The following is a 288,358-nucleotide window of genomic DNA, read 5'->3' on the forward strand; positions in this document are numbered from 1 at the left end:
ATAGTTTATATTTGGGGAGAATTTGGCACAGCTTAAGTTACAGCCTAACTGATTTTCTTAGTAGAATCCAGCAATAAGGAATTTCTCCCACCCATTTTTCCCTAAGTGTTTATGAGCAGGGATAGGCACAAAATGTCAAGAGAAAAGATGCAGTATTCATATTAATCTACTTTCTTCAAGACATCACATCAGGACGCCTAAATAATAGCCTTTTCCACATCTTCACATCCCAAACTGGTAACCATCCCTTGGCGAGTTTTCGCAAACACCCCAAAGTTCATTATCAACCCACTAGCCCTTCTCAGCCTAACTGTATCAGCGGTAGGATAAGTGGACTTAATTCTTGCTTATCTAAAAAAAAAAGGTAATAATAATAACTGCTAGGCACATAAATCAATGTGTGGCATGAAGCTAGTCTCGCTCTCTTCCAGAAATTTCTATTTCCAAGTGTCAGACCTTGAAAACATAGACAGCAGAAATCTGGTACTTATTTCTATGATGGTTGCTATCCCCCAAATAGCCTGAGCAGCCTAACAACTGAGATGTGGCAGAAAACCAGACCCTTCCCCCTCCTCTCAAACATGAGTGCTCCAGGAACCAAAAGCTTTATAGCTTAATAGCTTGGCATGTGGTAAGGCCATAGTTCTGATTCTTAATTTTTATCCCACTCCAGAGTCCCAGTGAATAAATAAATAAATAAATTGTGGTTATTTTGCAGATACCTCAGTAGCTACAAAAACACATAACACGTTGCACAAAGTGCTGGCCAAAGCCCGCTTTCATGACTCTCACGCCTTACTAAGACCAAGAAATGGGAGGGAAAACCCAAGAATCAGCTGGGGAAATGTTTAGCGGGCCTGCGGGGTGTTCTCTTAACGCTGTTGTAGATCTCGGATTAAATTATTATACTTCTTCTGTGTTGTAGTACCGGGTCAGTTGTGCAGGAGGACAAAGGCAACTTCAACTTGATATTTCTGTCATCCCTGCTGTGGGAAGAGTCCTGTTCCTGGTTTATAACATCAATCACTCTCACAATAAATCTTGGTGGTGGATATGGTCATTTAAAGCTCCACCTGCACAAACAACAGAAAATAAGAGAGCTCATAAATCTCTACGCTGGTGATTAACAAATTTTGGACCCTGGGCAAAGATATTACGGGGAGGGGTTCTCACTAATTCATTAATAAAGGCTGATTTGCTGACAATCTGTTTAGTTTACAGCATGGGGGAAAGCAAACAAGACCCTGCTAAGAAAACAAAACGTTAGAGGTTAGTGAATTCCCAGCTGAGCCCCGGATTAGAGATATGATATCTTAATGTAGGAGAGGGGTGCAGACTCCCAGCCAAAACCTCAGAAGCTGCTCTTACACTCTGCTCCAGCCTCTGTCTTCGCTGCCTAACTGCAAGGAAAAAGAAAACCTGGAGAAGAGTCAGTAAGAGAGATCTGTGCACTCCATCTCTCCGATTTTGTGGATTGTATTCCACCTCTTGGCTTTCGGGTTCCCTCTGCTTTTTTCTACGTACTCTCCAGATTTTCTTATTCTCCAGGAAAGATGATCCATGCTGGGGTTAGTCATAGGAAAACAAACAAAAACAAACAAACAAACAAACAAACAAACAAACAAACAAAAAACACCTTTCCCAAAGGGATAATACTGCTTAGTGTTTTGCCATATCAGCTTCATATGGGGAACCCCGATAGCAAAGAAGACAGAGGTAAGGAAGACGCAAAGGCAGCAGGATTTGGGAGGGCGAGGGCAAGTCCCAGGCCAGGTAATATCTGAGAGCAGCGGAGAGAGTCTTAAGACATTATTAAATGTATCTCTAGAAAGAAATGTAGGGGACAGTTTTAATTCCGTCAAGAAAAGATGATCAATTAGCAAAATACTTTCCACACACTCATGTTACTCTATCTCATGCCCACGAAGCTGTGTGTGTTGCACATGGGCGTGCGATGGTCTAGTATGTTTGGGTACACACAGGCAGCTCCTTGATCTCTTTAAGGTGGCCGGGTGCGGACGGAGGCTTTGGTGCTTTCTCTGCACCATCCTAAAGATCCTGTGAAGAAGCACTTGTTTCCTTCATTTACCCCGGTGAAGGTGGGACGATAGCTCGGTAAAGCTACAAGGGCATTCTGGGGTACTGGCGGGAGGGAGTCGACCCCTGCCTGGATGTTAATTGGTGTTTTAATTGGGGGAGGGAAGGGGGGACGACAGGGGGATGCTTGTGAGATTTGCAGGTCGGTCGGAAGGCCTAGAAAGGGCAAAAGGAGCTGATCATTTCCCCGAAGTCCTGGGTAACAACCGGCTAGGACCTCTGAAGGAGGAAAGCAGGCCGGAGGAGACGGCCCAGGAGAGGGGCTGTGGGTGGGGCACGCTCCTCCTCGGCTCTAGCGGAAGAAGGTGACCCGCATTCGCGTGTGGCCCTTGAGTCGATCCACACTGCGAGTTGGAAACGGGGATCCGTGCGCAGGAGTTCCCCTCCGGTGGTGAAAGGGGTCGAAGAGTCCGCCGGGGCCTAGCAGGCCCCTCCCCTGGGCTACAAGGACCCGCCTCTCTATTCCCCAGATAAATTCCTAGTGTCCACCAAATTCCTCAGCGCTCTCTCACACTCCTCTGCGGCCAGGACTCCGGGGGTGGGGACACAGAGCCGGGTTCCTCCCCGCAGAAGCCCTCTCGGTTCCTTCTCACAGCTCTGCGAAGGGGAAAAGGAGTGTAAGACTCAACCAGCCCCCCGACTCCCGCTCCCAGCACGAGGTGGCCGCTCCGCCCTCCACCCCCGGGGGCCCACTGGTTTGGGGCTCGCGCTCGCTCGCTCTCTGTCCCTCTCCTTCCCTCTCTCTCTCTCTCTCTCTCTCTGATCCTCTCCCCCAAACATGTCCACCGGCTCCCTCAGCGATGTGGAGGACCTCCAAGAGGTGGAGATGCTGGACTGCGACGGGCTGAAAATGGACTCGGGCAAGGAGTTTGTGACTTCCAACGAGAGCACCGAGGAGAGCTCCAACTGCGAGGCGGGGTCGCCCCAGAAGGGCCGCGGAGGCCTGGGCAAGAGGAGGAAGGCGCCCACCAAGAAGAGCCCCTTGGGCGGCGTCAGCCAGGAGGGGAAGCAGGTCCAGCGCAACGCGGCCAACGCGCGCGAGAGGGCCCGGATGCGGGTGCTGAGCAAGGCCTTCTCCAGGCTCAAGACCACCTTGCCCTGGGTGCCCCCGGACACCAAGCTCTCCAAGCTGGACACGCTCAGGCTGGCGTCCAGCTACATCGCGCACTTGAGGCAGATCCTGGCGAACGACAAGTACGAGAACGGTTACATTCACCCGGTCAACCTGGTAAGTCCGCGGGGGCCCGCGACGCGGGCCGGGCGTCCCCGCCCAGCGCGCCCGCGGCGCGGTGAGCGCGCGCGCGCCCCGGCCACCACCAGCCCCGCGCGCCTCTGGGGACCTTGGCGGGCGATCCGCGCTGAGAGCCGCTGGAGCGGGGATGATTTATGCAAGTGCTTAACGTGGCAGCCCAGTTAAGATTTTTGCAAGTGTCCTGAGCTGGCAGCGAGGAGGGATCCCCCCGCGCCCGCGCCATCAGGGCTGATGTGGGACAGGGAACCCCGACGAGATGCTGCGCGCCCACAAAGGCATTTTATTCATCTCTCTCTTCTTCTTTTAGCCGACGAGACCTTGATTTTCCCCTCTAATTTTTGTACATAAAAACACCCAGCTCCTCTTCGCTCCCAAGTATATTTAGGACCATTAGATATAGACAAACTCGTGCCCCCATAATTGTCATCTAAGCCCCCAACTGCTTAAATATTCTGCGCTTCTCTTACCAGCACGTTAACATTTTTAAATCCCAGGAATTCTAGTAAACATCAGCATAATCCGCAGATTCTCACAAATATCAGTGTCATAAATAATATTCGAATAGGTCACTCTTGCCCAAGATTTAAAAACGTGTTACATTTTATCTTAAAAAGTAATGACCTTTCAGTCTGTCTTAAAAAAAAAAAAAAAAAAAAGGAATGCTCATTGAGGCTAAATTTTTCTCAAATGCATGTTGCCATGCAAGAAGCACGGTTTAACTCCTTTTTGATTTGACTTCATTTTAAAACTTGCAGGCTCTAAAGAAAAACAACCGCAACTTACTAGCACCTTTGTTTATATATGATAAGAAGGAGAGGTTTTCCTCTTGAAAGTCGCCTTATCGGCCAGCACTAGCGGGAGAGGTTTGAAGCTTTGAATCCTCTTCTCACTGAATTGGTTTCAGGAATTGGGGGGAGGGGATGCGGAAGCACACTTTACCCTGGTAAATATTTTTCCCCTCTGACCACAGTTTTATTTTACTTTTTTCGAATAAGGTGAGTAGATAGCTTTCTTAAAATCTGGAACCAAAATGAAAGTACTTACCTCATTTACAGTTGCTGCTGCGTTCATCTCTGAACAGGAAGCTTGAGTGAGCTGTGTTATAGAACGCCTGGGAGAAGAGAAAAGGCAGGGCTCGCTCAGCCCAGTAGGAAGATGATGTTAAATAAAATAGGCGCGTATATTCTTTTATTAGCATTATTATTAGCATTTATTAGCATTGTTCCCTTGAGAACCAGTGGTTCCTTTAGAAACTGGGGTCAAAGCCCGCGTGTGTGAGGGAGGAAATGAAAGTTGGCAGGAGAAAAATAGATGGGGGTGAAAGCCAGAGGGCCGGGAAACCTGACCACGGCCTCGAAAGAGGCCTCCGAAAGCCGCTTCGCCTCGAACCAGGTATCCACTTGCCACGAGGTCCTTCTTGGCTGCCCAGCTCAGGCTGACCGTGGCCTCGGCCTCCGGGCTGGGCCACGGCCCCAGCCACTTTGGGCTTTCCAAGGGCCCCCTCTCTTGGGGTTCCCTTACAACCTAGGATGAACCTCTTTGCTCCAACACCCCGAGCAGCGACTTGGCGCCAACACTGCTTTTTTCTTTATCCAGCCACCGGGCGCACTAGAACCCCGAGTAAATTGCAGAGATAACGGGTTTTTACAACTCACCGCGTGCCCCCATCTCGCCCTCTCCTCTGGTCGCAGGCTCTGAGTTCACCCCATCCCCCCCTCTCCGTTGCCACTTACCTCCAACGCCCTCTTCTTTCCTGCAGACGTGGCCCTTTATGGTGGCCGGGAAACCCGAGAGTGACCTGAAAGAAGTGGTGACCGCGAGCCGCTTATGTGGAACCACAGCATCCTGACCTTGGAGGTGCGAGTCTGGGAAAGGCGCGCTCCCGGGGGGAGCGGGCCCGAGTCTGGGAAAGGCGCGCTCCCGGGGGGGGAGCGGGCCCCGGGAAGGCGACCCCTGCCCTCCCTGCTCTCTGTCTCTGCTTCCCCCTCGCGACGCTCCTCTCCCTGCCCCCTCCCCCCCACCTCGAGAACACTTTACAGCGACGAGGAGATTCGTTTCCAAACCAGAGGAGATCAATTGTACTTACAAAGATTCCCATCTATTTAACTTTATTAACTTCTACCGTGAATGACTCTGCGAGCCTTGCTGGTCCAAGTGCCATACGTAATTATAAATATATAAATAGATAATAAGAGCATATCGACGTGTATCTTTTGTACAATATGTTGTAAATTGTAGATCATAGAATAGCTGACTTTGACAGTCACATTTATAAAGTAATTCACGTAAAGATATATATTTTTTTCAAACAGGTTTTGCTACTTTCAAAAATAAATCTTTCTTTATATTGCTAAAAAGCCCTGACATTAGTGTGATTTCTTTGGAAAAAAAAAAATTATTTGTAACAGAAGAGCTGGGGACTATGGGGAAGCTTGTCAATAAAGGCGGTTCTTTTGAACCTCAAGCCAAAGTTCTAGAGAGGGGAAAAGATTCAGTTTCCACTGTCAAGGTGCAGATCTCATTTTGCACTGAAACGTCCAAAAGAAACTCTGGTCTCAGGTTTGCAGGTTACTTTGAAGACAATTATAAATAATGTAATCGTGAACCCAAACGGGCAGTGTTGAAGTTACCAACAGTGACACGATTCGAGGGAAAAGCACACCAGAAAAGGAAAATCCGCTTTTCGTGTATTCGCAGTGTAATTCATGACACGGGCACTCAGGTAAATTTCACGTTTTTCAACTGTGTAGCCGCAGACAGGAGCCCGAACAACCCACAGCGCCAGAATGGGAGGAAGAAATGCGAGTCACGAGAAGTGTAAATTCCGTAACCTTGAGGATGTGTGTTAACATCTAGAGAGTGCTGCAACATACATTATCGATTTCTTCTTAGTAATTAATAAGTTACTTCCAACACCAATCGTGCCTGCCTCTCGGTTACTGTTACGGGTAGTCCGCGCCTTCAGCTCCCCGCCACGACTTCCGGAAGACTGGGTTTTAATTTAAACATCGTCCAGGCTACGGAACAGCTCGTCGGGGAAGATTAAGTAGAGATAAACAGAGAGGCGAGGCCGAGGAGCCTGGAACCGGGTTCACTCGCTGCCCCAGCGCAGCCCGCAGCGGCCGATGAGCCAGATGCCCCCGGGCTGTTTAATGTTCGGGGTTATGACCGCAGTGTTTACAAGACGTCTTCGGTTATTTATACTGTTATTCCTCGCAGAGGGCCTTGAAACTTCCGCTTCATTTGCTCTTTCTTTTCGATTTCTTTCCCCTCTTTTTCTCGGCTCTGTTTGGTACCTGGAGTAAGAGCTCCCGTTCCGCCTCCTGCACCTCCGACCAAACCTCAGGGCTGCTTGGTGGGTGGCACCCTCAGCCTGGCCTTTTGGGAAGAAGCCGGCGAAGCTCGCCCGACAGGTGAACCGCTGTGCGGGGTGGTTCTGGGCCAGTGATGGCATTACCAAGCGCAATTCTCCATTCTCCAAGGGCCGGGAACGTCGCTGACTTCTAATCTGCGTTCCTGTCCCTGTCATTTGCACGTCGGAGGACGTCTCTGGACGTCTGGCTTTTCTACCACTCCCCCAGCCCCCACTTGACCTTTAGGAGCGCATTTCAAGCTCTGGCCACCTCCACCTTCCCCAAACTCCCGCGTTCTGTTCCGTCGGGTCACTTCTACTAGAGGGCCAGTGCCCTCCCCTCCATGATTCTGAATCCAAGTCAGAGATGATGAGTCCCAACTGTTTGCATTTCACGTTCAGCAAAATTTCCAAACTTGTTCACAGTTCTGAGCCCTTGAGTCAGGTGGTCCATAGAGAAGAAACTTCTGCTTGCTCATTCTGTGGACCCCAAACTGCAAGAGGATTTTTTTTTTTTTAAGTCCAATGCCTCCTTCCTATGATTTGAAGCCTTTGCTTTCAGCTTGAGGGCGAGGCTATGAATAGGGAACATATGAGTTAAGCCCTCGTTCTGCCTCTAGCTTTTCACTGAAAGCACTCAGATCCTGTTTTCTCATCTCTGAAAATGGGGATAAATGTTAACATAATCATACTCATACTTTTCCTCTTTTGCTTTGCACAGCCTTAATAAGACCCAGAGAAGATTATATTTGTGTAATTGCTTTATAAAGGAAAAGATCTGTGCAAATCTCAGTGATTTTCACTAAGTGGCCAGGAATGAGCTGTCCATGCCTGACCCGACCTGAAAGTGTCTCAGCCAGGAAGCCCGAAGGGTATGTGTTTATAACACATAAGTGATGCTCTTTTTATTGCTGGAACAAAACTCCTTCCTCCTTTGATGCAACGCTGAAGGTTACAATTTTTCTTTCTGCCCCCCATGTACCTTTACCCTTCCCCAATGTTCTCCAAATTTGTCAACAGTTTTCTACCGATGTGACTATTTCCTAAAATTCTAGAACCCAGATTTGAAAGATCAAAGACAGGGCTGAGATCAGCACATAGGAAAGCTACAGGAAGATCTGCCAGGAGGCAGGGTTGTACTTGGGATCCCATGGTTGTGCACCGAAGGGAGCAGGCAACACTGTGGGGATGACTGGGTTATGGCTCCCGCTTGCCCCAGGAACATGGCAATGTGACCGCCCCAAACATCTTCATATACACATCCACAGTCTAAATGATTCCTCCCCATTGGCCCTTCTCTTCGGCCAGCCAGCCAGACCCCCCCGCACTCTCACACCCACCACGCCCAACTTTCCAGCATCTGCTGTCCTCCTGGTAACAGTCAGCCTACCTGTGTCCAGTCTAGGTACCTGGTGCGCCTTGATTTGAAAAGGAGGCAAGTGGCACCGGAGAAGGAATGGGGGACCTCCTTTGCTGCTTGCCAGAGGGGCGTGAGGGGTGGAGAGTGTCCTGTCTGTGACCTCTTAGTTATGAAAACTATCTTAGAAGGTGTTTTCATAAGAAGGTGTTTCAGAAGAACAACCAAAACAGGTTGTAGAAACCTGGAAGATAAACGTGTCTTCGCGTGCTCAGGAGGAGACAGATATTAACACTGGACCGTAGCTGGGGAAGTCCCCCTTCTCTCTCTCTCTCTCTCTCTCTAACTCTCTCTCCTTCATTCTGATTGCTTTATGACTTTTTACGAGCAACTCACTGTGCTTCTCTCAGGTGTTTCTCTACTGTGAAATCAGAGACTTCTTTCTAAAAAGAGAAGTGGTAAACAAGACCTGGGAACGCTGGTTATACCGCTGGTTAGTGGGAAATACTGCCCAAGGAGACTTCTAAGCCGGTGGTTGTTTCAGGGTGTGCCATCCAGAATTACCTGGATGGCTGGCGGAAGTAGATTGTCGGGTTACAACACACACACCCCAGTTCTGGATTCAAAAGCCCTGGGATGGGGCCCCAAGCGTTTCTATTTCTCACAATTTCCCAGGGGACGTTGATGCTGCTGGCCCAGGAACCGCACGTTGAGAATCACTGTTTGGGGATCTGTCGCAAGGAAACCAAAGAAGCGAATGCAGAGACAAAGAAAATATTTGGGAAATTTTTTCTCAAGAGGTTGCACGTTCTGGGGACCGGCTTCGTGTCCTTTTCTATTCCCTCCACGGGGCATGCAGTGTCTGCCTAATGCTTAAGTGCCAGCGGGGAAAATCAACCCACTCGTCCCAAGAGATGTGTGGCTGGCCCCCCTGTATCGACGTTTGTGCGCGCCTCTTGTGCTCTCCAGACAGATTTCGGTCGTCAGTCTACGAGTTACAGACTTGGATGGATTAAGGTCCTGCTGCTGTTGGCTCCTTTGCGACCCCTAAGGGGGAGAGAAATATGGGCACCCGGCATCCACGCCCCCTGCGACTCCCCGGTTGCGCAGAAGGTCCAGCGAAGATTTCCCTTTCACTCCAGTGGTAGGAGGAGGATTGGCTCCGGGATGGGGCCCTGGGCGTCGGGCGGGCTCGTGGGAAGTCCGCCGGAGTTGGGACGCAGGGGCGCCGGAGGGGTGGTGAGCGCCGGGTGTGGCTCGCAGGCTGGGCGGGGCCCCGATCCCAGAGGACGAGTGGGGAAAGGCGGGTTTTCCTCCGCGGCTTTTCTACCCCCCTCCCCACCCCCCTCCCCCCGAGCTGATGGAAGAAGGCAGGAGGAGAAGGAAGGGCGCTCCAAGCGCCGAGCTGCAGCCTACACGGCCTTTTCCGGGCGCCGCCTCCGCAACAGCGGGGTACGTGTTCGGACCGCCCCGCGCGGAGGCGCCACCCGGGGAGGATTCTCGGGTTAGGACCCGGCACAGCCACCGAGGGGAGGCGCCCGCCCCACGCCGTTGGCGAGCCTAGCTTCCTTTCCTGGCCCTGCATCCTTCCCTCCAGATGCTGGCTGTGCCCCTGCAAGCTCGCGAGCTGCCAGCTGCATCGAGAGCTCCTCTGGTCCGGCTGGGCTGCACGCGCCTTTGATCTTCAGATCCGGGCGGGCTCCGCGGGGGCCCCCCCTCCTCCCCGGTCATGGTCACGGAAGGATTACCCACCCCCGGGACAGGGCTTAAAATCCCCTCCCCAGGGCAGAGGGAGGAGAAAGGAGTGAAAAGGTGGAGAGAACTGCCGTTTAGAACACAGTAGAGAGCCGACTTCTCCGAGGAACAACTTCATCCTTGTCCCCCAGCACCCAGCGGGGCGGTGCCCGACTCCTCCAGAAATGTGGAATCAAGAGGGAATCATTGACTGTCCGAGGCTATGGTGAAGGAAGCTGGGGCAAAGAAACTGACAGCAGGGCTGTTGCTGTGCTCGAATTGAAACTGAACTCTTACCATGAAGTCTCGGTACAGATTTGATAGAAGCATAGACAAGCAGACATGATGGGACTAAGTCACCCCCCCGCCCCCCCCCCGACGCTCAGATGAAATCTGTTCTTTTTTTCTCTTCCCAGTAGAAGATGACATTATTGGTTTTGAATTTATTTGGCCCTTGGGACAGAATCATTAGCTTAAAAGGAGCTTTGAGGAGCAAAATAATATGAGACACCTTGTAAGAATAAAATGATCCCAGGACCTTATTTTAAAATTAATCCAGTTGGTGATATTAATCCAGTTGAATTAATCCAGTTGATTAATCCAGTTATCCAGTTGGTGATAAGGAAGTAGTTGGTTGCCTTTTAAGGATGCAGTTAGATCTTCATCTAGTGAATGGTATAGTGGAAAGAGCTTTTGATTAAGTCCTTGAACAGGAGACTTGACCATTTAGACCTTGGTTCTTCCATCTATAAAATGAGTATAATAATGACTCCTTTGATAACATAATGTCTAGTGCATGTTAGACACTAATTAATATTTATTGTTCTCCTCTCTTCTCCCCTTCTTCTGGACCTTAAATTATAAAAGTGCCTCAACGAATGATACACATTTACCCTAAACGGTTACCTAGCCAGTGGTAAACGATATTAAATTCTTGTGATGATCTAATCACCTCGGGTTATCTTGAATGTGATTAAGACAGGTTACATTCAAGTGTTGGCTTTCTTCAGTGAGACCTCACCACCTTAGGTGCGGTGGAAGCTACTCGAAATTCTGTATTTTTCAGCCTTCATCACTTTATCAATAGCAGGTAATTCTTATTTTGTTTCATTTCTCTGTTTATGTATCAAGTTGTGTATCTTCTCTAGCTCTATGAGAACAAGGGCGATGTCAGGCTCGTTCACCTTGGTTTTCCCAGTACCTAGCACAGGGACAGGCACATGGCAAGTGCTTGAAGAAGAATGAATGCAAAAAGCTTAATAAGTTTCTTAGAGATGTCTCTGTGTGGTAAGTTCATGTTGCATTGCTGTAACCACTGTAATATATGTAACCAATATACGGTTGACATATATTGTCTAATCTTAATTTTAGAATCTGATGATGAACACTTACTCTGTAATAATTTAAAAAGTCATCACCAATTCTATCAAAAGGGAATTACCCTGACACATTGGTCCTCATCATATTAGAATTCTTTTTTTTTTTTATTTTTTATTTTTATTTATTTATTTATTTATTTATTTATTTATTTATTTTTTTAGCACTGAAACCCAGGAAAGGTCTATATTAAGTATTGTGTCTTTCAGAACATTGTGGGTCTCCCTTCAACATCCTTACCATCACTGGGGAGTGGTCACCTCTACATTGTTCTGCTTGGTTCCTGGGGTCTTTGACTAATCAATTTCATTAGAATTCCTTTTTCTTCTGCATTTTATGTGAATACCACCACCTTCTGCTGCCCCCTAACCTCTTACTTTCAGGCATCTGTCACCCACTCAATAGCTCCTTCCTCCACCATTTTTTTTTTTTTCTTAACAAGCTTTCTTTTTCTCCCCACCAAGGACTAAAAAGAAACCCAAGACATCTCTAAACCCAGGGGAATTTTTCAAACCAGCAGGGGTCATTTGGTTACAAGGAATAAAAATCCCTTCAAACTCGCTCAATTAAAAAGGGGAATGAGGCATTGTAAAGATAGTCTGAGGAATTTGGCTGACATCTCCAGGCAGAGAATAAACAGTAGGGAAAATCTACTGGGAAACTGAAAGTTTGGAGTGAAACACCCTCTCTTTCTCTCTGAGACCTTAACTCTGCTTTTTCCACCAGTCCTCTGCATTTTCTCCTCTGATTTTTTGTGATGAGTCACTTCCTACTCCTCCTGAACATTTTTTTCTTTTTCTTTTTTAAATTTTAGAGAGAGAGAGAACAGACAAGCAGGGGAGAAGGGTAGAGGGGCAGAGAGAGACAGAATCTAAAGCAGCCTCCATGCTCAGTTGGATATGGGGTTCAATCCCATAACCCTGGGATCGTGACCTGAGCCAAAATCAAGAGTTGGAGGCTCAACTGACTGAGCCACCCAGGCGCCTCTCCTGAACTTGCTATTTTAAATGTGGTTGGTGGGTTAGGTTGCTGACCATGGCCCCAGTTCCACACATACAGTTACAGCTCCACTTTCCAAAATTTCAACCTCCACATGTCTTAATTTGAATTCTCAAGATAGGGACTTGTTCTAAGAAGCTCTGAATAAACTCTTCAAATCAGTTGTATGCCTCTTGCCCTGTCAACTTTGGTTGGCTGGAGATGGATGGACAGGTTGGTTACTGACCAAGGCAGATTTTATGAAATGGAGGCTTTAGGTGAGACAAGAATCCCAAATCTGCTTGCTGTAAATGTAACCTAAGGCAATTAGGGCTGGGGTGTCTGCATATGGGCCACCTGGTTTTATTCTGCTATACCAACGGTGAGCAGCGTGTGATGGGGAAAAGGTCAGGTTCACAGGTCTTATTGTGTCTACGTTGTGGGAATGAGTGGGGATAACGACAGCAATAAAACATATATTCATAGAACCCACGTGATCTGCTTCATGGAATAGAAAAATCTTATTGAAAAAATCAACACCACTCTTGAGCCAATAAAATGCTATTATTGAGCATATTTAGAAATATGCTATTCAGCATAGATTCAGCCTTCTTAATATTTTTCATCCATTTGCATTACACAGAGCACATTCATATGCACTATCGTATTTTATCTTCAAAACAACCCTAACCAGGAGGTATTATTCTCCCTTTTCATGTAGGACACCTGAAACTCAGTCGCCAGAAGTTACATCGTGGATAAGCAGCAAAAAGGTTAGCATAGAATTATTGTATTTAAACTGAAATGTGCTTCTGCCTTGAGCATAGGAGAAGCTCCAAAAGAAATTAAGGATGGCTGGCTGTAGCCCCGAAAAAGAAGTACCTCCAATGAAATCATTACACGATGCTTTTGTTTTCAATTCAAACTTTTGTCTCACACTTATTTAAAGATCTGTTTTAGACTTCTTAGTAAGTATATTTCTATCCTATGTCACTACTACAAAAAAGGGAATTGTAAGCAAAATAAGTTCATTAAAATACTCCAAAAGCTATGTTTTGCATTCGAAGTCTGATTTATTCTAAAATATTTATTCACACTGCCATTAAAATCTGATGACTTTCTACCATTATGTATTATTTAGTCTTTGTCATATAATAAACCATGCCATTACATGATGTATTATGTCATATAATAAACCATGCCAGATCCTAATGGCTTAACACAGTAAGCATTTATTATCACTCAGAATCTGCAGGTCACTTGGGCGGTTCTGCTGGTCTGAGCAGGGCCCCGCTGTTCTCAACTGGCTCATTTATCTGTGGTTAGATAGCAGTTTGTCTGAGAGCTAGCTGGTCCAGGATGGCCTCACTCACATGTCTGGTAGCTGGCTGGCTATTTCATTGGCTGGAGTGATAAGAGCGACTGAGTCACATGTTTCTCATCACCCAGTAGGCCAGTCTGTACTTGCTCTCATGGTGACTTGGGAAGGAACAGAAGCAATGCCTCTTGGACCTAGATAGCATCACTTCAGCTGTGTTTTATTGGCAAATGCCAGTCACAGGGCATCTTGGATTCACAGGATGGGGAAATAGATTCTATGTCTTGATAGAATTACCTTCTCTTGACAGGAGAAGCTGCAAAGTCACATTGCCTAGAGCATGGGTCAGCAAAGGGTGGAGATTTGGAACCATTTTTATAATCAATCTGTCATATTGAAGTTTTCCTAAAACGTCTTCATTTTCAGAGTCTAGTCCTTCTGAATTGCTTCGCACTTTGAATTGCCAATATCTAGGGGCACCTAGGTGGCTCAGTCAGTTGAGCGTCCGACTTCGGCTCAGGTCATGATATCGCAGCTCGTGAGTTCGAGCCCCGCGTCGGGCTCTGTGCTGACAGCTTGGAGCCTGGAGCCTGCTTCGGATTCTGAGTCTCCCTCTCTCTCTGCCCCTTCCCGCTCATGCTCTGTCTCTCTCTGTCTCTCAAAAATGAATAAACATTAAAAAATTTTTTGAATTGTCAATATCTAGTGATTTACCACCCAGTTTTGTTCTCTGAGCTATTAAGAACATTTCTTAGAAGAATTCTCTGTTGTCACTGAGATTCTCTTCCCAGACACTGATACACCAGTTCTGCAAGTTTCAATGCTCACTCTTTTCTGATTTTGTCAGAAGAAAACAAAGAAAATGTCATCATAAATGAGTCATGTCAACCTTTCTTTTCCTTATTCTTAGAAATTTGGGGGTTCTTCTGACTCTAGTTACATTCTTTGGTATGCGTAGTGGGCTGAATGGTGGTCCCAAAGATCTCAGATCCTAATCCTTGAAAACAGTAAATGTTACCTTATTTGGAAAAGGGGTCTTTGCAGATGTATTAAGAATGTTGAGATTGAGAGATTATCCTTGATTATTTATGTGGGCCCTAAATGCCATTACTAGTGTCCTTTTAAGAGAATTGGAGGGAGACATTTGATACACAGAAGAAGAAAAGGTGATGTGAAGACAGAAGTAGAGATTAGAGTGATGTAGCCACCAGAGGCTGGAAGAAGCAAGGAGTGGATTCTCCCCCACAGCCTCCAGAGGGAGCAGGGCCATACCCACACCTTGATTTTGACCCAGTGAAACTGATGTTGAGCTTCTGACCACCCACTAAGAAGGAGTAAGTTTCTGTTGTGCTAAGCCACTAAGTTTGTGGTCATTGTTACAGCAGTCACAACAAATGAATACAGGATGTGATAGGCAATCCCTTGCACATATCTTAGTAACAAAATGGAACAGGGTCATCTGCTCATGGTTTACCTCCTTCCTTAAGTTCTGTAAGTCACTTGGATGTTGCTTTGTAGAAAATACAGAATGTGGGCATTTCTCCAATGACAAATGCCTTTGTTCTTACCTGTTACTTTTCTATTTTCATGCTTTCCAGTGTGTAACAAAATAATATTTATTATTTCTTATTTATATAACAAAACATTTTTTTTTCTGATGCTGAACCAGACTTTAATCTTTTTAAGGCATTTTTAATGGTAATTAAACTCAGCAGGGATGATACCAACAATATAGAAAATTCAAACAAAGAAAAAATGTTTTTAATTTTTTTAATGTTTTTTTTTGGGGGGGGGGAGGGGCAGAGAGCGACGGAGACACAGAATCCAAAACAGGCTCCCGGCTCCGAGCTGTCAGCACAGAGCCTGACGTGGGACTTCAACCGTGAACTGTGAGATCATGATCTGAGCCCAAGTCAGATGCTTAACCGACTGAGCCACCCAGGCGCCCCGAAGAGATAAATGTTAAGATGCATCCCGATTTTAGAAATGTAAAACTGTGAAAAATAACGTATTTTAGAACGATGGTCCGCAGTAGCTCATTGCATTCCATGCACCATCACTAAGTGTCGAGGATCTTGTGTTACACACTGGAAACAGATGTCCCCTTCCTGATCTCCAGCCTGGGTCTTCCTCTTCAGTAGTTGCACAATCTCCTCTCCTCGAGGACCTGGAAGAGCAAGGAAGTCTCGTACTCAAAAGAGCCAACTGTGCCAGTTTCCGGAAGGGTCTCCTACCAGTACATGCTGGCCTCCCCTGACCCACTGGAACCACGAGGCTCCAGGCGGCTCAGCCTGTCATTCATGAAGCCAGCTCAACGTGGACTGCTTCTAACTGCTGCTACTCTGGACTAACATCATTCTCCCAGTAGTGGGTGAATATCTGGGGAAGTGATTTCGAGAGTTCCCTTTCCGAATCCAAGGTGGTGTCCTAGAGGCTTTTATTTTCCTAACGCTAAAATTGGATCTCAGGCCATCTGGAGATGGGCTAGTAGGATGGGCCATCATTGTTACTACACTGATAGAGGAGGCCATTTTGCAAATAAATACTTTTGATTTGGGGTGCCTGGGTGGCTCAGTCGGTTAAGTGTCCGACTTCAGCTCAGGTCATGATCTTGTGGTCTGTGAGTTCGAGCCCCACGTGGGGCTCTGTGCTGACAGCTCGGAGCCTGAAGCACCTGCTTTGGATTCTGTGTCTCCCTCTCTCTCTGCCCCTCCCCTGCTCACGCTCTGTCTCTCAAAAAATAAATAAATGTTAACAAAAAATAAAAAAAAATACTCTTGATTCAAAGCCAAAAAAAAAAAATATCAGAATATGATGAGTGCATTCGAAGAAATTTATCTTTATTGCTGGAAAATCAACACCCAAACTATGAAGGGTATATCTTTAGAGTCAGCCATGACCCGTGATAGCTGAACTTAACTTTTTATTCCCCACCTGCAAAGCCTTCTACATCATCTAGGGGGCCTTCTCCTCAAACAATTTACAAACCCCCATTTTTTTTTGTCTGTCCTTTCCTTTTCCTTTTTCTTTTGAATCTTATAAATCAACTCACACATTATGTGATACTGAATTCCACTGCCTCTCTCAATATTTATATCAGGTATATTCTAACTTATTAGTATAAAGGTTTTACAAAGTGGTTATTTTCAGGGCGCCTGGGTGGCTCAGTTGGTTGGGTGTCTGACTTTGGCTCAGGTCATGATCTTGCGGTCCGTGAGTTTGAGCCCCACGTCGGGCTCTGTGCTGACAGCTCAGAGCCTGGAGCCTGTTTCAGATTCTGTGTCTCCCTCTCTCTCTGACCATCCCCCATTCATGCTCTGTCTCCCTGCCTCAAAAATGAATAAACGTTAAAAAAATTTTTTTTAAAAACCAAAGTGGTTATTTTCAAAACTTCATAAATGGGCCTGAACTTTGCGGGCTCTGCTACTAAGTTGCTCTGACCCCAAGATAATTGTGTAATCACTCTGTGCCTTGGTTTCTTCACCAGTGGTAAGATTTCTAAAGTTCCTTCCAGCATTAAAAAAAGAGGAAGTCATGACTCTAGAGGAAAAATTTCCTGTGATTTTTGAGCCAGAATGCGGGTATTTTGCCAGATAAAGATCCACCCAGTCTCAACTGTATGTTATAGAAAATCCCAGAAATTGTTGGCACATGACTCGTTTTGAAGCCTCTGCTGGTCCCATCAGAACCGAAAAGGGCATGAGATTTCTTCTACACATCTCTCTCATTAGAATGATTTTCTTTCCCACAAGTTACATACTGGTTAGAGAACATTCCAAACCAAGTTATATGTTCACATCTATGTAGTTATCATTCTGACCCTGGTCTGAGTCTCATCTCTACCAATGGCTGGATAAGCAAAATGGGGCTAAAAAGACGAAGACGGTCCAAAGGTATAGTACTCTCTGAAGTACTAAGCCTACAGAAGCTTTAATTTTTTTTTTCATATTTTGCTTATCTCATCCACAGTGAAGCTAACCATTCCATGATTTTCAGATAGTTAGATGATGACTGACTTTCTACTCTTTCACTCTAGGCCTTCATGCCCATCTTGAATCCTGGTCTGCATTTTCCAGAAGTAGAGTTATGAGCCAAGGAGTATGACCCATTTTAGGCTCTTCATACACATTGCCAAAATGCTTCGTATTTTATGCCAGATCAGCAATTTCTAGTTGGCTGCTTGGGCTGAATTTTAAAGTTAACGTTTTTTTCCTCTTGCCCATGTAGGGAAGTCAGGCCCCTGAGCAGATAAAAAGAGCGATGGGTTGGGATTAGTGAATTTCTCTCTCCTCCACTAATTCAAACCATTACCCCCTTTGGGTCGATGTACAACTTAAAAAATAATAATATTTGTTCTTGGGCAGGCCGAAGGAGAGCATGAAAAAATAAAAACACTGAAACTGTGCAGCTGTTGAGGGAAAGCATAAACTGGTTTCCAAATTCTTGTCTTTCCATTCCTTCCCTAAGAACCTTTCCTCCAAATTATATCTTGTATGCCTCACAGGAAAAAGGCATTTACCCCCAAACTAGAAGCCCCAAAAACAGATTGCTGCCAAATGAAAACAGATATGTTAACTTTTTTTTCTGACAATAAAAATAATCTATGATAATTTCAAATCATTCAGAAAGAAAAGATTTACTTCCAAAGAGATCGATAAACATAACAAAATTAGGTATTGCATATACAGTTTTTATTCTACTTTTTGCCTCAATATTATAAACTAAGCTTTTGCCACATCATACAAATATGTTTTGGAAACATGATTTTTAAAGAGAGGGCAATATTTCATTTAATGCATAAAGCATAACTTGTTTTCATACACTTAGGTTGTTTCCAATTTCTCTCATGATAAATAATACTGCATTGACCATCCTTACACATCCTTACATCTTTACTTCTCAGATTATTCCTGAGAATAATAGAAGTGATTTTTTAAATAAATAGTATAAACTTGCTTTGCAGAAAGTCTATACTCATTCAAAATCTCACCAGCAGTGTGTAAGAAAGTACCTTATAATGAGCCCTTATGAGCCCTGAATATCATTTTCTATATCTTTGTCAAAAACATCTCATTGTTTTTCTCCAGTCTGCTCTCAGACCAGGTCTGGGTAACTTTATTAATTTACTCATAGGGCTGTTACAGAAGGCAGGGGAAGGATAGAGGGAGAGAGGGGGAAGGACAGAGAGAGAAAGGAGTTTCTGTCCCCAGAATTGTTCACACATTGCTCTGAAAAGCAAGTTATTTCCTTGGTAGCACTTGGCTTGGGGTAGTTGCTGATTTATGTGGTCATTTGGAATTAGGCACCCCCCCCCCCAGAGGTCCCCTCTATGGTCTGGTTACATTCGTTTCATGTTTAACTTTACTGTTATGAAATATTGAGGGACACATAGAATAGATGCCAGGTCATATCCCTTGTTTTGCACAGAGCTCAGAAGTCCTGTGAGAAATAACTTGAGCTCTGTTTATAATTGGAATGAAAGATGTACAACCCTGATAACCTGTAGGTCTCCAAAGTAATCTGGACTAAAGGGAGAACGGTGAAGGCTGAATGAAAAGTATCACATTGAGTGAGAAGGAGGGGAGTGGAGTGAGCCTAACGGTACAGCAAGGTGTGGATATGGAACAGGGCTCTTGTTCCAAAGAGAGTAAGAAACTGAGCCCAACTATCCTCCAAACTGATCAATCACTGAGGGCTGAAAGAACAGTATCCCAGGAAAGCAAGTTACTGGGCTGTGACAGCCCCCTTCTTAAGAGTGGGACATCAGAAATAGGAGATTTCCTATCGTTGGTGTGAAAGGAACACCAGGAAACTGCCCAGGGCTTAGCAGAGGAGAGGCAGAAACCCGGGGGAATTGAGGGTCAGCAGTCCCAAAGCAGCTGATGTTGGTTCCAGCAGAAGAGACTCAGCTGTCGCTGAGCAGGAAGGCGCGAGAAGCTAACACTGGCTCCAGGGAGCCAGAGGACCCCACCCTGATCACCTTGAGACAACCCTCGTGCTGCCACTCCAACCCAGCTCCCACACCCCCAACTAGTCTTCCAGAGATGCCAACATCACAAATGACCCATACAGGGTCATACTCCGAGGAATTCCTGAAGCAAAACACCACAGCTTGCTAATCCCGATGAGGCAGCTCAGAGCACTGGTGTGTGTGGGGTACAAATATGAAAGATTTATTTATCAACTGGTGAAGCCTTTTATATCTTTATGAAACTTATGGGCATGTTCTCACCTGGCTGGGGCTTAATGTATTCGTCTGTTGTCAATAAAGAAAGCCTTTTTATTTCTCAAGTTAAAAACCTATTGGTTATTATAAATTCCATCTTTATATATGCCAGTGTGTGATTGTTACTAATGGGGTACGGATCTTTCCATATCTATATCTATATATACATACATAGATATATAGATATATAGGTATATAGACCCACCATACATACATCATACATACATGCACATGTCCTGTGTCGATGGACAGTTTTAACTGCTCAGGGATAGGAACATAAGCCAGTTTTATTTTCCCAGCATTACTGTGCCATGTTGAATCTCCTTTTCCTAGTGGGGAGCAGATCTCTAATGATATTTGGGGCAGCTACTACAGCATTTCCAACACTTCGTTATTAAAAGACACATTCGGTATCGTCCAGTTTAAAACTCAGATATCCTATGTGATGTACATCTCACCTCCTCTGCTAGCCACGGCTGGCCAGGGGCCTGCATGGGTGTCCTCTTTGACCCCTCCATTGTGGTCACTGACTCCGGTTGGAGTGAAGGCAAAGAAGCCTGGCTCATCTCTTTCCCCACCTTATTCAAGAACTTGTTTCTGTCGTAGTAGGTGTTGACAGAGACTATGAGAGGGGGTGCTTCTTTATTGACTGCCCACTGTGGTGGTCCTTTGTGAGTTGCCTCTCGCTTGCCCTGGCTGCCCTCTAGGAAGCAAGGGGCTAAATGCGCCCTCTCACAGGAGCCTGACAGTAAATTCTTCTTCAGTCTCTTTTCTGGAGGGGAGCGCATTGGGAGGAGAGAGTGCCAGGGGGCCTCCCTTCTGCATAGTTCTCTGAGGTGAAGTTTGTCTCCGTATCTTCCTGTCTAGCTTTCTCAATGCCTTCAGCCCCTGCCTTCTTGCCACTGGGGTCCCCTTGCCCTGTGATCAGCTCTCAACGGTCTGCCATCTGTCTCCAGTTCTGTTTTCCCCTATTCACGTAATTATACAGCGGATTGATGAATCCGCTGCTTAAGCTGAAATCCCAAAAACTCATTTGGAGAACAAAATGTCAGTCTCATACTCTTAAGGTACTCTTAAGGTCTGTAAGCAATTACCATGATTCCCCCTCTTTTGCCTGACTTGTGGAGGGGGGATGAGCACCGCCCCCTCCTTTTTCCATGGGAAGCCAATGGAAAATAGAGTTCCCACCTAAGCCAGCAATACCTGACTGCAAAGGCTTTTCCCTATTCTATCACTACCCCCAGGTCTTTTGTTTATGGGACTGTAAGAAGCACTGGGGTGTTGAACGAGGTGGTAGGAAGGGAACGGGTGATGCTCTAGGATAATTAACTTAGTCATTAATTCTAAGCAAAGGAAAAGGCTACTCAACAATTTTTGTATGAGAAATGAGAATGTGCTATCCATTTTTTTTTTTTTTTTGCAGCTTACTTTATAAAAAGTCATGGCTGCATATAATGTCACCGTTTGGATACCACAGTATTTTTAAGCATTTCTCTATTTATTGATAAATTGTTTCTAATTATTTTCACTGTGACAAACAATGCTAAGAGAAGCATCTTTATTATTTATGTACTCATGTTAGCAGTTGCATAGAATAGATTCTTACAAGTAGGACTGCTGATCTTGTTAAAATTTCTGGATAGCTATTATCAAATTACTCTCACCACAGTTTTTACAAGTTCATACTCCCAGTACCAATTGCCTCACATCCGTGATAATATTCAATGTTATCAAATTTTTAAAAATTTTGCTGAGGACTTCTGCTTCCAGGAAGCTGAAGCAGATATACTTTTCTCTATTCTGATGGCGAAGTACAATTAAAAACTTGATGTTTTTATACAAAGTGAACATCAGATCAAGGAACAACATGGAACAAGCCCCACCCCAGCAGTGTCAGTGTAGACTGTGTGAAGACACTGGACTTCTATCCCCACGTGTCAGTAAGGAAATGGCCCTCCCCCTCCCTGCTGGGGTGATACTAGAAGAGGTCTAGTGGAAGGTCAAGACTTTTTTGGAAAAGGCAAAATCACGGAGATAGCAAAAAGATCAGTGGTTGCCAGGAGTTGGTGTGAGAGGTGGAGGAATGAAAAGGCAGAGCACAGAGGATTTTTAGGGCAGTGAAAATACTGTCTCTGACACTATACTGGTCACATATGTCATTATACGTTTGTCCAAACCCACATGATGTGCAACATCAAGCGTGAGCCCTATTGTAAACTATGGACTTTGAATGATAATGATGTGTCAATATAGGTTCATCAATTGTAACAAATATACCACTCTTGTGTGGGATGTTGATAATGGGGGAGGTTACGCATGTGTGGGGGAAGAGGGTATACGGGTCATCTCTGTACCTTCCTCTCAATTTTGCTGTGGGCCTAAAATTGTTCTTAAAAAAAAATCTTTTTTTAAAAGACAACAATCAATAGATGCCGACACTGAGATGACAAAGATGTTAGAGTTATCCAAGAATATTTTATTTTATTTGCTTGTAAATATATTTTTAATGTTTATTTATTTATTTGGAGAGAGAGAGAGATAGAAGAGAGACCAGGAGTGGGGGGAGGGGCAGAGACAGAGGGAGAGAGAGAGAGAATTCCAAGCAGGCTCTGCACTGTCAGTACAAAGCCTGATGGGGGGCTTGAACCCACGAACCATGGAATCATGACCTGAGTCATGACACTTACCCAACAGAGCCACCCAGGCATCCCATCCAACAAATATTTTAAAGCAGCCATGATAAAAATGCTTCAATGAGTAATTACAAACATGTTGACGCAAATGACAAGATACAAAGCTTTAGCAAAGAAATAGGAAGTCTTAGCCAAAGAGAAGGATGAGGAAGAGGAAGAGGAAAAAGGAAAAAGGAAAGAGGAGAAGGAGAAGGTGGAGAAAGAAGATATAAAAAAGAACTAAATGAAGGCTGTAGAACTGAAAAAGACAATAACAAAAATAAAAAACTCAGTGGATGAGCCCAATGGCAGAATGGAGATCACAGAGGAAAGAATCGGTGAGCTGGAGGAGATTACTCAGTCTGAACAAAAGAGAAAGAATATGCTGAAAGAAAATTTGTTAGGTCTTCAGGGTCCTGTTAGATTTTATATATATATAAATATATATATATATAAAATTAACATTTGTATCATCAGAATCCAGGAAGGAGAGGAAAAGAGAGCAAGACTGAAAAAGCAGTCAAAGATATAATGACTGAAAACATCCTAAATTTGGCAAAGACATAAACTTACAGAGTCAAGGTGAGTGAACCCCAAACAGAATAAATCCAAATAAATCCAGGCTAAAATACAACAACACAATTAAACTTCTGAAATCTACAGACAAAAAAAAAAAAAAATCTTGAGAGCAATCAGAGAAAAACGATACCTTAGCTACAAGGGTAACACAATTAAAATGACAGCGGATTTCTCATCCAAAAACAATGGAGAACAGTAAGAAGTGAAGCAATATTTTTTAGGTGCTTAAAGCAAGAATTGTCAAGGCAGAATCCTATACTCATAAAAAATTTTTCAGGAATGAAGAGAAAATCAAGACAATCTCAGATGAAAGAAAACTAGGGGAATCTGTCATCAATAGACTACCCCTAAAAAATGGCTAATGGAAATTCCTAAATAGAAAGAAAATTATCTAAGAAGAAATGCTGGAACATAAAGGAGTAAGAAAGGGCAAGGCAGGGAAAAATATGGGTAAAACACAATAGATTTTCAGTCTCTTCCTGAGTTTTCTAAAATATGATTGATAGTTGGGGCACCTGGGTGGCTCAGTTGGTTGAGCGTCCCACTTGAGCTCAGGTCATGATCTCACAGTTCGTGGGTTTGAGCCCCGAGTCCGGCTCTGTGCTGACAGCCTGGAGCCTGGAGCCTGCTTTGGATTCTGTGTCTCCCTCTCTCCCTGCCCCTCCCCGACTCATGCGCGCGCGCTCTCTCTCTCTCTCTCAAAAATAAAAAACAAAAACAAAAAAACCCACAAATTATGATTGACAGCTGAAGCAAAAATTACTATATAACACTGTCAGATGTGGTTCTAAACATATGTAGAGGAAATATTTAAGTCTGACAATGAATTACAGATGGGAGAGGGTAAATGAACATAAAGAGATATAAGATTTCTATACTTCATTTGAACTGATTAAATAATGACACTGGTAGACTGTGTAATACATTATATATATGTATATATATATATACATATATATATGTATATATGTGTGTATATATATGTATATACATATATATATACATATATACATATATATGTATATACATATATATATACATATATACATATATATACATATATATATATCTAAGGTAATGCTTAGAGAAACCACTAATAAAACTATACAAAGAAATGCACTGAAAAACACTATACATAGGTTTTCCACAAAATGGAATTCTAAAAGTATTCAAATAACTCATAGTAACACAGGAGGAAAAAAACAGAAACAAAAACAGAAATAAAAATAAAATGGCAGACATAAGCCCAACATATCAATAATTACACTGAATGTGAATGATATAAATATATAAATTAAATATAGAGATTGCCAGAGTGGATTAAAAAAATGACCAAACTATATGTTGTCTACATGAATTCTCTTAAAGTATAACAATATAGGTAAATTGAAGGTAAAAGGATGGGGAAAAGATGTATCATGCAAACAATAAAAAAAAAAAGGAGCAATTGTATACATACCATAAAAAATAGATTTCAGAGCAAAGGAAATTACTAGTGACAAAGAGGGACATTAATATAATTATAAAATGGTCTGTCCACCAGAAAAACAACAATCTCAAATGTGTATGCACCGATAAACATAGGTAAAAAATATGTGAAGTGGAAATTAATGGAACTGAAAGGAGAAAGAGAGACAAATCCGCAATTATTGTTAGAGAATTCAACACCCTTCACTCAACATTTGGTAAAACAACTATACAGAAATTAATAAAGGATATAGAACTTCAACGGGTTCTTAAGAAGGCTTTCCTTACTCTAGGATTATTATTAAAATTTTCTAAAATCTTAGTTAAGCTTGGAATTAATTTCTGCATATTATATAAAGAAGTGATTTAACTTACTTTTTTCCAAGTGAATAGTCATTTGCCCCCAAATAATCTATTAAATAATTCATTCACTGCCAATTAATTTGAAATGTCAACTTTATCACATACACATTTTTTTTAACTTAAAGGACAACCCAAAGTAGTATACTCTGTAAACTTCGGTTACTATAAACTACAAATATAGGGAATAGCCAGAAGCATATATAATCCATCCCACCTGTCAAATACCCTAAAACTTGCCCCCAGTTGTACTATGAAGCAGTAGAGAGCTGGTTGTGAGCCACTTTAAATGATCTGTGGGTACGACTCCATTTACTCAACTGTGCTGCTTACATAGCACATATAATATATAAAACATATTATATAAAACATTATATAAAACATAACATATTCTATAAAACACATATAATATAAACTATTATATAAAATGGGGTTCTATCATTTGCTACTGTTTTCATTTTAAGGGTGTTCTTGAGAACCTAAAATGCTATGCTCACCGATTTCACTAATGTTCCAGAATGCCAGGCATGGCTATACTTCTCCTGTCGATTGGTTTGTTTCTCTTCTTAATACTGTGACTGAGGTAATATGTACAGATGCTTTGCACAGATGCTTAAAGGATCACAGACAAATCCTTGGTAGCAAAATCATAGCAAATATTCAGGGACATGTAGCCAATTTGATGCACTGACTCCACCAAAGGAATCGTGTTTGTTTTCTTCACTCTCATCGTCCCTTTGTCATATTCTCCTCTCTCACTTATTTTTCATTTTTATCCATAATCAGTTAACTCGAAGTATGAGAGATTGTCTGGATAATCTGGGTGGGCCTGAGTCAATCAGTTGAAAGCCCTTAAAATCAGAGTGGAGGTTTTCCTGATGTTGAAGAAATTCCATCTGCGGACAGAAGATTCAGTCTGTGCCCCAGAGTACACTTGTAAGAATAAAGCCTTTATCCACTGTTGGGATTCCAAACAGCATTGCTTCTGATCAATGAACTCACTTCACAGCAAATAAGTATGGCAATAAGGGCCCATATTCATGGAAATCACTGGTCTTACCATGTACCCTACTATCTTAAAGCAGCTAACTTCACAGTATGGTAGAATGGCCTTTTGAAGACAGTTGCAGCACTCGCTAAGTTAGCACTAACTCTGGCTGAGCTGGCACAATGTCCTCCAAGAGGTTGCACATGCTCTAACTCAGCACCCAATACACGCTGTGCCTCCCATAGCCAGGATTCCCAGGTCCAAGAACCAAAGGGTGGAAATGGGAATATTCCACTCACCATTAACCCTTGTGATTCACTACTGAAATTTTTGTTACTTGTCTACATGACCTTACACTCTGCTGGTCTAGAAGTCTTAGTCCCGAAGGGGAAGAATTGTTCCACCGGGAGACACAAAAACTATTCCACTGAACTGGAAACTGAAACTGCCATCCTCCCACTTTGGGGTCCCCATGACTCTGAAACAACAGGCCAAAAAAAAAGTGGTTACTATATTGGCTGGAATGATTTGACTTGATTAACAAAGAAATTGGGTTATGACTACATGATGAAAGTAGGAAGAATATACAGGAGGTATCCTAGGGCACCTGTTAGTACAATCAGTTCTCCTAATTTGTGGCGGTTATGTTCTACAAAGCCACTGCAAATAGAGTTAGGAAATACTGAACCATGGCTCCTATGGGAAATATGTATATATTTCATATATATACACACATTTCTAACATAAAGTACAATTTTAAATCCTAGAACAATTCATCTTGGTAGATTCTATTTTCTTTGTTTTACAAAAGTGAAAATGCTCCAGCCATCTCAAGGTAAAATGTTTAATTTTTTTTTTAATGAAAATGAGGTTCAGAAGTGTTAAGCGACTTGCCTGAATCTGCTCCACTAGCAGACGCCAGATTTGGGATTCAAATCCCGCCCAAATGGCCCCAGAGTTGGAGTTTCTTGCACGACACTGCGCTATACCTGACTGGCTTCATTCTCTGGTCATCTCTGTATAGGTGCTGAAATGAGAAGGCAGAGAGAGCATCATCTTGTTTGTAACCTCACCTAGAAATAAGCCCAGTGGGCATTCAAATTTTTCTCTGTGCGTTTCAAGAATGAACATAAAAGCCAGAAAGTATTGCTTTGGGGCTTATAAATAAATTTTAAATAGGTGTATTTGCAAATATGGAATCTTTGAAAAATGAGAGTTGACTGTCCTATCTTGCCCTCCATATTAGTCAGACCTCTTTAGAAAAATAGACTAATACAATAGATAGATAGATAGATAGATAGATAGATGCTGTAAGGAACTGGCTTATTTAATTATAGAAGCTAAGATGTTTCACAGTCTGCCATCTGCAAGCTGGAGACCTAGGAAAGCCAGTGATATTCCAATCTGAATCCAAAGTCCTAAAACCCAGAGTAGCCAATGTGTAAGTTCCAGCCCAAGCCCAAAGGCCTGGGAACAGGAGATTTAATGGTGTAAGTCAAAATTTGAGGACAGAAGAAGACCATCTCAGTTCAAGCAGTTAGACAGAGCGAGTCAATTTCCCTTCTTCTGCCATTTTCTTCTAACCCAGCGCCCTCAATGGATTGGATGGTACCCATCCACATTTAAGAGGGTGATCTGCTTCACTCAGTATACCAATTCAAAAATGCTACTCTCATTTGGAAACACCCTCACAAGCACACCCAGAAATACTGTTTAGCCAACTATCTGGGCACCCTATGGCCCACTCAAGTTGACCTCCAAATTAAGCATCACACCCTGTAGTAAAGCAAATGGAAAACTGCAACAATCCAATTCAGCCAGGGTTACTAACAACCCAGAACTTTACAAACGAAAGTTTGGGTCACCCTACCATGTAAAGAACCAAAATTAATGAGGTGCTTGCTGAGGGCAAAGGGAATAGGGAAGGGGTAGTGGGAGAAGATGCCTACAAATACCAACTAAGACATGTAACCAGCTGCAGAAATTGGGGCTGCACTAGGTGTGAGCGTTTCTTCCTTGTTTTGTCATGAATGTGTCTGTATGCATATTATTTTAACGAATTATTTTTGTTTTTCCCCTCTCTTATCCCCTTATCATACAACATAAGATGTATTATTTTTTTTTAATTTTTTTGATGTTTATTTATTTTTGAGACAGAGAGAGACAGAGCATGAACGGGGGAGGGTCAGAAAGAGAGAGAGAGAGAGACACGGAATCCGAAGCAGGCTCCAGGCTCTGGGGTGTCAGCACAGAGCCCGACGCGGGGCTCGAACTCACGGACCGTGGGATCGTGACCTGAGCCGAAGTCAGACACTCAACCCACTGAGCCACCCAGGCGCCCCTAAGATGTATGAATAAAGTTAACTTTGTATCATACCATTTAAGGTACAGTCTGTCAAAGAGAAGAGTGAATATCACCCAAGCACTCTGCATCCTCTTGCGGAGAAAGGCTGGGTATGTTTTGTTGCATGCAGGATGTGTGACGTCAGGTGGAAGTAGGACTTTGTTGTCGCCTTTATTTGGAGCATAAGTATCATTTATAGAGGTGTGCATAGGTGCCACGCTGACAAAGAGTGAACTGTAATGGCTTTTTTTTGACATGTCAGCTTGCCAACGTTATAGTCCCAGTTATGAAACCAAAAGTCCACAATCAGTTAAAGTTGACTTTAAGTAAGAGTGAAGGTCTTGCATAATTTATAGGAGACTCATTCAATCATTTGAAAGGCCTTAAAAGCAGGGTTGAGGCTTCCTGGAAGAAAAAAAGAAACTCCACCTGTGGACAGCAATTTCAGCCCAAGCCCAAGATGCCCAGCTGCCTTCCTGACTTGCCTCGCCAGCACCCACAGTTCCCAGAAACCAACTCCTTGCAATAAATCTCTTAATACATACCTCCTACTGGTTCTGCTTCTCTGCCTGAACCTTCCCTGGTAGGCATGCCAAAAGAGAATTAAGGCTGCAGAGGGAGTTAAGGTGGCCGATCAGCTGAAGCTGACTGTAAGTGAGGGGGATGATTCTGCATGAATTGGGTGAACCTGATGCAATCACGGGGGAGTTAAGTGTGGAAGGGGAGACAGAAGCATCAGGGGCAGAGTGACGCAAAGGGAGAAAGAACCAACTGCTGTTGCTGGCTTTGAAGATGGGGGCCACGAGCCAAAATGCTGGCAGCCTTTAGAAGCTGGCAAAGACAAGGGAATGGAGTCTTCCCTAGAGCTGCCAGAAGACACACAGCCTTGCTGACACCTTGATTTTAGCCCAGTGAAACCAATTTCAAACTGCTGACCTCCCGAACTGTAAGATAACAAGTTAGTGTTGCTTCAAGCCACTGAGTTTGTGATTTGTTACGGCAGCGATTGGAAACTAACATACCAAATCTCTAAATATATATGTGAATGTGTTGATATAAGTGTGGACACAACAATTATAGCGTTGACTTAATTTATCCTTTGTAAAAGAAATTCAGAAAAAAAAATTACCATTGGGATTAGTATTATGTGAAAGATTGCTCAAATTAAAGTTTCTACTGAGACACTATAATGAAATCAATGTTGACACTCATGACAGGATCCCACTACGAAGAATTTAGGAAGAAAACTGTCTAGGAAAATTGGTTTCATTACCCTTGAATCTCTCAACCACATCAAGAATACAAAAGGGGCAGGAAAGTGTAGGGAGAGTTGGAAGACAATATGGTGGCATGGGGCTAAGCTATGAGCCCAATCCCACCCCAATTCCAAGAGGGAAAGGAGGAGCCAGCTATCTCGTGGGGTGGAGGGGGTTCCCCAGGGCTACTCAGATAAGCTCAGTGTTTTATTTTTATTTCTGTTCTGGGAAGGGATGCATGAGGGTTGGCTTTTTCTAAGGTGAAACAAGGAGTGGGATACTGGGCAAGGATCTATACACCCAGGGCCTGTCCCCACAGGAGAGAGGGAATAGGCTTGGGGTCACAATGGGCCCAGTCTAAGCAGACCACCTGGAGGGGCAGAGGGACCCAAGGGTTAAAATCCACACGTAGAGCCTCAGGTGGCCTCCAAGAGCGGAGATGCATCTGTCTGGGACAAAGGACAATGCCCTCAAGAGAAAGCTGGCTCTAAACATGTGCCAGGTCCAGACCCCATGAAGTCAGATTATAATGATACCCTGTTCTTATGACATCTTTCCCTTCCCCTTAAGAGTCTCTGGGACAACTTCCTGTTTCAACTTTACAAGATGAGAAACTGGCAGGGTTGAGGGTACAGGAAGGAACAAAAAGGGAGGAGAGATGGAGACGGGTTCAACTCTATGGCCCTTTGCCACTTGCGGCCCTAGGTTGGCCTGTGCTGGGGAGTTGAGCCTTAACACATAAGATAGCCCAGAACTTCTCTTCATATCTTGGGCTGGATATTCTACTTACTGAATTGAAACTCCGTGACACTTAGCACTGTCTTCTGAGAATGAGCAGAAAAGTGAGAGGCCAAACTTTCATTTAAGGAAATAAGAACAAATTCCCCCACTGAACACTTTTTAAAAGAGGCAGTAGCAGAATGGATGAATAAGGAAGTAAATAAAATATCTGAATTACATCAGTCTACCAGTTATATTTATTATACGGACTTTCCATTCCTCACAGTATATCCCACCTAGGTTAGAAAATCAGCACTAACTCTGTCTTCTTATGGTCCCCTGTTTCTGTAACACATAAACCGGAGACCTAGAATCATCAAGATTTCCTCTCTTGTATCTGCCCATTCAGTCTCTAATGTATTCTTCCTTTATATAGTTTTTATACTTCCATTCCTTCCTTCCTTTCCATTTTCCCTACTCTCCATTGTTCCATTATTAGGGTCCAGACTGCCTGATATCTTGGTTACTATGATAGCTTTCTCATTAGTGTCTTTGATTAGGTCTTAGAATCCCTTTCCAATTCAACTTAGTCTACACTGAAGCCAAATCTTCATGAAAATATAGTATCTCTCTATGCTTCTTTGCCTAGCATTCAAGGCCTTCCATGATCTGACTTTACCTTCTTCTCAACTCTAGGCCTACTTCTTCCCTATCCAATGTGTTTATTCCAGGTCAACAGGTATGCCCTGGATCTTTTACTTACGCTTGAAATAGCCTCGTGATTGTGGATACATTTCAGTTTTGTGAAATCCTATCCTTCCTTTAAAGTCGGACTCAAATGCCGCCCATCTCATGAAGCCTTTCCCAGCTGCCTCAGTTGGAAAGCTTAGTTGCAGTGTGAGTACGGTAGATTCCAGAAAAGTACACATCTGCCTAATTATAATTAAATCAAATAAGAACAGGAAGAAGCATAACCTTTGAAGGTTCCCACCAATATCGACTTGCCCTTTTAACGAAATTTATACATCTGAGTCAAGGATGAATTGACAAAAGGGACGTGACTGACATCAAGAAACAAAAGTCTGCGTTCTATATTCAGAACTTTCCAGGAAGATATGAGAGACAGAGGAAGTTTTGTCACAAAACAGTTACTTCTATGGTGGAATAGAGTTAACTGGGTTTTCACAGAGGTTGGGTGAAGGACCCACTTATATTGTCGGTGTGCAACCAGAAATCATATAGTAATCTGAACAAGAAAGTGTAATTTAAAAAGTTAACTACAAAAAAAGTAAAAATAAGGAAAATCAAAAATTAACTAGAACAAAAGATTAACTAGAAATAGAGAACCATGGGGCTGAGAAAGTATACCCACAGAGGGAACAAACTTGGAAAAGAGGCCCCCCTCCCAAGTCTAGGCCTCAGGCCTTATTAGAGAAGTCCACTGGACAGAAAAAATATCCCTGGATTATTCTGGGCCAGAAATGGCCCGTAGTTGATTGGAGCACAGGCTGGCATGGGACTAGGATGCAGGGAACATTCTTCTGGTGGGAGGCAGACAGAGTAACTGGTAAACTGGGAACCGTGGCTCGGATTCACTGGAAATTTGCCCTCTGGGAAGTGTGCAGGGGAAAGCCATCCACGAGAGGTGCCACACCTCCAAAGTCATTGTAAAGCCACCAGACGAGCTACTGGGTGGAGGTCCCCACAGGGAGGTGCTGTATTCTGCTGGCCACTGGCCCCTGCTGGCTGCCACTTGAGCTGGAGGAGCCTGGCCTGCAGAAGCTGGCCCATCAAAGGACCCCGCCGGGAAGGAACATAGTAAATGAATTTGAAAAAAAAAGAGCCCCTTCCTCCTGCAGTGTCCCTCCAGCGCCCTCTACTGACAAAGTTTAACGTGCCAGCTGCAAAGGAGAGATGCTTATAAAATCTAGCGACAAAAGAGTGGATTGGAGACTGAGAGGTAGTACGCTGATAACTGGAAGACTGCCCAAGCCATTCTCTTCCTGTGCTTTATTTTTCTATTCATCAGACAAAATGGATTTGTTAATCAACTTCCCAGGTACTTAAATCTCAGGATTTTTCCTGGCCATTACCATCGCTATCATCAAAGAATCCCAAGGGGACAAAAACATTTGTGGAGACTTGCTCTAGAATCGATGCTTACATACATTATCTCCCGAAGTAGCAAACTATAATAACAACCATATTAAACAATAAGCAGTATGTAAATATATGATATTAATCTTTCTATTTGAACCTATGGGAAACTAAAGTCCAAGAACACCTAGTCAGTAAATGATGGATCTAAGAATATGAACCTGGGACCATCTGATTAGAAAATCAGTACTCTTTTCACTAACAGCCTGAATTTCTCACCAAGGGACTATTTTTTTTTTTTGGTGTGCTAAGAATTCCGGGTGCCAGGCTGAAAATGCAGTGCCTCGACTAAGGCCTTGTCTTTGAGAAAACCCGCTGGAAATCAGTTGTTCCTTTTGTACCCACATCTCCACTGCTGGGTGATTCTAGCAGCCTAATGTTTATGGAGCACTGCGTGCTAGGCTTTGAGCTAAGTGCTATGCCTGCCTTTTCCTGACGAATCCTTGCTACAATCCAGTGGGTAGGTATTACTCGCCCCATTTTCCAGACGAGAAACTAAAGGCTGGACAGGTTAAATAACTGGACCAAAGTTATCACCCAAGTAGAGGAAGTAGGATCTGAACTCAAGCAGGTCTGACTCCAGAGCTCAAGTTCTTGACCATGCCATGAGGTCAGGGCCTTCTGTTGAACCCTTTATTTCGAATATGACTGATATTGAAGTTTTAAAAATATAGAATAGGGTCAATGTATTTTTCAGCTTCATTGAGTTCGGAAAGGAAATTGCGACTCGAGGTTATTAGGCTCCCGGAAGAATGTTAAGCTGTCTTACGGCGAGCGGTCCATTTCTCGGAGTTCTGGATCCGGTACCCCTTGTCCATTCTCATTAATTCCAGGTGAGGTAAGGCAGACCCGTGGGTACTTGACACAAGCAATTTGCAATAGTCTAGGATGAGGATAGCTGCTGCTACAGCAAATACTCCGGGCAAATTCATGTTTCATGGCCTTGTCTCTCACCCTGTGTCTGCCTGCTGAAAGCATCACATCCACGGAAGAGACCTCTGGGCAACTCAGCTGGTGAGTCGCCCTTGGTCTCCACTTTAGGTGTGGCCCGAAATAGATCTCAGTGCACATTTCCGTGACACTCACACTAGAGCAACACTTATATAACCACCGAGAGCAAATTCATCAAAATGCATAATGTTTAAGTAATTGCCTCACTTAGGCTTCATTAAATTCTACTTAATTATCTCATTTATACAACATGACTATCATGCCAAAAGTATTTGTGATGAAAGGTAGGAACAAAGGGAATTTTAAGAATTTAATACCCTATAAATATTATTTTACCTAATAGTTCTACAAAATAAAATGGGGCATATCTAGACCTACTTTTAAGATAAAAATGTATATATTCCTTCCGTAGACCTCTCAGTTGCAAACATTGATCAGTCAATTGTAACATCTTCCCGGGACTTAAGACAACTCCTGGTCTAAAGACTTCCGGATGCAGTCTAAGAAGGATCTCACGTTCTTGTAAATCTCACTAAGTGAATCACAATAACAATTACAAAAGTGGGTCATTACTGTTCTAATTAATGAAAATTCACGGAGCATAATTGCCTCAATTCTCACAATTCTCTGTATAAATCGCTCCTTGCTGTTCAAGTTCGTACCACACGGTGGCAGCCTTGTTTCTCGTTTCCAGGTCTGTATTTTCACAGCAGGGATCCTCCTTGTTACTGAATCGGTATCGGTTTTCGGGAGCAAGGAGCTGATGCAGGACAATGTCCTGGAGGAAGCCAGCAGGAAACATAGCGTGGGCCTTTGTTTGCTTGCTTATAAAACCAAACTGATCTCCAAAGTCCCTTCTAGCTCTAACTTAATTCCAAAGCTGACTGGAGACTGGATTGAAATCCAAGATTGTGAGGAGAGGAAGGTGGCACAGAGCCCCTGCAGGAGCAAGCCCAACAAACCCACGCCACATGAGGGACGTGGTGAGGGAGGGCACGAGTGAGAGTGTTCCCAGCATTTTCCAGAAGGAAAAGCAACAGCAACAGGCTCCGCAAACCTCTTTGAACGGTTGAGAGTCCCCAGGACAAAAGGAATTAATGAAGATTCGGATGGAAGTTATAAATGAGCTAGAAAACACTAGTTACAAGTGTTGAATTTCCAGACCCTAGAAAACGTCCTAAGATCAATCCTAATGTGTAAAATTACCATCTCAGGGGGAAGTTAGAAAGAATCAATTCCTAATGGAAGTAACTCTAGAGGGGAGCTGCAAAACCACCCCAAGCCAATCAAGGCATAGTTTCAGGGGGGATAATCAATACCTGATCAATAATATTATTGTAACTCCTCTCAAGAAAAACCAAATTAATAGATAGCAATCTGCATGCTGTCTAAAAAGGGGGAAACGGAAGAATTTAAGATGTTTCTGCAGCACTGTGCGGGAGAGACAGTCTTGATCACATTGCATATATAGATTTGGTCCATCTGAGGCATATGTACTTTTTAAAGAGATTTTTTTAACGTTTATTATTGAGAGACAGAGAGACACAGAGCATGAGCAGGGTAGGGGCAGAGAGGGGGAGACACAGAATCTGAAGCAGGCTCCAGGCTCTGAGCTGTCAGCACAGAGCCCGACACCGGGCTCGAACTCACCAACTGTGAGATCATGACCTGTGCTGAAGTCAGTTGCCCAACCAGCTGAGCCACCCAGGAGCCCCTGAGGCATATGTACTTTTAAGTAAGACATTTACTAGCCTAGTTTGAGAATGCTTGCCATTGAACAAATGTCCTGATCACTGGTTATTTCTGTTACAGAGAAACGATTTTATTTTCAGTATTTATTTGGAGACAATAGAGCAAAGTGTTTCAGAGCACAAGCTTTGGAATCAGCCCTTGCAAGTTCAAATTGTCCTCCCACCATGCGCAAATAAAAATCATTTTACTCTGCCTTTATTACAATTGTTTCGTTTTCTTATCTCACTTCCTGGGCTAGAACTTCTAGAACAAAGGGGAGAACATAATGGTGATAAGAGGCATCCTTGTCTTAGTTTTATTTTAATGACTATGCTGCTAGTCTAGGCTTGACAAATAATATAAATATGAAACACACTGAACATGTTCAAAGTCTGACTTTTCAGCGAGCCCAACCTTCCTCCCAATAAGGTAAATGCTAGCCTGGATTTTTTTGCTTATAGTATCCTTACTTATAAAAATTGTTCTCGTTACTTCTTTTTTTTTTTTTTTTTACCCTTCCTTCACAAGCGATTTTTAAGTTTGTTTCATTTTGCCTGTCTTTGAGCTGGGTTCATACTCTATGCAGCCTTTGTAACTTGTTCATAGCACTCAATATTGAATTGATTAATCCCCGTGATTGCTTCTAACGTCAGTTTATTCATTTTTGCTGCCATATAATATTCCCTCGTATAAACACACCGCAACTTGTCGCTTCTATTTTTTAAGAAAACTTTGGATTTGTTTACAAGTTTAGCTACTAGCAGTGTGGCCTTGAATATTTTTGTGTATGTATCCCAAAGCAAGAGTTACTCTATCACTGCTAACAAGATGAGATTGAGCATCTTTCCCTATGTTTGACTCATATTTTTATTTGTATCATCATGTTTCTTCTATGAAATGCTCTTTATGTCTTTTGCCCATTTTTCAACTGGGTTGTCTGACTTTTCCTTACCAATTTACAGAAGTTCGCTACTTCTCCATGTTTTTTCATGCCGTAAAGACATTCATTCTATTTTGTTCATAAAAATATTTATTTTGAGAGAGACAGAGACGGGGGGGGGGGCGGAGAGAGAGAAAGAGAGAGAGAGAGAGGGCATCAGAGAATCTCAAGCAGGCTCCACACTGTCAGTGCAGAGCCTGATGTAGGGCTCAAACTCACGAACTGTGAGATCATGGGTTGAGCCAAAACCAAGCATTGGATGCTTAACCAACTACACTCCACACAGGCGCCCAGGAGATTCATTTTAATGTTCTAAACTTGAGCTGCTTTATGATTATTGCTTTCGTAGCTTGTTTAAGAAATACTTCCCAGCCCTGAGATCATAAATCCAATATAACCATTTCATCTGCTTCCATGTTTTCCTTTTAAAGTCTTGAAACTTTACCTGTCACATTTAAGTCCTTCCTCGGGCGGGAATTGATATTCCTGTATGGTGTGAAGTAGGGGTCCTATTTTATAACCCATTTTCCTAGCACTGATAAGTGATTAGCTCATTCTTTCCCCACTGAAATCACAACACGACCTCTGACATATATCAGGTTTCCTTATACGAGTCTGACTTTGGCTCCTTATTCTGTTTGGCAAGTCAATTGATCTAACCCTACACCAATAGTCCATCATTTAACTATAGAGCTGTTTAATAAATTCTGCCTGTTCTTCAGGATTGTTTGTCAAAGCTCCTCTAAAAAATCTCGTGGGTATCTAGATTGGAATTCTATGGAATCTACAGCTCAGTTTAGGAAGAAATTACTTCTTTCAGATATTGAGTTTCCCTACCTATGAAAATGATATCTCTCTGCATTTATGTAAGTGTTCTTCAATTTAATTGAATAACATAATTTTTATATAAAGGCCTTGCATATCTTATTAGGAGCATTCCTACATGCTTCATTTTGTGGATTCTATATATCTTACATTTTTTATTACATGCGTTCAATTTTTGTTGCTGGATGAAGTGGATATGGTTGACGCTCAGTTTTCATTCCTACTCTTTCCTAGTATCACTGTTGTATTGTCACTGCCACTTCCAGCAGAGTCTGGAAGGCTAAAATCTACATTTTGCAGACTCTTCCGAAGCTAGTTTTATCTTTGTGAATTAGTTTCCACCAATCATGTAAATTTACAGGAAATTTGGAAGATGAAAGTAAGGCAGAGGTCATCTTTCTGACACTTCATCCGTGTTTGGCTAGTAAGTAAGCACGGTCATTGAGATGTGGAGCTCGTCTGCGGCAGTGTTCTAGAATCCAGTCACATTTCACAGGCATTGAGTTGAGAGGCAGTTGGGAAGTGGCTTTCCGATTTCACATTCCTGAATCGCAGCACTGGCAGTGTGTTACTGAATGCGGTGACCTGATTCTCTAACTTGTTTATTGTGGTCTTTGGAGGATCATTCTGTGTCGTTCTGAGCGTCATATTTGGAAGCCCAAAACTTCCAATGATTTCATATTCCTCTAATTTCCTCTGTTAAACTTCTGTTTAAAGTACTTGGAGTGGCTTTAGTTCCCAGTTGTTAGCTGATTTATAGAAACGCAACTAATTTTTATATTTTATTTTGCATTTCACAACCTTGCTGAACTCCTTTTCTTATTCTAGTAACTAATAAATTCTTTTGAATTTTATTTTCATATAAACATTTCATCTGCTAGACATAACCATTATGTTTTTAAAAATCATTGCATCTTTGGGGCACCTGGGTGGCTCAGTGGGTTAGGTGTCTGACTCTTCTTTTCTGTTCAGGTCATGATCGCAGGGTTTGTGAGTTCCAGTCCCACAGCAGGCTCTCTGCGGGCAGCACAGAACCCACTTGGGATCCCCTCAACGATCCATTTGGGATACTCCCCCACTCTCTGTGCACACACGCTCTCTCTCTCTCGCTCTCAAAAATAAACATTTTTTTTAAAAAGGGGGAAAAAATAAAAATCTTTCTATCTTTGGTATATTTTTCTTGCCATACTCACCTGGCTAAGACTCCAGTAGAGAGCTGGTTGAAACAAAGTAAAAGTTTAACAGCAATCGTCCTTGTTTGAGTCTCAATCTTAAAAGGGGAAGTGTTTGGTATTTCACCATTGGGTATGATATCTGCAGTAAAGATATTGTTGTTATTTGTAGATACTTTTTATCGGTTTAAGGAAATGTGGTTTTATTCCTGGCTTTATAAAAGTTATATTTTAAATCATAAATGTATATTGAAATACATCAAATCCTTTTTTTGTGTATCTATTGAAATATTCATCTACTTTTCTAGTCTTTTTTTAAAAAGTTTATTTATTTATTTTGAGAGACAGGGAGGAGAGAGAGACAGAGAGAGGGAGAGAGAGAACAGGGGAGGGGCAGAGAGAGAGGAAGAGAGAATCCCAAGGAGGCTCTGCTTGGGTTAGATTCAGGGTTTGAACCCATGAACTGTGAAATCATGCCCAGAGTCAAAACCAAGAGTCAGATGCTTACCGACTGAGCCACCAAAGGGCCCCTGATCCTCTAATCTATTCATTTAGTGGATTATAGATATTTACTTTCTTATATGAAAGCAACCTTGCAATCCTGGTATAAACTCACTTGGTCATGGTGTATTTTTCCTTTTTATGTATCGGCTAGTAGCTTAAGCACTTTTTTTTTCTCAATGTTTCTTTCTTTATTTCTGAAAAAGAGAGAGAAAGGGACAAAGAGAGAATCCCAAGCAGGCTCCTCTCTGTCAGTGCAGAACCCAACCTGGGGCTCGATCTCACAAACCATGAGATCATGGCCTGAGTCAAAATCAAGAGTCAGGCACTTAACCGACTGAGCCACCCAGGTGCTTCCAGTATTTTTTTTTTTTTTTTTAATTTTAAGCTATTTCAATAGCCGTGCCATGATATCTCATTGCCGTGTCTCTGCATTGCTTTAATAACTAATAATGTTGAACATCTTTACATGTGCTTATTTGCCACCTGTATATATTCTTTTTTTTTTTTTTTTTTTAACTCAAATCCAAATTAGTTAGCATCTAGTGTAACAATGATTTCAGGAGTAGATTCCTTAGTGCCCCTTACCCATTTAGCCCATCCCCCCTCCCACACCCCCTCCAGTAACCCTCAGTTTGTTCTCCATGTTTATGAGTCTCTTCTGTTTTGTCCCCCTCCCTGTCTTTATATTATTTTTGTTTCCCTTCCATTATGCTCATCTGTTTTGTCTCTGAAAATCCTCATATGAGTGAAGTCATATGATTTTTGTCTTTCTCTGACTGACTGATGTCACTTAGCATAATACCCTCCAGTTCCATCCACATAGTTGCAAATGGCGAGATTTCATTCTTTTTGATTGCCGAGTAATACTCCATTGTATATATATACCACATCTTCTTTATCCATTCATCCAGCGATGGACATGGGCTCTTTCCATACTTTGGCTATTGTTGATAGTGCTGCTATGAACATGGGGGTGTATGTGTCCCTTCGAAACAGCACACCTGTATCCCGTGGATAAATGCCTAGTAGTGCAATTGCTGGGTTGTAGGGTAGTTCTATTTTTAGTTTTTTGAGGAACCTCCATACTGTTTTCCAGAGTGGCTGTACCAGCTTGCATTCCCAACCACCTGTATATATTCTTTAATGAAGTGTCTGTTAAAGTCTTTTGCTCTGTGTTTTATTGAGTTGTTTTGTCATAATTGTTTTCTTACAATATTTTTAGAGTTTTTATAAGGCATATGACTTGCTAATACTCTCTCCAAGTCTATGGCTTACTTTTTCATTCTCTTCACATTTCTTTTGAAGAATAGAAGTTTTTAATTCTGATGAAATCCAATGTATTGGTTCTTTAATAGGTATTCTTTTGATGTCATATATAAGAAATATTTGCCTAATTTGAGGACATAAAGTTTTCCCTGTGTTTTCTTCCAGAAGTTTCATGGCTTAGGCTACACCTTTAAGTATAGGATCCATTTTGAATTAATTTTTATATATGCTTCAAGATATGGATTGAAGTTCTTTTTTCTTTTTTTTTTCCATTTGGCCACCAAATTATTCTAGCACCATTTACTGAGAAGATCATCATTTCTGAATTGTTTTGTTCAAGAATTTTGCCTAATGATTAAAACTGGCCAGTATTTTCATATCTCACACCCTCTTTGTAATGTTTGATAACAAGTCATTCTATGAAACTAGGAGTGTTTCCTATTTTTCCACTCTTTAGAACATTTTATATAAGCTTGGAACTATTTATCTTCTTTGAATGTTTGTTACCAGAGTGTTTGGTATCCTCAAAAGCCATCTGGGCCTGAAATTTTCTTTGTGGGAAAATTCTGGCTATTAAGTTCTTAGGTGTGGCAAAATATGTTTTCCTAGGAATGTGTCCTTTCTTCTGTATTGCCAAATCCTTTGCTGTATATATGAATGTTTATGATGTCCTCTAATCATTTTTTAATGTCTACAGCATTTAAAATAATGATCCCTTTTTGTATTCCTGATAGTAACTGTTTGTACTTTCTCTCTTTCTTAACTAATCTCAACTAAACAAATATTTGTAAGTTTTATTAATCACATATATATCAGCCATTAGCTCTTTGGATGTTACCTTTGCCTCTTTTCTCTCTCCTCTACTTCCTGGATTCTGATCAAATGTATGTTAACCATTTCTTTCCTGTCATTTACGCCAATACCTTTTCTTCTGTATTTTCTTTTTGTCTCTGTTTCATTTTAAAATATTGTTTCTAATTTATCTTCTAGTTCACCAATTCCCCTTCCAGCTGTGTTTGCTCTGCTATTAAAACCACTAATCAAGTTTTTAATTTCAGCTATTATATTGTTTTGGTTCTGGAAATTTCATCTCGACCTTTTTCAAACCTGCTTAGGTAATTTTTTTTCCTACAGGTATTTCAAATGTATCTTTTATTTTATTAAATAGTAAGCATAATTGTTTCATTACCTATTTGATAACTTTCTGAATCTAAATATTAAATATTTTTGACTCTATTTCTGATATTTGTCGTTTCTTTCGGTTCTTGCTCATGTGGTCTTCTTTACGTGCCTATATAAGTCTAACTATATATGCACTGGGAATAGCACTTGGAAACCTATTTATAGGAATAATTTGAAACCTAATAGAAATCTACCTTCTTACAGAGTGATCTGTGTTTCCACTGGGCACCCAGGGACACTATCAGTCTGAAATCAGTGTCTGGAAACAACTACTACCGGACTTGTTTACTTCAGGTACATTCTTACCCTCAGGATATAGCCCTTCGGTGTCTCACTTTGATGTCAGGAAGATCTCCTATTCAACTTCCCAATTAGTGCAATCACTGGGCTATTGCTGTGCCCTTCACTTATGGAGGACGTCAACATTAAAGTTTCAGGTCTCAGGACTGGCCAATACTCACCGAGCAAAAACACCTTCTGATGACTATTGACCTTTCCAGGTTCTTCCTTTTTCTTAATTTTGGTCTCAGAGTCTCTTATTCTCTTTTCAGTATGTGCTTCTAAGAAAGGCTTCTGGATTTTTCTCCCAGGATTTTTAGTAGTTTTCTGCAAAAGAATTAGTCAGTTACCAGAATCCTGAGGTCCATTCCTTTCTTCCTGAGTCATTTTTACTGTTCATACTTTAGGAAATTTCTCATTTCTTCAAAATGTTTAAATTTATTGGTAGAAAGTTGGTCTAGTGTTCTCTTTTTATCTTTTTAGTCTTTGGCACGTCTGAGGTTAAGACTCCCTTTTTCATTTCTAATTATTTTTATTTAAGCTTTATCTCTTATTTTTCTTGGTCAGACTCATACAACTGTTGTCTACTTTATTATTCTTTTTTAAAAATAAGTAGAATCCTCTGTATTTTCTTTGTGTTTTCTATTTCATTAATTCCTGTTTTTATCATTTTTTTTCTATTTTCTTGGAGTTTCTTCAGCTTTTTATTCTAATTTCCTTTTCTTTTTATTTTTTTTTTTTATTGTTTATTTATTTTTAAGAGGGAGAGAGACAGAGTGCTAGTGCGGGGAGGGGCAGAGAGTGAGGGAAACACAGAATCTGAAGCAGGCTCCAGGCTCCAAGGTGTCAGTACAGAGTCTGATGCAGGGCTCAAACTCAGGAAGTGTGGGATCATGACCTGAGCTGAAGTTGGATGCTTAACCGACTGAGCCACCCAGGTACCCCTCTTTCTCCAACTTCTTAAGTTGGATACTTAGCTCATGAATTTTCAGGCTTTTTTCTTTAACACAAATCAAAGGGTTTTTAATTGTATTAATTAATCTCTACTAGTTTTTATCTGTGTTATCTATTAATAGTTCGGAGAGATTTATTGGCATAGCTAATCTGATATAAATTTGTCAAATTTTAACATTATATCTTCTAATTTTTGCTTTTATTTTGCTGATATTAATGTGGCTACTACATTTTTATGATTAGCATTTTTCTGGAATCTTTTTAATATTTAACTTTCATAATTTCTGCTATTCATATATAATAAATCTTTAGAGATCTTCTATTTCTTTTTCATTCAGCTCGATGGGCCTCGAGCTCACAACCCCTAGATCAAGAGTCACATGCTCTACTTGTTATTTTTTTTAAGTTTATTTATTTATTTTGAGAGTCAGAGAAAGAGAAAGAGAGAGAGAGCACACAGGAGCAGGGGAGGGGCAGAGAGAGAGGGAGAGAGAGAATCCCAAGCATGCTGTGCATTGTCAGTGCAGAGACTGACTTGGGACTCAGTCCCACAAACTGTGAGACCATGACTTGAGCTGAAATCAAGAGTCGGACGCTTTACTGAGCCACCCAGGCACCCCATGTCACATGTTCTTCTGACTGAGCCGGGCAGGTGCCCCCATTTGCTTATTTTTTTAATCCACCAAAACAATCTCTGTTTTTAAGCTGGCGAACTCAATATATTTACACAGAATATAGTTGAATTACTTGTAATCTATTATGTTTTTTGCATGTGAGTTTGTTTAGTAGAAATTTACAACTTTTTTCCACTCTTACTTTACATCATCTCTTTGTTCCACTTTTTCTATGTCTTTTTTCTCTCTTGACTTTATGTTTGTTTAGTTGTTTGTTTTATTATTTAATTTTTGCCTTCTATCACATGGGAATATATACACTATTTTTTATTCTCTTTATAGTAGTAGTAGTCTTTTAGTAATCTTATTTAACAACTCAACAAGATCTAAAACCCATCGTACTGTAACTTCTTTCAAGCAATACAAATCTAAGGATACTTTTCCTGCACCAACCTCCACCCTGCTACCCCAAGTTAAGGAGTTGGTAAATGTACAGGGTAAAATTTCCAGAGTAAAAATTAAAAAGTTAATTTTCATACCACTAGAGGGCGAGATGCATTTTTCAAAATGACTTGTTTTACACACTTCAAAATAATGTTATGGTAAAACCCTGGTTTGTGAGCATAATTCATTCTCAAAACATGCTTGTAATCCAAAGCACTTGTATATCAAAGTGAATTTCCCCACCAGAAATAACGGCAACTCAGATGATTCGTTCCACAACCCAAAAATATTCATATAAAAATGATTACAATGCTGTGATATAATACAAAATAATAAGGAAAATACAAAATGTAAAGAAAAATAAACAAATCAACCTGCACTTACCTTTGAAAAGCTTCATGGCCGGTGTGAGGGAGACAAGAGAGAGGAGGGTTATTGTGTAGGACAGTTTTCACACTTTCAGTCTCACTAACGGAATCACCGCTGTCTATTGGCTCAATGGAATCTTTTTTCTTTTCATGCAACTTTAACAAGGAACCTGTCCAATGACACACGGCTTTTGCTTCCTTTTGAGGATTTCGTGAAAATGTGACATTGCATTGTTATTAAACAGATTCACTGCTCACGCTGCTCAGCCGTTTTTGCGTAGTCCTTTCCTACAAAATTGTGTACTCTTCCCCACGTTTTATACATCTCCCTAATCTCATCTGAAGTGAGGGATTCCTCCACCTTTGTCTCCTCCTCCTCTACAGACGAGACACAGACGTAGACTTCTTACAAAATTTTGCAGTTTTGGCCACTTGCAGACCTCGTTTGTACCTCTCGATGATTTCCTTCTTAACTTCCACTGTGATCATTTCCTTCTCGTTAACTGCCTTTCTTTTCAACCTTTTTCTGCATGGGGGCCATTGTATACACTCTCACGGGTGTTGACTACAGTACAGTATTAATAAAATCTTTTTACATATTGTATTTAATGTAACTGGCAATAAGGCAGCAGAGGAAAGGGTCTATATCTGCAGGCAGCCTGACCTAGAATGAAGCAAAGCATTCCTAAACTTACTCTTGTATGGAAAAGCAAAGGACTGTCCATAGGTGCTTTGAAGTGACAAAAAATCCACTAGTGCCAGTTGTGGGCAGCTTCCAATGTTCTGAAAAACCACTGATTTCTGCCAAACACCGTGGGCTGAGACGGAGCATCTGAACATTGAAGATGATCACCCACAATCCTGCAGCGAGCGAGAGAGAGAGAAGAACCATTGGCTCAATTGCAGTCATGTGATATTCGGCATCACGTACTACCCATATTATAAGACATCGCTTGTTTATCAAGTTAAAATGTATTAGAAATGTTTGCTTGTCTTGCGGAACACTCACAGAACAGGTTACTCGCCATCCAAGGTTTTAACCGTATTTATATTAGTTGCAAATTGAATGATCTATCAAACGACCAAACAAACTTTTGTTTCAAGAATGTGGCCTGAAGATACATATACTCTAGTATTTTAAGATTCAATTAAATTAACGGAAGAAATATAAACATAAAAATTAATTCAGAGCAGCACAAGAAATGAGTCTGAGGTGCCACCAGAATCACAGAACAGTGGAGAGTTTCTGAATCATGTAAAGCAGGAGCCACACTAGAGCATTAAATCTGAGATGGGGGGGGTGGGATGGCAGGAGGGGGACACAGGAGGCTCCATTTTGTGTATGTACATTTGTGTCGTCTGACTTTCTACAAAGAAAACGTACTCGTGCATCATTTGTGTAGGAAAAAAAGGTTATTCCATAGTCATTTATAAATAAACTATATGGATAGAGATTTGATGATAAAAACCTAACAGAGCTGAGGATCTCTGAAGCTTGTACATTTGACCAATGTTGTAAGAACTCCTCCAAAAGGGGGCTAACATCAGAGACAGCGGAGGTCTTTAATTCACATGGAATGTATTTTTGTTATGAAATAAAGATCTGACTGCATATATATTTTTTCCAGTGGAGAGTCAACTGTCTCAATACCATTTACTGGTTAATTACCCTTTTCCAACAGAGTTGAAATGCACCTTTATCATTTAATAGATGCCTTTAAATACATAGATATGTTTTCTATTTTTATTTTTTTTTAATGTATATTTATTTTTGAGAGCAAGAGAGTGTGAGTGGTGGAGGGGCAGGGAGGGAGGGAGACACAGAATCTGAAGTAGGCTCCAGGCTCTGAGCTGTCAGCACAGAGCCTGACTTGGGGCTCGAACTCATAGACTGTGAGATCATGACCTGAAGTTGGACACTCAACTGACTGAGCCACCCAGGTGCCCCTGTTTTCTATTCTTTTCCACTCATATTCTGTCCGTCCCTGCCCCAATTCTATACTATATTAATTATTGTTGCTTTAAAAAAATTTTTTTAGTGTTTATTTTTGAGACAGACAGACAGACAGACAGACAGACAGAGTGTGAGCAAGGGAGGGGCAGAGAGAGAGGGAGACACAGAATCCGAAACAGGCTCCAGGCTCTGAGCTGTCAGCACAGAACCCAACGTGGGGCTTGAACTCATGAACCATGAGATCTTGACCTGATCTAAAGTCAGATGCTTAACCGACTGAGCTACCCAGGCCCTCCCATTATTGTTGCTTTTTAATGTGTTTTTAGATCTGGCAGTTAAACATATGATTTTTTCTTTTGCAACACTATGTCATGCTCCTGCATTTTATTTTTCAGGTGAAATTTAGAATTTAATTAATTTTCTTAAAAATTATCATTAGCTATCAATTGGAATAACATTAAATATGTAGATACATTTGAGGAAGATCGACTTCTTTATACCACTGAGCCTTTCCACCCACGCAGTTTTACATTTGCTTGTCTTTTTTCTCCATCTTCTGTCTCCACTTCTCTTCCTATGTCACTTTGTTATCCGCTAGTGAACATTATTCTCTTCCTTACAGGATATATCAGCTCGTTGTGTCAGTTCACACCTTACCCAATTTTACTGCCAGAAAAGAGGACTGTTCTTTTTCCCAGCTGTGCCTCAGTAAGTCCTGGAGTAGGACACTCTTCGGCCTGGCTTGGTCACTTACCCTCTTCCTCACCAATCACAGGAGCCAGGAAAGTGGGGTCGTGAGTCCAATCAGGAGAGGTAAACTGCACAGGGATTTGAGCAAAAACAGTATAACATAAAGAATTTTTAACTATCACAGGAAACTGGGAGTATTAACGGGCTGGCCAGCAAGAAACAAAGAAAACACAAAAGAATATAGAAACCGCACATTTGAGGGGCAAGCACTATTCCAGCGGCTGGGTTGGAGATTCAAGGAACAGACTTGCACACTCTCCTCTCGCCCCCAATACAGCTGAGTTCCAGGCCTAATTGGAAAGGGCAAGGCCATGGCTCACTGAAATTTGGTAGGATGCTTTCCAGAGAGAAGTCATAAGAAATCCACCTTCTAACTGCTGCGGAAAGCAGTTCACAGGAGATGTCTCACGGCGGGGAGGCTCTCCTACAAAACCTCACGATAGGGAGCAGGGGTGGCGGCTACCTATGCTGTAGGAGGCAGACACTGGAGAAGCTGCTGACGCTGTAGGAGCCCCATGAACTACAGAAACCTGCCTGACCGCTGGGCTCCATAAGCATCTCTACAACAGAACGATGCTGTATTTCTATGGAAGAAGACACTGCTATCCTCCTTACCAGTAAAATGCTCACCCTTTTCCCAAAAAAGGAGACACAGGGTCCTCAGATTCATCACATCCATTGCTAGCTATATTACTTAGTCCTCAGGTTCAGTCACCATTCCACTGAATATTGTTACTTAAAGACTAATTGTAAGGTTAACTTATGTAGCGAGTTGCATTGTGGCCTCAGGAGATAGGTCTACGTTCTAGTGCCCAGTTCCTGTGAACGTGTCCTTTTTTGGAAACAGGGTCTTTGAAGACATCATTCAATTAGGGATCTTGAGATGAGGTCATCCTGGATTTACAGTGGGCCCTAAATCCAAGGACTGGTGTCCTTATGAGAGAAAAAAAGGCAGGGGCGGGGGCAGATTTGAGCTACAGACACACACAGAGAAGACAATATGAAAACGGAGGCAGAGATTGGAGTGACGCATTCATAGGCCGAAGGATGCTAACGATTACCAGGCTGCCACCAGAAGCTAAGAGAAAGACATGGAACACATTCTCTCTCAGAGCCTCCAAAAGAAACCAACACTGCCCACACCTTGATTTTGGAATTCTGGCTTCCAGAACTGTAAGAGAACAAATTTCTGTTGTTTTAATCCATCAGATTTGTGGTACTTTATCACAACAGAACTAGGAAACCAACACGGCTTCCAATAACTTGAATGTCAAGTAAAAATAGGAAGGAGATAAAGGGACAAAATGATCAGTAAACACAAATGAACGCGTAAGATATAATAAGCCAAGAGAAAACATGCAACGATACTGCATTTCTGTAACTGTTCACAAGGTCACAGTTAGTGACCTATAGCTTTCACTTCACTACCCATTCTGCATTTCCCTACTGTCAGCTGGGACCTCAGTCGGTTGGGATTCTTTCCTTGGTGGAGTGGCCCAAACCTTCATTTCCAAAGGATCTCAGTCTTCTAACACCCTACCATTTATTTTTGGTTGCTATGAATTTTCACTAACTTTAATATCAGACATAGAAGTACAAAGAGGATTCCGGAGACTCTTCTGGGTTCTAGACTGTCTTTCTTGCCTCCACTGTGTGTAAGTAACCTAGTGTCCCAAACAGTGTCACCATTTAAGAATATCATCTCACGAACAGTTTACAGTTTTGGGTAGGGATTTTACTTGTTGTTGCTAATTTAGTAAATATAAGAGGGAGTTCAAAATGCCTCTAATTAGTTTGTGTGTGCCTTTTCTGTATACTTTATTTATATAAATAAATGTCATAATAGTTTCTTTATATATTTATATGTTATTCATGCAGTAAACGTTTCGCAGAAGTCATATATATATATATATATATATATACACACGTAGTGATATATATGTGTATATATATATATATATACACACACACACACAATTAGTGTATATGTACATACATACATATCTCTATGTACATACATACATACATACATACATATTACTCCAGCCAGTAAATTACCTCCTGTTTTTGCTTTTTGTGGCAGTGGTATAAGGAACCCCAAATGGCCAGATGGTAGTCTCGTCTTCCAATTCAGTGAAACCATTGATATATCTCATGAAAGAAGCATTCTCCCTTTGGGGACTAAGGTCTCTACTCTGGCAGCAAAGTTTCCAGGTAAGGGAGGGAAAATTTCTGAGGGGATTATAAGGTGAGGTTGTGAGAAGAGCCGCTCCCACTCCCATACCTTGATTCCGATGTGTTCTGGCTATGGAAGCGAGGGTACCATGTGATGGTCTCTGATGCAAAACGTATCCTGTAAGACAGGCTTTCATTTCTTTCCAGGGTGCTGCCTCTCAGCCGGGCTATGGCTGAGGCTTCAGTAAGTCATTTCACTGTTCAGTTCAGCCGGCTGCTTTCAATCGACGGGGAATGTGGTAAGGCCCGTTAATTTCCTATGCATGGACGCATGGCTGCACTTCCTTTGCCGTGAAATGAGTTCCCCGATCGGATGCGGTGCCGTGTGGAATGCACTGCTGGTAGATGGCACACCATTTTGTGAGTTCACAAACACTAGGTGCTGGCAGAAACATTATGAGCAGCAAAGACTATCCATTTTCAGGGTACAGGAGTACTCCAATAAGGATGAATCTGTGCCCCCTCAAAGGTGGAAGAGGTCCGGTACGATCAATCTGCCGTCAGACAGCTGTTTTTAGTAGCCCAGGGAAAGGGGGCCGGATCAAGGACTCGGTGTTGTTTTCTGCTCTCTCTCTTGACAGCAGTGTCAGCAAGGGGAGCCTCGGTAAGGAGACATTCAGATTGTTGAGCGTATACATAGCCTGCATCCCCACCACCACGGCCACTTTGTTCAAGGGCCCACTGAGCAAGCCCCGGGTGGCTAAGCAAAGAGGCTGCCTGACATCCAGAGACAGTGCCATTTCGTCCACCTGATTATTAAAGTCTCCTCTGCAATGGGTACCTGTAGCGTGTACCCAAATGGTACACACGGATCTTCACAGTTTGTGCTCATGAAAAGAAACTTATCTATATACCTCTTCCCCACACTACCTCGTCACCAATCTTCCAATCTTATTCCTTTCCATGTCCCTGTACATCTAGAAGAAACCACTAGCAATCGCAACTCCCACTTGGACCCACATTAGATTGGAGGTAGGTAAAGAGCAAACCTAGTTCTCCAAATAAGAGGTGTAAGTACTTTTCCCAAAAGAAGAGAGGTGTTCTTGGCTGACAAACCAATAAATGTTCCCTACATGTTACCCTTTGGCTGTTCAGTGCATGCACGCACACACACACACACACACACACACACACACACACACACACACACTGGTTTTCACATAGCTGTAGTTTCTCTTAACATAAAGCAACTATCCCTTATGCAATTGACAATGTACTCAATCCCTACCCAATGCTAGAGGAAAACTCAATGTCACCTGCAGCCCAAATTCAGGATCTTTGAGTGTAGCCAATCTTGATAAGGTCCAGATCTAGCTAAATGATAATGATAATGGATTTTTTCCCCAATGCACAAATATATAATAGAGGGGGGTGGGGAACAGGATAACAAAACCTAATAAGAAAGGGCAAAAAGGAGACTCACTGTGCCATGGTTGAGCATATACTGTATAATGTAGAATAAGCGTAAGAAGGACTTCTCTTCTCCAGGAGCAAACTGAGATCTCTTGTCAGTCACTCAAAGTGCCAAGATCTCCTTTATCTATTATCCTCAAAGGCTGTCCTTTAGAGAAGTAGTGAAAAGGAATTTCCTGGGACTTCCCTGGCAACTGAATTCATCTTTCTGCAGATCCCAGATGTTGTCTTTGAGACAGCACAGCAGTAGAGGCCTTTTGCAAGGCTAAAGGCTTTCTGGCAATCCCTTAAAATTTACTTGGCTGTCAGTCAATGTCATTTAGGGGAAATCCATTAGCTTGTTATCAGAAATCTCATTTAGACAGCAAGCTTTAAATAGGGACTTTGCCCTTCTTGTTTCCATCTCTTGGAAACTGGCCTGGCAACTCTACTCTGTCAATCACCCTAGATCTTAGTTCACTGTCTTTGCCACAGACTTTATCTGAGGGCAGGGAGGGAAGCAGGCTGGGATTGTAAAGCCAGGTTACAGCTTCAGACTGTCCCCTAAGTTGTGCCCCACTCAACTTGCACAATGGGAGAAATTATCTTTCAGTTGGTAAGGGGGCAGAGCAGAAGATATTTGAGAAGAGCCCCGAGGAATGAGACATCCCTGACTCCATTGTCCTGCTGGGTCTCTGCAATCCTGTCTAGTGTTTTAACCTTATGAGGGATGAAGCGGGGGGGGGGGGGGGGGGGGGGGGGGGGAGGGGGGCAGAAAATCTAACTGTTTCAATTGGCAGAGTGGATATTATCTGATCACTATCAATGCAAGATAACTAACCCACTGGCAGAAAGGACTCCTCTTACCAGCTATATAAGTACCACTTTATTATTGCCCATCTCCTTCTGAGTGGCCCTGCTGAACCAGTCTGTCTCTCTCAGAGCACCAAGGGAGTAAGAAGTATCCAATATATTCCAACAGCTTGATTAAAAAAAAAAAACAAAAACGAGTTTTCATAAAGCTAGAAGACTTAGTGGACACAGATATCTGTTGTGAAGGATCACTTTTTGCTTGTTTGTTTTTAGTTATCAACTCAACACAGACAAATGCTTTCATAAATAGAAAACTGCATGCTTAGGGGCCACATTAATGTCAAATTACTAAAAGTTTCAAAATGCTCCTCTCAATTTCTATACCTATTTCATTGCTGATCAGTACAGTTTACAGACTGGCTTTGGTCCATACATCACATTTTAAGGAGCACTTATCTAACAGATAAATCTCACTAGGTTCCCAGCCTAGGTATCAATTTCTGTATTAATGGAGAGTCTTGGTTCAGAACATATACTGTATATTCTAACCTTACCTACCACCTGAATAATGAGTAATATTATAATCTTACCTGGCACCTAAATAATGGAGCACATTCTAAGGCCAGTGAAGCCCACTGACTCTATCTCATTGTTTTACGTCTTCTGTGGTGAAGTGAATTCCTTGGTCAGAGGAAGGGTGTATGGGCTAATGTGATAGGTCTACGGAGTATGGGGCTTGCTTGCAGCAACATACATCCATTTCCCGGATGAGGCACTTGTAGTGCGACAAATTGTCGACTAATCTATGACGAAAGGGAGTCTGAAGTAATTGACTGGTTTCATACTAGGTATCTTGCTGGTCCCCTGAAAGAAAGCTGCCTCATGAAGACCTTAAAATTGGTCACCATTGATGTGAAATTGACTTTTCAGCCTTGGCACTAATCAGGGGATTACAGCCTTTCCCTTGCCATTTCCTTGGCAAATCAGACCATGTTACACTACAGCTTAAAACCCATCACTTCCTCTAGCACTTGGAAGAAAATCCAAACTCCCTTCTGTGTCTACGAGGCACTGAAGGTTTAAGGCCTGACTTTGTTTCCAATTTCATCTGATGTCACTCTTTCCCTTGATTTGATCAGGATGCTCCATCCACGCTAATGCTTCGGCATAGCAAACTCTTAGCATATCTTGTTCCCTCTGTCCGGAACACTCTCTGAACATCCCTTCCACTCCCATAGCTTTCAGTTAACAGATGAAATGTTACCTCCTAAGAGTCATCACCCCAGTATGACACAGACATTACTTTCCAGTCAAGCCTCGTTTATTTTCTTCACTTATACCTAACCAAGCTACAATTATTTAATATTATTCTACAATAAGTTAGTACAAATACTGCAGCAAAATGGAAATTCCATTCATCTACAGAGCTTTTTAAATGCTCAGATATTTTTTGAATACTTAGAGTAGGAAGCAAAAGATCAAGAGCCATCCTTAGAGACCCAATAGATAATAAAATACCCAAATGGTTGCATACTCCCAAATCCCCTGAAGTCAGCCCTTGCCTTCATTTTCAAACGGATAGTGGCATTATCATTTTTCACCCACGATTCACACCAATCAGAGACCAGATACCCATGACCCCGCCTTGTGGCCTTTTATTAAATCAGAGCTGCCCATCGGCCTTTTCTGTGGCCAGAGGCTTCTGGCTGCAGCTGAGCTCGGGGGCAGAGGCCCGTGCCAGCCTGAAGAGTGGGACTCCGGGGGCGCCGCGGGGTTCTGCGCTGCCTGGCGCTCCCCAGGCCGTTACCCGAGTCTCGCTCCCGCGGGCAGCGCCTCTCAGGCCACCCCCGAGAGCTCATCGGACCGCAGCGCGGCCGTTCAAACTGGCGAGTGTGCGCCTCTCGGGGTTCCCGGATTCCAGGGCTACTTGGGCGCAGAGCCGTGAAAGAGTCTCAGTCCCCAGGCGCCCAGCTTTCGAGTGACCGCCCTCCTACGCCCGTCGGCCTGAGCCACCGTTTCTCCTGCTGGGCTCCCCAGCCCTAGCCTGCAGCCGCCCTCGCCCCGGTCCATCCTTCCAGGATCTGACTGCGCCGCGTATAAGCCTCTGAAGTGCTCGGGCTCCCAGGCGGAGTCCTGACCGCAAACCCAAGTTGAGTAAGGAATAGGGAAGGGAGAGACGACAGAAGTGTGACCTAAGCTCCCTGCCTCTATCTCTCTGTCTGTCTGTCTATCTATCTATCTATCTATCTATCCATCCATCCATCCATCCATCCATCCACCCACCCACCCTTCTATCGATCTGTCCATCCATCCTTCCGCTATCATCTCCTGCCGCTGTATTTTAGGACTAGAATTAGAATTCCTTAATGAGAGGTTTATCATGACGTCGTAAATTAACGCGTTTAACTGAAAAAGCGAAAATAGGACTTTTTCAGACAGAAAATGTCTTAGAAAATAAATTTACTTGTTGAGAACTAGTTTTGCCAATTGCGTTAAATGGTGGACCTTGAAGTTGAACGAGCTAACGAGAAAGTTCTAAGGTTTTGACAAAAAAATTAAAGTCCATTTATACTATACTGTATGCCAGGAACAACGTACTCATGTTTAGAGATGAGCTAGAAAGGTGCAAAGATCACGCAGTTTTTTCAAAACCTTTTTAGGCGGTCCTCCAGCAAAAGAAGTCTAGCCCAGTAGCACTCCCTGCCCCCAGCACCCGGACGTCGCCAAGCCCAAGAGCGGGAGGGGCCTACCTTGGGGGACCAGGAAGGAGGAAGGGAAAGTGGGGAAAGGGGCGGGGGAAAGTGACGGGAGCAGTGAGAGCCGGAAATGAGTGGCTAGCGAGGAGCCCAGGGGCGCCCTGTCCGGCGGCGCTCTAGCCCCCGCGCACTGTCTCTATGTTCCCCCTGCGTCTGGTCTATTTATTGTCGCGGGGAAGAAGCGGCCGCCCAGTACCCGGAACAACAAAGCACGAAAGACGGAGCCCGAGCCTCGGGGGCTCCTAGCAACGGGTCGGGGCGGGAGTTCCATGGAGACTGGGGAGAGCGCCCGCCTCATCATCATCCTTGTCCTCCAGCTTATCCTCCGCGTCCGACGTAACCGGCAGCAGCGCTGCCGCCGCGTTCTCTGCCGCCGCCCCCTCTTCCCACGGTAACCCCGTAGGCGACCCTGGGCGGGGGGAGCGCGGGCGACCGGGCGGCCTGAGCGCCGGGTGCCGGGCATCTGGGCGCCGGGGCTGGCGTGCGCGAGCCGGGCCGTACGGTTGGTGGGGTGTGCGGGGGCGGACGACCCGAGGAGAGGAACTAAGGTGGGAGGAATTGGTCCGGGGGCCGAGGGAGGGTCTACTTCTTAGGAGGACCGGGTGATATTTGGGGAGCTCATCTGGGATAACGGCGTGGGGGGCGGGGCGTCCCTGCCTGCGAGCTTAACCGAGCGGGGTGTAGCAGAAGAAAAGAAGTGTTTTATTTTTCCTGTTAGCCACCCCTGGGAAAGACAGAAGGGAGATTCCCCATCCGTTTCTGTGAAGCCCTCACCCTGGAGAAGAAGAATCGTGCAAAGATGCTAGGGGTCCATTGCTTCCCAGAAAACTTCCAGCGGCCTCTGCCGCGGCGGGAATGCTACCAAATAGCATCTTCCCCGGTTACTGGTGCCGGCAATGCCAACAGCCCCGCTTTATTATTATTATTATTATTATTACCCAAATTTGGTTTGATGAAGGATCCGGAACGGAGGAAGATAAAATGAATTGTGGGCAGAGCTAAGCGAGGATCAGAATTGGGATAAGCGCTTAATGATAGCCCGTAAGAGCCCTAAAAGTAATTTAATTGAGAATGATGGTTTTTAAGACTCCTTCAGCCGCGGTGTGCATCTGCGGGCTCTGTCAGTGTGCTCATTGCAATAAGACTCAGACTGCAGCCAGCCAGTTCACATCTGTGAGCTCTCTGGCTGCGTCTGTCACCTGCAGTTGCAAAGCGACACTGGCAGTTAACCAGCGTGGGCTTCTGTATTTAGGGTTAAGAACAGTGCCTTAAAATTGGCTGTGGGTAAAAAAGAGAGAGAAACAAGCCTGGTGTGATTTTTGTGTGAAGAACCAATTACAGAATCCCTGAGAAAATTGAAAAATAGAAATATAAGGAAAAGATTTAGCAGTTGGAGCGTAATCTGCTGTCTCTTTTAAAGTTTGAGAAAATGGCAGGCCATTCAGATGGAGAATCTGGTTTAAAGAATTATTTGCAGTTTGGTACCTCCAGGTAAATATTTGTCAGCTTATATGATCTCTGTGCTTTACATCACTATTTAGTGGTTTTATACTTTCCCAAATCATTCCAGGTCAGTAAATGAGGTTTCCCTATGGCATACTGAAATGGCCACATATACCTTCAAGAGAATATCATCTTCATGTCCAGTGAGAATAAAGCTCTTTATATAAAGTTGAGGATTAACAATGAAAATAAAACTGATAAATCACAGAAGCAATTATGTCAACCACAGCTTCTGTTTGTCTCAAGCTTTTTTTTTTTTTTTTTTTTTTTTTTTTTGGCTAAGCTGGCTTGTCTTAAGCAAAATGTGTCATCCTTATTCTCAGCCCCCTCTTTTCATACTCTTTGCCTTCAAGATCAGAAACTAATGGTCTGCTAATAAGTGCTCTTGATTGGTTCACTATAGCCAGAAAAGCATTTTTAACACAGGCATTTTCATGGAGTTGGGGTTCAGTATCTCTTGTTAAAGGACTTTCATGGATGTGCAGTTACCTTTAATGGAAAGTATAAACATTGGGAGACTTAGAGTTGCGTTTTAAGATTCTAAGAGGAAAAACCCAAGATTGTCACCTTTAGGTTAATGAATCAAGGATTGTTTAATCTTTTCATAAAGCTCTTCTTCTATGAAGGATATCCTGGGGGAGGACCACACTTGAAGCTGTTGGATGTTGAGTCCCAAGATTTCCATAGTGCACATGAGACTTAAGTGAATTCCCTCAATCACAGGGTTGCCATCACATACTTCACCTAGACCTGTTTGTGGTTCCCTGTCTGTTCCGTGTTTGAGTGGGGGTCAGGCCCTAGCTTCCGCCTTTAGTAGCAATCCAAATTCTGTGTTCCCTGCTCTCTACTGTAACATTCCCAGTGTTTGGTGTTGTTTTAGTTCCTATCCTTATTTAATCATGTAACAGTCCAAATGATTTTTTGGGCTATTTGTATTGTTTGTTTCTTACGGAGTTTTCGGTATACATCCTTGGGCTATATATCCTTTTCATTAATGTTACTTGTTGTATTTTCCTTCTTCTGTATGCCTCCCCTTTATTTGTAGAATTGAAGTGGTCATGTCAGATGTTCTGTATTCATTCTGTTTGTGCAGAACAGCAGGTTAAGAGCCTCATGCTGGGAAATAAAGCATGTAAAAAATATTGTCACTTTTCAGAATTAAAAGATGTTTTACAAGTTCAAGTGGTAGTACTATAATTATAGACACAGTCACTTTTTTAAAGGTTAAAAGTATTGTAGAGCTTACTGTGTTTTTAATTGAGCCTCAGATTTTCATAAGTTTTATTCTGAAAACCTTCTTAGTATCAGTCTTTTCTGATCATTTTGCATCTGAATATTTAACTGAAATTACATTTTGCCAAGTTTGAGGGAACAATTTAAGTGATTCCCACAAATTTTTCTTTATGTGGATAATTTTTATATCAAAACTTTTGTGGATATACAGTAGTCCCCTCTTTATCTGTGGTTTTGCTTCCTGTGGGTTCAGTTCCCCCTGGTCAGCCAGGGGCTGGAAGCAGACAATCTTCCTTCTGATGTATGGCCGGAATGTCACTAATAGCTTAATATTAGGTTATTAGGTCATAGGGCCTACATCATTCACCTCATTTCATCTCAACATATATGCATTTTATCATCTCACATCACAAAAAGAAGGGGGAGTAGAGTACAATAAGATATTTTGAGAAAGACCACATTCACATAACTTTTCTTATAGTACATTGTTATAATTGTTCTGTTTTATTACTCTTGTTAATCTCTTACTGTGCCTTATTTAGAAATTACGCTTTAACATAGGTATGTATGTACAGAGAAAAACATAGTGTATATAGGGTTTGGTATTACCTGCAGTTTCAGGCATCCACCAGGGGTCTTGGAACATATACTCTACAAATGAGGGGAACTACTATATACGTGTATAGAATGTGCAGAATTTGCTCTAAAGTAGAGCAAATACATATGAAATATGCAACCGAATGTTATTGGAGAATGTTATTTCTTATCATGGACGTGGCACATCACTTACAATAAATATTGTGTAATCTAGTTGAATGGGTGTCAGCATTGTTTTTAGGCGAAGGGAGCTGGTAAGAATCTGGTGATTGAACGGATTTCCTTCCGTTGCATCATTGACCATGTGATGAAATTATTATTGCTTTGAAAAATAAAATTTAAATTGATTTTAGAAGAATTTATAGTAGAATGTTTCCCCCGTGTGTTTAACTGAAGACCTGTAGTGCTTTGAAAATTTAGCTGTGTTGTGACATTTGAATTAAAAAATAAGGATTTCCTGAAACGTACACTCAGCTTTGTTACGCCTTTTATATGCCTAATGCCGCATCGAGTACGTAAAGCTGGAAGAAAGGTGTTTCTCTTCAGGTGCTTTTTGTGCACTTGTAGATAGCAGAGAAATGGACATACCATGAATACCGAAACACGACACACAAATTTGTATTTTAAATCCCTTGTTACACACTGCCTGGTGCTATTGATGTCCAGATTTCATCATGCCTGATAAAATTAGGACTTTCTGGAGGATCAGGACTATGAGTTGCCATCCTATCGTATGCTAATGTCATGCAGGTGTGTGTACATATTTTGAAGATTAACATGTTAATAAAAGGGTATATTTATTTTCTTTGACTTCGGAGGGTAATCTGGTAGATGAGGGGAACCTTTAATTATCTAATCTAATTAGTAATCTAATTCTTGATGCCTACAATTTCAGTTATTTTGTTTTTTTGTTTTACTGGCTGCAAATTATAAGCAAAAACTTCTCTAACATGATTGGGGATTTTTTTTTTTAAACCAGTTCAAACAGTAAAAATAATGATTTACTGCCTTGAGTAGCTCCAGTATTTGCTCGCATGAATACCACCTTGGGAAATTTCGAAAGGGTGAAAGAGTATATGCGTGTTTGAGGTCTTGCCAGGCTACGTATACAAATTTGACTTTTGTGATACAACCTTTTATTAAGACGAAAGATACGGAGTGTGTGTGTCTGTGTAGTTGTGGAAAAACCAAGATTCTAGAAATAGGTCATTAGTGAAAAAGAATCAGTTTGTATCAGAAGTTATATTCATCTGGTCTTATCGTGTGATTGGTGATAAAACTCAAAATTTGGCTTCGATGGCTTGTTTTGGATGGGACACCTGCTGCTAGGGATCCCATTAAATGTTAAACACACTAAAGTGAGTTCTGGGACAGTTCGGATGGGCCTTCGTGCAGGAATCAATAATGAAACTGTTTAAAATTTCACGAAAAAAAAAAAAACGTAGCACAAAAGTTTGGCTGGCAACTTCAAGCATGCAGTATTCATTCATCAAGCAAGAGTACTGAAAATCAGATTGTGTACTGAGGACGCTTTTGTCAGGACATGTGTGGATGAGGACTCTTACTGTTTTAATTGTATTTAGCACCACAGAGATCTGCTTATAAACATTGGTCCGTGGTATGTTTTTTTGTTTTGTTTTGTTTTATGTCTGTTTATTTTTGAGCGAGTGAGAGAGACAGAGCAGAGCTTGAGCAGGGAAGGGGCAGAAAGAGAGAGAGGGAGAAATGGAATCGGAAGCAGTCTCCAGGCTCTGAGCTGTCAGCACAGAGCCTGATGCATGACTTGAACCCACAGACTATGAGATCATGACCTGAGCTGAAGTTGGACACTTAACTGGCTGAGGCACCCAGGTGCCCCTGTTTTTGGTTTTTAACTCCCTCAATGAGAATGCATAAAATTTTAAAAGAAGTAAAAATTTGTTTTTGTTAATTAAATAGTTCCAAAGAATCAGGTGCGAGCCTTCTTTTGTTGATAAATTACAGGTATTTTCATTGTGAGGCAGAACAATTTTAGTCAAAATCAGTTATACTGTTTTCTTAGGATTAGTCTTAATATAGCACTTAACAGTATGGAATCAGGATACAGGCTGTCTGTGTTCAATACAGTGGCCGTGCTGCTCTTTGATGATATGGCCTGAGTAATTTATTTCACTGCCTTGATTCCCCAGTTGTTTCAACTACAGTATGGGACTAATCCCAGTACCACCCTGTAGGATTGCTGTGAGAATTAAGTGAAAAGCATTTGGAACAATGCTCAGCATAATTAGGTGAAAAAATATTCCCTGATGCTAATAGCATTGGTACTAGGCAGCACATGAAAGGTGAACCAGCTATATAGTTTGTGTCCTTCATATGGAGGCTTTTTGTTGAAGCACTGGAATTCTTGATGTGTGATTACCGACTTAGACTCATCCCTGCTGTTAGGTTCCGGGGGGAGGGAAGCACTTTTGTTTTAATTTTGAATTATCACACAGGCATCTGGTTAGCACTTAACGGCAGATGGACTAAGTAAAAAGAGACATCTCTGTTTCTTGGGAAAGGAAGGCCAACAAAGCCTGATCTGGCACCACGTTGCAGCTATTGAAATGCTATTACCCTGTGGACTTGACCACTTGTTTTGCTGTATGGTGCTTCTGAATAAAAGCAATAGACCCTGATGGTTTTATTTAGCAGAATTCCTCTTTCTTTAGAGGATACTATTTTTGCTTGTATAACCTTAAATGGTGATAAACTTGAAACTTGTTGGTGTCTTTGTCAGGCCATTTAACTTGTGTTTTCTGTTATCACTATAAATGTCCTACATTGTAGCTTTCTTGTAATTTTAGAAGTAGCTGAGACTGCTGCTCTGCTCCAGTAATTCAAGTGACTCAAGGATGACCGCATAGAACTGGAAAATTATTTGTTTATGGTAAGGCTAACACCAGATACTGAGGCTTACCTAAGCAGGGGAATAGCTTGATAATTGTAGTTTTGTTTAGGCTGTTATTAAAATGGTTAACTTTTTAAAGTGAAGTACAAATGTTTTAGTTTAGTTAGAAGGACATTTGAAACTGCTGACTAGAAAATAAATGTTTCTGCTTAAATACAGTGAATTGCAAACTGTTCTTTTCTGTTTTGGCTGACATCCAGGTCTTGGTTTTTAGTTGAAATAATGTTTTCATGAAAGGTATATTACAGAAGTTTATATGAAACGTGCTATTAAAAATATGTTTTGCTTTAAACGTACAGGGGTCGAGTTTTATAACCCTTCCATATTGTGCTGTTTTGTTTTAGTTGCTTTTTATAGTATTTCTCCCCTAAGAAGATTGGCATATATGCTTGTATGTAGAGATGTGGCTTTTGTTTTCCTGTTTAAAGAGAGGGAAGTTTAGTTGATGTTCTTGATTTAGTTGAGTAGTCATTTCGTTGACTAGATTGATATAGTATTGATATAATATTGTTAACATTATTCCTATAGCCATCATGGATTCTGGATCTGAAAAATATTGAGATAAGCAAAGAAATGATCATGGCTATTTCACTGATACCTATATCCATATGTATCTATATATATCTCTGTAGATATCTATATCCATAGATATATATCCATAGATATATCTATAGAGATATAGATATATAGTTTATACATACACACCTCCATATATCCTTTTAGATATTCTAAGGACTATAGTGGGAGATTTTTACGAAAACAGGTCTCCAAGGTGTTAATATTGTCCAGAATAAAAGCCCGTTTTGAAATAAAGGTCTGACTGACACATTGTTAAATGTTCCCTAGTGTTCTTTCCACCACACTTTTTCAGGGACAGGTGTTGCTGACCTTGAGATATAAAGATAGTAAAGCTGATGTGTAGTCTAAAAGCACAAATACGAAGATGGGAATTTGGTTTTTGACTATGGGCACCATTTATAGAACCCATCCTTGTTTGAACCTCAGCTAACATTCCTGGTAAACCTGAACCTTCTGTGGAATAAGAACCACCCCAGTCCTTGTAAATTGCTGCAGAGCCTCTTTCAAGGTGCAGAGCCTTTTCTTTTCCTTACCAGCTGATGGCTACAGTGAGCTTCTTGGCTGTCTCCAGTTATTCGTATGCATGTGTAACCCAGTGAAGCTGTGATGAGCATCCTTTAATTGCACGGCTTGACCATATATATCCCAGAATCTCTGCTGGGGGCAGGTTAGGGTAGATGTGGATGGTACAACCTTCCTGAAGGCATAGTCACCAGTTCATGAGACCTGCCTCAGCACAACGTTGGTATGCTAATCTCAAAGGTACACTAGATTTCTTAACCCAGTTCTTTCCTCCTTTTTTGGTGATGGTGGCAGTTAAGGTATGTGACACAGCTGAACAGTTTATGATTGACGAAAAACCACACGAATAACTCTTTTATCATCTCAGCAGCATACTGCTAGTGTGAATCCTTAGGTTAGTAAAGCTGAGAAAACCTTTGGCTGGCCAGTGATCTTGAAAATTCTCCTTCAGTGCATAGTACAGTACCACTTGGATAATTGTTTAATTTGTGTGTCTATTAAGAATGTGTGTCTATTAAGAATGTGTGCCTTTTAATTTACTCTTTCTAGGCTTTTTGTTTGGGGCCGATTAAATTGGAAGAGTTTCAAATGTCTGAAGCTACATTCTTAATTCGTCTTGTGTTACATCCTCACTCTTACTTTGTAAAGAGTGGAATGATGGCTTTATTATCATATTCATTTAATTGCACGACTGGTAGGCTGGAGGCAGCTGACCTGTTGGCTGGTCTGTGACCAGCTACCATGGAATGAACTTTGGGTATGGATGGTTTAGGGCTCACAGGACTCCTGGGGTTAAAATGGAGAACGTAACCCTTAGGAGAAAGGAAAGGGAATATATACATCAAAAACGTTAAGGATCTGTATGGGTGTTTTAATTAAAATAATTCTTTCTTTACATCAGAAACACACTTCTGTATTTGTAAAAGCTCCTGAAACACAGTTGCCCTTCAGGATTTGGGGGTCTAAACTGAAACCAATAATAACTTGTTAGGTGTGTGAACACTAGGCAGAACATACCGGTAAGTTAAATAAGGGACATAATAGATGCTGTTAGAGAACTTGAGTGGTTTGGGGCTACTAAGATTCTTACCTGTTACAGTGAAAAATGTCTGCCCTTCCTACTTACTCCCCAACCCCACAATTCGGTTTTTCACTTGTTCTTGAAGTATTCATCTAATTTAGCAACTATTTGTTGAGTTGATGACCAAGTGCCAGCTAAGCCAAATTCTAAAGGTTACACATTTATATTAAACAGCTCTCTTCAAGGCGTGTGGTGCCTATAGCACACGGTCATCATGCAGACGGTACCTCTGCGGTACCCTCTGCTCGGAGAGCTCCTCTTAGTGTTTCGTGACTGGTTCCTTCTTATCCTACAGGATCGCACGTTAAGAATAATTTTTCGTCTCTGAGGAACTTAAGAGGCCTGCCTGCATCATTCCTCCTAGAGTTTCTGTTGTGTCCTCTTATTCCCTTCACAACATAGATCACATTTTCTTAATTATTTTAATTGCTTATCTGTTCATTGTCAGATTCTTCCACCTGAATACAGTTGCCGTGAAGTTTCCTTCCCTGACCGTTGTTCTGAGCTGTATTCCCAGTGTCCAGCTACAGTGCTTGGTTCGTATCAGTTGTGTATTCAATGAGTCTAACCACAAGTAAGAGTCTGTTAGTGAAGCAATGAGGAAAGGGCATCCTAGGCAAATTTAAAATTAAGAAAAGGTCTGCTGGAGGAGAAATAGTGAATAGCTGAGATTGTTAAGGTGTGTTGAAAGTGGAAGAAGATTAGGTCACAAAAGGTAAATTGGAGGCTCGAAGCTCACTGCATTCCAAGCCAAGCAAGTTAGATTCCATGTGTCCCTGCAAGAGAGCCAGACTTTTCTTTAAGCAGGGGTGTGGCACAGTTACGAAGAGAGCTTATTTGTTGGATGGACTAGATTGTGGATACTGCAAGCAAAGTTCCATTAGAAGGCCGTGGTCATAAGGACATGTGAAAGCCTAAAATAAAATGTCGATGCTTCGGATGCAGAAAAGAAGCAAAGTGAAAAGTTAACTGGGTATAAGAGAAAGAGAAGAGCTGAAGGATGATTGATTCTGAAATTTCTGATTCAGGTGTTGAGTGTTGGAGGGTGGCTTCATCAACTGAAATTAAGAATTAAGAGACCACAAGTATTTCTGAGGGGATTAACTGATTTTGGATATGTTGGTTTAAGTTAACGAACATACTGCACAGCCAGTGAAGAAAATGGATTCAGATCTCTGATAGGTTAGGATTGATGTAGGAGTCATAAACTCAGAGATAACAGTTGAAGCTTGGAAAGCTTATAGAAGAAAAGGTTTATAACCTTCAGGGCTCTTAAATTCATCGAGAATATGAAAAACAAATGGCCTCCTCAGGTACACTTCCAAATTTGTGTGTGCACAATTTCAGGGGTTCCTCACCTCTGGAACCTATTGTTGAGCTTTTCAGGAACTGTCCTGGGATTCAGTGAGGAACTTCCAATTTGCGGAGCAGAAAAGTATTGTAGATGGGAGGAGAACCTAGGGAAAGGTGCCTCAGAAGCCAAAACTAGGGGTGGTGAGGGAGAATTTTGAGAGTCAGGAGTGCCCCGTGCTTTGTGCTCTGGAGAGGTCCATCAGGAGGGAGTTTCAACTGCGACATCAGATTCAGCAGTGAGCCGCTCGTTCCTAAACATTTCATACCATGCAGAGGCACAGGGCAGAGTGTGACAGTTTCATGCATGAATCAAGTTAAGGAAACAACGCATGGTAAACAGACTACAGAAGTCTTGATGTTCTCTAATGATAAACAGGCCTAATATGAGAATAGAGTCCATTTTAAGGACCTGCCGAAAGGGAAATTCCATTATTTTGATGACCTGTTGTGGTGTTGCAGCCCAGTGGTTCTCAGCTGGCTGCCCACTAGAAACAACTTGGCAATGTTTTTAAAAATTAGGGCCCCCATGAAGGTTAGTTAATCAGTATCTCTGGGGGTTGAGATTTTGGTAGTTGTTATTTTATCTTTTACTTAGTAGTTAAGAGCTAGTGTTGCAGTCAGAAAACTTCATTATCATTCCTGATTTATGTTCTATGTAAGAATACTTTCTTTTACTTGTATGTTATCTAATTACTCAGTTTACTGTTGTGCTGTTTTAAAATATTTTGTCTTTCTCGCAGACCTTAATTTCCAGTTTAAAAAACGTGACTCAGCCCTCAGTCAATTAAAGATCTGACAGTTCTGAGTAAATTAAGACGTTCTTAATGGTGCTTACATGTGGAAAGATATTCATTCTGTAACCCTGTTTGCTTTTATTTAAGTATGTTACTTTTTTACTAAATAGTAAAAACTGCTTTTTACCTAGAAAAGTTTGAACTCTGTATTACTATTTTCCAGCTAGCTGATTTATTTCATAATTCTACCTTCCTTTTCTTAAAATGGCACTCATACATGACATAGACCTTAAACAGGTTGTCTACACTAGAGCACACATTTTATACGAAGGGTAAGCCTGTAAAAGCAGTTGAAAGGAAACCATCAAAATAGAAAATTTCTCATGTTGTATTCTACCTTGGGGTGCTTTCTCTTGATTAAATTCTTGGTGAGCTGTCGGCATTCAAGTTTGAACCCTGCATTCACATCCCTGACATAAAAATCAGAATACAGAATACAGAGAACTTTGAACTTTATGGGTGTCAACCCTGACACCAACCAGAAGGTGAAAGAGGGGTTGTTCAGCTTACTAGCCGCCTAGGGAGTTAATATTTACACTACCAAGAAAATTATAATCTTTTTAAAATTATGTGGTTTTATTAGCTTATTAGTGGCTTAATTAGTTTCACAAAGTGTGGTTACTTATGAGTAAGTTAGGACGAATATCAAGATTCTCTATAAAGTGACAGACGTAACTAGTTTTTGAAATGATGGCTCACAATATGGGAGAATACGGCATATAAGACTGGGGAGAAAACCTGTGCCATACACTTGAAATGAACAGAGTAGATTTACACTTTAAGCGAAATGAACATGATACACAGTTTTGTTGCAGTTTAGTTTCCAAATCTGTTGTACCTCTAATTTTCCTGTGTTTGCAGGTACCTAGCTGAGTAAAAGCAAAATATATATTTTGCAATATGTAATAGACTTGGTCAGATTCTTTTTCCCTCTCTCTCCTTGTTCCCCTTCTCCCCTAACCCCAACCCCCCCCCCAAAAAAAAAACTCTGCATAATAAGCACTTGGTTTGAAATGGTTTTATTATTGAGGATTTTTTTTTTTTTAACGTTTATTTATTTTTGAGACAGAGAGAGACAGAGCATGAACAGGGGAGGGTCAGAGAGAGGGAGACACAGAATCTGAAACAGGCTCCAGGCTCCGAGCTGTCAACACAGAGCCCGACGCGGGGCTCGAACTCACGGACCGTGAGATCATGACCTGAGCCGAAGTCGGACGCTTAACCGACCGAGCCACCCAGGCGCCCCTATTACTGAGGATTTTTTAAAAAATCACTGTTAAATCTATTTTTTTATAATACTAAACAGACACATCAAAATTCTTTATTTTTCCACTTGCTTTTTTCTTTTTTTCTTTTTCCTTTTATTCTTTGTCCTTTTTAGAGTTTATTTATTTTGAGAGAGACAGAAAAAGAGAGAGAGAGAGAGAGAGAGAGAGAGAGAGAGATCCAGAGTGGGGGAGGGGCAGAGAAAGAAGGGGAGAGAGAGAGGATCCCAAGCAGACTCTGCACTGTCAGTGCAGAGCCCGACTTGAGGCTCCAGCTCACAAACCACAGGATCATGATCTAGGCTGAAATTAAGAGTCAGACACTTAACCGACTGAGCCACCCAAGCACCCCCAACCCCACTTTTTTTTTTTTTAAAGAGAGAGAAAGCAGAGGAGAGGGGCAGAGGAGCCTGACATGTGGCTCAATTCCATGACCCTGAGCTCATGACCTGAGCTGAAATCAAGAGCCTGACTCTCAACTCACTGACACCCCGGTGCCCCTCTACCCCTTGCTTTTAGACTTGAAAGAACATGATTTGTTTTTGTTTTTGTTTTCCAAAGCTTGAGGACCACAGCAGATAACTGGAAATCCTTTCCAGTTTTGAACACTTCTGTATTCATGGAAGATAAAGAAAGGAGATAATAATAACAATGAGAATTGCTAAGTTTGAATGCTTACCAACTGTTAGTACTGCACTGTGTTTTGCATGAAATTTCAATTTTTGCAACACTCCAGGATAGGTCCTATTACCTGCCTTATTTAATAGATGAGGACATTTAGGCACAAAGGCATTAAATAACTTACCTAGGGTCACACAGCTGATAAATGGTAGGGTCTTGGTTTAACCCAAGTGATCTATTCCAGAGTCTGAGCTCTGAAACCTGTGTGTGTGTGTGTGTGTGTGTGTGTGTGTGTGTGTGTGTACTGCTTTTTAATCTCAAGCTAACAGTTAAGCTCTTCCAGACATTTTATTGAATGTGTTTAGTGTCTTGGGAACTATGCTAAGGTTTGGGTGTAAAAATAAGTAAGATTTGATTATGTACTTAAGGAGTTTATTGTCTACCAGGGAGACATAAATAAATACGAAATTTTACTATAGTGTGGGGAAATCCTGTGATAGTGGTTTGCATAGCAACATGGTACTGGGACTCAGAACAGGGACACCCTGGCTCAGTCTTAGGGATCGGATGTCTCAGTTCCTTTGATTTCTTATTTTATCCGTCGTGGTTTTAATTACCTTCTCTACTCAGGTTTTCAGATTTTTACCTCTAATCTGGACCTGTCCTGAGTGATGGACTGTTACCTAATTGTCTGCTCTGTACCTCCCTATGGATGTCTTCTAAGTTCCTTCAACTCAGCATTCCCCAAACAGAATCCTCACCATCGCTCCTTGTCCTGTCTGCTCTGCAGCGTGCTCTCCTTCCAGTGTTTCTGTAAATAGTATGTTAGGCAACAAACCTGGAGTCATCCTCCACCCCCTTTTCCTCTTTCTGTATCAGCCACAAAGCTGTGTTCAGTCATCTCCTAGAAATGTCACTCTTCTGTCTACTTCTTTGCATCTTCATCCACTCTGTCTCCACTGCTTCCCTCTCTCACCAGGACTGCTGCACTGGACCCTGACTGAGTTTCCTGCCCGTTCTTATCATCCAGTCCATTCTTCCATTACAGAAGTGCCGGGGATATATTTTTAAAAAGCAAATACTTCATGTCATTTCTTGCTTCTCTTTTAGTTCATTGCTCTTGGGATGAATGTGAGAATGTGAAAATCCTTAACGTAGTCTGGAAGGCATGACCCCTCTGTGCATCTCCAGCCTGGTCTTGCGCCACTCTTTCCACTTGAGCTGTGCTGGCCCTTCTTCAGGTCGGAATAGTTTGTACTCTTCACCTTGGAGCTGAGAACACCTGCATTCCCTCTACCAGGTCTTGCTCAGGGCTGGATCCCCAACCACCCCCCCCCCCCCAGCATGAGGCCTAATGCTTAGATTTCCAATTCATTTCTACAGAATTGATTGAATGAAGGGGATGCTGAGCTATAGAACAAATAGGAGTGAGACAGGTGAAGAATTTTAGCGAAGGAATAGCATAAGCCGGCAAAAGATTAATATTCTTTAACATATAAGAGCTTGTATAAAGCAGTAAGAAATCTCAGAAGGAAAATGAACACAAAATCGGAGACAGTTAACAGAATAAATACAAGTGGTAGTATTTTAAAAGTGCACTCTTATCAGTATTCAAGGAATTTCACCCTCACCAGTTAATTCACTATTGGTTTTTCTTGTATCTCAGATTGTCAAAGACCTTTTCAGAATACTTTGTTGGCGAGCTATGACAGAATATACATGTGATCTCAGTCTTGTTTAATATGCAGATAAATGTAAGGATTCAGCAGCCTAAAAACATGTGCCTTTTTGAGCATGGGGGAGGGGGGACCTTAGTAATTATAACTGTGGTAGGACTTGTTTTTCTTTGAGTATTTTGTATGTGATTGGAAAATGACGTGGTATCTTCCTTAAAATCCTGCATTAAGGCCATTTATTTGAAATACTAAGAAAGCTATCCAAAGTAAATTTTGTTCTTCATAAGGAATTGGTACACTCAATTTCTCATCTTTTGAGTTTGAATCCGCAAATTTCAAGTTATATTCAGTAAAATATACTTATTTTCTTGTTATCCACAGTAATACATTAGTTGATGTTAGCATTGACTAATATGGCATTAATTGGGCACATTATGATTTGGGAGGTGTTCATTAATTTCTCAAAACAAATCATGTGATGAGTAAATGGTGTATGCATTTTGCAAATAAGTGTAGGAACGTTCAGAGCCAGCCCACTTTCACAAAGCTTCCACTAGGATCCAAGTTCTCTTACTTTATTTCTGAGAGAGAGAGAGAGAGAGAGAGCCTCTGCTCAAGCACTGGGGAGGGGCAGAGGGAGAGAGAATCTTAAGCAAGCTCCATGCTCAGCGTGGAGCCCAACCCGGGGCTTGATGTCAAAACCTTAGATCGTGACCTGAGCTGAAATCAAGAGTCGGACACTTAACCAACTGAGCCACCCAGGCACCCCCAAGTTCTCTTATTTTATAGATACATTTTAGTACATGATGAAATAGTGAAATTCTTAAGTGGGCTACTGTTTAAACATTATTAATATGAGGTAGATATTAGATTATTCTTAAATTGCAAAAATACTTTGTTTTGTTTTAACTGGAACTTTTTCTTTGAGTGTAAACCATTGATTTGCCTTTCATTAAGCACACATTCAGAAAATCATCAAGTTAAATTAAATTAAATTTTCCTCCATTTTTTAGGCACCATTACAAATATTTTTACTGACTGAAACATGAAAATTTTCCTTACTATTTTTTTTAAATAGATAGTTGCTGGCAACCCACCACTTTGTTAATTAATTTCCATAAAAACAGTATTTTTGTAGTTTTCTTAATACAGATTTAAAAAATCGTAACAGTTCATTTTGATGCAAGGTATTTACATGAATGCTACCAGCTTGCTGGTCTTCAGAATTGTTATTTAGACTGAGTCATAGTAGGTGGAGGCAAAAGTAATGAAGATACTTTAACTTTCTGTTTAACTCAATGTAATCATGGTTTGTATATCAAGTACTTTTTGCTTTATACTTAAATACTTACTTGTTGAATGTTTTATGTAATATGGATGGCATAATATATAAGCTTTTCCTTTGGAAAGTACAAGGGTTTTTTTTAGGCCAGGCGTCCTGTTAGTAAAATTTTCTTTCTGTGGCTAGAATGCAAAAATGCCAGCCCTAAGGATAGGTCCCGGAAGTGCACCAGGTGACAGAATGATAGAATGTCACCCTGCCACACGGGTTCAAGGTTTGCAGCTTCGTCCATGTGCCTGTGCTGTTGCCCTGTAGTGCTGCCAGTCGTCTCCCTCCACCTGCCCCTTTGAACATAAACGCGTATTGAAGGCAAAGCGGGAAGTTGAGAATTGGGATGTTAATTTAACTAAACTGACACAGTAGCTCTAGAACTGAAATAAAAATTTAGTGTATAATGCCTAGTTTGTCAGTAGCCTGTCTTCATCTAAGATGTTAGAATCTGGGATTTGAGAATTAGGTGGGACCTTAGAAACCATCTAGTCTCATCTTATACTCAATCGAAGACTCATTCTATAACATTCTTAACTGTTGGTTAATTCTCTAGCTACACCTCCCCCCCCCCCCCCCCCGCCTCCTTTTGTGACACTTCTCTTCTGTGGAGTCCCCTGCTTTGCAGTGGTATTTGTTTATCAGTGTGGCTTCATGAGATCTGCTTCCATGTGACTTTAACTGGTTCTGTCAGTTTCCTTTTTATTCAGATATTTGAGAACAACTGCTATCTTTTCTTTCCTGCGCTAAATGTCCTGAGACTTCCCTCACACACTATTTTTATATCTCATACCATCCTGCTTCCCTCTGGATATCTGGTTATCATTGCCCTCTTTAAATGACAATGTTTGGATATTGAGATATTTTGGTAGCAAAAAAGGCTATAGGCACTCCTTTGCTGTAGGTGCTCCTATCTAACCTAGGTTCTGTTTGTTTTTTAAGTAATATAATCACAACTTCATGTTGTCTTAGTATGGCCTAGTGTGAAGTAAAGTCTTTTCTTAAACACTTTTTACAATTATTGTGGAGAGGCACCTGGCTGGCTCAGTCGGTTAAGCATCCAACTTCGGCTCAGCTCATGATCTGACCTGGGTTCGAGTCCCACGTCAGGCTCCGTGCTGACAGCCTGGAGCCTCCTTCGGATTCTGTGTGTCCCTCTCTCTCTGTCCCTCCCATGCTCGTACTCTGCCTCTCTCTCTCTCTCAAAGACAAACATTAAAAAAATTATTATGGAAATTTTCAGAGAGAATTAGAGGGAGAATAGTATAATGAATACCCATCTGTATGTCTATCACGTACATTTAACAGTTGTTAAGACATGCAACAGTAACGTGACATTTTTTTGGTCCTAAAATACAATTATATTTACTGTCCATATCTATTCTGTATCCCAGAATAGATTGTCCAAATTTGTTTGGTTCCTGTAGCAGGATTCCAGCATCTAGGGAATCATCTGAAACTTTATCCAAATCTATTTGTTACTGAGTTCAGATAATGAAAAACACTTGCATTTTAATGTAAATTATAAACACGACATGCCTCCCTGAATATTTTGGTAGTGTCTCTAAAAAATAAGCATATTTGTCTATGTAACTAGTCTGTCATTGCACATAACGAAATGAACAGTAACTCCCCAATATATGTATCACTCAGATCCATACTGATGTCCTTCAAATATTGCCTACAACTGGTTTGTTCAAACCAGTGTTCAATCAAGGACCATGACAAACATATTTTATGTATTTTAATAAAAATGTAGGTGGGGCGCCTGGGTGGCTCAGTCGGTTAAGCATCCGACTTCAGCTCAGGTCATGATCTCACAGTCCGTGAGTTCAAGCCCCGCGTCGGGCTCTGTGCTGACAGCTTGGAGCCTGAAGCCTGCTTCAGATTCTGTGTCTCCCTCTCTCTGACCCTCCTCTGTTCATGTTCTGTCTCTTTCTGTCTCAAAAAAACCAAACAAATGTAGGCTTTAAAATTTATCAGTGTTGCATTTTGTTTTATTGATACAGCCTCATTGGGCCAGCCCAGGAATTAACAGACTTTTTTTTTTTTCCTTAAAGACCGGATGGTAACTATTTTAGACTTGTGGGTCATCTGGTTTTTGTCATAACTACTCAGTTGTGCCACGTGGTCATTAGGTAACACTTGAGCATGGCATGTTCCAATAAAACTTTTTTTACAAAATGGCCACTGGCCCATTGTATGATTTGCTGACCCCTGCCTAATCTGCGGCGATCTCCATTTTTTTCCTCTCTGTTAATATGGCTTCTCAAGGTTTGCATCGGTTCATGAAATAATACTATTTGGTTATAAAATTCAACTACCTGTGAATCCATCAAGCAGTAATAGCTGTCATTTAATTAATGCATGCTGTGTGCTGTATGGACATAGATAACCGTACTTAATCCTTCACGGCACCTTGGTGGGGGGTTGCGGTGATACCGCCAGTTTCCAGACGAGAAAGGGAAGAAGTAAGGTTTCTCCTGTCCCATGAAACAGATGTGAAAGAACGTTGGCTTTTTCAAAGGCACAACGTTAGCTGGGTTACAGACGTGTGCTGAGGGACTGTCAAGTCGTCTGTTGGAGTCAGGACACAACGCCTGTGTCCTGATGTGCTATTTTGAGAGCTTTATGAAGAATATGAGGTTACTTTGGACGGCATGCCTCACCTGTAGAAAAGAGCAATCTCCAGGAGACCGTGAGGGTTCATGTTGTTTGCAAATGGGTCTAAATCCAGCCTTCCCCTACTTTTGCCATTTCTCAAATCATGGAGGGTGATCTTGTGGTTAAAGCGTTGGAGGCCGCTCTCCCGGTGTCCTCAGATGCAACTTGAATATCCTCAGAGTAGCTAAGATGTTATTCTTCTGTGCTCTGTTTATTTCGTTTTGTTCTTCTGGCCTTTTATTAGGTTTTGGGGGTATTTTTGCCTTGTTTTTACGAAGAGTGTTTTTTGTGGCCTTTCAGTTTCAATATCTTTCCTGGTGTGGAAAGTATAAAATGTACTAGAGCTATTACTGGTCTTAATGCGCTCCACAGATACCGCGTTTTTGGCAGACGGGAGGTTTGTGACAACCTTGCACCAAGCAAATCTGTTGGCACCATCTTTCCAACAGTTAGATGATTCCCTCGGTGTTTCAGACTTACTCATTATTACTGTGTTTGTTATGGTGATCAGTGATCTTCGCTGTTACTCTGTAGTTGTTTTGGAGCCCCGAGACATGCTCCCGTTTAAGGTGGCAGACTTGAGACGTATCGGGTGTGTCTGCTCCACCAGCTCGTTGTTCCCCTGTCTGTCTCCTCGCGCCCCCCCCCCCCCGTGCCCTGAAACACAACAATATTGAAATTAGGTCAGTTTGTAGCCCTCTGATGACCTCTAAGTGTTCAAGTGAAAGGAAGAATTACACTCCCTTGAAATCAAAGCCAGATACGATTACGCGTCGTGAGTGTCAAAAGCTGCAGTAGGCCAAAAGCTAGGTCTCTTGTGCCAGTTAGTCAAGTTGTGACCACAAAGGAAACGTTCTTGAAGGAAATTAAGACTGCTACTCCAGTAAACACACTAATGGTACGAAAGTAAAACAACTGTATTGCTGATACAGAGAAAATTGTAGTGGTCTGGATAGAAGGTCATACCAGCCCCGACATTCCCTTAAGCCGAAGCCTAATCCAGAGCAAGGCCCCAACTCTCTTCAATTCTGTGTAGGCTGAGAAAGATGAGGAAGCTGGAGAAGAAAGTTTGAAGTTCACAGAGGTTGGTGCATTTAAGGAAAGAAGCCATTTCCATGACCTAAAAGCAGGGTGAAGCAGCAAGCGGTGATGTAGAAGCTGAAGCAAGTTATCAAGAAGATCTAGCTAAGATAAGGAAGGTGGTTACATTAAACAACAGATTTTAAGTATACACAAAATAGCTTTTGATTGCAATGAAATGCTGTTTAAGGATTTCATAGCTAGAGACAAGTCAATGCTAGCTTCAAAGGATAGACTGACTCTCCTGTTGGGGGCTGATATAGCTGGTGACTTTCAGTTGAAGCCAGTGCTCATGTACTATCCCAAAAATCCTAGGACCTTTAAGAGAATCTACTCTGCCTGTGCTCTATAAATGGAACAATAAAGTTTGGGTGAAAGCACATCTATTTGCAACATGGTTTATGAATGTTTTAAGCCCACTGTTGAGACCTACTGCTCAGAAAAAAAGATTCTTTTCAAAATATTACTGCTCATTGACAGTGCGCCTGGTTACCCAAAAGCTCTGGTGGAGATGTGCAATGAAATTAATGTCGTTTTATGCCTGCTACCACAACATCCATTCTGTAGCCCATGGATCAAGGAGTCGGTTCAACTTGCAAGTCTTATTGTTTAAGAAATACATTTCCATAAGCCTATAGAACTGCCCCAGATAGTGATTCCTTTGATGGATCTGGAAAAAGTACATTGAAAACCTTCTGTAAAGGATTCACCATTCTAGATGCCATTAAGAACATTCATGATTCATGGGAAGAGGTCACAATATCAACATTAAGAGGAGTTTGGAAGAAGTTGGTTTCAATCCTCATGGATGACTTTAAGGGGCTCAGTACTAAAGTGGAGGAAGTAACTGCAGGTGTGGTGGAAACAGCAGGAGAACTAGAATTAGAAGTGGAGCCTGGGGGCGCCTGGGTGGCTCGGTCGGTTAAGCGTCTGACTTCAGCTCAGGTCATGATCTCACAGACTGTGAGTTCGAGTCCCGCGTCAGGCTCTGGGCTGATGGCTCGGAGCCTGGAGCCTGCTTCCGATTCTGTGTCTCCCTCTCTCTCTGACCCTCCCCCCATTCATGCTCTGTCTCTCTCTGTCTCAAAAATAAATAAACATTTAAAAACAAATTAAAAAGAAGTGGAGCCTGAAGATGGGACTGAATTGCTGCAATCTCATGGTCAATCTTGAATGGCTGACGAGTCGCTTCTTAGGGAAGAGCCAAGAAGGTGGTTTCCTGAGATGGAGTCTACTCTTGGTGAAGATGCCATGAAGATTGTTGAAGTGACCAACAGAGGATTTAGAATATTACATGAATTTAGCTGATAATGCAGTAGGTTTAATGGATTGAGAGGACTGACTTCAATTTTCAAAGAAGTTCGACAGTGGCTACCTACTATAGGGAATGCATCACCTACTATAGGGAAATCGTTCATGAAAGGAAGATCCGATCCATGTGGCAAACTTTATTGTCTCAAAGAAATTGCCGCAATCACCCCAATCTTCACCCCAACTGCTTCACTCTGATCAGTCAGCAGCCATCAACATGGAGGCAGAACCTTCCATGTTCTCCTTTTCCTTTCCGCCAGCAAAAAGATTGACTTGCTGAAAGCTCAGATGGTTAACATTTTTTAGCAATAAAGTACTTTTAAAATAAGGTTTATACATTGATGATTTTAGACATAATGCTGTTATATAATTAATAGACTGTAGTATGGTGTAAACATAACTTATATGCACTGAGAAACCAGAACGTTTATTTGACTTGCTTTATTGAGTTACCTGCTTCATCATGGTGGTCTAGAACCAAACCCACGCTATCACCTGTAGTCTTTGATGCAATTTGTCTTAAAAGCCAGGAGGTGGCAGTGTTTTCCAAGTAATGCTTTAAGGTTGCAGTTTGTGAGGGTTACTGAAGTAATGTTTTTGAATACCACTGAAAAGTCAGAGAACCTAACACACAATGTGTTCTTACCCATAAAATCATTGAGTGAGGAAGAAGCTGCTTCAGCCTCTATGAGGAATTTTTTCTAAGACTATTTGAAAATTTTTATTGAGATACAATTGACATATAATATGTTTCAGGTATACAACTTAATGATTTAAAAAAATATATATATGTATATAGGTGTGTATATGTATATATATATGTGTGTGTATATATATATATATACATATATATATATATATAGCAAAATCACCACCACACTATGTCATTAGCATCCGTCACCACACATAGTTACACATTTATTTTCTTGTGATGAGATCTACTCTCTTAGCTTTCAAATATACCATATGGTAGTACTAACTCTAGTCGCCAAGCTGTACATTATATCTCCAGGACTTACTGGTTTTATAACTGGAAGTTTGTGCTTTTGGCCACAACTGTAATGGACTTAATAAGAAGCTAGAAATATGATAGTTCCTGAAGTTAGGGCAGGGGCAGTTTTGAATTCTGCTTTTTATTAGGAGGAAATATTTGATAACTCATAGTAGGCATACTTGGAGCACAGGACGAAACACCTGATTAACCCATGCCTTAATGTTAGGCCCTGTGCAGTGAGAAAGTCATTGATAATTCTATTTAAATCAAAATAGAGTTAACTGTGCTTTTCATATATACATTGTTTTTCTCTAATATATATGTTATTTTTCTATACTGTACAAAGATTCTAATATTTATGTTGTTTTTCTATACTATACAAAAAATTGAAGAAATTAACTTTTTAATATTCCTATATGAAAAAACTATTGGAATCTTTTACATTTCAAAACTTGGAGTTGAATTTTTCTTTTATTTCTACCATGTTTGTTAGTTATAACTACCATGTTAGTTATATTATTTCTACTTTCATTTACCATTTTCTTCCGTCTATTTTGTGGTTGTCATTTACTTGATTTCTTGGATCGAATGCTTAAGTCATTTATATTTGTCCTATACTTGATTTCTTGGATCGAATGCTTAAGTCGTTTATATTTGTTTTCTTTTTTATGGCCGAGAAGTATTCCATTTTGTATATATACCACATCTTTTTTTATCCATTCACCCATCAGTGGACATTTAGGTTACTTCCATAGCTTGGCTATTGTAAATAATACTGTGATGAATGTAGGGGTGCATATATCTTTTCAAATTAATGTTTCCCCTTTCTTCAGATGACTGTCCAAAAGTGGAATTGTTGGATCATTTTTAATTTTTTGAGGAACCTCCATACTGTTTTCCACAGTAGCTGCACCAGTTTACATTCCCACCAACAGTGAACAAGCATTCCCTTCTCTCCACATCCTCACCAGCGCCTGTTATTGTGTGTCTTTTTGTTAACAACCATTCTAACACATGCAGTGATCTCTCATTGTGGTTTTGAGTTGCTTTTCCCTGATGATTAGTGATGTCGATTGAGTATCTTTTCATGTGCCTGTTGGCTATCTGTATGCCTTCTTTGGAAAAATGTCTCTTCAGTTCCTCTACCCATTTTTTAATCAGATTGTTTGTTGTTTTTGCTATTGAGTTATAAGAGTTCTTTTTATTTTCTGGATATTTACATCTTACTGAGTATATGATTTGCAGCAATTTTCTCGCATTCAGTAGGCTGCCTTTTCATGTCGTTTGCTGTGCAGAAGCTTTTTAGTTTGATGTATCGCTCGCTTGTTTTTGCTTTTGTTGCCTTTGCTTTTAAAGTTAGATCCAGAAATTCAGTGCGAAGACTGGTGGTATCGTGGAGCTTACCACCTGTTTTCTTCTAGTTTTATAGTTCCAGGTTTTACATTCAAGTTTTTAATCCATTTTGTGTTATTTTTACGTGTGGTGTAAGATAGGAGTGTAGTTTTATTCTTTTGAATGTGGCTGCCCGGGTTTCTCAGCACCACTTCTTGAAGAGACTGTCTGTTCACCATTGTGTATGCTTGCCTCCTTATTCATACATCGGTTGACTGAACGTGCATGGGTTTATTTTGAGCTCTATCTCTATTACTATAGCTTTGTAATATAGTTTGAAATCGGAGTCCAGCTTTGTTCTTTCTCAAGATTGCTTGTGTGGTTCCATACAAATTTTTGGATTGTTTGTTCTATTTCTGTGAAAAATACCATTGGGATTTTGATAGGGATCGCATTGAATCTCTAGATTGCTTTGAGTGGTATGGACATTTTAACTATTAATTCTTTCAATCGATGAGCATGTAATATACATTTACTTGTTTTTCATTTTCTTTCATCAGTGTCTTACAGTTTTCAGTGTACAGGTTTTTCATCCCCTTGTTTAAATTTATTCCTAGGTATTTTGTTCTTTTTGATGCAATTATAAATTGAGTTTTTAAAATTTCTCTTTCTGATAGTTTGTTGTTAGTATATAGAAACAGAACAGATTTTATATATTGATTTTGTACTTGGCAGCTTTTCCTGAATTCATTTATTAGTTATAAAAGTGTTTTTGGTGGAGTCTTTAGGGTTTTCTATATATAAAATCATGCCATCCACAAAAAGTGACAATTTTCCTTTTTCCCTTTCCAATTTGGATGCATTGTCTTTTTCTTGCCTAACTGCTCTGGCTAGGATTTCCAATATTGTGTTGAATGCAAGTGGTGAGAGTGGGCATCCTTGACTTGTTCCGGATCTCCGAGGAAAAGCTTTCAGCTTTTCACCATTGAGTATGATGTTAGCTGTGGGGTGAATCTTTGTTAATATCCAGCACTGCTTTCTTGTTTTACAAGACAGCTAAATTGACTGCAAGTGGGTTTTTTGTTGTAATGCTTCAGAAATGTGGAGTCTTTCGTGTAGGATACCTGACTCTTTTATTTTTTATTTTTTTAACGTTTATTTATTTTTGAGACAGAGAGAGAGCATGAACGGGGGAGGGGCAGAGAGAGGGAGACACAGAATCTGAAACAGGCTCCAGGCTCTGAGCTGTCAGCACAGAGCCCGACTCGGGCTCGAACTAAGGACCGCGAGATCATGACCTGAGCCGAAGTGGGCCGCTTAACCGGCTGAGCCACCCAGGCGCCCCGCCTGATTCTTTTTTAAGTACTGACTCCATATTCTGTCCTTGATTTAAAACGTATTAAAGCAATAGTGTTTTCTGAGGCTGCTTGCCAGGTTATATTCATCTAAAATATGAACATTGAGTAACTTCGAATGAACTACGCCTGTGATCTCATTTTTAGAGTTTAAGTTACTAAAGTACAGGCACAATTGTATTAATTTCAAGTCTTTGCAGTCACCGAGATTTGCTTTATACCTACTTTCTTGACTTATTTTTACCCTACATATTGTCCTGGTATTCTCGCCTTAATTTGTTTTAACTTGTTTTAATGTAAAAAACAAAATCTGTGTGAAACACTAAATTTGACAGTTTCTTCATACGAGTTTCTTTTTAAGTAGTGCTTTCTGTAGCCTGTCTCTTGGGATGTGCATCCGTTAGGATTAGGCTTGGCTGCATATGACAGAAATTCAGCAGGTGAGGGCCTTGAGATGGAAATTGATTTTTCTCCCACCTTCATCAAGTCTGGAATTAGGAAGTACAGGGGTAATAAGGAATTTCATTGGATTAGGGACTCGGGCTTGCTCTGTCTTACTGTTCCACTGCCCTTATCTCATAGTCTTATGATCAGATGGCTACTTGAGCTCCCAATTCTTACATCTAAAGTCCAGGCAATAAAAGTGAAGAAGGGTAGGAAGGCAAAAGGGGTCTTGGCTGGCTTAGTTTGGTCACTCTAAGCAATCTTTTCTTCGCAAAAGATACAAAACCATTTCATTTTACATTTTGTTAATCGTGACAGGATCATGTGGCCCCTTGGCTCTACCTGTTCCCAGGGAGCCTTGAAAGTATGGATAGTATTTTATTTCTCCCAAACACCTGGGTTCTGTTCACTGTGCAGGAAGGGTGGAACGGATGTTGGGGTATGCGGCTAAGAGCCTCTTTACCTCAGTTATTTCATAGTTTTTACAGGAAAATAGAAAACCTGGTGAGGTCTATATGGCTCAGCATCTGGGCTATAATATAATCATGGGAAATGGTAGTAAGAGATCTCTGCTTATTGATTATTTTATCTATATTAACTGTCATTTTTGTGTTATTATTGCCAAATATGTATGCTAAGTACTTTTTATACACTCTGTATAATCCCCACAACACGTTCTAATAGGACACTAGATTCCATGCCACAAATGAGAAAACCGAGGCACACATAGATTGCATACGTTTTTCAGGTTCTCGTACCTGGTGTGTGGTGAGTCAGGATATTGATCCTGCTGTTTAAGATCAGTGTTGATAACTGCCTCCATCCTCTTTCGTAATCCGTCTACTTGTATATGCACTGCTACTCCTGCCCCATCCCTTGTACGTAACAATTATTTGAGTTGACTTAGAGATACACAGAAAACAACAAAACAAGGAGATAAGCAGATGGAAGGGAACATAAAAGTCAGAAATTGGTGAAGCGGAGATACAGGTGGTGCACAGAACTGAAGGCTCCATCATCCTAGAGAGGTGCCACAGGCCTGGTCTGACTTGTGTTCTGTCAGATCCCAAACGGCGGGAAAACAAGCTTGAATTTTCTTTATCGGGACTCTTGGCATCTTCATTGTTTTAGTCATACAATAATTTGAATCCTTATAAAGAATACTAGTTTATCATATTGTAGCTGCAAGGGATCCCCAAGATCATTACAATGGTATTGTTACTGTTTTCTGGTATTCTCTTTGTGGGTTAGGTGAACTAAATTACCATTACTTGTTTTTTAAGATGTGGAAACCTAGTCAGAATTTTTTAACTGGAAATGGGTCATATGCTTACTGGTAAAAACTGGGGCTCTTTTTTGTTGGTTCATTTATAGAAATGCTCGTATCATAGTTTTAAAAGGATACAGACCTTGAAAGACTGTGATCCTGACGAAAATGGTGTGCTATTTGTGAGAGCTTCTTCCTACACTCATAGACTTGTGAGCTCCTTGATGACAAAAGATTTTGCCTTATTCATTTTTTTCCTGGTGTCCTCAGTGCATAGAAGGTATTCAGTAAGTGAATAATGAATGGCTGACTAGCAAATGAGAAAAATCTATTAATATTATAATTAATATTTCTGCTTCTTTAAACAGGTAAGTCAGTTACCTAAAATAGAGGAAAGACAGGTCATCCTTCTTTTTGCCCTGGCAAGTTGTATGAGGCGGGTTACAGTACCACTAATGATTGGACATTGGGACCACAAAGTCCCACCCTTAAACTTGGTGTGTTTGGAGAATTGCCATAATTATGATACACCTGAAACATAGTGGTTGTAAAGGGAAGTAGCAGGAGAAAAGTCTGGTAGGCTCCTGGCACGTAAATGTTACTTATCAATTGTAAGGAATAAAAGGTCCGGGTTTTGAAAGATTCTGTACGACATGTTTGTTATCTTTTTAAAAATGACATTTTTAGTGAGGAAAAGAAGGGACATGATTTGGTTTGAGTCACATTTGAAAACTAAATACTCTAATTCATTTCTTATATTTTAATTTTCAAGACTATTTATGAAAAATAAATTAACAGGATATTTAAGTGTAATTACTTTATTTTGTTTTCTTTCTCAGGATGTGATCTTCGTGGTGGGAAGCTCAGTTTTTAAACTACCCCAATGGATGCAGACAGTGATGTTGCATTGGACATTCTAATTACAAATGTAGTCTGTGTTTTTAGAACAAGATGCCATTTGAACTTAAGGAAGATTGCTTTGGAGGGAGCAAATGTAATTTATAAGCGTGATGTTGGAGTAAGTATCTAAATTTTGGCATGCGGGCTACATAGACTGGTTTTGTAGCGCTGTAAATGATATACTAAAATACATTCACTTACCGATAGTTTAAGAGCACCTTACCATGTGCCGGCTGTACTCAGTACAATATGGAGCCCTGTAGAAGCATCCCCCTGCTCCCATGAAGTGCCAACTTTTGCATATACATATCTCTAAGTCTTAGCAAAGAATTCACAGGCTACTAGACATTTTTTTCTCTTAATTTCTTTTAACTGAAGAAGGGGACATCTGTACAGTGGTGTATACTTAATTCAAATGTAATTTTTTAGTTGCATGAATGATGCATGATATGAATGAGGTCCTAATACGTATGTTGTGATTTTTGTAGTATGTTGTCATACCCCTCTTTATTTAGCTAAAATAAAATAGTTGGAATTCTTAGTAACACATGGATGAAAATAATATGATTCATATCCTAACCTGGATACTTTCAATTTTAGTTTTTGTTAGACCTCTACTATTTAAAATAAAAGCATTGATAACTTGCCTTTAACCTTATTGAAGATTAACGTTAGAAGTGACAATACGTGTTCATTGGATTTTGTAAACCACATGATGTTGAGATGTGTATCTTATACATTTATTATGAAAATTATGAATGTATATGAACGCTCCAAGCTCTAAAAATAAGGTGCCAGTATACTTCAGTAAATTATCATTAGTTCTTAGTACTACAAACTAAGTTAAGGGGAATTGAATTCAATTAAAACTTAATAGTGACACAATTAAAGATTTTCAAGTTCATCAGCAATGCCATCGTCACCTAAATAAAGGAAGGAATATGTCCGCTGAAGAACGTTAGTGAGTAAAAGGCCTCGTACTGCTTTGGATCTTGTGTGTGCCATGGGACAGGGAAGTCATTTTTCCTAGGAAGATGAACTGAAAAGGCTGAGTTGATGGTAAGCAGGTGGTGAAAGGCACTTAAATGCAGAATAAACTCAGTTTAGTGTTTCCCAGCCACTTGTGTGTGAAATTTTATACTATCTTTTGGTTCAGATTTTATTTTGACTCTTTGGGAAATTTTATCCTTCCAGATTTAATAGCTTTGATAATAGGTGGGTAATACGGCATATGACAGAGAAAGGGCAAAACTCAAAATGCCAATGGAAGTTTGAAGGCGAAACGTCTAATTCATATGCTATCGTAATCAGTATACATTTATTTCTCTTATGCACAGTGGGCATATAATTAATATTTCCATAAATAAAAAACTACAATGAAAATTTAAATTTGTTGTTCTCTTGGACCTTAGTCCTTGACCGACTTATGCTCATTCTGTAGATAATTTCATTCAAACCCACAGCTTTAAATAAATGGCTCTCATATCTAAGGAATCTAAAATTACATCTCCAGCTCCACCGTTTCCCCTGCATTCAAGATTTGTGTATTGAACTTGAACATGTAGTAGGCATCTCAACTGTAAGGTACAGAAAGTAGCGTTGAGTCCCATGAAGCAGAATGAAGCAAGGTGGGAGGTGGGGAGCGACAAAGGGATGGGTGCATTGATGGAGTGGTCAGGGAAGGCCTCTCTGACATCTGGTGAGAGACCTGAATGAAGTGAGACTATTGAGGGAAGAACATTCAGGATGACAGTAACAAACACTGCAAAACCCCTGAGGTGTGAACAGGTTTGGCATGTTTAAGGATCCATTTATGTGGATTGCGAATTGCAAATTCCAGTTATGTAACCAGCGGGGAATGAGAGTTGGAAAGTGTACAGACTTGTGGCGTATTGATTTCAAGTATATAGTAAGAGGTTTATGCAGACCTTGTATTTTTGATTAATTGAATGTCCTTTTGGATTAATATGTTCTTTGTGTTCGGTATGGAGCTCGATTTCCGAGTGGATGATTTGGAGAACAGTTATTTATTTCAGACTTGGGTAAGCGTCGAGTAGTCAACTCGTATTAAAATGGCCACATAGAGCAGCACCGTAAGTGAAAATTAATATTTAATGTGTAATCAGGTTTTGGGTCTTGTGTGTGTGTGTGTTGTTTTTTGCAGAAAGTATTAATGAAGCTTAGAAAACCTAGAATCACAGCTACAATTTGGTCCTCAGGAAAAATTATTTGCACTGGAGCAACAAGGTAAACTTTCCTTGGACTTTTAATGTTTCCTTTGTACAAGGGGAGGACGTTTTCCTGGACTTAAAATCATGTGTGAAGTTTGTCATGTTTGTCAGTATAAAGTTTATTTCCTGTGTGACTGATAATCTTTTCGTCTCCTTAAAACCGTAGTGAAGAAGAAGCAAAATTTGGTGCCAGACGTTTAGCCCGCAGTCTGCAGAAACTAGGTTTTCAGGTAATGTTTTCAAAAAAACATCCAAACTGCAAATATGAAAGGATTTAGTTTGTAAAGGTAAACTTTTTAATTTAATAGACTGAAGAGATCACACAAAAACTTCCTCACGATTGGCCTTTTTCTTACTGTCCTTCAGTACAAAAATTACGCAGTGAACTTACCCACGTGAGTCCTTGCAAGGATCCTGGCTTTTTCACTGCCCCCTTTCTCAGAGAGGCTTGTTACCTTACATGTGACCTGCCTTTTCAGCTCTTCAGGTTGTTCACTCCTCACACACACACCAAGTCATGTTTTTGATGACCTCAAGAGTAGTTTGTCAGGATGATGAGTAGGGAGTAGGGCCCTACGTTCAAAAAGTTGAAGCGCATTTGTTTTTATTTATAGATAGCTATCACGTAAATTATAAAGAAGAAAAAAGATACTAGAATGGAACTTGCCTAGATCTATACATTTTATGGCTAAGAGTGAACAGTGTTCCTACATTTTATGGCTAGTGACAGCATTACCATTATAACAGGAAATTGTGATTATTTAAAAATATGCAGAACTGACTGAATCTGTGCTTGAGAAATAACAGCACTTGCTGGTGTAAGTTGAAAAGGATTCACATGAATAACTAATACTAAGTATACACCTGTGTGTAAGAACTCAGAAAAGGCTGCATTTTGTAAAATCAATGAGCTGTATTAAAAATGACATGAATCCTGGGGCACCTGGGTGGCTCAGTCGGTTAAGCGTCTGGCTCTTGACTTCGGCTCAGCTCATGGTTGATGGGTTTGAGCCCCACATCGTGCTCTCTGCTGTCAGTGTAGAGCCCGCTTCAGATCCTCTGTCTCCTGCCCCTCCCTGACTTGCGCTGTCTCAAAAATAAACATTTAAAAAAAAATAGCATAAATCCAAAACAAAATGCACAGTGTTTGAAAACGGACATTGTAAGATTGGCCTGCTGTGTTAAATCCACAGTTTAGTCCACAGAAAGTTCATACTGGTTGGTGGGCTCTTACTTGTAAAGTGACCATCACTGGGAGGTTGACTTTATCAGATACCATTTTATGGAGGCATACATTTGGTAAAATTGCTCTGTAGTATGGAAGTATGGACTTGTTATGTCACTTGCAAATGATGAGTAAACGAAAGAAAAATAAAGATGTGCTGTGGTCCCTGAAGAGATGGGCCCAGGCTGTGTGGAATTCAAATGAGCAGTTGTGGGAAGTTGAGTTTCTCTGTGTCTTCCTCAGTCTTCCCTGAGGTGGAAGATACTAGAAAGGTGCCGGAGTACTGATGGTGGGAGAGGGGGAGGGTTGGTGCTTAAGAAAAGTGGCAGTATTGAGAGTCGTGACTGATGGTGGGGCCACTTTGGACAGCATAGTGACTTTCATCAGCTGCCTTGTGCAGGTACTCAGATGGAAGATAGTTAACCCAGAATTGTGGTTTTACTGGGAACGTTTCAAAAGATAATAAACTGCTCCATTCAAGTTATTGGTAGGAGTGGCTGAAGTTACTTTTCAGCCTTGGACCTTGTCTTATTATAACATTAGACGTGTTGAGAAAAATCCCAGTCAAAAACACCACTTTCTCACTCTACCCTCCCGAAAGAAAACGTCTAACTAAACTCACAGAAAGGTCATTTTACCTTACTCCTATAAGCAAAAGTCTGACCTTTCAGAGCTCAGTGTACACGCAGTACTCAGTATTGACTCAGCGTATACTCAGTATTTACTTATTTAAGTGGCAGCTTCCATTTTGACTCTTGAGAAGGATAACTCTGCTTTAATTTTTATAATCACTATTCTTTCTCCTGTCCCAGCAGATTAAATATCCCACTTAAAGTTTAAAAAAATACAACATAAGATTCAAAAGGCCCAGATGTTTTAATCTTGCAAATCTCTCAAGTTCTATTTAATTTTTTGATGAAGTTTTTGACCTTTTTCTTTAATTACAGTGGGCCCTTGAACAACACAGGTTTGAACTGTGCGGATCCACTTAAGTACAGATGTTTTTTGATAAATATATTACAGTGCCATATATGTATTCTCTCTTCCTTATGACTTTCTTAATAACATTTTCTTTTCTCTAGCTTTATTGTAAGAATACAGTATATAATATGTATACAAAATATGTGTTAATCGACTGTTTATGTTATGGGTAAGGCTTCCAGTCAGTCGTAGGCTATTAGTAGTTGAGTTTGAGGAGTCAGAAGTTATGCGTGGAATTTTGACTGGCAGGGGCACTAATCCCTGCATTGTTCAAGGGTCACCTGTATGGTAGTAAGAAGTCACCGAAAACTAAATCAGTTCGTCAGGTGTTGTTTTTCTTTCTAGTTTGTTCTGACTTTTTTTTTTTTTTTTTAACGTTTATTTATTTTTGAGACAGAGAGAGACAGAGCATGAATGGGGGAGGGTCAGAGAGAGAGGGAGACACAGAATCTGAAACAAGCTCCAGGCTCTGAGCTGCCAGCACAGAGCCCGACGCGGGACTCGAACTCACAGATCGCGAGATCATGACCTGAGCCGAAGTCGGCCGCTCAACCGACTGAGCCACCCAGGCGCCCCTTGTTCTTACTTTTAAGGATTGAAACAGTTATTTATAGTTTCCCTGATGAACAATTTCTATTTTCTGCTGAGCAATTTTTTTGTTGCAAGATAATTCATTGAGTTGTACTTCTCTCCTGAAGGTAATATTTACAGATTTTAAGGTCGTTAACGTTTTGGCGGTGTGTAATATGCCATTTGAAATCCGTTTGCCAGAATTCACAAAGAACAATAGACCTCATGCCAGGTAGGTCTTCGAAGAATCAGGACAACTTACCAAATTTGTAATTGTTTGTCAGCCTATAAATATTTATATTAATTGTGGTTTTTTTTTTTTTTTTGTACAGTTATGAACCTGAACTTCATCCTGCTGTGTGCTATCGGATAAAATCTCTAAGAGCTACGTTACAGATTTTTTCAACGGGAAGTATCACAGTAACAGGTATTTTATGATACTGAAAGCAAGCGTATGGCCAATTATGGTTTGAATGAAGTGCTTATATCCAAATACAAATATTGTCTCATTGTCCCCCTTCAGTCACTTCTGCCCTTCAAAGGGAACCAGTCTCCTGACTTTTGAAACTGTAGTTTCGTTTTCCCTGCTTTTTCTACTAGTTTTAAGTCTTACACATACTATTTTGGGTCCGTGTTCTTTCATTCATTATTATCTAGTGAGATTTCATTCGTATTATTCCATGTAGTTGTAGATTCATGACCTAAGCCAAAATCAAGAGTCAGACGCTTAACCCACTGAGCCACACAGGCACCCTAAGAGAAATCCACTTCATAAACTTCATAGAGGTTTTACATAAGCAAAATACTCATATATCACTGGTGCCTATTTATCACGTCTTATGTGTATTTTGTTATGTATCTTCTGAGTCCTAAGTATTTGGAAGGGGTGGTTTCAAAGACCAGGCATAGATGTCAAAGGATCACATTAGCACACAGGATGGTTTTTAAAAGTACTGTGCGTATAAATTGTAGGGAGACATCACTTGAGAGTTAGGCCCAACCTTTGACTAAATTGGATTCAGGAAAATTTCTTTGGTGTCCTTGAATTTTTCTTTTTATTCCTTTAGTCCTTAAGAGAAAATACACGTTACCAACACCTTTAGACTCTGAACAAGTAAGTTTTAGTTTTGACTCATTCTATGGGCTTTCACATCTTCCTTGGAGACTTTTAAAACCTACCGCCAGGGTCATGCCGAAATCTTAAAATGGAGTGTGGGGGAACAAATCCATTTGCTCCCTTCTTTCAACTGCCTCTTCCTACATTTTGGAGCCTAGGCCTCTGCAGAGCCACAAAATCTGTTGAGAAGTCCCCATTAAGTGTAGAGTTTATGATGCATAGGTAAAATCTACATTTGAGTGAATAGGTAACTAAACAACATCACAAACTGAAGACAGTTAGGTTGATTAGTATACGTTATATATTTACATCTGGAGCATCCTGTGAAATACTAACAATTCAGTGAACAGATACTGAGTGGTTCCCATAGGCAAAGCACTATCCTATGTGGGGGAAGGGAGAGGAATCAGGAAAGAGCAGACCCTGATAACACGTGGTCAGTACCTTCAGAGAGTTCACAGTGGGTACAATATGTGTGTTTTTAAGATCTTTCGAAAGAGTTAAGCGTACGTTAGTGAAACCATTTTTATTAAAATGTTTTATGAAAATATTTGGTCTTTTTTTATGTTTCCTTTTATCTATTCAAGTGGAATATTAAATTTTTTAAAAACTAGTTATTCCTAGCATTATATGGATTAATTCATATGTAGCGTCACCTCATTCCCGTGTGTGTGTGTGTGTGTGTGTGTGTGTGCGCGCGCGCGTGCGTGCACGTGCACGCTTCCCTATTTACTGAGTGAACTGTGAGGATGAATGGCCAGGTTAGTAATAAACGTGGGGGTGGGTAGTGAGTACTAATCTGTGGGGCGTTTTAGACCAGTTAGCTAGTCACAGCCCTCTGATTTCCCAGAACTTTGGAAGCAGGCTTGTTGTACTTTACTGGGTTCCTCAGCACTCCTGTGAGCCTCAGAGGCAGCCTAACCAAAGCCAGACTACAGCGACCAAAAGGATAGTGCCCAAAATGTCTACTCCCGTTTATCATTCCTTCCTTTAATCAGTATCTCACATCGCTTCTTATTCTCCTTCACGGCAGTCTGTGTGTGGTTTTTATGTACACTGTCTTCACCCTGGGGCCCGAAAACAAGACGAATCACATCATTCGTGTTTCAGATTGCCTTTAATTGTTCAGAGAGGATTTTATTCTCTTGGTTTTTGCTGTGACTGTCTGACTATGTAAAGTGTAGATCTTTTTAAAAACAACCCCGTATATTTTCAGTTCTGGGAAATCCGCGTTCCTGGCGCTCTTCTCACCCCTTCCTCTCTCTGTTGTGTTTGGTACAGGGCCCAACGTAAAGGCTGTTGCTACCGCTGTGGAACAGATTTACCCGTTTGTGTTTGAAAGCAGGAAAGAAATTTTATAATTCATCGCTTAATTGGTTAGAATCCCTAACTGAGCACCTTTTAAAACCTGCTGCACATTGGACTCAAAACAAAAGGAAAACTGGACCAACAGTAATTGAGGAAATAGACTCTTTTATTCATTCACGGCTACAGTGTAAGCTCCAGGCCCTTTGGATTTTATTTCAGACCTTGCTGTAATATAAAAAGGAAGTTTACAAGACATGACATTGCTGCTTTTACAAAAGGACATTCTATTTATTTTCGCAGTAATTCTCATGTCCCCGTAAGCAGAGCTGTCACAGTGTGCACTACCTTAAATTGTTCTGTTGTTGTCATTAGTTTTTTCCAGTTTGAGCTAATGTGTTTTATTTGTGAATAGTCTTTTACATTTTTGTATGCTGAATATGGGCACCAAAGAACCTGTAAAAGTTATCTTTTTCAATTGAATGTGCACAAATAAAAGTTTGGAAAAGATCTCTCTTCATATCCATTCTGTAACTTTTATTCCCCATTTTCTATTTTAACAAAAATTGTATTCACAATTCTTTTTTCTTTTTGATCTATGCAAGCTTAGACTTTTGCTAAAAGTGTGTTGGCTTCTTTTTGAAGTGTATTTTGTAAATATATATATGCCACGTGTGTATAGTATCTTTTAATGCTCTGTTACCAAATATCAAATAGGCAATTTTTTCTTGCAGATTAGAAATAAAAATATGTGTATAAATTCTAGGGAATGAACCGGAGTAGAACTTTATAGATTAAGCATAATGTTTTATGTTGCTAATTTAATATGATAGAGAATGTTAAATATCTTTTAAAAGTTACAGAATTGTAGTTTTAAAAAGCAAAACCTCTTACCTATGAGATGGATGTGAGAAAGAAGCTGTGATGGGTTGTACCTCGTATGTACTTCTGTGATTCTGGTAAGACTCAACTCTAGTTGTAGGAAAGTAGTAATCTGAGGTTGGCGTTCGAGGCTATACTAAGAGTCTTGTCAGAAGTTGATACGTTGTGCTGTTTTAACAAGAAGTGCCCACAAGCTGCCTCTGTGCCACAGTATAATTATAATATAGTTCAACTTGAACTTGAAAGCCATTTTGCAAGACATGTCTTTCCCCGTGCTGTGTCTTATTCAATGGAGCCGAAGAGTGACTGCCTATCCAGTATTTGGGATTGCTCCTCTTAAAATGACAATAAATGTGCATGTGTGGAACATTGGCTCTCTGGCTCACCCGCGTGAGCCCTGGGATGGTGGCGTGCGAAGCAGGCTGCAGTTGCGCTCCACCCCTGGGGTGAGGAATTCAGTAGAACCAACAATAATTTCAACTGGAAGTGAAGTTGAGTGGAGAGTGCAATTAGCTTCTCAGTAGAAACTTACTAGAGACAGTATTCCGACACAATCCCCCACTAAAACCTGAATTTCCAAAACGTTTTGAAAGCTTCGTGAGAAATGGCCGCGTCCTAACCTCCATATTCGAGTCCATTTTCCTCACCATCTCATAAAGTCTCCCAAACCTCACTTACGTCCTGCCCTGAACAACACACGTTATTTTATATTTATTTTTATCTTCTTTCCTCTCGATGCCTTTCCCTACTGTGCCTCTCACTCTTAATGGCGGGGGGGCAGGGGGGCAAAGGCTAACTTTTATATTTTCTTTCTTGTGAAAGACGTGATTTTCAAACTTCCGTGCGCCCTCTCTCTTTCTCTCTCTCTCTCTCTCTCTTTTTTTTTACATTGTGTTTATTTGCTTCACGTTAAGAGCCAATAGGATAGGTAGACCTCATAAAACACAAAGGATACCATTCCGTGAAGAAGTTACAGGTTCCGGGCAGACTATTTTAAAAATTGAGATTTTCCACTTAGCTTTAATTAACAGTAACAAGTGACCTGTTTTGTAACGTTCCCCCAAAAAAGAAATGTAGGAAAGGGGGGGGGGGGGGACATGATTATATGGCCAATGTGCAGATCCAGATGTTGTAATATTTTCAGCATTCGAGTGACTTGAAAAGTGGGTAGATCAGTAGCGCATCAAAACGCTTTCTCAGAAAAGAGGAAGAAAGACAATCTAACCAGTTTAGGTTTCAGGGCTGCTGTGTGAGCGTCACCTGGCAAAATGTCCTGGCTGACCCACTAAACTTAAAGCTGGGAAGAATGAGCATGTCTGAGGTCTTCTGCTGGCTCTTCACAAGTGCTGTAAATCTTTTGATAAATAAAAACTGTGACTATATACATACACATTGTAAGTATTCCCCCTTTTTTATTTTTGAAAACCAAAAAAAGCTCTGATTGGGGGCATGTTGGGTAAAAGTTGGTTCGAAGACAGAATTATTTAGTCACGGACTCAGGGTAATAAAAGAAACGTGTAAGAGTGTTTAAGGTACCGAAGTTGAAATCACCAGTGATAAACCACCTAAGTTTATGAACAATTTCCTACCCATTTATGATGAATGGCTAAAACAAATTGCTAATGTATACGTAGTGCTCAGACTTTGAAGGGAACATGTAACAGTTTTGTTAAATATCTCACAATCTGGGATGCTTGGCAAAGAAAAATTCGTATCAATTCCCTGTCTTGATTAAAAAAAACAAAAATCTCAGCATCTAATTCCACTGAAGATTCATAATAAATTTCTTAAATTGATCCTCTAGAACACACTTTTCCTTTTTCCAAAAAAAAAAAAAAAAAACAAAAAAAAAACCAAAAAACCACCCAACACATGCTCTAACTTGCATAGGAAATATGCTGTGGTGGAAGGAAGATCTCAAGTCTCCCTTCCTCATAACTTTCCCTGCCAATTTTCATTATGTAATTCGTTTCAGAATCAGGACTTTTAGTCATTCTCCTGAGTCTCTGCTAGTACAGTTTCCCTATTAATTATACAGATTTGTAGTCTTTCCATTTTGTTATAGGGAAATGACTAGGTCATATACCCTTCTGTCAAACTGGGGCAGTTTGTTTGGGGCCAGTAGGAAAAGCCCAACCTAAACAACAAAGGGTTTTGGCTCTTAGGATGCTCTTTTCTTCAGGCCAAACATAATTGGTTACTCTTTTTCAAGTTAGGTTATTCGTGCCTTAAGTCTTTGTGTGCCTCCCATAGCTTATAATAGTAACTTAATGGGTTACTCCTGAAGTGGGTCAAGATTCTTTATTGTAGGTTCTCTGTCGTCATATCCAAATTGGTAAAATGCCCCACCAAGTCCTAATATTCAACTGGAGAAATGCAGAGGAAAGCAACTCATTGTTGTAAAAACTCAAGCTTCTGGTATAGCTGGTGACCTCTGTTTCATCATAGAGAAGAACATAGTGAAGGAGTTGTCCTGATGTCCTATGTCTGCAGTCATCAGAAAGTCAGCATCAATTATAGCCAGTATGCCATGACCTGAGGTAGTGATATTCCTGAGGAGTGCAAAGAATTGCAGGAAACTATGGATCGCTATTAAGTCATGAAAGCCTTACAAGGAGAGAGTTTTATAAGCTTGACTGCATAACCCAAACCTAATTGATTATAGAGATTTGGATAAATAACCTAACGGCCTGACTCCTTTTCTCATGTTTTACTAACAGCTACTACTAAGTATATATGGTCCCAGGATTTGGAAATTGCCTTTTCTATTCATATATATTTTTTTAAATGGATGGAAAAGTGTTTGTTTTTCTTAACTATGGCAGAATTGTTTCTTTTAATATGTGATAATACATAAAATTTATAAAGGTATTTTGCATTACACTGTTGTTCATAATTCATAGAATAAGCTGCATAATCTTTGTACTTGTTGAAATATAATTAGGAATTATCACTGAAATCCTAGCCAGGATCCTATCCTAATCTAAAACCTAGGTGCAACTGTCCACATTGTGTCCTGATTCTTTTTTACAGAAGACCCAGTGTAAGTACTGTCGTAGTGGGCAAAAAAAAAACCCTGTAAGCTCGTGTTCAGGCCACTTACGTGTCCGGATAATAAAGCTGCGACTGGCCTCCGTACGTACATACCTTAAGGCAGAAGTTGATCGTATTACTAGTTCATAGTTTTTCAAAGGCTGCTATGTGAAAAGGGTGGGAAGTATTGAACCAGCCAGTATTTTTCACCTAGTATCCTACTCAGAGTAAGAGATCACTTGGGATCTTGCACCCCATTTACACTTCGAGAGGTGGACATGAAAGGTTGTCCTTATCATTTCAGGGCGTCCCTCTAAAACTAGCTCCGTGACCCTAAGAAAACATGGGAGTGGCCAATAGGTGTTGGTACAAAGACACCCTTCTAATTTGTCAACACTTGTAAGGTTTGAGGCCATTAGATCTCTGGAGAAAGCCACCTTGCTCGTCCCCTACCACACAGCTTTTTACACTCCAAGAGCTGCTCTTGGGGGTTTTCTTTTTTGAAGCTGTTTTGGCACTAATTCCTCTTGATGATGACTCATAAAACAAATGTTGTTTTTCACAAAGTTCCTGAAAGAGAAAGAGGCACTAATGAAAATGTCGTTCTTAATTTATAGTACTGGGGTGGGGGGGGGGAAGGGTGCAGGCTTTTTTTTTTTTTTTTTTTTAAACCACCCGGGGCCTCTCGTGTTTTAGCTAAGCAAAAAAGACATTTTCATTGGAAAGCCCTGACGTATCCTGACATTCAGTACCCCACAGAACTTGTGTCGATTTCATGCAAAGGGTAAAATGGGGAGGGTGACTTCTCCGAACACAATCAAGGCATTCCTACCAGCAGAGTTCAAGGACAGTATTACACAGAACTAATGGAGATAACGTCCCAGATCGTATTTTGTCTCCATTTCTCGAACCCAATTAACATGCCTGTTTGTATATCTACATTGTCTGCCTTCTGCATTATCCCCTTGCTCCTGCAGTAATCATTTTTTTCCTACAGGATTATTCCCATTATGGGATTATTTCCCATAAAAATATGCCCTAGTATTTTAAGTTCATTTAAAAGTGAAACAAAGGGATGACTGGGTGGCTCAGTCAATTGAGCATCCGACTTCGGCTCAGGTCGCCATCTCACGGGTCGTGAGTTCAAGCCCTGCATCAGGCTCTCTCCTGTCAGCGCAGAGCCTGCTTTAGATCCTCTGTCTCTGCCCCTCCTCCCCCTTCTCTCTCTCCAAAATCTACATTAAAAAATAATAAAAAAAATAAAGCCACCTTTGAACCTCCTCTTTCAAAGATCTTTTCCTGTAATTTAGCCAGTTACTTAAGTGGCTACTATGCACCTAGTACTACGCTAGATACTGAGGATAGCGTGGATATAGAGTCCTGCTTTCAAGGAGCTTACATTTTAATAAGGGAGACAGGCATATAAGCACCTGATTTCAAGTAGTGAAAGTGCTAATGAGAAAAGTAAACGGAAAGAAAAAAAAGAAGGAAAATAGTTGGGAGAGAGGCGACTATATCCCGCTGGCATCACTCCCAAGAGGTGACATGTGATCAGAAACTGTAACGAGAAGGTAACCATGTGAAGCATTAGAAGCACTGTGTTTTCAGAAAGATCAGAGCATGGTGAGTACACGAACGACAAGACGGGAGGTAGGTGGCAGCCACAGTAAGAAGTTTGCATTTTATCTGAAATGTAATTTGCACCATGGCATTTTGAGCTGAGGAATGACATTTGTAAAAGATCAAGCTGACTGCCCCATGGAGGGCAGACTGTAGAGGGCCAGGGCTGGAAGACCAGTGTGGAGGTTAGTGTAGTCCAGGAACTCCGAATGGTACTGGCTCAAAGTGTCAGATTCATGTATGTCATGCCGACAGATTTAACGAGAATTAGTGACAGTATGGTTGTGGAGCATAGTGATTATCGTGGATGAATCCTAAGCGTCTGGCCTGAGGAGCCCCTCCCGACTACCCCCAGGCAGAAGGCTTATGGAGGAGGGTGTGTGCGTTTGGGTGAGTGGGTCTGAGAACCAAGAGTTCTGTGTAGGTCATGTCAAGCTAGAGATGCCTATTAGACATTCCAACCAAAGATGTTAAGTAAGCAGTTAGATTTGGAAATTTGAAAGTCAGGTAAAAGGTCAAAACCTGGAGATCATAGACATTTGGGAGTCCTCACTTTTTGGATGGCTTATAATGCCTTAGGGATAGGTCTAAGAAGTAGACGTAGGTATAGATCTAAGGACTGAATCCTGGGCGCTACTGGGTTTTTTATTTTTTATTTTTTCTAATCTTTATTTTTGAGAGAGAGGGAGACACAGAGTCTGAAGCAGGCTCCGGGCTCTGAGCTGTCAGCACAGAGCCTGATGTGGGGCTCAAACTCACAGTTCGTGAGTTCATGACCTGAGCCCGAAGTTGGACGCTCAACCGACTGAGCCACCCGGGTGCCCCTTGGGCACTACTGTTTTTAAAGGTATACAGGAGGAGGGGGAGAGGGAGGAAGCAAAGGAGACCACGAAGTGACTAATGAGGTAGGAGGAAAATCAGCAAAGAGTGGTATTCTGGAAGACAAGTGAAAACAAGTGTTTGCAGATAGGGAGCATGAGGAACTGGGCAAGTGCTTCTGGGAAGTCGAGTAACGGGGACTGAGAACTGTCCCCATGTTTGATAACTTGGAAGTCCTAAGTAGCCTTCGGAGTAAGAACATGAGCAAGTCTGAGTGGAGTAAGTTCAAGAAAGAATGGAAGGTGAGGACACAAAGACAATGCAGAGTACAGTAAAACCTTGGTTGGCGAGCATAATTCGTTCCAGAACGTGCTTGTAATACAAAGCACTTGCATGTCAGTGCGAATTTCAAGAACCATTGGCTCAGTTGTGATCACGTGACATTCGGTGTCACGTACTACTCGTATTGCAAGACATCGCTTGGATATCAAGTTAAAATGTATTAGAAATGTTTGCTTGTCTTGCACAACTCTCGCAGAACAAGTCACTCGCCATATAAGGTTTTACTGTACTTGAGAACTGAAAAGTAGGCAGGGAAGGGGTGGGTTCCTGGAGGAAGGAGGTATATTGTTTATGACCTCTAGGGAGGTATATTGTTTATGACGGTAAATACTGCAGCTCTGTGTGTGTGTGTGTGTGTGTGTGTGTGTGTGTGATGATAACCTCACAGAAGGGGGAAGTTGATGACAGCGCATAAAGGGAAGAGCTGGCATAGATGGATATGGGCATAGATGTAGGTAGTTTAGTGGATGGCATGCAGGATGAGTTGGTCTCTCTATTTCTCTTTTGTCAGCGAACTGAAAAGGCAAGATCGTCGGCAGAGAGGAAGTGGGAAGGGTACTCAAGGCTTGAGGAAAGAGTATAGAGTGTAAGGTAATCCTCTTGGAGAGGAGGGAAGTCAACTCTCTGGGCCACGTGGGTTGTAGGACTCGCCCGAAGACCTACTTGAGATTTATGTTCATAAATCTAAAATCAGTCTTGTCAACACGGTTGTGTGTTTTCTTCAGCCACGCTGCGCCCCTTGGATGCAGGGATAACATAAGAAATGGTTTCGTCAGAGTTGGGTTTTCCCGAAATGATGGAGGAAGCGAAGGCAGGGAAAAGGCGGTGGTGGTCCATGAAGTCTGAGCAGGGGAAGCCGATGGCTACTCAGTGGATTCCAGGCCCTGGTGTGGCGCGGATTTGTTGTGGTGCTGGTGCTTGGGAAAGTGAGCTGGGGCGCAGAGGGGTCACAGGGCGAGGGGTAATGACAGTCCGTGATACGACCATCCTGTTTGCTCCCCTTCTGAGCAAAATGACAGAAGGGCTGTAGCTGATTCCCTCACTTCGTGAACTTCTGTCCCATCTCAAGCCTCAAACCTTCCGTCCTGTCACTCCACTGAGACTGTGCCTGACAAGCCTGCGGTCACCTTACTCTTTGTACTTGACCTCTCAGCAGCTTTTGGCACCATCTGGTCCCATCTTCCTAGAACGCTTTTTTTTTTTTTGGCTTCAGTGATCCCATGGTCTCCTGGCTTTCCCCCAAACTCACTATCAGCTCCTTTTCAGTCTTTTTGGATACTCCGTCTCCTCTGTTGGATCTCTAAATGTCGGGTTAACCTAGGGCTTGGTTCTGGACTTCCTTCCCTTCTCTCGGCTCTTTGACTAGATTCCATCCGGTTCCACAACTTAAATGCCATCTACAAACTACATACCAGCCCAATCTGACCCTGTCCCTGAGTGTCTTTCAGACTTATTATATATCGCACAGCTGGCTAATAATATATCTCCCCGATGCCTAATGGTCATCTCAAAATGAATATATCGAAAATAGTACTCTGGACTCTCTCCATCCCCGAAACCTAGTCCCCCTTGTGGCTACCCTATCTTACCATCCATGTAGTTTCTCAAGCTAAACATTTAGGTGTCATCCTGACTACTTCATTGCCTTACTCTTATATCCAATTCATTCATTCATTCATTCATTCATTCAATAACTTTAGCTGAGATCAATTAGCCAGTGAGGCTGATAAAGAAGTTCTCTAAGAAATAAACCTTAGGGCACAAAAACTTTAAAATAGTGGGAAGATACAATGGAACCAGTAGAGGGTGCTGACAGGAGACAACCGGGCGGGGGGGGGAGTCCTCGAAGGCAGTGAAGCCAACTATTTCAGGAAGAAGGGCATGCTCACCTCGGTCCAATTCTGGGAATGGTCACCACGCTAGCCATTAAGATGAGGAAGGAGAATTGACCACTGGCTTTAGCATTGTAGGGGGTAACTGGGATGCTAAAAACAGCAATTTCTGTAGAACGGTGGCCATAAAAGTCTTACTGGAGCAGGTTCATAAGAGAATGGGAAAAGAGGAACTGACAATGAATATGCTAGAATTTGCTATAAATGGTAGCAGAAAAACAGCAAAAGCCAAAGAGAAAAATGGAATCAAGGCCATTTTTTTTTTTTTTTTTAGATGGGGAAAAATTGCACAGGGTTTCCCTGCTGGTGAGCAGTTGAGATAAAGGGAGAGGTAAAATGGGCATGATGCATGGGTGAGCAGAGAGAACTGTCAGAGAATGTCCTGGAAAAGGCATGGGGGGAGAACATTAAGTGATTGGCCTCAAACAGGAATGCTGAGGCTAACAGAGAAAACCCAGAGGGATGGTGGCGTATTTGGATACAAACACGTGCGGGTTGGTGTGCCAGGTTACGGAAGTGTCCATTTTTCTCAGTAAAGTCAGAGGGGCAAGGCCGTCAGTGGGAGTGAACAGGGCTAAGAAAGAAGGGAGGTTTCCAGACAGAGAAGGCAGTATGGAGCAGTTGTCTAGGAGACAAGCAGTTAATGGACCAGGGACACGTGCGATCGCCAGGCAGCAAGCACTGAGGGCCATTTGAGGTCAATGATCGTGATTCAAAATGAGAAAAACCCAACACCGCGCTTGTGTGCTTTCTCAGCCACGTTCCGCTGTGCGACTGCAGAGGCTTACTTGGCACACCTCAAAATGTAAATCAGATCATGTCACTCCCTGCTTAAAATATTTTAGTGGCTTCCTATTGTACTTAGAATGAAATCCAAACTCGCTGGGCCTGCTGAGTTCTGTATGCTCGTCTCTACCGACTTTCTAACTAATCTCACACAGATTTCAGCTTCCTGGGCTTCCTGCTGTTCCTGGAACAGGTCAAGTGCATTTCGGATTAGCCTTTGCGCTGTTCTCTCTGCCCGAATTCTCCTTTGCCCTATCTTGGTTGGCTCCTTTATTATCACATAGATTTTATCTTAAATGTTGCCTCTCAGAATAACCTTCTCGGATCAGCTGATCAAAAATAGCCCCCTGGGGCCCCTGGGTGGCTCAGTAGGTTGAGCATCTGACTCTTGACTCTTGATTTTGGCTCAGGTCATGATGTTGAGGTTCGTGAGATCGAGCCGCGTATTGGGCTCCACACTGACAACAGGGAGACTTGCTTGGGATTCTCTCTCTCCCTCTCTCTCTGCCCCTCCCCCACACTCGCTCACTTCTCTCTCAAAATAAATAAACTTTAAAAAAAAACCAAAAACAAAAAACCTAGGCCCTGATTAGGAGGCTCTCTTATTGCCATGTTTTAATACGGCCTTTTTGCTTGTTGAGTAATGTTGCCGTAGCACCTAGAACAGTGCCTGGCATGTATTAGATGCTCAGGAAATATTTATCGAATCGGTGAATGTGGGTGAATGAATGAAGCAATGACCACATACAATAAACTGCTGGAAGCGGAAAATAACCTAAGTCTCAGAGCCAAAATATTTCCAAAACGTTAGCTTGTTAATTTTCTCCATTTGTTCCCGCTTAACCTGAGAAAAAGCATCAAAGTCACAGCTGAAATAGCAAATATGGCAAACATCCCATTTTGAGTTTGTGGCTGGCAGGGCAGAAGTTCAAAACAAAATCCTTTCAAATTACATTCTTGCTGAAATCTTGTCCGACCTCTCAGCTGAGTCCCTGCTTATTTTATAAGAAACTTAACAACCTTGGGAGAATATTTGTTTTCTCAGCCTCGCGGAGATGGAAGCACAAGAACCGAACTCCGGAGATGAGGAAAGAAAAGTGTTAGGCGGTATGCAGGCTCAACTTCGAAGTTAATTTGACATTATAAATTGCTTCCTTTCTTACTCCTTAGGAAGTCATTGGGAGATGCATGTCAGGACTCTTTCCATGGTGGCAAAAAATGATTCACTTGTTTCATAGACTCCTAAATTTGCAAAGACTTGCTTGACGTAGCAGCATCCTTCCGCAGTCTCTAAGCTCCCTTAAGCTTCCGCGTCCAAGCCAGCTCCCTGGGCTTTCTGCTGCCCCGCATTTACTTAGCTGGTTGGAGAACCATTATGTATTTTATCTTTTTATTTTTGTCGCCGACATTTCCCTCCAGGGAACCTTTTTTTTTTTTTTAAATATATGAAATTTATTGTCAAATTGGTTTCCATACAACACCCAGTGCTCATCCCAAAAGGTGCCCTCCTCAATGCCCATCACCCACCCTCCCCTCCCTCTCACCCCCCATCAACCCTCAGTTTTTAAGAGTCTCTTAGGCTTTGGCTCTCTCCCACTCTAACCCCTCCAGGGAACCTTGTCTAATGTACAGACTTTGGCCAGTCTGCACAATTCGGGCTGCTTACATTTTCATTTGAAAAGCCTTTGCCGACCTGCTTCTTCGAGCTCAGACGAACCGCAGGCTCTCTACTACTAGCTAAACAGGAGTTAGCCAAGGGTTCCCAGAGCAACTCTTTCCTTTCCGCCCTCCGTAATGGGTTTCCTCACACCATACACCCTAGGAGATGCCTTCACTGCTGCTGTGAATTTCACGTGCAGGATTGGTTTGCCACCTCCTCTGTTATAATTCTCCGCATCAGAGCTCGCATCTATTTTTGGTCTCCAACACCTGGTACCCGTGTCGTCTTGTCTAGGGTTCACGGTGCTTTGGCTTCTGGATTCCTCTTACTTTGCCGTTTATCACTTGAGGTTCGGATTTAAGCGTGAATACCTTGCGTGACTCAAAAGTAACAGAAATGTGATTCTTTCGAAAACCTTTCATAATCCAGAGCTTTACTGATTTAGATGGATTCCTTCCCCACCCTGATGCTGAATGAGTAAGTTTTGTTGCCTTTTAGACAGCCAAATCAGATACTGTTAGGGAATGTCTTATTCTGGAGGTCTATTAGATAGAAAGATTGGCTTTTCTGAGGGTTTGTCCTCAGATTTTTATTTGGTTTGCAATTGGATACATTCTGACAGCCCCGTGTGAAAAATAGATCTGAAAGTTTCTTAACCTTAGCTCATCCAGAGCGTTCCTTCCACTTTCAAGTTAGACTTAAAAAGTTAATTCCTAACTGCTTTCTCCCTGCCTCAATTCTGTAGTGTTGTTCACGAGAATTTTAACAAACGTTAATGTTTTAAAGGAATTTCACACCCCCAGCTAATAAATGGGTAGTTAAAAAGTGCTTACGCACACGGTGGACGGACTTACCATGAAGCCAATGACACATAAGCCCCAGGGTCCCTCCCTGCACAGCCTCTTCCAAGACCTACATACTCACACCTAATTTCACATTCATAATTTGTATTTTTTTTTCCTTCGACAGGGCCCCTCAAAGGCTTAGGCTCCACGAAATGTGGATCAGCCCCCACTTACATCCCTATGCACTGATGTGTTGAGGACCGTCTTGCGACCGACACCGGTCTCTCCGCTCCCCTGGTCCATTTGCATGTCCCAGAGGCACCTCACAGACAGTCCCTACAGACTGAGTTCAGTGCTGTCCCTGAGCCCCGCCAGGCTCCAGCCCCCCAAACCTGCTCCTCCTTCTCCTGGTCTTACGAGGGCACATGTCGCCATTGTGTATGGGGTTAGTTCTCTAAGCTTGAGGGAGATTTGCTCCTTTCCCTTGACCATCTTTTCCAATCGAGGTCTAAGTTGTCTGGTTCCATCCCTACATGCCATCCAGTCCCATAGTTTTCTGTCTGGTTTCATCAACACGCTCCCATCGGTCTCCCTCACCCAGCTGCCCCTCCATTTCCATTCTCTGTATTTGGCCAGAGTCCTCCTTCAAAAATCGGTAACTCTTCCCTCCTGTTCGGTTACTTTATTTTTTCATTTTTATTTTTTGAATTTTTAATGTTTATTTTTGAGAGACAGAGCATGAGCAAGGGAGGCGCAGAGAGAGGGGGAGACACAGACTCTGAAGCAGGCTCCAGGCTCCGAGCTGTCAGCACAGAGCACGACGCGGGGCTCGAACCCACAAGCCGTGAGATCGTGACCTGAGCCGCGGTCAGATGCCCAACCAACTGAACCGCCCAGGTGCCCCTAAACATGCCCCGCTGCCTTTAGCACCAACTCCAAACTCTTTACCAAGAAGGACGAGCCCCTTCCTGACTCTTCTCTGCCTTCTGCTCGGCACTCCCATCTCAATCCTCTTGTCCTCTCCAGACCACACCAGCGAGTATACTGGCCTCCGTGTGTGATCCCCCTGTGTCTCGCACATACACCTCTTTGCCCAGGCAACTCCTTCAGGATTCTGCTTCAGTATTATCTCTTTCAGGAAGATTTTATAGGTGAGATCCTCCAATATAGGCGATCTTCCTTTGAGCCTGCCAACAACGCTAAATATTTGTAATAGTCTGTTTTCTTGCCTGCCTTCTAAAGAAGCTATGGATTCTTTGTCTCTTGCGTCTTCAGTTCTTTCCTAGAACGGTGTCTGGTGGAGAGCAGATGGTCAAAAAAGAGTTGAATGAGTAAGATGAAACCGTGGGGAAGGGAGTGGTGTGGTATAGCCAGTGGTGTGGTATAGCCAGTCGGGCTCACTTATCTGAACACATACCTCTGCCTCTTCCCATTGCACAGGCTCCATTCAACTGTAGATGAAACCACACCCTACAAGCCACAGATCAACACCTATTGTGCTCCACACGGTCATCCCAGCTCTAATCCCCCCACACAATGAATTCAGCATTGGCCTTGTTCATAGGTTATCAAATTGAACATCGGATACTTTTCCACCATCCTCTAGGAATCAAGATTATGCTAGGCACCACACAAAGGTTCCGGAAGAAAGACAATGGGCAGAGGCCACTCCTGGAAACCAAGACTTTACCGCTTAGTTAAGGAGGGGAAACCCCTAGAGTCCTAGCTACGCCAGTAGAGAAGAAAATGGGACTCGAAAATGTGAAAAATCCAGGAGAGAGGAATGCTATCCAGGGCTGGGGTTATGCAGGGCTTCTAAGATGAGGCTTTGCATGGTCTCTCAAGGCATAAGGATGACCGGCTAAATCGGCAATGATAACTATAATGTAGGGAGAGAAGGAGAGATAAAGAAATAAGTATCAGTGAGGCAGGAGGGAAGCCAGGAAAGAAAACTGTTTCACAGGCGCTAAAAGAGAATTTCAAAAAGAGTAGGCGTGGAAGAGTCAATGTGGTTAAAAACAGTTTTTTGTGTGCGCGTGTCCATCTCATCAAGAGATTAAGTCAATGTCTACAGCCCTTGATTCTGGGCTGGCCTTGGGACTTGTAGGATGCTAGATAGTAATGCAGGTAATGCAGTGTGACTTCCAGAACGTATACCCCACAGGGCCTTATAGCTCCGGCTCTCACCGCCGTGGAATGCTGCCCAGAGTCTGCCGCGTGAGGAAGCCATGTTAGCCTGGAGGCTGAGGCCACGTGAAGGGCAACGGGAGCTCCCCACTGAGTCAGCACCCACCGCCATCCTGTGGCTGAGGCTCCCTTACACCGTCCACTACGGCGGTCCCTCCTGCTGATGGAGACACATGAGTGCAGCCAGGCTAACCGAGCAGAGGCACCGCGCAAGCAAGCCAAAGAATCCGGGGAAATGGGAAATGGTGTATCTTCAGCCACCACATTTGGGGATGGTGCGTTCCACCTGAACAGACAGCTGATGTGAAACAGGTGACAGGGAAGAATGAGAAATGAAGAATGAACAGCAGATTTGGAAGTCTTTAGCGTCCTGGCATCTAAGTCCCGGAAAAAGGCCTTGAATCTGAATCAAGTATTCAGATGAATCCATAAAGTTACCAAGGTCTGAGGCTACTAGTTGTTGGAATCAGGTATCTGTGACAGTCTTGTTGAGATTCTGTGCTCTCCAAGAAATCCAGTCAGTTGGTTTCAACTAGCATAGGGCCAGGCGATGTGCTGATCAGGCCAAGGGTACAGCCGGCTTTCCTGACAATTACATATCTTCGTAAATGAGTAACCTTCGTTTTCATTGTGTTTTTTAAAAATGGGGCCTTATCTGTATTAAAAAGTAATCCTACAATTTGATGTTTAACTTACAGCTTGAATTAAGAGAAAAGTCCTTCCGCTCACTTAAGTGAAATATTTACTTATGTATTTATTTATTTTTTTTATTTTTATTTTTTTAACATTTTTTATTTATTTTTGGGACAGAGAGAGACAGAGCATGAACGGGGGAGGGGCAGAGAGAGAGGGAGACACAGAATCGGAAACAGGCTCCAGGCTCCGAGCCATCAGCCCAGAGCCCGACGCGGGGCTCGAACTCACGGACCGTGAGATCGTGACCTGGGCTGAAGTCGGATGCTTAAACGACTGCGCCACCCAGGCGCCCCTGTATTTATTTATTTTTTAACGTTTATTTATTTTTGAGACAGAGAGAGACAGGGCATGAGCGGGAGAGGGTCAGAGAGAGAGGGAGACACAGAATCTGTAACAGGCTCCAGGCTCTGAGCTGTCAGCACGGAGCCCGACGCGGGGCTCGAACTCACGGACCGCGAGATCATGACCTGAGCCGAAGTTGGATGCTTAACCGACTGAGCCACCCAGGCGCCCCTTTAAGTGAAATATTTTAAAAAGGCAAACCACTCTCGGGGCTCCTGGGTGACTCAGTCCATTAAGTGTCCGACTCTTGATTTCGGCTCAGGTCATGATCTCACAGTTGGTAAGATCGAGCCCCGGGTTAGGCTCCATGCTGACAGCATGGAGCTTGCTTGGGATGCTCTCTCCCTCTTTCTCTGCCCACCCCCCCTTTCTTTCTCTCTGTCTTTCTCTCTTTCTTCTCCCCCCTCAAAAATAAATAAATAAACATGGGAGGAAAATGCAAACCATCTAAAAGTGTATAAAATACAAAGCGAAAGTTTTCCAAACCCTACTCTACATGAATATGTACATGTCTGGCTACCATCAAATTACCTATCAGGTATGTTCTTCCTTCAGGAAAAAGCTGAAGCATCACGGTGCCCACATTTCCTGTAGCAATCATACATTTTTCTCCAGCGCATTGACAGACTTTCTGGAAGAAATTCCCAGACTGTAAATAAGTCGTGCCCTCCCAGTATATTGAAACCCAAGAGCAAGAATCTCTCCATGTTCAAGTGTAATGATTTAATCCGAGGAAGAACGAGTTCCCCTTCATTCCTGGCCCCTGTGCATCACCTCCTTGCCCTCAGTTGAGCAGTCAGAGCTGTGAGCTCTGTTACCAAAACCAAAGAGTTTTCTACAGCCCCTAAGTTAAATGGTCTAGACAATCTCTCTATGTGAGATGCGTTCCACCAGTTTTCTGAATGCTATCCCTGCGAGAAAGTCTTTATCTTCTTAAACTCGTTTTGATTGTGCCGCATTTGGAATGACTGCAGTCACTGAAACTCGAGTGTTCCTGATAATCTTAGCCTTGACAGGTGTTTGGGGCTTAAAGACGACCTACAAGCGTAATAGGAATAGAAGCCTGTGGTTCTGGCACAGGATGGGCATGGCATTCCAAGACTTACCTGAAACCCCAAACAAACGAACTAACAAAAAACCCCTCCTGGGTGGGGGACCTAGGGAGCCGAGAGAGGTTCTTTGAGCATTTCTGAAAAGAGCTTTGAAAAGGTCCCCTGTTCGAAAGCACTGGTTATTCTAACTCCTTCGCTTAGTCACCCAGATTCAACACATGGCCCTAAAACCTGCAGTTGTGCTCTGAGATATGGCTTCACACCGTAGGGAATATCCTGAAATAATTTCCGACGTTATCATTATTCAGTTGTACATAAAAGCTGCATTTTTCTGGACCAGAGTGTTGTGCAGAGAGCAGTGCATAGAATACTTACCCTTTGGCCAGCTCTGCTGATATCTGTTCCAAAGAGCATCCCTTCGTCTCAGGTATAAACACAACAACAAAAACCAGGGATGCGAGGCTCATGATAGTGTATATAAAGCACACCCATGGCAAGCCAATGAGATCTACAAAGGACAAAAGAGACTGATTAAAAATGTGGGTTTTGCTTTTTGTTTTTTATTTGAGAGAGAGAGAGAGAGAGAGAGAGAGAAGGAAATCAGGGGAGAGGGAGAGAGAGAGAGAGAGAGAGAGAGAGAGAGAGAGAATCCTAAGCAAGTTCCACCCTCAGTGTGGAACCCAACACAGGACTCGATCCCAGGACCTTGGGATCATGATCTGAGCTGAAATCAAGAGTAGGACACTCAACTGACTCAGCCACCCAGGCATCCCTAAAAATGTGTTTTGTGTTGCTTTGACCCACTTTGTGGACAGCTGCTTCTTAGAGCATATAAAAAACATGTGTATTTCCAAACACGCTGGTAAGGTATATATCCAGGGAAATGGCAACTACAAATTAAAAATACAGTCAACCTCTGTAAGTGTCATGTTTAGCAACTACCCCAGCTTGCCCTGTCAAAGTAAATAGAAGCCTTGTGGCTACCACCATTTAAATCCAATGCCATTATGCCATCTTCCTGCTGAATATGCTCATCGCAAAAAAGAAAAAAAGACCTCAAACAACACAGAAACAGAGAAAGCAGAAGGTAAAATATCTCCTCCCTCTCTCTCTCCTCACCCCACAGTTCCCCTCCTGGGAGTACTGGCTGTAGCAGTTTGGTTTCTATTTGGTGGATATTTTAAAAGACATTTATACAGATGCACTTTTCTTGAAATGAGCTCACCCGTCTTTACCCTGACTCAAATACGTCACTCGTGTTGGCAATATTCATTTTAGTAGCTGGCAGCATTTTTGTGATGCCTCTTCCTGGATTCAGAGAAAAAAGTGATAACAGTTCTTTTTTTTTTTTTTTTTAACGTTTATCTATTTTTGAGAGACAGGGTGCGAGCAGGGGAGGGGCAGAGAGAGAGGGAGACACAGAATCCGAAGCAGGCTCCAGGCTCTGAGCCATCAGCACAGAGCCCGACGCGGGGCTCGAACTCACAAACCGAGAGATCATGACCTGAGCCAAAGTCGGACACTTAGCCGACTGAGCCACCCAGGTGCCCCAGAAGTGATAACAGTTCTAATGAAAGGCATTAGCTTGCTAAGATTCATCAACAAGAAGCCGCATCCTCTCCTGCCAGCCTGGTGTTTCCTCTGACTTCTGGTCAAAGATACAGTCCTTTTGTAGTTACTGACCAAGGTTCGAGGCAAGTTAACTGGCGAGAAGCGGCCCCCAGGGCACCGGAGCCTGGCATGGGCACTGCGTTGCCCCGGGCTTAGCAGCAAGAAGTCCAGCCTGGCGGGAACTTGTGGGAAAGAAACTGGCTCTTAACAAACACAGGCTCAGACTGACCTCAGCCAGAGACAGTGCAAACAGCCCTTAACAGCCGCAGCCACGAATCCCGACTGGTCAGTCAGGGAAAAGTGCAGTGGGGAGGTTTGGCGAATGCAGCGTGGAAGGATCTGGGCATATAAACCACCTGCCAGTCAGTGAGGTGAGGAGAAGCAGGAAGAAGGGACAGTGCTACAGTTCTTTGGACAGTTTTAATTAAAGTCCGATCCCTTGTGCTTTCCTTGCTGCTGGCACAGGCTTTTGCCCCAGTGAGGGCTTAATAAAGTGCTTGTAGAATCGGTCGTCCTTTCCTCTCTGGGACATAAAACCGGAAGATAGACAGTGGGGGAAAAAAAAGTCACCTCATCGAACTCGTCCTCTGTTCTGTTTGAACACTTTCAGTAACATGGAGTTGATGAGTTGATGGCTTCAGAGATTCTCACCGCACAGTGGGCTGGCCCAACTGTTACAAAGGCCTTCCTCACTCATTCTGAAGTCCAAGTACTACCTTTCAAGAGCTCTGGCTCTGGTCCTGCTTTGCCCTCCGGGTCAGCTCTCCAGTCCCTTCGTCATGACAGCGTGACAGCCACGCAAGCCCCCGGGCGAGCTCCCATCCATCCTTTCCCTGAGCATCTTCTCGCCCCAAACACCCAGGACTTTCGCAACTTTTCTGGACAGACCGCGGGTCACAATGCCCATCCAGGTGCCCTCCCGTGCTGGGCACACGGCAGCCCTCTTTTTTTATTTTTAAATTTTTTTTTAATGTTTATTTTTGAGAGGGGGGGGAGGGGCAGAGAGAGAGGGAGACACAGAATCCGAAGCAGGCTCCAGGCTCCGAGCTGTCAGTACAGAGCCCGACGCGGGGCTCGAACCCACGAACTCTGAGATCGTGACCTGAGCCGAAGTCGGACGCTCAACCGACTGAGCCACCCAGGCGCCCCTTGGGAAGTTGACTTTTGAAAGTAAGCACAGCCTTCCCTGTTCTCGGCAAATTCGTGTCCTGCCACTTTGCTTTTATGAGAGACCTACCTCGGTATCTGTTTTTGCTAACTGAGAAAAATCCAGAGAGGATTTTCGCTCTTAGGAAGTGCGAGTTGCTTTGCTTCAGGCCATTGTGGCTTCTGAGTGGTTTCGTGGACACACTCTACTTTCGAACAGCGGGAGAAACCTGTATCGAATTTCAAACGCAGCCCCGTGAAATGTCATCTACAGGTTCATTCCAGGATTTTTAAGTGAATGTGCTTTCCCAATGTTTGTTCTAAATGCAGGAGAACTTCTGAATGTGCATTAGCTCATCTTACACATTAGCTAGCCTTCCCAGAGATTTATGTCATCTTTTCCCATCCCTGATCGTTTCCATTCTTTCTTCTATTTTTTAATTTCAATTTTAAGTATAGTTGACACACAATGTTACACTGGTTTCACGTATCAGGTTAGTGATTGGACAAGTTGACACATTATGCCATGCTCACTCCATTTTTGCATTTATATTTCTCTTTCTCCACATCAAGGGGCAGATAACGGGTGTGTGTGTGTGTGTGTGTGTGTGTGTGTGAAGGTGAAAGGTACAGGGCTATGCATGTGATCTGAGAAGGACACGTATGGTTGGTGCTAATGACCAGTTTCTTTGTTTCCTTTAATCTTAGGCTATTTCTAAAAAACGTGGGACGTTTGAAAATGTTATGTAAAAACCCAAACCGTGGTTAATTAATAACTCCAAAACTGAATTTCCAAAAGTAGATGTACTCAAAAAAAAGTGGTTGACAAGTATTCAGAAATATATAGACCTTTTCGAGTACACATCCACTTTTCAAAATTCATATTTTATATGTATTTTTTAATATGTGTATCAGATACACATATAATGGGAAAAGGAAAGGAAGAGAACAGCTCCTTAGTAATTTTGGAAGATGCTGGGGAACTATCTCATTATTTTGAAAACTAGAAAATCAAGAGAAAACGTCAAGCATTTACCTTGCCTTTTTCCTACAATTCATCCTTTAGGGCAGGCAAATAACTAATGAGAAGAAATTCCTCCTTAGAGAAATATCGATGACAAAAATACAGAAGGAGCGATGCAATGAAAATAACGGATCTGGGGTGCCTGGGTGGCTGAGTCAGTTAAGCATCCGATTTCAGCTCAGGTCATGATCTCGCAGTTTGTGAGTTCGAGCCCCTGTGTGGGGCTCTGGGTTGATGGCTCAGAGCCTGGAACCTGCTTCAGATTCCGTGTCTCCCTCTCTCTCTGTCCCTCCTCTGTTCGTGTTGTCTTTTTCTCTCTCTCTCTCAAAAAAAATGAATAAAATATTAAAAAACAACACTTAAAAAAAATAACGGATCTGGGTGATGATCCTCGAAGGGGCCTGCATGACAAAGTGGGACACAGACAGACAAGCAGACACACAGGGTGTGCCTTTGTGGCAGGACACCCTCCATCATCTGTGAAGGAGTTTATAGACAAACAAATGAGAAAATCTAAATCTGCTCTCAGCCTCGAGATCTAAAGAGCAGTTCTCAGGAAACCCAAAAGACAGAAGGCCACGTGACATGACTATAATCAGCAAAACCCAGCGTGGGGAAACTCTTTGAAACAAATGACCCAGTTTCTTCATTACAAATCCAAAGATGGGCAGGAAAAGGAGGAAATGGAGATGAAACCTACAAATTAGGAGCCATGTCAATCAACGGCAGATTGTGTTATTTGGATCGTGATTCAAACAAAGTATAAGAAAATATAAAAAGTGTATAAAAGACATAAAAAATAACACAAAATATAAAAAATAACTATAAGACATGGAAGAATGTGGATACAGACTCGATATTTGATACTAAGGGATTACTGTGAATATTTTTATTTCTGATAATGACCTTGCAGGTATAGGTTTTAAACGCCTGATCTTATAGAGGTCCACGTGGAAATTTTATAGACAAAATGACGTCCTGTCTGGGATATGACCCAAAACAATTCGGGGAGAGAGAAGCTGGGGTTATAAACGAATTCAGAATGATAACTTTAAATTGGGTGGTCGGTACATCAGATACATCCTCTTTATGTTTGAATGTTTTAAAAATGTCCACAGTGAAATGTCTTTTAGGTGAGTGTGCTTCCCCAACATTTGTCCTATGAGCACAAAAGGTGTTAGAGGCAAACAGCAGGTCCTTACCGGTCACAGTCAAAAATGTCAGCGAGATGATGAGATTGATGCCCCAGTTCATGCTAGAAGTTAAAGCCATGGCTCGTCCTCTAATTCCAGCAGGAAAAATCTCGCTCAGTAGTAGCCAGGGCACTAGAAGAAAGGGAAGAGAGGGTGGGGAGCAGCGAAATTATCAAACACCCATTGAAACGGAGGGCCAGCCCCCTGACCTCCAACCTCGGCTCTGGCCCTGAGTGGTTTATGGTTGGAGAGTGGTTTATGGTTTATGGTTGGGTCCTTCCTTGGCAGGAGGGAAGAGGACAGGCTTCCTGCTCCTCTCCAGCCAAGTGAGAAAGGATTCGGGAGAAACACCAACAGAGTCTGACAATCCTGGAGGAGGGGTGGGGCAGGGGTGGGGGGCGGGAGGACAGAAAGTGCTGGTATGTGACACAGGCCTGAGAAATGCAAATGGGAGGGGCAGTGGCTGGGGCCACCTGCCAGGGAGCAACCAGAGAGGCAGCTTGGGACCTCTGCCAAGCACAGAGCCTCAGGGCCAGACCAGCTGTCTACCTGCTCCATGTCTGGGCCCTTCCCTATAATTTCCTTTGCCCCTGACCTTGGAGAAATCCAACATCATAGCTAATGAGTGGGTAGGAAATGGAGCCACGAAGGCAGGAGGAAGGAGGCTCTCTTATTCCCCCTTCTCCCACTTGGTCTTCCTGACCTGGGTAAGCTGAGTGGACAGAAGGTCTGAATTCAACAGAGCTCCGAAATTTGATTATTATACTTGACTTAATGTTTGAGTGTCTGAAAGGAGACTCTGGTCGGCACAAAAACTGACCAGAGCACTTTTGATTCTCTGGGAGTGACGGGGAGCATTATAGGACCCTCCTGATGGGATGAGGAGGGGCGGCCGAGGAGCAAACGCACTTGTCTTCTGCTTACAGCCTTTCAAGTCCAATCTGCCCTCATAAAGGAGCTACGAGTTCATACAAGGGGCGAAGCACGTCCCGAAACTTACTTCAAACGAGGCTCCTCAAATCTCACATGATAGGAACTAATACTATCCCTCTTCACAAGAGAAGAAACTCGGGCTGAAAGAGTTAATAATTTGCCAAGGTCACGGCGCTTACAAGTGGCACGGGTGCCACTGAGTCCTGGCGGTCAGTCTGTGAAACTCATGCTTTTTAATCACGGTGCTCTCTTGCTGGTGGCTCAATAAATATTTGTTAATGAATAAGTAAATGTGGAATCTAAACCTTTGATTCTGAAGAAAGAAGGACGCAGGAGCTGCCCCAGCCTGGGCTCACTGCTGGCTAAGTCACCTTGTGTTGGAAAGCCATCAGTCACATACAGCCCAGATGTACTGTCCTAGCCCAGTGGAGGTGGGGGTTGGGGGCGGGGAGAAGCTTGAAGCCAGGGAGGGGCCCCACTGCGGGCAACCACTGGGAGGGATCATGTGGGAACCAAGCTGTCAGCTGTGCCTCTAATTTAACAACTTGGCTCTCATGACAAGAGCAGGCTCTGGGCTGAAAACATCTGCTCATAGTAAATTTGTTGTTTCAAAGTAAGAAAAACAAATTGAATTATAGAAGAGAGCTGGAGAAACATTTTTTTTCTTGATTACCTTTTCCACGTGAATCCGTATCGAGTTACCTTTAGGGCATAGAAGATACTTTTAACAAAAGGAACACGATGATCATTGTTTTAATTAACAGGGAATTCAAAGTCAACATTTTGTACCCCTCCCCTCCGCTTCCTACCTGCAAAAAAAAAAAAACTTTATTGGGTTCTTGCAGATTAGACCCGAGGTAGGATCACTTTGCTCTTAATGAGACCAAAGCAGTGCTCGGGTAACCTCGTCTGGGGCTTTGTTAAGACTGGGGATCTGGCTCTGACAGTTGTGTGATTCTAGCAAAGTCTTTGTAATGACCTGCCCTTGGACAAATGCAAGATGAATTTATGTATATGCAATTTCTTTGGAGCTAAATAATCTACGCCATAGACCAATCCCCTCTGCCCCTTTCTGCCATGGTTTTTTGTCAAGGTAGAGCGGAGGATCTCTTATCACCTTTTGCTCTAGCAGCCCTAAGGAGGAGGTGGGGGATGGGTCACTCTTTCATTCTGTTTTCTGGAGGAGTTCGCACAAGTTTGCGTTATTTTTTTAAAAACTTTTTAAATGTTTCCTTTTTGAGAGGGAGAGACAGAGCATGAGCGAGGGAGGGGCAGAGAAAGGGAGACACAGAATCCGAAACAGGCTCCAGGCTCTGAGCTCTCTGCCCAGAGCCCCACGCGGGCTTGAACTTACAAACCGGGAGATCATGATCTGAGCCGAAGTCGAACGCTTAACCGGCTGCGCCACCCAGGCGCCCCTCACACAGGTTTTCTTGATCTACTTTCATCCCCACTTCGTCACCTCTGAAACTCCCTTCTTACCCTCCCCACTTTCATCATGACCTCCTCTTGGAATTATTTGGTGGGATTTTGCAAAATCATTGCTGGGGTCATCAGACCCATGCTGGCATCGGATGAAAATGAACTGATCTTTCTGTCGTAGAAAGTGGTAGAGCTTGTCAACAAGAAGATGGGACAGTTTCCTAAAGCCCTAGTTACAAGCACTCAATCTGAACTGTCAGAGGCTTCCTGAAAGGACCCACAGTCTACACTGAAAGCCTGGGTACTAGGTGTGCATTCAATTCAGCACCTGAGCCAGCTTCGCGGGCAGTTGAACCAGTCAGTGAGCAATGAACTGAATGTTGAGAGAGGGACTTCCCTTCGTCTCTGATAAGAGCTTGTCAGGCAAACCTTGCACCTGACGTTTCCAAAAATAACGCATCATTGTGGAAAGCTTCCACTTCTTTTTTGATCTAATAGAAAGAATTCAAGAATCGATACCTTGGCTTATCTAATACTGACAAACTGGGTGCTGTGGCAGTTGACAAGCATTTTGACAAGGATGGTTCAACCTCCCAATAAGAAGCCTGTTAAGTCAAAAATAAGGATTTTAATTGTTAAAATTATTGTTAAAATTGTTAACATTATTTTAACAATGAGTTCAGCACCCTAACATCACAGACTTCCAAATTCAGAAAGTGAAATAAAGTTCTGAAGATGGTCCTTGCAGCAAGGGAAAACTTCCTGAAAGGATAAGAATCTTTCCACGGCAGCCTCAGGAGCAAGATGATGAAAAGCCTCCACGTTCCCTGGGAAGGGGCCACGAATACCCAAAGCGGAAAGAATGGAGAAGCTCTGTGTCAGTTCACAAGGAAGGAGCGCGGAGATGTAAAATGTCACGTGGGGATTTACTATGTTGATATTGGTAATGGCAAGTAGAAGTCTTCTGAAATCACCAACGTTGCGTTCTCATGAGATGGCCTCATCGCTCTCCCAGGGAAAATTGAGCTATTGTCACATGGCACCGTGAGGAAGTGCTGGCTCTCTCTGGGAGTCCTTGTTCTCTCCTTCCCTGATGACAGAGCCAGAGGGGATGCTTTGTGCCCACCGCATAGCGAACTCTTCTACAATGAGTGCCACCGCTACAGTTTAGCAGACCCTGAAACAGTCCTCCTTGATTTCTGTTATTCCACCTTTAACCCTGACGTTCCAGGACTACCTTGGCAATTCGTGCCTCCATAAATGTCAGTCTGCACATGCCTTTTTTTTTAATATTTATTTTTTTAGTTTTTTTATGTTTATTTTTGAAAGAGAGAGAGAGACAGAGTGTGAGTGTGTGTGTATGGGGGAGGGGTGGGTGCAGAGAGAGAGAGGGAGACACAGAATCTGAAGCAGACTCCAGGCTCTGAGCTGTCAGCGCAGAGCTTGACGCGGGGCTTGAACCCACGAGCTGTGAGATCACAACCTGAGCTGAAGTCGGCCACTTAACCAACTGAGCCACCCAGGCGCCCCAATGTTTATTTATTTTTGAGAGAGAGTGAGAGAGACAGAGCACGAACAGGGGAGAGGCAGAGAGAGAGAGAGAGAGAGAGAGAGAGAGAGAGAATGTGAGGCAGGCTCCAGGCTCTGAACTGTCAGTACAGAGCCCAATGCAGGGCTCGAACTCATGGACCACGAGTGCGCAACCTGAGCCAAAGTCGGATGCTTAACTGACTGAGCCACCCAGGTGACCCTCTGCACAGGTCTTCAAGGCCTTCTTTTGTGGCCGCGAGGATAGAGGAGATTTTGGACTTGCCAGGACACAATTTGTCCACAAATATTGGAACTTGTATTTCACATGCTACTGAATCACCACGGCTGCCCGTCAGAACGCGGCTGATCCGGGTGAGATCTGCAGACAGTGTTGACGGCTGGACACAGTGTCAAAAAATATGTTGACGTGTCCCCATGTGCCATGGAGGACAAGGGCTTGCATTGGTAGGGGCCATCAGTGGAGATGACCCAGCCCACCCAAAGGTAAACTGCCTGCTTATCTCCACCCCCTCCATATGAGCCACCAAGGCTATCACGGCTCTCCAGGCACACCTTCCATTTGGCTCGAGCTTTTCCTGAACCTCCTGGCATGCTAGCTCCAGGTTTGAAAAGCTCGTGGAGGTCTTAAACTCTTACCAGAGAATTCCTAGCAACTTTGGAGGAAGTTCTACACTCAAGGTGCAGAATTTTCAACAACCTGACTTGCTGAGAAATCAGTGTTCCACACTTGGCAGAAGTAAAGCTAAATCCCATGACTTTTATTGCCTATGCACACAGCGCAGGGCAGACCTAGCTCTCTGTCTGCCAACAGGTCCTTTAAATATGAATGTGAGAGGGAAATAGGCCCATTTCCTCCCAACCAGATGTTCAAATCCTGGCTTCGGAAGTTCCCTAAATAGGAAAAGTGTGCTCTTTAAAAGTACCCTGCACTGTAGAGCACCATTTCCAACATCAGTGATGACACAATAGCTTTCGCTTATTTTTATTTTTATTCTTATATTCTCCTTTCTCTCAGTCTCTCTGAGTTTTGCTCATGCCTGGCCTCTTCTCAAATATTTTATTCAAGAATACTATTTTGTATTACTTAAACCAAGAAAAAGCAACAAAAGAAAGTCTCAATGTTCCCTAATCTTTCTATCTTCATGATCTCTAGTCAACACCAACTGATTGTTTGAAAATATTGTAGGGGAAATTGGAATAAATCGAATAACCCTCCGTTTAAAAAATGCCAGAATTGATCATGGAACTCCTTTGTGAGCAGGAACCAGTTGGAAATAAGAAAAAGTTATTGGCAGTGGTCTTCAAACTTTCTTCTTGTGTAACCTTTAAAATAATTTGAAAAACTAAGTACTTTCTTTCTTTATAAGCCAGCATCAAACTCCCTTTCACCATAAATTTAACTGATAGCAAAGAATGCAACTTCTATGGTATTATACACTCTAATATAAAATAGAACACTTATCATTCTATGAAATACTATACCTATCTGATATTCATCATCATCCATTTAAAAAATACAGGAATGAGGTACTTAACATCAATTTTATAGTTTTTTCACCTTGAACTTGGTATTTTATCCTTTTGTAATGCATTTTTAAACTTGAAAGTCTTTTGATCACTCCATCATAATTCTCTGAAAAAAAATTACCTTAAATTGAAATTTTACGGATTTTTAAATTTCCCCTAAGAGATTTTGGTATTTTTTCCCTCAGGTATTAACACAATAATTAATACAAAATGGATGAAAATTATAGAAATACATTACAAATCTTTAGAAATAACTATCAGATATGAAAAGTGAAATGTATTGAAAAAAAAACTCTTAATTGACTGGGGAGTTTTTTCTTTATCATGTATGTGTGGGTGAATGTCACTTCTAGAACAATACGGTACATTTCTACTCTTTAGATGAAATTCATTGTTCTCAAGAATAATGAGAAAAGATGGGGAGTTGAAGAAATTTTATAACAGCAGTATCACTCAGTTCTTTGCATTAACAAAACAAGTTATTTGTAATGATATATCAGCTCATAACTTGGTTAGATCATTCTTTAATTTTGTTGAAAGTAAATTATTGGAAATATCTAGGTTTATGAAAAGATGATTATCTAGTCATTCTCATTTTTCCATACCATACCTACAGCAATATTTCCTTTTTTTGAATTCAGTATATGAAATTTATTGTCAAATTGGTTTTCATACAACACCCAGTGCTCATCCCAAAAGGTGCCCTCCTCAATACAGCAATATTTCCAATTATTTTTTAGATTAGTGCTCCTGAGGTTTTTATAATTTGGGACATGTGTCATAATAAAAAGGTTTCCTGATGGGTAATGGGTGTGCTTTAACAACAGTTATTACAATGGAGATGAGGAAGAAGAAAATTTAGGGAACAGATTTTCCCTAAAGAATCAAGAAATTTATTTTCTTTGATGTACCATTGAAGGAGTACTCTGGAAAATGAACCTCTAGGAGTACGACTATCCCAATTTTCGGACCACTGAACTAGGATTCAAAACGAAAAATAAAAAAAGGAGTTACGAGAAATTAGTCTTTTCTTGTCTAAACTATAATTTGAATGTCATGCTTCAGAGCTAATACATTATGCGGCGCTTTTTTGATGATTGCTTTGGGCTTAATCAGAAAGGTATTCTGGTTTTTAAATGTTGCAAATATTCCTCGGAAAAATTCTTAACATCGTGCTCCGGAAAACATAAAGTAGCAAAGGAATGCTTGGGTTGATCAGGACAGTATTAAAACCTTAGTCTGTTTCTTTAACATCTTAACTGTGTGATATTCACAGGCTTCAAGGGCACAGGACTACGCTGTGGTGCCGACTGAGAGGGAAGTTCAGCACTTGTTTTATGGGAACAGTTGCCCATGGTAACGGAACTGATGGTGTCATTTCATTAAGTGTTGAGTTATGCTCACGCTACAAAAATGCAATTTTTACACTGCTGCTGTTAGGTACTGGTTTCCTGCTTCATGTAACTCCAAAGAGGAAAATAGGACTTCACTGGGCAAGGGCACATATTTCTTTCAGCACAGAGCCCGAGGCAGGGCTCGAACTCACGGACCGTGAGGTGGTGACCTGAGCCGAAGTCGGACGCTTAACCGACCGAGCCACCCAGGCACCCCAAGGGCACGTATTTCTTTAAGCCTTTCCTCTTTCGCTCAGATGCAAACTTAGTATAAAACTATTCAGGCACCATTTTTTAATTTACTTTGCATTATTTTAGTGATTCACATCAGAGCACCAAATAAATCATCATTTTCATCAATCAACATGGTCTTTAACTTCATTAATTGGAAAAAAGGAAGAGTACGGGTGGGAATATTGGTGATAACTGAAGCCTAAGATCTAAAAGAAAAAAAATTTGGAAAGATCTTAAACTTACGCACTTAACACTTACACTTAACACAGACTAATGTGTGACTATGATTGTTTAGTGGCTACAGTTGATAATAAGATCCACACGTTTGTAGCATAATAATTTGGGGGACACCTCGTGGCTCAGTGAAGCATCTGACTTCAGCTCAGATCATGAGCTCACGGTTTGAGAGTTTGAGCCCCGCATCAGGCTCTGTGCTGACAGCTCAGAGCCTGGGACCTGCTTCGGATTCTGTGTCTCCCTCTTTCTCTGCCCCTCCCCCACTCACACTCTGTCTCTCTCTCTCTCTCTCTCTCTCTCTCTCTCTCAAATGTAAACATTAAAAAAATTAAATAAATAAAATAAAGCATAATAATGTATGCAGTATGCCTTTTCTCTAAAGGTATGTAACTATCCTATAAGAATTGTAGGGGAAAAAAGATGATCACTAAAACTGCCTTGAACAGTCATGATTCTGAATATTAAAGCCCTAGAGCCTAGGAGGCAATATGAAGAATACTGAAATCTTTTTTGAAACATTCAATGTACTCTGGTCTGTATGCTTCTGTGTTCTAAACCCAATATATCTTAGAGTGAAGCAGCTTCCAAATTAGAACCTGCTGTTTCACATCCCGGAACTATCAAAATCTTTAGCTATGCAAACATCACATGAACAATTGCTTTTTGAAGAACTAGAGTTATTTGGGTATAAAATCTAAATTTGAATGTTATGGCAGAGGAGTCTTATGCTTCCTACTGCTAACCCATCCTCCAAAAAGCTGGCTAGACTCCGTAAAACTAAACCACACAAAAAGTTAGACTCTACAGTTTTTGCAACTTAAAAAAATTCTGGTTTCTTATTGAAAACATAAAATCAGCTTTTGGGGGTTACTTGACTTGAGAGACAATTCTCTGTGGCTCTCTCACAGTTCTGCATATCTTCTGAGCAAAAGCGCTGACTGTCTTTGGTCTGGGCTGTCTTCCTAAGGATTTTTGTATAACAAACAGCCTTGGAAGACAGAGATAGGGTCTCCTCCGGAGCAAAGGTTTGTTTACAATCCAATAAATTAAAGATAATGTCTTCCATGGAAGAAATCAGGCTGGCTTACTGTCTATTATAAAAGATTTGGGTTCTCTAGGCTTGGGGCTCCTCTTTTCAAAAATAACCCATAATATGTGCAGGGATTATCTCGTTCTCTTTGTGGTTAGCTTGTTTTCTGTTGTTAGCTTGCAAGTGGGCTAAAATATCAGCCAGTTTACAGTTCTTGAGAGTTTGATTACTTGTGGCAATGGTATGATTTTTCTACAAAGATCTTTTATTACTAACTGTGGACTGCCCATTTACATCTGATGGATTCAATGGGATTGTTAAGCCTGAGATAATCCATTGAAATATTTCTGTAAACTCTAATATTAATTAAAAAGCAAAAACAAGTCTCAAATGCCAGGTTCAGATTTTCACATATTTCTCTTAGGAAAACTGTGAAGGAATTGACTCAAATCTTTTCTGTAGAGTCAAGTTTAAATACACCTAATTACTAAACCAAGGTATGGAACATTATTCCATGACATTGCTAATCTTAATCTTTGTTTTCAAAGGAAGGACTGGGTCTTGTATTTGGGGAAAACAATAGAAATCTGGAGATGAATATTTTGTATAACGCTACAACTTTTTAATGGCCTTAATTTTAGGAAATTTAAAATGTAAAACTTCTTAGGTCATCAAATATTGGAGATGGCCTTGCATCCTGAATTGAGTAGCTGTATTCAGGTATAATTTTTGGCGAAAGGTACACAGGTTCCATACACCATACATGCATCTCTAATTCCCTATACACTGACTCATATACCAGAGGAGATCAGGATGTATCAACCCCAAACTAGACAGAGAGCTCCGCTTTAGTCCCAGAAGCTGAGAGAGTTCCAGAAACACTTTTTTGACTCCTACAACACATATTTATTGCACCCCTGCTGTGGGCCAGGCCCTAGGTTAGGCTGGAGGAAACAACAATGAACAAGATAGAGGTTGTGTACACATAGGACACATAGTCTGAATTAGTTGCACCAACGTAGAAGAGTGGACAGGTGGGTGTTTCTCAGCCTACCTCACACCTTTCACCAAAGCTTCAGGACCTTCTCTAAGCCATGTCTGGTTTCCTAGGAAGCTCTCTTGACTGCAGGTAATCCAGAATTAAAAGATATTTTAAGGCCCAAATCTATTCATTTTAGTCTTGACCCAAGTGGGATAGTGTATAGAAGGGAGGTGATGAGGACCATGGCATCATAATTCAACATAGGGCCGTGAGGTACTTCCCATGTGTCCTGACATGGCTTGAACAAAACGCCTGCTGCGGTCAGTGGTGGCATTATCAGAACTATTCACGTCTTGTCTGACATTTATTAGCATAATAACTGGCTGTATTGAGTCCACACGGGACATCAGGCACTGAACTAGGAATGCTTGATATAGATTGCCTCACTTAACCCCACGGATTACACTGTGAGGCAGACAGTATTGTCCCATTTTCTAGATAAGGAAATTGAAACCTCGAGAGATGAACTGACTTGCCCAAAGTTCCATACCCTGGACCTGAGATTCGAGGCCAGGCAGTCAGATGTCAAAGCCTGGTCCGAATTCAAATACCCCGTGGTACAGCCTCAACAGGCTTTCTTGCTGTTCTGCTAAATCTTCAGTCAAGCTCATGTCCCCTCAAGGCCCCTTGACCTGCCATCACCCCTGATTCAAACTCCCTGCCCCCAGATTTTCACACCACTTTCTTCATACGAGCATTGGCCCAAGGTCACCACACCAGACCTTTCGACCTCCTCCACACAGGCTGTTCCATTTATCCTTTCCATTATTTCTTTACTACTCTCACCTAAAGCTAGATGTGAGCATTTCTCTCCTCTTGACACTGTATCACGCATGTAGTCATTTTCTTGCTTATTGCCTGTCCCCATCACTGGGCTCACGAGGGCACATCGTGGGCCTCGCTCACCCACCCCGAATCGCCACACCACTGAGCCCCGTATGTCATGGGTGAGCAATACACATATGCCGCATAAGCGAGTGAACTGATGACCGCCCCCCCCAATCGCTGCTTCCTCCCTCTCCCTCCTCCTCTGGGTCCCCGCAAGTCGCTTTCTTGCTGGCACTTCTGCCTATTTAGTAGAAGGGCTCTGGGAGGCGCTTTGGTGGCACCTGTCACTCAGCCTGCAGTGTAAGGTTGTGCTTGAATGGGTGAATACAAAGGTAGTTAAAAGATAACAGCCACAGTCTCATTACCGAACTTAGCATGTGACGTCGGACAAATTCCTTCCATCTGCTTTCATGAATAGAGACTAGTCACGAGATGGAAGAAGTTAATTCATTAATTTATGAACATAGGAAGGTTTGGATTTTAAAAAGCCCTAATTATTGTGAAAAGAACAGCCACACACATTTTTCTGTGTTACGGTGGCCACTTTAAGGAGGGCTGGGTTTCTACACAAATGTCACCTCAAACGAACTCGTGAGCTAATAATTCCACGCCTCGGGTTTGGGCTCATCTGTGCTTTACTTTTGAACGTGAGTCAAAGAGAAATCTTCCTGTGGGTCTATGTCCTCACGGTGTAAGGAACCTCTGGTTCAACCCTGAAGTTGGAACCATGATGGACAAATATTCTGTAATTAGAAGGAGCTAAGTGACGATCAGGACCACCCGAGAAGCACAGGAGAGGGTAAGATTCCGATTTTGAACGTATTTTAAAGTGAAAAACGAGGTATGGAAAGTAGAATGTTAAATAAATGTTTCTAATAGCAGCAGTGGCGTCTATATCCTGATTTCTTTTGATGGAAGAGTTTTTGGATGAGTAACAGAAAAATGGAAGGCAGAGACTTTAGGCCATGAGCCCTTCAGCAAGCGGATTAAGACTACGGATTCCTTCCCTGAATAGTATATTAGACGCATAAAATAAAATACATAAGATTACTTGGTACCGACCAAATTCATGCCCCCTTCTGAATTCAAATTCTAGGCCAAGCTTTATGATGTTACACGGAGGGAAACAGAGGACCAGAAAATAAAATGATGTAGGGCATGTACTTTAACCTAAAAATAGAAACACTTTTTTTTTGGCTGAAGAAACTATGTTGTGATCTAATACAATTAAGGAATGTTGTTCTAAGCCAATCCAGATTTAAGAAGACTTAATAAAAACAGTTTAATCTTGCTTTCAATTTTACTTTAGAAAAGCAGCTAACTCCCTTTATACACAAAGGATTTGCATCTATTACAAGCAATAAACTCTTTAAATGAAATACCTGGGCAATAATCACATCAGATTAGTAAGTTTTATTATGCATTCAAGATCTGGTATGAAAACCTTGCTCCTAATAAAAATCTTTAAACTCCAACTGGCTTGCAAGGTTTATACTAATGATCTAGAATACAATTTTGGTGACCAAGTTGGGATTCCTAGGTTATGTTTTCTTTAAAAAGAAAAAAACTACAACATAATATACAGACATAAATGACTGACTCTTGGCAAGAAAAAAAAAGACAGTTACCAGATCCCTTCTGAAAACTCTAGAAGAATCAATAACCCAAACCACGTGTATGAAATAACCATTGGTTCTCACCAGAGGGGAAGATTTGGGATTCTGCCTCAGACTGCGTGCCCCCACAGATTCATGAGTGAATACCCAATCTTTAGGCTTCTTTCTTTCTTTCTTTCTTTTTTAAATAATGTTTAGTTTTGAGAGACAGAGAGAGACAGAGCATGAGTGGGGAAGGAGCAGAGAGAGAGGGAGACACAGAATCCGAAGCAGGCTCCAGGCTCTGAGCTGTCAGCACAGAGCCCTGTGGGGGCTCCAACTCACGAACCGCGAGATCATGACCTGAGCCGAAGTCCGACTGAGCCACCCAGGCACCCCTAAGCTTATTTATTTCTTTTACTCAACATGTACTTATATGGCACTCTGAGTGCCAGTCTTTAAGGACTTTATTATGAGCCGATTTAATCTTAACAAGGCTATGATTTAATTATTAATCATATCCATATTTACAAGTGATAAAAAATGAGGCACAGAGAAGTTAACTAACTTCCTCAAGGTTGCACAGCTAGCAGAGTGGAGATTCACCTCCATGCAGCACCCTACTCCAAAATCCACACTTTTCCTTTTCTTAGTAATTGAACCCATATCTTGTTACCTACATGTCACCCAGCTCAGTCCTTGGAACTGCAATTATAAGCTGGGGAAACCATGAGACAAAGGGTCATTTCTTCTCCCACACCCAAACCTCCTTCAACCATGAGATTCTCTACCTCCTTAGCAGAAAGAACTCTCTTCTCTTTCTAGCAGCAAAAGGTAGAGATGTCCAAGAAAAATTGGGGGGACTTTTAGATACTCTGAGTCTGAAATTCCCCAATAATGCTTCACGACTTGACAAAGAAAAGCCCTAAGTGCCTCCCACTACCTCTTTTCAAGGCCTCCTAACTTCCCTATATTGTATCTGACGGGCCAAACCAGAAAGAGATTTTTGGAAATATTCCCAAGTGATGGATTGTTCCGCAAAGAGCCTCGCGATGGTGGCTAGCAGGGATAGCTCACACGGTGCCTCGCCTGCCCTGGAAGGCTTGACACACGTAAAAACCACACTTCGAGACCTTTCTTATATTTGTATCTCATTTTAAAACTCCTTTTCCCCAACTCCTCCTCTTAGAAACACACATGCCTTCCTTCATGGTTTTCAAACAGACTTATGTAGTGCTCACTTAAAGGAGGAGAAGGAAAAAAACAACATGAGATGTCATTTCTTTCCCCAAAGGCCTTATTCTAATAACGATGTTTGCTTAATAAGCCAAAACAAACATAACGAAGCAACACACTTCATCATTAAGGCCTCAGTGGTGTTATCACACATGTGACTTCCACTTACACCAGACTCAACAGCATCCCAAACAGTCGCACGTGCTTCAACTCACTTGGCACTCACTCTACCCTGTGAGATCGAGCAAGGGTCATTATGCACAATTCATAGATTAGAATCGGCTTCAGAGAAGATACATGGCTTTAAGATCCCACGGCCAGTAGGTAGAAAAGCTGGAATCAGAAGAACCCAGCTTTTCTGATTTTACATTCAGGCTCTTCCGTGGCCCCGGACCAGACCGCTCTACACTAGAAATACTTCGTAGTTCATACAAACAAAGACCTCTAAGAAACCGAGTGAATTCCTAAAGGAGACGAGACTTATACTGAGCTCTAAAGATAGGCGGGATCTGGGAAGAGGGGAGGGGGGAGGAAAAGGAACCATAACAAGGGCATGTGTCTCTCGACCGGGGTGTGGAGCCGTGGAGACACAGCAGCGCCGAGAGGTAAAGCGTGACCTCACTACACGGGGGCAGGGCTGCCCCTCCCTTTGCCGTCCATTCGGAGTCTACACGTGCTTCTGTATGAGTGGTGGCACCGGAGCACAAGGCCACTGGCTACAAAATGGAGCTGGGAAGATGATGGAGGGCCTTGGAAATCATACCATCTTTCCCTGAGAGGTGGGGAAGGGAGTACTAGAAAGAGGACGGATGAGGCTCCAGATGCCTGGCGATCTGGTCCCACGTCTGTGTGCTCTCAATCTCATGGACTTCTTTCTTTTCTACAAAAGGAATACGTTGGACTAGGGAATGTCTAATCTTCGTTTCATCTTGAAAGGCATTGGACTTCTCCGATGTGGTAGAAAGCAGGAAACCATGGGAGATTTGTGAGCTGTGGTGATACGAGGAACAAGGTATTTAAGGGGGCCCCTATGTTGGACGGGAGGGCATGGGAAGGATCTGCAATGTAAGAGAATTACGGGAAGCGTCTGCCGGGAATCAAAGAGCGAGCTCCTAAGGGGTCGACTACGATGGCAGAAACGGGAAGGAAAAGCTCAACACAGGAGGCATTTGTGAGCGGGAATGCGAGAGCGTTGGGTCATTGACTGGATTGGGAAAAGGCATCAGAGCATCAGACTGAATGACAGACAGCATGGAAAAGAAAGGGCCGTTCCCCCTGGTCTCAGGGAGAAAAGAATTCAGCGCTGAGCTTCTTGCATTGGGCTTACAGTGAAGCATCAAAGTGGAAAAATCCCGTACTCATTAGGAAAAAAAGGAGCTCGAAGCCCTGTGACACGATAGAACTAGAGATAAGTGAGAGTCATCAGCTGCCGGGAGATAATGAACATTCCTGAGAAAATAGATGTGGAGGCTTTTATAATGCATTAGCAAAAGAGTCTTTTTTGTTTGTTTTATAGCTAAAGAAACGAAAGCCAAGAGACATTAATTTAATGATCTCACCTCTTTTTTAGAAGTAGATGGAATGGAAGCTAGTCATACATGTTAACAACTTAAGAAATATCTATCACAGGAATAAGAGAAACAATATCTAACAGAAATAAATATCTATCACGGCATTTGAAGACAGCATTCAGGGCTCTTGACCTTCTGGAATGTTTTTGGCCACATTCACATCTATTCTTTCTTAGTCCGGAGTTCATTACTATGGCGGTTTTGTACTGCGTCCATTGAGCTGAGCTGGAACTATGTTTCCCAGAGTTCCCTCCCCTGGGTAGTTCTGGTGAGGGTTGGCCAGAAGAGAAATTTGCACGAGGCTTGGAAGGCCAAAGTGACACATCAGAGCCTCTGCTGGGTCCTAGACGTCACTAGGGCTGTGACCGGCTGCCTTTCCCTGCTGGTCGTGAGGACTAGCCAATGGCACCCAGTCTCCTCCTCTGGCCTCTCCTGCTGCTGTCAGGGCTCTACGGAGAAGGACACCCGCTTTTCTGCGGGTGGCCAGCATCACCAGAGTCGATGTGGTGGGAGACAGACGTGGGCTCCAGTTTCTTCTCGCGGATTCCAGTTTGTCGTGGCTTTGAGGCCATCCTTTCTTCCCTGGGGCCCTGTGTGAGGGGCAACCCTTGTGACAAGTTCCTTGTCCCCTATCACTTACAGTGGTCCTGCTTCCCCGACAGAGCTGCTCACAATCCTCCTTACCCAGGCCTTCCTATGCCCCGCCTCCCTCTAATTGACTGTACTTTGTGTCTTCCACTGATTCCCAAGGGCCCATTAGCCATCAGAAAAGGGTGATGAAATTTTAAAACGCATCTTTAAAGAGTCAGCATGATGGACAGAGAACCAAGAAGGAAGTACTAGCTACAAGGAGGTTTGGGGGACACCATCTAGGGGCTTCTGGTACCTGACCGTGGAGGCCTCCACAGCACCCAGAACTGCCCAGTCACTAAGCGAGAGAGAAAGAAACTCCTATCTTGTTGAATTCACTGTTATTTCAGTCTTTGTTAGGGCCGGGCTTGAAATCTAACCAAACAACCAGCAAACATTATCTTCGTCAACTTCAGTCATTCAAGTAAGTACACATCAGAAACTTCTGTGTTCTTATCATTACCCTCCCTCTCTCTTATCCTGCAGCTCAGCCTGATAAATGTACATGCTCACTTACCCAGCAGAGCTTCCGAAAAAGAGGGACTGTCTCTATCTTGCATAAAATGCAGAGTGGTGCACTTAACAGCCTCATGTGATGGGCAATGACACACAATTTCCATTCATTCTTGCCTCTACAGCGTCCTCATGGAGGACGGAACTAAAAGTAATTAACATTTATTTTCGAGACCAACAGAGGCCTGCTTATTCTTGCCTGGGACAAGGATTAACACTGAATTTCAGAAGATGAGTCTTTTCAATTATTTGAGCAAGTCACTTCGTTGGCCTCTGTGAGACCCAGTACCGTCATTTGTAAAATTTGGTGGCCATTCTTTCTTCACAGGCTTGTCCTGAAGGTAAAACGAAATACTTCAAAGTATGTAAAACCTTCCTAGCACAGTATTTGACCTAATAGGTGTCAAAACGTATGAGTTGGATCTACAGCCTAAATTATATTTTGAAAGAATGAGTAGAGAACACGATTTCAAGAATCCTAAAGGGTAAATAACAAACAGCTCCCAATAATTTCTTCCAAAATCAAACGGAGTTTGCTGAAAAGGGGAATTCTTGCTCTAATACAATAATGTATCAAATGGGAAGCTAGTGACGGAGAATTTGCTGCGTGTTTTCAAAGTTACCCCAAAACTAAAGACAGAAAGGAAGTAGGAGCTCATACCATGAGTATGTGGGTTCTGGTGGTTTATGATCAATGTCTGATATAATATGTACCATATCATCACCTCTGTTCACCTGAAAGTTTCTCTGACTTAAAGCAAGAAAAGCATCCTTTTCTTTTTGCTCACCTTTCCTTAGATTCTTAGTTGATTCTTGATATTGTAAAAGACTGGATCAAGAAAATTGATGTAAAGAAGATTTTTAGTTATATGATGAACGTATAGGAAAAAAAGATGCTGGTAAAGGAAATCAACGAGACAATACCACCTGAAGTTTATCACATGAGCAAAACTTATTGTACTCCTTCATATGGAAAAGTTCACAAAGGAGCTTGAGTTGTTCCTTGGTACGAGACAACACTTACATGTTGCCCTTCTGGTGGACTTCAAGGAGCTTCTGAGAATAAAAGCGTAAGGTGCTCTCTCGAATTTCATTAGCTTTATGCATCAGAGTAACCACGTAAGTATTGTCTGCACCGCACGCACGTTTGTGTTCCCCATAAAATTCATATGTTGAGATCCTAATTCCCAATGGGATAGCATTTGCAGGTAGGGACTTTAGGAGGTAACTGGGTCATCAGGGTGGAGCCATGAGAAAGCTAGCTAGCTCTCTCTTGTCTGTCTCTGTTTCTGTCTCTCTCTCTGTCCCTCTGCCATGTGAGGGCACACTACGAAGGTAATGGCCAATCACAAATCAGGAGGGGGGCTCTCACCAACAACCAAGCCTGCCAGCACCTTGATCTTGGACTTGCCAGCCGCCAGACGATGAGAAATAAATGTTTGTTGTCTAAGCCATCCGGTCTTTGGTCTTTTGTTATAGCAACCCGAACTAACTAAGATAAGTGTCCCACAGATACACACCCAAGACGCCTGATTCCTGAAATAATAGTCGAAACCTGTTTTCAGGAAACTGTTCATTAATAATATTTGCCATTGCTAAGTCTTAACAAGGAGGGCCCGGGTTCAGAAACAAGTCAGAGAGGTCAGAGGCTGATGGTGTTGTAGAATTGACTCGTATCTGCCCATGCACAGTCCCTTAGAAGGAAATCCATCCATTCACAGCGCCAGATGAAGGGCCAGCTCTGGTCGTCCATGGTTGGGACCATGTGGCCTAGAGGTGTCCTGCACAACCACTTATGACTGCGTCGCAAAGGACAGAGTCCATCAGATTCCTTCTCTTTCTCTGGAATTTGAAAGAATCAATATCTAGAGACTGATCTCGGTTAGATGTGGGAGTAGGCTTCAAAGTGAGGAAAGAGAGCAGCTGTAGAGGCCATATAAGTCATGTGTAAATGCAGATATTAATTAACTGAGATTAAGGAGGCCAAATCTGCTGGTTGCTGACCAGAAAGAAGCAGACACAGGAAATATAGTTCAGTTAATTCAAGTATCATCTCCTTGAAGACAGGGACAGTGTCTGTCTTGTTCATTACGATTTCCTCAACATCTAGCATAGTTGTTTGCTATTAAAAAATTAGTCACTTGCTACACATCACCTGAATGAATAGTTAATGACCTAACAGTAGATCACCAGAGCAAAAGCCCTAAAGTGACTTTCTTTCTAGGAACATTGTCAGGTCCTGGAACCAGAAACCTAAATTTGTCCATGAGATTCCCTCTCCTTCAACATGACCAATGTCTTCTCATGTTCTTAAGCCCCAATGTTTCCTTTTATCTGAGCAACTCTGCTGGGTCCCTGATCCTTGTAAACAACAACAGAAAAACTTTGTGGGAGAGAGGAAGGAAGAAAGGAAGAGGGAAAGAGGGAAAGAATGGGGGAGACGGAGAGCTGTAAGAGTTGACTTATACTTCCCTAAAGAGAGGTTTGGATTTTGTGTGTGAGGCTAAAAGACAAGGAACTGCTACCAACAACCTGTTCTAGAAAACCGTAGAGAGTTTGCTCAAGAGAGGTGTTTGAACTTTGTCATTGGACTAGACCAGCTATATAAAATTAAACAACCGTGTAGCTATCTCCCTGTAAATTGTTTATATTGTATTGAATGGGAGTAACTTGACTCCCATTCTCCTGCTTAATGAGTAAAGTGCTCAGGGAGGTTACTCTGGTGATAAAACATACAGTACTTACAGGAATAATCCACCCTCCTTCCCAACTCATCGTTCCCTGTTCTTCATTACTACTGAATGCATCCACCAGTGTGTCTTTGAGAAAATCTAAAAGCTTGATTTTTTTCTTCCATTCACGAAGATACTCAGGAATGATATGGGAGAAAATGTTATTCCAGTAAACTGCTTTCATAAAACACACATTTCTTGCACAATACTCATCTTTTGAGGTCTGGTTTATCCCCAATCAATTGCTGCTAAATTATCCTCCTGCGACAGATAATGGAAAACTAATCCTTCTGTTGAATACCAGCCCTGCACATCTCACAAGAGAGGTATGAGCCAAGCATACTTTCCACATGAGTAGAAATGTCAGGTGGCCAGTATTATCCCCATCTTACGTCTAGTAGGTTCATGTGCAAGGTACCATAGCCCTAAGACGTTCTGATGGCCAAAGGCAACAAGTTAGCATTCATAAGGGCAAAGAGGGAAGGAATAAAAAATGGGATACTTACTTGGTCCTAGACCAATGGAAAAAGCAGCAACATAAACAAGCAAGCTGGCTAAGGAAAGCCATTTCAAGAAAGCTGGGACATCCGCGGGATCTGTGACTATCTGGTATTGAGCTTGGCTCAGTCCAGTATTTGGCAAGTGTGTCACTCCTTTCTTATCCACGTCATTTCTCATGGGCATTAGGGAGCTTTGGCTGCGGGCAGTGAGCTCCTTATAGAGCTCTCTAAGAGTGTCATCACCGGCTGACAGGTTTCCGGGCCCATAGAACACAGACTCATCCAATGATTGGTTGACAGGGCTATGGCTTCTGCAGATATTGGTGAAGTTCATGGGGATGTTGAGATTCACGATGCCCATGGTCATCAATGAAGCTGCCATCACAGAGGAGCCGATACAAAGGAAGGTTTTGCTCCCAACGTGGTCTACAAGAAGAGTGGCGGGGATGGTGCTGATGACCTTGACGACCCCGACCCCAGTGGAGGCGAGGCTCGCTGCCTCATTGCTTTGGAAGCCAACGGACTTCAAAACAGTTGACGCATAGAATAATATGTTTGGCTGACCAGTGACTTGCACAAAAAATACCAATGTTAGGCCTATCATTATCCGGGTCCTCATGTTGTCCTTTGATCGAAACAGATCCCAGAGACTATACTGATATTCATCTTTCAGGGAAGATTTGATCCCAGTGAGTTCCTCAGTTGTATCTGAGATGGCTCTCAACCTTCTGAGAACCTTGCTAGCAGCTTCCTCGTGTCCTTTCATCACCAGAAACCGGGGACTTGGAGGCAGAAAATACATTGCAATTGCCTGCAAAATTCCCAAGGGAATGACAAGGCCAAACATGTACTTCCAGCCATGGGAAACATTGGCAAACGCATAATTTGAGATGTAGGCAAAAAGTATGCCGATGACAATCATCAGCTCGTTCAGTGACACAAGCAGGCCTCTTCTGTGTTGGGGAGCAATCTCTGCTATGTAAACACATGTGGCAATTGAAGAGAGTGAAATGGAAACCCCTAGAGCAACGCGTCCCGCTATGAGGACCGTGTAAGATGAACTGAGTATCAACACCAGGCTTCCGAGTCCAAGTAGGCAGGATGACAAGATGATGGCAGCCCTTCGTCCATATCTGTCAATCAGGACCCCTCCAGTGAGAGAGGCGAGCAAGGCCCCCATGAGGAGGGAGCTCACAACCATCTCCTGCTCGTGGCAGGTTAGGGCTAATAAGGCTTTTATCTGCAGAAGGGCTCCAGAGATGAGCCCAAGTTCATAACCCACCAGGAGGCCACTGACAGCAGCAGTGACGGACGACAGGAGAGTAAACATGCCGCAACCTACAGGCAGAGAGGAGAGACAGAGAGGTCAGTTCTGCACCACTAGTTTAAACATTTTATGTCTGAATGGAGACTCAAGCTTGTGTGCGTAAGCTTTTCGGAGCACTGAGTATACACACACACACATTAATATAGGAAAGTAATATATTAACAAAAATGATTAGATATAAATGGAAATATCCTTTTTCTTTCATTTTTGGAGGAGAGGGGTGAGGACATTTAGGAAGTCATTTCCTTCTATTTGTGGTGCCACTGTTGTTTTTCAGTGACCAGCAGACAGCTACGCAAGATAAGCAGATGATAGATGATAAAGACTGAACAAACAAGAGCAACCCCATTGGGTTCCTGCTTTGGTGTTGGATCAGAAATTCAGCCAGCCCAGTTCCTCGGGCCCCATGGCAGGCTTTTCTCTAAAGGCAAACCTCCAAGGCAGAGTAGAAAGGGTAGAAACCTCCAGAAGCGCTAAAGGCTTCCCCTTGTGTAACCTGGGGAAAAATGAACCACAACCTCCAGGAAACCTGCCCTCATTTCTCCTTGGTCACATCTGGCTACAGTTGGCTCTTGCTGAAATATGAGGGTAGTGTGTGTGTGTGTGTGTGTGTGTGTGTGCGCGCGCGTGCGCGCCCACGCGCACGTATGCCTTAACAAAGTTAAGGTTGTATCAGAAAGAAGGAAGAAGGAAATGGATGCAGGGGAGGGAACCAACAATATCCATTCCTTGCTGTGAGTACGGAGGAAGGGGAATAGGACTTGGGGGAAGAAGGACAAAAGGGACTTCGTCTTGTTTTGTTATTTTAATGTTAACAACTGAGGAAAAATAGCAAAATGTTAACAGGCATTAATTTTCAGAAGTAGGTAGGAGGGTGTTTATTATATGTGTATATCTGTAGTTTGTCAAAACGGGAACAAAACGAAACAAAAAGTAACCGAGGGCAGCGCAGGGAAGAGCACTGCAGGCACAGGAAACAGTAGTTTGCAACTGAAAGGCATGACACAGGAAAGCAAATTCTGGAACTGCTGGGCAGCTAGTACATCATATGTGGGGTGCAACCCCAGCTTGGAGAAGTAAATAGGATCCAGTAAATCGGGGTAGACACAGAGGGCACACTTCAAACAGAGCCCTGCAAGCCACAGTGACACCTTTTATTTATTTTTTAAATACTTATTTGGGGGGAGAACGTAAGCAGGGGAGGGGCAGATAGAGGGGGACAGAGGATCTGAAATGGACTCTGTGCTGACAGGCTGACAGCAACGAGCCTGATGTGGGGCTCGAACTCACAAACTGCAAGATCATGACCTGAATCGAAGTCGGACACTCAACTGACTGAGCCACCCAGGTGTCCCACAGTGACACAGTAGAAGTATTGTTTTCCAAGAATAATGGGGCCAATGCACACCGAATAGCATGGGGGGACTGACACCAAGTTTCTTGCTGCTGGGTGCAGACTAGTTCTTCCAGAAGCAAGACTGGTAACAGAGAAAAGTGTGTTGCCTTAGAGTTGACAAGAGATGATAGTAGCTTGGATGTTCAGAGTAGACCTGGAGACACGTAGACAGATTCAAGAGTTAATTTGGAGGTAGGGTGCCTGGGTGGTTCAGTTGGTTGAGCATCCAATCCGTAATTTTGGCTCAGGTCATGATCCCAGGGTCATGGGATCAAGACCTGCATCGGGCTCTGCACTGAGTGTGGAGCCTGCTTAAGATTCTCTCTCTCTCTCTCTCTCTCTCTCTCTCTCTCTCTTTTTCTTCCTCTCTGTCCCCTTCCCCAGCTCACAAGTGCTCTCTCTCTCTCTAAAATTAAAAATTAAAAAAAAAGAGTGAATTTGGAAGTTATTACTTCCAACTACACTTGCTTGTGAATTGGGAGTTAGAAGGAGAAGAGGTGGGCCAGAGCCCAAGATGGCTTCCTGGTTTGACCTGTTGGTTGAGTGATTTTATAATGTTCAATACCCTGTGGACAAATATGTACGTGGGATTCAGCGGCATTTATTTGGGATTTAAAAGCAGGGGAATGAATGAAATCAGGTAGGGAGGTGAAGAGAAGAGCTGAAGAAGGAGGAGTAGTCCTGGGACCTGGGGAATGCCAACATCTAGAAGACAGACAACAGCAAAGGAGTTGGAGAAGGAACAGAACTGAGATGTGTACAGAATAGACTAGAAATGTGCATAGGCACACAATTATCACAGGCTGAGCAAGGGCTATTTAAGTCTGTCATTGTGGCGGGGGCGGGGGCGGTTAAAAATGATGTTCACTCTAGGAAGTGAAGCAGGTCAAATAAAGTTGGTCTGAGTCTCTTCCCACCAGAAATACCCAAGGTATTTTACATCTCCAGGATCCTGGGACATAGGTGACTTCAAAAAATAAATCTAAAAAGGATTGAACATTTAGATGGAGGAGCAAATAAAAATGCAAGAACCCACAATAAAATAAAAGTAATTCAAGAGCATAGTGAACATAAACCATTAAAGTGAAATTAAATTAGCAATTTATCCAGCTAAGTAAAAAACAAATATTTAGCACCAGTACATGGAAGATATTTCTGTAGGTAGTGGGAAGTACACACACACACACACACACACACACACACACACACACAGAGAGAGAGACACAGAGAGAGAGAGGGAAATAAGGACAACCAGATGTAGTTATATAGTTGCCCCCAAGAAACCCAAAATTCTGGTGATATCTCTATTATCTATTATTTATTATGCAGTGTTTTAGTTTTTACGTGCAAAATGGCTTTAAAGTAGTCTCTCATAGTGGCTCCTGGGTGACTCAGTTGGTTAAGCATCTGACTCTCAATTTCAGCTTAGTTCATGATCTCATGGTTCGTGAGTTCCAGCCCCACATCGGGCTCTCCTCCTCCTCCTCCTCTGTCTCTGCTCCTGCCCCACTTTTTCCCTTTCTCTCAAAATAAATAAACCAACAACAACAACAACAAAAAAGGTACTCTCTTATAAGATCATTCATGTGCTAAATTTCCACATATTTCCCCCCCATGTGATCTTGAAATCCTCAGCAACATATTTCTCTATGACAAGGAGAATCGGGTCAAATTCTCACATTTTGATAAGAATATTGTATTACTTCGTATCTCTATCTCCCACTGTTCATTTTATCTATTATTTTTTAAGTTTCTTATTTTATTTATTTTTGAGGTGGGGGAGGGACACACAGAGAGAGAGAATCTCCAGCAAATTCCACACTGTCAGCATGAAGCCCAGTGTAGGGCTTGAACCCACCAACTGTGAGATCACAACCTAAGCCAAAATAAAGAGCCAGATGCTTGACTGACTGAGCCACCCAGGCCCCCCAATTTTATCTACTTTTGACATATTGATTAGCTTTTATATGTTTTGGCAATTGGCCTCTGCTATTCATATAAAAAAAATAAACGACATTGAAGAATGAAACACTTGTAAGGCAGATTGAGGGAGGCACCCCAGGAGTGGATTTAGAGTGACACAGGGCAGCAATAAGGGGATACTGAGTCAGGGGCATGGCAGAATAGATGCTGCAACTGCTTGAGTGGCAGAAGATTGCCCTTGCCACTTCGCCCTCTCCTTCCCCTCTTGTTTCCCCCCTTTGTTAGCTGGGAGATAGTGTTTTCCTACCAAAAGAAAGACTTCTTGAGGTACCAGATTCCCTTCCTTTGATGCTCTATCATGTTACTTCAGACAGAGTCTGAGGTGGGCAAGTCACAAAGGCTGCTCCTTATACTGTGGGGGAAATGCTCCTGACGGAAGAGAGATGCAGCTTCTTCGTCCACTTTCTGGACTTAGCTTCATATGCTGATTCTTTTAGTCAGCGTTCACGGGACACGGACAAATTGGGATGTGTGCAAAGGGTCTGGAAACCATCCCAGTTTGTCAAGGTCCCTCTAGATACCCAGCAGCTAGCACTAAGTATAATTCCTCAGAGTTACAATAACTTTATTTCCATACGAATTACTAAAAAGTCTTTTTACAAAATTACAAGTGTAAAAGTTTTTTTAAATTAATTAATTAATTTATTTATTTATTTGAGAGAGAGACAGAGCATGAGCAGTGGAGGGGTAGAGCGAGAGGGAGACACAGAATCTGAAGGGAGCCCCAGGCTCTGAGCTGTCAGCACAGAGCCCAACATGGGACTGGAACTAGTGAACCACGAGATCATGACCTGAGCTGGAGTTGGACGCTCAACCAACTGGGCCACCCAGGCGCCCTGAGTTTAAAAATTTTTTTATATATCACAACATTATCTATCTATCTATCTATCTATCTATCTATATCTATCTTTCTGTCTGTCTATCTAGGGAGTTGGCCTTTAAAATCTTAAAGGGTGCAGAGGACATTCTATGACCCTATTCCCACACAGGGGGCATACCAACAGGGGTGATATATCACAGAATTAAGCTAAGGGCTTAACTGTGTGTATTTCATTTGAGGGGCCTGTCCTCCCTGAGATATGCTTTAAGGGATCCTGATCAAAACAAATTTCACTCATCTTGGTGCTGCTCCTTGTTACTGCTGAAGTTCCCTTACAGTCTCCAGCTGCCCATTTGGGATTTTGAATTCCAATGAGCCCGTGGAAGGTTAGTCCCTAATCACCCTAGATTGTAGCCCTGTGACACCTCAGGACTTCCACGACAGGACATTTTCCTGGTGCTAATCTACCATAAAAAAAAAAACAGTGAAGAGACATAAAAAGTGGACTTTTTTTTTTTTTGATGATGATGATAAAAGCAAGACATTATTCTACGGATGCCAGAAGGTAGAAATAACTTTTTCAAGAAATCTGGCCATGAACAGGAGGAAAGAGTGCGTCGCAGGCAGGTGGGGTCTGCCTAAACACAGATGAGAGAGTTTGGGCAGCTCGCTGGACCCAGAAGCAGCAGCCGGTCCTGAAGGAGAGGGCAGGATGAGGAATTCTGATGAATGCCTTTTCAAAGAACACCCAGCCCTGAAGTCAAACACCCTGCACTTCACGTTCATGGTGACGTTTAGCATTTCCATCCCATTTGCTCACGGCCTTGCTCAATGGGGGCCTTTCCTTAACATTCAAGGAAATGGCCCCAAAGGGGCCACAGGGAACTCCCAGCCTTTCGTGGACATCACAGAAATGGCAACTACGTGCAGAGTCACACCTGGGACCCGCAGTGCCGCTGGGTCATGCCTACTTCTCTGCCTTGCTGCTTCGCTAGGTCCAGCAGCGTCCCTGTTGAAGCCACGACGCCTGTGCTACAAGGTAAGGAAGTAAAAGCATTTGCGGAAGATGCCATCACAGCCACGGGGCCTCACGTACGTGCACTGAGACCCACACGGAGGGCACAAAGGGCAGGAGCCTCCCCAGGCGAGGCGAGGCCACAATAGCTGCATTGTCCGCCGCTTGTCGTGACTCACATGAAACCACGCTGTCACTGGCTCGCACACGACACAATTTTCCATAATATTTGCGTTTCTGCCTGCTCTCTGCTTTCCTCTCTTACCCCATATGTCTGTTCCAGCCTGGGTACATAATGGGCGCACCATGAACACTTGTCGGCTCACTAAATCCTACAACAGACGGCAAAACGTGCACACACAGGTTCCTCTGGCAGGCAGCCAGGGAATTGGACGGCGTGCCCCAGTGCGAATGCCTCTGAGATTTCAAAGACCCTCTACTTCACGTTTTGCTTGGGGAAAAGCTTGCAGTGGCCCCCAAATGGCCTTGCAGATGTGGTCTCCCCTTTCTCCACTCCTCCTCCCTGAATATCTTCCATCCCAACTCATCTTTCAAGAGTCATCCCAAGCGCCACCTCCCCCAGGAAGGCCACCCTGCTCGGCCTTATTTTGCGAGCTTCACCCCTCACCCCCCCTGGGCTCCTGCCGCCCAAAGAATGTGTTTCTAGTGCACCTGTCATCGTTCAAGGTGCTCACTTATTTACCCATTTGTCTCCACCTGTTGAACCGAACGTCTAAGAACTCTACTTTCCTTATGTCTGTATTCTCATCTGTGGTCTCTGGCGCAAGGTAAATACTCAGTAAATGTTTGCTGAGTGGTGGAATAAATGAACGAAGGATAAGAGCCTTCCAGAACACTGATCCTCGGTCCTCACCTCCCCAAGGTTTTGTCGGCAGACTAAGATTAAGGCACAGTATTATGGAATGGTTAGCATTTACAACTTCATATTTACATAAATGCTTAGCATTTGAACAGCCTAGCATTAGCATTTCTATAAAGCTTTCAGCCCTATTTTTAGCCTGTTAATATAGCACCACCGGAGACACCGTAAACCGTTTCGTTATCACTCATATATTTATTCTTTATGAAACGTGCGCCCCGTGTTCTCTGGCTGTTCAGACTCACTGTTTAGCAGCACCCGTCAGGGACTCGGGTTTTCAGCCCCCACAACAGTCTCCAGACACCGGTTCCTCCCAGCCCATCCGGACTACTTGCTGTTTCTGGAAAATGCCATGCACTTTCCCAGACTTGTGCTTCTCTTCCAGCTGTTCCCCCTCAGGGTATGTCTCTCCCCTAACTTCAGAGTCTAGGGGAAACCTGAGTCATCTCTGAAGATACAGTTTGAATATTGCCTTCTCTGCAAAACCTTTCCAGACGCCCTCTGGTTAGCATTAATCTCTCTCCTCTCTCTTGCCTTTCTGTCCATGACCTGACAGCACCCTGGATCATATTTAGTTGCGCCCGTCTCCTGCCTTAGATTGGGAGCGCCTTGAGAGTAGGACTGTCGCCGTCAAGGGACAAAACTCATCAAGGGACCCACACAGGGCCTGCCAGGAGAGCTCAGTACAGACTCCTGGTTGTCACGTGGGGGAAGGGCGCTGGCCCAGAGAGCTCCCCCAGGCCCAGAGGGTATGGCCCCTGGAGAGTTGAGGTGTGCTGCTTCCACCAGCTGCCAAAGGTCCCGGATGCTGCCTCTGGGCCCTAGACCACGTGTGGGGCCCCTGGTGGTGGTAAATACTGGGCACTAGCCTGCATCTAGTCCCCCTCCCTGCCTCCCAATCCCCCTTAGCATACGATGAAACTCAGCCCAACCGAAAATTTGGCCTCCCTCTCTACCTGCTGTTGTTTGGCCTTTCGAAAACAAAAACCGATAGAAACTTTGCTTTCTTTTTCATTTTTCAAATCTCAGGTTTGATTTAGTAGTACGTATACAGCCACACTTTCCGGAAACCAGGCTTCTCCAAATTCCCTGGGCTAGGGAGGTACCCAGAGGGGACGCTGCTTACAGTGGCTTATTAGCCCTTCCCTTCATCTTGCCCTATTATTAACTCTCTTTTTCTGCCTGATTATTCACAGGACTTCCATTCTTTTCTTTCTTTCCTTTTCGCTTTTTTGCCTTTCCGTCCTTCCTTCCCTCCTTCACTGTGAGACTTTCGCTGGGATAAGTCTGGCTACTTGTCTCTTCCACACTTTTCTGCTTCTACTTGGGTTCTTCTACTCAGGAAAGATTTCTTCTAGTATTTTGGGTTTCCCCCTATTTGTTTAGTAATAATTATTTATGTGTTACTTATACATATTCATCTCATTTCCCGCCTGTATCTTTTTTTTTTTTTTAATGTTTATTTGTTTTTGACAGAAAGAGAGCACGGAAAGGCGAAGGGCAGAGAGGGAGACCAAAGCACTGAGAGCAGAGACCCCTTCGTGGGGATCGAACTTACAAACCATGAGATCATGACCTGAGCCGAAGTCGGATGCTTAACAGACTGAGCCACCCAGGCGTCCCCACTCTCTGTCTTCGTGTCCTGCTTATGTGCACCTAGAATAGCCTCTCCTACGTCGCAGATCTCAGAATATAGTTCTGCTCCGGCAGCGTTAATGTCCTCACGCTCATGACAGGTTCACACAGGCCTGTCCTGTCTGCACCTGTCCTCAGCTCTGTCTTCACCTAGATTTGTTCTCGTCGTCGGGCGTTGTCCTAATCTCTTTTTTCAGAGTCTACTCTTACAAAATGTATAGAGAACAGAAAACAGATGCTTTCCAAAAATGTATGTATGTTTCCTATAAAAAGAAATCTTAAAATGCATCCTTCGCCTTTGTATTTAGAACATACTTGCCAGTGGCCAGATTTGTTGCTTTCTCTGTATCCAGCCCCCAGATCAGTTATGATATTTTTGACTGTAGGAAACCAAAACCTAAAAAACAAGGCTTTAAAACATTGTGGCATTCGCTGTTTAATTGGTGAGAAGACCGAGTTGAGTTTGGTGTCTCCAAGGATTCATACTCTATTCGTCCTTCTGTTCCTGCCTCCTCAGAGGGTTGGCTTTTGCCCCTGGTTTGTCACCATAGGTGCAAAGAGGCCGCCACAGCCCCCGGCTTAAGATTCTCTCGCTACCAAATTCAAAGGCAAGTGACGGTGGAAGAAGGCTTGCGGTAAGGCCTCTTTCTTTTTTTCATGGAGGGAACTTTCCAGAAGCACCCTGGAAGAGGATGGGTTTCAGAATACGCTAGCCCCGAAATGTGGTGCCTTGGCTTATTGAATGCTTTAAGCTGAAGGAGTTTGAGAAAATGGCAGAAGCAGGAGGGTCCCTCTGGCCTTCTCCCTGCCCTTTCCCCCTAAAGCAGGTGACACCCTTACATGGGAGGTGCCCTCCCCACACCCACAGGAAGGGAACAATCTTATCTCTGAAGACAGAGAGAGACCACGAAGGATCCGAACAAACAGGCCTTGCCCAGTCTCCCCAGTTCACAACACTTACCTCACACACCTTGACCTGTCATATGCTCCGTGGCTGTCCACGCTTCATCAAACAGAGCATAACAACACTCAGGTTTAACCATTTCTTACTCTTTAGTTCCCGAGGGCTCCCGTGTCATGTAGAACTCGCATTAAATTCACGTGGATACTTTTTCCCTCTTAATCTTCGTCAGTTTAATTTTCAGACCTAGCTGAAGACTTCCCGTCATGTCTCATTGGCCAGAAGCAGAGGAAGGTTCCCTGGTCAGACTTGGCTGCAAGGGAGCCTGAGATGCGAGTCTCTGAATATTTTAGCTCCCCAGATAGGAAAGGCAGAACATGAGAAGGGAGTTGGAACAGCTGTTGGGTTTTCAGTGTCTTACATACCTTATTCTAGCCACCCGGCTGCCGTCGAGAACTCCTCTTAGCGAGACCGGGGGGAGCACTTGGTGTGCAGAGCGACTGGCCAAATTTCTGATGCCTGGAAGTAATTTTTCTGGTGGGATGCCATTGGACGGAGGAAGGACTTGTATTGCTTCCATGTTTTGGTCCCCTGACTAGGAAGAAGAGATACCATTCTTGCATGATTTAAAGCAGTCTGGAAAACCAGTACGGGCAAAGCTACAACTTCTGGAAGGCACCATTCCAGTGGCTCATCCAGGCTTTGTCCCTTCTTAACACTGATCTCATGTTCCAGAACTCGGTGAGCCGCTGTCTTTCCTATCTGCCCAGAGTTGCTGAAATCTTGGAAACTGTAGCCCCTGAGAGAGAAAGAGAAGTAACGGCAACGGGATGCCTGGGAAGATCGGACCGTGCGGCAAAGCTTCGACCCTCTGCCAGAGTGGCCCCAGGGGTCTGTGGCGATGTCTTCCCTATATCTGGCTCCCGAAAATCCTCTCCATTAGGGATGTGCAGTGGGAGCTTGTGCAAAGCTAAAATGTTACTGCCTTTTATACATCAGGCCCGTGTTTGTACCTAACTTTGGGTTAAATGCTAACCCATTGATGAATATATCTGGCTTGTATGCTTTTGTGACTTTACATCTCTTTCCATGTTTTTATGGATATTTTCAACAGACAGTTAAGGGGGTGTGATCTGGAGAACAAACCAGCAGCCACGTCACCTGGAGACGTCTGAGGACTCCACCACGGAGATTCTCAGTGTGTGCGAGCGCGAGTGAGCTATGGACATGTGAGAATTCACAAAATCTTTAATTAGTGAACGTTGGAAAACATAGTAACACGTGTATCTGTACTCGAAGATTTCAAACGTATGCAGATGTGATGAAAAAGTTATAAAAAAGTTCAACTTCCGGTGATGGCACAGTAGCATTCCTTCAGTCTATATTTTCTTTTTTTTAAAAATTTTTAAATGTTTTTATTTATTTTTGAGACAGAGAGAGACAGAGCATGAGCAGGGGAGGGGCAGACACAGAATCAGAAGCAGGCTCCAGGCTCTGGGCTGTCAGCACAGAGCCCAACAGGGGGCTCGAACTCACAGACTGTGAGATCAGGACCTGAGCTGAAGTTAGAAGCTTAACCGACTGAGCCACCCAGGCACCCCCCGTCAGTCTATATTTTCTAATCAATAAATTTAAGATGGCAGAAACTATTATGTGAGGATCTAAAGTTGTTTAAGGAGTTGTTAAAGGGGTCTACATACTTGAAAATGACTGGGAATCATCTGTAGTGCATTTAAACATTTTAAATTGGGAAAATACAATGGGAAGAGAACAAATAATATTGTAAAGGCTGTGGATGTAAAGCTCTTAGGAAATGCACTTTGTTTACTAAAAATAAATACCTGCATGGCCACCTGGATGTTAAGGGAGAAGTGCATGGGGCAAGTTGATAATATACAAGTGGACTATGGGAAAGAGAGAGAGAGAGAGGAAAAAAAAAGGCCGAGATGTTTTATATAACATAAGGGAAGAATTTTGACCTGTGTGTGGATGTGTGTATGTGTGTATGACAGAGAGAGTTCAAGAAAGACTGGCGAAGAATGCCCAGAAATGGAAGAAATGGAAGAAAAATGGAGAAATGGAAGAAAAGGTCCAGACAGGTTATCAAGTTGTGGGGGAGAGGACAGGGATAAGGGAACAAAAGGGCCACAGGCCTACAGATTTTAGGAAAGTTGGTTTACAAGAAATTCCCTATGGTAGATTTGACAGGATAATTCTAAAAATGGGCTCACCAAACATTTATTTGGATGATAGCTGTCTGCAAATCGTAGTAATGATCCACAAAGAGCTTATATGAATGGGATTTGAGAATGTGAAGGAAAAAGGGGCCATGATCTGCACATGGATCAAAGCAAAGATAAGAGAAAAAGCCTAATTGTAGGAAGTGAAGGTTAAGAATCCAGTGGAGACAGGAAGTTGATCAGAAGAACAGCAAGGCTCCTCAGGTATTCTGTGTGTGCACAGCGAGGGCGGCAAGTAAGAAAACATGTGGACTTAGCCTCATGGGGGCTGGAACTGTGTTTATTTAAATATTAAAATAATGGGGGCGCCTGGGTGGCTCAGTCGGTTAAGCGTCCGACTTCGGCTCAGGTCACGATCTCACAGTCTGTGAGTTCGAGCCCCGCGTCGGGCTCTGGGCTGATGGCTCAGAGCCTGGAGCCTGCTTCCGATTCTGTGTCTCCCTCTCTCTCTGCCCCTCCCCCATTCATGCTCTGTCTCTCTCTGTCTCAAAAATAAATAAAAAACGTTAAAAAAATAAAAAAAATTTAAAAAAAATGAATATTAAAATAATGGTGGCCCCATGAAGCTGGAGGATTTTGACATGCAGATAAGGTTTTCTAGAACTCTCTAAGTCTGTCCCCACTACCATCATTTTCAGAAACTTGCTTGGTTTCTCTAAACTGATATGGTCTCTTCCTAAGAATGCTTCCTCTCATGGTACTTAGCACACAAAGGTCTTGTGATATGGTCCCCGCTTACATCTTCAGATTTCTTTGTCGTCCTCTGCCCTCCACCCTTCTTTGAACTCTGTGCTCTCGTCACACAGAAGTAGCTGGAGGTCCCTGAATGTGCCATTTTGTCTTCTCAAAATTTGTACGCAAGCTATTTTCTCTGCTGATAATGCTCTCCGTAAATGCACTGCCCTCAGTTATACCTTCTTGACTCAACTTCACTCTACTATCTTCCAGAATCCATCAAAACCTGGCTGAGCTGCCCCATGGGCATTAGTATGGCATTATATCCCCGGCCACCTCCTCCATCTTGGGTTTCCTGAACGCGTGTCTCTCTCCACCAGTTGGTAATATGTATCGGCATTGCATGGATGTCTCTTATTCACCCTGGACCCGGCTGTAGCACGTTTGCTAAACGATCATCTTATAATTATTTCGATTCTGGTAAAATCTACGGACATGGATAATGTCCTACATATTGCTTTTCACTCTGAAGCATCCAGCATGGAGTAAGTGCTCAATATGTACTGAATTCCCATGTTCTTTAGCTGAACAAATGCTCATTTACTCATTTAACAGCTCAGCATGTACTATGCGCCAGCACCACGTTGGGCACAGATGGTAACAGGCTCATCTGGATGAACAGTGCAGTCAGCAGGATGGTCTTTATGAGCACTGTGTTGAGAGATTTCCCAGGTTACATCTGGATTTGGTAGCTCAAGATGGTGGTACTTGTCCCACATGCACGTGATCCCCGATGGAAAAGGCATAGCTCCTACCTCTTACGGACAGTCTTTTCCAAGCCCACAGTGCTTGCAGTCCTCTCAGAGCTCTGACAAATGTACAAGAATGTGTATTTTATCCAGGAGCTTATAACCTTATAGCAAAAGACGCGTTGCATGGAAAATCAGGGAGCTAGCTAAAATCGAATGCAATAAAGTTCTGAAACGAGTTAAACAGGTACCCCAAATCAAAGATCAGATAACAGAACAGAGCAGGGAGTAGAGACATTGGTGCTGGATGGTATTACGGGTCAAGTGGGTAAAACCGTGGATTGGATCATAGGATACCGACACTCTGATATTATCCATGCTACCTGGAGTGAGTCCCTTTGGTTCTGTCTAGGAGGTACCCGGGCTTAAGGTGAAGGTACAGTCAGGAATCAGAGTGCCTGATTAGTTACCGGCTACATGTCCCTTAACCTTTCTGTTCCTCTGTGTCCTCATTCCTAACATAGAGATAATAATATTACCTACTTCATAAAGTTGTTATGAGAATTAATGAGGCAGAAGAATGTGTTGGGCATGGTAGTAAGCATTTGGTAAACGTTCGCTGTTGTTCTCTTGGCCTCAGTTTCCTTAACTGTGAACTGGGGGTAGTATTACCTCATTGCGTTATTGTAAAGATAAGAAGGAATAATAGTAATAGAAACATTTGACCCACAATAATCATTCAACAAAAATCTGTGTCGTCTGGACCAGTGGGGTAAAATCTCCATGACACGGAAATAAACCTTTGAAACAGTCTCTCTTACTGATAGCAAAGGAAGAAAAATGATACCTTGTTTCCAGGATAACAATTATGTCTTTTCATAAATTCTTGAATTCCTTTGTTTTTGGTAGTACCTCCATAATTGGGTTTACACCATGAAAAATTCTTCCCGTGAGTTTGCCTGGGGTTTCAACAATCTTGTTTCCCAATGGAATTGAAACATTTTATTAGCTTGGGAATGCTCTCTCACCACAAACTGATCTTAATCACAATTTATTTCTCTGTTCTTAAAAGTCTTGCTGGGGCACCTGGGTGGCTCAGTCAGTTAAGCCTCTAACTTCAGCTCGGGTCATGATCTCGCAGTTCGTGAGTTCGAGCCCCGCATCAGGCTGTCTGCTTTCAGCATGGAGACCACTTCAGATCTTGTCTCCCTCTCTCTTCTCCTCCCCCACCTGTCTCAAAAATAAATAAACATTAAAAAAAAAAGTCTTGCACCGCTGAGGCTGCGATGCCATTTCGGGCTGGTTTCTAAATTAACATTGCACATTTCTCCCAGCACCAACTTCCACAAAGTATGGAAGCAGGTGCATGTAGAACAAATTTTGGAGAAAATTATATGGACATAACCAACAGCCCCAGAGTCTGCCTAACTGTGCCAGGCAGACCTGAGTCATGAGTGTTCCGGAGAAACAATTACTTCCAAGGGGAGCACAATTTAACAGCTTAAAGGTGAATTACACTTGATTTACTCAAGGAAAAAAATACTCCTGTAAGTCAAACAAAGGACTGCATTTTTCTCCCTGATATTTTGGCAGAACAATATAAAGTAAGGGATTGTTCGAAAAGAATGAAACCTACTGAAATTAAAAGGATGTAATTAATTATTTTAGTTTTATTATTACTCCTATACCTCAATTGTATAGAAAAATTAGTATATCATTGAAGTATAGCCACTTAGCAAATGTATAAATGAGTGTGCTGTGTTGTGTGTGTGGGTTTTTTTTTTTGTTTTCATTTTTTAATTTTTAATTAATTAATTTTTAGGATCCTATGGGATTAGCAGTACTTCCTATAGGAAGTAAACGGTACCAATGAGCCAAAAGAAAACAAAATTAAATTTTGAAAAACATGTATGATTTTATGATTTACTGTAAAGGTTATATAGCTGACTCGAAGTTTCAGCTGGGAACTATCTGGGGTGATTTCAAGTCCTTTGCCTTTAACGGAGATTAGGTGCTTTCTGAGGGAAGACGGGATGAGAAATTATCCTTATTTGGTATTTGGTCAAACAGCCCCTTGAAATGAAGCCCATTCTAACCTCTCCCCCCTTTCTCACCGTATCTTGGTATCTTTTTACATGGCTTTTATTCTCTATTTTATTCAATAACTCATCTTCTTGGGGAAGACTGTGCTCGAGGAAACCATTGAACTAGGGAACCCAACTCTCCTCAATCTAAGAATCTTCTACAACGAGTTCTGGCTCACAGTCTGAGTCAGTAGGTGTTTTGCTGAGAAGCAGAAACTAATTGCACACTAACAGGGGGCGGGGGGCAACTGGGAGCTCTCAGAACTTTTTAAACCCTGAGGCTAATTATTACTTGGTTCCTACTACTGAGAAAACGCTACCTACAAAGCCAGATTCAACAACTATTATTGAACGAGAAGACAGTCCCACCTATCTATGGCAATTAAACATTGCATTTTCAAATTGGCTGACTCCCCTTGGATTTACACATTTAAATTGGAGTTTTCCTCGGGCAGCTACCGGGTGGGTTTATTTTGAGGTGTTTTTGGTTTTGTTTTCATTTGTTTGTCTGTCTGTTTTTTTTACCTGCGAACATAAGATTTAGCCCACCAAAAAGTACCCCCTTGAAAATTCACAAACAGTAGAAGTTAGGGACTACCACTAGGCCTGTTCCTGGGATCTCAGAGGCCTCAGCTCCTGCGAGCAATCTGACCAGACTATGGGTGATATTACAAATATTTCACAACGGGGATGGGGCACTGACCCATCAGAAGAGGCATTAGCTGTGAAACCAGCTCAGGCACAATGTGTCTGCTGACTGATTTCAGTCCTCTGGGTCAGTCACACCGCTTGAAGTCTTCATCCATGTCTGCCAGGCCCTGCCTCCTGCAGGCTCCCTCCAGTGCATGTCCGCAGCTGTGGTGGCAGCCAGGGGGTAGCCTGTGGAAGCAGCAACCTCTCTGCCCTCTCTAGGGCACAGCCATTTCAAAGGGAAACAAGAGCCCTGGCTGTGTGAGCCCAACGCTACCCGGAGTCTGTGGTGAAACAGCTTCCGCCATGTTGGTTCAGAGCCTTCTCTCTCCCTAGATCTCAGAGAAGCCATTTGCCTGGCCCTCACAGTCACAAGGAGCCTCAAACTGAGGCTTTTGATGTGATTTCCAAGTGAGGTTAAATGTACAGTCATAGAGATAAGCTGACCGAAGTGAAAAGGGAGATAATCATCTTTAAATCTGTTCTTATTTCCAGACAAAAGAGTCGACAGCCTCTCAGAGATTCACATGTCTATCAATCCTGCCATTTCCTTGGCAATATCAAGCTGTATAGAATATTTTTTTATTGTGATCAGTCATCAATGTGTTAAATGCCCGTGTTTTTAAAGCACAATAATCTGTGTCACAGGTTTTGCCACTTTTTAATGTAGGGAAAGCCTGGGAAAATGCTAATGGCTAAGGCCTGGGTCTTCCCAAAATGACTGGTTTGTTATTAGACTTGCCCTTTTCACAACCAAGGCTCTGTTAAGAGGTCGAGTTCATTGGCCTGACTTGCTCTTCCCTGGGGACAAGTTTCCTTCTAAAGTCTGCTCAACTCTCTTACAGGTAGACTCTTCATCGGGCTGCCCAAGGAAGCCTGAGAGAGCTGGGCCTGACTGAGTTCAAGGGGGCCTGGTTCAGGCTAACCCTGGGAACCCAAGACTCAGTAGGAGCATAGTAAAAATGCCCCACCCTCAAAATCATCGTCTGCATAACCAGAGTAGTGACAGACCTGTGGTTTGCTAATGTGGTCCCACCCAGGACCCGGCTCAGGACTACAGGAGATGGGAAGGGATCAGGGAGCAGCCTGCCTCAGGCTCTTCCTTTTCTTCACCCCCCTTTCCACTAAAGAGGTGCCATGATTACCTCTCTTACATACTGAGCACCTATTCAGCTTTTCCTTTGTCGAAAGGAGTTTCACGGCTTTAAAGAAGTTTGAAAACAATTGCCTTTGGATACTCATCTGATTAGCCCAAGTGTACATTTCTTAAATCTCAGCCTGCGGCACCTTGGATTTAGAAGGGTCTCAGGGGGAACGAAGCCCAGCCCCTTCAACTGGGCCAGTGAGTCCAGCCAGTTATACTGATCTGGGTTCCAGTGCATCGGGCAGCCGGGGCTCCATTGCTTGAGAACTTGCACTCATACAGTGAATATTGTTCTTGGTCTCTGATCCTTTGGGCAGGTGCTGGTGGGGTAAAAAGGGCCTCAAGAAAACTCCTCTTAACCTGATCTGAAACATGAAATTGGAGGGGCGCCTGGCTGGCTCAGTCGGTTAAGCGTCCGACTTCGGCTCAGGTCATGATCTCACAGCTTGTGAGCTCGAGTCCCGCATCGGGCTCTGGGCTGACAGATCGGAGCCTGGCACCTGCTTCAGATTCTGTGTCTCCCTCTCTCTCTGCTTCCCCACTCATGCTCTGTCTCTCTCTCTCTCCCCTTCAAAAACAAATAAACATTAAAAAAAAAAAAAGAGACATGAAATTGGAAGAGTCTGGAAGACCCATCTGCTGAGGCAGAGGAACAGGCATCCAGCCCCCCAGGCCAGAGACCTCAGGGTGAGTTTTGCACCAGCCCTGCGAGAACCTGGGCCAACCACACATCTTCTCTCACTTGTGTGAGATGTTGTAGCACTGTGCTTTTCTAATATCACCCACACAGCGGTCGGGTATAGGCACCAGGATTATGAATTGAGCTTAACGCTGCCTATAAGGTCGGTTATAACATGCCCGTGAATACTAAAAAAAAAATTACTAAAAACATACACGCTTTATGTCGTAACTGATTGAAAATGGACTTAAGTTCGTTAGCTTGTAGTCACTGGAACAAAGAATTCTTTCCAGTTTCAGAGGAGGTTCCCCGGGCGAGATCTGCCAACACTTTTATTGGGCGTAAGAGCGTTAGGAGGCGCTAACATGGAGTCTGGAAATTTTTGTGTGGATTTGTTTCTCAGTATCTCACATGATCTAATTACTTTGTCCTGGGTTGTATGACTCATTCGTCTTTGTGCTTTAATTTCCCCATCTAGGAATACAGAAAAACTTGTATCTTCAAATGCAGGACTAGGATGGTAATTATTGAGCATACGTAAATACTCTGGATTTCCTGGATGAAACTATGGGAATGTACAAAGCGGTCAAAAGAACGATTCGACACACATCATTTCATTAAAACCTCAGCATTTTCATAAGACAGACTACAGTATAATCCCAAATCGTACAGCGAGCCTGCACTATGCCTTCCGTAGGTACAAGTCCATACACATAATTGCCTTGGATACCACGACACGTCTGAGACAACTTATGAAAATTTGTACTAATAATCCTAAAATGTTTGTATCCATCTAAATATAAACTCTAGCACAAATCAAAGCTTTATTCATTTAGGATTTGGGGGAGACGTTTAGGCTTCCTTTCTTTTCTACGTAATAAAGGTTCATTTACAATTAAGTTAAAAAATAATTTACCGTGTTTATTCATTTTATCATTTCTTTGGAACACGGTTGCATTGTCAGTTGAATCTTGTGCCTTTCCAAACACTAACACCTGTGACCTTCCTTCAGGATGACCGTGACCTTGCGCAATTTAACCTATTAAGAGTACATGGTGCTTTCAAAGCCATATCAGAATTAAATAGTCCATATTTTTCATTGTTGCCGTGGAGGCCCCTTCAGGACAAAGTTTCTTTTCATCCTCTTTGTGACGTTCCCACGGGCTATTTAGCGAACCCTTTTGTTGACATGGCCACCTGAGCAAGCTCGGCGGTTCAGTATTTTCAGGAACTCGGAGAGAACATTGCAACTCTTTCCTTTACCCTCAAATACAAGTTTCCCTGGCCTGCTTGGAGACGTAGGAGCCAGAGAGCACCCTTGGAGAAAGGGGTAGTTCTGCTTAAGCGAGGGAGAGGCCGTCCTGAAGGATGACCTCAGGTACTCATTCTTGACCAGAAGTGGGGAAGTAGGAGGACGCTGAAGGGGGAAAGGGCAGGGAAGAATGACAGCCTCTCATTGTGGAAGAGCCAATCCATGCCTCCGTCAGAGGGGTCGTGGATTCAAGTCCAAGATCAGACAGACCCACGAGACAAACGTGGTTTGATAGATCCACTGCAAGGTGAGAGGCACATGCCTTTTGAATCAGTTAGTGTTCTGGATTGTTCATGAAAATTGGCCATTTTCACATTGGCCATTCCAATAAATGGCCTGGGAATCTATGGTAGGCATGGTGAAGGGGCACAGAGCTGAGGAAAGCTTCAGAGAGACAATTATCTGTGTTCGATTTAATTTCCTATTACGATTAGTTTCCATTCCTTTGGGAACCAACTAACAGAGTAGGAAAGGCTAGCCAAGAGCTTGCAGTGCGTTCGTGGGAACTGTAAATGTGGAAGTGAAGGAAAGCATTTGCTGTAGCAAAGACAACTGGAATGAATTAAAACTTTTCCCAGTTTCGCCTCCAGAAGGAAAAAGGATTCAAGGACCCTCAGTTTGAAAGGCCAGTTTGACAGTTAGGCAGGAGCAAACGGAGCACAGGTTTGAGGCTTCCCTAAGGCTCAAATGCTCAAATGCATTACCAACTAGACGCTGGGAAGTTAAAAAAGAAAGTTGGTGTTCATTGATTACGTAACTAACAATTTTCCAGAGCCTGCTTAAAATACTGACTTAAAACATGGTGGTTCTCCATGTTCCCTCCTTACAGATTGCCCATTTGTGGCAATCAATGAAAAAGTGTGTGTGCGCGCGCGGGTGTGTGTGTGTGTGTGTATTTACACTTGTGACTCCTTTGCCAGTCACTCTTCCCCAAATGAAAAAGAGTTACACATTATGTCAACACAGTCCACGGACCCATCGTGCCAGCAGTGGGACTTCAATCTCCACGTTACAGCTCCTTGCCTCTCTTCCTCCCACCGGATCCCGTTCCCTTCTCTCCACGCACCGTGCACGCTCACGTGTACACACACACACACACGCGCGCGCGCACACACACACACACACACACACACGCGAGCGAGACCCGAGCACAGCTTGCTCCTCCAGCCGGTCGGCGCCTCACTTTACCTCTGGCCCCGGGAGGATGCCGGCTGCCGCTGGCCGCGCCGCTGCCGTCCGTCTCGGCCGCTCTCCCCTTCGGGTTCAGCAGAGCGGGGCCCTCTCTGTTTTCAACAGGTACCATGGTCGCGGAGAAGTTACAGCCGCTCCCGCGGCCCCGAACCACCCCGGCTGCCCCCCGTGACAGCGGCGGTCACTGTCCCCATGGTAGCATGCTTAAAGAAGGGTGGGAAAAAAAAAAACTTCGGGCAAAGCCAATGTGATTTGTAACCAACTTTGTTTCTATTTCCGAAGGCTTTGCCCTTTTCGGTGACACAGGCTGTTGCTATTTGCAAGCAGCCTATCAGAGGCAGTGGGAGGGCCGTGTCTCCGAGGATTGTTTTTGCCTTCAGATGCGGAGTTGGAAGCAAGGGGTTAAAAGGCCGGGCGCTCAGAGTTTGGCCGCAAGCTGGGGTGGGGGGTGGGGGGAGCTCTTGTATGCCCCGCACCTTTGAAAAGAGGCAGAGAAGAGAAACCTGCAGATTTAAAGGGAAGCTGAGAGGGACGGCCCAGAATGTTCACAGATGGTATCACTTAATCTTGCAGAGAGGGGGACAATTTATGCAAAGACATACCAGAAGGAAAAGTGTGGCAGTTTTTCAGCAAGGCTGTTACTCCAAGAGTCGTGATACTCACCATTTAAACAAAGCATAAGACAGCTTTGCTGTTTCGGCCTGATTTTGCTCTAGGTGAGTGTGGTATGCACTCTTCCTCCACAAGGCCCGTCAGACAGATCCAGGCCCGAGACCAAGCGTGCATGAACTCATACTGCATAGATTCTTTCGACTTTTTACACCCTGGGATGATCGCAAAGTAATCCAGTTTATTTATGCATAGTTGTCTTTATGAGAGGAACCAACCCCCCCCCCCCAACCCCAATCTTCGTCAGGTTGTGTGATTGCCTGCTTGTGGGAGGAGGGTGTTTCCAATTCAGAGACGTCAGACCGATGACCCATTGTGTGAGTGTGGTGGCCATAGACTCGGAAACAAGACCAGGGAGTGAGAAGAAGATTTTGCCCCCCGATTGGTGAATATGATTTAGATAAAAAGGTCTTACAGAGTTGTGATATTTTACCTTCGGCTGTATGTTTCAGCAAGTCGTGTTTCGCGAAAAATCTTAGGAAATTGGGATCGTTTTAGAAAATCATTAGGCGTGAAAACGAAAATTTACGGAGCACTTATTATGTGCCAGCAATTGTGCCGAGGGTATTAACTCAGATGATTCTTTTCTTTGGAGATGATTCTTTTGAGAAACGACAACAGCAACAACAACAACTTGTGAGGCAGGTACCCGTGTTACAGAAGAGGCAATGGACGCTGAGAAAGTTGCCTCAAGTGTCACAGCTGCTTTAGTGGTGGGGCTGAGACTGCAAAGCCAGGCAGCCTAATGTACTCCTACATCCTAATTTCCCAGCCTTTCCTTCTCTGACTTTCTTGGCTTCCTTCCCTCATCAGCCTTTCTTGATTTTAGGAAGAGGCCGTGAAACATGCCCTTTTGACCTAGTCACTTCCCTGGACGGAGAGGCCGATCTGTGCTGTCGGCAGAAGCTGAACCACTCTGGACTCACTTTTGACGCCTCGGCTGGATCATAACACAACTGTGAAGTAACTTATCATGTGTATCTTTCCTTCGCTCATCACCAGATCGCTTTATATTTGTCTTATCTGTCCAGGAATCACATAGCGAATGGAAACAAACCTGTAGGAACTCGACTAGTATTTACCGTGCACCTGTCATATGTGTGCTGACCCTGCTGAAGCTCTCCAGATATCGCCCAGCCCCCTCCTGGTTCAGAGGTGAATATACCCCCGGATCAGCTTGTCCCCACCGAAGAATGCGTAGCGCGATGATGCTTTAGTTTTAATTTGTTCCCAGAAGGTGTTATGATGGTAAGAGCTGTACTTTTTATCTGCGACACACATACATCTCTCATCGGCTCTCCATATTCTCTTTGCTTCTACCTTTAAAAAAATTTTTTTTAATGTTTATTTATTTTTGAGAAAGAGAGAGAGACGCAGCATGAATGGGAGAGGAGCAGAGAGCGAGGGAGACACAGAGTCCGAAGCAAGCTCCAGGCTCCAAGCTGTCAGCACAGAGCCCGAGGCGGGGCTCAAACTCACCAGCTGTGAGATCATGACCTGAGCCAAAGTCAGATACTTGACCGACTGAGCCGCCACCCGCGTGCCCTTGCTTCTCCCTTTTCTGCTCAGAACCAGTGACCTCAATTGGCGGGGAGTGGTGGAGGGGAGGACATATTCTTGCACTTGGTCAATCGCGTAATCGCCTTGTTTAATGATCCCGGGGCCCTGCGTCTCCTCCAGCGGCTTGTGGGCATCATGAAAGTGTCAGGGTGTTTGCTGTAGTCTTTGATCAGAGAGAAGACAAACTTAATTCTAGAATTCTTGAAGTCTGGTTAAAAGCAATTCTCACTTTACTTTCTATGGTCTAACTCTACTGGAATTCCTAAGGCATAATCCAACAAGAAACCAAAAGGAATGAGCAAACAATGTGACTGACTACCTCGCCTCCTGGTAGAACTAATTCTGTTCCTCATTCCGTTGTTGCCCTGATGTGAGCCGTGGCTATCCCGGTCTGTCCTGTGCTCGCCTTACTCTCTTAACTCCGAGCAAAGGGAGGAGATTCCTTTCACCTGGGCTACAGGGGAATATTCTTCTGCCTAAGTTTCCTGAAGTAACCTGTATTTCTTCATCATAGTTTGCACATTTATAATTTATAATGTATTTCTTGGTGTAGATTGATCAACTTTGCCTTTTCTGCTAGATAGCAAGCTCTACGAGAGTATGGAGCATGTTTCGTTCATTATGGTCCAAGTGAATATTCAGTAAATATTTGCTGGCTAGCAGGCTGATCCCTGTAAATGCAACCGATGCTAGCACTGTTCGAATGCAAAGTCCGAGAGAACACGTACCTACGTCTGGGTGTGCCCTCGTCCATCTCTGTCCCCCCAGGTCCTGGCACAATACCAGCCATGCTGTATAAATCCTTGATCATATCTGAATATCGTATATCTGAAATAAGCGAGTGCTCACAAATGAAGCTTTTAGTGAGCTGAAGACCTGTTTAGTTTTTATGTATCAAAACCCATTTGATGATTGCCTGTAACACTCTGGCCTTCCTCTCTCATTTCCGTTAATATCTTTGGAGCAAGTATCACCATCGGCTTTCTGTCCCTCTTCCATGGAGTTTGAGCCACTGCTATCCTTAAAAGCTGTTCCCCACCCCCAAGAAATAGATCTTAGCAGACAGCACACAGTTTGTTCCTTATAACCCCAATAATTATGCCACACACCGTTTTAGACCCCCTGCTTGTAGATCATGCTGTGGAATCCTAAAAGACATATCATGGCTGATAAATTGGCAAGATAGGTAAGAGGGGACCAGAGACAAGGCCGGAAGCATTGCCAGGCGCATGAATGTCTACTATATTCCAGGCCTATTTTTGTGGCGAGTTTTTTTTTTTTTTTTTTAACATCACAACTTTGTGAAGTAAATACTATGACCCCCATTTGCAGAAATTGAACTTGAGAAGTTTATGAGCATGCCCAAGATCAAAAAGTACTTTGCAATGTTTTATCATGAAAATTTGCAACAACACAGGAAAACCTAGATTCTATAGTCAACATTTTACAACATGCTTACTCTTTGACTTGTATGTCCACCCCTCTGTCCATCCATTGATCCATCCTAGTTTTCATGAATTTCTTTTTTTTAAATGTTTGTTTTTGAGACGGAGCGAGCCTGTGCATGCTCGCACAAGCAGGAGAGGGGCAGAGAGAGAGAGAGAGAGGGAAACAGAGGATCCAAAGCAGGTTCAGAGCTGACAGCAGAGAGACTGATGTAGGGCTCAAACTTGCGAATCTCGAGATCACGACCTGAGCCCAAGTCGGATGCTTAACCGACTGAGCCACCCAGGCGCCCCAGTATTTATGAATTTCAAAGTGAGTTGAAATACTTTGGGATGTGTATCATTCCCTAGAGTTCAATATTTATTTGTTTTAGTTCTTTTTTTTTCCCCTTTGAGACATTTTACATACAACAAAGTGGACAGATCCTAAGGGTACCATGACATGATTTCATGTGCACAGTCCAAAGCTCTGTAAGTTACAGAACATGCCCATCATCCCAGAAAGTTCTTTGTTGTCTCTTCTGAGTAAATTCCCATTTCAGCCTCTGGAAACAACCAGTGCTGTGGGTTTTTCTCACATGGGTTACCTTTGCTGGTTCTGGCTCTTCATGCCATGGACTCATAAAGTATGTACTCTCGTAGAAGGCTTGTTTCACTGAGCGGAATTTTGAGATTCACCCATGTTTTTATGTGTATTCTGTTCATTCTGTTCATTTTATGTGTATTATGTTCATTCTGTTATTGCTGAATAGGATTCCATGGGTGACGATGACACGGTTTATTTATCCATTTTCCTACTGATGTGTACCTGGACTGTTTCCAGTTTGAGCTGTTATAAATAAAGCTGTTATGAACATTCTTGTACAGGTCTTTTTGTGGAACATAAAATTTCAAAGCACAGCGGTCCAAGTCCATTTGATTCCAAAACCCACATGTTTTCCACTACACCCCGTTGCTTCTCCCCAGTGTATCCTACGGCACTGTGTTTATGTGCGATGTACCTCTGGAGTTTTTTAATCCTAAAATGGTTCATCACAGTGTAAGCACAAATGGGGAAATACGATCTTTAGAAAAAAATTACCCAGATACAAAGTCAGCTCTTCCTTAGCCCCGGTCCGATCAACTACTCAGCTTGGTACGATTTTTTGGAAAGATAGTTATTATATTACCTGTTTATACTACCTAAATAACTTCTTTCTCTTAAAAGTTTTCAATATAACTTTGTTTCTTATATGTAGAATCTTACCAATCATTACCTATGGATTCAAGTTCCTCACATTATAAAAGAAGCACGGTTGAATTTATTATAATATATTTTCTGGGTAGAAAATGATAAACCATTAAGACAGTTTAGCAATAAAATCATTAAGGACAGTATAGCAATAAAAACTGTTATTTTATTATTGTGAATGAGAAAATCAGAGTAGAAAATTGCATGCTGATTACCATTATAATAATTTTTAAACACGCATGTGCATAGCGGTAGAGATTAGAAAGGAACTTGTAAAAATTGAAAGTAACTGACAATGTTGGAATGGTAATCTTAGGCCACGTTAAGAAATTTAGACCAGTCCTAATCATGTGTAAATCATGTGTAAAAAGTATTTTCGGAAGAAATGTTTTCTTAATGTTGTGATAACATGTATAATATATATACATGTATATACATATACAATATATATACAATATATAATATATAATATATAATATATAAGATATAATAAAGTATCCATCTAAAGAACCGTTCTTCAGATTTAGGGCTACTATATATTATTGTGCAATTTAGACATTGCACAATAGGCGGACCATTCCCATTCACAGCACAGGTTGGTTTTATTTAATCATAAAACAAATTTTCCAGAAAATGATACTTGAAAATGTCATGGGGGGTGGGGTGCGTCTGGGCGACTCAGTTGGTTGGGCGTCTTACTCTTGATATCGGCTCAGGTCACCATCAGGTCATGATCGAGCCCCGCATCAGGCCCTGCCTTAAGAGCATGGAGCCTGCTTGGGATTCTCTCTCTCCCTCTCCCTCTCTCTCTCTCTGCCGTTCCCGTGCTCACGTGCTCGTGCTCTCTCAAAATAAATAAATACGCTTTAAAAAAATATCATGAGGAAGGGGCAGCTTTTTCTAATTTGCACAAAGATGTATCTGAGCAACTAAGAAGGCTGTTCAAATTATAGTCTTCCTTTAAATTTCCTCTTTGATTTGTCTGGCCTTCATCTGCTTTTTTTCCTGCTTGGCTATACAAATGAGCGCCTTTCTTCCTTCCGTCAGCTATTGTTCCTAATAAATTATTTCTAATTTTTAAATCTTCCTCAGTACTCTTACACGGTCTTGCAATGGATCCTTTTTCATTTGTGCAGAGGTAGGTTAAAAGTAAAATATTTACCTGCAACGAGTTAAAACTAACGAACTCTTTGCACCATGACTCTGACATCCTCTCTGTCACATTTTCTTTGCGTCAGGTGACATGGTAGCCCTCGAATATTTGGGATCCAGCTTAGGGGCAGTTAATTTGGAAAAATATTTGGTTTGAGTTTCAGTTAGATGGCTCCCAGGAGCTTTGGTGTATATAGTTAAGCTCTTGTTAGCTCTCTTTGTAAAAGAAGGACTTCCGGGAATTCTCCCATGTCACACATATTCCACGTTGTCACTCATGGGGCACCGCGATGGAAGGGACAGAGCTGGAGACTGCCTCTCAACATGAACCTGTCCTATGGCTCTCAGCACAAGACGTGTGTGGACTGTGGAGGATGGCCATGCTAGGGGACACACTGGATTCTTTTGATTCTCTCTGTAGGAAATAACGTCACCAAAAACATGTGTATGGAGAAGAGAGGGAGAAAAAAATACTGTCAGATGTATCAGGCGATTCTTGGATTGTGTGATGTTTGTAACAGTGGCAGCTTTTCAGTACAGTAAAACCTGGGATAGTGAGTAACTTGTTCTGTGAGTAGTGTTCCACAAGACGAGCAAACGTTTCTGATAAATTTTAACTTGCTAAATGAACAACGTCTTGCGATACGAGTAGTACGTGATGTTGAACGTCACATGATCACAACTGAGCCAAAGGTTCCTGAAATTCGCTTTGATATACAAGTGCTTTGGATTATAAGCATGTTTCTAGAATGAATTATGTGTACACACCAAAGTTTTACTATATTTGGAATTTAGCTAAATAAATATTCACATTCATATATAATTTTGAATTCTTATTTTATTTATGTATTTATTTTAAGGTTTATTTATTTTGAGAGAGAGAGAGAGAGAGAGAGAGAGAGAGAGAGAGAGAATACAAGTGGGGGGAAGATACAGAGAGGGAGAGACAGAATCCCGAGCAGTCTCTGAGCTGTGAGAGCAGAGCCCGATGTGGGGCTTGATCCCATGGACAGTGAGGTCATGACCTGCGCCAAAATCAAGAGTTGGACACTTAAATGACTGAGGCACCCAGGTGCCCCATTTTGTATTCTTATTTCTTAAAAGTAGGAGCCCTCAACTTTTTAAAACCTTCAGGCCCCACAAAACTTAGATCAAGAAGCATGAATATGTTTGATAAATAGAGTTCTCTCCGGATGAGCATGCTTACTAAACGTCTCTCAGATCCCTTCCCTTCTCCCCTTCTCCACCGCTGCTCCCTGAATCCAGGCCACCTGACCGCTGGCCCTGTGGGCAGCTGCAGCAGCCTCTAACGAGCCCCCCTGACTGTGTTCTTGCTCCTGGAGGCCATTTCCAAACTGCAGCCAGGAAGATTTTTTTTCTAACATCAAGACCCTTAAATGGATTCCAGGTATTTTAAACCTTTCGCCAGCTTCCTCCGTTCTTAGGATTGGTCTAAGTTTCTTAATGAGACTTGAGATGCCCTGCACAGTGTGGCTCAAGCTGGGATCTCCAGACCCGTCTCCTGGCCCTTGAACTCTGCTCAACTTGAACTCTGCAGTCTCCTCCCATCTCAGACTCTACAGTGGGCCAGCCAATCAGTGCCTCCTTGACTGGATCCCCTCTCAGAAGGCCTCGTCTCACTCCTCACCGTGGTTGCTCTAATCCTGCCCCAGCACAACTAACTAAACCAGGAATAGAATTCTTTTTTTGCCCAGGGAACAGACAGGATGGGCCAGAATCCCCTCTTTCACATCTTCTCTCTCTGAATTAAGTTAGAGACTGGTCATATCAGTCAGAGTTCAGTGCAGGAAGTTTAAGCAGGAAGGAATTTAACACAGGGAAATGAATGCTTATAAAATCATTAGAAGGCCTGAAAGATCAGATTCCAAGCACTCATAAATGACTCCCAGAATGATACAGAGCTGACTTATCAGCTGAGCTCCTGTATCTAAGGCCAGAGAACAAAGCCGTGAGTTCAAGAATGTATTGCCTAAATTCAGACGATAACTGCCCCCATAACTGCATTCTCCAGGAAGCTATCGATGCAGGAATGCTGTCTCTGGAAAATGTCACATCTGTCTGAACTCACAGGGCAGCAGACACTCCCCAAAGAGCCAGAGAAAATAGCCACCCCCCGCCCCCGCATCGTACCTATCCCTATACAGATGCACAGAACTGACATCCAGAGCTGGTTGCAAGAGTCTGGGAACCGACACTGAGTTTTCTCATCTCTAAAATGGGATAATAATAGCACCCATCTCACAGGATTCCTACAAGGATGAAATGAATTAATATACAGAAAGTATTTAGAACAGTATCTGACCTCAGTGATCCTCAGTAAGTCATAGCTGTTATTTGCATCCAATGGACTCCATAGAAATATAGGGCAATAATAGAAAAAAATGCCAGTTCAAGAGTAAGGTAATACAGATTCTAATGTTGGATTTTTTGTTTATTATGCACACGACTTTGGCCAGTTCGAATCATCCCTCTAGGCTCGGTTTCCTTATCTTGAAGACAGGGACACATATACTTGCTTTGCCTAAAGCTGCTAATTTTTTCTACCAAGCAGCTAAGCTCACTTCTTTTGGCAATATTCTTGAAATTTTCTTTTGGGACCTGCCAACTAGTTCACACCACCCTTAGCCAAGGGGTAAGCTTGGACCTGCCCGCCATGACAATTAGATGTTCTGTCTTTGGAATGGAAGTCTTCCAAGGTGACACAAGGGACTATACCTGAATTGGAGCAGTCAGTCATTCTCAATGGCAGAACTCCGAAAAGACCATCCATTAGTTCCTACTACCCATTTCTCTAGAACTTTCCTGATCCTTCCCAAGACTTTGTTCTCAGTATTCTCTCCCTTCGTTCTTATAAACCACCCCAAAACCAAGCAACAGACTCATTTTTAGCTAATGCTGTCCAGAGTCCAAAATTCCTAACATAAACTCTTTGAAGGGATTTCAGTTACGATAAAATCAGATAAAGTATTTGAAAGCACTTTTAAAACCGTTCGTTGTGCCATATAAATATAATTTATTCACCGATGCAATAGCAACAGTAAGTGTAAAAGAGAATCTGTTTGTTTATCCGTCCAAATCATGCACTCCCTTTCTAAAAAGGACAGAAACAGCATATGACAGTAGACTGGCAATGGATACAGTGGTGATAAGCCAGAAAAGTCCACGTATCTCCAGCCTTTACAACGGCATGACCTGACTCAACATTTCCCAGAGCCATGTACCCAACTGGAGGCCCCTGGTTAGATCTTTAACTTTCAGATGAAAATCTGGGGTCTGGCCTAACTTCCCAGGAGAGAAGGTGAGACAGGAAAGTGCCAAGTAGAAAGGTTTGAAGGTGTATCTACATTTTTCAAGCTCCCTCTTGAGATAATTTACTCTATGAAATGGCAACATTGTCGTCCTTTCCTCCCTGTCGCCCAATAAATGTTCTCTTATCTTTAAAGCCGAGAGAATCAACCTCCGCTCAAGACAGTACGAATTTGCTAGGACAGCGCTTCCTAATTCGTCCTCTACAGAGTTTTGGCGTCGCATCTTCAGATGCGAATAGATGTTCTGAGAAATTAAAAAAACGAGGGGGCCCTTTCATTTTCCAGAAAGTTTGAGAAATTGTCTGCATGGTATGCTACTCTTAGGACACCAAAGCTCTAAGAAATATTTTCAGTGTAGACACCAAACCATTTTAATGTAGATTTCTCCCAACGTCCTTAATTTTAGATATTTAATTTTGCCACAAAACAAAACAAAACAAAACAAACATTACCTTGTAGGAGGACACAGCTTGGGAAATCTGCGTTGAGATATTGGTGGGAGTGGGGTGGCTTTGCTCGCAGAAGGCTGGAACCTGAATTTGCTTCTCTCTGCTGCCCCCTACTGATAGATAGAGGGAAGAGTGGGTTTCTGCTGCAAGGGCTGAGGAGATTGAGAGAGCACCCCACCAATTATGAAGTTGTGCTTTGTCAACCTTGTGGTTTCTGTGGGTCCAATTAGCTGTTTGTTCCTGCTGCATCTATGCCTTCCCAGGTGTCCTTGGGCCCTGGACTGAAGGCAATACGGGCAATCATTCAAAAACTCATTTATCCATCCGTACAAATGTTTGTGTGCTTACTAAAACAGCAGTGATAAACCAGTGCAAAGCGATGGGGATAGAACCATGAACGACGCGCTCCTGTGGACGAACCAGAGACTTTTCCCAACTGTGTGATTATATTCATTGCACCTGGACCTGGCCTTCCTTTGGACTCTAACATCCTTCCTTTCTCTCTGTGAATCTCAAAGACTGAAACTGCTGATCGAGACTTCTTTCTTCTTACCAAATACAACAGCCATCTTTTCAGTTTTCCAGATCCTGGATACTATTTAGTAGGGACATTTTAATGTTTAGTCATAAATGCCCACCTTAGGCTTATATCATTTTTGCTGCCTCCACAACTCTTTATTCTGTTTTGTGCTGAGATTTGAGGCAGGACCTGGGTCACAGAGTCTACCTGAAGCTACCCCGGGTGTGGACGGGTATTCACTTTGGGAAGAAATCCGAATCGAGTCCTTAAGGTATAAAAGTGTCATCATTTTCAGCATGGCTCACAACAAATGGAACACTAAAAAATATCTCCAGAAAGAAAAAATAAAGGAACATTGATGAGGCGGTTTCCAGCCCTTCCATCTCTTTCCTGGCTACCTCTACCTTCATAGAAACTTCTAAGTGACAGTGAAGAGCTTCCTGGCACACTCCAGTTTTGCCCCACTGCAGAGCCTCACAGAGTAGCCCAGACCTTCTGAGACACTTTGTCATTTCAGTCTCATTACTGTATGGTATTTATGTCATTCATTGCCTGAAAGAAAACAGTTGTATCTTATTGTTCTAGAAACTTTTGCCAGACAGGTGCAAGCAGCATCTTTATCTGTCCTTGGAAAAAAGTGGAAGACCTAGGATGCGTCTATTTTGAGGGGAGGACAGCAGTGGGACTGCCCACGCCAGATCCTGTCCCCAGCACCAAAATCACCAGCAACCAGAGATCGGATTCTCTCCAAAACTCCACCCTGTCACAACTCATCTTGAATCCTTCCACAACCCCCACAGTCTACCTAACCTACTCAAGGGTCTTTATTGGATAATAATTGGATCTCATGCAAACTGTACTTTTCTCTTCTCCAAATGGTCCCTTTAAGCAGACATTTGAGAATGAAAGAAAAGAAACTCAGGTTTGAAGATCTACGTGTCTAAGAAACATGATAAAATTGAATTAGCAAATATGTTAGTTCAAAGAGTGAGTACCTTTCAGAAGCAGAGGCCTTTATTGATTTATCTCCAGAAGACAAAGAGATTGGCACCTTTTCTAGAAGATTCTACCCACAGTCTAACTTTTCTCGAGCTCAGGAGAGATCTGTTCTGATGCACAATCATTACTGAGTAATTACACTGAGACCTGACCATTTCTTCTCTTCAGCTTTATAATGACATCACCCACCATGTAGAGACCAAAAGCGACCTCAGGTTATCCAGTTCAGTGTTCCCTTTTGGCAAGTAGAGAAATTGAGGCCTTAAATAATTAAGTAATTAACCATGTTGCAACCTACTCCTTTTAGTTTATAAAGGAAGCTGTTAATTATTATATGGTAGAATTATTAACTTCATGCCATCTTTGATCTTGAAAACTATCAAAAAACATTAGTTACCTCCAAATCACCTTGGCTGCCGAGCCTAATATGGGGATGCTATGCCATGGGCCCTGCAGATACAACTCTTCCCTTGTCTCACCTCTGGGAAAGGACTGACAAGGAAAGAGTCTTGCCCAAGGTCAAGGGACAGGTGAGGAACGGGACAGAGATTAACATCAAGCCCTAGTAAATAGAACTTTCTCTGTCCTTATTCTCTCGGGTGCTTTTTTTCTCTTTCCTTTTCTACATGCCAAAACATTTCAACACCACGGAGGGCAATCGGATATCTAAAGAATGGCCAAATTTTCAGTGGTTAGGGAATTAGACGGTGAGTGAAGTTTTTGATGAATAGTCTGAGAGAGATGTTACTTTAGTCACCGCTGTAATATGCATTACTTACTTCCCTGCCTGAGTTACCATAGGGTAGGAACCAGATGGAAAATTTTCTGGATTATTCTGGGTAATGACTATATTAAGTTGTCATGCAATGATGTCCTGAAGAGTAACTAATGTGAGAAATAAAAAGCCGACGTAACTCCTTCACTCAATTGCTTCTGGCTTGTGGGCCCTCAAACATTTTTGCTCAAGTATGCCATGAAAGTATTTGAAAAACTCTTGAGAAATTCTGTACCTCTTCATGCATTTTTAAGCTGACATCTGAATGTTTTACCATAAATTTAAATAGTTGTAAAGTCTGTATTTTCCAGGGTACTGCATTATATATATACACACACACACACACACACACATATATATATATTCTTTGGATGTATTAATTAAAAGCAAAGAACTATAAAGATTCAAACTGTGGCTAACATCTGTCACACTTCACGATAGGCCTGAGTGTCAAACCATACAGTCAAATAATACTTATTTTCCACCAGGAAATATTGAAACTCATTTTTAAGTTCAAATAGCCACACTGATGTGCATCTTCCTATGATGGCCTTCTCATTTCTGAATTTTTATTCTAAAATAGATTGATGATAGATGGAAAGAAAGAAAGACCTTTGCCACGAGTTGGGACTTGAGACCTGAAGTTTTCAGGAGGAACAGGAAGGCCCAATACCCATCTCCCAATGAAGACGTTGTTAAAAAGCAGCAAGGGTTGTCAAGTCATGACAAGACATGGAGGAACCCTAAAATCACTAAGTGGAAGAAGCCATATAAAAAGGCTTCATTCTGTATGATTTCAACCATAGGACACTCTAGAAGAGGGAATGTGGTGGAGACAGTCAAAATGATCAGTGGTTGCCAGGGGCCGAGGGGAGAAGGGATGAACAGGTGGAGCAAAGAGGAATTTTAAGACAGTGAAACGGCTCTGTATGATAATCTAATGATCGCTATGTGTCGTTATACATTTGTCAAAATCTATAGAGTGTATAACACAAAGAATGAATCCTAATGTACATTATGGACTGTGGGGGATAATAATGAGTCACTGTAGATTTATCAGTTGTAACAAATGTACCATTCTAGTGGGGGATGTTGATAGTAAGGCCAGGGGGAATATAGGAAATCTTTATACCTCTGTTCAATTTTGCTGTGAACCTAAACTGACTCTAAAAAATAAAGTCTTTAGGGGCATCTGGGTGGCCCAGTTGGTTAAGTGTCTGACTTCGGCTCAGTTCATGATCTCACAGTTCGCGAGTTCAAGCCCCGCATCGGGCTCTGTGCTGATGGCTCGGAGCCTGGATCCTGCTTTGGATTCTGTGTCTCCCTCTCTCTCTGCCCCTCCCTTGCTCAAGCTCTGTCTCTCTCTCAAAAATAAATAAACATTAAAAAAAATTTTGTAGATAAAGTCTTTTTAAAAAAGCAAGTGGACTAGATTTGACCAAGCTCAGCCTGAACTGGTCCTTGGGTGTCTGGCAGGTGCTGTGACACCAGACTAAATCACTCTGGCCTGGAGAACTGTGCCAACACTGGTTGGCTATGCATGGATACCGTGGTCTTGCCAGGGTCAAAGATGGCCAACCCCTCTGAACTGGGGATGCAATTCCAGGAAGCAAGTGGAAATTTCCACAGTCACCCTGAGAAGGAGCAGCTCTAGAAACCAAAAATGAGAATTCTGGGTCTGGGATGAGATTGGGCTGGGAGGGAGGGTAAAGTTCTTTCTTTGGGGCTTTCAGGAAGAAGGGTCCAGGATGAGAGGCAAGGATGTGCCTGGGGAACCCCCGCTGAAGGCCCAGCAGGGAGAGTGTTGGCTCCCGAACCCAGAGGCAGCACATGTATGGCAGCAAAATTGACATCAGGCCATCCTTGAGCCCCTGAGCTGTTAGTCTTTGTGCCTACATGGTCTACAGATTTGGCAAAAGATGGTGGCCAGTCTTAGCTGCTTTGTCAGAAGTTGAGGCAATTGTCTGTGCACATACTTAGGACAGAGGCAGAGAGACGGGAGCAGTCTTTTCTCCTTCCTTATAAATTCTGCTTGCTGGGCAGCCTGCTGAGTTTCTGGAAGACCTAACAGGCTGTGGCTCTTCACCTCCTCTTTTCCTGTATCTCACCTCTCTACACCTCCACTCCCCACTTAGAACCTAGGAAGGAACTCCAGGCTAAAGGAAAACGGGTCCCCAAAAAACATTTATATGCTTTAGCAGCCTCTGTGCCTGAGGAAGGAAGGCGTGACTCCACCTCTCTCTTGGTGAGTAATGTGCATGGACTTGTGATCTCTCTTTTGAGTAGCTGATGCCATTTTTGGGTGCTTATTTCTGAGTTTGAGCCCTCATGAGTGGGTGATGACACCAGATACGTGGGATCCAAGTATATCTGGAGATAGAAAACTACAAATCTAAAGATTCATCCAAGAGCAAATTATTCCCCCATCAACTTTCAAATATTGCACGAATTCTAAGAACACCTCAGTGTATTCTGATCTGGCCATGCCACATGAGTTACAGGCTAAGCTGTTGGGATTTAGGGCAGGGTGGGGGGTGGGGGTGGGGAAGCCCCTTGTTTTCAGTCAGAAAATAAGTTGCTGTAGCTACCAGTCTAAGAGAAGTGGGGATATTAACTAGATGGGCTGACAGTAACGGGTGTCCAAGGCCAGAAATGATATCACTTGATGAAATATCCCAGGAGCATTAGATTCCTAGGGTTGCTGTAACAAAGTATCATACCCTGAAGGGTAATGAAAATTTGTTGTCTCATAGTTCAAGAGGCTAGAAGTCTAAGAAGAAGGCATCAGTAGGACCACACTCTCTTCGAAGTACTAGGAAAATCTCTGTTCAGACCTCTCTGCCAGCTTTGGGTCATTTCTTGGCACGTGGTAACATGAATCTGGTCCTCACGTGGTGGTCTCCCTGTGTGTGTCCATCTCCTTGTGGAAAGAAGACGGAAGTCATATTGGATTAGGAACCCACCCTACTCCAATGTGGCTTCTTCTTAACCAACTACATCTGTGAAGACTATTTCCAATAAGGTCACTTTCTGAGGTCCTGGGGGGTTAGGATTTCAATATATTAATTGTGGTAGGGGGAGCACAACAGAAACTCTGCTCCGAGAACTCTTTCTTCAGATGTTGCATTAAAATGTCTAAGAAGCCAGGGCACCTGGGTGGCTCGGTCAGTTAAGCGTGGGGCTCTTGATTTAGGCTCAGATTATGATCTCGTGGTTCATGATTTTGAGCCCCACGACAGTTGTGCGCAAGCTCTTGCTCTCTCTCTCTCTTTCTCTCTAAAAAGAAATAAATAAACTTAAAGGGGGAAAAAAAAACCCAAAATGTCTAAGAATTTTGGAAGAGGATTTAGTGTCCACTAAAAACCAGAGGACAACCTGAGTCAGTTTCCTAAACACCCTCGTGAAGGCTGTTGGAAAGGCTGGGGTCTGTATTTGCACTGAGATTAGAGTTTCTGGTACAGAAGGCTTAGACATCTGTTGCTTGGAATCTGCTCGTTTAAAACAGGGCATGTACAAAGCACAGTGCCTCACCTTGCTGCATACAGCCTCAGCCTCCCTAGACCCTGTATACCCCCTCTTTCACCCCAACTGCTCTCCTATGCACTGAAATAGGTGAAGGAAAGGGGAGAGGTGAGGAGTGAGGAAGCCGTTGCCCACTTATATAAGTGTAGGAACAAGGCATGGATAGGTTGACGTCAGCGGCCCGTATCTTGCCTGTTGTGATAGATGGAAGTTCGCCAGAGCAACAAAAGCCCTGACTTCCCTGGGCAGGCTTTGGGAAACATGGTGTGGGCACCCTTTTAGGGAGCTGGGTGCTGAGGCATCCTACAGAGAATACCCTCTGGTCTAGTATGCCATCAAAGAGATATGGCTCTTACTTGGTCCTTGAGACAGTGGCTTGGAACCCAAGTAATGCGACTAAAACACGGACTAGGCCCCAGTGGCTCCAGGGGAGACAAGGAGCCCTCCTTAGCCTTAGGGTGGGAAGATCCAAGCGAGTCATTGAGGATTTAGGGAAGCCCAATGGGCTTTTGTTTGCTTTTCTTACAGTGGACTATACTCAGGCATGAATGGGCAGCTGATAAAAGGAAACTAGGTATGTTTATGGCAACTGTGGGGAATCTGGGAGGGAGCAGGAAGTGGAGACATTGCAAACAATACGAAATTAGGCTCGGCTGGCTTCTTTAGTTTTCCCTTTTACTCCACACTACAGAGGCCCTGAAAATGGGGAAAAGAATAGTGAGGAAGAAGAGGGCACAACCCCCAGTTAGGAGACCAGATCTGGTTTTGTCCAAAATTGACTCTCTTCGTCTCTTGTTGCCAATAAGCCAAACATTACTCCCCCAAACGTGAGGTTTACTAGGGATTTCAGAACCTAAGAAAATTCTAGACCTCAGGCACATAATGGGTTGAGGAATTGCTTCTTGGTCCACTTGCCGTGAACCCAGATGGATATTGGAAAGATCCCTCACCAACCGATAAGCTGCTTCAGGTCAGGGAGCTAACAGCCTGGGAAACCTAGATCTGGTCTTCTTGGGGGAACCACAGGGTAGGGAAATGTTTTTTTTCAGGGACTCCAAGATTATGTGGGGAGATGGGAGGCAGAGAAATGATATAAGATCATTTTTTGAAAATATCAGTTTGTGTTTTGGTCTTGCTGCTAGAGTGTGTTAACTCCCCCATCCCAGAAGATGCCAGGCCTTTGTGTTCCCAGCCAGCCTGAGGGCTTTTGTGTGGCACTCCAGGAAGTAGCGGTTGCCAGGCACCCAGAAGACTCCCCCCCCCCCCCCCCCCCCCCCCCCCCCCCCCCCCCCGCTTTTGTTTTGCCTAGGTCTGGGCTGCTGGAAGCAAATTATGCTGCCTAAAAGGGAAATCAAGAGAAGTGAGTAGTCAGGATTGAAAAGACTCAAGCAACTGTAGGCGAGGACTACTTTTCCAGAGCTCCCTTCCAGAACTGGAAAGGAAATGGGGGCTTTTGTGATTTCCACACCTAGAGAAGCAACATCGCCCCGTCCTAATACATCCACGCTGTCTTGAGAATTTTAGAACAGGGCTGTCAGAAGTTCAGAGGTTCGCCAAGAGATGGCTCCGCCCCTCCCTACCAAGGGCTCTTGGAAATTAGAGATGGCCCCAAGTTGTCCTTCTCATACACACAGGATGATGAACAGAGTGCAGAATGGATTTCATTTCTCACTGGGTCCTTCACTTAGACAAACCTGTCAGTCCCAGTCTCTTTTCCCAATTCATTGTAACTATTTTTAATTCTTCGATTGGATTTTTCCATAGGCCTCCAATTCTCACTACAGCATCTTCCAACTTCTAAAACTATACTTATTTCTACATTCTCAATATTTATAGTATTATGTTTATAGTGTCTCCAACTGTAATTAATTTATTCATGCTTTGTAGATTGTTTTTAATAACTGGTATTCCTCATAACCACATTTATAACAGGATACTTAGGGATACATTATTTACCATGGAACTAATTGAAGTAATGTGGTGGGATAAATACAGAAATGTACCAATGTGTCATTAAAAGCTGTAATGCTAAAAGGAAAAAAAAAATATGTCCAAATGTTAAAACCAAATAATTTACTTTCTTACACTCTGTCAATTCTTTAAAATTACACCACATTGGGGTACCTGGGTGGCTCAGTCGGTTAAGCGTCCGACTTCGGCTCAGGTCATGATCTCACGGTCCGTGAGTTCGAGCCCCGCGTCGGGCTCTGTGCTGGCAGCTCAGAGCCTGGAGTCTGCTTCAGATTCTGTGTCTCCCTCTCTCTCTGACCCTCCCCCATTCATGCTCTGTCTCTCCCTGTCTCAAAAATAAATAAAAACATTTAAAAAATTTTAAAAAAATAAATAAAATTACACCACATTTTTTTATTGCTTCATGTTTGAACCTTGATTTTCCTGTGTATGTTTGTTCTTCTTTTAGTTTCTAATTGCCTTTGTATTTTCCAAAAAGAAACATATATATTTTTCACTGAGGTCGTCTAGCTTCTTAAAGATGTTCGTCAAGGTGAATTCACTGACCTTCTTCGACTTCCTGTTTTAATTTGAACAGATTGCTTTTCAGGGCTGCTGCATAATCTTCATCATGGGTTGGTCTCCTCTCCCTTGACCTCATACTTTTTTTTTTTTTTCTTGCATTCACTTTAAGTTTTCCTAAAGTAAATTCTCAATTTTTTTCCCCAAAGGGTAAATAGTAGAAAACCATTTGTGTTATGTATGTCTGGAAAAACCTTTGTTTTGTCTTTATGTCGGAGTAATGGTGTGGGTTGGTATATAATTTTAGGTTAAAATAATGCTTCCTCAGAACTTTGAAGGCATCCAGCAATAGGTTGCTCACCTAATTTTCACTCCATTTAGAGAAACTGTGGTATACTTCTCCCTCTCTCAAAACCTCCTAAGCTGGATTTCTGAAATTTCATATCTTGGTATGAATCTTTTTTTTTCCTCCACATCTATTAATCCCTCTGAGTAGTTTTCAATAAGAGTTTTAATTTTATTTTTTTATTTTTTTAATGTTTATTTATTTTTGAGAGAGAGAGACAGAGTGCGAGCAGGGGAGGGGCAGAGAGAGAGGGAGACACAGAACCTGAAGCAGACTCCAGGCTCTGAGCTGTCAGCACAGAGTCCGATGCGGGGCTCAAACTCATGAACTGTGAGATCATGACCTGAACCCAAGTCGGAAACTTAACCTACTGAGCCACCCAGGTGCCCCCAGAGTTTTAATTTCTTAAATATTTTATTTATTTTATATTTTAGAAATTCTTATATTACATAATGTATTACATCTTCCTTTTATTTTGTCTATTTTTTACTTCTAGAACTCCCATTGACCAGACTTTGGGTTGATTTCTCATGCTACAAACTCAGTAGCTTAAAACAAAACACATTTACTATCTCATGGTTTCTATGGGTCAGGAGTCTAAGTACAGTCCAGCTGAGTCCTCTGCTCTGGGTCTCAAAAGACCTCAATCAAGACATCAACTAGGTTGTAGGCTCATCTGGAGGCTCGACTGGGGAAGAATCTCCTTCCAAGCTTGGCAGAATTTATTTCCTTACAGCGATAGGACTGAGGGCCCCAGCTTATTGGGGACTTTGGGGTAGAGGCTTCCCTCAGCTCCCCAAGGCCACCTGAAATACTTGCCACATAGCCCCCAACATGGCTATTCTCTTTTTCAAAGCCAGCTGGGGAGAGAGAATCCCTGGCATTAGTCTGTTGGCAAGAAAGGAGCTTGTATAACGTAATGTGGCCACAGCAGTGACATTTCATTACTTTTGCCTATAGTCAGTTCACTAAAAGAAATTCATAGGTCCAGCCCACACCCAAGGGGAGAGAACTATTCCAGAGTGTGAACACCAGGAGGTGGAGATCATGGAGAAGCCATCCTCGCATCTGTCCACTGCATCCCATGTCTTTTAATCACCTCTCACCTGCCTTTTCCTCCCTCTGCCATGTTTATTTTCCAATGCTTTTCATTTTTTTAATCTATGCTCTGGAAGATTTACTCTCCTTTGTTTGCCTCTTCTTCCCGAGAATAAGAGGCCCATGAAAGAGGGGGAAAAAAAATCACAATAGTGTCACGTTCTGGATGGCTAGTGAAAGATACGATTCAAAGAGGAGGGAGTGGTCCACAATGTTAAAATTACGTTTTCTTTGCTAATGAGTCGGGAAAGATGAGGACTGATAACTTCCCTATTGGATTTGGCCACATGGGATCATTGTGACTTGGCGGTTTTGGTGGAATGATGAGGGTGGAAGCCATTTGGAGTGGGTTCAAAAGAAAATGGGAGGCAAAGAACTAGAGTAGAAACTAGACAGCTCCTTGGAGGAGTTTTGTGGGGTTTTTCGTTTTTAAAGTTTCTCCCCAACTCTATTGCAAAATAATTGATATACTGGAGGAATTTCTCTGTTAAGAGAAACTGAGAAAATGGGGCAGGAGTTGGATAAGGATGCAGGATTGAGAGAGAGTATTTAACATGTAAGAAGTTATTACGTGTTTATATGCCGATGGCAATAATCTAGGAGAACGGGGAGAGGGGGGAGGAAGGGATACAGGAGAGAAAGGGAACAATAGCTAGAACAATACTTTTTAATAGATAAAGGACAACGGGATCCTTTGCACAAGTGGACAGATTGGCCCTTGAGAGCAGTGTAGACAGTTTATTGTTGTAAAAGGAAGAATTCCCCCCCCTCCCCCCGGCAAGGGAAAGGTTAATAGAAATGTGACCTCCTCCTGAGGGGACGCGGCAACTGGATGGTTGACCTTGACCAGACCTCCTTATAAATATGTTAATGATGTTTACTGTTAGATGGAGACACACACATGCACCTACACACACAGAAAGAGAGCTGCCAGGTGTCAAAGTAGTCAATTAAGACAAGCTAGGGTTGTGTAGCAACCCACACTACTCCTTCAACATGAAGGCATTTTCACACATGCGTGTCTCAGATTTTTTACCATTCACCCTTCTGAAAAAAGAACATTGACGCAATACTTCAGCAAAACTTACAGTGAATTCAAGAAAGCAAGCAAGCATCAGGTCCATACTACTTATTGTAAATAAGCCTGGAACTTATGGACTTAGGCAGCCTGATGGTCTGGGGGCGCAGACAATATCCTTTTCCACATTGTTCAGAAACCAGTTGTTGATCTGAAAACAGAATGCATTCTAATGATGGAGAAAGAGACTTTTTTTTTTAAAGCTGAGTCTGACAGATTGGGGCTCCTCCTGAAAGACATGCCACATCTATTTCTAGTTCTTGCCCATCGTCTTCCAATTATCAGCAAAGTTTGGTGCTGGGTGAGATCTATTATTCAAGTGAGTTTGCTTTGACAATTCAACCCTTCTCCTCTGAAGGCAGGTAGGTAGGCAGATGCTCCTGTGGGCGTGTGGTGGGCACAATATCTTTTCTGACTTTTTTTTTTTTTTCTTTTGGGTTTCCTGGGTAAACTTTGATTTCTCCAGAATTAGTCATTCTGTTTATTCCTCTTGGTCCTTCTCCTGATGACTAATGTGGGAAATCACTCTTGGTCGCCTGGCAACAAGCTGGTAAAAATGGTGGTTCACGCCTCTCAGGGGCAGAGCCTGAAATTTCCTCTGTAATCAAGTGCCTTCCCTGGGAGGACTGGTACCCAAATTTCACAGTAGTGGGCACCCTCAAGTTCTCCAGATGTGGCCAAGTGGCATTTCGCAGAAGGTTCCTAAATAATTGGCACCTAAGCTCAGACTTTTTCGTATGCTGGGCCAGACTCTTTCTTTTTCTCCTCCAAGATCAGTGTCACGCTCTTGGATGAGAGCAAGAGTGACAGGAATCGCGGTGTTCGTGGTCGCGACCAGCCCCGCCATGTGTTCAGCTGCTTCAAGGTCAAGCATGCCTCTCGTAGGGTGCCAGAAGCCAGGGTCCTCTCAGCGTCCACCATTAATAGCCTCTGGTGTTTGCCCAGATCTCTGTGGGGATGGTCTGGTGATCCTTGGTTGTCCTTTCCTATTTTTGCATAAAGGGCTAGACTGATTAATGGAGGAGCTTGGCATGGTTTCCAAAGCTATTGCGTAGTTCTGTTCTCCCAATGAGAATCTTTCTCAAACCAGCATCCTGTCATGGGGGGAGGAGTGTGCGAGCATCTGCGCATGCACTGAATAAGGGGGTTTACTTCCGGGCAGAAGCCCTACACGGAATACATGGGCTAATTCTGTCAACAAAAAAGCTAAGGCTTTACTTCAACTTGCCGGCGTCCACTCTTGGAGCCCTAAACTCGGCGTCACAGATCACTCTCTTTAGCTACCACATCTCTGTGACTTTCTTCCCCTCGGGCTAAAGACAGCAGCCAGTTTCTTGTCAAGTGTGAGGTGAAGTATGATAGATGGGAAGACAGCCACCAGCTCTACTGTTCTGGAGAAAGCCTTCCAATAAACACAAGTCTTTTACCCCTGCTTGGAACCTGGTGATGCTAAGCTTTGCACCACCTTGGAGCTTGCAAAGAAGAACAGCTGTCACCTCTACTGAAGCCTTCTCCCGGGGATGCTTAGAAAGTACCCCTGATCTTCTTTCCATTTTCCAGAAATCAGTCAGAATCACCAGTCCACTCATTGCCTGTTGTGGTTGTTTTCCCTGTGTTTCTTACGTGTAACACATTTATTCACACAAACTTTTTTTTTTTAATGTTTATTAATTTTTGAGAGAGAAAGAGAGAGAGAGAGAGGAAGAGAGCATGAGCAGGGGAGGGGTAGAGAGAGAGAGAGAGGGAGGCAGAGAATCCCAAAGCAGGCTCCCCACTGTCAACACAGAGTCTGATGTGGAGCTCAAATTCATGAACTGTGAGATCATGACCCGAGCCAAAATCAAGAGTCAGATGTTTAACCGGCTGAATCACCCAGGCGCCCCTGTTCATCCAGAAACCTAAACGCTTTATTTTAAAGAATCTGGGTATGAATTGACAGGCTACTATGAAGCCTGCCTTTTGTGTTTGCATAGGATGTTAAAATAGGATGCTTTTGCCCTCAATTTTGTCTATAGGTTCAAAAAGTTGAGTAGCGAATAATAGGTGGCAAATGTTCCCACCTTCCTAAGTGACATACTGCACCTCCGATGCAGGGCTAGCAAAGTTGCAGGTCAAAAGCTGTTTCCATGCCCTCCCATCCTAACATTCATTAAAGGGTATTCGAAATGGAGGTTGAAGAGAGAGTTTCTTTGAAAAGATGTGAGTAAGCTGAGGCTCCTTCCCTCTCCCAAGGAGGCTCTCTTCTCCTTGGAGAAGGGAAAGGGCTGCCTCTTCTTTACTCAAGCTGGTGACAAGGGTTTCAAAGGCATACTTGGAAAGCTTGATGGGTGTTTCAGAGTTTAGGAATTGATTTGAGCCATACTTATGAAGCCAAAGCTAAAGGGCTAAGCTGAAGCCACCTGTGGAGACAGGAAAAGACAACGGGCTGTGCTGGGCAGGTGGTACATTCAAGGATACATGGGCATACCATAGACCAAGTGGAGAGTGGAAACTGATCCTGGATGCATCCGGAAGGAGCCCTACACAGAAGAGCCGCCAAGTGAGGTAATCCCATCAGTATCAGCTCAAGGGAACACACTGGCTCTGGTGCTAAGGGTAGGGGTTGTCACCACAGATCAGTTAGGGAGTGCGTCACTCATGTCAGGGGCTATGAAATGTGGCGTCTCATAAAAGGCCTCTGGAGACCCCATTGGAGCACTAAAACAAAAATATCAACTTGGAATGTCCATAGCCCATCTTGAGTTACAGCCCCAGATCAGCCAGCAGAAGGGAGAAAGTAGCTCAAGGAAATAGAAAGGAAACTGACCAGGTCTCTCTTCTCATTGCAGGTTTCCCCCCTGAAGGCAGCCTGGGCTAGGTGAGAAGGAAGCCTTTACTCAATAAAGTTTGGAGTTTTTACAACACATGGAACTAGATATATTGATGATTGAAATAAAGCTGTTACTGTGACTAGAAGTAACTGGAGGTCTTTTTTATTTTATTTATTTATTTTTTGTTAGAGAGAGGGGGCACAAGTGAGCGAGGGCAGAGAGAGACAGAGGGAGAGAGAGAGAATCCCATAAGAGGGGAGAGACAGAGAATGAGAGAGAGAGAGAAAGCGGGGCTCAGACTCACAAACCACGAAATCATAGCCTGAGTTGTGACTTGCCTTAGATTTTATCCAACAGGCAGAGAAGAAATAGTCTTATAGGACAGGTTGGTAAGGGCAATCAAGAGAAAGAATAAAGTTTGTTTTTTCTGCTGGCACCCCATGAAAATTACATTTCCATTCTGCTCACTCAGATCCAACTTTCAAATGTATCTTTTCAGGAAAAATGAAATTGGAATCAGAGGTAGCAGTTTAGGTGAAAGGAAACAGCTTGTGCACTGTCAAAACATCAAAAAGTGAAAACATTCATTCGTTATTAATTCATTAAAAATAAATTGTGCGCCATGACCTGAGCTGGGCATGTGGGTTACAAATGTGTCAGAGCGAGCCCACACATTTCTTAATCTGGTGGGAGAGCCAGACAGGTAAACAAATCGTGGCACCGTGGGACATCATACTACAGACGTAGACATATAATTATATGGAAGCCTCTTCCTATCTCATTCATCTCATTTGCATTTCTTACCTGCATATTCTTAAAATTAAAAGTATACCAGGGGAGAGCCACTAATCCTAAATTTGGAATTTCCTAGCAGGGAAATAGGGAGGCCACGACGGAATATGTAGTGGAGTGGGGCCCAGACAATGGAAGGGTTGAGTTGGATTCACCAAAAGGGTGTTTTCCCACTTCATGACTTTGCTGAGAGCCAGAGCTCCTTGCCAAGGAACAAGTTTTGTGATAGCCATTATGAAAAGTAAACCCAACTTTCTGTGATTAGAGCATGGTGGGAATTGGCACAGTGATATGTCTTTTTTTTTTCCCCACATATTAAAAAAAAAAAACAACCTTAAAAAAGCTAAAGCTATTTCTCACACACCACTTTTGGATTTGGCAAACACAATGAACGAGGAGAAAATGGAAAAATTTTAAAAGCTTGTGGCATTTAGCCCTCGTCAAAGACAAGAACTAGAAGTGAGAATAATAATAATTGTTAGCATTTCAGCCTTCAAATCTTTTTCCTTGGAGACAGAAATGAGCAAGCTACAAGGACTATAATGATTTTTCAAAGGTCTTGAGGATGATAGTTTTTTTCTGTTGTTATCGTGTCACATTAAATAATATTCCCTCCTCAGAAATATGATATTTTGGCCCCCCAGTTATTTACAGATTACATTAAATCAGAAACCATTGAATTAACATATTTGGATATATTTCTCTGTACAACAACTTAAAAAATTTTTTTTTGGTATGGATATAACAGAGAACACGTTTAGCCTTTTATTTTATTTTATTTTATTTTATTTATTATTATTGTTTTTAATGTTCAACCTTTTTCTGTTTGAAACTAATTTACTTGAGGTTTAGGATTTTTTCCCCAAGCAATAGAGTAGCTTTGTTGAAAACAATGATCAACTTTTACACTGTCCGTATAACTGCCATATAGCTTGAGAGAAGGCCCTATCTTTTCCCTTCCCATCCTACCCTCCAAATATCTCAATGACAGCTATCCTTTCAAAAATAAATTTAAATTATTAGTGGTAGTTATGAACGTGATCTATAGTCCTTACATGTGAGAAATGTTACATTATGTATTCTAAATTAAATACATCTGTCATGTTTTGGGGGTCACATTAAAGATCTGAAGACTGCCATGGTGTCCTCAAACACCGAAAAGGTTTCTAGTTTTCACAACATCATTGCCATGGTTGAGATACCCGTCTGCCATATTTCCCCTGCTGACAACTGTACCTAGCATATCAGTGAAAGTTTGCTAAATAAATGAATGAATGGTTGTTTGCTAAATAGATGAATGAATGGTTGGTTGAATGCCTGTTCCAAATGGCCAGGAGGCTCTGTAACCACAGTGTCCACGGCCATGATTCTTAATTGTTCATATCTGAAAGGGTTGATACATAGCACCTCCCTCTCTCCCCACTTGAGTTCAGGACCAACTGGGAGATGCAGGAATGTGCAGCAGGAGATCAAAATACTACTTTAGATACAGATAAAGCTACGTCAGGGAGAATGGTCTGGAACTCCAGAGCTCAACTGGTTCACCCACCTAGGAATGCTGGTTCACCCACCCAGCCAAGGTTGCTCCCGGCCACTGCCATCCCCCTCCATTGCGGGCAGAGCAGAAAGCCATGGGGAAGAGCTGGAGTGTGCAGGCCCATTTTCCTCCCATTTCACTCATCAGAGCATTTGCTTCTTCTCCCCTGGGAGGACTGGGAGGCAAGGGGGAGAGAGAGCAGGCGTTCGACTTCTGCTGAGTTCTCTCCGCAAAGGAAACATCAGGAAAGAGAATAAGAGCACACCCCTTGACACCAGTATTCGGTCCCTCTGGCAGTTATGAACCACCTTGTAAGGGAGGTCTTATGTCCCCTTGGGGCACAGTGCCCACCCATCATGAACCCCAAGCCACTTGCTCCTCCTCAGGGTCTGGAAAGAATCGGCATCCTCATCTGGCAGGTCCTGGCTCTCCTCCCTCCCTCGATGGTCCTCCTTCAATGGGCCTTCCTCAATGGGCCATTCGCTCAGAACCAAAGGGTTGGTGGGCCAGGAAAGGTCTAATTCTGAGAGCCTTCTACCTTCTGTTCTGCAATAAAAATATCCCCTAAGCCATGGAACGTGTAGTCAGAATCTAGTTTCTTAGGATGAGAAAGGGGGGCAAATAATCTGATCCTTCAGTTTTCCTGTGGATTAAGAATAAAATGCTGAGGCACCTGGGTGGCTCAGTTAGTTGAGCGTCAGACTTTTGGTTTCCGCCCAGGTCATGATCCCAGTGTCATAGGATCGAACCCAGTGTCAGGCTCCATGCTGACCATGGATCCTGTTTAAGATTCTTTTTCTCTCTTGCTCTCCCCTGCCCACACACTCTCCCTCTGAAAAATAAAATAAAATAAAATAAAATAAAATAAAATAAAATAAATAAAAAATTTTAAAAAAGAACAAAACGCAACTACGTGTTCTAAGAATTTATTCTTCTCACCTTTGAAAAATTGCATTTGCTACGTAAATAATAGGCATTTTTTGGTACATTGGTTTAGAATTCAGCACTGATAAGGGAGATGGAAGATAGCAAAGTTGAACTCTTCCTTCCCTTCACGTGCCACTGGAGATTTAGCTCCAGAGCCCAGGAATCGTATATTGACAGAAAGAAGCCTTTTGTGGAAGGATGGGACTCTGGCCAGTTACAAAACAGTCAATTCTGAACGTTCCCTTGCAAGTGGGCCTTCTGGTGGCACAGGCAGCTGTCTGCTGAAAGAAAAGCCTGAGTCGATATGACGTTCAAAACAGATATACTCTCGAGAAGGGAAGCATCAAAATAGAACTATAAATACAGCGCGGACAGGTTTTCTCCCCGGACATGGATGAAGAAACAGGTCACCCAGATATCTTGTGCCATGATCTTGCCAACACAAAACAGAGCCAGGTTTATGCGGTGAGAATAATAAAAGGAGAGATGGCTGGCTTCTTCATAACAACTTTGAGCTTACAAATCAAACCAATCCTATCCCACCTTGGACATTTTGAATTACACCAACCTACGCAACATATTATTTGAGCCAGTAAGTAGATAGAGAGAAAAAAAACTTTAAAGGAGTGCTAACACCCTTAGCTGTTTTCCACCCTAAATTTGTTTTTTAAATTAATTCCTGTGTCTAGACTGACTTCCAAGAAATGTAGCACAAGGCAGTTACCTTATGGTAAGAGGGGAGAGAAAGAAAAAAGCAGGAAGAGAAAAAGGAGGGAATAATTTTTCAAGCCGACTCGAAAGTCACATAATGTTATACATCAGTTACATCTCCAGTTTAAAAGTAATTAATTAAAAAATAAGTTAAAAGTTAGCCCAGAAGGGAAGGGGGTTAGGACTTTGCAGAATCTTGCTTTAATTTCTGGAATTTAAATTCATTAGCCGCAGAGGTACATTTGAGAAGATTAAAATAAGCAATTTTGGCTTCTGTAAACTCACAGATGTAAGATTTTTACATCTTACTAGAGTTGGTACTGGTCCTTAATTCCTTAATTAGCAATAATGGGAAAGGAATACAACATAAATGAACAAGCCTGGGAACTGATTTTTGTGCCTCATGAAATTCACTATACATATATATGCCTGCACATAAAGGGGTATTAAGCACAACTCAACGTACAATGAAATTTACTCCAGATACCTTGCCTTGATTGTATGCTCTTTAATCCTACACTTGGCCATTGTTCCTAGAATGTTCCATGTTGATAAATCTCATGATCAAACCAGAGACTTTTGTCAGAAATGATATTTTTTTGTCCAATCTATAGCTGAAACATGATGAGGCAGCTGGTTCAGCACTTAGTAATAAAATAAAACTCATTCTCCCAATTCCATCTGGAATAGATTTATATAGCCTTTGGCAACTGACAAATCTGGAGCTTTGTACAGCTTTGATTTAGAAGTTTCTCAACAATGACCAAGCCTAGCATCTATCCCTTCACCCTTGCTGAAACACTAGAAAGAAAAAATTCTCACTGTCACAGTAATTCAGAACTTCTTCAATGAAGCAAACATATATGGAGTTTTGAAAGCTCCACATATCCAAGGATGTAAGCACAGCCCTCTGCCCCCCGACTTTCCATGGAACGGAATCTGTCTTTATATATAAAACACAGGGATTGACTATTTCATATATTCTGAAAGTCTGTTTGCTAGTTTGTCTTTCCACTGACGATTTCTCAACTAGGGTAAAGTTGGCTTTTGGGGAAGGAATGAAAAAAAAAAACAAAACTCCAGACTTTTTTTTTTTTTTTAATTTTTTTTTTTTAACATTTATTTATTTTGAGACAGAGACAGAGCATGAACGGGGGAGGGTCAGAGAGAGAGGGAGACACAGAATCCAAAACAGGCTCTGGGCGGTCAGCACAGAGCCCGACGCGGGGCTCGAACTCACGAAACGTGAGATCATGACCTGAACCGAAGTCAGCCGCTTAACCGACTGAGCCACCCAGGCGCCCCAACTCCAGACTTTTCAAAGGAGAGTTATATAAGAGCTAACTCTGAAGTTCAAATAGTTCAAATAGGGAAACGGGCACCACGTTCTCTGGAAAACCCCCTCATCAGCAAATCTTGGCCACAGCAAAGATCTGGAAATCGTAAGTTAGTGTCCTGTGACCTCATTCCATCTACTCTTGTTCAAAATGGTAGAGTGGGGATGAAGAGAGTAGCCACCTGGTATCCGGGAGCTGGCCTGGTATTACACATTAGGTCTGGGTTTTGCTAGCACTCAGGGCTGGTACTCTCAGCTAAGTTTTATCCCTTGCTGTTGAACAAAAATAGTTTTACAGAACATCAGCACCAGGCAAGGCCATCTGGGACCATGATGGATCAGGAGGAAACCAAATTTGCTCTGTAATCATGCCTGAGCACCGAGAAAACCGAACATTCTCCAAACCACATAAATGACCAAACATCCTCCCAGCGAGACCAGTAAACATGACTGCTGCTTCTTTACCAGGTATAGTCTCAGCTCCGATCTAGTCTCTCTTTCAAGGTTAAGATTCAGTAAGGTACCTCTTATGGATGGAATTGTGTCATCCCTTCATATACCGGCGTTGCAGCTCCCAGCACCTCAGAATGTGATCTTGTTGGGAGAGGTGGTTGTTGCACATGGAAGTAAGTTGAATGGGATCATGGGGAAGTCGGGGTGAGGCCCTAATCCGATGTGATCAGCGTCCTTGCAGGAAGGGGGAGTTTGGACACAGACATGCACACAGGGGAGAATGCCACGTGAAGATATTATGCTAAATGTTATGAAAAATAATAATACACATCCCTAGATTCGATGCATTCCCTCCTTGTCCAATTGTCTTCCTCAAGTCATAGTCCCTAAATAAATATAAAAAGCGAGGCACCAAAAGGAGCATGGAAATGGTGGATAGAGGTGGGAATGGCAATTTGGGAGTCTACAAAATCAACAGCCACAAAGGAGAGGGAGAGATGCCTGGTTTTCTTTTTAGGCAGGCCTTGCATTTCTGGCCCAGGGGCAGATGGTCTGGAAGGTATTAGGTTGTTCCATTTTCTGTGTCACAGTACGAGCAAGGCATTTCAACCCAGATTATCCAGTGGAATTAAGCTAAATTTCTCTTAATCTTAATTTTTAGTGTTGTAAGCTTTCATATATTTCTTTTTTTCCCCCATATATTTCTATTTTCATAAGAATTTCAATAAGCCGAAAGATGGGTGGGAAGCTTTTTAGTAAATGTCATTTTGAATTAGGGAATACAAGTGAATACAGGTGATATGACCAGAGTACATGTTTCTCATGGGCAGAGACTGATTTACACCTCTTAACTAATTTATAGGATAGTATCAGCCCATAGTTCAATACATTTTCTTTGATGGGTAAAATCAGTGTGATCTAAACCACAGACAGTCCTTAATGATCCAGTCGGCATTTTGGGGCAACCGAGAAATAATTTCATACCCTTTTTCCAAGGTCAAAAGATCAAGTCGTTCAGATCATCAAGCCAATTCACAATTCACTTGATGTCAATTAGGACCAACTTTGTAAGTTTATCGTGAAGATTAGAATATTGCTTAAAGCTGTCGGTATAATCCCACTATAACAGCAAGTATGTCTTACCCTTGACTTAAATATTAGCTTTTATCATAAGTCACTCAGAATGTAAGTTTCTTGATGGTAAGACTTCAACAGTTTTATTCAACCCTGTAAGCCCTAGCATCGAGGTGCTTGGTATACATTTACCGAACGAACGAGTGGGTGAATAAATGAACTGGTGAGTGAACAAATTAAGTCACACCCTGCCTTAAGTTCCTTGCCATCTACTTTGGAAGATTAATCACTGGTTACTATTATCTGTATGAAACTGACCAGCCGCTATACAACTTTATCATTTGGTGGCACCAACGCAGGTAATGAAAACGGCAGGATGAGTAAGCTCAAAATAGGTACAGTCTGCTAAAAAGAAATTACTCCTAAGTCAAAGGAGATATTCTCTGCCTAAACTTGTTCATGATTTACAAAATCGTGACAGGTATTAACAGCAGATAATTCCATTTAAATTAGTACTTGAGCCCTGAAATAAAGCTGCTTAGAGAAGTTTTCTTTAATTTTGGTGCAGGGACTCTGAAATATTCCACATTTATGGCAATGTTGACGTGTGTTCATTACAAAGTATTTTTAAACACAGTTAATGGAAAATAAAGGTTGGCAATAAAATCAAGTACGTTAGGACAATCAGGCAGGTAGATTCTTAACAAGCAATATTTACATAAGACCAATGATTTAAGGGATTTTTTATTAAATGATTTTATTAATCTTATTTTATTGTGCTTTGCCTCAGTAAATCTTCAATACAATGAAGGATTTAAAATTTAATTACCTTCTAGGCTTTAAATTCTATGATTTTACACTTCAATTCTGGGGAAAAATGTATTTCACTTCTCTTTTATTTATTTATTTTTAATGTTTATTTATTTTTGAGACAGAGACAGAGCATGAATGGGGGAGGGTCAGAGAGAGAGGGAGACACAGAATCTGAAGCAGGCTTCAGGCTCTGAGCTGTGAGCACAGAGCCCCATGCGGGGCTCAAACCCATGGACCGTGAGATCATGACCTGAGCCAAAGTTGGACACTTAACCGACTGAGCCACCCAGGTGCCCCTTCACTTCTCTTTTAAAAGTAAATGAGAGAGGGGTGCCTGGGTGGCTCAGTCGGTTAAGTGTTCAACTCTGGCTCAGGTCACAACCTTGTGCCCTGTGGGTTCGAGCCCCACGTTGGGCTCAGACAGCTTGGAGCCTGGATCCTATTTCAGAACATGTGTCTCCCTCTTTCTCTGCCTTCCCTCTCTCATGCTCTCTCTCTTCCTCTCTCAAAAAAAAAAAAAAAAAAAATTAAAAATTTTTAAGTGAATGAGATAAAAAGAAATATTTTAAGTTTTTGAAATGATATATAAACAAACTTCTTTTTTTCTTTTTTTTTAATTTTTATTTTCAGTTTCTCTCTGATAAAGTGAGTCCAACCAAAATGTTACTTCAGAAATCTTGTAAATTTAAAGTTTCTAGAATTTTCCTTTGCTCCAAGTCTAAATTTAATGTTTGGCGTTTAAATCATAAAATAATAAAGCAACAGTGTCACTAAGTAAACAAGAGCAAAAGTCCTCTTTGAAAAAGCCATAAAGAGCTGCTTGTTGCTTCAGCTCCAGAATTTTCTGTAAGGGTCATTTGTCGTGGGCTGGTGAGACTTTTCCATGCCACTGTTGCCATCTATCGGTAAAGTTACTGCCCTAGTTTACAAAATGTAATTTGGGCTGATAAATGGTGAAGGCTTTGTTTTTGCGTTTGCTTTGGTTTGTTTTCTAAATTTTATTCAAGTTGGTATGGAAGCAGAAGGAATCTTTTTCTTTCTGAAAGAATTTCACAATTTGGTGTTGTGACTAAGGATGCATTATTTCCCACCTGTGTGAACTCTGGGCTCTTTCTCATCCATAAAGTGGACATACTTCAAATAGTGCCGGGCACTTACTGTGTGCTCGGTGAACATTAGCTATTATCACTGTTTTCTTCTTAAGGCAAACCCGAATGAAAGCCTCTTGATTATTTTCTAGGAACATTGCTGATTTCCAAGCTATTTCTCGTTTGTTTGTGTTTCAATAGCAGAACATAATAGAGAGTCTACAATTCTACTGACGCTGTTATTTCTATGTCTTGAAATTATTCAAGCTCTTAGCACATACTTAATTGAGAGTCATTTCAGGTCATGACCTCTTTTTTAGAAGCAGTAGTTTTATTTTGAATTTTCCCATTTTTCTATAAACTCAATTGATTATGGTGACAATGCCTGAAAAGATACCTATGAACAAATAAAAAATGAGGCATGCTTTTGGGCATGTGGCACGTAGTCACTAAAAATAGCTTCTAGAATACGAATATTCTTACAGAAGGCAAGCTGCTCATCAGTCGGGCCAGAAATTCACGGAAATTCACCGAGGGCCACTGTGGCATTTTCACACTGCTTCTGTTCTGCCATCACATATCTTGTCCCCTTTTTTCCCTTTAGGACTTGTTCTGCAGGCTCATGCCCTTTCCAATGTAAATTTGCTTCTCTTTTCTCAGCTCCTGCCAAATCCTCTCCTCATCGATTACCCTGATCGATATCAAAAAGGCCCAAGAGGACAGCAGACCCCTGCGGAGTTCTCCTCAGAAGGTCACGGAAAAGAGCACGAGGGATGCTTCCGTTCTAATTTCTGTGACCCAGGCATATCCATATTTTATAAACCACAATTCACACGCAGGGCAGTTTAAATAGTAACCAGTGTCCCTCCTCATCAGACGCCTGGTCAAACTGCTACCAGATGTTTCTACTTTAGTCCCGTTAGGATCCAGTGCGCCGGTCATTTGACTTCCAGATTGTCTTCTTTTCGGACTCTTGTGAAATCTGAATGGTCAACCTTTTTTGTACCAAGACTCGAACACTAATTGCCGAGAACTCCAGCGACCCATCCAGATCTGGTATTTGGATTACCACCCCCGGCCACCACCCGTCCCCCGTCCGACCCACAGCAGATTTACTTTGTTACCACTCATCTTCATACATGACACCACCTTTCATCTCATTGCTCAGGCCCCAAATCTTAGAGACATGTTTAATTTCTCTTTTTTCTCACATCCCAAATTTAGTCCCCAGACAACTCATCAGCTCCACCTTGAAAGTGCATCTGACTTTTAAAAATCTCCTCTACTGCTGACACTGGGCCAAACCACAGTCTTCTTTCCCTGGACTACTAAAATGTCTCCGAACGGATATATATACATATATATTTTTAAGTTTATTTATTTATTTTGAGCGAGACAGAGACAGCACGAGCGGGAAGGAGCCGAGAGGGAGGGAGAGAGAGAATCCCAAGCAGGCTCCGCGCTGCCAGCACAGAACCCAACGCGGGGCTAGAACCTACGAAGCCGTGAGATCGTGAGCTGAGCTGAAACCAAGAGTCAGATGCTTAACCGACAGAGCCACCCGGGCGCCCCTGAACGGATCTTTTAAGAATGTAAACCAGATCACGCCTCGTCTTTGTTCTAACTCTTCAGTGTCCTTCTGTAATACCTAGGGCACCATCAGAACTCCTCACCACGGCCTCCTGCCCTCTAGAAATTGGCCAGCAGTGACCTTACTCATTTCCTTCCAGACTCCCTCTTCTGCTGTTCCTGGGCCCCACCTGCCTTGTAGCTCTCCCTGAACATTCCAGCACACTCTCACCTCAGAGCCTTTGTGTTTGCTGTCTCAGCCACTCGGCATGCTCTTCCCCAGATGTCGCAGTGATGTGCTCCCTGCCATCAATCAGACCCCTGCTCACGCGTGACTTCCGCAGGTAGGTCTCCCCAGACATCCCACTTAAAGCAACCACCCTTTCCTTGTCCCTGTCCCCCTGCTCTCCATCCCTGAACCAGCCCTGTGTTAATTTGGAGCACAGACCTCTCCCTGGCATCGTATAGTTATTTGTCGGTAGTGTGTCTCCGTCCTTAGAGGTCTACTTCTGCAAGGCAGGGTCTTTTCCTCTTGTTCACTGCTATAGCCTCAGTGCCTACCGCCTCGGAGGAACTTTTAAAAATTCGTTCAGTTTGGGTGAGAATCATTGAGTAAATGAGGCCTCGGTGTCCCTGCTGACTACTTCCCAGACATTACACTTAACTATTAAAAGTAATAATTACCGCTCAGAGACCTTACCAACGGACCGATACTACATACACTAAGCACTTAATGCAAGTTGTTTGATTTAACCCTCATAGTAATGCTAAAAGAAACCTAAGTGTTTTTTTTTTCAACTGCCTGATAACCTTGCTTTTTGTTTTTACCAATTTTCATAAATGGAGGAAGTTGATCAATTGAAAAATGGAATAGATTTTCTCAGACATTGTGCAGCTACGGTTCTAAAACAACTCTTTTCCCTTGATTTAAACTGGTGTAGGCTAATCTGTCCATTCGAGACAGGTTCTTTTCGGGACATGTCAGGAGCCTCTGGTGATGAGGTAGAAGAGATCAGAGGATCTCTTGATTTAAACTGGTGTAGGCTAATCTGTCCGTTCGAGACAGGTTCTTTTCGGGACATGTCAGGAGCCTCTGGTGACGAGGCAGATGAGATCAGAGGATCACTACACAACCTTACGCTCAGTGTACGTTACCAGGAAAGCAAGATTCAGGTTGAATCATGCTATGCCAACAGCCTTTTTAGCAAGCTGGCATGGGAACAGCCAGGCAATCTGTTTTCAAAAGCTCAGCGACTACCTTGCATGCTAGATTCACGGGAGGTGATAAGATTCTGGCAACAGGATTTAGCTGATTTTGTGAAGTGGTTTGACCCGGTCTTATTTGGAACCCTAGAGTTAGAGTTTTAAAGGGTACAGGGAGTTGTGCTGAACTGATTCTCGTACCCTGGTGTATGCGGGGGCAAACGTTCCTGTGCAATATTTCTCAGCAAATCACATCACTGGAACACCATTCATTTTCACAGTACAGAATTAATCCTAACAGCTCTCGTGCTGATGAACAATCCTTATAGGGCAGACAGAAATAGTTGAACCCTTCGGCAGACCCTCTGAAGTGAGGCGTCCTGATTAGGGTGTTTCAAACACTAAGTAAGTACTTCTGGGGTGTGTATTCTTGAGTAGAGGAAATAAACTCCAGATGTCAAGTAACCGATTCGCAAGTGCTTGTACTGTCTTCGTGTTTCTCACTTTCCAAGAGGAAGTATTGAAGGGGAAATTACAAACAATGGAAGAGTCTTAGAGGGACGGCCAGGTCCAACGCGGTGCAGGTGCGTGGGCAGGCCGGGCAAAGAGCCGGAAGCTCCTTCATGGTGCCTTCATGCATAGCGAGCAGGCGGGATGAAGCCCTCAGTTGTCAGAGAGAGACTTCTCTGAAGTGGAGACTGCCCCGCATCCAATATTGGGTGCGGCTGTCCTTACCTTTATTCCCACTCGGCCGGTGGTAGAATTGTTAAGTTCCCTTGGGCTTTTATCCACATCTCTGGGTCCCCACGTGGGAGCTCTCTGAAGCAGGCCCCTATTTTTCTTCTAAAGCTGTTTTTGGGTTGTGCAATTAAATGAAGACCCATATGAGAAAAGCAAAGGTTATTTATTCAGAGCTGCAAGGGAGTCAGCCACCAACACGTGTGTTATGGCAGAGGCTGAAGGCCGTCAGAAGAGTGGGAAAGCTATATAACAAAAAGAGAGAGAAAGCTTCAGATGTGCCCCCATGGGGGGGGTGGTTGGACTAGGGAAACTGTAAGCAGGCTACCTAGAAGTGGGGCATCCCATGGGATTGACTGGGGGTGCGTGCTTGGCTTTCTCCGCTTGGTCCTAGATTGGACACGGGGGCCAAAAATTAGGGAAGTGGTCAGTTATGATTCCAGTCCTAGCCATTTTGAGCCAATTGGTACGGAAGTTCTTATTTCACTTCCTGGATTGTTACTACACGTAGCGGTCCAACTTCCTCCAAGTCTGACTTCTAGCAGGCTGGCGTCCTGGGCTGGCTACTGTAAATAAGGAGGGTGGTTTCCTGGGCAGGTTGTTACAGGTTGTGGATCAGAGTTCTCTTGTTAAATGTGACCTGGCCGTTGTTTGTGTACTCCGTCTGTCCAGGCAGCGGGTAAGCGAGTTGGAGAGACTACCCAGCACCGGGTTCTTTCATGACCTTGGCTGTTCCTAAACCTGTTTATAGAGGCTGAGTGTTCCCCCAGGGCACTGTTCGGTTGTTCTCATATGGTTGGTCTTCCTTTAATTGCACAAATCTCCATGAATGGCCTCTTTCAGGGCTTACATCTATCGTGGTTCCTGGCTTCTCTTCACATCAATATAAGCCCATCTGATTTCTATCTTGTAGGAATTCTTCAAAATTTCTGTTCCATTCATGGTACCCTTCTATATTTCCCACATTGTTGTATCTTGTCTATTGTTTTGATGGCATTTTGGTAGGGAGATGAGCTAAGTATTTTTGTGCTGGAGGATCTATAATGCTCTCTCTATAAGAATAGAAAGAGAAAACGCTACTTCTCCACCCCCATTGCTACTTTTTGGAAGAAAGTCAAGGCTCTGATTTCTAGAGGATATGCTCTGCTCCACTGCCCCCCCAGCTCGCAACAAACACAACTACTCTTGAACTTCTTTATTTTTTAAGAATTTTGCTGAAGAAAACCCTATCTGTTTTGTTTGGGAGATTAAGTCTATCAAAGAATTATGTTGAAGCTGTCATTGACATGGGCATAGCGGGTGGGGTTGTCAGGGTGGAGGAAGGGATGGCAATAATTAACAACAAAAAAAATGAAGTTATTCTGTATATCTCGAGCAAATAAAGTCAGTTACCATAACCTTCCGGTTTTATTTGCATTAATGAGGGACTCAGTGACACTAGAATATAATAACGTGTTATAAAACTATTATACTTATTCCTTTCATAGAAAGGATTTTTTTTTGATAGTTTCAACATTGACTTGCTCTGATATTTTTTTTTTCCTCCAGAAATAGTTACTAGATTGGATGGACATTCATGGGATGTTGTAGACATGATGTCATTTTTGATAAATTTTCATTTTGAGGAGCCACATTCTCCACTGGTGACAGATTTTGGCAAAGTTACATATATTCTGTAATAGTAAAAGTTTTCAGAAATGCATCCAGGAAATTTCCTCTCAAAGTTCTGCTGTATTAGGCAATATAAATGTATCAAATCAATATGTTGTATGCCTTAAACTTATATAATGTTTTATGCCAAAGATAACTCAGTTAAATCATTTTTGCTGAATTACAGTAGGACTTAAAATGCATTTTGGGAAAAGACTTGTATGTTGCTGCCCTTCAGGATCACCTCCCTTACTATGATCAGTATTCTATCTAAGTTGGAAATGTTTACAACCAGTACAGTAATTCTGCAAATCACTTTGGTAATCTGACGCTGAAAATGCCATCATGTTCTTTTGATATAGAGAGACCTTTTCTTTTTTTCTTTTTAAATTTTTTTTTTTTTTTTTTTAACATTTTTTATTTATTTTTGGGACAGAGAGAGACAGAGCATGAACGGGGGAGGGGCAGAGAGAGAGGGAGACACAGAATCGGAAACAGGCTCCAGGCTCCGAGCCATCAGCCCAGAGCCTGACGCGGGGCTCGAACTCACGGTCCGCGAGATCGTGACCTGGCTGAAGTTGGACGCTTAACCGACTGCGCCACCCAGGCGCCCCAAATTTTTTTTTTTTTAATGTTTATTCTTTTGAGACAGAGAGAGACAGAGCAGGAACGGGGGAGCGCCAGAGAGAGAGGGAGACACAGAATCCGAAACAGGCTCCAGGCTCCGAGCTGTCGGCACAGAGCCCGATGCGGGGCTCGAACTCACGGACCGCGAGATCATGACCTGAGCCGAAGTCGGAAGCTCAACCGACTGAGCCACCCAGGCACCCCGACGTTTTCTTTTTTTTTTTTTTTTAAATGTTTATTTATTTTTGAGAGAAAAAGAGATAGGGACAGAGACAGAGCATGAGCAGGGGAGGGGCAGAGAGAGAGAGGGAGACTCCAGGCTCTGAGCTGCCAGCACAGAGCCCAACGTGGGACTCAAACCAACAAACTGTGAGATCATGACCTGAACCAAAGTCAGACGCTTAACCAACCGAACCACTCAGGCTCCCCAAGTGACCGTTTCTTTTAACATTAGTGCTTTTGCATCCAATATAGGAAAAGAATTGATTTTGAAATTTAGTTTTGGCTCATAGCTAGGACAAACCTTGTGATTTAGAGTTGAGATAAATCTTAATATTTGTAGTGTTGTCTATGTAGAAAAGTTGGCATAAATATCAATGTATTCTGTTGTCTATTTAATACCAATTATACATTTTTCATAAACACAATTTATTTTCCTTCAAAGACTTTCTCAGTGCCTTTGATCATTTCAAAGTCTTTGTTACCCTGAATTCTATTTCTTGCCCTCTTTTGCTATAACACTAATTTCACTTAAAATATCATGTCAAATTAATAAAGACTAAATGAATTTAATAACATTTATTTTTATAAAGTATACTTTTTGCTTGCATTCTAGAACTTATTAATGCATCAATAGCTTCTAAAAGATTGTTGCATATTGCTAGTATTTTAGTTTTTGTGTTGACTTCCCAATTGTGGTTTAAGTGAAGTGCTTTTATTATTTTTGAGAAAGAGAGAGACAGAGTGTGAGGGGAGAAAAGGCAGAGAGAGAGAGAGAAAAACAGAGAGAGAGAGACAGAATTTGAAGCAGGTTCCAGGGTCAGAGCTGTCAGCACAGAGCCCAATGAGGGGCTTGAACCCATGAGCAGTGAGATCATGACCTGAGCTGAAGTCAGATGCTTAACTGACTGAGCCACCCAGGCACCCCAGTAAAGTTTTTAAATATACATTTGTTAGAAGTGTTTTCATACACTATATTATTTCATTGTAGCCTACATTAATAATTTTTTAAGATCTTTTGTTGAAATATTTTTTCCATTCACATTTCCAGCATATATATATGTATTCCATATATATATATATATATATATATATATATATATGGAATCATGATGCATTATTCTTGGCCAAACTCTGGGAAAGTGGCCCTTGGAGTGTTCTTTATATTAGTGATTGATGATTTTGTTTTTTTAAATCTAGAGCAGTGAATCCTGTTGTACAAGCTTGTCAGGTTGATTTGTACAAACAGCAAGATTGACAAGGTTTACCTATTTTCATTGTTGGGGGTCTGAGTTTCAGTTACCATGGCTGGTTGAATAGTAGGATATGCCTATGTGTTGGGCACCCCATGAGAGCCTCAGACCCTGGGACTTGAATGGGCTTTCCTGGGCATAGACACCCCACTCATGTCCCTGAGCTCTCCGCCGGAGAGAGAGCACATCCTATGTGGGCTCGGATAAGGAAAGACTCAGAAGATTTCCTGGCATAACTGTATTTCACCTGTGTGTCTTCTCTGCTGCTTTTGCTTTGTATTCATTGCCGTAATAAATCGCAGCCACAAGTACAACCTGCTATTGAGTCTTGTCAGTCTTTCTAGTGAATCAAATGATGGGATTCATAATATCAAAACATCATATTATGAATCCCATTATTTACCAGACACAATTCCCTAAGGGTTCAAATATAGAAATTTTTACCCTTTAGGAATCCGCAAATCCAAACAGAATTATCTGGATGAAACCCTTCATACATCAGGCATTTTATCTGAAACAGTTAAGCAGTGTTTAGCATGTATTACCTTATTCACAATTACTGGGGCTCCTGGGTGTCTCGGTCAGTTAAGCATCTGGCTTCGGCTCAGGTCATGACCGCACACTCTGTGAGTTCGAGCCCCGCATCGGGCTCTGTGCGGACAGCTCGCGGCTTGGAGCCTGCTTCGGATTCTGTGTCTCCCTCTCTCTCTGCCCCTCCCCCACTCTCTCTCTTTCTCTCTCTTTCAAAAAGAAACATTTAAAGATTAAATAAAAATTATTTTATTCATCACGTCTATTATAACTCTAGTCACTTGGTTTTGCATTTCATCTTTTAAATCATAGGTAGCAATATTTGATGTTTATGTTTACATTCTGTATAAGTGTTCTGCTATAACGTTAGCAGATTTGTTATGATAAATGGTGACTATCTTTTCATACATTCTCATTTTCCGGTTAATTTTTTTCCATCCTCAGGGAATTTGCAATTTAGCAAAATACCAAATCTCTTGAGGTAAAAATAAAGAAACCAGGGAGTAGCAGGTTTTTGGATACTTAAAAGATTCAGGTGTAAGAGTTTTCTTTTTTTTTTTTTTTAAGTTTATTAATTTTGAGAGAGAGAGAGAGAGAGAGAGCACATGCATGTGCGAATGAGGGAGAGACAGAGAGAGAGAGGGAGAGAGAGAATCCTAAACAGGCTCCTCACTGTCAGCGTGGAGCCCGTTGTGGGGCTGGAACCCCTAAACCATGAGATCATGATCTGAGCCAAAATGAAGAGTCAGATGCTCCAACTGAGCCACCCAGGCGCCCCTGTGTAATAAGTTTCTAAAACATCATATATGCAATTTGAAAAAATAAATTTCCTTAATTGAGAGGGCTAATTTTCTGTAATAGTGTTCTACTGCTTAATGTTCAAATTATAAGGGTATATGCCTGGATCAGGGGAAAGTGTATTAGGTTTAGTGGGTTCTTCAGGTTTTGCTTTCTTAAATATTTTGAAAATCGTTTCTAGTTGGCAGGAGAGTAAAAGTAACTTTACATTATGGCCCATCAGTTACACAGCGCACCCCATGCTGTTGAAACGAGCAGTTTTATTCTTTCCAGTTTTTGCTCGTCTCAAAATATGGCTGCAGTGAATCTCATCTCCAAGGCTCCCCTTCTGTGTGGATTCCGCAATGAATTTGGGCTGATTCTAGGACTGACTTTAATCAATAGGTTGTGTCAGAAATGATATTGGGCCAGGACACCAGGACACTCAGTCAGTTAAGCATCTGACTCTTGATTTCGGCTCAGATCATGACCTCACAGTTTGTGAGTTCGAGCTTTCCATTAGGCTGCGTGCTGACAGTGTGGAGCCTGTTTGGGATTCTCTCATGTGGTTGCAGCTTGATAGCTTCAGGCCAAAATCCCTAAAAGCACTCATTCACAGGTCTGGCAGTTGGTTCTAGCTCTTGCTAGGGACTTAGCTGGGCTATCAGTGAGAGATCTTCACTGCTTTCCATGCGAGCCTTTCTATGTGGTTGCCTGGGCTTCCTCTCTACGTAGTGACTACATTTCAAATGAATGTTCCAAGAAGAAAGAAGAAGAATTTGCTGATCCTCTTAAGGCTTGGGCGTGAGAGTCCAAGAATGTCTGTTGTATCACCTTCTATTGGTCAAAATAGACATAGGGCTTGCACAGATTCAATGAATGTAATAAAACATTCTATCTGGTGATGGGGGGTAGGGGGGGGAATGCATCTGTAGGGACAGAAGGAGTTGACGGTGGTCTCTTTAAAGACAGTCTACCAACACCTGCCTTCTGGTACAACATTTATGTAGAAATAGACTCACCCCCTCTTCCCAAAATTTCTTCCCATTATGGTATCAGCCTAAATTCTAGATCTCTTCTTCTAAATCAAGGATCTCCTTAGGTGCTGACCTTTAGACATAGCTCTTCAGATGAGGATTCTGGGTCAGAGCCCTGTGAACTAAATACACAACCTACATGGTGAGGAAGGGATAGGATAATTACAATATATATACCCATTCAAGAAATGAGGAGGGATGGGAGGCACCTAGCAATTACTGGTCCATAGCAATTCCGAAATTCAGACAGGCACATGTTGCCACTTCCTCCAACTCTAGCGACAGAATTGAATTAGGGGCAGTCTTGAATTGGGTCAAGTGCTGCTCCTGGGGAGTAGTTCCCCTTGACTCTTTTTTTTTTATTTAAAATTTTTTTTTTCAACGTTTTGTATTTAGTTTTGGGACAGAGAGAGACAGAGCATGAACGGGGGAGGGGCAGAGAGAGAGGGAGACACAGAATCGGAAACAGGCTCCAGGCTCCGAGCCATCAGCCCAGAGCCTGACGCGGGGCTCGAACTCACGGACCGCGAGATGGTGACCTGGCTGAAGTCGGACGCTTAACCGACTGCGCCACCCAGGCGCCCCATAGTTCCCCTTGACTCTTGAGGCTACCCTTTGATTTATTCTTCCGTTTCTTAAGAGATGGCTTGTGTTTGCAGCTGAGTAACTCTTTGCCTGCTTCTTACTTGTATGAAGTTGGGAGCCCAAATGTGTCTTTTTATTTTGAACTGCCTTTATTCCCTACCTCCCAACCTTGTATAAAACTTTGTGGGCTTCCAGTGTAGTTTAACCACATGAGAGAACCCGAGTAAGACCCCCAGAAAGAATCAGTCAACCCAGAGAATTGTGAGAAGTAATAATTTTCTGTTTTAAGTCACTAGGTTTTAGAGTAGTGTGTTCAGCAGCAAATTATTTCAATTATTTATTGCTGTGTAATACTCAATCCCAAAGTTTAATGGCTTAGAACAAAAACAATGTATCATTTCTCACCATGCTGGGATAACTGGGTGGTTATTCTGCTTCATGTGGTGTCAGCTGAAGAGCTGGGATGAGAGAAAGTTTCGAAATTATCTCATTCTCATGGCTGGCCGCTGGGGCTGGCCATTGGTTGGGAGTTTAGCTGGAGTTACCAGCTGGAGTTATTCTCCCCTTTGTAACCCTCTCTCTACCTTGCTCCTTAAGCTTCCTTGCAACGTGGTGGCTAGTATGTGGCTAGTTTTCAAGAAGAGGCATTTCAAGAGGAGAAAGCAGAAGTTGCAGGTCACTTACATAGCGTCACTTCTGCCATGTTCTGTCAAAACAGGTCACAGGACCAGCTCAGATCCAATGTGAGAGGGAGACGACATAATGGAGAGAGCCCTAAGAGGTGTTGTTTGTTGGAAGCCATCTGTGGAGGCTAACTGCTGAATTCTACAGTTTTTTCTCAGTCTGAATTCTACAATTTTTTCCAAAATTTCATTCAGTAATAAAAAAAAATATATTTTTCCATCTCCTTTTCCAGTGGCTTTCTATTTTCCATTTTCTAATCCTCTATAAGGAATAACATGTGTATATAAACATTTAATTTTTTTTTCTTTCCAACTTTGAAGAGTAATTAATATAAATAGTATTTTAGTTTAGATTTTGTTGTATTTTTTCAGTTGAAAATGTCTGATTGTGGTAAAAAATACATATGAACTTTATTACCTTAACCATTTTTCAAGGTACATACAGATCAGAAGTGTTAAGTATATTTACATCGCCATGCAACAGGTCTCTAGAACTTTTTCATCTTGTCAAACTGAAACTTCATACCCATTAAACACCCCCTGCCCACTTCCCCCTCCTAATGATTTTTCAATTTTAACTAATGTTAAATAATTTTAATTGACTTTTATGATTATGAAATTTCTATAGCAACAAAAACCAATGGCTATAATTAGCATACCATTAAATTATAATTTTTAATTTATGTCTATTTAATTCTCATTTATTATTTATAGTTATTACATCACAACTCATATCACTCAAAATGGAAATATTTGTAGCTTTAAGTTGAGAACTCAGCAATGCCATCCTGGTATAGTAAACAAGAAGCAGATTCTACAAATTGCATTATAACGTGTCAAATCGCTCAGGTATTAACAGTACTAAGACGTTTGCTTTAAAGATACACATCAGTGTATCAGTTGAAAAAGCATCTTCTTGGGGCGCCTGGGTGGCTCAGTCGGTTAAGCATCCGACTTCGGCTCAGGTCATGATCTCACGGTCCATGAGTTCGAGCCCCGTGTTGGGCTCTCTGCTGACAGCTCAGAGCCTGGAGCCTGTTTCAGATTCTGTGTCTCCCTCTCTCTCTGGCCCTCCCCTGTTCATGCTCTGTCTCTCTCTGTCTCAAAAATAAATAAGTATTAAAAAAAAAAGAAAAGAAAAAAAAAGAAAAAGCATCTTCTTATTTAGATGTACGGGTCATTTCGATATTGTTAGATCAAAAAGGTCTTTCAATGATCAGACTTGCTCCTTTGAAACCAGTTCCAAACCTGTGCTAACACATCTGCATCGTCAGCCTCACTGTCTCCTCCTTAGGTCCTCATTATCCGACTTTATTCTGCTCCATTAGCCTATCTGTCCTTTCCCCGAAACTTCTTTGGGCTTCAATGTACCCTATATAAGGCTGCCAAATTAATTACCCTAAAGCCAAGTTCTGATCTTGTCAACCACAACTGGAAAAGACTTAATGAATTTCTTGGCTTAAAACAGTGATTCTCAAATGCTGTCGGACGTTGGAATCAACTTGGAGAGCTTTTAAATATTCTGGTGCCCAAGACATACTGCAGTCTAATTAAATCAGAAACTCACAGTGGTGGAGTGGGGTGGGAATGAGACCGAGGCATTGGTGGTTTTTAAACACTCCAGGTGATTCTACTGCACAGTCAAGGTTGAGACGTGAGGCTTAGACGAGCAGTTAATTAGGGGTAACATTAGCCCCATCTGTGAAGCTTTACCAAGTACAGATGTCTGCTTCCTCACTTTCTTCTTGCCCCCCCCCCCCCAGGTAAAAAACAGCAAATGGTAAGAATGAATCTGGGCACTTTGTCTTTTTAAAGGCCCACATAGGACTTTGTTGCTGCTTATTGAGAACCATCAGCCTAGACTAATTAAAGATAACCTAATCAGATTGAGATTTTTGAAGATATTGCTGGATTATGGTGATATAATGAGGTGGGAACCAAGCATGAGAACTCCTTGTTCCATCTATAAATGAGAAACAACAAACATTACATTTAACACCGATGGCTTTACTTTTATTTATTTATTTATTAAAAAAAAAATTTTTTTTTGTAACGTTTATTTATTTTGGGGACAGAGAGAGACACAGCATGAACGGGGGAGGGGCAGAGAGAGAGGGAGACACAGAATCGGAAACAGGCTCCAGACTCTGAGCCATCAGCCCAGAGCCCGACGCGGGGCTCGAACTCACGGACCGCGAGATCATGACCTGAGCCGAAGTCGGACGCTCAACCGACTGAGCCACCGAGGCGCCGGATGGCTCTATTTTTAGAAGCAAGAGGTAATTGTGATGCGCACTGGGTGTTATATGTAAGTGATGAATCCCTAAATTCGACTCCCGAAACCAGTATTACACTGTAAATTAATGAACTAGAATGTAAATAAAATTTTGAAAAAAATCAAGAGGCAAACTCAAATCTGAATTATGGTCTCTAGATTATTACAATGCCCTTGGCCCATCGCCTATTTGGAGTCGGGACCATGAAACACACGGCCTATTTTACAGCTTGCTGGGGAAACAGGGTCCCATCTCTTAAACACCACCCGCGCAGAAACCTCACCTACGCTATTCTAGACTACATTCTCAGAACCTAGAACAGTGTTTGGTTCATATTAATACTCAAAAAGTAGTTTTATGACAAACCAAAAAAAAAAAAAATACAGAAGTAAATAACCACAGAAAACAGATTGGTGGCTGTACCAGGGGGGAGGCGGGTAGGAGATGGGTGAGATACGCGAGGGGGGTTAAAAGCTACAGACTTAAGTTATAAAGTAAATAAGTCACAGAGATGAAAAGCACAGCACAGGGAATACGGTCAAGACATTGTACGAAGGTTTTTGTGACAGGTGGTGACTATCCTTATTGTGATGAGCAGTGAGTAATGTGCAGAATTGTTCGATCATTACGCTGTCCACCTGAGACGAATACAACACCGTATGTTAATTTTACTTCAATAAATAAATAAACATAAACAAATAAATACATAAATAAGTAAATAAATAAATAAAACATTTTGATGAGTAAGGAAATGCAACTTTCCAGTTAATGTAATTCTATATAATCGCCACACCTCATTACCTCCTACTTGGTTGTAAAAGAAGTCACCCATGTTTCAAACACCAGATGTACCACCCACAGACACACCGTAGAGTCTCTTACTGTCCCGTGATGCACCACATGATCCCACATAGACCAGAGGAATTTCGTCCCCTGACCCGGTGATGGCCACTGGTTCTATATCTCAGTCTTTCACAGGTCACAGAGGTGCCTCAACTTTGGCCTCAGCATTAGTTGGCTAGAACTGCCATAAGAAAGGACCACAAACTGGGTGGCTTAGAACAACAGTTCTAAGTAACAAAAGTTACTGTCCCGTTCTGGAGGTCAGAAGTCTAACTTCAAGGTGTTGGCAGATCCGTGCTCCCTCTGAAGGTCCAAAGACTGTTCGAGGCCTGATAGTTGTTTGGCCTGTGACTGAATTACTCTAATCTTCACACGCAAGTCTCCCTATGTGTATGCACTTGTAGATTTCTCATTCTATATGACACCAGTCACATTGGATTAGACGGCCACCCTATTCCAGTATGACCTCATCTTAACTAATTGCCTCTGCAATGGCCTATTTCCAAATAAGGTTGCATTCTGAGATACTGGGGGTTGGGACCTCAACATATAAAATGTTGCCGGGGGTCACAATTCAATTTATTACAGACCCTGAGGACAACTATTGGTTCATAACCACTGGTTCAGCCATTATTCCCAAAGCATTCTTAAGTTCAGAGGGGCTTCCAAAGCTTAGCCACTAACCTCCAGATTCTACTGTTGAGCCCAGGTCAAGATTTGTTCCCACTGGGGCCCATGGTGACCTTTCTGTGCACAGGCCATCTGCCTACCCTGAGAGAAAACCTGAACTTCGTATTCCGAGAGGGGAGTACCGTATTCTTCTCCTCCTTTCAGAAATTCCCTGGTTTCCTTTTTCATACTGTTCCACCTTTTAGAAAAATTTTATGTATTTATTTTGAGAAGACAGGATCCCACAAACGAGCAGGGGAGGGGCAGAGAGAAAGTGTGTGTGGGGAGAGAGAGAGAGAGAGAGAGAGAGAATCCCAAGCAGGTTCAGACCTGAGCCCTACTTGGGGCTTGAACTCACAAATGCAGGGTTGGAACTCAGGAACTGTGAGATCATGACGTGAGCTGAAATCAAGAGCCAGAGGCTTAACCGACTGAGCCACCCAGGCGCCCCTTACGTTGCTCCCCTTTTAAACACACTGCAAACCATGTTGAGAGGCAGAGTGGTGCCAGTTAAGCCTGTCAAAATATCCCAGCCCTCTGACAATTTGTTCATTGATACGCAGGTGATACAAACCAGTCAGGAGTAGGATTTTGGAGACGTTCTCTCCCTTCTTTGAACCTAGAGCTCAGAGCATTTAAACCTAGATCCCCATCACACATGGAGATGCTTTGTGAAAGAGTAACGCCCTCACAGCCAGGAGCAGAGCCCCAGTGTTAGAGAGAGTTCTCAGGACATTCTTTTTTTTTTGTTTTTAACGTTTATTTATTTTTGAGACAGAGAGAGACAGAGCATGAACTGGGGAGGGCCAGAGAGAGGGAGACACAGAATCTGAAACAGGCTCCAGGCTCTGAGCTGTCAGCATAGAGCCCGACGCGGGGCTCGAACTCACGGACCGCGAGATCATGACCTGAGCCGAAGTCGGCCGCCCAACTGACTGAGCCACCCAGGCGCCCCATGGACATTCTTTAAGTTTCTCATTCAAGCTCTATCCGATGACCTTTTTAGTTACACGAGTCATGAAACTCTCTGTTCTTTTTTCCTCAAGTCAGTTTGAGTTAGGTTTCTAAAGACATTCGAAAGACTGAGAACCAATGAATACCTGTCAACTGGGAGAGCCCACTTTTTACCTAAAACCTTCCCTATATCCTACCTCAGCAACTCTCGAAAGGATGATAAAATGTGGTGTCAGGGTGACCTTTCTGTGGCCAAACTAGCCTCTTATTACCTCTCAACCAGGTCTGGTCACGTAGTAATCACAGCCAGAACTACAGGGACTTGAAAGGTATCCAGAAGTTCCGAAGATTCTTCCAGTCCTGCAGATACTAAGAGGAGAGGGAAAGCTTTAAGAGAGTTTGGAGCCGGAAAGGATTCTGTACGTGCCACCCGCAAGATTCAAACAGAATCTTTTCCTGGAAGCATTTACCCAGCTGTACCTATAGGCTTAAGAGGAAGTAGGTAAAGACTGAGTTAGACGAAGAGAGAAAATGGATAGTGAATGAATATTTTTGCACAGAAACTTAATTGAAAAATAAAAGCAAAACACCGAAAAATATATACTATTATTTCACTGAGTCAGGGTCTCAGAAGCTTTCTGGATAATTATAGCATTGCATATGTTCCGATACGATATTCCAAAATGGGGGAAGAAAACAGATCTCAGGAAAAGATAGAGATAAAAGGAAAGGTAAGTAAGAGAGGCCAGACTAAGACATTTAGAAGTCACCATGGGTAGGGGCGCCTGGGTGGCTCAGTCGGTTAGGCGGCCGACTTCGGCTCAGGTCAGGATCTCGCGGTCCGTGAGTTCGAGCCCTGCGTCGGGCTCTGTGCTGACAGCTCAGAGCCTGGAGCCTGTTTCAGATTCTGTGTCTCCCTCTCTCTGACCCTCCCCCGTTCATGCTTTGTCTCTCTCTGTCTCAAAAATAAATAAACGTTAAAAAAAAAAAATTTAAAAAAAGAAGTCACCATGGGTAAAGAAGAAATTGCATGAGCTTTGGAATCAGAATTGAGTTGAAATCCTAGTAAATAACTGTAAACAAGTTATTAACTCTCTTTAATACTCACTTCCTTCACCTGCAAAACGAAGTTAATTGTATCTACCTTGTATTTAGGTTGTAACCATTAAGTGAGAGATGAATACACATAAAATGTGTGCCATAATAGAAACCAAACTATGATTGTCTCTGTTCTAGTTTTTATGAAGAGTGTTCATACTCAGAGATGACACATTTGAACATATTAGGTGCTATGAATTGTGTGGCGAGTATGAAATTGCTCAGACCTAATACTATCAAATCCCTACAAGGGATTTAATTACTTTAAATGAGATCAAGTAATGCAACTAAAGTCTTAAAGGAAAATGAATGTATACAGCGCAAAATGGCACGGTTTAGGGATCTGCCCAACGGGACAACCCTTAGGGCAAAGAGCTGACAGTCGCTTCACACATAAGCAGGATCTCTTGTCAGTGTCCGCATCTGACCTAGACAGCTATCTGTCATCAGGAAATGGTTGGCACCAGAGCTGTGCCCAGGAGGGGGTGTTCCCACCATAGATGGTGACACTCTCCGCCAAGCAGAGCCCCTCCTTCGAGGCCCTCAATGGGCGACATTCAGTCATGGACACAGTAAGTGACACACAAGAGAAGCGCACAAAGAAACCGGGCCGGGGTGGAACGCATGAATAAACAAGACGTGTGCTGTGGCTGAGAACTAAGCATCGGCGTCTAACCACGGGAGCAGGACAAGCGACCAAAGGAGGAGCTGCTGAAGCTGAACACTGCGGCTGGAAGCAGCTGACACCTGCTTCTGAGGGGCATCACCCGGGGCAGCAACCGGGTTCCGGGGTGCGGGAGGGTTGGGGGGGGCAGGGGGCTGGCGCAGCACTGGAGTCCTGGGTGTGGTCGCGGGCCTCCTTCTCTCTCAGACTGGGCTGTGCAGCCTCTCACCGGGGTTCCTGTCTCCCCCAGAGCGCCCTTGAGGTAGCCCCTCACGCCCCACAAACTGAGATACCCAGAATGTGCTTCTGTCTCTTGCAAGTTGTGAGTGTAATTAACACCGTCCCTGGCTTGCACCGCGGACAACTTTGGCTTGAGTGACGCAGGGAAGCTCCCTCCTATCCCCTCCCCCCGCAGACAGGATGAACCTGCCTCACCTGAACAGCCACCCAAGAACCCAAATCGGCTGCCTTTGGGAAATTTTTGTTGCCTCTGCTCTCCCTCTGCACCATCGCTGCGTTCACCTAACCCTTTGTAGTTTTCAAATACTCTGACGCTCATTATCTCACTTAGTTCTTGTATTTTTTTTATTTTTTTTATTTTTTATTTTTTTAGGCAGAAGCACATTAACAGACTGGCCTTCTTCAGTTGACCTGGAGATGTGCACAAGGTCAAGTGGCTAGCTTCAGATTTTCCAAGCTCAGGAGGCTGTTACAGCAAACCTTCAAAGACAGAGGAAAGCAGTGAGAACACCAGACCAGACTGTATGGAAGGAGAGACGAAACAAGGGAGGATAGGACGTGCACAGGGCACCTTACGGTGGATGTATCCGGAGGAGTCCCAGGGGGATCCACTCATGATAATGGCCTACTCACAATTATGATGAGCACACATCCCAACTGTCCACAGGTCTGAGGACACCCATTGTCCGTCCAATCCAGCATTTGTCCCATCTCCTTTCACTCTCAAATTTGTCCCAATGTAAACGGTAGGTTATATGGTCCACTCTATTATGAACCTGAGAGATGGCTAGTTAATAAATTGAGGAAAGACAAAAGTATAATCTTCTTTATAACCAGGACAGAAAAGCATATTGAGAAAGAGTATCCCTTGGAAAATTATCAATGACCTAAGTTTCAAAATTTTGAACTTTAATCGTTTCTTAACGTTTCTTATTGCATCAATGAGAACAATTACACTCTTTGAGCATTTCCGTCCATGTTTCTGCAGACCGAGCAGATGTCTTGATTGCATTTTTTGTCTGGGGGTCAAGACTCTGTTCCCACCCTGTCTTCCGCATGAGACTGGAACTACACACAGCTGTTTCTTGTTGCGTGTAAAATATTTAATTGCAGCATCTTGCACTCATTCCCAATTCAGAATGACAATTTTCCAATAGGTGCAGGTGAAGGCTCTTAAATGTGAGGTTTCGTAACAGTCTAAGTTATACATAAAGGAGTGATGGAGATTGCCTGATTGTGGGCGCACATACTCGTTATGGGTACACATCTTCATCCATCCATTTTTATGGAAACATATTTTCTTTGTCTGTCATGAAATAGAAGTCTGGTAGAATCCCTTTTGCCAGGTTGACTGTTGAGTACCTACGTGGACTGACTACAAGTCAGTCCAGTACTTTATCATCCTAGCTGTTAATTCTCATAGCATCCAATTATCCCCCGTCCATCCTCCAACCAATCGATCCTATACCGCGCCAGAGGGCTATGTTTCCTGGAATACTACTTTATCATCACTTCTTTGCTCCAGACATCCAGAGCTCCCCCTGCCTTGTGATGTGTGCCTTTTAATTTCATTAAAAGAATTTCTGGATTCACCCCTTTGAATGACGTTCCAAGTGCCCATTACGTGGTCTCATCCTCTGTCTCCCACCACGGCTCTATTATTGGTCTTCATTCTAGCATTTGATAACATACCAACCACGTATTTAATTTAATTTAGTTTTTCTTGGCAATAGATCTCATTTTCTGAACAGAATTTAAAGGTCCTTGGGGACAACATCCTTTTTTTTTTTTTTGCCTTCTCAGGCACAGGAGGTTTACAGATGAGCTGCTAGGCTCTAAGATTTTTGAGCATTCCCATGCTCAAAATCACCTTGCACAGAATCTAGCAAAGCATATGATGCCAAATTTATGCTCAGTAAATTACTGAATTGAAAGCAGTGGGATAGGCGCTTGGTATATGACTTGAAGAATTCCCCTTTCTTCCAGCAGATGGCGCTAAATGCAAGGCGTTTAAGCCTTAGTTCCGCTTATTAAACTGATATCCCACTGTAAATTTCTGGAATTTCTTTTTCACTGCTTTTAGGAGTAATTCTTTGGTTAATCCCATATTGTGCATTCCTTTCTCATTTTTTGAGACAGGTTTATTTTACTGTATTTATAGACAATAACAATGGCTGGCATTTCTTGGCTTCATTCCATGCGCAGGGCTGAGCACTACAGGGGCAGTACCTTATTTAAGAGTCATGACACCTTTATGACGTAGAGCTGTTAGTGTTCCCACTTCCCTAATGAGGAAACCGAGGGAGGTTAAGCACCTTAGTCAAATATCACATCACTGTAAAGCGACAGAACCAGAATCCAAACCCACGTAGGCGGACGGTTTTAGAATGATGTCATCCAACCTTTTTTCTGTGTCACTAATATGGTTTTTGTAAACATAATTTTACTAAATTTTCAACCTGAATGCCAGTTTGTTGTTTACCAAAAATAATATATGTTTTGCAGACGGGCTGGGTTCACGCCCTTCTCTGACTTTGCTGACAAGCATCTCCTATGCCTGGTAGATGGCTACCTTTTTTTTCTTTTTAACTAGAAAAAAGGGTGACTCAGCTTTACAGCTTCACACCCCAAGCTTCTCTCTCAGTTCCAAACTGTCTCGAAATCCTTGATGAAATTTTCTTCCATCAAAGAGATATCTTTAAAAGGAGCTCCCGGGAAGCACTTAGCACCGCCCTGCACAGAAAAGTGCTCCGTATTAGTTATGATAACTAATGCCACTGTGTATAGAGAAGCAAACCGAAAGATCAGAAAGAAATGTACCAAAAGGATAAGAGATTGTTAGGGCTATGGGGGGGATCTGTTATTTTATCTGCCCACCTCTTCTGCCTCTCCTTCTCTGGGACCAGCATCCTCTTTTCTTTTGAGACCTTTTCCCGAATACTCATTCCATGTGACTCAGGGCAGTTGTTAGTCAAGGTACATGCGGGCACGTGGCCCCAGCCAGGCCGGCCGAGTGCTTCCCTGGAATTTATTGATCCCGTGGTGGAAGAGGAAAGTTCCTCCTTCTTCTGAGGAAAATGAAGCAAAATGAAATTAAATACGTTGTCTAAAACCTCATTTGCCCATTCATTTGAATAAAAATTCAGTTAGATGTCTAGCTTACACTATGCACAAAAATAAATTCCACATAAATCGAAAACTTAAAACCTACGAAAGTATTAAAAGAAAAAAGGGAAAATATAATTCAGTCAAGAGAAGGCCTTCTTAAACATTATAAAAGATGTGAAATCCATAAAGAAAGAGTATGGATATATTTAATCTTACCAAAATTTCACAAAGAACTCATAATCCATAAGAAAAAGACAAACAGGGGCACTTGGGTGGCTCAGTTGGTTAAGCGTCTGACTTCGACTCAGGTCATGATCTCAGGCTCATGCGTTTGAGCCCCGAATTGGGCTCTGTACTGACAGCTCGGAGCCTGGAGCCTGCTTTGGATTCTGTATCCCTCTCTCTCTCTTCCCCTCCTCCACTCATGCTCTCTCTCTCTCAAATATAAATAAAGAAACATTAAAAAATTTTTTTAAGAAAAAGCAAACAATATGAACAGGCGATTCACAGAGGAGGTAATACAAATTATCAGTAAACATAGAAAGAGGCTCAGTTGTACCATGTATCAATTGTTTACTATGCTAAAACACAAACTTTCATGAAATACCTTTCTTCACCCATCACATTGCAAAAGATATTACAATTTGATTTTTAATTTAATTGTTAGCAAGTGTATGGGTAAAGGGACTTTCTCATGTGCTGTAGGTGGGAGTAAAAAATTCCATAATATTATAGAGGACAATTTTAAAACAGCATAATTTAGTGTAATTTTAAAATTAAAGTAAAACATTTTATGATCCAGAAATTTAAATTTTTGGTGTTCATTCTGGATAAACACGTGCATGTGTGCACAAGGAAGTGTATTTAAGGCTGTTTATTAAAGCATTGTTTGTAACAGGAAAAACTTGTAAGCAGCTTAAATGTCTAACAGAGTTTAAAAAAAAAAGCGTATCTACCTATCATAACTATGAAGCAGTTTAAGGAAGGTTATGGGGTTTTTGTCGTTATTGTTGTTTTTGTCTTGTTTTAGAGAGAGAGTTAGCGTGCAAGTGGGAGAAAGGCAGAGGGAGAGAGAGAGGGAGAGAGAGAGACAGAGAATCTCAAGCAGGCTGCACACTCAGCACAGAAACCAATGTAAGCTCTAACCCATGACCTTGGGATCATTACCTGAGCTGAAATCAACAGTTGGCCGCTCAACTGGCTGAGCCACCCTGGCTCGCTTTGAAAGAGAATCTCGTATTTCACTCATGTGACCAACCTTATCCAAATCTGGATACAGCACAGCTCCTTCCTGTTTCCCCTCACTTGCTGTCTTTCTCAAGGAACCCTCCTGTTGACATCTGGTCACCCCAGGTTCTTCGCTCTGCCTCTAATTGTCCAGTCTTCTATGCTTCATTGATGCTTACCCATCCTTTGAGCCATTCTTTCCAGTGGTTACCTGACTACTATGATAGACTAATTTCCTATAGGGAAACTCGAGTTAGCAGCTTACTGTATTATCTCTCAACGATAAATTGTGTAACTAAACAGGGATTTTTGGTGCATTATCTTAAAGAATGGATGAATGGCGATAATTTTAGGAAAGTCGATGTGAAAGACATTTGAGAGAAAAAAGAATCCCCTTCATCAAAATATAAAGTCTGCCTTCCATTCGTATAAATGACTCTCATTGACTATCAAGTTTGTTTAAAACTGATTCATACAGGGAATCATAAATGTGCAAAAATATTCTTGCATTATCTATGAACACTATAAGTAGGAAATAAGATAAAATTTATTTTGCAAAGTATGTATATTAGCTTTTTCAGTCTTCCAAATATGGACAGTTTTAATAAGCTATACAATTTATTCTTATACACTCAGTGTGGGTAAGTTTTCCCTAGAGGTTCTTTCAAGAGACATAAAGCAGTATAGTCTTATAATAAATATGGCTGATATTTACTCCTTTTTTTAAGTGCTTGGTATGTACCTTCTGACATGCTAAAACATCAGCATGCCTTAGAAAAATTTGGAAAGCCTTGAAGTAAGATTATATTTTGAAGAAATTGTTTGTTAGACCATTTGATACAGTGGTTGCTTATATATATATGTGTATATATACATATATAATTAATGTATATATAAATTAATCAATTAATTTTCTCAAACGCAATACTTAGTGTAAATAATTTAAATGCAGCAGTAAAACACAAAGAAAAAGAAGTAAATATCTTCAAAATCTGATAATCCAGAATCTATCATAGTGTAAGGAAAAAGAAATCAATCATTTTTACCCTGAAGAGAAGCAGGGTAAATGTTTTATCGTAATATTAAGTTAACTTAAGTTACGTGAATTTGGGGAATTAACCCAGCCTGGATGACCTGTGACAGCGTCACAGAGGACACTGAGGTTCCTAAAGCAATAGGATGTTTTGGCCGGGCAGGAGCCTAGGGCTCAGATAACTTTACAAGTAGAGTTATGAATTATCCCAAAATCCTTAACAGCAACTTCTCCAGCTGTCAGCGTTACCATTCTCTTGAATGTCCACATCGCAACGACTCAGATCTACCTTGTAAGTGACGGCAGGAAGTGCAGTTTCTGAGTTGCCCTTCCCGAGTTATCTCTAAGAGTCTCTAGAGCTGTCTCCGTCCAACCAATGGATTATGCTTGTTCCTTGCTATCTGCCCCCTGGGGCTGCTCTCCCTGCCCCGCAGGGGATACACCTCTCTTCTCTCCCTCCCAACTTAGCAGGTGTGGACCCAGGCATGATCTAAGTCCCTACAGCGCAGTCGCCATCACCCTCTGATGTTTAACAACACGTTGCTCGAGGCTTGGAAGTCACAGCAGACAATGACAGCCGAGAGAAAGAAAGACCATGTAAAGCCAGCTGAGCCTGCTCCCAAAGTCTGTAGGTCCGGCTTCCCCCCATGAAGGGGGCTTTTTAGTTCCCATCTGGCTGCCCTGTTGTAAGGGATACTGTATCCCCCCCACCCCACTCTGGGAGAGTTACAGAACAAGCCATTTAAAAAAAAATTTTTTTTAACGTTTATTTATTTTTGAGACAGAGAGAGACAGAGCATGAACGGGGGAGGGGCAGAGAGAGGGAGACACAGAATTGGAAGCAGGCTCCAGGCTCTGAGCCATCAGCCCAGAGCCCGACGCGGGGCTCGAACTCACGGACGGCGAGATCGCGACCTGAGCCGAAGTCGGCAGCTCAACCGACTGAGCCACCCAGGCGCCCCAGAACAAGACTCTTTTACCAAGGAAAAGTAAAAAGCATAGTCACCAAAGGGAATGACCTCTACGAAGGAGCCAAGGTACCCAAGGTATGGAAGGAACAGCTTGGACATCGATATAATGAATGGTTCAGATCCTCATTTCTCTAAATTTTGGTTTTGGAAGCAAACATTTTCCTTGCATTTACATAACCAAGGACTCTTCTTAAGTTGTTCCTTTCTAAATAAGTAAATTAATTAATTAAATGATAAAGGGGGGAAAACAGGGAGCATGATATTCAAGCTTCCGTGCATAGATAAACAGGAAAACCAGCAGCAGGTTTGAAATGATGTTTCCTTCGGCTTATAAGGTATCAAAAGCTGTCAGTGTCCAGTCTCAGAAAGACGCTCCTGGGTCTTGGCAGTTGTTGGCAGGTTGACAGACTGAGATTGTCTCACCTTCCAACCATCTACTATGATCTACAACTTTATATAGGAGTCTCTTCCTGAAAAGGAGACGGGCACTTTCACTCTTTATGAGGGTTAAGGTATAACGTACATGATTTACGGACTGGGGTGGCCCCTGATTACAGCCCAGGGCCACAGAACTCCTAAAGGGACCATTTTCAAAGGGAGGAAGGACCCTGAGCCAAAAAAATCGGACCCAGAACCAAGGCTAGCTGTTGGAACAAGGATAGTGTTGCAGGTACAGCATGGGGTTGAGATTAAAATCCAGCACGGCTCTGACCCACTGGAAGGAAATAGTTAGGTATGTGTGAATTCGAAGAACCCAAGTCCGCAGGATCGGGCGGCTTTGCCACAGGCCCCCTTGGCTGGCCATAACACAAGGACGGTGCATCCTTCTCCTTCCTTTGAAAGGGATACTTTGAATATCTAGCATCTAGACTGGCTGTGGTGTCAGATCCGCTGTGCAACTAGGGTCGCAGTAAGGGCGCGTGTGCAAACCGGTGCAACTGCTTTAGTAGTTGGCAGTATTTACCCAAATGGAACAAATATGAACCTGATGCTTCAGCAATCAATTGATCGACCAACCAATATTTATATGTATAATTATATGTAAATATGTGTATACATTCCCAATACATGTGGTGATTTCGTGGTTAAAGTGACTTCGCGGTTAAGTACACAACTGAGAAAAATGAATGTATGTGTACTGAGTGTGGAGTTGTGGGAAAAAGCACGCATAAGAATATTCAAAGAAGCTTTACTTTTAACCTGGTGTAGTACAACGGAACGGAACGCTATTCAGCAATTAAAGAAAGAATAAAATCAGATGACGTGCAACACTGATGACCCTCACAGAAATAATATCGAGTGAAAGAAGCCAGACAGAAGAGACTACCTCCTGCATGGGTCCCTATATTTGGAGACCAGATGCAGTCCAAAACAAATCTGTAGCGATAGAAAGACATTTTTGCAGCGGTTATCTTTGATGGATTGAATGAGAGAAGCTCAGGGAGGCTTCAGGAACACTGAAAACATGGCATACCTTGATCTTGGTTGTGGTTTTGTGTGTGTGTGTGTGTGTGTGTGTGTGTGTGTGTGTATGTGTGTGTGTTTACTAATCTGTACACTTACGATTTGTGCAATTTATTGCATGTGCGTTTTGAATTATTTTTTTTAATGTTTATTTATTTTTGAGAGAACGAGAGACAGAGCATGAGCGGGGGGTGGGGGGAGGTGCAGAGAGAGAGGGAGACACAGAATCCAAAGCAGGCTCCAGGCTCTGAGCTGTCAGCACCGAGCCCGACGCGGGGCTCGAACTCACAGACCGCGAGACGTGACCTGAGCTGAAGTCGAGTGCTTCACCCCCTGAGCCACCCAGGTGCCCCCAAAAACTTTTAATAAACTGAGGACAATGGGAAATTTTCCACAGCTAGCATCTTGCCTTAAGGAGACTGACCTTAAGAGTAAATTTTGATTGTCCCTTTCCCCAACAGGTGGTAAAGGAAACAGATTCACAGACACGTAAAACTCAGGGACTCTTTAAAATGTTTGGGGAGGTGAAGCCTAAGAAAAGACTAGATTTCTAATTACTCAAGCAGATGGAGACTTCGAGTATTAAGAATTCGCTAAATTTTCATGATCGCATTGTAACAAGTGGCCAAAGAGAACCTCTCTGAGTCAGCTATGCATGAGATCCATGTTTGACCATATCTAGTTTGGCTGTAAAGCTAGCTCAGCTCATTTCTGATTTTAAAAGGCCTTACCGAATGATTCATCAGCCAAATGCTTTCACAAGAATGAACAACTGATGAAGAGAAATGGCTTGGGTAGCTTGCGCTTCTCCGTTTACAGGTTTCCAAAATAGCCCTTTCTGTCAAATAATTCGCTTCTCTCTCTGATTTTTCTCCTTCACGTGTACTTTATGCGGCTGTAGTGGCTCGCAATTCATTAAAAGGGGATCAGATTTGAAGGCAACGAACCCAGTCAAAAGTATATTACAAAGGCTTACGTGGCTACCCTTTGCTGTAAGTTTTCTGCCTTCTCCAATAACTTCTGCTTCTGTTTAGAGCTGCCAGGGATTTTTTAATGCGTAGAGAGACAGAGCATCTGGTCTACCCCGAGTTCCTCGTGTAGTTATGCAAATGACAACAACAATGACCACAAGAACACAACAGCAGCTTAGCAGCAAACTCAAACTCGTTTAAGGGAAGTAGAGTTGCTTTGGAGCCTCTTGTTTCTGCCCTGAAGGGACGTGATTTCTCAATATAAATATTTCTGAGTTCCAGTCCTGGATCAGCCATCCTTTTATTAGTTATATGACCTTGGGCAAGTTATTTAACTTCACTGAGCCGACGGTTTTTTCATCAAAAAAAAAAAAAAAAATGGGAAAACAATATCCCACCAGGTTTTATGAGTTGGAAATGTCTTAACACTGTAGGAGTGTCTCTCGGGGGCAGTCATCAAGGAGACACGACTGCCTGTTGACCCGTGAGACGGACTCTGGCAATTGGAGACTTCTCACCCCCTCCCTTATCCTTGGAACGTGTGTTCCGCTTGCCTTCCCTGTTCCCAGAATCCGCCCCAAGGATACAGCCGTGAGACAGAACATGTGGTGTGGAGAGTATCTAGATGGTATATGGGATTAAATCTAATTAAGGGCTTTTTAGACAAACGTTTACGATTGGATGGCTGGGTGTGGAAATCTCTCATCTTGTGCCCATGACAAGCTTTGTAAGTCACTTCCCTTGCTTATTCCTAAAGCTTCCATCCACCTGGCTAGAGTGGTTTTCCTCTTTCTTTGGTCTCTCCCTGCCCTCTGTGTACGGGAGCGGGCTTCAGAATATACTCAGAAGTCTCCCAAGGAGGTTACAAGCAAACAGTGTCTCGTACATAAAAGGCAACAAATGTGCTTTCTTTCCTTTGTCCCAGCTGTATCCTGACACCTTTTTCTATAAAGGCAACATCCAACTCTTCCCCAATCCGCCCATCAGTCGTGCTGCTTTTAGACTATCGTAGCCTTAGCTGAGGAACAAACGTTTTGCCTTCTTGCATGAGGTCACTACCTGACAGTCAAGGGGTAGGTGTGGACTCCTCGTAATGTGTGTGTGCAGCAGGGGTGGACGAAAACGTTCGAAAATAGGGGCACCCGGGTGGCTCGGTTGGTTGAGCATCCACCTCTTGATTTCAGCTCAGGTCATGATCTCACGGTTTGAAAGATCAAGCCGTGCGTCAGGCTCTGCACGGACAGTGCGGAGCGTGCTTGGGAATCTCTCTCTTTCTCTCCTTTTGCCCTTCCCCCACTCATGCCTTCTCTCTTTCTCGCTCTCTCTCAAAATAAATAAATAAAAACTAAAAAAAGAAAATGTTTGAAAATATTTTACTGCATCAGAGCTTCTGATTTTCTAAATTAATTATGAAATGAAAATATGAAAGATGAGAAGCTGGCTTATAAACAAGAGTGGATAGGTCTCATAAACAATACATTTGGAACAAAGGTGTAAATCGTTAATCATGCCAAAGCTGGGAATCTAGGTTTTTTTTTTTTTTTTTTTGAGAGAGAGACAGAACATGAGTGGGGCAGGGGGAGAGAGAGACGGAGACTGGAGAGCAGGCTCCAGGCTCTGAGCTGTCAGCACAGAGCCTGATGCAGGGCTCGAACCCACAAACCGCGAGATCATGATCTGAGCTGAAGCCGGACACTTAACTGACTGAGCCACCCAGGCGCCCCAGGAATCTCTAGTTTTGATCAGATATTCATTGGCCTATGGCAGTTCATTCAAAAGAATGAACAGAACATTCAAAGTGAAAGAACATTTGTGATACGTTGGAGCTGCATCGTTGTGTCTAAAGGCAAGGTATGAGTCAGATTTCTACAAAGTTTTTAGGTTTGAGGGAACAGCCTTGTCCTTGAAATTAAAGGACTGGCTATAATGATTTCATTCACCACATATTTAATTACGGGGTCAAGGATTCCTCACTTTTACCTTAGGTCCACTTGAAAGATTGGATCCCTCAATAAATAACAACTTTTACTGAGGGCTTCTTATGTTCAAAATACTCAGCAATGCTACTCAAAAGGAAGCAAGAACCATTTTGGGAGCCATCTTGGTAGCAGGATATTTGGCTCCAATCTCTTGCTACTCCTCTCCTGCAGGCAGAGGCCTGTCCTTTCCTGTTCTACCAGCAGCAGTAATGGCCTAAAAGGGAAATCTAAGAGGATTTGCATGAATCATGTGGACTTCTCAAAATACAAGCAACTAAATCCTCTTAGAACCCTTGCCGCCTCATGGGAAATTTGTTGCCCACTCTGTTACTGCAGGAATACTGAAAACCTATCGGAGAAAATGAAGAAAAGTTCTCAGAAGCTGCCAGTTGGGGAAGAATCATGAAAAGGCACTGGCCTGTTACAGAAGGAAGCCCTGGAAACATTAGGCATCCTCTGGGGAACGGGGACTCAGGAAGCACTGGAAGAACTGAATTTAATTGAACTCCGCTTGAGGTGCTCTACTTGAGGTGAAGAGGCCAATTTAAGTAAGAGGAGTAATTTTAGCTCCAAGGCCCTGTGACCATTCTCATGTGGTGGCACAACATCATCCTCAGCATCTCCTGAGGGCCAGGCACTTTTCTCGCCTCATGGAGACATTTCCTTTATCCTTTCTTGGTCCGATTGGGTCTCTCTTCTTTTCATTCGTCCTTCTTTTCCCCTGCAAACACAGAAATGCACCACCCCCGGTCCCATTCCCTTATAGAAAAAGTGATTGCCAATCTAAAAATAAATATGTTTCCAAAGTATATGTTCTATGGAAGGTCTTTCTCCTCTTCATTCTCCCGAACAACCCAGTACTCCCAGTTACCATCTTCCAGCCTTATCCACTGGTCCCCCAGAGCGACTTTGTCCCAGAACTGCACACGTTCCTCCTGTTTGGATGTGATGTGCTCGCAGTTTTTGTATGTGTCTGTTATTTTCATTTGAATTATTCTCCTTCCAAGCACTTTACATTTAAAGAAAACTTAGCAAGCTACTTCAAAATATTTGCGACTCTGCCCTAGCTAGTGTTCCCTGCAGAGAAAAGTTTCCCCATTATGGAAGAAAAACATGTTAATTCTGTATTTTTTGCAGCAGAAACCGGCCTTGAGAGTATTAACCTAAGAGTTCACAAGTGATTATCGGCATAACTCAAAATAACACCAAATCCTTCCAAGGGGAACATTCAGTTACTGGAGACTGGTGATCATAATTCTGTCCTAATTGCTTTTCATAGTTATGGCACAGATGAAAATCATTGGCTATTCCTTTTTTTTTACTTTAATTTCTTTAATGTTTATTTATTTTTGAGACAGAGAGAGACAGAGTGTGAGCGGGCAAGAGGCAGAGAGAGAGGGAAACACAGAATCTGAAGCAGGCTCCAGGCTCCGAGCCATCAGCACAGAGCCCCACGCGGGGCTCGGACCCACGAACCGTGAGATCATGACCTGAGCCGAAGTCGGCCGCTTAACCGACTGAGCCACCCAGGCTCCCCAAATCCTTGGCTGTTCTTGATTGGGATTTCTTTTTTTGCCATTGGGAGACCATGAGGAGATTATGTTGGCAATGGGGAGCTTTTGGGCCACACTGTCTTCTGAGATGTATACACCACTCCAGACAGGCCAGGAAATGTGGGCATATACCAGTTCGAGCTAATAAAACGGCCTGTCTGGGAGAAGCACAAGGGCAACCAGTGTGGACTAGACTGTCTCTCTAGCTTATAAACAGAGAATAAGTGACTCCCCAGTGACTCATGGAATGGAGTGACCTACTTTTCTCAGACACTCCATAAACTATTGACACTGTATCCTCTGAAATACACGGCGTCACAAAAACATTTCTGCGGTGGGACGCAAAAGCAGAATTTCGGAAAACAAGCTGCAGTGGTACTTAGAAATACTTGGATAAGAATGTACTCTGGGAAAAACTGGGAACACAGAAGTGTGAAAGATAGAGTTACCTCCATGGGAAAACTGAAATGCTTGTGATAAAGACATCAGGAAGCAAGAGCCTCAAAAACTCACACTGAGGGACGCCTGGGTGGCTCAGTCGGTTAAGCGACCGACTTCAGCTCAGGTCATGATCTGGCGGTTCGTGGGTTCGAGCCCCGCGTCGGGCTCTGTGCTGACGGCTTGGAGCCCAGAGCCTGCTTCGATTCTGTGTCTCCCTCTCTCTCTGCCTGCCCCTCCCCCGCTCATGCTCTGTCTCTCTCTGTCTCTCAGAAATAAATAAACGTTAAAAAACTTAAGACAAAACACAACAAAACAAAAACCTCAAGTAGACTGAATTCTGGATTGCTTGGGCAGCCTGGGACTATTGTCACTATTACTATTTCAGAAAGTCCGGGAGTCCCAAAAGGATGATAGAATTAATATAATTAAGTTAATTCTAAATGTCCAAGATCATTTGTAGCTGTAGATAGCTTCAACGCAACTTTTTGCACACAATAAAAGGAAAACTCGAATGAAAATAGGCGAACTAAAAGTTATTCTTAAAATGGCACTCCACTCTTCCCCTTCTCCTTCCAAACAATTTGGTCCAAAACCATCGGCTGAGGTCGAGCCGGTTGGTGTCCATACAGGTTGGGGTGGGGAGCACAGTGGGACGTCAGAGTCTGACCGTGCGTGCAGGCTGTCCACGGGAGGGCGTGGCAGCTTGGAGTGAGCTCTGGAGCCAACAGGAGCTTAGAGGGTGCCCCTATAGGAGGGGCACACGACTTGGGGGGGGTCAGAGCCCGAGGAAGGGGCGGAGGGCCCCCACGAAGGGGAGGGGCACCAAAAGCAAGACGACATAGGTTATGTACCGAGAAATGATCCAATAAATAAATATTTAAGGTAAAGTGAGGAGGTTTCTCAACTGTTGGCGTAAGGAGGCACACTTATGACCAGGAGACAATAAGAATCTACTGAATTGGATATAGGGATGTCAATGTAAATTTGTTTTTTAATCTAGATAAATGAGAGAGAGAGAGAGAAGTCTCTGTCTCCATCCACTAAGAGGTCTTGGGGGCAGTGACAAAACCCAGCAAAGCAGTACAATGCATCACCCACCATCCAATCTTACTCTTTACGTACCGTCGTCCACTAAAAGGAACCAGGGCTTTCTGGATAAACGGCTGAGTCCAGCGCTAGGTTCAAAGACGCTCAGAGAACATAGGACCGTGTTTAAAAGCGCATAGAAATCTGATGAAAGGGGCTCTCACATACCAAATTGGGGACAATTAGAGCACCAGAATAGATAATAAGAGTAACATTAGAACTTCTTAATGGATGTGTACTGAAATAAATGAATGAACAAATAAATTGAACATTTAATGAGAAATGGTATATTCACACAGCCTCCTCCGCCACCCCCATACAACAAATACTTATCAATGATAGGGAATAAAGAGTAATTTTACAGTGGAGAAGGCTGACAGAACCATCTTAACAAGTGATCGAAGTTAACATTGTCAGTAATGGGACAATCTGAAATTCCGTGTCATCTAATTAGAGTGTAATGGGAACATACCGTTTCTGTGATATTCCTGCCAAAGATGTGTAATCTGCCTGGACCCATGAGGAAATATTAGACAAACTGACATTGAGGGACAGTCCACAAAACAACTGGCCTGAAACCTAACACGTCAAGGTCATGACAATCAGGGAAAATACAAGGAAATTTCCAGATTGAAGGATACTACAGAGATGTGTCAATTACATGCAGGACGTGATTCTGAACGGATCTTTTTGCTACAAAGGACTTTTGAATAAATGGTAAGACTTGAGTGAGGTCCAAGGATTAGACAGTACAAGTGTATCAGTGTTCATGTCCTGATTTTGATGGTTGATTGCGGTTATGTAGGAGAATAGCTTTGTTTATAGGAGTACTAAGTGCTAAAATATTTGGGGGTGATGGGGCAACGTCATCAGTCATTTACTCTGACCTTGAAGCTTTTCATTAAGTTTGAGATTGTTTCCCAAATGTGAAACAAAGTAAGATAGAATGATGCACATGACAGCAGTACAAAGAAGGTTCTTCCAGTCTTTTAGTTTCTCAAAGACTGCCCAGAGGATAAGCAGGAAAGCTTGATGGAAATGAATTTGAGCTCCGGGGCACCCGGTGGCTCAGTCAGTTAAGCACTTTGGAAGTTTGTGTGTTCAAGCCCCGCCTCAGGCTGTCTGCTCTCACTCAGCACGGAGCCTGCTTCGGATCCTGTGTCGCCCCCTCTCTCTCTGCCCCTCCCCTGCTTGCGCGCAGTTCTTTCTCTCTCTCTCAAAAATAAATAAACATTTAAAAAAAAGAAATGGGTTTGAGCAGATCTTACAAATTAAGCACCTGGTTTGAAAGACTGGAGACCAAGTTCTACCATGAGGACAGATTTTGCTCCTGATCTGATTTGCTTTGGGTTCCCCTCTCTGCAAAGAGATATCCCTAAAGTCTCTTCATCTTCTCATGCCATCTCCTCACACCGGTGACAGAGAAATATCTCTTTCTTTCGTCTTGCCAAGCTATGAGGCCTGCTTTGCCAAGGCTACTATGTTATCAGCCATCATTATGAAGATAACTTTTCAATCTGAAAAAAAAAAATCTCTACTTACATTTTATTTTATTTTATTTTATTTCATTTTTATTTTATTTTATTTTATTTTATTTTATTTTATTTTATTTTATTTTATTTTATTCTACTTACATTTTAATAAGATTGGTAAAGCCAATCAAAGTAAGTAGATTTCCACTTTTTAACTGGCAAACACAAAGGAGCTGGAAAAGAATAAAGACCATGCTATAAATAGTAGTGTGTCTTGAATAAGAAAAAGTCTGGAAGGAGAACCCCCAGGCCCTGATCCTGACCCTGTCACCTCCTAGCTTTGTGCCTGGCGGCCAGTTTCTCATTCTTGCCATGTCCCAGTAGTCTCATTTTTAAAAAGGGTTAAGATTAATAGTCTCCTAATAGAATTTGTACATGTAAAGCACTTAGAATAGCAAGTGGGAGATAGTAATTCTTCAACAAGAATTAAGTATTAGTAGTATTATCTATCAACAATTTTAGGGATGCCTGGGTGGCTCAGTTGGTTAAGCGTCTGACTGTTGATTTCAACTCAGGTCTTGATCTCATGGTCATGAGATCGAGCGCCGAGTAGGGCTCTGTGCTGAGCGTGGAGCCTGCTTGGGATTCTGTCTCCCTCCCTCTCTCTCTCTCTCTCTCTCTCTCTCTCTGTCTGTCTCTGCACCTCCCCCACTTGTGTGCATGCATACTCTCTCTCAAAATAAATACAATTTAAAAAGAAAGAATTTTCTTTAAAAATTTTTAAAAATATTTATACCTTATGATTTTTTGATTTTCCTTTTAGGCTTCACCTCAGAGAAACACCCGTGTACAAGGGTGTCCCCTGCAACAATGTTTGTATATAGAAAAATTTTACAACTTAAATATTCACATGCCTACACAATTTTTTGTGCTGGAAGTAAAGTGAGTCATTTTCATGTCATATTGTGAAATGAAAAGGCAAGCTGGTACACCCGATAGGGTATTTATGTGCTAAATAATGCTATACATCTGTGCGGGTCTACCTGTATGTAATGTTTAGCAAGATATCTGGAAGGATACCTAAAAAAATTGTTAACCATTTGTTACCTTTTGGGGAAAAATTTTGATTAAAGCTACAATCAAAGGGAGTTTAGTTTCTCTTGTAAATGCTAATCTTCTAGACGGAGAATAGATTTGTATATTACCTATATAATTAAAGATTGGTGATAAAAATCAGTTACATTGTTACCCATGCTGTTGATATAAATCTTCTAAGCACGCGATTGCTTATTGGTCAGCATCGTAAAAGAAAGGGAGCAACCTTCTTCAGTCTGAAATGTTGAGTTGGAGAAAACACTTAACATGTTTTACTCTGGGACCTAATACATGCTGTTTGCTCGTTTGCTTTTGCTCCAGCCAATTTCCAGCTCTGTGTCTGACAGAGGCTAAGAAAAAAAGTTGTCCATGTCCTGACCTTAGGCTAACGGGTGATCTCTAGCCCAGCTGGGAAGAATGCGGGTCGAGAGAATGTAACATGTGCTGTAGATCACCCTAAGCTTTAGCTAAAAGGTGACGATTTCTTTCTTTGCTGTTTGCTGCTGCTGCTGTCACATGAAGCACTGGACTCGTACAGATTTTGTGTTCCAAAGGTGGTTGTGTTGAGTGGCCCTTGGAATTCCAGTGAAGAGAATGACCTTGGAAGTGAACAGGTTTGGTTTGCTCAGGGGTTTTCCCTCCCCTGTGCTCTTTGTCATGGTGACTACATGTTTCAGAATGGGGAGCCGGGGCGCCGGGGTGGCTCAAGTGGCTACACGTCCGACTTTGGTCATGATCTCCTGGTTTGTGAGTTCGAGCCCCACATCAGGCTCGGTGCTGACAGTGCAGAGCCGGCTTCGGATCCTCTGCCTCCCTCTCTCTCTGCCCCTCCCCTGCTTGTGCTCTCTCCCTCTCTCTCTCTCTGTCAAAACTAAATAAAAACATTAAAAAAAAAAATAGAATGGGGACCAAAGTTGTGGTATTACAGCTCAGACCTTGTCATGTTTGTTGGGTGCCCCTTTGGCAGATTTTGCACCACTAGAAGGAGCTGATTTGTAGCACAGAAAGGGGGATGACCTTGTTGGTAAATGGTGATGGGAAACCAACAGCAATGGCCTCAATTCCTGGCTTGGGAGATGACTTGTGCTTTTAGCTCTGGGACATTTAACCTCTCACTTTTCCCACTTGTAAAATAGGAATGATAATAGCACCAATAAATGTAACCCGACGCTGCGTCTATACAGCACTTACAACCCTTGGATAAAAAATAGCTTAGAAAATGTCTCTGCATTACTCATCGGGATAATGGACCAGGAATATGCTTCCTCTGAAAACGCTAAACTAATAACACTTTTACTGGTTATTTGATCTCAACGTTTGTGCCAAATGCAATGGAGATAATACAATTTCTTATCCTGCTTACATTTTTATTACCAAGCCGTAGAAAGTTCAAGTCGAACCTCTACCTATTTTTGGAGATGGAGAAAAGCAAAATGAAGCAATTGTCCACATATCCATGATAAAATTAAAAGCTTTGACTTCAAAGAAAATACAATACTTATATCCATTTAGTCAAATGCCTTAAAATAAGACTGATTTAAGGGACGTGAAGTTAAGGAGTTGGCAAAAATTAGAGACAAGCGGCATGCCAGATTTCTTGATGGGGCCCCGGGAGAAAATGGGATGGAAAAAGCCAGAGAAACCCAAAGCTTAAGGGGGAAGCAGAAATAATTCATCCACAGTCGGTCTCAGAAAAGCTGAGTTTGAGGGACAATGCCAGTGTCTTCAGTAGGTTGACACTTACACTATGTCCAGGATCTCCTAGCTCTGCTCCTCGTCAACTTTAAGGAATTATTCTAGATTCCTGGGCACCTTCTCATGGAAAATTACCTTCAGGTTTGGATTTGGAAGTTGGTTCTCATCCGCTAAAGTTTACTAACAACTTATTTTATTTTTCTACCTAGAATTTGGATAGAACTCAGTGCAATTAGTCTGTACTTTCAGACAAGTGCAAGGGCTGCCATATTGTCTCTAGAGAAAATGTTATGAACTGGCCATGTGCTTACATGCTAGCAACTGGGGAGGATTTGCTCTCCTCCTGAGCCCAGTAACTATACCACATCGGCATCAACACAGATTTGCATCCACAGTAACTTATTGTTATCCTAGTGATCCTAGGTTTGGGTAACTTCTACCCGAGCAACCGCTATGTAAGTGCCAGTAGTAGGTGTTTGCCGAGGGTTTCGGATGACACGGAAGTTATCCTGCCCTCAATGACTGCTTCAGATTGCCCCTGACAAATGAGAATCTATCCTATTTATTTTTATTATCACTTCTAAGGAAGGATGTTATGTTTGGCCATTCCCCAGAATGCATTCCAGAGTTGACTGAGCCACAACCCACACTGTTGGAAAATCCTTCTGTGTAAAGAGACACCTGGCCTCTCACAAGTGAATTTGGGTGGGGTTGGGGGACATGGGGTGAGGAAGGCCGGGGGAATGTCTATTTCCAGAATGTGCCCCAGGCCAATGTGACACGTGCTGTAATATTGGTTTAAAATGAATGCTGTGGGGCTCTTTCCAGAGAATTCCTTCATCCCAGTGTCCCTGATGATTCTGCTGTGAAACATCAGTGACTGAAGTCAATAGAGCTCTTATCAAGCCTCTAAGAGGATGGGGTTTGGTCTCCTTGTCTCCCCTGGAAGTAGCCTTTCCAAGCAAGTGAACTACAAACATGGAACTTCTCTATCACAATTACTTAAAATAGTCAACTGAATGACTTTTCCATTTTCTTGTTATAATTGTATTTTGCAGTTCTTAGTTATTTCAAAGAACCCCAATAAACTTGTGTTTAATAATGTTTGGGCAGAAAATTTTAATGGTAGATTCAAACAATAGGTTATGTATTTTATATACTTCTAAATGTTTTGTTTTGTTTTGTTTTGTTTTCATTCTCAACATCCCTGAGACACCATTGGAAGTGTAAAATGTTTAGAGCTGGAAGAAAATGTGGGGGTTACCTGCCCTGGTTCCTTCTTGCCCCCAGAGTAGTTACAGAGTGTGATGGGTAATTTTATGTGTCAACTTGACTGGGCCACGGGATGTCCAGATAGCTGGCAATATATTATTTCTAGGTGTGTTTGTGAGGGTGTTTGTGGAAGAGATTAGCATTTGGATAGGTAGACTGCGTAAAAAAGATAGTCCCTACCAATGCAGGTGAACATAATCCAATCTACTGAGCACATAATAGAACACAAAGACAGAAGGAGGGTGAATTTTCTTTCTTTGCTTAACCTGGGACATCCATCTTCCCTTGCCCTGTGACACTGCCACTCCTAGTTCTCGAACCTTCCGACTCAGACTGAAGCCATTGCTGGTTTTCCTAGGTCTCAGCTCGCAGAGGGCAGGTTGGGGGACTTCTCAGTGACTCGAATCACATGAGCAAATTCCTACGATAAATGTCCTCTTCTGCTATCCATACATATCCTATCGGTTCTGTGTCTCTGGGGCATCCCGGCTAACACACAAAGCCACAAGATGGTCATGTCAACTTTGAAGATCTCATCACCTCCTCAGATGTCTTGGAAGCCGACCTCCCTATGGTTTCCACCTGTCTTGCTGCACAGCGCTGCAAGATAAAGTCAATTCTCCTTCCGCACAAAATATTTATGCACAGCTATCAAGCTCCCTGTCTGCGCACCCCCTTCGCTGCCCCCCTCGGGCTAAATGCCACCTCCAAACTTCTCCTTTCCCGGCTAGCCATTCAGTTTTTCCTTATGAAATCTGGTTTCGGTATCTTTTGCACACTGCTCACTTCATCGGGGTGGTTTCCTTGAAATATACTGCCAGAAACAAAACCTTCTTCTACTGGTACCGTTTCATCAGTAATAATAACTTTTCTTTCGGACACAGTATTTCTGGTAATCAGTCTAAGAGTGCACTTGGTTTTGGGAAGCTTAATTTGCACTCGACTAATACTAGTACTGGGATTGAAATCTATTAAATTGTCTAATTTCCACAAGTACTGTCAAACCTGACCTTTTCACTTTTATAGTCGTAAAATTGATTCTTTGGACTCTTAATCTGAAACGTCATATTTCCTTTTTTTTTTTTTTTTTTTTTTTTTTTACCAATTCTCATTTTGCTTAATGCTTTCAGTAACCTTCTTGAATTCTGACTCTGTCATACATCATGTTATAGTTCCTTTCTTTAGCCTCAAGTTTTAATGTCAGGCTATCGACTTGTTTGTTTGTTTTGATTAATTGGCCAGTTGTCGCGAATCCGAGTTTTATCATTTCCGCTTTTCTAGCAAAGAGATTTTTTTAAATGTCTGTGAAATATTACACAAGTGAATCACTCACTTGTTCGTCCAACAAGCATGTATCGAGCACTTGCTATATGCTAGGCATATGGGTACTAGGGTTTTTTTTTGTTTGTTTTTTTTTTAATTTTTTTTTTCAACGTTTTTTATTTATTTTTGGTACAGAGAGAGACAGAGCATGAACGGGGGAGGGGCAGAGAGAGAGGGAGACACAGAATCGGAAACAGGCTCTAGGCTCCGAGCCATCAGCCCAGAGCCTGACGCGGGGCTCGAACTCACGGACCGCGAGATCGTGACCTGGCTGAAGTCGGACGCTTAACCGACTGCGCCACCCAGGCGCCCCCCGGGTACTAGGGTTTTAATAGATATCAGAAGATAAAGTCTCTGCCCTCAGGGAGCTTACATTCTAAGAAGAGACACAAATACATAAATAATCGCCCAGTGTGGGGTGATAAAGGAAATAAACGTGCTAGGGAGACAGAATATAGAGGAGATGCTTTAGATAAGGTGGAGTAGTAGCCTTTCGGAAAAAGAAAAGTACGAATGGAAAGCCTGGAGACAGGCAAGAGCCGGACCACTACGTCTAGGTCCTGAGATACATGATCTGGTTCGGTGTCTGTCTCTCTGGTCCCAACTATAACCTTGGCCCCCAGGACGGGACTTCTTGGGTCTGCTCCTGGCTTCACATTTCAGAGCACGGTGAAGACGTCTTTCCCCAGAGCACAGCCCTGAGCACAGAAGGCAGGCTGACTGCTCAGCCCGACCCTTGGCCCTCACCTGGCAAACTCAGGACTCCTCTCTCATGGGGGATTTTCATTTGAAAGAGCACATGGAATCTCGAATTCCAGGCTGAGCAGCCACAGAAACAGTGCGAAGTATCCCTTTTGAAAGGTCCCAGCTGGTGTCAGAACTCAGTCCGGGTATGCGTATGCGTATGTGGGCTAGCACCTGTGTCCTATTCCTGCTTTACAGCATTCAGTGCACGGTGGCAGGCATGGGCCTTCCATTAACCTTATTACCTATTTTCAGTCTTCTAATGCTGCAGAGTAATGCCAACTCAGCTGCAAAGTCATCTGGAAAATTAATATCAAGGTCTAGTGACACCAGTCTCTTGCCCAGATTAGCTTTGACTTCCAATTTTCCTCTTCCTTCCATATCATATTAAATAATAAGCACATGAGCCAAGGAGGGACCATCCAGCGGGCCCTTCTCAGAAGTCTAGGATACAGAGAAAAATTACAAAAATGTGGTCAGAACTTGAGAAGAAAGAAATATTAATAAAAACTTAGCATGTATGTCCCCAAGTAGACAATATAAAGTGATTTTATATTATTTTATTTTATTTTAACTGAGTTGTTCTGATTCTAGTAATGTTCACAGAAGGATCTGAACCTCCCCAACTTTCCCTATAAAAATGAAGAAGAGGTTGACATTAGCAGTCTTCAATTTCCTGATGTCACATAATGTGACTGCCAATTGGCGGGATATCATACACAGTGAAATATGTTCAAGGTCATAGAGGAGCATTTTTCATTGGTCACTCTTCTGACTGGGAAGTGATCGAAATATGAGGGCCTCTGGGGTCAGCAGGACCTGCCTTGAATTCTTTCTTTGCCATTCCCAACTCCAAGGAAAAGTTATTTATTCTTACCATTTTCAGCGTCTCCTCTATAACTCAGGGACAACATTACCTGATAATAAGATAATGCATCTAACATACATGTAGGTTTCTTTTTTTTTTTAATTTTTTTTTAATGTTTATTTATTTTTGAGACAGAGAGAGACACAGCATGAACAGGGGAGGGGCAGAGAGAGAGAGGGAGACACAGAATCAGAAGCAGGCTCCAGGCTCTGAGCCATCAACCCAGAGCCCGACGCGGGGCTCGAACTCACGCACCGCGAGATCATGACCTGAGCCGAAGTCGGACGCCCAACCGACTGAGCCACCCAGGCGCCCCACATGTAGGTTTCAACAAATGTTAGCGCTTGCATCTTTCCCTCCTTTCTGAAATATTTCGAGTTGTATATACGAATGTGTGTGTGTTCTTACAACTGGAACAACACGTGATACATTTCCTCTGCTCATATGTAAAATAAGGGAATTATTTGGAAGTCTGTCTGCACGGCAAGACTTGTAACAATTTTGAGAAGTCTTTTCTGTTGATATTGTTTAGCTAGTCCGCAGTATCCATTCTTTTCAATGGGATCTAAAGAGATGCAACCCAGAGAGCGAGAGTCATAGATTTTAGTTCCATTTCACCTTTTAACTAGTGGTGAGACCCAAGCTAGCCAATTACGCATTGCTTCCTCCTTCAACTGACCAGTTGGGTTTATAACATCTGTTTTACCCCAACTCTTGGGGCGAATAAACGAGAATTTAGATATAGTCCCTGGATACCTTTGAAAAATAAGTGGCACATATTTGCATTTCCACATCATCATGCCATACACGAACGTCTCAAAATTACTAGCTTTCTCTTATTTTTAAAAAAATTTTTTTTTTAAACGTTTATTTATTTTTGAGACAGAGAGAGACAGAGCATGAATGGGGGAGGGGCAGAGACAGAGGGAGACACAGAATTGGAAACAGGCTCCAGGCTCTGAGCCATCAGCCCAGAGCCCGACGCGGGGCTCGAACTCACGGACCGCAAGATCGTGACCTGAGCCGAAGTCGGACGCTTAACCCACTGAGCCACCCAGGCGCCCCTAGCTTTCTCTTATTTTTAAAAATTTACTTTAAAAGTTTTTCTCATTGCTTTAAACTTTATGTTCCATTTTAGGGGTCAGTAAATATGAGTGATGCAATAAAAGTCATATAACTTTTGATCACATGATGCTTTAGGCAAAAAAAAAAAAATTAAGTAGGCTCCCCCGTTAAACATGGGGCTTGAACTCACAACCCTAAGAGTCACACGCTTTACCCACATGCTTTAGCCAGCCAGGCACCTTTAGGCAAAGCATTTATTAATCGCCTATTATATACCATGTGCTATATTAGCCATGGCCTTCCCTCTTCAAGGTAGGTGTTATTATTTCTATGTCACAGAAAATGAAAAGTGAGTGTCAAGGACATAAGATCATTTGCTGAATGTCACAAGCATAGAAAGAGATCACAGGATTTAAACCCTGGTTTCTGACTCCAAATTCTACCATTTCTCACCGTTATGCTATAACATGGAGGAAAAGCCTTTCTCCTTCCCATGATTGTCAGATTTAAACAAAAGAGCTTCAAACCCTTCCATTACAAGCCCCCTGCACCCCAAACACCCAGATATACATGAGGAAAAATTAAAACTCTTGCTGTTTGGGGGGAAAAAAAGAGAAGAAATAAATATTCTCATTTTCTGAGCTAAGTGAGGCAACATTTGTGTGGTTACTTAATTATCGTATGTTTTTCTCATTAGATTTGCAAGCTCCGTGAAGCCAGGGACCACATTCCTTTGTGCTCATCATTGAATCCCTAGCACCGGGCATGATGCCTAACGTCAAAAATATGCAATAGATTTTTACGAAGGCATTGATATGTGTACAAACGAGTGAACTATAACAAGACAAATTTCAAGTGTGGACTCGGCAATTTGAACTACAACTTACGTCAAGAAGAAAACAGACCTCTCCAACAACACCCCGAGGTTTTTCCTCTTGTGTTAAATAATAGCTGGGCTTTAAGGCAAACACGTGGGTTGCAATTTTGACAAGAACAGCCACCCAGGGTGAAGCATCGCAAGCAAAATATAGGTCGTGCTCTGATCTTCGGCTCCTTTTTTTTTTTTTTTTTTTGGTCATGACTGACTTATGAAAAACCTCATATAAACAATTTTTATAAATCAAAAATAGGGAAGAAATATACCGACTGTGAGCCAAAGGCCTGAGTAACGGTACCTGTAATACAGGTAATGTTTACCACCTGAGAACACTTAAAAACATCAAGCATTAGTGTATCCACTGGGTGGCGCTGCAGGCTGATGTTGGTGTCATTCCACAAATTGTTAGAGGCAATCGGGAAATATTAATAAGACAGTCATGCCTTGTAATTAAAAACTCTTCTCATTTGAATCACACACCAGTTCTAGGAGGAACGAGGAGTATGTGTTTCTATCTCTTAAACGCAGACCTTACAAACCATGAAAACATGAGAAAACTGCCTCTCAGGAGATCGATGGAGCCAACCCCTTTTTAAAGCAACCCATTTGAATTTGAGCTGCAGATTCCAAAGTTATTTCCCGGTGACCTTTGGTTCCTTTTTCCATTTTCAAGTGTCCGTCCGGAAACCCAGCGATCTCTACGAAGGGAGACCCGACCAGCTGACCTGAACATTCCAGATGGTGGCTCTTGCGCTCACCGCTCAGTAAACATGCCAGAATGCTTCACGAGAGGCTGTGAAAAGAGAAAGCCTCTGGGGTCAGAGCAGTAGGTTCAAGTGTGACTCTTTCACGTATTCCATGGGTGTCTGCTCAGGTAAACTTCTCAGAGCTTCAACTTTAGCACATGCAAAAAGGGAATAGAAATACGTTATCTTGTTTGCTTCTCCCGTCTTATCAGACGATCGCGTCAGCAGGTGACAGAGTGCGGTGCTTCGCGGATGAAGGTTGTTATCACGTTCTCTGGAAGCTTGGGCCACGTTCATTAAAATCCTCCCCATTCCCCTCATCTTGCAAACCCCGTGCAGAAGACTCTCTGAGCTTTGCAAATCAAAAGTTTTCTCTCAACGTGAGGTACCTGCTCATTAATTAGCTAATCGATGACTTGATAGTCTTTGATTTTTTTTCTATTAGGTTTATAGTTTTGTCTTTCAGTTTTAGGTTTTCCGTCCATCTGATGTTTATTTTTAAATGTCACGTGCAGTAGAAATCTAACTTTTTCCCCTGCATATGATGAGCTAAATTTCCTAACGTTATTTGCTAAATAACCCATCGTTTCTCCATTGGTTTGTGGTGGCACTCATCTCATATTCTCTATGCCATCTATTCCGGCCCATTTGTCTGTCCATATGCCAACTGCAGGCTGCTTTAATACTGTTTTGATGTCTTTGTAATATGTTTTAAGATCTGGTAGGTCTACTTTACTCTCTTTCCTTTCCATTTTCTGTTATCGTGGACCGACTCTTTCATGTAAATTTTATATGAAATATTAGTGGAAAGATGTAAGCTTTCATGTACATTTCAAAATTGATGATTCAATTCCCCCTTAAACAATCCTTTTGGAATTTTCGTTGAAAATTTACTGAAACCTGTAGATAGATTTCGGGAGAATCAATACCTTTGCAAAGTTGTGATATCCCATGCATTAACATAATACTCCCTTCATGTAATCAGTTCTTTTAAGAGAGGCAATTTCCTAACCTCTGTTAGGTTGCTTAATTCCTAGGTTATAATTTTTGCTATAAATATAAACAAACTATTTTTTTCTGTTGGGTTATTACGGAGTAGAGATACATTATTGAATTGTGCAGGTAGATACTATGTGAGGCAACCTTACTGAACTCCCCAGTGAAGTATTATAGTTTGTGGATCTCCTTGGTGTTGTTGTAGAATCACATCATCTGCTTCATTGACAATTTTGCCTTTTCTTTCCTGATACTTTTACCTCTTATTACTTTTTCTGGTCTTTTTATGTGGCTGGGTCCTCTAAAAGTATGTTAAATATGTTGCATAGCAAAAAGGATTCATATTATCAGGATCTCTCTCTCTCCCCCCAATGTGTGATTTTCATTTAAATAAAACTGAAAAAAAAGTTAAGATAATGATTTGGATGTTCTTTATTTAGTAATACCTTTTATACCTTATATTGTATTTTATTTTTTTAAGTTTATTTATTTATTTAGAAAGAGAGAGAGCACACACACAAGCAGGGGAGGGGCAGAGAGAGAGGGAGGGAGAGAGAGAATCCCAAGCAGGCACCATGCTGTCAGCACGGAGCCCGACACAGGGCTCGATCTCCTGAACCCTGAGATCATGACCTGAGCCGAAATCAAGAGTCCACTGCCCAATTGACTGAGCCACCCAAGCGCCCTTATACCTTATATTTTAAATTGGTTGTTCACATACAATATTTCATCATGTTAAGGGTTAGAAGAATGAAGAACAATTCTTCATCTCTGAATTCGGGGAATTAATTCCTTGAAAAACCTTCCTGATTTTAAATGGGAAGAATTTTCAAAGGCGATTCAAATAAGCATATGCATTAGATATGTTTAAAAACTAATTTCTACTAAGTAACAAATCTCTCAGTAGGACAACCTATGAAGAAAGTCTTAACAGACTCCTATAGGTCTGAAGTATTAAAATCGAAAGTCATGTAAACTGGTACAGTTCAAGGCAGACTGTTTCCTGAGAAGCACCCGAAACTAATTGATCACTTCCTGGTCAGCAAAGCCCATTCTCGTACGGCGTTTGTCTTGTTAGATCTTTGCTCTGGCTTGTGAGAAAGGCACAACAGTTAGCTGTAGCCCCGTTTTATGGAAAAAGAGACTTACCAGATGACCAAGGCAGAACCCAGATCTTCTGGTTTATATCCAGATATGCCCCCAACAACCCTGGGTTTCTTCCAGAGATTTGACCCCACTGATGTTAGCAATGATGAAAAAGTCAGAACAGAGTGTTTTTGTGTAACTCATTTCTTCTGTCTTTAAAGAAAAAGTTGACAGGCATAGTATCAGGCTGTTGAGGGCTATGCCACTCTTTGTTGGTGACTAATGGGACACTGTTCACCCTTATTTTATGGTGCGTGTTTAAGAAACCTAAAAGGAATTTAATTTGAAAAGTTTGAAAATCCTTTGGGACTATTAGAAACACCTTGAACTCCATACAATTGGGACATAGGATTATTTACCTAAATATTATACTGTACCCTTCACAACCTGTCTATTGCAGCTGGAAAGTAGATATGCCTGCGGGGAGGAGGGGGACAGAATCTGAGGACACTTGGTCATTTTCTGTTCTCTTAAAGATGCACAGTTGGAAGTGTTGCCTGGAAACAATAAGTTATGAAGCATGCAGAAGGTCTGAGTGGTCCCAGACCCTCAGCTCCCCCAGTCAAGTGCCAAGAGCGTTGTTCTTTACTTGTTGAATTACATTTTTCTGCAGGCTGAAACATGTTAGCCCAGATCCTCTATAGTACAAAAGAAGTGCTTTTAGTTCCAATTTGGGAAAGAAGGGAGAAGGCTCAGGGAGACTAAGAAGTGGAGATAGGTGTGAAAAATCAGAGGTTTTCCTGATTTACTATGCTGCCTCCCTCAATACACACACACACACACACACACACACACACACACACACACACATTTTACTTCCTGTTCATTGTAACTCAGGATAGTTTGGCCAAGCTGGTTCCTTATCCTTTTATGGCAGACAGAAAATTCTTCAGATCTATTTTCCCTTTTGAGTGAGTGGTCTGCTAAAAAGGGGGCCTCGTAAAAGCTCCTAGATCATATACTAAAGAGCCTGTCTGCTTCCTTTCCAAAACTGGTTATGGAATTCTGATGGAAGTTGGGGCCTCTAGGCGTGTGAATATGATGGGGAGCTGGGGACAATCTTTATCAACCTGGAAGGATGGACTCTGTGACATGTAATGCCAGACTCCTGTCTGGGAGGACATTCTCCCATTTCTCCCTCACTGTTGTATAGTGGAGAGAAGCAGAACTTTCAATCTCCAGGGTTTGGGGTTTTGTTTTTTTGTTGTGTTGCTCATAGATAAGGAATGGCAAGAATGCAAAAGAGAGGGTGGCTCATTGAATTTTACATAATTGCATATGAGATTGGATGAGAAAATTTGCAAATATTTCTGCCCCTAGACTCATTTTTACTTGGCCAACACAATTTTTGTTTTTGATCTTCATTATTTTAATGTCAAGGCTTTTAAGAGAAAATGCGTTGTCAGTGGCTCTGTCTTATTCTAATATGATTTACAAGTCTGGTTCCTAAAGGCAGTGAGTTTATGACCCCTAGACCTAGTAATCTTTCCCACCCTGACATTTTTATGATTCTGTGGAATTGGAAAGCCAGGAGAGTTGATAGGGAGAATGACTTAAAGGAATGTAGGAATGGTTAGAAGGGAGAGTCTTATCCCCCAACTAGGTAACTTGTGTGAAAATATTCAAGTATGCCCTAGACATGAAACGGCTCTTTAGTGACTGGAAAATGGAGATGGTTTCCAGCTGTTTTAGAAAGAGTGTATCTACAGCCAAGTTGCTGAGCTGTTAGGTTCCAAAGACTGTGGGCAAGGCAAAAATTGTACATAGTTGCAAAGGGCAACCTTGAAAGCCAAGTCTTGTGTCTCAGTGAGTCTGTTTGTTTGTTTTTTCTGCAACATGAGACCAGATTGCTGTGTCTTCATTCAGCAGCAAATGAAAAAGTCCACAGGCAGTGTTAAAGAGTTCTGTTGCACCAACATATTTTGAAAGCACTAGAATCCCGCAAGTGAGACTTTGAACTTAGAAAATATGAACTATTAAGATAACTTAAAAAAAGAAATCAACCAGAAATCAAGACACGCCCTCTGCTCCCTCCTTTAAAATTCTAATTCTGTGCTATTGGAAGGAAGCTTTTAGGCTTGTACATGCATACCATCTTTCTGAAAAGATACACCCGAAGGCTTACTATTTGTTATTTGCAGTGAGGGGAAATTGGGGTGGGAGTGGCTGGGAGAGGCAGTCATGAAATTATCCCTCGTTTCAACCCATTGTGTTTTTAGTTATTTGTTTTACTGTGAGCATGTTATCTGTTTATAAATAAAGGAAAGCATCATTTCATTCACATGCTTTCCTCTTCCCTGATTATTTCATCTTTATTTTGCTCTGCTTTTCAAAGAGTTGTCACCTATATGTTTGATTCGGCAAATTCTATTTTCTCTAAGTGTATCCCAAGATGTCCATTATTATTAGGTACCATGTAATTGAATTCAAGGATCAGATCATCACTGTATGCTCCTTTTTCATGATCTTTCAGAGGAAAATGTAATCACTGTTTTTTATGTGGACTCCAGATCAGTTCCCTGCAACTTTAATTAATTTAATTAAGTAAAACTTTAATTTAATTGATTATTGCCAAAATAAATAGATCTATATTGCGTTTTGCTAGCAACATAGCAACACATTTCGAATCAAACAGTTTAGGTCTGGTTGGGGAAGACAATGACTTTGGCCTCTGGAATGCTACATTCAGAGTGTATGACTATCCAAAGTGGCAGGAAAATAAGACAGAGCAGAAGTGTGTTAGGATTATCTCGATATCATGAACAAATTGGCTGCCACTCATCTCTTTTATATAGGTGTATATAAAGTGACACTATGTCTTTATGCTTATGACCCTTGATCTATTGTTCACAAGTAGTGATGGTCCGCATTGTATATTTTCTTGGAAACAATCTGTACCTTGCATATTATTGTTATAGTATCATCATCATGCTTGCTGTGATATGCTTAGGTGGAGCACAGAACAGACAACACAGAAAAGAGGAAACCAAGAACCCTATCCTTTGTAGTCCGTGGTTTCCAAGGTATCCAAATATACAAACTTATCTGTCTGAACACAACGTTGTAGGCAGACACTATATAAACATCTAGGATTACCCCTCGTCTTGGTGCCACCGTTTGTCACAGAAAAGATGCGGAAGCAGAAAAAACATGAATAAATTAAGCATGTTCTTATATACAAGTACGTGAGGCCAAAGTGGACCGGGAAAGATCACATATAAGCACAAGTAAAGTCTAAGCTATAATCATTAATTGTTGGTTTTGGTGACTGGATAACGATTTTCATGCAGTAAGATGAAAATATTTAATTTCTCATTTGGCTTCATTAATTTAGATGAGTGTATTTTTTCTTAATAGAAGTGTTATACTGATCAACACCAGGTCAAGTTTAACATCATCATGCTCCTAAAACAAAACTTGAGGCATAGGGAATAGAATTCCAAGGGCTGTTTGATGGATAAAGCAAGAAATTTCTTAACAGGATGGGGTAGGAGTGACTGCAGTGTGTAACATCCTGCCTTGCTAATCATGCTGATTGATTATTGATCATTTGGTCCGTCATGTCTTGGGAATGTTGAAGAAACTGGTGGGTGGGTGGCCTTTGTCCTAGATGTTACTATTGCAGCTATGACAACCGCTTCAATAAGTTAGGTCAATTACATTAATGAAACAAACTACATTAACTGTGCCTTGCCTTGGATTCATCCTTCTTTCTTCATTCCCAGTGACTCACTAAACTCCATTGATTTGGGGTCTGGCAAACATCTCTTCTCTATCCTTCCCTCACCATCACCAATGGCTCTCAAGAAGTCTCCAGATGGCTTCCTTTTTTTTCCTCCTCCTCCTTCTTCTTCCCCTCCCCCTCCTCCCCCTTCTTCTTCTGCTTCTTCTTCTTTTAGTTATAAAGCTCTCCCTGAACTCAGCTCTCGGCAAGTCACCTGAACCCTCCTTTCAATCACTTCGTTTTCCTCATGGAAAGCCGCCGAATGCTTCTTGTGGCTACCTTCTGAGTTCTAAACTTCTCCGTGAGACTTTCAAGAACAGCAGTGACAAGGTCGCTCTCTCTATTCAAAATGACTTCTCACTGCTTTTTAATATCCTTTTCTCCCCTAATCGAGTAAAGAGGAGGGGAAATTGAGAAACGTAATGAGTTGGGAAAGAAGAAATTGATTTGCATTCTTGGCATGTCAATTCCTTCTGACCTTGTCTCACAGATCACTGTGAAGAGGTAGGTTAGAAGAGAGTTACTATGTGTCCACAGCTAGGAAGGTGATCCGTAGGGCTGGGATTCTGATGTAGGTCTGACAACTTTGCTTTTCCGATATTCCATCTGCTAGTTTATGCAAGCTGCCCCCTCGCTCCCGGACCTCTACCAGCCAGCACCTGAGAGGCTTCTCTTCCTGCCTCACTTCCACGATCCAGTTCCCAACACAGCCTATCTGAACACTCTAGATCTCCCTAAGCGTCTCTGGCCTCCACTATCTGAAAACTTAGTCCCCGCCCCCCCCCCCAAATCAGGTAAGGTGCCCCTCCTCTGTGTTCCCATAATGTCCTGTTTTGATTATACTACGTAATTTTTTTCTACATATCTTAATAAACATTTTTTGAAGCATCACAGAGAAAAGGGCACCTATCATAAGCATATAACCTGATGAAATATCAAAAAGCAAAACTACTCCCTGAGACCACCAGCCAAACTGAGAAATCACCAGCATCCAGGAGACCACCCCTTTCACGTGCCCTCTTAATCATGATCTCCACCCGCGTCCTCTCCTTAGAGGTGATCATGTCCTGACCTCTGTATAGATTCATTTTGTTTGTCTGCTTTCAAAGTTTATATGCGTTAAACCATACAGTCTGTTTGCTATGTTTGTTTGTGGGGTTTATTCCCTGTTATTGTATGTAATGAGCATCCGTTTTCAGTGCAGTATAGCATTCCCTTGTGTGAAATCATGCTAATTTATTCTACCCTTGGTGGACAGTTTGAATTGTTCCCATGTGGGGCTAAGATGAACAGTACTCCTGTGAACATTATTGCAAATTTTTTTTTTATCGAATACATGTACATTCTTCGGGGTATAAAGCATGGAGAGGAACCACTAGGCCAAACGTTATATGCGTGATCATCTTTAGCAAATAGTGCCAAGAACTTTTCCAAAATGGTGGTGTTACTTTACACGCCCACGGTAATGTGCTTTGTATTTCCAGCTGCTCTTAATCGGCACCAACAACTGATAGTGTCTAGATTATGCTTGCAAATCCCAACCCCCTTTCTCTCTCTTTCCGCATAGCCTGACGCCTGCAAGATACCTCCGTAAGCGTCTGATGAAATAATAAGTTAACAGTTAACAAACGCACAGGGGTCTGCTTCTAGATCTGTTGTCACCTGTCAGGCAGAATAGCATAATTGTTACAAGCATAGTCTTTCGAGACCCCTCGTGATTTGACTTCTAACGTCACCACTTACTAACCGGCAAGTTGCCTTTCTGTACTAGTCTCTTCGCTTTTGATATCCCAGGGTGGTCCTGAAATAGCCTATATTGTACTTAGACTAACGTCTCGTGTATTATAGTAAGAGCTCACTAGCATTAGCTGTTAGTGTTATTATCTAACCCTGAGGGCCTGCACCCAATTAGACTTCTTACAAATAGAATCGGTCGGTAAGAATCTTTGGTATCTCCTCTGTGAAGCCTGCTCCAGGCAGCTGATCCCACGGAAGCATCTGGACTTCTGAAGTTCTCTTTACCCCTCCTTTGGCACCTGCTGTGCACCATGAGTAGGTGCCCTGTCTCCCCAAGTTGATGGCCAATGCCCCAAGCACAGTGACTGACTCAGTCTTTGTGGTAGCAGTGGTTTCAGAGTCCCCTTTTAACTTGGGGGAACCGTAGCTGAATACATTGCCCCCAAAGCCACGGTTGAACAGATGCACGGTGAGAGGGCAATGGAGAAGCGTACTGTCCCTTTTTGCAACCGCCAGGCTCAAGCTGTAGTTTCCAATGCTGGCAGGGAGGTACTTTCCTCTCCCAGATAAAAGATACCTCTGCTTGTATGCTACCTTACATCACAGTACTTGGTAAATATTTGCCCTTTTAAAAAATCGACCCCCTGTTCTTTCTTAGCTTCCTTGTTCTTACCTTGCTCCCTTCCCGCCCACTTGTATTTGATCTCATCTCTCACTGTTTGCGTGACAACCCTTGGGACCCCTCTGCTCTTATCATTTCCCAAGCAACAGGATCAGATCTTATACAGTGATTGACTATAACCCAATAGACCAAGTGTCTACCCTTAAAAAAGTAAAAAGCTCTGTCATCCAGGACCAGCCCCTGTGACTTAACTATGATTAGACTGGAGATTCCCAAGCCTGCAAGAACTGTGTTCAGATAAAAAGGTAATTTAAGCGCCTTTGGTTCAAGAAGGAGTTTGTAACTGTTGTTGATAATGAGAATGAGGGGAAGCTCTGAAAAAAGCCCCCCGGTCAGAGCTGGTGTCAATCTCTATTAGGAAAATGCAGGCTTTAGAGTCTCTGTGACAATTCGGACTCAAATTGGGATGATCTCTTAGTATCTTCATATCTTTCCCTCTTCTACAGTAGATATTCCAGCGGTATGAGCCTTAGGAGTGGCCTCTACACCCCAGACCCAGAGTCAGCTGGGCCCGTGCACTGCCGGGTACACACAGGCTTAAGAGGCTTCTGGCCTGTGCCAGGGACTGGCTCCTTGGGGGTCCTTCTCTGAGCTGGCACGGTACTCCATTCAGCTCTTGGTGCTCTCAGCTTCGGCCAGCTCAGCTTCTTGGGGACATAGTCATTCAGGACAGACATTCTCACCCTCTTGAGTGGCATTCTACTTGCAGACTATTATCTTGACTTCCATTTCAACAAACTGCTTTATTGAAAAAGCGTCTTTCCTATTAGGCTCTGTAAGGGCAGAGATTCGTCTGCTTTGCCCACTGCTATATCCCCAGCATTCAGAGCAGCGCCTGGCCCAGATTATTTGTTGAAAGAATTACCTGCCAGGCAAACCAAATGTCAGGACCAACAGCCAACTTCGTAGGGTAGGCAATAAATACAGGGAACATTGCTTCGTGGTTTCCTTGTGAAATGCATTTGTCTATGGAAAAGGATTTATTTGGATGGGTTTATGAACGACTGACATCGTAAGACCACTCTGTAGCCCCCTGGAGTCTGAACCTGACGCTCTTGGAAGCAAACCACCGAGCTGGAAGTTACAGGAACATTTCCCAGGTTTTACAATTTTAAATGGATCCATTATTGCTTACCCTCCCCCGGCAACCAAGATATACAGAAATAACACACGTGACACAATTTATGTAAATATTTTTCAAGGTTTTATTGCAAACCAAAGTTGGTTTATCACACACAAAAAAAGTTGTGTGGTGGGGAGGGGGGAAGAATTGTACATATTATAACCATGTTAATTACAGTACATTAAAATGGTGGTTTACATTACAAATAAGCCTGTAAGTTTAAATATACTAGTGTTATAACCCAATGTACAGACTGTCTTTATACAATACATACAGTTATCAGGAATGCAAAAAAAAAAAAAAGGAGGAACATAAATAATGCCCATTTTACAGGTGACATTTTAAACAATGAAAATACCAGGCTTTGACCGACAACTGGGGCATTGGTCCATAAAAACCCTTTCTAAAAATAGAAATATTTGTAGCAGCAATGCTTTCTTTAAGCATCTGGATACAAGTCATTGCAAGACCATTTTCAATAAATTTTAGTTATTAGCTGTATCTTACAGAAGAAAAAAACGGTCTACACATAAATTTATCTTCCAAATATGGAAGAAACAAACAATGTCCCACATTGTAGTATCCTGCAAGTGTCACATTGATGCTTATAACGAAATCCATCTGTGATCAAGCATACCACATTCATACCACTGTTCACACAGTAAATCCACAAGGGGAGGGGAAAAAAAAAAAAAGAACTGAAACACTCTGCAACAGGAAAAGCTTTGGAGCTAACACGATCTCATCAGAAAAGGCACATTTCATCAGATTCGACATCACGGCCCAGACAGACCCTCAGAAAACCCTCCTTAGAGCTGCATCGTCCTAATAAGACCACTGCCTCTGTCTACGGCGGCACGCAAATGCTCACTGCAGAGATAGCACCATGTTGGAAGGAAGAATAAAAATGAAAACCTCATGAGCTCACTGAGAGGAGGATGTGCTCTTCGAAAAGCTTCCGGCGAACAGTGTGCAATGAGATTGCCAAGACGTGCAAGCTTCCAGAGATGTGCAAATTCTCTTTTAAGACGTCCTGTCAGCTGGCGGCCCCGCCAGAAGGCTAACTAGAACACTTAACACACACACACACACACACACACACACACACACACGAATCCTTCACGACCAACCCTGGGACCGTTCAGAGGAAAGAGTCCACAGGGGGTGCGTAGGAAAAGCCTAGGAAGGCCTCGGCCGCTTCCTTGACGCTGGCTGTGAGCAGGATGCTGTCAGGGGACCTGCCAATGGAGCTGGGGACCGGCTCTTCGGTAAATTCGGGATCAAAGTGCCTCAGGTCACTAGGTCCACTCTGTGGCAGGAAAACAAAACAAAACAAAACAAAACACTCAGCGTCAAGAATTCACGGTGGGTACAGGGCAGGGAAACCCTCATTTGGGCTTTAAATCCCGGAGCTCGACTCTTCAGGGCACTCTATGGAAACTCCCGTTAACAGCCATCTGTTTCAAGCACAGAAGCCAAAGGCCACACAAAGTTTAAATAAGGCGGAGGGTGCTCGCTTTTTAGCTTTTGGTACTTGAATTGGGAGCTGTGGTGAGAAGTGATGTTAGCTTGGCTGGGACAAAAATTCCACTTTTCACCTAGGGAAGGTTGTGGTTTGTGAATAAAGGACCCGCCAAGTTGTTCCTTGAGGGCCCTCCCCTCCACCACCACAGCCTCTGACTTAAAGAAATGCCCTTTGGGCCCTCCTATACTTGGCAGAAAGAGACACTCACCACATTTGGGTTAAAAGGGGGAGTAATCTTCTTATTAATGAGATCGTCCCAGTTAATTAGGGAGAAGAAGACGTGATTCTTAATCTCCATCTGTCGAGAAGAAACAGGAGGTTAAGTTAGACAGGTGGAATTCGAGAAGGGCAGTGAGGTCTAGGGCGCTTCCCAGCCCGCCCAGAACAGGGAGAAGGCACTCACAAAGTCGTCCTGGGCGCCCAGCCTCTTGGTCCTGTCCTTCTGCAGGAGGCCCTCCAGAAGGTGTCTGGCAGAATTGGTAATGTTGGGCTTCAGCTGGAGGGGCTTGTTCAGAATGTTGTCGTACATCTCAGCTGTGTTTCGGCTATAAAAAGGAGGCTGAAAGAACAGGGGAAATCAGCGCTTAATCGGGGGTCTGGTACAGCAGACATTACCAAGAGAGAAATGCAGTGTGGTACGCTAGATTCGACAAAGCCCTTCCCTTAATGGGTTTTTTCTGCCCTGGATTTTTCACTGTCTGTTTCGCAGTCCTCATCAGAGAGGAGACATTAATAAGCCACATTTTTCCTCACGCAGGTTAAGTGTGGTCATATCTGGAAAATGCGAGTTTACCAAAAAAAAAAAAAAAAAAAAAAAAAATTCACTAAGAGCTTGCTCTAAAACACCTATAAAATAACCATTTGGCTTCTCTTATCAGCATCTGATAAGGTTATTCATAAAGGGCAAGACACAATGACCAGATGGTACTTGTGTGCCCAGGTAAGTCTGGGCTACGTTCTGGGGAGCATTATCAAGCCAGGGCCATAGTCCATGACTCTCAACGTGCTACTCACCAGGCCATACAGCATCTCATATAAGACGGCCCCCAGGCACCACCAGTCCACGGTCCTGTCGTAAGGCTGCTTATGAAGCACCTCAGGTGCAAGATACTGAAACACAAAGCAGGACAACAGTGTTCAGGAGTCCGCGAAACCAGGAATCCCAAGACCAGGCATGCACTTTGAGAGGGCCGAGAGACCCTGGGTCCACCCGCAGGACACATGCCTTTACGTTACTTCCTGGTAAAGAGGCTGATGGGCCAGTTAGCTGTACTGATGTTTAGGAAGCTGTTGGGCACCCAGCAGATTATCCTACTTGGGAACTGAAAACCTTTTAGGCCATGGTTTTTGCAAACAGCTTGTCTTAATGAAAGCAACATGAGGCCTTGGGATTTCCCATGCTGCATCAAACAACAAATGTGTTTTACTTGCGCTGAATGGGACTGAGAAATCTCTGAGAATGATCTACTCTTCTGGTAGTTTAAGTATTATTGCACTTGCCTCCCCCTGGAAGGAGGGGCACAGACCAGTCCCCAAATCAAGAGCGCTCTTACCTCGGGCGTGCCACAGAAGGTGGATGTTGTGCCGTTGTGTTCGATGTTCTCCTTGCAGAGCCCAAAGTCAGTAAGGACAATGTGTCCCTGTGAATCCAGCAAAATATTCTCTGGTTTTAAGTCTCTGCAAGGAAAAAAAAAAAAAAAAAGTAGTTGTGTAAGTTAATTTCACTTCATAAGAAATCCTCTGGGAAAATAATAGCTTGGGGTATTAGAAGCATTTTCAATTCACTGAGGGTGTACAGTGAATACAAAAAGGGAGTCCTTGTTCTGCTAATCTATTCTGGATTAGGCACAATCCTAGCTGGCCGATTCCCTTGTGGCACGGAGTCAAGGCGGCTCACATGCTGGGGTATCCGGTTTTAGGTGACCAAGCTGTACGTAAATACAAATTATTTTAAGGCTCCATCAAAGGCTAGGGCTATGTCTTCTTTGTACCCAGGAAGGTAACCTTGAGGGCTCTGCAGCTCACCTATAAACGATGTTCAGAGAGTGCAGGTAACCCAAGGCACTGGCTATTTCAGCAGCGTAGAAACGAGCCCGTGGTTCCAGGAAGCAACGTTCCCTCTGAAGATGGTAAAACAACTGCAGGAGACGGGACAAGGTCAGCTGGGTTGCCAAGGCTTGGTAACAATGCATTTCATTAGACTTGACATATATAGCTAAAGAGAACAATTGCAGGAAGCGGCCCTAAATAGTCTCTTAACTATATGAAACTCTCAGGTTAAAGGAAATGCTAATTCTGGTAACTTTTCCCCCCTAAATGTCATTTAAAACCTCTCCTCTCAAACTGGAAACAAGAATGCGATGCACAGACACCCAAAGGTTAGTTCCCGTTCCCACCGCTCACCTCTCCACCATTAATATAGTCGAGGACAAAGTACAATTTGTCAGCGGTCTGGAAAGAGAAGTGAAGGCCCACCAGGAAAGGGTGTTTTACATTCTTCAGTAGAACATTCCGTTCCGACATAATATGCTTTTCCTAGAAAAAGGACAATTAGGATTTAGTGGCAAATTTCAACGTGGTACCAAAATTCTAAGGTAAAACCACCCAGTGAATGTCTATCTCCAACTGCAATCCATCACATTTCATACCTCCTTCTTTTTCAGAATCGCTTTCTTCTGTAAAACTTTGACTGCATAGAATGCTTCTTCTGCTTTGTGTCTTGCTAGAAGAACCTGAAATTTCAATTCAAAAAGTCATTTTGCTGCCCGCATCCACTGAGAATGTCAGACGAATGCATGAAAGACTATCAAAAATGAGGTCTTCAGATCTGAAATTACCTTTCCAAAACTGCCTTTGCCAATCACTTTCAAGAAGTGAAAGTCAGATGGTTTAGCATGAGGATTGGATGACGGGCCAAGGTTGATTTGCTGAGAGGGACTTGGCTGGAAAAGAAAACGTTTTCTTTTAATAGCCTTGCCTCAAAGGAAGACAACAATCACCATACATCCTAAACACAATCAAAGCTACTTTTCATCCGTACACAGTAATATTTCATATGGGAGTGTGCAAATGGTACACAGTAATGTTGTAACCAGATAAAAATTTTATGCAACATGCCTTTTAAAATACTGCACTGACTCAATACTTAAGTGCTTATGTCACTTGTTATGCCATTAACTGAGGCATTCCTGCCTTGAGACTAATTTCTAGAAAATGCTATTTTAATCCATCACGGTAGGAATACTAACTGACTCATTTACAAGATGCCTCCACAGAAGCATCACAAATAGAGAATACTTACTGGAGGAGAAGGGTTGGCATTCATAAGCTCAGGCTCCTGAGGTTGGGAGATTTTCAAAATGGACTGAACTTCAGGGCTGCAGAGAAAGGAACAACTGAGAACCTCCTAGACTCGTCGCAAGGGGGCACACCGACACCAGTAGTTAAGGTTCGGGCTCGACTTTTCCCGGACAGGTCCGAGTGTTTAAACTTAAAACCACCCAAATAAATGACTCAGTTAAAGAAAATAATAGCCAAAGAAAATAATAAGCCCACTTCAAATACAGCGATGAGGGCTGTTTTTCATGGAAACGGGGTGAATTAGGCAAACAGGAAAATTTTCACCTTGCAGCTCTCTCTTCCAGGCCAAATCAGCAAATTAGTTTTAATATTTAAAATGTTCTAAACTGGAATTGGAGAGAGAAAAGGGATCCCACCCTCGGGGAAGTCTTCGGCTTCCTGATCGACACCCCGACGAGAGTGTGTCTTCACTGCTGATAAACAAGCTAGGCTACTTATTTTTTATTTCCCCCAGTCCTCCCCCAAACTTACTGTTTGCATGCGTAGGAGTTATTGGCAATCTTCTGAATAAAGTCGTTCAGGCCCATCCTCCTCTGTTTCATGAAAGCTGTGAATTAAAGGAGAAATAAATAAACGTCTAGATGGCTTCGCAACGGCCGACGCCACACACACTGATTTATTTGATGCGTGACCTTAAAAAAGTTTCCACTTCGCACATCCTAGAAGTCCCGTATAATTCCTACACTCACCGATGAGAATTGCTACCATTCCCCTCATTCTGGAGTAAGTGAGGGTGCCCCTAGCAGCCTCGGTTTTCACCGTCATCTCCGCAGAGAGAGCACAGCGAGACGTTACAGAGGAGACACCAGCTCAGCCAACACTGGGCGCGCGCGGCGCCGCCGACTTTATAAGCCCCGAGCCGCCGCGGGGCGGGGCTCACGCCACAATGAGGAAGCGGTGCCGCCCGGCCCCGCCCTAGCCCCGCCCCCGGCCCCGCCCCCGGCGGCCGCGCGGCCCACCCGACCGCCGTGTGGCTGGCGGTGGCGAGCGGTTCGGTCCCGGGCGGGAGGGCAAGCCCTCCCGGCGGGGGCGGGGGGCGCGGGGACTGCCCGGGAGGCCCGGCCGCCGGGCTGTTATCTGCCTCTTTCAGCGACCCCGCGGGACAGAGGGAAACCGCAGGCGGAGGGGGCGGGGGCAGGGAGAGCCCGGGGTAATTTTCCACCCTTCTCATTTATTCCACCCGGCTGGGAAATCAGAGTCGCGGCACTGGGGCGCTTTCCGCCCGGCGCGCGGCGAGCCGGTGGCTCTGTACCCGCTCTGGTTTGTCACACCCTCACTGGCGATCCCCTCCGGGTCCCGAAGCCGGCCGTTCCCCCCCCCCCCCCCCCGCCGGCAGCCTAGCAGCCCCCGGCCGGCGGCCGCGCACAACCCGCCCGCGGTGTCTCTGTGCCGAGGGCGGCCCCGCGCGCCCTGATCTGCGGGGTCGCCGTGGGGCCGGGGCGCCCGGCGCGTCCCCCGCTCCCGCCGCCCCCTCGGCCGGCCTCGGTCCCTCCACCCTGAGGACGAGCACCCACCCCCGGCCCCTCTCGCCCGAGCCGAGCGACTAGCGGCGGAGCGGGACGGTCCCCGCGTGGCGGCCGCGGCGCTTACCCAGGCCGGTCAGCAGGAAGGACTCGCTGCGTTTCTGCGCCTCGGCCCTCTTTTTGTGGCGGGGCCGAAGCAGGGACTCGAGCCGGGCCCTGGCCAGCGCGCCCTGCATCTCCCCCATGGGCAGCGGCGGCCGGCGCGCAGCGGGCGAGGGCGACAGGAGAACACTGACGTTTCCTTGAAGGAGCCGCCGTGACTCAGGCTGGGCAAGATTTCCTGCCCCGAGACCCAAAACAAACAAATGGCCCTTGTGCACGGCCGAGCCGCTTCCGAAAACGCCTTTTTTGTGCTTTTGGCCAAAGCCAAGCAAGGCTGCAAAATCCCAGAACTTGGAAGCGGAGGAAGGAAGGAAAGAAAGAGGGAAGGGGGAGGGAGAGGTCAGGAATGTGTAGGGGAGGGGGCGGAAATAAAACTCGTCTCTGCACTAAAGGGAAAAAAAAAAGTACAATCTGCATTTCACTTTTGTTTCCTCCTCTAATCTTTGAGAACATTTTGTCCGTTCCACATGTAATTTTTCTTGCATCTTTAATCTCCGCCACGCCATGAACACGTGAGGTAGTGGCACGTTAGGGGAGCGGTGGCTCCGCGCAAGGCGCCGACCTGGCGTGACCCCGGGCATCGGCGACTCCCGGATTCCCTGTCCCGCTCTCCCACCTGAAAACTCCGCTGGGTCGCATTACATCGTCTTAAACACCCTTAGTCTGTCCTCGTCTTCCCTACCCCTCCTCCGGTTTATTTCAGCGCTGACCCGGGAGTCTTCTTACAGTTTAACCACCTTGCTCTTTCTCTCGAGTCCCAGGTAAACGGGGACTCGTGGACGCGTGAAAGATTAGCCGGGTGTCCGCTCTCCAGAGAGCAGTGGAGAGAGGGGAAGGCCTTGCAGAGCAGCGGCGCGGTGCCTTCCAGTAACCCCGCCGCTGGGAGATGCCTGGGCGCTGCTGCAGCCCGACCGCCGGCGCGGGGACGCGGGCCAGCGCTGGCGGGGAAGCCGAGAGCACAGCGACTGGGCCGGGAGCGGGAGGCGGCTGCAGGGAACTAAGGTTTGTAGGGCCGGGTACCTGGCACTTGCTGGTGCTGGCCGCGGCTGCCCTGCCGTGACCCCTCACTGCCAAGGGCCCTGCCATTTTTGAGTTACATACTGGGTCTGACACACTCCGAAATACCAGCTGTCAAACCAAGAATAGCCTGTGAAGCGGTTTTTTTTTCTTTCGTCCCCGGCAGGGATTTGTTTTGCAGGCACAAGCACCTCATTTGCCCTAATATGACCTGTAGCCTCAGCTGCTGCTTGGTTTGCTCAGTGGCAACAGCCCCAAACTGGGAAGGGAACACACATTCTCTCTGCCAGAGACTGGCTGGGAAATTTTGCCTGGGACCCACTCTTTAAAACACTTCTCAATGCCTGAGATGCCTGAAATTGATGCTCCAATCTAAAGCAAGGTTTAGGAAACTCCAATTCACGGTTTAAGTGGCCCATTACTGCTTCCTTTTCCATGGATCCTTCATAGAATATGACTTTGTTACTGCCAGTGCCCCCCGCGTCGGGTTCCACTCCAACTAGCCTGCTCCCACACCATTCCGTCCCCCTTGAAGACAGCAAATTTGGCACAGATTGTCCGGAAACACCGACCTGTACCAAGATTTCTGCGTGTTTGTTCTTAAAGCACGGAGTTGAGTAAACTTTTATCAGAGACCCTCCCCTGCGACTCCACACCCCACGCCTTCTGTAGGCCAAGTAATCTCAGATCCTCTAAAGCGTCTTCGTTTTCTCCATTCCCTCCAAATTATAGCAATAAAATCACACCAACCTTTCAAAGGGGATTTTATAGCTTCCTCTTTCATTCTTCAGGTTGCCTAGGATGTGAACGTTGGGGATTACTTTCTGGAGGCTGAAGGTAGAGCTCAGTTATGGTTGGAATAGTCTCCCTGCTTTGTGCCTGATAAGGCTGGAAGCTGAGATGATAGGGAGCAGGAGTCAGAGGCAGCTGTCCTGCTCTGTTATGCACCCCACTTTATATAAAGGCAATTTACATACAGGAAGGGAGCAAGCTGCAAAGTTCAACACTGGGCCGTTTATTCTCTCCATTGCAACATCACTCAGAAAATTACAGTCATCAGCGTCCTGAGTTTATTACACCCCCAGCAAGACACACAAGAAATGTAACTGGACTGATGATCATCACAAATCAGTCCAGAAAAAAAAAAAAAAGATTCAAAACACATGCACGGGGATCATTTTTTTTTTTTTTTCAAAGAAGCTCTGCCACATGCATTCCAAGAAGAACGTGGAATTCAAGTTAGAGGGCTCTAAGTGGAAGAGAGAAGAGGCACAACCATATGATTTGTGGTTGGAACAGAAAAAGGACGTCTGATGTTCTCCTTCCTCCCCCTACCCTAATGTTCGGCGCTTGGAGACGGACGGTCTGCTAAACTTATCATTTAACGTAGAGAATCAAGTTGTTGAGACTGGCTTTTCTTCCAACCGGATACCTGAAGGGTGGAGCAGGCGCCCCCTGTTCTGTCCCAGCAACCTACGAAGACTTCCGAACAGGAAGGTGACACACAGCGGCGGGTGGATGGGGTATGCGGTGGGGGGGAGGGGGGGGGGAGGTAGACGAGGGAACGGTGCGTGACGCGCGCCTGTTAACTATGCACTGGCTTTAGGGTTGCCCTGTGGTCGCTATTCAAACGCTTCGTCTGTTCTTCCTTCCCGTCGCCAGCCTCTTTCTTTGGTCCCGGTAGTCTTCCTACCGGGAGGAATCCGGCCCCTTTCCTCTTACTCCCTGGTGGCGAAGTGGCCAGAGTTGAGTCACCAAATTCAGCTTGTAAATGCAACCCAGAGGGCGATCGCGTTCTCTGCGAGAACCGCTCTGGAGTGCATGATTTCCCCCCACTTCTCCTGAGGTTTAATCAGTTCCAGAGAGTTTCTCTGTAACACCTTGTGCAGTCACAGAAAATATAGAAGGTTTGATAGGAGATAGGCTAATTACCTTCCCACTCCCCCAAGCCAGTAATCTCATTTACGCCTCATAGTGGGGAAACTGCAATCAAAACACTCAAATGGAAATGATTCACCCAGATGTAAAGTTTGCACTGAAACAAATCATTTTCCAGTGCATGTGTATTTTCATGCTTCAGAAAAATCATTTTAGTTCTACTTTAATTTTCCTTCGTGAGGGGCTGTAAATACTAAAACCTGAAGGCTTTGCTAAGATATGACCCTTTTCATTTAATTTGAGGGTTCAGGAAGGAAATTCCTGATATTTCTCTACATAGTGAAGTAAATATTTTGAAAATATTTTTACAAGGACCTAGTTATAGCCCCTCCTGGGCTGCTTCTTAAATGTCTCCGCTAGACGTACAGTCTTTTCATTCCTTAGATACAATACCTTCCACGATAATAGGGCAATACAATTGTTTTGCATTGTCCAAAGTGCCAAATATTCTAGAACAATCTTGTGCACAGTTTAGGTTCCCATACGTATTGATTTACTCATTGATCCTCATAGAATCCTTTTCCTGGAGCATCACCAATGTAATTACACGGAAACACCCAAAACCATAATTATTACTCCAGAGAGCAACTAAGTCAATCAGTTTCTGCTAAAGATCGTCACCGAGCGCATGCCTTTTGTTTTTTCTTTACAGTATTCGTCAAACAGAAAATGATAAAAAATGAGTTTATTCATAATGGCTATTATAGGTAAGTAATTAGTAGTGGTTAAATGTCTATAGATCACAGGTTCTATAGTGATTATTATGTTCTGTATTCATAATTGTCAAAAGTGAAATGCATAAAGAAGATGAGAATGTGATCGAATAGATGACTAAGAGAAGAACACAGTACTTAGAATAATAGTGTTCAGTGTTGTTAAAACCCACAAAACTACATCCTTTATTTTTGCAGGGCTTAGTTCTTTTCCAAGACAGCGGTTTTGTTTTTTGTTTTTTTTTTTTTAATTTTTTTTAACGTTTATTTATTTTTGAGACAGAGAGAGAACATGAACGGGGGGGGGTCAGAGAGAGAGGGAGACACAGAATGTGAAACAGGCTCCAGGCTCTGAGCCGTCAGCACAGAGCCCGACGCGGGGCTCGAACTCATGCACCACGAGATCATGACCTGAGCCGAAGTCGGACGCTTAACCGACTGAGCCACCCAGGCGCCCCAAGACAGCGGTTTTGAATAAACAAGACTACACACTCTAAGAAACTTGAAATAGGGTTTCGCTAACTAATATACACGTAGCTGTCTAGTAGGGAGGCTTTAGGTTGTTTTCTCTAACAGCACTTTTAAGTTATTAAGGATTAAGCAATTTTGGTTGCTTTCCTTCGGAGTTGAGCCGGAGATAGGCAAACTTGTGAAGTATCAAAACTTGCTTTTGGAACCAAATGTATCTCCTTCCTATAACCCTTCTCTCTCTCACTGGAGTGAACTGCTGGGCCTCTCCACTTCCCACACACAGCACTGGCACACGCTGTGGTCCTGAAAACCCTGGAATATTGCCTTCTGCCCTCCTTCCCCCTAATGCCAACTGCCTCAAAGCCCTGCTTTCAGCTAATCGCCCGCAGGAGGTATTGACCTGATTCTCCTTCTCCAGCTCCCTGGCTTTCGCCCTCCTTCCCTCCCTGCCTCCCTTGCTCCCTTCTTCCCCCAACCTTCCATTTGTACATGCAAGCATTTAATAAGGATTTATTAAGTAAGTATAAATGTTAAGATCAAGGGACACACATACGAGTAATCCAGTTATCTGATGCATAGAAGCTGTCATTTTCAGTGGGGAGCATACGTGTGAATGATGAGGCACCAGGAGGAGTGTTACCCCATGATAAGTGTTAAAACAGAGGTTGGGACAGTCTACCACAGGAGAGCGGAGAGAGGACTGTTCTACCGGGGAGCAGTAGCACCCATGTGCATGTCGAGGGAAGTCGCCACAAAGAAATCATGTTTGGGCTGATCCTGGGAGATTCAGCTGGGAACAAGAGAGGAAAGTCATGCTAGGCAGAAGAAATAGCACAAGTGACTAACTCTCAGGTGCTGTTTAGCACCTCTGGAACGCTGTGGAAATATGGTCCATATTCAGACCTGACACACAAGCACAGTGTAGACAGCTGCTGTTGCTGCTGCAGTGGAAAAATAGCACTTTCAAGGGAGATAAAGATTCCAGAGGCACAAATCTGTCTCTCCCTTTCTCTGCCTCCCCCTCTCCAACCCTGATATACACGGAATTAATAATGTCTTAAAAATGCATTCATTGAAAGGACTGCCAAGCATTAGCCTGCATAGGTATCTTTGTGTCTAGTATAGCTGTAGATACAACTGGAGCTCCTTGGTCCTGATCAACAGATTCTTCTAGAACTCTGCTTCAGACACCGCTAGACGCAGGAGGTACAGTGATGAACATGAGCTCACATGGGGAGGGCCGGGTGGGAAGTTCCCCACGAAGGTAGATTGAGCCAGACTGAGAAGGGATTCAAAGCCACAAGGAAAATTATTCCACCAAGGCTTTCAGAGAGACATACTCCGATGTGTTTTGGAAAGTTCATTCAAACCAACACATGATTCATAACTCAACTCTTAATCCTTCAAAGGATACTTGCTTTTTTTTAAGTACCCCTAGCTCATTAAAAATGAACAAATTTGCACGCACAAACATGTAAGGGAGCATTGGAGACTGGAATGGGAGATTTATGTAGTTGGAAGATGTATGAACAATTAGACAAGCATAGGTGTAATCTAACACGGGGATTGGCAATCTTTCAGAGACAGTAAATGACTCCAATGTTCTAGACCCATCTGCCTAACAATAAAGTTGGTGGGAGGATGGGGGGCATGGTTTTGTAGTGAATTTTTTACTTCAGTCAGGAGACAAATCAAAGAAAGGAAGCCGGTGGTCGCTCTTGACACGGTAGGAATGACAATCTAGCCAAAGGGTCTATGACAGTCCGAAAACTCACCGTAATCCCATCTTTGGGATGCTGTAAATGTCTGCTCTAGTATGATCGAATGAGCAATAAATAAAAATAAAAAATGACTATTGGGGCGCAGGCTGCCTGGGTGGCTCAGTTGGCAAGCTTCTGACGCCAGGATTTGGCTCGGGTCATGATGTCATGGTTTGTGAGTTAGAGTCCCATAGTGGGCTCCATGCTGACAGTGCGGAGCCTGCCTGGGATTCTCTCTTTCCCTCTGTCTCTGCCCTTCCCCCGCCCACTGTCTGTCTCTCTCTCTCAAAAATAAATAAATAAACTTAAAAAAAATTAAAAAAAAAAAAAAAGAACAACTATCAGAGCACCTGGGTAACTCAGGTTACCTTGGTTGTCTGGCTCTTGATCTCAGCTCAGATCACGATCTCACGGTTCGTGAGATCAAGTCCCGCATTGGGCTCTGTGCTGACAGCATGTAAACTACTTGGAATTCCCTCTCACCCTTTCTCTCTACCCCTTCCCCACTCGCTCTCATTCTCTCTCTCTCTCTTTCTCAAAATAAATAAACATTAAAAAAATAATTTTCAACCAGAGAATTAAGAAATGATAAATGTAATGATAAAATGCCAGATATTGAGGCAAGGAAAGCCAGAGAGCTTTGACCTTCAGACCTCCTTCCTTGGCTCTATCCATGGGGAGTCCACACCTGCACTTACTCTCCCTCTCAAATCTCACAGCCCAGCCTGGCATTCAGGCAGCACAGGGCTTGAAATTTCCTTGCAGGCTGAATCCTTCTTGGGGCACACATATTAAGGTTGTGACCTACATGAAGACCGGATAATGGGCAATCTTTCACCCCCCTCCTCTATAAATGCCAAGAACAAATAAGGAGACTGGATTTCTGGCAGACATCTTTTGCCAAACTTAAGTGAAACCTGAAAGCTTCAATTTGCTCAGTATCAATGTCTCCCCAAATCTCTCCCATTTCTGACCCTATAATTAATCTAGGAAGAAACAACAGAAACTCCCCCCATCAAGGATTGTTTCCAGTGAAACTTGCCTACAAATTGCAGTAACAAAACAACATTAATGTAACAGTAACCAACATGGGAAAACCAGGAGCAGGATGGTTGGCGGAAGGTTGATTGGCATAATTTTAATGTAAAGCAGTTTAGTGAGCTTCTTTTTCTTTTAACTTTTTTTTTAATGTTTATTTTTGAGAGAGAGAGAGAGAGAGAGAATCCAAAGCAGGATCCCAGCTCAGAGCCCCACGCAGGGCTCGAACCGTGAGGTCATGATCTCAGCCCAAGTAGGACACTTAACAGACTGAGCCACCCAGGCGCCCCAAGTGAACTTCCTTTTGATTTCAACCCTGAATGTAAGCTGCATAAACATTTATGTCACCTTCCTCAACAGGCTCTGAAGTGTCAGTAACATGCTGAAGGTGGGGCTCCCTGTGGTCCACGTTAATCCACTACAGCTGAGGCTCATTACCTGTGACGCCTTAGACAAGGTATTCTCTTAACCTTGAAAATCTGTATAATGGGGATACTAAAACTTGATATAAGTTGCAAAAAAAAAATAACTGAAATAGAGAATTTAGTAAGTTGGAATCTCACACGGAAAATAGGACACATCTGTGTTCCTTACCCCTACCGTACACATGTCACAACTAGAAACAGAACATATCATACAACTCAAATGGCTCCCACAAATCACGACAACTATGGTTATGTACTGTGCTTAAAGCACATGAAGAATACGAGCCACTTAATCTGCTGGGCCAAGGACAGGCCCATGCGATGGCAATTCCACCAAGGGCCTGAAAAGATGATCCATTTAGTTCTTCAGACTTCTCCCTCCTCTCTTGGTCTCCCCATGGACAATGCTCCAGAATGGGTTGGATCAAGGAACTAGATGCCCTGATAACCGAATAAACACTTGTTTATCAAACAAAGGCTAAAGTTTAAATCGAAAGAGCAGAGAGTAAGCCAAAAGCTAACCCAGAGGAGTTTTTAGTTGCTCAGGGTGGATGGAAAACAATAGAATGTATGTTTGGGCCTATTGAGAGGGTGGCGTCATTGAAAGCAGGTCCTACAAGGCTAGTCAACACAGAAGATGCTTTCCCTGGGTCGTTCCACCTGTCCTCAGGGAAAGAAGAGAAAACTCCAAAGGCCTGTGTGTGGCCTATTATGTTTAGTCCTTCAGACCTCTATGGGGCACTGCTTTTGTGCCAGGCAGTGTGCTGAGTCCTGGATCTAACAAAGATACCCAAGGTGGACAGCATTGCCACACTCAAGGAGGGCATGGTCCACATTTCTTTAGCTGAATTGAATAGCTTCCCAAAAGCAAAGATAAGCTTACAGATATTTCTACTTTTTCTAAGACCCAGCTATGCCATTAAGAGACAGCCTTGGGCAGGTGTAACCATTTAGAATACCCACTTTTTCGAGTGAGGAATGAGCTGGAAGCCCTCTGGTAGCTGTAATATTGTGCGGTGCTGTGATATCTGGGAAAAGATAAATCTGAAAGGAACTTCTGGATGCCCAGAACCACCTCCTATAATAGTGCCCGGCTACTCCTTTGGAGCCCTTCCCTTCTGCCCCTCATGGTAGCCTTTAGTCAAGGATTTTGTGGCTTAGTTATTTACATCTCAAGTGTCTCTCTGGACTGTTGAGTGCTTTGAAGATTAGACCACATGAGTGAGATTGATGTTTCTTGCCTACCTAACATGCTTTAATCAGGCCCTTCTCCAGCTCCCTCTTCCCACTCTCTTTTGTTCTCCAGGCTGACGCCATCTTGGCTCTGTTCCTTTTACAAAGCCAGTCTTGTGTCTGCCTTTGGGACTTTGTCTATGCCACGCTCTTCACCTGGGATGATTTCCTCCTGGTGCTCACATGGCTGGATCCTTCTTGCCATTCGGATCTTAGAGTAAACATCATTTACACAATGGACCTAAACCACCCAGCTGGCCATCCTTTGCCACTCATCCTATTTCAATGATCTGCATATTAGTTTTATTATCTGACATTTTTCTTGGGTTCATTATCTCCTTGCACTAGAAAGTAGCCTCTGTAAGACAGGGATGATATTTGTTTTATTCTTCATAGTATCCCTGATGCCCGGAAGAGTGTGTGGCCTAAAGGAAGTGCTTAATAAATGAAACGACTTAATAATATACCCCTTATATATTGCTGGGTACATAATTGTTTCTCAATAAATTATGGTTTTCCTCCCTTCATCTCATAATCAAGGGTACGTTTTCTTAGCAATCCCTTCACACCTCACTATAAAAAGCAAGACAAAATCAAACCAAACAAAAAAGAAAACCCTTGAATTTAGGTATTTTATTATATATTACATATTATGCTACTCAATTCCTTCAGAAAACCAAGGCACTAAATTTTGTAAATGATGTACAAGGAAGATTTTGAAATCAAGGCTGTTCTTTTAGTCCAAGGAGGTCATTAAACAATCATAGTGAATAACCATTTTTCAAGAAAACTGAAGTAGATACTCTTTTTTACAGACCACATTCAATGGACACTTTGTCAAGTGCAGAGGCTCTTACCATTGGGAGGGGGGCCATCTCAGGCTTTCATCTGTCCATCTTGGGAAAATGCCAGTGTTGCTTCTTATTCCAAGGACCACAGATAATCTTCCAATGAGTCAGAAAAATGTATCCTCTCTTCTCTCTCCTTTTAAACTTGCTCCCTAAATTCTCCTTTGTCCCCTAATTCTTTGCCATCTATTAAAATAGAATTTTAAAATGAGAATCCATTAGGCCCCATGATTCTTTGCTTCTGCTTTTGGGTGAAGGCCCTCTGGCCTATTCCTTTCATGAACCTCCCGGGTTTTGCAGGTGCGGACTGATCATACTCATGAGACGTTGGCCGTTAACTAAGGAGAACTCCCCTTTGTTCAGAGGTTAAAGAAATGGCAAGCTAACTTTCCCAGAGTAGCACAGCTCAGACACAGAGACAGCCTAGTGCTCTCCAGGTCTCTTCCCAGCATTCTGTGATTGTCCTGCAGAATCTGTAAAAGTAGATGTATCCTCAGTAGATGTTGGTAGCAAGATGTCAACCTGTATTTGTAGATACGTAGGAATAAAGGGAGGGAACACTCTCTTCATTAATGACACCATATGAATTTGGTTTATAGGAAAGAATGCTGTCATAGCGTCTTCGACTTCTATCATTCAACCGACTTTCCCCAAGAGCTTCAGAACCTCTCATCCAGCCTGAGGACACACAGGATAACCTGGCCACCTCACGGAGGGTTTTCTATCTTGTAATCACAAAGGTCTTTCATAACCTTCATATTGCCAGAAAGCCTGAATGAACATTTATTACAAAACACTTCTACTTTCTTTTCTTTTCTTTTTTTTTTAATGTGTATTTATTTTGAGAAAGAGAGAGAGTGTGTGTGTACATGAGCAGGAGAGGGGCAGAGAGAGAGGGAAAGGGAATCCCAAGCAGGCTCCACACTCAGTGCAGAGCCCGACACAGGGCTCCGTCTCAAGACCACGAGATCATGACCTGAGCTGGAGTCAGGAGTCAGACACTTAACCTACTGAGCCCCCAGGTGCCCCTACTTTATTTTCTTTTAAAATATCCTTCTCGGGGGCTCCTGGGTGGCTCAGTTGGTTGAGCGTCCGACTTCGGCTCAGGTCATGATGTCACAGTCTGTGAGTTCGAGCCCTGCATCGGGCTCTGTGCTGATGGCTCGGAGCCTGGAGCCTGCTTCTGATTCTGTGTCTCCCTCTCTCTCTGCCCCTTCCCTGCTCATGCTCTGTCTCTCTCTGTCTCAAAAATAAATAAAAACATTAAGAAAAAAAAATTTAAATATCCTTCTCTACGCAACGGTAAGGCCTCAATGAAGGTGCCTAGCATGTAGTTCTGCAGCCACGGCAGAATGACCGTTGGGTTGTCAGAGTGGCAAGGCACATGCACAAGTACCAAGTTGGTAAGTAATTATATTTTCGTATCTCTGTGTATGCATATTTACATATATGTGTCTACGTGTGTGTGTGTGTATATACAGAGAGAGAAAGAAAGAGAGAGAGAGGAGAGGGAGAGAGTTTATTTTTAAAAAACTAGCTGTGACTGTGGAGGCTGTGAAGTTCAAAATCTATAAGGTGGGGGGCAGGCTGCAGACCCAGGAGAGAACTAATGTTGCGACTAAAGTCTGAAGGCCATCTGCCGGTAGAATTCCTTCTTGCTCAAGGGAGGTCAGTTTTTTTGTTCTGTTAAAACCTTCAACTGTTCACCTGTTTGGTTAAAGCTCACCCATACCATGGAGGACAATCTGCCTCACTCAATGTGATTTAAATGTTAATCTCATACAATAAATACTGTCTTGAAACATCTGAGATAATGTTTCACCAAGTATCTAAGCATTGTGGTCCAGCTAAGCTGATACATAAAATTAACTATCACAAGTCCACCTCTTGTGAATTTGGCAGCCACATGCATCTTATTAATTTGTGTTTAATTTCCATATAAAGACAATAATAAGGTCAAAGCTGCCACCTAACACGATGCAACTATCCTGCATAGAACTGAAAACCTACTAACTTTTCCCCCAGAAGATGTAAAGTCTTTGTGGGATGTTTATTCTTCTTCGTATCCTATAATGTAAATACTATGAACGTAAAGTTCACAATTATTAACTACCGTGGGTATACAGTCACCACGTCTTATGTTACAGGACAAGGAGACAAGAGAGGGAAGAAAACGAAGAGATTGATACACACGTACAGAAACACAAGCATATTCATAACAAATAAAGAAGGAATACTCATGACAGTCATAGTCCTTGTTTCTGTAACTGGTCGCGTAGTCACGGCTGGTATTTATAACTATTTTATGCCACTACCTATTTGTTTTCAGTAAGCACCTCAACTGGTCACGGTGCTTTACCTAATAGGGTGACGCAAACCTTTCTCCCCAACAGGGGAGTAGTGGTCCTGTCTGGGCCATTAGTTGTCCTGTCTGGATTGGGTTGTTGTCGTTTTCCACTGACTTTAATCACAAGGCCCGGTCATACTAAGAGACTCCCTGAGGGATCACCTATATTCCAGACAGACTCTTCCTTACCTCCACTGTGGAGTAGCAGTCGAATTTCTCCTTGGTCGTCAGGACCAGTCATCCCAGCCAGCATAGTCCCTCCCTTCTTTGCCTGTTGATTTCGGGGCACAAAGAGCCCAAGGAAGCTGAATGGCAGTCTTAACTTCCAGTTCAATGAAATTGTTGTTGTGTCTTCCAGTGGAAGCATTCTTCCCTTTGGAACCAAGGTTTTAGGCCAGCAAGGCATCAAGTTGGGAAGACAGGATGCAAAAATGTTGCTTGTAGGTCACTAGGGCAAACAGGGAGTGGTACCACCACCAATTCTACTCCTTGATTTCGGAACCTGTGAATCCCAGCTATGGGAGAAGCAGCACCATATACTGGATGCTGATTCAGAGCATATATAGTCTCCTGGAAAACCTTGCCCCAGCCCTGCAAAGTATTGCCATCTAGCTGGCACTGTAACTGCATCTTCAAAAGGCCATTCTACTATTCTGTCAAGCCAGTTGCCTCAGGTTATTAGGGAATACAGTTAAGACCAGTCAATTCCCTGAACATGGGGCCCAGTGGCATACTTCGTTTGCTATAAAGCTAGTTCCTTGATCAGAAGCAGTGCTACATGGAATACCCTGATGGTGGATGAGGCATTCTGTGAGTCCACAGATGATTGTGTGGGGAGAAGCATTGCATACAGGAAGGGCAAATCAGTATCCAGAGTAACAAGAGTCTGCCCGTTCCATGATGGGGGGGCTGGATGTAATCTACCTGCCAGATGGTTGGCTGATCACCCTGGGGAATGGTGTGACATCAGAGTTTCCGGATTGGTCTCTGCTACTAACAGACTATGCACTTAGCCATGGCTGTGGTTAGGTTGGCCTTGGTGAATGGAAGTCCGTGTTGCTGAGCCCATGTATAACCTCCATTTTTGCCACCATGGCTATTCAGTTCACTAGCCCTTTGACGACAGGGGGACTGGGAAAGAGGCTGACTGATATCCACAAAATGAGTCATATTATCCACTTGATTATTAAAATCCTCGTCTCCTGAGATCACCCTTTGGAAATTACTCACATGGCATGCAAATATCTTCACATTTTTTGACTATGCAGGGAAGTTTATCCATATTACTCTTCCCCAGACTTTCTTGTCACCCATTTTTAAATCATGTTCCTTCTATTTACAATTGCTTGACCATCCTGCCAAATCATTAGCTGCCCTCCCATGAGTGGGTATAGAGTCCCATGTCTGTCTAGTTCTCCTTCCAAGCAAAATGAGCAAGCAGGTGAATTGCTCTTAACTTCTGCCCACTGAGAGGATTTCCTTCACCACTATCCTTCAGCAATGTACCAGAAAGGGACGATAGCATTGCAGCTATCGACTTCCATGACTGTGCTTATACATGCCAGTATCTCAGTGGTGTCATTCATAACACAAGGGTATCACACACAAGCGTCATCTCACACAGAAATATGAAAATGCACTAACCCACTGACTTGGTTCTAAGCATTTGGATTGGTATTTCCTGAGGATTCAACATCATTTGCTGCTTTCTTCGTGCTTAGCAGACTTGAGTATATTTCACTATTTTTAAAACATTCCTGGCTAGCTTTGATATTTGGATTTTGTTGCTTTTCTTGTATGCCCACTCTCCTTTTAGCTAATAATTTACAATATTTGTAAATTATCCGTAACCTTGTGAAAATTGGGCACTGCCTCAATTTACCAGGCAAAATTCAAAGAAATATTAGTGATGCCCTAACTATATTACTACTTGACCATCCGTGTAATATATTTGAGTAAATGTATGGAAGGCATTGTTTGGGCACTGGATAATTTTTTGTAGAAAATTCAGAGGGTCACCTACAGCACATTTTATGTTTTATTCAGTAGGACCACAACTTGGCAATTCGAATACTCCATGTGCCAGGGTGGCACCTTAGTTCTTGTGATGCCTAAAAAAGCCCCAAGAAAATGTGACTGCTTGATATCTGTTACTTTTGGGAGGTGTCCATTGTGATTCCATAATCGGCTACTCCTAGAATTTCAGGAGATGTAGCAGGAACTTCATTTTCCATACAGCTTATTCTGAAGTTTTGAAGCTCTTCCCCAGCCCCTGAAAACCCCCAAGAGGCTCATGGTCTCATCCCTGCTAGTAATGACCCCTCAGCTAAGCAGGGATTTTAGGAATCTGTGCACATGTTTACGCTTTTCTAGTATTTTGAGACGCCAAAAAAGCAGGATTATTTGGTACTCTTGTCTTTCCTTACTTCCTAACATATGCATCGCACATTAAATGTTCAGTCAATTTTGGACATATTTGATGAATAAATCTCTCTGCTGGGCCCACCATAAATTTTCCAGCGTATCTCTTCATCAGCTTTAAAACCCTAAGATAAACATTAAAAGCCACGATCCTTTGCTCAGGTGACACATTATAGTGGGAGATGTTTATTCTAGACTAGTTAGTGGGAGGAAATTTATTTTTGTTTTTTATTGTTATATCCTGGATCAGAACAATGTTTAGCTGTCACAGCCAAATTTTCTAACAGCATATGGTCTTACTGTCAGACACTTTTGATAGTACTATCTGTTTTTGAGTTGTGATTACCGAATCTTTTTAACAAATAAGATTGGTTGTCCCCAAAAAACTATTTGATGGTTTGGCTAAGAGTTTCAGATGCATTAACTACTTCTGGTGTGTGTGTGTGTGTGTCTGTCTGACGACAGCAACCTTGTTTCCTAATCACCCCTTCACAACAGATATAAATAAAATTTAACAACAAAAATGAAAATAGGCTTTGTATAAAACCACAGGAAAACCGCAGACAAGAAATTAAACAGATGTGAGCAAAAGGTAGGAATCATGAATAATGCCTCACTTTCTAAGCTAAGTAAATACGGTCACTTAAAAAAGTTGCTGGGGCGCCTGGGTGGCTTAGTCGGTTAAGTGGCCGACCTCGGCTCAGGTCATGATCTCACGCTCCCTGAGTTCAAGCCCCTCGTCGGGCTCTGTGCTTACAGCTCAGAGCCTGGAGCCTGTTTCGGATTCTGTGTCTCCCTCTCTTTGACCCTCCCCCATTCATGCTCTGTCTCTCTCTGTCTCAAAAATAAATAAACGTTGAAAAAAAAATTAAAAAAAAAAAGAAAAAGTTGCTATGTTTTTTGCTTATAAAACTCTTATGTTTAAAATTCCACTAGAGTTGATCCTCATTTAAATCAAATGGTATTCCAGAGAGACAAGACTATTACTGTCAGTATCTACAATGGTTCTATTTCACAATTCGTAAGATATTGCTTAAAAATCTAGAACACGAGCATAGATCATCATGATAGACCTGTTTGCAATTCATTCTCCAAATCATGTTGTTTATGTATCTTTTTATATGCCAACATAAATCTAGTTTGGCTCGTGCTGTTTAATAAACCTTGAATTTACCTTTTAAGAGCAAAAGCATTTCCCCCTCTTTACTGCTTTGTAAATACTGTAACTTTACATCTACAGGCTGCTCTCGGAAGCCTCACCGATGGCCCACTGCCTTCTGGTTTTTCCTTTGACAATGGGAACAAATAGCCAAAGGGCAGAAAGGAGCCCAATGTCTGTTTTTGTCTAAGCCCCACTTACCACTCTCCTCTGCCTCCTTCTTATTTCTTCCCACTTCCTGTTTACTTTTCTTAGGATTTTCATTTTCTTTAGGATTATCGGTTTCTTTAAAGTTAACGGGAACCTTGTAAGGTCCTTCAGAACTGCCATTTTTTCCCGTATCTTTCCTTCAAACAGTTTCAGAGGATTAGAATTAATATTACACACAATATATCGTGTATTTATACGTTATATGTGACATACATTGTCTATTACATTAATACTATTAAAATATTAAATTTTTAATAGTTTGAGAATATTTGAAAGCACATTTCCATAAAGATATCAGAGAACAAAGACAGTAGACCTAGCTAGATTACTTCCGGGAAAACAGTGAAAGTATCTCACGGAAATGAGCATGTTCCTCCCTGTAACTTCTACTGAGCATCTATTACAATAGCTAACATCGAATGATTATACTAAGTAGTAGGCACTATGCTTCAGTGTTTTTTTTAATGCAATTTCTCAGTTAATCCTCATAATAATCATGAAAACCTTACTTATATGTTCTTAAGATCTGAGGCTTAAAGAGGTAAACATTAGTTGTGTGAGGCAACACAGCTAGAAGTAGCAAAACCAGGCTTTTCTGACGCCAAAAATTCTGCTTTTAACCAGTGAAATGATCTGCCTCTCCATCTGTTCCAAATGAGTCCTTCACATATCCGTAGGCAGCTGTACTTAGTCTAACGTGGCTTTACACGATTTTGTTCAGTCTACCTGTGTCTGTCCAGTTTATCTACTTGAACTTTCAAGGGGACACTGTTGCCCCTTTCCCTAGAAGCCAGCAGAGTGCTGGACAAGAAGGGATATAATATAGCTCCTTCGTTGAAAACAAACCCTGCATTTACCTTACTTTCTCCCTTTTGCCAGCTCCCCCTGCCCCGTGGCAAGGCTACATCTCATCCTTGACTTTCTGCTCTCTCCTCAAACATTTGCGTCCACATTCAAGCGACTTTCATTGCAAACTCCCCTCTTACCTCCGTGAAGCTATAGCAAGAGAACTGGAGGAATTTCCAGGTCACTTCCGTATTTTAGTATCGATGACTCAATATCTCGTTTTTGGGCAAAGCACTTCACTTCTTCAGGTATCCTCTGGGTTAGCACCCATTTTGCCAATCCCACGGGGCAATTGGTAAAAGGTGAAAGATTTATGGGATCTGAAGAGAAACCAGAGCATTCGCACAGGGCAACTGGAAAGATCAGCTGAGGGGAGGTGTGGGAGGACAATTTGAAAACTCAAGTTTTCAAACTCAATACCTACAAGAACAGTGCAGCTGAACTCTTAATATTAAATTGTCCTCTCGGAGCCAAAATTGTAATCAGTGGAAGAGGTGATGGCCACGTATTTCTGAGGAGGCATTGGTGGGCTCCCAGAGCTACACTGCTCATCAAAGTCCATGCCAAGGTCCCTAGCCCACAAGGAGCCATTTTTTTTCTTTTCTAAATCCATTTCCATTCGCTTTTCGCTGTCCACTTGCATCTTTGTCGAATGAGTTTCTGTTAGAGTTGATTCACTTCCATTACCTCTCATTTTACAAATGAGCTTGCCGAAGTCTCCCGTCTTGAGTTCCAATTCTAGTCTCATTTCTGAGCATCCCACGTATAAAACCTTTTCCATATCTTCATGCTCCTCCTACCCCCATGCATCCACCCTTTATGCCCAATACCTCCCTCTCTATCCTGCACTTGTCCCTTTCCGTGGACCATTTCATCCCCGAGGTAGCCTGTTTTCATTTATTAGTCACTGACCTATTCTCTTTATAACGTACTATTTGAAAATTGAAAAATTATTTTTCTTAAAATATTTTTATAAACTATATAAACTATATATATATTTATATATAATTTATAAATATATTTATATATATTTATAAATATTTTATAAACTATATAAACTATATTTATATTTGGCTAAACAAAATGCTTCTGTTATTAAGACAACCATCCCCAACCCCCTTTTCATTTACTTTTGCTGTGCCGGGCATATAACCTCCCGAAATAATTGTCTCATGTATTACGTATGATGTATTATGGGACACTCTTCTTGGGGGAAAAAAAAAAGCCGTCAGAGGCAGAATATCTCAGCATGTTGAAAATGATAGAATACACAAGGACATTTTAACATCAGCTGCAGCCAAAATCCACTACATTTAAAAAATCTGCTGTTGGGGGCACCCAGGTGGCTCAGTTGGTTAAGTGTCCAACTTCAGCTCAGGTCATGATCTCGCGGTTTGTGAGTTCGAGCCCCACATCGGGCTCTGTGCTGATAGCTCAGAGCCTGGAGCCTGCTTCGGATTCTGTGTCTCCCTCTCTCTCTCTGCCTGTCCCCCACCTGTGCTCTGTCTCTCAAAAATAAGTAAATGTAAAAAAATCTGCTGTTAGATTAGTCTGATGCAAACTAATAAAATATTCACCAAAGTGTAAGAAAAATAACTTTGCCAAAATTATGAAGTTGAATTTAATCTACTTTCCTTTCATTTTTTTCAGTGAGAAAATTTTCTGGTTTAATTTTAGCCATAATAAAATGCCCTTCAATGCTAGGAAAATCAAAGATTTTAGACATGAAATGAATGATCTGGATAAAATGGGCACAAGGAAACACTGTTTGAAAACATTTACAAAGAGCCCTGGCAATCAGAAAAATCAGCTACTGTGAAATACTGTTAGTTTAGCCTTGGGTAAAACAGCAGAAATAACAAGTAATTTGGGTCATAACAAAGAGGAAGAGAACATTTTGAGTTCAACAAGGGCAGAAACAGATTTTGTTCCAAATGCAAAGCTTCAGAAAGCTAACCTCTTAATTTACACCTTCCAAGGCAAAGAGACGGGGAGCTTCTCCGCGCTGAGCTAACCTGAGCCTTGCAGTCACATATTCACACACTTGGTAACAGGACAATCAGAAGGATCGGATTTGATAAACTTTAGCCGTCAAACCTAAACGCTAGATGAGCATGACTCTATTTATTTATTTTTTTTAAACATTTATTTATTTTTGAGAGACAGAGCGAGACAGAGTATGAGCAGGGGTGGGGCAGAGAGAGAGGGAGAACAGAATTCGAAACAGGCTCCAGGCTCTGAGCTGTCAGCACAGAGCCCAATGGGGGCTTGAACTCACAAACCGCGAGATCATGACCGGAGTCGGAGTCAGACGCTTAAGCCACTGAGCCACCCAGGTGCCCCTAGCATGACTCTATCTTTGAACAGAGGAGTTTTGAAATGATATTTTGCTACTCACTGGAATAAATAACCCGTCCTTGAACTAGGAACCCTCTAAACCATTGTAAAAGGTTAAAGTCGGGTATAAACGAAGTGTCTTTTGCTTCACAGATCCTCATGGAAGGTGATATTTTATCTAAATGACTAGGCCATGTCCAAGGTTCTCCCCAGCTTGAGGATTTTATGTCCAGCCATATGTCTATTTTCAGGAAGCTTATCAGTCTTATGTCTGGGGAGCCAGATAGCAGTCAACAGTGAATAATGAGCTTCGGGGTTCAGGGAGAAAAAAAAAAAACAAGCTTCAGGTCCAGTAAAGTAGGAGATAGTAACAGCAGTGACAAAATAAAATGTATTCTTCTTTCGACCCATGGTTTGTAAACCCTAAATAGAGCAGGGGCCTCTGTGTTCAGGTTTCTATAAATGACACATTTCTGTCTACAAGTAAGAAGAGCTAACATAAATTGGCCATGAGCTATATGTCGGACATCGTTTTGACGACTTTGACCTGCATTATTTCCTTTAACCCTCTCCAAACTCTGTGGTCCGCATAAATATTCCATTTTTGCAGGCGAAAGAAAAGGAAGTACAGAAGGGTGAAAATGTTTGTCCAGGTCACACGGGTAATAAGCCTTGAAGGTGGTGGCCAACTCAGGAGCCCACAGCACTGACCACAGCGAGGGTAAACCACGCGCGCACGTGTGTGTGTGTGCGTGTGTGTGTGTGTGTGTGCGTGTGTGTAGGGGGAGGGGCGTTCCTGCTGCTGCTCTACGCATGCTCACTGGCAAGCATGGCCAAATGGCTTGCTGGTCGGCTCTGATGTGAGTGACTCCAGTGGGCTGGAAGAGATGTGGTTTAGAAACCGAGGATGATTGTGGCTCCCGGATCTATGACGGAGGGGAATTAATACCCAGTTTGATGTTGAAACAAGTTTGAGTTAGCGAAACAGGGGCAGTCAAGAGCGCGTCGAGCGCAGAGTCCTTACGACTGTGTCCCTCCCTGGTCCTTCCAAAGCCTTAGTTCCACTGCTGCTGCCTTTGGTGGCATTACGTGAAGTCTGGGATTCCTCACTCTGGTAAGATGACCTTTATTACTGGGACAGCTACCGTTTTGTAGTTCCGACCTGAATAAATGAGGTGAGTCCACTTAAAAGATTTTCACGTATCCATAGATTTTTACTAAATGGTTTATCTTTAATCGCAAGAGGCAAAGTCTACACCCAGTTGACTTGTGTCAGATGGCGAGTTTCTGTGTAAGCAGATCACGTCGAACTTGTATCACATTTTTCTTTTTTGTTAGATAATGCCATACTTTGAGGGATGAAACAACTGTTTTCTAGATAGAAACATGAGAGTATTTTGCTTTTTAAGAAAAAAAATCTACAAATTAGGTTTCTTCGCTTTTTAAAATCTACATAATGAAGTCCTCCCTCTCTTTATATTAAATCACTGATCTAATTTTGCATATTCTCTGGAAGACTGAAATAGTTCTGCAGTCCATATGTTTTTAAACTATGAATCATTTTGTTTCTACATTTGGTACATAAGCTATTACGGCTGCTCAATAAATACAAATATACCACTTTAGAGTGATTTCTGCATCCCCAGAAATTTGGGCTGAATTTTAAAATGTGATGACTCATTAGAAATTGTAAAGAAACAATGCATGATCCTGAAAAACGTAAGAGAAAATTCATTTTTATTCCTCTGGGAAAAATTTGCACGGTACTGATTCTCGCGCTTCAATTTTTGCTTGAGAGAAGTGTAGACATTTTGAAAATCTCCAAGGTAGAATGCCATTTTCTTGTGAAAACGTGACTTAAAATAAAAGCCCAGGAAGACCATCAAGGGGTTGCATTTTCCTACCTGGCAAATCAAGTGTCCAGTTAAAATCCTGGCCTTTGCAAAGGAAACCTTTTTGTTTAATCACTTTATTATCTGACTTCCTCTAAGCAAAGAGCATTATCCGTGTTATCGGTAACAGTACTGGGAAAAACACATATTTTGAAAGTGTGGAGAAACTCATCCTACCTTGAGATTCTAATTTAAGAGAATGTCACAGGCCTCAGCAGGACCAGCAATTGAAAACCAAAGGTGTGCAAAAACAAACCACTCAGGTTTCAAAGCCTAAAAACAAAGAAAATAGGACAGAGCCTAAACTTGTGAAGCCTGTTTGCTCATTGTCAGAACAAATTCTGAGAATGCTGGAGAGTCCAGTCCAACGAAAACAAGTGTGGGTGGCAGGATTACGGGTGATTAATTTTCTTCCTTTCTCTATTTTCCATTTCTCTCCTACGATGAAATGCTACTTCTATATTATGGTATTTTCAAAAGCTTTTGAAAATTACTTTTGTTTCTCCAACTACCTTATCTGCACATGGTAACTGAGCAAGCCAGTTGTGTCCTCCGACAGTCATGCAAAAAGGCAGGGAGTATGATGAGCGCCTGGGTGGCTTAGTCCGTTGGGCGACTGACTCTTGATTTTGGCTCAGGTCATGGTCTCTTGGTTCATGAGTTCAAGCCCCGCATCCGGCTTTGTGCTGACCGTGCGGAGCCTGCTTGGGATTCTCTGTCTCCTCTCTCTCTCACCCTCCCCTTCTCGCATGCTCTCTCTTTCAAAATAAATAAATAAATATAAAAAAAAGACAGTATGAAAATCTAGACACTCCCATCTGATTTCAAGGTGCATGAGCCCTCAAGAATTCTTTACTTCAAAACAAACTAGTTTTAAAATTTAACATTTATTTCTATCAAACTGTGTGGCCTAGTTACACCTAATATTTAACTCTACTTAAACTGTGTTTCAAGAGTCTATACATTATGTTGAGTAAGTAAAATCCTCTGATGACGGCTGGCTTCGAATGGAAATAGGCAATTTGCTGAAATGTATTTTCTGTAGGAAATGATGGAATAATCTTATCACAATTATTTCAGGACTCGGTAAAAGTCCACATCATAGAATTCATACTGTGACTGGAATATTACCCTTGTGAAGAATCCACCTAAAGGCTCATACCTTTGTGTGTTGCAAAAGGATGGCTATAAAGTTGCTTCAGCTTGTGTTTACCCTTTACAGAATTGAAGGCATTTAGGAAAAGTTTTGGTTAGAGTGGTGATATGCCGAGGAAGGACAACATTGCTGCAGTGCAGAAACCACAGCAGAAATAATTGTATCCTGGGGCGCCTGGGTGGCTCAGTCAAGCGTCCGACTTCAGCTCAGGTCATGATCTCACAGAGCCCGCTTCAGATCCTCTGTTCCCCTCTCTCTCTGCCTCTCCCCCACTGGTTTTTTCTCTCCCAAATAAATATTAAATAAATAAACAACCATTAAGTAAATAAATAAATATTAAAAAAATAATAACTGCCTCTCTCAGGTTCAATTTCGAAGCAAGCTACTAATAGATTAGAAGGATGTTTAACTTCTTCAACCTGAGGGGTCTACATCTTAAAGAACATAGATTCTAGTTAAGACACATCATAGTCAAACTGACAAAAGCCAAAGATTAAAAAAAAAAAAATCAAAGCAGCCAGTGAAGGACAACACATTGTATTAATATATTTTGTGCTTATGGATCGGACGAATTAATATTGTCAAAACGTCCATACTGTGCAAAGCAATCTATAGACGCAATGCAGTCTCTAACAAAATACCAATAGTATGTTTCACAGAACTAGAATAAATAATCCTAAAATTTGTATGGCACCACAAAAGACCTGAATAGCGAATGCAATTTTGAGAAAAAATAACAAAGGTAGAGGTATCACCAGGCACCCTTATATTTACTACAGCATCATTTACAACAGCCAAACTATGGAAGCAGCCCAAGTGTCCACTGACAGATGAATGGATAAAGAATAGGGGGTATTAGGGGGTATATATATATAATATATAATATATATTAATATATTATATATAATACCATATATTATTATATATAGTATATTATATATATAAATATATATTATATATAATAATATATAATATATAACATATATTATATACTATATATAATATATAATATATATTATATATATTATATAATTAATATATAGTTATATATTATATATTATATAACATATAAGAAATATATATTAATATATAATTATATATTATATATTATATATTATATATTATATATTATATATTATATATAAGTAGATATTATATATAAATATATAGAAATTGTATATATTGTATATATATGTATATATACATATATTGTATATATATGTATATATACATATACATATACAAATTATATATGTATAAAATATATTTATATTTATTATATATATTTATTAAATATATTATATATATTTTATAATTATATATTATAATTATATAATATAATATTATATATGTATGTAATGGCATACTATTGAGCCATAAAAAGAATGAAATCTTGCTATTTGCAATGACATGGGTGGAACTAGAAAGTATAATGCTAAGCAAAAGAATTCAGTCAGAAGAAGACAAAAGCCATATGATTTCACTCATATACGGAATTTAAGAAATAAAACAGATGAGCAAAGGAAAGAGAGGAAGAGAGAGACATACCAATAAACAGACATTAACTATAGGGGAGCAAACTGATGGTTACTAGAGAAGAGGCGGGTAGAGGTTTGGGTGACATAGGTGATGGCGATTACAAAGTGCACTTGTCGTGATGAGCACTAGATGATGTATGGAAGTGTTGAATCACTATATTGTATACCTGAAACTAATATAATACTGTATGTTAACTATACTAAAATTAAAATGAAAACAATAATAAACAAAGATGGAGATATCACAATCTCACATATCAAGATATACTATAAAGCTGTAACAATCCAAACAGTATAGTGTACTAGCACAAAAACAGACATACAGATCAATAGAGCAGAACCCAGAAATAAACCCACAATCATATGGCCAATGAATCTACAACAAAGGAGGCAAGAACATACAATAGGGGAAAGACAATCTCTTCAATAAATGGTGCTGGGAAAACCGGACAGCTACATACGAAAGAATGAAACTAGACCGTTATGCACACTATACAAAACATAAAGTGAATTGAAGACCTAAATATGAGACTTGAAACCATAAAACTCCTTAAAGAGAACATTGGCAGTAATCTCTTGGATGTCAGCCTTAACAACATTTTCTAGCTAGATGAATCCTGAGGCAAGGGAAACAAAAGCAAAAATAAACTATTGGGACTACACCAGGATAAAAAGCTTTTGCACAGCATAGGAAACCATCAACAAAACAAAAAAAAACAGCCTACTTACTAGTTGGGAGAAGATATCTACAAATGATATATATATATTGGTTAATGCCCAAATACAGAGAACTTATACAACTCAAGACCAAAATAGTAATAATAATAATAATAATAATAATCTGATTAAAAAATGGGCAGAGGACCTGAACAGCCATTTTTCCAAAGAAGACATACAGATGGCTGACAGACACTTGAAAAGATGCTCAACATTACGAATCATCATGGGAAAATGAAAATCAAAACCACAATCATCTTACACCTGTCAAAGTGGTTAAAATCAAAAACACAAGAAATAACAAGTGTCGGTGAGGATGTCAAGGGAATTCTCATGCACTGTTGGTGGGAATGTAGATTGGTGCAGCCAATGTGGGAAATAGTATGGGGGTTCCTCAAACAATTAAAAATAAAAATACCATTTGATCTAGTAATTTCACTACTGAGTATTTACCCAAAGAAAATAAAAACGCTAATTTGAAACGATATCTGCACCCTTATGTTTATTGCAGCATTATTTACAATAACCAACGTACGGAAGCGATCTAAGGGTCCATTCATAGATGAATGGATAGAAAAGATGTGGTCTATACATTCTTTTTTATGGCTTAATAATGTTCTATGATATATCTATATGTAGATATAGATATAAACATTCTGAATAACAACAACCACAACAACAAAGATTGCCAGATTGGATTTAGAAGGAAAACCCAACTAGAAGAGACGCACTTTAACTGTAAGACACAGATAAGTTGAAAGCAAATGGGTAGAAAAGATACACCATGTGAAGGGTAGACATGAGAAGGCTGGCTTGGCTATATTAATGACAGAAAAAAACAGACTTCAGACAAGCCTTTTACCAGAGATAAAGTGGGACAGGATCAATTCATCAGGAAATCATAACCATTGTAAGAATCTATGTGCTTAATATTAGAGCTTTGAAATACATGAAACAAAAATCGACTGAAGTGAAAGAAGCCAATGATAATTCTACCACCATAGATAGAGATTTTAATACCCCTATCAGGAATGGACTGAACGATGAGCCCAGCCCCTCTCCTTTGCCCCCAAATCACTAGACATAGACCCTAGTGTAGGAATTGGTTACTGGGGAAGCTCCTCATTAGAGAAGCTGCTGCAGAAGGGATGCGGTGTCTTTGTAACCCCATTGATGACACAAAAATAATAAAGTAAAAGTTTTTTAAATGAACGGATCTGAAGTATTTCTATTACTATTTCTTTGCATGTTCTGCATCAGTTTTTGTCGCAACATAATTTTCCCAGCCCCCCAAAGTGCCCGAACGCTATTTTCTAGACCTGTCCTGGACAGATTCCCTCCCCATTCCAGTCTCTACATAGTTTTAAGAACATTGATTTTTTGATTGTGATGTTTCATTCTACGTAGCTTCCTCACGCTGTATGTGCTGCAGGTCTGAGTAGGAGTATTAGCCAAAGGCTGCCTTGTTTATTTTATGGTGGGACTATACTGGCACCAAGATGATGGCATAAATAGGCCAATTCATTTTCATGTTTTTCATCTCTGTTCAAAAGGCGGAAAACAAGACAGAACAATTTTTTTTTTTTTTTCACTGACGATATTGATAGGAAGTTTAGACCATGAGCCTGGTCTTTGGAAAAAAGGCATCAGAGAGTTTTATACTCCCGTCCTGCTTCTGCTAATAGGCATAGTTCCTCACTCCCTTTTATAAAGAAAAGATTAAAGCGGGGGTTTAACCCACGTTGTTTCTCACAAGACAGTTTCTTCTTCTGAGGAAGCGTGTTATAGAATCGGGCCAGCAGGCTCTCAGACCTACTCCCAGCCCTGGTATTTTCTGGCGGTGAGCTTTGGATACGTCGGCTAACCTCTTTCAAGATCTGATTTTATCTCTCATCCAGGGACAGTGAGGATAGGCCACCCCTCCTATTTCACAGGGCTGCCGCACACACGATATTAGATTTTTGTGAACGCACTTCCTTCATAAAGCCGTGAGGCCTAATGCAAATATTAGGTATCGTCTCTACTACTCTCCTCCTGCTCTCTTTTTAATTAGATCCTATTTAATTAGAAAAGGTGAAAGCTCTAGTAACACTCTCCTAAGTATTTTAGCTCCTTTGGCTTAACTTTCTTCTGTTATTTCTAGTGGGTCTTTGCCTCATGCAATTAGGCCTCGTGTCTCCACGGTGAATAAGAATAAGGAAAAAAAAAGTGTCTTCTATTTCCTGTAAGAACGGCCCATACTCTTTGAGGGTAATTTTAAATTACACAACCTGAAGCATATTCTCTGATCTCAGAAAGTGGCATGCCTCTGATTCTGAGTAGATTTAGACCCCTGGATTGATAGGATAAGTCATGCCCGCCCTCCATTAAGTAGTCTCAAGTGTGGCTCCCCATGGGTTTTTTAACCCTCTTCTTCCTCTGGAAGAGAAACTTGGGCCAGTGTACTTGCCCACCTTATCCTTCACCTCTGTCCTCCACTCCAGGAAAGAGACTCATTCCTAAATTGCCCCCAACACTTGAAGGTATTTCACGCTCCATAAAGCAACACCTGAGCATATAGGTGCTTTAGACACTAACCAAGAAGATAAATTAAAGGGACTTGTAACACATACATACATGTAAAATTGATCGTGAAGTATAGTCAAGTGTTAGACTAGGTATAAACAAATAAATAAATAAGCAAACAAACAAGCAAAACACAATTTCCCCCCAAACCTTGCCTTTGGGTAGGGCTTTACTACAGAATGCTTCCTGTACATCACGGGGCCTGAGTGTATTTTGCCAATAATACCTGAATCATCATTAGTCCAGAAGGCTCTTGGGTCAGGCTTGGTCAGGATGCTGGCATGATTACATGGCTCTTTCGCCTTGAAAACATAAGGAGAAAAGAAGTGATGTGAAAATGGATTCACCGTTTTCGCTGTTTCAGACCTACAATTCTATAGGCAGGATTCCAAGGCTGAAGCTAGCACATATGGAACATCCATTCAGTGCTGGGCACACGGGGCTTGTGGGTGATCCTTGACCTGATGTCGATTCGCTGTCAGGGCTCATGGCCGGGTAAGCACATGGGGGCTGGCGCTAAGCTTCCACTCGCTCCTTTACCCCGTGCTTTTTTTGCAGTGTGTAAACTATACAGCCGTATGCAGAGGCCCTGTATGATTGGCAGTATATCAATGTGAGGACACTTCACACATTAAAAGTGTTTTTTTGGACTTCTCCATAATAGAAATGCTACTTTTAGTGTATACGCTTGGGGAAATACGTAATAAGGAAGAGCTATTTTTAAATTCAGTAGCACTTTAAAATGAACTCTTCTGAAACTAATATTGCACTATCTGTTAACTAACTAGAATTTAAATAAAAACTTGAAACAAAAAAATAAAAAGAATTCTTATTTTTGTAATCATAACAGAATCTATTTTTTCAATAGGAGCACACACACATATGCTATATATATATGTATATATATATGTATATATATATATGCTATATACATAATGCATTCAACCTCACAGTTCTGCCTAGTGCATATGTAAATAATAGATTCTCCACAATAATTTCCAGGGAACAGCAATGACCCTTTGGTTTTTTACACAACTTTACGCTAATGCGGTGTGTGTCTTGCAAATATATTTTCAGTCAAAGAAATATAAATCTTAGTGTTAAAAAGGACACTCCATTTATAGGTATTTTGTATCTATAGTTTGATTACCATGAAAACTCTCTATGACTATTTAATGGATAAATTCCTTCCACTGCAGCAATACTCAAAAGACTCAAGAATGTCAGTAAGTAGTTTAGTTCTGCCGATGTTTTCTTTCCGTAGCAGGTCTTTACCTATAAAAGAAGCAGCGTGTCAGTTTATAGTCTGGCACGAGCTCCTTCTCTTGTTGTGAACCACTATCAAAGAATGTGTGGAAATCAGGATCTCCCTCATGTTCACTGCAGCGTTATTCCCAACAGCCAGGAGACAGGAACAGCCTCAATGCCTATGGACAGATGAATGGATGAAGAAACCCACCACCTGCAACAGTATGGATAAACCTTGAGGACCTTATGCTAAGGGAAATAAGCCAAACGTAGAGAGACAAGTCCTTCATGGTATTACATATAAGCGGTATCTAAAGTAGTCAAATACGTAAAATCTGAGAGGAGAATGGCAGTTGTCAGGAGCTGGGGAAGTAGGAAGTGGAAGAAGTGGGTATAAAGTTTCAGTTACACAAGACGATTAACTTCTAGAGATCTGCTGAACAACGTTGTGCCTATAGTTAATGTTACTGTGATGTACCTTGAAAAGTCTGTTAATAGGGAGGATTTCATGGTAATTGTTCTTACCACACAAACAAAACCCTATGGGGAGGTCATCATCCTCCATCTGTTCATATACCAGAGACATAACCTATTTGATAAATAAAAATGGAAGTAGTCAACGTTTCATTAATGGAACTTTCTGGTAGTCTAATCTGTTTTTAATTGATAGGAAGTATGAGTTTAGAAGCAAAATTGTGGTGAAAAAAGAATCGTTAAAATGTAATCCCAAGCGGGGGGAAGAACAGTGAATGGACCAGCACCATTCCGTGGATGACATTTTGAGCAGCCATGCAAAAATCCCTCAGACTTCAAAAAGTGGCCTTCTGTATAAGTTCCTTCAAAGGAATAACATATTCCACTAAAATACAGCTCTAATTGTTAGAAAGTTAGAAAGTTCTTTACGAGTTGAATTGAAATCTGGATCCTTGAAATTTTGCCCAGTGGTTCTAGTTCACTCTTGAGTTACGTAGAACATATCTGCTCTCCTTCAGAAACAATACCTCAGATATTTGACAGTGGCTATTCTGTCTCACCTTCGGCTTCCGTTTCCAAGTTGGCAAGGCTCCTTCCTTTCTCTGTTCCTCATGAAATGAGGTCTCCTTACTGAGGTAGACGTTTCAAGCACACGCAAAAGTAAACAGTATAATAACCATTTATGTACCTATCAGCCGGCTGTTACCAGTTTTCGACTTTTTACCATTTTACTAATCTTAGTTCATCTAGTCCCCTCTTCTTCAGGCTGGAATGTTGTGAAGCAAACACCATACATTGTGACATTTCGTCTATAGTTTCTTTAGAATGTTTTCAACTGACGACATGTTTTTTTTTGTATAACCACGTGTCATTAGTGGAACTAACAATTTCAACAATTAGGTGTATTAAGCTTAATGAAGGCTGGTGAAGCTTACTTATTTAATAAGTGACAGCATAAACATCTTGAAAAACACAAAGAGCACTTGCACGGTTTTACATACAGAGCGATTTGGAATTGATGATTTAAAAAGAGATCCTTAAAATTGTGAGTTCTGCAAAGTCAGGGGAATTTGGTCTCATTGATTTTAAATCCTTATAGACATTTTGAGGAGAGGCTATCTTAAAAAAATAGTTTTCTAATAGGAGTAGTGCTCTCTTTCAACTTATCTCTAATGTGTCCCTGGAGGCAAAGGAGGGAAAATCTTCTTGACCTGATAGAATCGAAAGTATTGGAGGTTGAAGGTGAAGGAAAGAGGATTACTTCTGGAAGGTCATTGCTGAATGCTTATTCCCTAGACTTTTGAGATCTAGAAGTACTTTCATAAGTTACTATAACCTGAGAACATTAGACAGATAAGGGCATTTGAACAAGAATAGAAGTAGTTCAATATCAGAAGGTAGGTTATATCAGAATATCCCATTTAGGGAGATGTCAGATGTTCAGAAATTTTGAGCAAGCTCTGGGGAACGAACCTGGGAATAAATCATTAGAGATTCCACTGACATGAATAATGAGCCAAATCTTACTTTTACAAAATGCCTTCAATTAATGATAAGCTGTAATATTTGTAGGATTGCTAGAAAGGGAACAGCTATGGCCACCTTTCTTCAGTCCATCTTATCCTGATTTAAAGAACATTGGTCCACAATAAAGAAATATGCATGCATATATAAACAATTTAAAAATTACCTGTCGTGGTGACACAGGAAAAATAAATCAGAACATATGGATTCGTCCCTGATTTACTTTTGATTTATTTATATTTTGTGTATGAGTTACGCATCCTGCTAAAGTCATTAGTTCTTCCTAAAATACAATAGGAACTGTCACAATGCGTGTTTCTTATTAACCAGCGTCGTTGATTCTCTCCCATCTCAGGTTACATGATGTTCAAAAGTAAGCAAGAACACTTCAGATCGAGGGAAATAAGATTTTACTTCTCAAACTGCGTTAGTGACCTTTAGAAAATGTCCTCTGGAAGTTATCATAGGGTGTAAAGCCATCCTGCAAATATTAAGTTTAAATTCAGTTCTGTGTATCCAGGGGAAGAAAAGTCTTCCTTGATTGTTTTCTCTTGGATGGGTTTATTATATCCAACACATATTGATTAAGCTTTTGTTTAAGTCCAAGATGCTACCCTGGTTGTTATAAGGACCCAACAAAAACTCATTGATTACTAGGACCCTGTATTCTGATTTGGGAGCAGGACACAGACACCCAAAAAGATGTCTATGGAATCTGATATTGAGGACCTCTAAATCCAAGGTGAAGAATGTCATATAGCTATTACATTTTGTCCATAGTTTAAAAAGGAAGCAACGGTGTGGGCAAAGTTGTTGAGCAAGGTTTAAAGGAAGAGGGAGGACTTGAACAGGTTTTGAAAATACTGGCAGCATTTGGATTGGTGGACAGGCCATAGAAAGGCATCCAAGGTGGGAGGGGCAATACAAACAAAGATGTGGGAGCCAAACTGAATAAGGCAGGGTTGGGCCACTGTTGGTGAAACAATTTCACTGGAATACAAGGCTCGCAGGAGAAATGGTTGGGAATTAGGAAGAAACCAGGTTTCAAACCAGGCTTTGAATGTCAATGAATCCTTCACTCTGAGAGAATTCAAGAGCCTTGGCTGTTTGTATGAAAGACCAGAGTCACAAAGGACCAAAACTGAGGGGATTAGGAAGCTGCTGTACCACCAGAGAAATGTGGATGAGAGCACGTTGAGCAAGGGCACCTCGGTCATGGAACGGGAGGGATGGTTGTGAAGGGCAGCCGGAATGATTTTCTAAGATTTGGTGAATGTCTGAAAATGAGGGAAGATGAGGGCGTCCAAAATATTTCAGAGCTTTGGAGCTCAGTGACCGGGAAGGATGGTCAAATGTGGTCACGACGGTCCACGGTCTCTGGCAGCTAAAGAAATCACTCTCCACTGTGCTTAAGCTACCATGGCAGGCTCGGGGAGCATACGTGGGCCCTAGTTTGTGTACTGCACCTGCAGTCCTTCTGGAAGCACCTGCTGCATCTCTGACCTACCCAGACCGTGTCATCTTTGGGTGCTTCTGGGTGAGGCTTCACTTACACACGTGTGGGCAGGTGGGTTTCTCTGGCCTCTACCTCTGGATGAACCCTTCATCTTGCACATGGCAGGATGAGAACCCATCCGTACGACTTCACTACAACAAACATCCCACGGCCTGTCTGTCTGGAATCACCAACCTCCACCCTCGTGAAGATGACAGTGCCTGCAAGGACAGCAGGAGTCTCTTCCAGAGATTGGTCAAAGAATCTCACCAGGGATCACAAGTCTTCCAGTTCTGGGTGAACCAATGATTTATCCTCATTCAGTTGTTTGACATTAATGACATCCACGTGAACAAAGGGACTATTCTCGGCCCCTGAAGAGACTGTGATTCCAAGCAAGTAGACAAATGTTCTTCTTTTGGAGGCTTTCTTTCACTTGCCTTCTTTTTGGCTTTTTATATTTTTCAGTTTGGCCTTTGTGACTGTGAATTGCTTAGGACGATTTGCTGTCAACTCCATTTTGCTTATGCATGTCTCCTGCCTGGCCCAGCAAGCGTCTCAGTGGCAACCTCTGGTCTACATACATTCAGGACGTCCAGGCTAAGCCTCTATTAAATCAGATGTTAGTAGAGTTGAAAGAATCAGAGATTTGAGGAGCTGGAAGAGATCTTTTGTCACCTGCCTCCTTGCTTCACAGATGAGGAAACTGAGGACTGGAGTAGCTTAAGTGAGTGACTAATCTAGGGCTAGAGTCCAAAGCTCGACATTTCAAGATGTCTGTTGAGCACTGATATTGGTTTCTTAAAACTTAGATTTACCCTCAGGTTTAAAGTTAATTCAACTATACGTTGCATTGAATGAGTATTTGTGGATAACATATTGAATGGTAGGCACAATGCTAAGTGGAATAGATGGGAACCAGATGGATGCATCCCCGCCCTCATAGAACTCGTTTTCTAATGCTGGCAGTTGAGACGAGCACTGTGGAGGCAATATATTGGGTGACATGAGTAGGGGGGTGAGGCAATATGTGGTCATTTTAGAAGCTTATGGGAGCCCGTCTTCTTATGGATTTTTCAGTAATAGCATCAGAGTCAACGATCACACATCTTCAGTTGTAAGTTAAAACACAAAACAAAGTAGACACACAGAGTTGGTTTGACTGGAATTCGGGTCAAACCTTTATGTATTCTATACCAAATTAAATTCTTTTTTTTTAATGTTTATTTATTTTTTGAGAGAGAGGCAGAGAGAGAGGGAGACTGAGAATCCCAAGCAGTCTCCATGCTCAGTGCCAAGCCTGAAAGGGCTTGATCCCATGACTGTGAGATCATGACCTGAGCCGAAATCAAGTTTCAGATGCTTAACTGAAGGAGTCACCTGTGCACCCCTTAAATTCTTAAGTAGAAATTATTTGGGGGTATGGTGTTTGTAGATTGTGCCTGGTTCAGAAAAGGCAATCACTGCGTGTTCATTGACAACACCATTGATTGGGTAGGACTCAAAAGATGGTAAAGGGGCCAAAGTTAGTTAATGTATCACAGAATAATAGTATTTTGTGGGTAGAATGGATTTCACAGATGACTTAGTTCAGCCCCCTTATTTAACGGATGGGAAAACAAATTCTGAAAGAGGTAAAGTGACTTACAGAAGGTCACACAGATAGTCAGAAGTTATTTATGTTGTTTACGATACCTCCCCTGTGGTTAAGAGAAGATTCCTTGCATTTATGTTAGATCAAAGTTGGTAGAAATAATTAGAGAAAGCTGTTTAGGGCATGGGCTTTGGACTTAGATAGACCTGTAAAACATACAGCAACCCCAGTCTTGGCTATATGTATGACCCTGGGAATGTTACATAATCTCTCTTAGCCTTAGTCTCCTTGTTGGAAAAACTGGCCAAGTTATTGTTAGGCTTAGGCTTAGCTTCCTGTAGGGCTCAATAATTGATAGGAGTCATTACCCATAGTCATACAACCAAAATGTTAATAGAATCATAACATATTGGAGGTTAGAAGAAATGGAATGTTTTGATAGAAAAAGTTTGCTCTGCTAATGAAATTATGCCAATAGTCCCAGAAAAAAAGGGGAAAAAAAGACTTCTTTCTAGGCATCGTGCTTGCTGAGCTCTCAGACTAGAACTTTTCTTTGCTTAGGTATCCGCATAACTCTTCTCTCCGCCAGGTATCTGCTCAAACGTCATCCCTCTCAGTGAAGCCCTTTCTGTTTAAAATGGAAAAGCCTTTCTTCCTTCTTTTTATTTCACCATGGCACTTAATACCTCCTTATATATGATTGTCTTATTCATTTTGTATGGTATTTTATAAATTCCTTGAGTCCACAGGGGGACTTGGTGCACAGTAGGCATTCAGTAAACATGTGCTTTAAATGATTGAATTATTAATCTCTAAACCGTTAAACATGAAGTCTGTAAGTCCCCCTCAGTTGAAGCTATTAGAAATGAAAGGAGATGGTAATTATGGCAAAATATTGTGGTTTTACACATGTCTTCATTTCTTCTAGGGTTTTAACCCTCCTGAGTTTTTGGTGTTGGAGTACTGAAGTGATTTACAGTGGGGTTAACTCAGTAGTTAATGCTTCCAGAAAGGTGTAGCATTGAAAGAAACTATTCCCCACCTAACAGTAAGGCTGGCACCTGGTCTGATGTTTATCTCCTGACATTCCATTCAAACCATTTATTTTTCTTTGCATAAAGGTGTAGAAAATTGTTTAAGCTTTACTGCGCTACCACCAAATATATTCACTGGAAAGAAGTTATTAATGATTGGCCACTTCCATTGTTCAGACCATTATGTCTGACTATAACACAATAGGTGGCTGAGAAAATCTAATCTTCAACACTGTACATAGATTCGGTCTCAGTTCAATAGACCATTTGGATTTGTCCACAACTAGTCCATGTCTAGTCCACAACTAGATTTTTCTTTCTCCCATTTAAGATGTGTTGTTTTCCAGTGGTTCTCAGTCAAGGCTACACATTACAATGAGAAACTTAAAAAATAAAAACCAGTGCCAGGACCCCATGCAAGGGGAAAGGGGACTTGGGTATGCCCAGGAGTCTCTGTCATGCTTAAACCAACCTCTGCCAAACAGAAGTAACGTGAATTCAGTTGTATTTATCCACTGGGTGCAGGGAAGAAACTAAGTATGGTGATTTCAGGGTCATAGTACATAAGGATAACATAAGGAATGATGTCCAGCCTAAGTTAAATGATGAAAAAACACTTATTCTTGGCATCATAAAAATGAAAGAGAGAGAGAGAGAGAGAGAGAGAGAGAGAGACAGAGACAGAAATGTTTTGAATAATCTCTCAGTGCAAACGACAATATATTTCTTAGTATTTTTTCTCTTTGAGCTTACCTCCAAAAGGGAATTTGGCGAAGGGGGGAAAAATCCAAATCTGGATCTGGGTTTTATATGAGGTCCTAGGAAAAATACTCCTACTGCTTTCCTATACAGAAGCTACGTCAGATTCAAGGCCAATGTGATTATAATTTGCTCTTTGCTATAATTCTTAATGTTTTATTTTCTTTTAATAAAAAAGTCTGATATTCAATCTTCCAATAACATTTTAGCCAGGGTCTAAATTGTCAAATGCAATTGCCAGCAAAGGCGTGGTTTCTTTTTCCCTCTGTGAATGGAACTAGATACCTCCATTTAACTACCTGCTGTTTTTCTCGTGCAGTGGGCTAACTACACAGTATTTAATAGTCTACAGGTCTGAAAATATTTCTTATATGCCTTGGCTTTCACAGAGTGCTTCTGCAAAACCAGTTAATAATCTGGCCATCCCAAGAGTCCAGAATGTTGAGTTAATTTTTTACAGAGGTTCCCAGATGTGCTGGGAGACTCACTTATAGGAGAGCCAGGCAACATTTTTTTTTTTTTTAAGATTTCATTTGACCTTTCTTGTATCTGATATGAAACACATGTTAAAAACAATACCTGACAATTATGAAATGCATGTTTTGCGTAAGCAAAAACACCGTGAATACGTCTCTTACAAAGTTTTGAAAGGCAGAGATGGAAGGTTTTCGCTGCAAAACTGTATTAGCATTTAGCCAAGTTAATCATACATCTCGACGATGATTCTTTATCCCACATGTCCTTGGTATTCAGTGGGTAGGTCATTAGGCCCATGGAGAAATAAGTGGGAAAATGTCCAAGGGATGAAAAACGTCTATATAGCATGGGGAGAAGTGGATAGTTTTACCAGGTACTGAATTTCAGCTTTAAGAGGTGCAGGTTCTGATCCCAGCCAGAACACTTGAGAGGACTAACTTCTGGGAAGGAAGCAGAATAACAACGTGAGCCTGTGAACGTTCCAACGAGATCCTGCGTTAGCTGTTTCTTCTTGCAGGTATTTTCCACATGCAGCTGACTTTTGTTTTTTCTTTCGGACTCCGTTTTCTTTTCTACTTATTTTTCAGTGGGCTCTATAAAATCTTTTTGAATTGAGTCTCTCTTTTATCATTCTGTATAGAGAGCATATAATACTTAACGGAACATAATTGTGGATCTGGAGTTCGGTCAAGGATCAAACAGACATTGCAGATGTTTAAAGGCATACAGGACTGTTACTGAGGAACGGATGAAGCTACCTTTAGCCGTCTTAAAAAATGGAAGCAAATGCCACCGCAATCTGGCATTGCAGTTCCTCCTCGACCTAGAGTAGCGAACATTTAAAGTCGCGCTGTGTTCAGCAACTAATTACTAATCATATTTCTATGGAGTCTTTACGGGCCAGGCATATTTATTATCTCATTATTCAGTTAATCCTCTGAACACCCTCTAGGCACTCTTACTGTCCCTTTTTGGAAGGAGAGGAAATATAGACAAGTTAACCTTTCAGACCTTATTCAGGCAGGTGACCCTGGCAAAATGGCGGAGGAGGTAACTCCAAGCTCCCCTCCTGGACAGAAACCTCAAAAAGCAAGCAGGAACTGTCAGAATCAAATGTGTGAAAACTCTGGAAAACAGTCAGAGGTTTATAGCAACCAAATGAAGGTTGAATTTTCAAAAAGGGGGGCAACTTAAAAATGGTAGGAAAGCTCTGCGATGTGATTGCTTGCCTCACCCCAACGTCCTCCAGCCCACTGGCAGTCCTCAAGAGTCAACCCCCTCCCCCGCCCTCCCCACCTGCTCCCTCGTTCGGTCCTGACCTTGGGCTGCATGTCTCTTTAAACCTGTCCAGGAGCTACCCCAGGCTTGCTGCAAGGGACTCATCCCTCAGCCAGGCCAGAAACGTGTGTGCTGGAAAACTTCAGAAGGTGAAAAACAAGTACGGCCTTCTAGGGCAGGAGAAGAAATGAAAAGCATACTGTTATAGTGCTTCACCTTAACTCACTTTGTGCTCCCAACATCCGTCTGAGGAAGGGATTATTATCGTTGTGCCCATTTTACAGATGCTGAGATAAGGTAACTTGGAAAAGGTAAATGCAGCTAGCAAGCCCAGGCTTTTAATCACAACATCATAATGCCTCTCAGGACTTAAAAGTCAAATGACTTAGATTGCAAACACTACATGAGTTATTAATAAGATCTTATTTGGAAATGTTAATTGGAATTTAGTCTTTTTAATTTTAGGGCTTATTCCTGCTTCCTTGGTCTGTTTGAAAAAGAAGAAAGAACGGAATTCATTCTATTTTTAAAAAAGTATTTATTTATTTTTGGGAGACTGCAAGCAGGGGAGGGGCAGAGAGAGGGGGACAGAGGATCTGAAGCGGGCTCTGTGCTGACAGCTTCACAGACTGAGCCACCCAAGTGCTCCTGGAATTCATTATTATTATTTTTTTAATGTTTGTTTATTTCTGAGAGAGAGAGAGAAACAGAGAGAGAGACAGAGACAGAGCACAAGCAGGGGAGGGGCAGAGAGAGAGGGAGACATAGAATCTGAAGCAGGCTCCAGGCTCTGAGCCATCATCACAGATCCCAACGTGGGGGGCTTGAACCCATAAACCATGAGATCATGACCTGACCCAAAGTCGGACACTCAACCGACTGAGCCACTCAGGCTTGTCTGGAATTCGTTCTTGTTACCATCACTGTTCACTTTCTTTCCAGACGGTATAAAATATATTACTGTTTTAAGTATTTGTTGTGGGAAAATAAAGATGATAAAAGGATACTTTTTCACAAAACAATGATTAGAAATTACTTAGGGGAAAAAAATCTCCATTTCAAGGTAATAGACATAAAAAAGAGGGGAGGGAATAGAAAAGGTACAGAAACATATGCTTCCTGAATAAAGCAAAGCCTTTCTACTGCTTATGATTTATAATTTAGACATTCCTAGGCTGTAAGCACTGTAGAAAAAGGGGCTGTGTTCACTAAATTTCAGTGCCTTAGCATAACAGCATACTAGCACCCACAATAGGAGTTACATAGCCAAGTAACTTGTTACATGAATGAATGATAAACTGTGGTTTTACATGTGTGTGTATATATCTTACTGCTCAATTCTGCTCAAAACCAGAAGTGTGTCCTACATAAGCATAGATAGGTCACTGCTTATGTCACCTTATTTTCAATGTATCCCAAGGTCCCCCAGGGGGGTTCCAAGTGATGTTTACAAAGCGAATGAAAGTTCACGTCTTGTACCTGCTGTGGCTGGTTGCTACAAATCACTGGGGCTGCAGAAGAGAGATACCGAGGGTGGGGCGGCAATGGTTAGATTTATGGCAAGGCTTTGTCTCACGCACACTATGCTTATTAATGCCTCGACTTGGTCCCTACACCTACCTTACTCTTCACCGAGTATTTTAAGCTAACAAGAGTAAGCCTGAAGCACCCAAGTGCATAAAGGAAAATGAATCTGAGCAGCCTATTACTTAAACATCTGCTAAATCATTCCGTGCTGTTTACCCTGTAACCATACAAAAGTGCCAGTTCCATTTATACTGGTCACATATGCTTAGTTTCTTAAAGGAAATGGAAGAAATATCTTTTCAGAGCTTTCATGGGAGTAATTGTCTTTAAACTAAATTGATTTTTGAAGGGAAAGAAAGATCTGTCCCCAGTGCCCCAGGAGCCACCACCAACAGTTTCTTGTGGGTTCTTCCAGGAAATTTCCATGCATACATATCCAAATGTGTGTCTGCAATGATTTCTTTGTGTGTGTGTGTGTGTGTGTGTGTGTGCACCTGCACCTACATCTCTGGGCTTTGTGTCCGTGGTGAATAGTGAGAATGAGGCTTCAGGGTCAGGACTGGGGACGTCAATTAAAAAGGAAAGGAGGGGCGCCTGGGTGGCTCAGTCGGTTGAACTTCTGACTTCCGCTCAGGTCATGATCTCACGGTTCGTGAGTTCAAGCCCCGCGTTGGGCTCTGTGCTGACAGCTTAGAGCCTGGAACCTGCTTTGGATTCTGTCCCTTGCTCTCTCTCTGCCCCTTCCCTGTACTCTCTCTCTCTCTCTCTCTCTCTCTCTCAAAAATAAATAAACATTAACAAAATTTTTTTTTGAAGGAAAGGAAAAGGCTTGCTTAGAATCTTTGTAATTTCTTTCCTGCACTCAACACTCCTATTATCAACACCTTGTTCCCCAATTCAAACCACTAAAAAGTCTATGTACAGAAGGGCATTTAGTTCAGGGCTTTAAGAGTTTGATACGATAATTAACAGGACTTGACTTGCAGTAAGGCTGCTGAGTAAGGCTGGAGGACGACAGCCCAGAACACAACAGTTTATATAACTCTCCTCGAAATGAGTTAGACTTTAGCCCTTGATGCTATGGAAGATTTGCCCCCAAGGTTACTGAAGCAGGTTATAACCAAAGACAGTATACTGATTTACCGCCCCCACTCCTTAAGTAATCCAAGCTGCTCATTAAAAACCTAAGTGGAAAATGCCTTACCAATGTATTTTAAATAATACGTGTTTCCCTTTTCCCCACATAAAAGGATAGGATTATCGATGGTATTTGATGAGAATGTTTATGTTTTAAAAGAAAATAACATTTCTAATAATAAATAGAACTAATTTTTTAAACAACAATATTCAGTGCTGTCAGTGTTTCATAAAATTAGTATTATTCTCATAGATTTCTCCTTGTATTTTATTTAAAAAATATTTTAGTGTTTATTTATTTTTTAGAGAGAGAGAGAAAGAGCACGAGCAGGGGAGGGGCAGAGAGAGAGGGAGGTACAAAATCTGAAGCAGGCTCCAGGCTCTGAGCTGTCAGCACAGAGGTCGATGCGGGGCTCAAACTCACAGACCGGTGAGATCATGATCTGAGCTGAAATCAGACACTTAACCAACTGAGCCACCCAGGTGCCCCTCCTAGTATTTTAATTTTTAAATGTCTTCTGAAAGCTATTATATCTTAATAGTTGTAATGTGTTCAGTACTTTTATTTTCTCATGTTAGGTCATTTATCCTAAATAACTAATTCATAAATTTGTGTGCACAAAGCCTTCTTAACGTTATTCATAATCACAACGCACTGGAAGCAACCTAAAATTTAATAAAAAAAAAAATGATTAAAGAACAGCACAGTCAATGTGCACACGGTGCCTTTTAAGTGTTTCCAATAGTCTGGAGAAATGTTACTCAGGTTATGTTAAATAAAAGAAATCACAATATAAAATTGTGTTTCAGTTGTGTATAGAAGGATAGACAAGTCAATGCATGGAGTAATGTTTATTGTTTTCCTGTAGTGGCCTTATGGATGCTGCTCGTTTGTTTCTGTCTCCTGAAATTTTAATAATATTTTAATATTATCTTCGTAATGTGAAAACTATCTAGCATTGATTGATATCTGTAAATCTACCTACCTACGTGTCTATCTATCTATCTATCTATCTAACTAACATATCTTGGAAATGGAGAGAAACGATTGGAAAGGCCCTAATATAAAGTATTACTATATAAATATATATATATGACATGCATTTTGCATATATATGCAATATATATGATGTGCATTTTGAGGCAATAGTCTCATGCATCTTTCAGCATAGAATGATTGATAATCTTGAATGCATGTGTACTCTACCTGGAGTCTCCAATTCTAGTTTAGTGCACTTGAGTTTCTTCAGACTTGTGCAGAGGTAGTACTCTCTAATATTAATCTATGACAGGTTCATTTTGTGTCATTGAGAAACAGGGAACGGGGAGTGTCAAGGTTCCCGCATGAAGATTTCCTTTAAGTCCTCTGGGCCTCAGTCATTATTTCCATTGCCTACTTTCCCCATGGACCTGGTTTTTCTCCCAAGGTAAATGAAATATGCATGCCCGGGCAGTACTTTGTTAAACTCCCCAAAGACCGATACTGAATATGCCAGACAAGGTTACCGTTTCTGGAGGCCTAAATCTTTAGACATATTGATCAAATTGCGTATATTGTAATCATTTTCAGGCTGCTTTCCACCCCGCTACCCCCCCTCCAAGAAAAAAAGAAAAGGAAAACAATAAACTTGGGATTCAAATATAATTCATGCAGAAATAGCCCAAAATATTCCTAAAGGCTCTAAATTTGTTCATAATCACATGGATGCCAAACTAAATTGGCATAGTTATTGTACTGGTATTATGCAGCTAATTTTGATCCTTTTTTTTTTTTTTTGGCTAGAACTTACTGGAAAAACAGAATTAGAAAATTCATCCAAGATTAAGTAGAGGAAAATATTTGAAAAAAATATTAACTAGAAATACAATAAAACTTTTTTTTAAAGTTATGGTTATAATTTCTATAAATGTATCTTGGAGAAATCTTACTTCTGTATCAGTGTTGCATTAAAATGTCTACTCTATATAGACTTTCTATATAATGTGTACTCTACAAAATGTCTACCAAGTCAGTTGCATTAAAAACAAATCCAAATCTAGGCCAAAAAAAATGTTTTTAATAATAACATGCTGAAAAGGACCAATATAAAAATGAATAAATGTAGACTGAGAGTATTACGTGAAGGAGTTTTTCGGTAATCCCAACTTAGTTTGTTCTGAACTCCTGGAGTGCATGTTTAATGACTGGAGAACTTGGAAATTATTTAGAAGACAACTACAGTGATAGCAAAATGATGCAAGTGTTGCAAATTAAGACCAATGAGGAGAGGTAAATGAGTTGTTACTCATTTTCTTAAAGAAAAACCAGATGCCAACAGAATATATTCCTTGAGTGTAGTGGAGGGCTTTTTATTCGGAAATGGTTGGCCATCTGCATTGAGTACGAAACAAGGAAAACAGGCTAGATTTGAAGCATGAAGGCTTTGGTTAGACAGAGTAAAAATATTCAGTTGTCAAAATGACACACAGGTGGATGTTGTGCAATCTTCTTTAGAGCTATGAAAAATATTCTTTGGGCGCCTTTGCCTAAAGGTGAAGGATACACTCGTGTCCCTTCTAGGCCTATGGTTCAGGTCCCTGGAAAGAATCTTCTTAAAGTCCCGAAGTTAACGTAAACTCTGAAACAAAATGAGCTGACCATTGTAAACAAAAGAAGGAGAAGCAAGTAAGATCAAGATGAAAACATAACTCCAGACTCTTTGCAGAAAAAAAAGACAATATAGGCATTACTTCAAAATGATAAAGTTCCTTATAACAAATGTAGAGAAGTCTTAGAAGTGGAAAAAAAAAGTAGATATTTTAAATAAAGAACAAGATCAAGTGTCTCACCTAAACTGTGATCTAGGTATTTCTGACAAATTCATTTTTCCAAACACCACATTAGGAAACATAACTTCGAAACGTGGAGAGTTTAGGTCAGCGTCAACCTGACGGCCATATGCTCAGTGGTTAGCACAGAGCTGCATGGGCGTGAGGGTCCTCAGTCAGTATTACCCAATTATTCCATGAGTGTCTGACTTTTCTGGACGGATTTTAATCTTTGGCAAAAGGGTTGTAGCACCACCAGGTTTGTTTCCAAAATAGATTGTGAGTCAGTTAGAAAAGAGGGATTCCAGGAACTAGAATTTTAGAGTAAAAAAGTTTAAAAATTTTACATATGACTCAGTTCTAGCACATTTCGCATACTATTAGGTACTTTCTCTTCCCATAATTGCTTCTACGCTTCATGCCCAGAGTTTGTTGTTTTCATCAGTAGCCTTAGAGAAGTGATTTTAAAAAATCCTTAAGAGATGATTATTTGGGGGGAGCTTGCCGGCAACTCAAATGTGATCAGAAATAGCTTTATTCTCCGTGCTTCATGTTCAAGGTTTTTGAGATGATTATACTAATTTCAGGATAGGATGGTTTACTGCCTGTTTAGTTACAACTCTCCCCTTCTCAAAAGTCAGGAGGCTATTAACTCCACAGGTAGAAGGTATTCGTGCTATTTCTGGTTTCCCTACACATCCCAACATCATTTTCATTGGTCTTATATTAATAAAATAAATTCAATTTCACTTACATATATACATATACATATACATATATATATATACACACACACATATACATTTTAGGAAGGTGTTTTTCTACTGTTTTGTTTTCTACTAGCTCTTTGTTTTTTTCTATCCTATTACATAGTCTGACTCCACTGAAATAGCTTGCCACCAAAATATTCTCTTCTCTCGAGTAAAGATCTACTGAAGGGAGTTAGTAAGCCATGGGCTTGCAGTCTCAGAGGATTTCAATTAGAATAAACTTGCCATTGAGAAAAAATAGACTGTAAATAATTCACATAACACAAAATTCTGCACCATTAAAAATGTGAATAGAAATCTTACTTCCCGGTATGACGGTGCCCTCAGTTTATGTGACCTAATAATTCTTTTTTTAGAGTATAATTGTTCTGGAGTCTAGAATTTTTTCAAAAAGATTATATGTATCTCTGGGAAAGGATTGCCTTCCAGCTGGAAAGATAATCGTTCTTCCATTCTCCCACCTTCTGCATAGAAAAGTAAATAACTTACTTCCTGCCGAAGCACACCTGGATTATTTCTCATGAGAGCAAGAAAATGGGGTGATTTATGAATTAAGAAAGTGGCCATAAGGTCTTAGAGAATCACTGACTTTAGATGCAGGGAGGACCCTGGGAATCTGGATTATTAATTCCTTCCTAAGTGACACGAATTAGATATGGAAACTGCTTTTGGGAAGCCTGTTAACATCAGGGGTGAGGTAAGTTCCCTTTCAGCATTAATTACACTAACTGCAAAATAAAGAAAGGGATTCTGGTGACTCCTTCCCACATGGCAGAAATCCAGAACGGATCTGAAACTAAAGAAGTAGGAACCCAAGTCAAATGAATTGCCATGCAAGTTTGTTTGTTTGTTTTTTAATTGAGACTAAAGAATATTCATTTTATCCCATGATTCCCCAAATCAGTCAGTTTTTCTTTCTCAATTCCCTCAAACTTTCATGCATCAAAGGATGGTCCTGAGATTCTGACATGGAAATAATTAGTGCTTTTAATTAGCACAGCTGGGAAATAAGGCAGACCGGCCTTAATAAGGGTCTCCAATCTGGAGCACATTAAAGTAAAACCGCTCCCCCCCCCCCCAATATCAAAGTACGTTCTACTGATGAATAGACGAAATGAATTATTTTGCAAAACGGAAAGAGAATAATTGGATTCAGAACAAGTTCAATGCATTAAGAAAGGAGACGCCTTGGAACTCTGGGGGAGACGCCTTGGAACTGTGGGACCTAGGAATTAGATTGTCTCAGATGTTCACCAACGTGGTTCTAGGACACACTATGCGCACGGCATGGTATTTAATTGCTAAAAGCCTAAGTATCTGTACTGCATAATGCCTATTTGGAGGGTCAAAATCCAAAATGAAAGTTATCAAATGTATCAGAAGCATGCCATCCAGCATTTCTGAATTCAGTGTTAACAGCTGAATACATACTTGGCAGGAAGAAAAGGGCAGTCGCATCACCCCAGATCGACAGTAGCCAGCAACATCTGGAATCCTAATGATCCCAGAAGATTTGGGGCCTTTGGGGGACAGCCATCTGGTGCAAAGTAAATCTGAACGAAGCGTCCCACCCAACAGAAAGAGCTTCATTGTGCTGCTGTGAAAAGCAGTCGGCCCTACTTCCCTTTGACAACACGTAAGTTTCTCAGTTAGTGAACGATCCAGAGGAATATATGTGCACAGGGTATTTACGAACAGTTTTGGATCTAAAACCATGACAACCCGGCAGATAAGACCATAGTCAAGGATATAGTCAATGAAAGAAATCTCTGTTTGAAAAGGAACAGGCAAATTCTGTTATCTTTATCTGATCTTTTAGCAATTTCTGATGACAATGCCAGTTTATGGGTTCCCCCAGGCCCTCAGCTCTTTATCTGTAAAATGAAGGGGTTGGCCTGTATGAATTTTGTGGCCCCTTCCAATCCTCACATCACATCGGCTTGTGATTTTATAGAATACGTGCTGGGCACGCAGAGAAAGGACTACTGAAGAACATGAAATGACAGCAAACATTTGACGCTGGCTCTAGGAGAGAGAGAGAGAGCATGTTGCTTGATGACAGCCAGAGTTGGGAAGAAGCTGCACCCAAAGATGACCTCCTAAACGATTCCAAATGCGCTTAATAATCCTGCCAGCAAATTAAGCCAGTGTCACCCTTGCTGTAAGCTACCTACACACTATGCACAGCTCGTTGGGTCCACCCTGCATTAAGCACACTAAGCATACAATGTATGGCTTCAGCAGAGACTGATGATGCCCGTGTGACAAGAAGCCGCCTTGCAAGGCAATGCCTGGAGGGCATCACGTAGGAAAAGGGCATGGCAGAGTCTGCGAGAGAGGAGATGGTTGTGGAGATGAAATAATGCATGTGGAGTGTTAAGGTGCTCAGTGTTCGGTAGATATTCACAAATGACATGTTGGTTATCACTGGTGCCATCATTGTTGTTAGCGCTAGCTAAATCGTGAGTGTGAATGTTGGATTTGCCCAGAGGGAATGTTCGTGAAGGAGTAGAGAGGAAAATTCTTACATCAGGCACCAAAGCGGTTATAGACGAGCCAGAAGCGTCTTGGAGGTCAGTAGATGAGGACAACGAAGGGCCTGGCTGAGGAGAGCCGGTGAAGTTCTTGAAGGGTAAGTTAGAGCGGGCCCGCCAAGCTCTTGGCCTCCAGACAGAGGAGGCTAGAAGAGCCATTAATGCTTGAGGGCATCAGAGAAGATGTGTCACCGTTAGTACAAAGCCAAAGTTCAAGTAAGGCTGCATTTTCCTGAAGATGTTTCTTTAAAAAAGGTGTTGGATCCAATGTATGTGGGGAAGGTCAGGCTCTTCCCTCGGGGGGGGGGGGGGGGGCGGTTCACAGAGCACATTGCCCAAACGAAGTCTGTGAGACGTCTAACCTGGCCTTTTTGAAACGCACTTGGCCAACAAACTCTGCTTAATATGTGGTACGTATTCCGATCTGACAGAATAAGACGAGAAGGCAGAGGGAGGCTTTTGAGGAAAACTTTAGTGATTTAATGGAGTTTGCCGACGGATGTCCGAGAGGAGGCTGTGGAAAGGAGAAGCCAGGGGGGTCATGGTGTTGCTGCGTGAGAAAAAGGACAGAGCAGAGGAGGTCCTGAGTGAGAGGAAGTGATGGCACAGCGCTGGTAGTCAGGAACCCCAGAGTTTGAGCAGGAGGACCCTTTGGGGAACGTGGCGGCATGGACTGTTGGTGCCGAAATGAGATTTTGAAATAAGGAACGCGCGTGAGGAAAACAGGTGGTCTGGGCCGACAGTGGAGCTGTTTGGACCATCTGAAATTTATCCAACCCCGCTTTATAAGACTTCAAACATTTGCAGGTTTTTATATATTCACAACAGTAATCTGTCCTCAACTGTGAACTGGAATGCAGTGGCAGTCTGAATAGATATTTCAACTCGTGATGAAAAACCTCAGCAAGAGCCTCATGTCTTCCAAATAAAAAACACTTAAAAGCATTGTCACCAATACATTTCCCGATTTAGCTTCTGCCTTCTGATGCAGGAAACATAGAATCAATTCTAATGAATTCCTATGAGAATAGTAAAGAATATACGCCCTCTGTAATATACTAAGGATTAAGTTTCACTTCGAAATTGCCTGAATGGAGGCATATTAACAGTAAATTATAAAAACTATAACTGGGGCAATTCATTACCTACCAAGTTATAGCCTTGCTATTTTCATGGTAATTTACAGTTTTAAAGTACAGTCCTTGAAGAAATTCAATCGCTAGTAATTTTCTAATCTATACTATTCATTAACCTTGCATGAAGGAATTGTACTGTCTGGGATATTCTCAGAAAGCTCAAGATGATGTCCATCAATATATAGATAACTTTCATTTCTGTTTTTCATACTCTATTCCATTTTTGTCTTTACAGGTGAGACACAGAATCCCAAAAGTTTTGCCCTAGAGAAGGGCACACTTGAAGATCTTTCTTCCATTTTCCTCACGAGGTTAGCTCAAGAGATTCAGAGACTGACGTAACAACGGAGCCCGGAAATAAGTTGACAAAATACCTTGACTAATGAAAAGCTCATTTGTCTATAGGAGTTACACTGACACAAGTTCATTCAGTAATGTACTTGCTTTGTGATCTCTTCTTCATCTTTTAACCGCCTTTTTGCTGAACAAAAATACATAGGACATAGGCTATGATTAGTGAGTATGGTATCCAATGGATACAGATTATAAGGTAAAGGGAAGGAGTAGATGGGCACATTACATGTGTTTCAGAACCATATAATTTCATGGTGTAGACCTGTTTGGGGGAGGAGGGAAGCAGCAAATGTCCATACATTCTCTCATTTAAACCTCACAGCAACCCTGTTGAGTATTTGTATCAGTATCCATTTACAGACAGGGGAACTCAAAGACACTGATGGTGTTGGAACAGGGCTTTGAACTGAGAACTCCAAAATGATGTTTGATGCATTTGTGAGCCAGTGATTTTTTTTTTTTTTTTTTTTTTTTTTAGTGTTGGGTAATATCAAGTAGCAAGCCCAGAGATGTGATGGGCTGACCAGCACATTTCAAAGCTTTGTTCTTACTGTTCCTTTTAAACCCCGGAGCTCGAACTAACCGCCCCCCCCCCCGCCCCATTCTCTATCTCCACCATCCCATCCCCCAGCACGGTCACCCATGACAGGACAAATTGTTAGCCGCTTTGAGAATGTTTGTGCACTGCAGAGTTGAGGAAGGGGAAGGAAGCAGTGCATCCCAGAGCAGAGGGGAAAATCCCTCTTTTGATGAAACATCCTGTGTGGCCACTCCGAAGCTTGGATTTCCCCAAAGTGAGGTTACGCAGCATGCTGTTGCTTGTCACATGGCCTCAGCTCAAAGTCACATCTGCTGTGGCCTTTTGTAAAATTTACCTATATAGGGCCCACACAAAGCCACAAACACAGAACCCAAAATAGCGTTGACCTCTGAGATATTCAGCAGAAAGAAACAGCACCATTTTTATGAATTCAGTGCATGAGATACACCACAAGGAGGAAATGAACCCTATTAGCTTAAACATGCACCTCCTTTCCCTACTGAAAGATTAATTTGGATGACTGCGGTTTAATATTGTTATTTGTGTTCAGTTACGAATGTAACTTGACGGATTGGGAAGGCAGGTGCTTGATTGATGCACACCGTGCCTGAGACCCATGAGTCAATGTCACTGATTTACAAGCTGTCCTTACCATGAAAACGAAAGCCAGAGCCAACTCTGTGTCATACAATTTATGCCATTCACTGAAATTATAGATAATTTCAGTCTGTGCATTTGTGAAATAGTCTATGCCATTTTTGCTTTAAATGTCTTTTGAACTTGGTATTTCTAACTTGTCTAAATAAATATTATCATCCATAATAACCATTACCAATCCATTAGGAGGCTTCATGAAAGTACATACAGCTTTTAGACTTAATCCATGCAATAAAGCCTTATGACTTCTGCCTCCATCTTTGATAAACAGTCGAGTTCTTACAGCTGTTATTATTTCACTTACAAAGAAAATTGGAACTTTTGCATCCTTCAGGGACTAAAGCTCACTTAAAAAAAACCATTTCTTCAAATTCTGTTATTTTTTTCCCTCATGTGTATGGAAAGCTATGGGTCTGATGAGTGTCGCTGATTGCAGCATTGTGCTAAAGGCCAAGGCCCCTCGTTCCAGCCCACGGGAGCTCAGCTAGGTTAACCCTCCAAGTCTATTGAAAATTTGTTCTATTAGTCTAGGCCAGATTAGGTGAGAGAATATAAATAGATCAGCACAAATCCAGTCTTTGATGCCAGGAGATTGTAGCTCAGACCACACTCAACATTGATACAGGGGCGGCCAATAATGTCATCTCCCCGGAGACTGATGACACCGAAGCAGGAGCACCTTAGAGACACCTGTTCTCCTCCACCTTTTACAGCTGTTTGCTTACTCCTGTACAAGCCACCCTAACAGAGAGAACTCCTGGACGCTGATCGCAGTAGGCTCTGCCTCTCCAAGACGATTTTGGATTTCTCACATCCAACACCAAATGGAGTAGATAGCCTGGGATTGTTCGTATCACACCCAGGTTATTTCTTCTCTCTCTGTATTCCCCGCTCCACCACAACTACCATCCTTGTGGAAGTTTCTCGTTCGACACACTAATTCTACCTTTTCTCTTTTGTCACTAAATAATGACCAACTAGCGAACCACAAAGGTTGCTCTTGAGTTCACACCCCCTTTTTAAGTCATTTTGCCCCCATATCAGTAACGAGAGCTCTTTGGTTAATATCACCCTTTCCCAAATCTGAAATCCTTGTTTCTCTTTGTAAAACAAGAACCCAGCTGATTGTATTAAATCTCAAGCACATTTGTCCTTAACAGGGTTAGAGCCATAAACCTTAATCCTAGGCCCTGAATCTCCAAAAGAATTTCTGGAATTTGACTCTCTCCTGTCCATTCTTTATGCCTATGATAACACTTTGTTGTGATCGAAACATTTAAA

The 288,358-nt window shown here is 42.3% G+C and overlaps 4 protein-coding genes and 2 long non-coding RNA genes across 14 annotated transcripts; 3 read left to right on the forward strand and 3 right to left on the reverse strand.

Annotated features, from left to right (window-relative positions):
• The first annotated feature begins 2,609 nt into the window (after nt 1–2,609).
• Nucleotides 2,610–5,710, forward strand: TCF21 (transcription factor 21). The gene is made up of 2 exons (XM_042987177.1): nt 2,610–3,325; nt 5,109–5,710. Exons 1-2 carry the CDS (start codon nt 2,876–2,878, stop codon nt 5,196–5,198), a joined length of 540 nt encoding a protein of 179 aa, XP_042843111.1. The 5' UTR covers nt 2,610–2,875; the 3' UTR covers nt 5,199–5,710.
• A 20,926-nt stretch (nt 5,711–26,636) lies between these two features.
• Nucleotides 26,637–44,182, reverse strand: LOC122238741. The gene is made up of 4 exons (XR_006217873.1): nt 44,160–44,182; nt 43,481–43,490; nt 41,267–41,411; nt 26,637–26,784 (listed from the first exon to the last, which is right to left on the reverse strand). It is a non-coding gene; the product is annotated as an uncharacterized LOC122238741 (long non-coding RNA).
• Nucleotides 44,183–52,393: 8,211 nt separating this feature from the next.
• Nucleotides 52,394–88,143, forward strand: TBPL1 (TATA-box binding protein like 1). 7 transcript variants are annotated; one of them, XM_042985240.1, is made up of 8 exons: nt 52,395–52,757; nt 59,523–59,605; nt 80,134–80,312; nt 82,359–82,441; nt 82,592–82,655; nt 85,330–85,433; nt 85,534–85,628; nt 87,600–88,133. In XM_042985240.1, exons 3-8 carry the CDS (start codon nt 80,178–80,180, stop codon nt 87,677–87,679), a joined length of 561 nt encoding a protein of 186 aa, XP_042841174.1. In that variant the 5' UTR covers nt 52,395–52,757; nt 59,523–59,605; nt 80,134–80,177; the 3' UTR covers nt 87,680–88,133. The 7 variants fall into 7 exon arrangements, with proteins under 7 accessions (XP_042841178.1, XP_042841174.1, XP_042841176.1 ...); XM_042985239.1 differs by lacking the exon at nt 52,395–52,757 and adding an exon at nt 53,500–53,755; XM_042985241.1 differs by lacking the exon at nt 52,395–52,757 and adding an exon at nt 53,821–53,912.
• A 2,174-nt stretch (nt 88,144–90,317) lies between these two features.
• On the reverse strand, nt 90,318–148,629 carry SLC2A12 (solute carrier family 2 member 12). The gene is made up of 5 exons (XM_042987178.1): nt 148,387–148,629; nt 127,675–129,006; nt 108,703–108,825; nt 104,095–104,227; nt 90,318–92,108 (listed from the first exon to the last, which is right to left on the reverse strand). The coding sequence occupies exons 1-5, from the start codon at nt 148,499–148,501 to the stop codon at nt 92,003–92,005; spliced, it is 1,809 nt and encodes a 602-aa protein (XP_042843112.1). The 5' UTR covers nt 148,502–148,629; the 3' UTR covers nt 90,318–92,002.
• An 84,104-nt stretch (nt 148,630–232,733) lies between these two features.
• On the reverse strand, nt 232,734–241,016 carry SGK1 (serum/glucocorticoid regulated kinase 1). Of its 3 annotated transcripts, none has more exons than XM_015535958.2 (12): nt 240,867–241,016; nt 237,946–238,021; nt 237,416–237,491; nt 236,952–237,056; nt 236,763–236,846; nt 236,518–236,649; nt 236,140–236,252; nt 235,668–235,791; nt 235,129–235,224; nt 234,518–234,673; nt 234,323–234,412; nt 232,734–233,898 (listed from the first exon to the last, which is right to left on the reverse strand). In XM_015535958.2, the coding sequence occupies exons 1-12, from the start codon at nt 240,898–240,900 to the stop codon at nt 233,731–233,733; spliced, it is 1,254 nt and encodes a 417-aa protein (XP_015391444.1). In that variant the 5' UTR covers nt 240,901–241,016; the 3' UTR covers nt 232,734–233,730. The 3 variants fall into 3 exon arrangements, with proteins under 3 accessions (XP_015391444.1, XP_042843113.1, XP_007078653.1); XM_042987179.1 differs by lacking the exon at nt 240,867–241,016 and adding an exon at nt 239,065–239,939; XM_007078591.3 differs by lacking the exon at nt 240,867–241,016 and adding an exon at nt 238,164–238,313.
• On the forward strand, nt 240,922–249,411 carry LOC122238743. Its single transcript, XR_006217874.1, has 4 exons — nt 240,922–241,613; nt 242,707–242,761; nt 246,397–246,493; nt 249,142–249,411. It is a non-coding gene; the product is annotated as an uncharacterized LOC122238743 (long non-coding RNA).
• The last annotated feature ends 38,947 nt before the right edge of the window (nt 249,412–288,358 follow it).

The sequence above is a fragment of the Panthera tigris genome, chromosome B2 (assembly GCF_018350195.1).
Source record: "Panthera tigris isolate Pti1 chromosome B2, P.tigris_Pti1_mat1.1, whole genome shotgun sequence".
NCBI classification, from domain to species: Eukaryota; Metazoa; Chordata; class Mammalia; order Carnivora; family Felidae; genus Panthera; species Panthera tigris.

Excerpts from the sequence above, each read along its gene's own strand:
- TBPL1 (XM_042985244.1), top strand. The coding sequence starts at position 80,178 with ATGGATGCAGACAGTGATGTTGCATTGGACATTCTAATTACAAATGTA. Across the intron at positions 82,442-82,591 it reads ATTTGCACTGGAGCAACAAG|TGAAGAAGAAGCAAAATTTG; the intron begins GTAAACTTTCCT and ends TTAAAACCGTAG. Across the intron at positions 85,434-85,533 it reads AACAATAGACCTCATGCCAG|TTATGAACCTGAACTTCATC; the intron begins GTAGGTCTTCGA and ends TTTTTTGTACAG.
- SLC2A12 (XM_042987178.1), bottom strand. The coding sequence starts at position 148,501 with ATGGTACCTGTTGAAAACAGAGAGGGCCCCGCTCTGCTGAACCCGAAG. Across the intron at positions 129,007-148,386 it reads GCATCCTCCCGGGGCCAGAG|GTTGCGGCATGTTTACTCTC; the intron begins GTAAAGTGAGGC and ends CTCTGCCTGTAG. Across the intron at positions 92,109-104,094 it reads TCAGCAGAGCTGGCCAAAGG|GAACTTTGTGAAAAACAACA; the intron begins GTAAGTATTCTA and ends TTTCTCTTTCAG.
- SGK1 (XM_042987179.1), bottom strand. The coding sequence starts at position 239,182 with ATGGGGGAGATGCAGGGCGCGCTGGCCAGGGCCCGGCTCGAGTCCCTG. Across the intron at positions 236,847-236,951 it reads GCAAAGGCAGTTTTGGAAAG|GTTCTTCTAGCAAGACACAA; the intron begins GTAATTTCAGAT and ends TTGAAATTTCAG. Across the intron at positions 234,413-234,517 it reads TGGGCGCCCAGGACGACTTT|ATGGAGATTAAGAATCACGT; the intron begins GTGAGTGCCTTC and ends TCTTCTCGACAG.
- TCF21 (XM_042987177.1), top strand. The coding sequence starts at position 2,876 with ATGTCCACCGGCTCCCTCAGCGATGTGGAGGACCTCCAAGAGGTGGAG. Across the intron at positions 3,326-5,108 it reads ACATTCACCCGGTCAACCTG|ACGTGGCCCTTTATGGTGGC; the intron begins GTAAGTCCGCGG and ends TCTTTCCTGCAG.